The sequence below is a fragment of the Moschus berezovskii genome, chromosome 17, assembly GCF_049115385.1.
Source record: "Moschus berezovskii isolate FMDL1 chromosome 17, NW_MosBer_1.0, whole genome shotgun sequence".
NCBI classification, from domain to species: domain Eukaryota; kingdom Metazoa; phylum Chordata; class Mammalia; order Artiodactyla; family Moschidae; genus Moschus; species Moschus berezovskii.
The window spans coordinates 1,951,225-2,239,582 of NC_142476.1; the positions used below are offsets into that span (position 1 = coordinate 1,951,225).

At 46.8% G+C, this 288,358-nt stretch overlaps 1 pseudogene across 1 annotated transcript; it reads right to left on the reverse strand.

The window, feature by feature from the left end:
- Positions 1–229,235: 229,235 nt before the first annotated feature.
- LOC129551802 (UPF0489 protein C5orf22 pseudogene) lies at positions 229,236–232,240 on the reverse strand (annotated as a pseudogene). Its single transcript, XR_016039510.1, has 2 exons — positions 230,551–232,240; positions 229,236–230,430 (listed from the first exon to the last, which is right to left on the reverse strand). The product of XR_016039510.1 is annotated as a UPF0489 protein C5orf22 pseudogene (transcript).
- Positions 232,241–288,358: the final 56,118 nt, after the last annotated feature.

Genomic DNA, 288,358 nt, shown 5'->3' on the forward strand with positions numbered 1-288,358 from the left:
ACGGCTATGTCAGGGAACTTTTTGAGTCGCATAAAGAGTGTCAAGTACCTGATCGAGTTTCAAGTGGGAATGAGGGATTTCTCTTGAGACTCTGCAGCAGAAAATTTTCTCATCTTGGATTGAGGGCATGTTCTTGTGGTATTGCTCGTGTTGCAGCGAGAACCCTGGGGTTCTTCTTGACTTGGGACAGGGACCTCAGGTACTCACTCGTGTTGCCCCAAGGAAATCACGTCTCCTATCATGTTGGAAGACGAACCTCGGGATTCCTCTTGAGACCAAGTAGAGGAATAAAGCCGCATCTAGCATTGAGTCGGTCAACAGTGTGTTCTTCTCCAAGGGCTATTGGGATCTCGGGATCGATCTCAAAATTGACCAGAGGAGTCAGGCCTCTTTTCCTGTTCAGACATGGAACTTCGGTTTCTTCTCGAGTTGGAAAAGGGGTGTCAGGACACAGTCGATTTGAATTTGTACCTGGAGATTGCATCGAGTATGCTCGGTGAGTCAGGTCTCCACTCGTCTTGTGAGCTGATACTCGAGGATACATTTGAATCTGTGTGGTGAAATCAGACAATATCTCGAGTGGGTGGGAAATCCATACCTTTTCCATTTGTATATTGAAACCCCGGGGATCCTCCCGAGTTTCAAGGCGCTACCGGACTCCTCGTACTTTGCCACCAGAACATCTGGATTCCATTCCAGAGAATGTAGGGGAATCAACTGTCTTCTGGAAAAGAGGACTGGAAACGGGGCACTTTGTCAGTTATGGCAGGAAACTCCGTGTTCCTCTTGGGGCTGGATATGTCAGTGTAATTTTTGAGTTGCATGAAGGATGTGAAGTAACCTGTCGAGTTTCAAGCGGGAATGTGGGATTTCTCTTGAGAATCTGCAACAGAATTTTTCTTCATCTCGCTTTGAGGACAGAATCTTGTGGTTTTTCTCAAGCTGCAGCAGGAAGCTTGAAGTCTCTCTCGAGTTGCCACGTGGACCTCAGGAACTCGCTCGCATTGCCTCAGGGAAGTCAGGTCTCCTGTCGTGTTGGAAGGGGAACCTCTGGATTCCTCTCGAAGCGTTGTAGAGAAATAAGGCCGCATCTAGTGTTCTGAAAGTAAATTGTGTGTTCCTCTTCAGTGTGGAGGGCAATGTCGGGGACGATTTTGGGTCGCATAAAGGGTGTCAAGTACCCGTTCGTGTTTCAAGCGGGAATATGGGATTTCTCTTGAGACTCTGCAGCGTTAAAGTTCCTCAACTCCCATGAGGGGAGAAACTTGTGGTGTTTCTCGAGTTGTGGCGGGAAACTTGAGGTTCTTCTCGAATTGTGACACTGACCTCAAGAACTTGTTCCTGCTGCCCCAAGGTAGTTAAGTCTCCTATCGTGTTAGAAGTGGAACATCGGGATTCCTCTCTAGGCGCAGCAGAGGAATAGGCCCGCATCTATCATTGAGTCGGACAACTGTGTGTCCCTCGCCAGTGGCGACAGGGATCTCGGGGTTTCTCTGAAAATTCACCGGGGAGTCAAGCCTCGTCTCGTGTTCAGACATCGAACTACGCTTTCTTCTCGAGTTGTCCAAGGGGTGTTAGGACACAGTCGAGTTGAATTTGTACCTGGAAACTGTACGGAGAATTTTTGTGGAATCAGGTCTCCACTCGTCTTGTGAGTTGATACTCAAGGATACATTTGAATCTGTGCAGTGTAATCAGTCCATATCTCGAGTGGGTGGGGACATCGGTACCTTTTCCAATTGTATTTTGAAACCCCGGGGACCCTACTGAGAGTCAATGTGGTACCGGCCTCCTCATACTGTGCGACGTGAGCGTCTGGATTCCATTCCAGAGAATGCAGGGGAATCGACTGTCATCTGGAAAAGAGGACTGGCAAATGGGGCACTTTGTCAGTTGTGGCAGGAACCTCGGTGTTCCTCTCCATTGGGGATGGGCTTGTTGCTGTAATTTTTGAGTCGTATAAAGGATGTTAAGTAACCTGTCGAGTTTCAAGCGGAAATGTTGGATTGCTCTTAAGAATCTGCAACGGAAATGTTCCTCATCTCGGCTTGAGGGCAGAATCTGCAGTTTTTCTCGAGTTGCGGTGGGAAGCTTGGGTTTCCTTTAGAGTAGCGACTGGGACCTCAGGAACTCGCTCGTGTTGCTTCAGTGATGTCAGTTCTCCGTTTGTTTTGGAAGGGGAATATCGGGATTACTCGCAAGGCCTGGAATGGGAATGGGGCCTCATCTCGAGTTGAGTCCGTAAAATGCATGCTCCTCTCCACTGGGGACAGCTATGTCAGGGGACTTTTTGAGTCGCATAAAGGGTGTCAAGTACCCGTTCGAGTTTCAAGTGGGAAATTTGGGGTTTCTTTTGAGATTCTGCAGCGGGAAATTTCCTCATCTCACATTGAGGGCAGAATCTTGTGGTTTTTATCAAGTTTGGGCGGGAAGGTTGGGGTCCTCTCAACTTGCAATGGGGACCTCAGGAACTCCCTCGAGTTTCTTCAGGGAAGTCAGGTCTCCTTTCGTATTGGAATGGGAACTTTGGGATTACTCTTGAGGCATGGAATGGGAATAGGGCCTCATCTAGATTTGAGTTTGTAAATTGTGTGCTCCTGTGCAGTGGAGATTTTTATGTCAGGAAACTTTTGAGTCGCGTTAAGGCTGTCAAGTATCCATTCGAGTTTCAAGCGGGAATGTGGGATTTCTCTTGAGACTGTGCAGCAGAAAATTTCCTCATCTCGCCTTGATGGAGGAATCTTGTGGTACTTCTCGAATTGCAGCAGGAAACTGGTTGTTCCTCTCTAGTTGCGATGGGGACCTCAGGCACTCGCTCGTGTTGTCCCAGAGAATTTAGGTCTCTTTCGTGATGGAAGGGGAACCTCGCGATTCCTCTCTTGAGGCGTGGTAGAGTAGTAGGGCCGCATCTAGAGTTGAGTATATAATTTGTGTGCTACTCTACATTGGAGACGGCTATGTTGTGGAAGTGTTTGAGTCGCATAAAGGGTGTCATGTACCTTTTGGAGTTGGAAGCGGGAATGTGGGATTTCTCTTGAGATTCTGCAGGGGAAATTTTCCTCCTCTAGCATTGAGGGGAGAATCTTGTGTGGTTTCTCGTGTTGCGGCAGTAAGGTTGGGATTCTTCTCAAGGTGCGACAGGGACCTCAGGAACTCTCTCTTGTTACGCAGGGAAGTCAGGTCTCCTATCTTTTTGGAACGAGAACCTCAGGATTCCTCTGGAGGCGCAGCAGAGGTATAAGGCCCCAGCTAGCGTTGAGTGGGTCAACTGTGTGTTCCTCGCCAGTGGTGTCAGGGACCTCAGGGTTGCTCTCAAAATTCACCAGGGGAGTAGGCCTCGTCTCCTGTTCAGACATGGAACCTCGCTTTCTTCTTGAGTTGTCAATGGGGTGTTAGGCCACACTCGATTTGAATTTGTACCTGGAGATTGTATCGAGAATGCTTGGGGAGTTAGCTCTCCACTCGTTTTGTGAATTGATACTCGATCATACATTTGAATCTGTGCAGTGGAATAAGACAATATCTCGAGTGGGTGGGGACATCAGTACCTTTTCCAATTGTGTTTTGAAACCACAGGGATCCTCCCAAGTTTTAGGATGGTACGGGCCTGCTTGTACTGTATGATGGAAATATCCAGATTCCATTCCAGACAAAGCAGGGAAATTGAATGTCCTCTGGAGAAGAGGACTAGAAAACGGTACACTCTGTCAGTTGTGGCAGGAAACTCGGTGTTCCTCTCGAGTGGAGCTGCGTATGTCACTGTAAGTTTTGAGTCGTATAAACGATGTTAAGTAAAATGTCGAGTTTCAAGCTGGAATATGGGATTTCTCTTGAGAATCTGCAACGGAAATGTTCCTCATCTGGCCTTGAGGGAAAAATCTTGTGGTTTTTAACGAGTTTGGGCCAGAAGCTTGGGGTCCCTCTCAAGTTGCGATGGAGAACTCACAAACTCGCTCGAGTTGCTTAAGGGTAGTCAGGTCTCCTTTCCTGTTGGAGGGGAACTTCGGGATTACTCCCAAGGCCTGGAATGGGAATGGGGCCTCATCTCGAGTTTACTCCGTAAAATGGGTGCTCCTCTCCACTGTGGATGGCAATGTCAGGGAACTTTTTGAGTTGCATAAAGGGTGTCAAGTACCCTTTGGAGTTTCAAGCGGTAATGTGAGATTTCTCTTGAGAATCTGCAGCAGAAAATTTCCTCATCTCGCCTTGATGGAGGAATCTTGTGGTATTTCTCGAGTTGTAGCAGGAAACTTGGGGTTCCTCTCGAGTTGCGACGGGGACCTCAGGAACTCGCTTGTGTTGTCTCAGAGAAGTTAGGTCTCCTTTCGTGTTGGATTTGGAACCCCGCGATTCCTTTCGAGGCAAGGCAGAGAAATAGGGCCGCATCTAGAATTGTGTATGTAAATTGTGTGCTCCTCTTCATTGGGGAGGCTATGCCGGGGAAGTTCTTGAGTTGTATAAAGGGTGTCAAGTACCTGTTCGAGTTGGAAGCGGGAATGTGGGATTTCTCTTGAAACTCTGCAGTGGAAAATTTCCTCATCTAGCATTGAGGGGAGAATCTTGTGTTGGTCTCGAGTTGCGGCGGTAAGGTTGGGGTTCTTCTCGAGGTGTTACGGGGACCTCAGGAACTCGCTCGTGTTGCCTCAGGGAAGTCGGGTCTCCTATTGTGTTGGAAGACGAACCTCGGAATTCTTCTCGAGGTGCAGCAGAGGAATAGGGAGGCATCTAGCTTTGAGTCTGTCAACTGTGTGTTCCTCACCAACGGCGACAGGGATCTCGGGGTTGCTCTCAAAATTCCCCTGGGAATTAGGCCTCGACTCATGTTCAGACATGGAACTCCGCTTTCTTCTCGAGTTGTAAAAGGGGTGTTAGGCCACACTCGAGTTGAATTTGTACCTGGAGATTGTATGGAGAATGTGTGTGGAGTCAGGTCTCCACTAGTCTTGTGAGTTGATACTCAAGGATACATTTGAATCTGTGCAGTGGTAATCAGGCAATATCTCGAGTGGGTGGGGACATTGGTACCTTTTCCAATTTTATTTTGAAACCCCGGGGACCCTATCGAGAGTCAATGTGGTACCGGCTTCCTCGTACTGTGCAACCGGAACGTCCGGATTCCATTCCAGAGAATGCAGGGGAATCGACTGTCATCTGGAAAAGGGGACTGGCAAATGGGGCACTTTGTCAGTTGTGGCAGGAACCTCGGTGTTCCTCTCCATTGGGGCTGGGTTTGTTGCTGTAATTTTTGAGTCGCATAAAGGATGTTAAGTAACCTGTCGAGTTTCAAGCTGGAATGTGGATTTCTCTTGAGAATCTGCAACGGAAGTATTCCTCATCTCGCATTGAGAGCAGGATCTTGTGGTTTTTATCGAGTTTGGGTGGGAAGCTTGGGGACCCTCTCAAGTTGCTACGGGGACCTCAGGAACTCTCTAGAGTTTCTGCAGGGAAGTCAGTTCTCCTTTCTTGTTGTAAGGGGAACTTCGGTATTACTCTCGATGCGTGGAATGCGAATAGGGTCTCATATAGAGTTGTGTTTGTAAATTTTGTGCTCCTGTGCAGTGGAGACTGCTATGTCAGGGAACTTTTTGCGTTGCATAAAGGGTGTCAAGTACCTGTTCGAGTTTCAAGCGGGAATGTGGGATTTCTCTTGAGACTCTGCATCAGAAAATTTCCTCATCTCGCCTAGATGGAGGAATCTTGTTGTATTTCTCGAGGTGCAACATGAAGCATGGGGTTCCTCTTGAGATGTGACGGGGACTTCAGGCACTCACTTGTGTAGTCCCAGAGAAGTTAGGTCTCCTTTCGTGTTGGAAGTGGAACCTGGCGATTCTTGTCGAAGCACGGCAGTGGAATAGGGCTGCATCTAGAGTTGTGTACATAAATTGTGTGCTCCTCTACATTTGGGATGGCTATGTTGGGGAAGTTTTTCAGTGGCATAAAGGGTGTCAAGTACCGGTTCGAGTTGGAAGCGGAAATGTGGGATTTCTCTTGAGATGCTGCAGGGGAAAATTTCTTCATCTCGCATTGAGGGGAGAATCCTGTGTTGTTTCTCCAGTTGCGGCGGTAAGGTTGGGATTCTTCTCGAAGTGCGGCAGGGAACTCAGGAAATCTCTCGTGTTATGCAGGGAAGTCATGTCTCCTATCTTGTTGGAAATGGAACCTAAGGATTGCTCTCGAGGCACAGCAGAGGTTTAGGGCCCCAGCTAGCATTGAGTCCGTCAACTGTGTGTTCCTCACCTGTGGCAACAGGGACCTTGGGGTTGCTCTCAAAATTCACCAGGGGAGTAGGCTTAGACTCCTGTTCAGAGGTGAAACCTCACTTTCTTCTCGAGTTTTAAAAGGGGTGTTAGGCCACAGTCGAGTTGAATTTGTACCTGGAGATTGTATCGAGAATGCTCGGGGAGTTAGGTCTCCACTCGTTTTGTGAATTAATACTTGAGGATACATTTGAACTTGTACAGTGGAATCAGGCAATAACTCGAGTGGGTGGGGACATCGGTACCTTTTCTAATTGTGTTTTGAGACCACAGGGATCCTCCCGAGTTTCAGGATGGTACGGGCCTGCTCACACTGTGGGATGGGAACGTCCGGATTCCATTCCAGACAAAGCAGGGAAATCGACTGTCATCTGGAAAAGAGGACTGGAAACGGGGCACTTTGTCAGTTGTGGCAGTAAACTCAGTGTTCCTCTCGATTGGGGCTGAGTATGTCACCGTAATTATTGAGTCACATAAAGGATGTAAGTTACCCATTGAGTTTCAAGCGGGAATGTGAGATTTCCCTTGAGAATCTGCAACGGAAGTGTTCCTCATCTTGCCTTGAGGGAAGAATCTTGTGATTTTACTCGAGTTGCCTCGGGAATCTTGGGGTCCCTCTCTAGTTGTGACGGGGAACTCAGGAACTCTTTCGAGTTTCTTCAGAGAAGTCAGGTCTCATTTCGTGTTGGAAGGGGAACTTCGGATTACTCTCCAGGCATGGATTGACAATAGGGCCTCATCTATATTTGAGTCCGTAAATTGTGTGTTCCTGCACAGTTGGGACGGCTAAGTCAGGAAAGCTTTTGAGTGGCACAAAGTGTGTCAAGTACCCGTTCGAGATTCACCAGGAATATGGGATTTCTCTTGAGACTCTGCAGCGGAAAAGTCCTCATCTCTCATTGAGGGGAAAATCTTGTGGTGTTTATCGACTTGCCTGGGAAGCATCAGCTTCCTGTCGAGTTGTAACTGAGACCTCAGGAACTTGCTCGTGTTGTCCCAGGGAAGTCAGGTCTCCTTTCGTGTTGGCAGGGGAACCTCGAGATTCCTCTCGAAGTGCAGCAGAGAGATAGGGCGGCATCTAGAGCTCTGTACATACATTGTGTACTGCTCTTCAGTGGGGACGAATATGTTGTGAAGTTTTTGAGTCGAATAAAATGTGTCAAGTTTCGAGTGTTCGAGTTTCATGCAGAAATGTGGGATTTCTCTTGACACTCTGCAGCGGAAAAGTTCCTCATCTCACAAATAGGGGAGAATCTCGTGGTGTTTCTCGAGTTATGGTGGGATGCTTGGGGTTCTTCTCGAGGTGCGATGGGGCCTCAGCCACTGGCTCGAGTTGCCCCAGGGAAGTCAGGTCTCCTATCGTGTTGGAAGACAAACCTCGTAATTAATCTCGAGGCGCAGCAGAGGAATAGGGACGCATCTAGCATGGACTCGGTCAACTGTGTGTTCCTCGCCACTGGTGACAGGGATCTCGGGGTTGCCTTCAAAATTCCCCTGGGAAGTAGGACTCGTCTCGTGTTCAGACACGGAACTCTGCTTTCTTCTCAAATTGTAAAAAGGGTGTTAGCCCACAGTCGATTTGCATTTGTACCTGGAGATTGTATCGAGAATGCTTCAGGAGTCAAGTTTCCACTCGTCTTGTGAGTTGATACTCGAGGATACATTTGAATATGTGCAGTGGTATCAGGCAGTATCTCTAGTGGTTGTGGACATCTGTACATTTTCCAATTGTGTTTTGAAACACCGGGGAGCCTCCCGAATTTCAAGGTGGTACTGGCCTCCTCGTACTATGAGACTGGAATTTCCGGATTCCATTCCAGAGAATGCAGTGGAGTCGACTGTCTTCTGGAAAAGAGGACTGGAAACGGGGCAATTTGTCAGTTGTGGCAGGAAACACAGTGTTCCTCTCCTTTGGGGCTGGATATGTTGGTGTAATTTTTGAGTCGCATAAAGGATGTTTAGTAACCTGTCGAGTTTCAAGCGGGAATGTGGGATTTCTCTTAAGAATCTGCAACGGAATTTTTTCTCATCTCGCCTTGAGGGCAGAATCTTGTGGTTTTTCTCGAGTTGCGACTGGAAACTTGAAGTCTCTCTCGAGTTGCGATGGGGACCTCAGGAACTTGCTCGTGTTGCTTCAGGGATGTCAGGTCTCCTTTCTTGTTGGAAGGGGAACTTTGGCTTTACTCTCGAGGCGGGGAATTTGAATGTGGCCTCATCTCGAGTTGAGTCCATAAATTGTGTGCTCCTCTCCACTGGAGATGGCTATATCAGGGTACGTTTTGAGTCGCATAAAAGGTGTCAAGTACCTGTTCGAGTTTCAAGCGGGAATGTGGGATTGCTCTTGAGACTCTGCAGGGGAAAATTTCCTCATCTAGCATTGAGGGGAGAATCTTGTGTTGTTTCTCCAGTTGCGGCGGTAAGGTTGGGATTCTTCTCGAGGTGCAATGGGGACATCAGGAACTCTCTCGTGTTACGGCAGGGAGGTCAGGTCTCCTACCTTGTTGGAAAGGGAACCTCAGATTTCCTCTCGAGGTGCAGCAGAGGAACAGGGCCCCATCTAGCGTTGAGTCGGTCAACTGTGTGTTCCTCGCCAGTGGCGACAGGGACCTCAGGGTTGCTCTCAAAATTCACCAGGGTAGTAGGCCTCGTCTCCTGTTCAGACATGGAACCTCGCTTTCTTCTCGAGTTGTAAAAGGGGTGTTAGGCCACAGTCGAGTTGCATTTGTACCTGGAGATTGTATCGAGAATGCTCGGGGAGTTAGGTCTCCGCTCATTTTGTGAGTTGATACATTTCGCCTTGAGGGCAAAATCTTGTGGCTTTCCTCGAGTTTCGGCAGGAAGCTTCGGTCCCTCTTGAGTTGCGACAAGGACGTCAGGAACTCCCTCGTGTTGTCCCAGGGAAGTTAGGTCTCCTTTCCTGTTGGAAGGGGAACCTCTGGATTCCTCTCGAAGCTTGGTAGTGTAATAGGGCCGCATCTAGTGTTGTGTACATAAATTGTGTGCTCCTCCTCAATGTGGTAGGCTATTTTGTGGACCTTTTAAGGTCTCATCAAGGGTGTCAAGTACCCGTTCGAGTTTGAAGCAGAAATTTGGGATTTCTCTTGAGATTATGCAGTGGAATATTTTCTCATTTTGGACTGAGGGCATGTTCTTGGGCTTTTTCTCAAGTAGCCGTGGAAAGCTTGGGGTACCTCTCAAGTTGCGATGGGGACCGCAGGAACCAGCTTGTGTTGTTTCAGAAGAGTCAGGTCCCATTTTGTGTTGGAAGGGGAACTTCGGGATGATCTTTGAGCCGTTAAATGGGAATAGGGCCTCATCTCGAGTTTGGTACTTATATTGTGTGCTCCTATCCAGTAGGTTCATCTATGTTAGGAAATTTTTGAATCATATAAAGGGTGTCATGTACCCGTTCGAGTTTCAAGCGGGAATGTGGGATTTATCTGGAGAGTCTGCAGCGGAATATTTTCTCATCTCGGATTGAGGGCATGTTCTTTGGTTTTTTCTCGAATTTCCCTGGAAAGCTTCAGGTCCCTCTCAAGTTGAGGCAGGGACCTCAGCAACTCACTCGTGTTTATTCAGGGAAGTCAGGTTCCATTTTTTGTTGGAAGGGGAACTTGGTTATTCCTCTCCAGGCCTTAAATGGGAACTGGGCCTCATCTCGAGGTGAGTCCGTAAATTGTGTACTCCTCCACAGTGGAAACGGCTATGTTAGGGAACATTTTGCGTGGCATAAAGGGTGTCAAGTACCCGTTCGAGTTTCAAGCGGGAATGTGGGATTTCACTTGAAATTTTGCAGCAGAAATATTCCCCATCTCTCTTTCATGTGGGAACCCTGTAGTTTTTCCCGAGTTGCAGTGGGAAGCTTGAGGTCCCTCTGAGTTGCGACGGGGAACTCAGGAACTAGCTCAGTTGCCCCAGGGAAGAAAGGTCCCCTTTTGTGTTGGGAGGGGAAATTCGGGATTACTCTTGACCCGTTATAAGGGAATAGGGACTCATCTAACCTTGAGTCAGTCAACTGTGTGTTCTTCTCCAGTGGCGACAGGGATCTCAGCGTTGCTCTCAAAATGCTACAGGGTAGTCAGGCCTCGACGCTTGTTCAGACATGGAACTCCGCTTTCCTCTCGAGCTTCAAAAGGGTTGTTAGGAAACATTAGATTTGAATTTGTACCTGGAGATTGTATCGAGCATGCTCGGGGAGTCAGGTCAACACTCGTCTTCTGAGTTGATACTGAGTATACATTTGAACTTGGGCAGTGGAATCAGACAATACCTCGATTGGGTCGGGACATATTTGCCTTTTCGATTTGTGTTTTGAAAACCGGGGGATCCTAACTAGTTAAAAAGTGGTACCGGACTCCTCGTACTGTGCGACCGGAATGTCCAGATTCCATTCCAGAAAAGCAAAGGAAGTGATTCTCATTTGGAAAAGAGGACTGGAAAATGTGGCACTTTGTCAACTGTGGCAGGAAACTTGGTGTTCCTCTCCTTTGGGTCTGGGTATATCGGTTGAGTTTTTGAGTTTCAAAAAGTATGTTAAGTAACCTATCGAGTTTCAAGCGGGAATGTGGGATTTCTCTTGAGAATCTGCAAGGGAAATGTTCCTCATCTCGCCTTGAGGGCAGAATCTTGTGGTTTTTCTCGACTTTCGGCGGGAAGCTTCGGTCCCTCTCGAGTAGCCACGAGGAACTCAGGAACTCCCTCGCATTGTCCCAGGGAAGTTAGGTCTCATTTCCTTTTGGAAGAGGAACCTCGGGATTCCTCTCGAGGTGTGGTAGTGGAAAAGACCGCATCTAGTGTTGTGTACATAAATTGTGTGCTCCTCTTCAATGTGGTCGGCTATGTCGTGGAAGTTTTAAGGTCACATCAAGGGTGTCAAGTACCCGTTCGAGTTAGAAGCGGAAATTTGGGATTTCACTTGAGACTCTGCAGCGAAATATTTTCTCATTTCGGACTGAGGGCATGTTCTTGGGCTTTTTCGCGAGTTGCGGCGGGAAGCTTGGGCTCCCTCACAAGTTCTTGCGGGAAGCTTTGGGTCCCTTCCAGTTGCGAGGGGACCTCAGGAACCAGCTCGTGTTGCTTCAGGGGACTCAGGTCCAATATTGTGTTGGAAGGGGAAATTCGGGATTACTCTCAAGCCGTTAAATTGGAATAGGGACTCATCTCGAGTTGAGTACATATATTTTGTGCTCCTATCCAGGAGGTTGGGCTATGTTAGGAAACTTCTTGAGTCGCATGAAAGGTGTCATGTACCCGTTAGAGTTTCAAGCGGGAATGTGGGATTTCTCTGGAGAGTCTGCAGCAGAATATTTTCTCATCTCGGATTGAGGACATGTTCTTGGGCTTGTTCTCTAGTTTCCGTGGAAAGTTTCGGATCCCTCTTGAGTTGTGGAGGGGACCTCAGCAACTCGCTCGTTTTTCTTCAGGGAAGTCAGGTCCCGTTTTTTGTTGGAAGGGGAACTTGCAAATTCTTCTCCAGCTGTTAAATGAGAATTGGGGCTCATCTCGATGTGAGTCCATAAATTCTTACTCCTCCCCAGTGGAAACGGCTATGTTAGGGAACATTTTGAATCACATAAAGGGTGTCAAGTACCCTTTCGAGTTTCAAGCGGGAATGTGGGTATTCTCTTGAGATTCTGCAGCAAAAAATTTCCCCATCTCTCTTTGATGTGGGAACTCCGGCGTTTTTCCCGAGTTGCAGCGGGAATTTGGGGTCCCTCTGAGTTGCTAAGGGAACTCAAGAACTAGCTCTTGTTGCCCCAGGGAAGTCAGGATCCTTTTGTGTTGGAAGGGGAAATTCGGGATTACTATCGAGCCATTAAATGGGTATAGGGTCGCATTTAGCCTTGAGTCGGTCAACTGTATGTTCTTCTCCAGTGGTGACAGGGATCTCAGCGTTGCTCTCAAAATGCTTCAGGGTAGTCAGTCCTCGACTCGTGTACAGACATGGAACTCCGCTTTCCTCTCGAGTTGCAAAAGGGTTGTTAGGAAACATTAGATTGGAATTTGTACATGGAGATTGTATCGAGTATTCTCGGGGAGTCAGGTCACCACTCGTCTTGTGTCGTGATACTGAGTATATATTTGAATCTGTGCAGTGGAATCAGAAAATGTCTTGAGTGGGTGGGGACATCCGTTCCTTTTCCATTTGTGTTTTGAAAACTGGGGGATCCTCACGACTTTAATAGTGGTACCAGCCTCCTCGTACTGTGCGATCGGAACGTCCGGATTCCTTTCCAGAGAAAGGAGAAGAATTGATTTTCATCTGGAAAAGAGGACTGGAAAACGCAGCACTTTGTCAGCTGTGGCAGGAAACCTCGATTTTCCTCTCGATTGGGTCTGGGACTATCAGTGTAGTTTTTGAGTCGCAAAAAGTATGTTAAGGAACCTGTCGAGTTTCAAGCAGCAGTGTGGGATTTCTCTTGAGAATCTGCAAGGGAAATGTTCCTCATCTCGCCTTGAGGGCAGAATCTTGTGTTTTTTCTCTAGTTTCCACGGGAAGCTTTGGTCCCTCTCCAGTTGTGACGAGGACCTCAGGAAATCCCTCCAGTTGTCCCAGGGAAGTTAGGTCTCCTTTCCTGTTGGAAGAGGAACCTAGGGATTCCTCTGGAGGTGCGGTAGTGGAATAGGGTCTCATCTAGTGTTGTGTACAAAAACTGTGTGCTCCTCTTCAATGTGGTTGGCTAGGGCAGTGAAATTTTAAGGTCACATCAAGGGTGTCAAGTACCCCTTCGATTTTGAAGCGGAAAGTTGGGATTTCTCTTGAGATTCTGCAACGGAATATTTTCTCATTTCGGACTGAGGGCATGTTCTTGGGCTTTTTCTCGAGTTGCGGCGGGAAGCATGGTGTCCCTCTCAAGTTGTGACGGGGACCTGAAGAACCAGCTCCTGTTGCATCAGTGGAGTCAGGTCACATTTTGTGTTGGAAGGGGAATTGCGGGATAACTCTCAAGCCGTTAAATGGGAATAGGGCCTCATCTCGAGTTGAATCCATAAATTGTGTGCTCCTCTCCAGTGGGTTTGGCTATGTTACGAAATTTTTGAATCGCATAATGGGTGTCCTGTACCCGTTCAAGTTTCAAGCGGGAATGTGGGATTTCTCTGGAGAGTCTGCAGCGTAATATTTTCTCATCACAGATTGAGGGCATGTGTTTGGGCTTTTTCTCCAGTTGCCGTGGAAAGCTTCGGGTCACTCTTGAGTTGCAGAGGGAACCTCTGCAACTCACTCTTGTTTCTTCAGGGAAGTCACGTCCCGTTTTTTGTTGGAATGGGAACTTGGGAATTACTCTCCAGCCGTTAAACGGCAATTGGGTCTCATCTCGAGGTGAGTCCGTAAATTGTGTAGTCCTCCCCAGTGGAAACGGCTATGTTAGGGAACATTTTGAGTCGCATAAAGGGTGTCAAGTACCCTTTCGAGTTTCAAGCGGGAATGTGGGATTTCTCTTTAGATTCAGCAGCAGAAATGTTCCTAATCTCTTTAATGTAGGAACACTGCCGTTTTCCTTGAGTTGCGGCAGGAAGCTTTGTGTCCCTCTGAGTTGAGATGGGGAACTCTGGAACTAGCTCCTGTTGCCCCAGGGAAGTCAGGTCCCCTTTTGTGTTGGAAGGGGAACTTCAGGGTTACTCTTGAGCTGTTAAATGGGAAGAGGGCCGTATCTAGCCTTGAGTCGGTCAACTGTGTGTTCTTCTCCAGTGGCGATAGGGATCTCAGGGTTGCTCTCAAAATGATCCAGGGAAGTCAGGCCTCGACTTGTGTACAGGCATAGAACTCCGCTTTTCTCTCGAGTTGCAAAAGGGTTGTTAGGACACATTATATTTGAATTTGGACCTGGAGATTGTATCGAGTATGCTCGGTGGGTCAGGTCACCACTCGTCTTGTGAGTTAATACTGAGAATACATGTGAAGCTGTGCAGTGGAATCAGACATTATCTCGAGTGCGTGGGACATCTGTACATTTTCCATTTGTGTTTTGAAAACCGGGGGATCCTCAGGAGTTAAAAGTGGTACTGGCTTCCTTGTACTGTATGACCGGAACTTCCGGATTCCATTCCAGAGAAAGCAGAGGAATCAACACTCACCTGAAAAGAGGACTGGAAAATGCGGCACTTTGTCAGCTGTGGCAGGAAACTCGGTGTTCCTCTCGATTGGGTCTGGGTATATCGGTGTAGTTTTTGAGTAGCAAAAAGTATGTTAAATAACCTGTCGGGTTTCAAGCGGCAATGTGGGATTTCTCTTGAGAATCTGTATGGGAAATTGTTCCTCATCTCACCTTGAGGGCAGAATTTTGTGGTTTTTCTCGAGTTTCTGTGGGAATCTTCGGTCCCTCTGGAGTTGCGATGAGAATCTCAGGAAATCCCTCTTGTTTTCCCAGGGAAGTTAGGTCTCTTTCCTGTTGGAAATGGAACCTTGGGATTCCTCTCGAGGCGCGGTAGTGGAATAGGGCCGCATCTAGTGTTGAGTACATAAATTGTGTGCTCCTCTTCAATATGGTCAGCTACGTCATGGGAGTTTTATGGTCGCATCATGGGTAGCAAGTACCTGTTCTAGTTTGAAGCGGAATTTTGGGATTTCTGTTGAGACTCTGCAGGGGATTATTTTCTCATTTAGGGCTGAGGGCATGTTTTTTGAGCTTTTTCTCGTGTTGCGGCGGGAAGCTTGGGTCCCTCACGTGTTCTTGCGGGAAGCTTGGGGTCCCTCTCCAGTTGCAAAGCGGACCTGAGGAACCAGCTCGTGTTGCTTCAGGGGAGTCAGGTCACATTTTGTTTTGGAAGGGGAACTTCAGGATGATTCTCTAGCCATTTAATGGGCATAGGGCCTCATCTCGATTTGAGTCCATAAATTGTGTGCTCCTATCCAGTGGGTTCGGCTATGGTAGGCAAATTTTTGAGTCGCATAAAGTGTGTCATATACCCGTTCAAATTTCAAGCGGGAATGTGTGATTTCTCTGGAGAGTCTTCAGAAGAAAAGTTCCCCATCTCTCTTTGATGTGGGAACACTGTCGTTTTTCTCAAGTTGCAGCAGGAATCTTGGGGTCCCTCTGAGTTGCGATGGAACTCAGGAACTAGCTCGCGTTGTCACAGGGAAGTCAGGTCCCTTTTGTGTTGGATGGGGAACTTCAGGATTACTCTCAAGCCGTTAAATGGGAATAGGGCCGCATCATACCTTGAGTCGGTCAACTGTGTGTTCTTCTCCAGTGGCGACAGAGATCTCAGTGTAGCTCTCTAAATGCTCCAGGGTAGTCAGGCTTCGACTCATGTTCAGACATGGAATTCCGCTTTCCTCTCGGGTTTCCAAAGGGTTGTTAGGACACATTAGATTTGAATTTGCACCTGGAGATTGTATCGAGTATGCTCAGGGAGTCAGGTCACCTCTCATCTTGTGAGTTGATACTGAGTATACATTTGAATCTGTGCAGTGGAATCAGATACTCGAGTGGGTAGGGACATCCGTACCTTTTCCATTTGTGTTTTGAAAACCGGGGGATCCTCACGAGTTAAAAAGTGGCACCAGTCTCCTCTGGTGGCTCAGAGGTTAAGGCGTCTGCCTCCAATGAGGGACTCCTGGGTTCGATAACTGGGTAGGGAAGATCTCCTGGAGAAGGAAATGGTAACCCACTCCAGGATTCTTCCTGGAGAATCCCATGGTTGGAGAAGCCTGGTTAGGCGACAGTCCATGGGGTGGCAAAGAGTGGGAAACGACTGAGTGACGGAAGGGAAAGAAACGGAACCGGCCTCCTCGTACTGTGTGACCAGAACGTCCGGATTCCATTCCAGAGAGAGCAGAGGAATCGACTCTCATCTGGAAAAGTGGACTGGAAAACGTGGCACTTCTTTCAACTGTGGCAGGAAACTCGGTGTTCCTCTCGATTGTGTCTGGATATATCGGTGTAATTTTTGAGTCGCAAAAAGTATGTTAAGTAACCTGTCGAGTTTCAAGTGGGAATGTGGGATTTCTTTTGAGAATCTGCAAGGGAAATGTTCCTCATCTCACCTTGAGGGCAGAATCTTGTGGTTTTTATCGAGTTTTGGCGAGAAGCTTCGGTCCTTCTCCAGTTGTGACGAGAAACTCAGGACCTCCCTCGCTTTGTCCCAAGAAAGTTTGGTCCCCTTTCCTGTTTTAGTACAAGGAGTCCGGTACCACATTGAAACTCGGGAGGATCCCCGGGTTTTCAAAACACAAATGGAAAACGTACCGATGTCCCCACCCACTAGAGATATTGTCTGATTCCACTGGACAGATTGAAAACTATCCGCGAGTATCAACTCATAAGATGAGTGGAGACCTGACTCCCCAAGCATACTCGATTCAATCTCCAGGTACAAATTCAACACGACTGTGGCCAAAAACACGTTTTAAACTCGAGAAGAAAGCGGAGTTGCATGTCTGAACATGAGACGAGGACTGACTCTCCAGGTGAATTTTAAGAGCAACCCTGAGATCCCTGTCGCCACTGGCAAGAAACGCATAGTTGACCGACTCAACGCTAGATGCGGCCCTATTCCTCTGTTGCTCCTCGAGAAGAATCCCAAGGTTCCCATTCCAACACGATAGGAGATGTGACTTCCCTGGGGCAACACTAGCGAGTTCCTAAGGTCCCTGTCGCAACTCGAGAAGAACCACAAGCTTCCCGCCGCAACTCGAGAAAAACCACAAGATTCTGCCCTCAGGGCGAGATGAGGAACATTTCCGTTGCAGATCTCAAGAGAAATCCCACATTCCCTCAAGAAACTCTTCAGGTTATTTAACATCCTTATGAGACTCAAAAATTACAACTAAATACTCAGTCCCACCCAAGAGGAACACCGAATTTCCTGCCACAACTGACACAGTGTCCCATTTTCCAGTCCTCATTTCCAGATGACAGTCGATTCCCCTGCTTTGTCTGGAATGGAATCCGGACGTTCCTATCACACAGTACGAGGAGACTGGCACCACCTTGAAGCTTGGGAGAATCCCGGGGTTTCAAAACACAATTCGAAAAGTTACCAAAGTCCCCACCCACTCGAGATTATGTCTGATTCCACTGCACAGATTCAAATGACCTCGAGTATCAACTCACAAGACGAGTGGAGACCTGACTCCCCGTGCATTCTCAATACAATCTCCAGGTACAAATTCAACTCGACTGTGGCCTCACACCCCTTTTACAAATCGAGTAGAAAGCGGAGTTCCTTGTCTAAACACGAGACGAAGCCTGACTCCCCAGGTGAATTTTGAGAGCAACCTGAGAACTCTGTGGCTACTGGAGAGGAATCCTGAATTAAACGGACTCGAAACTAGATGCAGACCTATTTCTCTGCAGTGACTCCAAAGGAATCCCGAGGTTCCCCTTGGAAACGGAAAGGCGTTCTCACTTCCCAGAGAAAACACGGGAGGCTCCCTGATATTCCCGTCGTTACTCGAGAGGATCACCGCACGTGCCACAGCAATTCACGACAAACCTTGAGATTCCTCTTTCAAAGCAAGATGAGGCCCGTTTTTTCCTGCAGTACATAGACAGAAGTCCCTAGTTCCTTCTCCAAATTCGATATGAGGCTTGAGTTTCTTGATGCAACTTAAGGGTTGCCCAGAGATACCCGTCCCGATGAGAGAAGAAAACTGAATTTCCCCACCACAATTGAAGAGAAGGCCCGTGATCACACCTCAGCTGAAGATAATGGGCCATTCCAATTTCAACTGAAGAGGAATCCCAACTTCCCCTCGCACCACTTGACGAGTCCTGTCACATCTATTGACACTCGAGGGCAACCCCGTAGATACTGCAGCAAGGTCAAAGGACTCCGAGTTCACACTCAACTAGAGATGAGTCCTGTTGTGTTTGCAGCAGCTCCAATAGAAAATGGAGTATCACCTCCCAACATGATCGGAGGCATGAATCGCCCCTTGAGCCTCTGGAAAAAGCCCATATTTCCCGCTAAAACAGATAGCAAATCTGACAATCCTTTTACAAATCATAGGGAAAACAGAGTTCCCTCCTCAACAAAGACTCGGCCTGACTCCCCAGTGGAACCTTCATAGCAACCCCAAGATCCCTGTGGCCACTGGAGAGGAGCACTGAGTTTACCCACTCAAGTCTAAATGTGGCCCTCATGCCCTGCAGCGACTCGAAAGGAATCCAGAGGTTCCACTTTCAACAAGAAAGGAGACCTGACTTCCCTGAGGCAAAACTAGTGAGTCCCCCAGATTCCCATGTAACTCGATGAGATCTCCAAGCTACAAGCTGCAACTCGAGAAAAGCCATGAAATTCTCCACTCCTTGCGACAGAGCGCCCCTATCCACTGCAACCGCTTAGGAGAAATCCCACATTCCCTCTTCAAACTTGAAAGGATACTCGGCACCCTATATGCTACTCAAGAAGTTCCCCGAGATATCCGGCCAAACTGAGAGGAAATGCGAGGTTCCGGCCACAGCTCAAGAAGAGTACCACTTTCCACTCGTCATCTCAAAGTGAGGATCGATTCCCTTTCTTCGTCTGGAAATTAATCCAGATGTTCCCGTCGAATGTGAAGAGGGGGCCGATGTCCCCTTTAAACTCTAGAGGACCCCGGGGAGTCGTGCCACAATTCAAAAAGACACCAATTTCCCCTTTCGCTCAACATAAGGACTGATTCCCCTGTACCGATTCAAAGAAAACTCCCAGAATCATCTAATACCACGAAGGGAGGCCTGACTACCCAAGTGTATCATGGAGAAAAAGCCACAGGACAGACATTCAACTCGACAGGAGGCCTCCCACCCCTTTTACAACTCGAAAAGATAGCAGAGTTCCATGCCTCAACAAGAGACATGGCATGACTCCCCAGCTGAAAGTTCACAGATACACTGAGATCCATGTCAGAACTGGAGAGTCACCCTGAGGTTAGCGCCTCAACTCCAGATCAGACCCTATTCCCCTGCATGATTCAAAAGGCATCCCAAAAATTCCTCACCCCTTGAAAGGATTCCGAACTTCCCAGAGACAACTTGAGAGGCTCCCTGAGGCCCCTTTTGCAACAGGAGGCATCCAAAAGATTTCTGCCCGAACTCGAGAAACGCTTTGGGATTACCCCTTTCAATGCGATTTGAAGCCCGATTCCTCGGCATTGACTCGAGATCAAACACGACCTTCCCCTCGCAACTTGACTTTCCTGAGGCAACACGAGTGTCTCACTGAGTTCCCCGTCAAAACTCAAATGGAAAGACAAAATTCCCTTCGCAACTCGCCACAAACCACGAGATGTCCTAGGCAACGTCACATGAGGCCCATTTTTTCCTGCAGTGCCTGGAGTGCAATCCCGAGTTGTTTCTCAAGATACCTTAGGAGGCATGAATCCCTGTTAACAATTCAGGGGCTACCAGGATACCCATTTTCAATCGAGAGAAACCCCGAATTTCCATCCACAGCTCTAGAAGAGCTCCATATTCCCCACCTCCTCATGATATGAGCGGTCAAACACTTCTTCAAACCTAGAGGGATCCTTTCTTCTTGTCCCGCCACAAGAGGAGTCCTTTGTCTAATATTGAAACTCGAGGGCACTCCGGTGGATCCTGCTGCAAAGATAAAGAACTCTGAGTTCCCTCTCCAAACGAGGTAAGTCCTGAAGATTTAGCAAAGCTCCAATGGAACACCGACTATCCACTCACAACATGATGGGAAAGCTGACAACCATTGTGAGCCTGTAGAAAAGCACTAATGTACGTCCTGATAATGACACAAGGACTGATTCACCTTTTACAACTCGAAATGCAAGCTGAATTCCTTGCCTCAAATCGAGACGAAAACTGACTCCCCAGTAGAACTTTCATAGCAAAAATGAGATCCCTGTCGCCACTTCAGAGGAACACACAGTTACCGACTCAACACTAGAGTGCCCTGATTCCTCTGATGCACCTACATAGAAATCCCAAGGTTCCCCTTTCAACACGAGAGGAGACCTGACCTCCCTGGGCAACACGAGGGAGTTCTGAGGTACCCATCACAAGTCGAGAGGGACCCCAAGCTTCCCACCGCAACTCGTGAAAAACCACAAGATTCTGTCCTCTAGGTGAGAAGAGGAACATTTCCGTTGCAGATTCTCAAGAGAAATCCCACATTCCCGCTTGAAACTCCAACGGGTACTTGACAACATTTGAGCGACTCAAACTTTACCTGACCTAGCAGTCCCAACTGGAGAGGAGCAAGCAATAAAAGGACTCAACTCTAGATGAGACCCTATTCCAATTCCACGCCTTGAGAGCAAACCCAAAGTTTCCCTTCCAACAGGAAAGGAGACCTGACTTCCTTGGGAAAATACGAGAAAGTTCCTGAGTTCCTTGTGGCAACTCGTTAGGAACCCCAAGCTTCCAGCCACAACTCGAGAAAAACCACAAGATTCCCCCATCAATGCTAGATGGGTAAATTTTCTGCTTCAGAGTCTCAGAAAAATCCCACATTCCCTCGTGAAACTCGAACGTGTACTTCACACCTATTATGTGACACAAAATCTTCCCTGACATAGCATTCCCCCTGGAGAAGAGCACACAATTTATGGACTCAACTGTAGATGAAACCTTATTACGATTCCACGCCTCGAGAATAAACCCTAAGATCCCCTTCCAACATGAAATGAGAACTGACTTCCCTTAAGCAACACAAGCGAGTTCCTGAGGTCCCCGTCCCAACTCGAGAGGGACACCAAGCTTCCTGCCGCAACTTAGAAAAACTACAATTCTGCCCTGAATGCAAGATGAGGAATTTTCCATTGTAGAGTCTCAAGAGAAATCTCCCATTCCCCCTTGACACAGGAAAGGGCACTTGACACACTTGAGGCGACTCAAAAATTTCACCGACATAGCCGACCCCACTGAAGAGGGGCCCACAATTTATGTACCAAACCCTAGATGTGGCTCTATTCTTCTTTCCAAAGATTCCCCTTCCAACACGAAAGGAGACCTGAATTCCCTGGGAAAACACAAGCGAGTTCCTCAGGTGCCCGTTGATACTCGTTAGGAACCCCAAGTTTCCAGCCGCAACTCGAGACAAACCACGAATTCCCGCATCAAAGCGAGGTGAGGAAATTTTCTGCTGTAGAGTCTCAGGATAATAGCAAACTCCCACTTGAAACTCGAACGGGTACTTGGCACCCATTATGCGACATAAAAATTCCTTGACATAGCATTTCCCCTGGAAAGGAACACACAATTTACGGACTCAACTCTAGATGAAGCCCTATTTTCATTCCATGGCTCAAGAGTAATCCCGTAGTTCCCCGTCCAACACGAAACAAGACCTGACTTCCCTGAAGCTACACGAGAGAGTTCCTGAGGGCACCGTCGCAACTCGAGAAAATCCACAAAATTCTCCCCTCAATGCGTGATAAGGAAATTTTCCAATGCGGAGTCTAAAGAGAAATCCCCCATTCCCGCTTGACAAATGAAGGGGTACTGGACAAAATTTATGCAGTCAAAAACTTCCAATACATATCCAGCCCTACTGAAGAGTGGTACACTATTTATGTACCGAAGGAGACCTGACTTCCCTGAAGCAACACGAGCGAGTTCCTTAGGTCCCCGTCGCAACTCGAGAGGGACCCCAAGCTTCCCACCGCAACTCGTGAAGAACCACAAGATTTAGCCATCAAGGCGAGATGAAGAACATTTCCGTTGCAGATTCTCAAGAGAAGTCCCACATTCCTGCTTGAAACTCGACAGGTTACTTAACATTCTTTATGCAACTCAAAACTTACACTGACAATGGAGAGGAACACGAGTTTCCTGCCACAACTGACAAAGTGCCCCGTTTTCCAGTCCTCTTTTCCAGATCACAGTCGGTTCCCCTGCTTTGTCTGTCATGGAGTCCAGACATTTCCATTGCACAGTACGATGAGGCCTGTAAAACCTTGAAACTTGGGAGGATTCCCTGCGTTTGAGAACACAGTTGGAAAAGGTACTGATGTCCCCACCCACTCGACATATTATCTGATTCCATTGCACAGATTCAAATCTATCCTCGAGTATCAACTCACAAGACGAGTGCACACATGACAACCTGACATTCTCGGTAAAATTTCCAGATACAAATTCAGCTCCACTGTGGCCAAACACCCCTTTAACAACTCGAGAAGAAAGCGGAGTTCCATGTCTGAACACGAGACGAGGCCTGAATCCCCAGGTGAATATTGAGAGCAACATCAAGATCCCCATCGTCACTGGAGAGGAACACAAAGCTGACCAACTGAACATTAAATGCGACCCTATTCTGCTGCACCTCGAGACGAATTCTGAGGGTCCCCTTCCAACACGATAGGAGAACTGACTTCCCTGGGGCAACACGCGTGAGTTCCTGAAGTCCCCGTTGCAACTCGAGAATAACCCCAACGTTTCCACCCCAACTCGAGAAAAAACAAAAGATTCCCCCAGTTCAGTTCAGCTCAGTTCAGTCGCTCAGTCGTGTCTGACTCTCCCCGACCCCATGAATCACAGCACGCCAGGCCTCCCTGTCCATCACCAACTCCCGGAGTTCACTCAAACTCATGTCCACAGAGTCGGTGATGCCATCCAGCCATCTCATCCTCTGTCGCCCCCTTCTCCTCCCGCCCCCAACCTTTCCCAGCATCAGAGTCTTTTCCAGTGAGTCAACTCGTTGCATGAGGTGGACAAAGTATTGCAGTTTCAGCTTTAGCATCAGTCCTTCCAATGAACACCCAGGATTGATCTCCTTTAGAATGGACTGGTTGGATCTCCTTGTAGTATAAGGGACTCTCAAGAGTCTTCTCCAACACCACAGTTCAAAAGCATCGATTCTTCGGCGATCAGCTTTCTTCACAGTCCAACTCTCACATCCATACATGACCACGGTAAAAACCATTGCCTTGACTAGACGGACCTTGGTTGGCAAAGTAATGTCTCTGCTTTTTAATATACTATCAAGGTTGGTCATAACTTTCCTTCCAAGGAGCAAGCGTCTTTTAATTTCATGGCTGCAATCAGCATCTGCAGTGATTTTGGAGCCCCAAAAAATAAAGTCTGACACTGTTTCCACTGTTTTTCCATCTATTTCCCATGAAGTGATGGGACCAGATGCCATGATCTTTGTTTTCTGAATGTTGAGCTTCAAGCCAACATTTTCACTCTCCTCTTTCACTTTCCCCCATCAATGTTCAAAAAGGAACTTTTCTGCTGCAGACTCTCGAGGGAAATCCCACATTCCAAAGGGTACTTGACAAAATTTTTGCGACTCAAAAACTTCCCTGACATAGCAGTCTCCACAGGAGAGGAAAAGACAATATACAGACTCAAATCTAGATGAAACCCTATTCCCATTGCATGCCTGGAGGGTAATCCCAAAGTTCCCCTTCCAACATGAAACAAGACCTGACTTCCCTGGGAAAACACAAACGTGTTTCTGAGGTCCCCGTCGCAACTCGAGAGGGACCCCAACTTCCCGCCACAACAAAAGATAAACCACAAAATTCTGCCCTAAGTGCGAAATGAGCAACTTTTCCACTGTAGAGTATGAAGAGAAATCCCCCATTCCCACATTACACAAGAAAGGGTACTTGACACAATTTAGGCGACTCAAAAACTTCTCCGACATAGCCGCCAACACTGAAGAAAGGCACACAATTTATGTACCGAACCTTAGATGCAGCCCTACTCTTCTGTGTCTCCTCGAGACAAAACCTAAGATTCCCCTTCCAACAAGAAAGGAGACCTGCCTTCCCTGGGCAAGTACGAGCGAGTTCCTGAGGTCTGTGTTGCATCTCGTTAGGAAGTCCAAGTTTCCAGCTGCAACTCGAGAGAAACCACAAGATTCCCCCATTAATGCGAGATGAGGATATTTTCTGCTTAAGAGTCTCAGGAATATCCCACATTCCCGCTTGAAACTCGAACGGATATTTTACATCATTTATTTCCTGTGGTCATGTATGGATGTGAGAGTTGGACTGTGAAGAAAGCTGATCGCCGAAGAATTGATGCCTTTAAACTGTGGTGTTGGAGAAGACTCTTGAGAGTTCATTGTACTCTAAGGAGATCCAACCAGTCCATTCTAAAGGAGATCAATCTTGGGTGTTCATTAGAACGACTGATGCTAAAGCTGAAACTGAAATACTTTGGCCACCTCATGCGATGACTTGACTCACTGGAAAGGACACTTATGCTTGGAAAGGTTTGGGGCGGAAGGAGAAGGGGGCGGCAGAGAATGAGATGGCTGGATGGCATCACAGACTCTGTGGACATGAGTTTGAGTGAACTCCGGGAGTTGGTGATGGACAGGGAGGCCTGGCGTGCTGTGATTCATGGGGTCGGGGAGAGTCAGACACGACTGAGTGACTGAACTGAACTGAACTGATGCGACTCAAAAAGTTTCCTGAAATAGCCGTCCATACTGGAGAGGAGCAGACAATTTATGGATTCAAATCTAAATGGGGCCCTATTCCCATTAAACGTCTCGAGAATAATTCCGAAGTTGCCCGCCAACACGAAAGGAGAACTGACTTCCCTTCAGCAACAGGAGTGAGTTCTTGAGGTTCCCATCGCAACTCAAGAGGGACCCCAAGCTTCCCGCCACAACTCTAGGAAAACGAAAAGATTTTCCCCTCAACGCGAGATGAGGAATTTTCTACTGCAGATTCTCAAGAAAATACCACCTTCCCTCGTGATACTTGAACGACTACTTCGCACCCATTATGCGACACAAAAATTCCCTGACATATCCTTCCCCCTGGGGAGGAGCACACAATTTATGGAGTGAAATCTAGATGAGGCCCTATTCCCAATCCACGGCTCGAGAGAAATCTCCAAGTTCCCCTTCCAACACGAAAGGAGACCTGAATTCCCTGAAGCAACATGAACGAGTTTCTGAGGTCCCCGTCGCAACTCGAGAGGGACCCCAAGCTTCCCACTGCAACTCGTGAGGAACCACAAGATTCTGTCCTCAAGGCGAGATGAGGAACATTTCCGTTGCAGATTCTCAAGAGAAATCCCACATTCCTGCTTGAAACTCGACAGGTTACTTAACATCCTTTATGCAACTGAAAAATTACACTGAAATACACAGCCCCAGTAGAGAGTAACACCAGTTTCCTGCCTCAACTGACAAAGTGGCCCATTTCCCAGTACTTTTATCCAGATGACGGTCAATTCCCCTGCTCTGTCTGGAATGGAATTCGGACATTCCAGTTGGAAAGTATGAGAAGGCCGGTAAGACCTTGAAACTCGGCATTATCCTTGGAGTTTCAAAACACAATTGGAAAAGATACCGATATTTCCACCCACTAGAGATATTGTCTGATTGCACTGCACAGATTCAAATGATCCTCGTGTATCAACTCACAAGACGAGTTTAGACCTGACTCCCCGAGCATACTCGATATAATCTCCAGGTACAAATTCAAATCGACTATGGCATAACACCCCGTTTACAACTGGAGAAGAAAGGTAATTCCATGTATGTACATGAGATGAGGCCTGACTCCCCAGGTGAATTTTGAGAGCAACACTGAGATCCCTATCGCCACTGGAGAGGAACACACAGTTGACCGACTCAACGAAAGATGTGGCCCTATTCCCCTGTTGTGCCTCGAGAGGAATCCCGAGGTTCTGCTTCCAACAAGATAGGAGACCTGCCTTCCCGGGGACAACACGAGCGAGTTCCTGAGGTCCCCGTCGCAACTCGTTAGGAACCCCAAGCTTCAGCCGCAAATCAAGTAATTCCACAAGATTCCCCCATCAATGCGAATGAGGAAGATTTCTGTTTCAGAGTTGCAAGAGAAATCGCACATTCCCGCTTGAACCTCGAAAGGGTACTTGACACCCATTATGCAACTCAAAAAGTTCCATGACATAACCATCCCCCTGGAGTGGAGTACACAATTTATAGGCTCAACTGTATATGAGGCCCTATTCCCATTCCACGGCTCAAGAGTATCCCAATTTCGGCTTCCAACATGAAAGGAGACCTGACTTCCATGAAGCAACACAAGCAAGTTCCTGAGGTACCCATCACCACTCAAGAGTGACGCCAAGCTTCCCGCCACAACTCGAGAAAAAACACAAGATTCTGCCCTCAAGGCAAGATGAGGAACATTTCTGTTACAGATTCTCAAAACAAATCCCACATTCCCGCTTGAAACTCAACAGGTTATTTAACATCCTATATGCGACTCAAAAATTATACGGACATACCCATCCCCATTTGAGAGGAACACTGAGTTTCCTGCCACAACTGACAAAGTGCCCTGATTTCCAGTCCTCTTTTCCAGATGACAATCGGTTCCCCTGCTTTGTCTCTAATGGAGTCCAGATGATCCCGTTGCACAGTAAAAGGAGGCCTGTACCACCTTGAAACTCGTGAGAATTCCCGGGGTTTCAATACACAATTGGAAAAGGTACAGATGTACCCACCCACTCGAGATATTATCTGATTATATTGCACAGAATCAAATGTATCCTCGAGTTCAACTCACAGGACGAGTGGAGACCTGACAACCCAAGCATTCTCAATAAAATACCCAGGTACAAATTCAACTCGGCTGTGGCCTACCGCCTCTTTTACAACTCGAGACGAATGCGGAGTTCCATGTCAGAACAAGAGACGAGGACTAAATCCCCAGGTAAATTTTGAGAGCAACCTCGAAATCTCTGTCTTCATTGGAGAGGAACAAACACTTGACTGACTCAATGCTAGATGCGGCCCTATTCCTCTGCTGCTACTTGAGAGGAATCCCGAGGTTCCACTTCCAACACTATAGAAATTATTTCCCTGGGGCAACATGAGTGAGTTCCTGAAGTCCGTGTCGTGACTCGAGAAGAATGCAAACCTTCCCGCCCCAACTCGAGAAAAAACAAAAAATTCCCCCATCAATGTGAGAAAATGAAATTTTATTCTGCAGACTCTCAACAGAAATCCCACATTCCCGCTTGAAACTCCAACGGGTACTTGACACCATTTGTGCAACTCAAAAAGTTCCCTGATTTAGCAGTCCCCACTGGAGAGGAGCAGACTATAAATGTGCTCAACTCTAGATGAGGCCCTATTAAATTCCATGGCTAGAGAGAAATCCTAAAGTTCAACTTCCAAGAGGAAAGGAGACCTGACTTCCCTGAAGCAACAGGAGCGAGTTCCTGCAGTGCCCGTCCCAACTCGAGAGGGACCCCAAGCTTCCCACCGCAACTCGAGAAAAACCAGAAGATTTTCCCCTCAATGCGAGATGAGGAACTTTTCCATTGCATAGTCTCAGGAGAAATCCCCCATTCCCGCTTGACACAGGAAAGGGTACTTGACACACATTCAGCTCAGTTCAGTTCAGTTCAGTCGCTCAGTCGTGTCCGACTCTCCGCGATCCCATGAATCGCAGCACGCCAGGCCTCCCTGTCCATCACCAGCTCCCGAAGTTCACTCAAACTCATGGCCACAGAGTCGGTGATGCCATCCAGCCATCTCATTCTGTCATCCCTTTCTCCTCCTGCCCCCTAACTTTCCCAGCATCAGAGTCTTTTCCAGTGAGTCAACTCATCGCATGAGGTGGCCAAAGTATTTCCGTTTCAGCTTTAGCATCAGTCCTTCCAATGAACACCCAGGATTGATCTCCTTTAGAATGGACTGGTTGGATCTCCTTGCAGTACAATGGACTCTCAAGAGTCTTCTCCAGCACAACAGTTGAAAAGCATCAATTCTTCGGCGATGAGCTTTCTTCACAGTCCAACTCTCACATCCATACATGACCACGGGAAAAACAATAGCCTTGACTAGACAGACCTTTGTTGGCAAAGTAATGTCTCTGCTTTTTAATATACTATCAAGGTTGGTCATAACTTTCCTTCCAAGGAGTAAGCATCTTTTAATTTCATGGCTGCAATGAAACTTCCCCAACAAAGCAGTCCCCACTGAAAAGGGGCAAACAATTTATGTACTGAACAGTAGATGCGGCCCTATTCTTCTGTGCCTCCTTGAGATGAATCAAGAGGTTCCCCTTCCAACACGAAAGGACACCTGACTTCGCAGGGACAACAGGAGCGTGTTCCTGAGGTCCCCGTTGCAGTTGTTAGGAACCTCAAGTTTCCAGCCGCAACTCGAGAAAAACCACAAGATTCCACAATCAATGCTAGATGAGGAAATTATCTGTTTCAGAGTCTCAAGAAAATCCCACATTTCAGCGTGAAACTCGAACGGGTACTTCGCACCTATTATGCGAAGCAAAACGTTTCCTGACATAGCCTTCTTCCGGAGAGGAGCACACAGTTTATGGATTCAAATCTAGATGAGGCCCTATTGCCATTCCACGTCTTGAGAGAAATCCCAAAGTTCCCCTTCCAACAAGAAAGTAGAACTGACTTCCCTAAAGCAACACGAGCGAGTTCCTGAGATCCTCATTAAAACTCGAAAGGGACCCCAAGCTTCCCACTGAAACTCGTGAAAAATACAAGATTCTGTCCTCAAGGCGAGATGACGAACATTTCTGTTGCAGATTCTCAAGAGAAATCCCACATTCCCGCTTGATACTCGACAGGTTACTTAACATCCTTTATGCGACTGAAAAATTATACCGACATACCCAGCCACAATTGAGAGGAACACCGAGTTTCCTGCCGCAAGGACAAAGTGCCCTGTTTTCCAGTCCTCTTTACCAGATGACAGTCGTTTCCACTGCTTTGTGTAGAATGGAGTCTGGAAGTTCCCATTGCACAGTACGAGGAGGCCTGTACCACCTTGAAACTCGGAAGGATTCCCGGGGTTTCAAAACATAATTGGAAATGGTACCGAGGTCCCCACCCACTCGAGATGTTATCTGATTCCACTACACAGATTCAAATGAATCCTCGAGTATCAACTCACAAGACGAGTGGAGACCTGACAACACGAGCATTCTCGATACAATCCCCAGGTACAAATTCAACCCGACTGTGGCCTACCACCCATTTTACAACTCGAGAAGAAAGCGGAGTTCCATGTCTGAACACGAGACGAGGCCTTACTCCCCAGGTGAATTTTGAGAGCAACCCTGATTTCCCTGTCCTCACTGGAGAGAAACACGCAGTTGACCGACTCAATGCTTGATGCGGCCCTATTCCTCTGCTGCGCCTTGCAAGGAATCCCAAGGTTCCCCTTCTAACACGATAGGAGAACTGACTTCCCTGGGGCAACACGAGCGAGTTCCTGAGGTCCCTGTCCCAACTAGAGAAGAACCCCAACCTTCCCGCCCCAACTCGAGAAAAACCACAAGATTCCCCCATCAAAGTGAGAAAACGAAATTTTCTTCCCGCTTGAAACTCCAACGGGTACTTGACACCATTTGTGCGACTCAAAAAGTTCCCTGACCGAGCAGTCCCCACTGGAAAGGAGCAAGCAATATAAGGACTCAAATCCAGATGAGGCCCTATTCCGATCCATGCCTCGAGAGTAAACCCGAAGTTCCCCTTCCAACACTAAAGGAGACCTGCCTTCGCTGAAGCAAAAAGAGAGAGATCCTGAGGTCCCCATCGCAACTTGATAAGGATCCCAAGCTTCCCGCTGCAACTCGAGAAAAATCACAAGATTCTGCACTCAAGACGTAAAGAGGAACATTTCCATTGCAAATTCTCAAGAGAAATCTCACATTCCTGCTTGAAACTCGACAGGTTACTTAATATCCTTTTGGTGATACAAATATTACACTGACATACGCAGCCCGAATCCAGAGGAACACCGAGTTTCATGCCACAACTGACAAAGTGGCCCGTTTTCCAATACTTTTTTCCACATGACAGTCGATTCCCCTGCTCTGTCTGGAATGGAATCCGGACATTCCCGTCCCACAGTATAAGGCCGGTACCACCTTGAAACTCGGCATTATCCCCGACGTTTCAAAACTCAATTGGAAAAGATACTGATGTTTCCACCCACTCGAGATATTGTCTGATTGCACTGCACAGATTCCAATGATCCTCGTGTATCAACTCACAAGACGAGTGGAGACCTGACTCCCCGAGCACACTCGATATAACATCCAGGTACAAATTCAACTCGACTGAGGCCTAACATCCAATTTACAACTGGAGAAGAAAGGTAATTCCATGTCTGAATATGAGACGAGGCCTGACTTCCCAGGTGAATTTTGAGAGCAACCCCGAGATCCATGTGGCCACTGGAGTGGAGCACACAATTGACTGACTCTACGCTAGATACAGCCCTATTTCTCTGCTGGGCCTCGAGAGGAATCCTGAGGTTCTGCCTCCAACAGGATAGGAGACCTGACTTCCCTGGGGCAACATGAGCGATTTCCTGAGGTCCTCAACACAACTCGAGAAGAACGCCAAGATTCCCGCTGCAACTAGAGAAATACTACAAGATTCCCCCATGAATGTGAGAAAAGGAAATTTTCTGCTGCAGACTCTCAACAGAAATACCCCATTCCCGCTTGACACACGAAAGGGTACTTGACACCCTTTATGCAACTCAAAAAGTTCCCTGACATAGCCGTCTTCACTTGAGACGAGGACATAATTTATGGACTCAACTCTAGATGAGGTCCTATTCCCATTCCATGGTTCAAGAGTGAACCCGATGTTCCCCTTCCAATGAAAGGAGACCAGACTTCCCTGAAGCAACACGAGAGAGTTCCTGAGTTCCCCGTCACAACTCGAGAGAGACCCCAAGCTTCGCACCGCAATTCGAGAATAACCACAAGATTCTGCCCTCAAGGCGAAATGAGGCACATTTCCGTTGAAGATTCTCAAGAGAAACCCACATTCCTGCTTGAGACTCGACAGGTTACTTAACATCCTTGATGCAACTCAAAAATTATACCTACATACCCAGCCCCAATTGAGAGGAACACTGAGTTTCCTGTCACAACTAACAAAGTGGCCCGTTTTCCAGTCCTCTTTTCCTGATGACAGTCGGTTCTCCTACTATGTTGGGAATGGAATTCAACGTTTCCTTTGCATGGTACGAGGAGTCCTGTACCACCTTGAAACTCGGGAGGATTGCCGGGGTTTCAAAACACAATTGGAAAAAGTACCAAGTTACCCTCCACTCGAGATATTATCTGATTCCACTGCACAGATTCAAATGAATCCTCGAGTATCAACTCACAAGACGAGTGGAGCCCTGACTCCCCGAGCATTCTCGATACAATCTCCAGGTACTAATTCAACTCGACTGTAGCCTAACACCCCTTTTAGAACTTGAGAAGAAATCAGAGTTCCATGTCTGAACACGAGACGAGGCCTGAATCCCCAGGTGAATTTTGAGAGTGACATCGAGATCCCTGTCGCCACTGGAAAGGAACACTGGGTTGACTGACTCAACGCTAAGATGCCGAAATAATCTTCTGCAGCACCTAGAGAGGAATCCCGTGCTTCCCCTTCCAAAATGATTGGAGACCTGACTTCCCCTAATCTACATGAGCGAGTTCCTCCAGTTCCGGTCGCAACTCGAGAGGGACCTCAAGCTTCCCACCGCAACTTGAGAAAAACCAAAAGATTTCCCCCTCAATGAGAGATGAGGAAAATTTCTACTGCAGAGTCTGAAGAGAAATCCCCCATTACCGCTTGAAATTCGATAGGGTACTTGACACCCTTTATGCGACTCAAAATATTCCCCGACATAGAAGTCTCCACTGAAGAGGTGCATACAATTTATGTACCGAACGGTAGATGAGGACCTATTCTTCTACTGCTACTCGAGAAGAATCACGAGGTTCCAGTTCCAACACGGAAGGAGACCTGATCCCTGGGAAAACACGAGCGAGTTCCTGAGGTCCCCATCGCACCTCATTAGGAACTCCAAGCTTCCCACCACAACTCGAGAAAAACCACAAGCTTCTCCCTTCAATGCGAGATGATGAAATTTTCCCTGGAGAGTATCAAGAGAAGTCCCACATTCCCGCTTGAAATTCAAACGGAAACTTGAAACCATTTATGTGACTCAAAATGTTACATGACATAGCATGACTGGAGAGGAGCAGACAGTTTCCAGACTCAAATCTACATGATATCCGATTCCCATTCCACGCCTCGAGAGTAATCCCGAGGTTACCCTTCCAACACGAAAGGAGAACTGACTTCCCTGAAGCTACACGAGTGAGTTCCTGAGGTCCCCATCACAATGCAAGAAAAACCACAAGATTCTGCCCTCATTGCGAGATGAGGAACTTTTCCATTGTAGAATCTCAAGAGAAATCCCCATTCCCACTTGACACAGGAAAGGGTACTTGACACACTTTAGCCGACTCAAAAACTTCCCCTACATCAGTTCAGTTTAGTTCAGTCGCTCAGTCGTGTCCGACTATTTGCGACCCCATGAACCACAGCACGCCAGGCCTCCCTGTCCAACACCAACTCCCGGAGTTCACTCAAACTCTAGTCCATCGAGTCGGTGATGCCATCCAGCCATCTCATTCTCTGTCGTCCCCTTCTCCTCCTACCCCCAATCCCTCCCAGCATCAGACTGTTTTCCAGTGAGTCAACTGGTTGCATGAGGTGGCCAAAGTATTGCACTTTCAACTTTAGCATAAGTCCTTCCAATGAACACCCACGATTGATCTCCTTTAGAATGAACTGGTTGGATCTCCTTGCAGTCCAAGGGACTCTCAAGAGTCTTCCCCAACATATCCAATTAAATGGGGCACACAATTTATGTACTGAACGCTAGATGTGGCCCTATTGCTCTGTGGCGCCTCGAGATGAATCCCGAGGTTCCCCTTCCAACATGAAAGGATACCTGATTTCACGGGGACAACACGAGCGAGTTCCTGAAGTCCCCGTCACAACACGTGAAGGACCCCAAGCTTCCCACCGCAACTCGAGAAAAAGCACAAGATTCTGCCCTCAATGTGAGATGAGGAAAATTTCCATAGTAGAGTCTCAAGAGAAATCCTCCATCCCCCCTTGAAAAAGGAGAGGGTACTTGACACACATTAGGCGAGTCAAAAACTTCCTCAATATAGCCGTCTCCACTGAAGATGGGCAAACAATTTATGTACCGAACCCTAGATGCGGCCCTATTCCTCTGTGGCACCTCGAGATAAATCCCAATATTCCCCTTCCAACAAGAAAGGATTCCTGACTTTCCCTGGGAAAACACGAGCGAGTTCCTGAGTCCCCCATCGCACCTTGTTAGGAACCCCAAGCATCCAGCCACAACTCGAGATAAAACACAAGATTCCCCCATCAATGAGAGATGAGGAAATTTTCTGCTGCAGACACTCAAGAGAAATCCCACATTCCCACTTGAAACTCCAACCGGTACCTGACAAAATTCGTGCGACTCAAAATTTCCCTGACCTAGCACTCTCCACTGGAGAGGAGCAAACAAAATACGTACTCAACACTAGATGAGGCACTATTCCTATTACATGCCTCGAGGGTAATCCCAAAGTTCCCTTTCCAACAAAAAAGGAGACCTGACTTCCCTTAAGCAACACGAGCGAGTTCCTGAGGTCCCCGTTCCAGCTCGAGGGGGACCCCTTGCTTCCAGCCGTAACTCGAGAAAAACCATAAGATTCTCCCCTCAATGCAAGATGAGGAACTTTTCCACTGCGGAGTCTCAAGAGAAATACCCCAGGACTGCTTGACACACGAAAGGGTACTTGACACCTTTTATTCGACTCAAATACTTTCCCGACATAGCCGTCCCCACTGAAGAGGGGCACACAATTTATGTACCGAAAGCTAGATGAGGACCAATACCCCAGCCGCGACTCAAGAAGAATTCCGAGGTTCCAGTTCCAACAGGAAAGGAGACCTGACATCCCTGGGAAAACACGAACGAGTATCTGAAGTCCCCGTCTCAACTGGAGAGGAACCCGAAGCTTCCTGACACAACTCGAGAAAAACCAGAAGCTTCTCCCTTCAATGTGAGATGATGAAATATTCTGCTGGAGAGTATCAAGAGAATTCCCACAAACCTGCTTGAAACTCGAACGGGTACTTGACACCCTTTATGCAACTCAAAAAATTTCCTGACATAGCTGTCCCCACTGGAGAGGAGCATAAAATTTATGGACTCAAATATAGATGAGGGCCGATCCCATTCCAACCCTCGAGAGTAAACCCGAAGTTCCCCTTCCAACATGAAAGGAGACCTGCCTTCCCTGAAGTAACACGAGTGAGTTCCTGTAGTCCCAATCCCAACTCTAGAGGGACCCCAAGCTTCCCGCCGAAAATTGAGAAAAATCGCAAGATTCTGCCCTCAGGACGGGTTGAAGAACATTTCCGTTGCAGATTCTCAAGAGAAATCTCACATTCCTGCTTGAAACTCGACAGGTTACTTAATATTTTTTATGCAATCCAAAAATTACACAGACATACACCACCCCAATCGAGAGGATCACGGAGTTTCCTGCCACAACAGACAAAGTGGCCTGATTTCAGTCCTCTTTTCCAGATGACAGTTGGTTCCCCTGCTTTGTCCTGAATGGGGTCCGGACATTCCCGTTGCACAGTACAAGGAGGCCTGTACCACCATGAAACTCGTGAGGATTCCTGGGGTTTAAAAACACAATTGGAAAAGGTACCGAGGTACCCACCCACTCGAGACATTATCTGATGACACTGCACAGATTCAAAGGTATCCTCGAGTATCAACTCACAAGACGAGTGGAGACCAGACTCCCCGAACATTCTCGATACAATCTCCAGTTACAAACTCAACTCGACTGTGGCTTAACAACCCTTTTACAACTCGAAAAGAAAGCGGAGTTCCATGTCTGAACACGAGACAAGGTCTAATTCCCCAAGAGAATTTTGAGAGCAACCCGGAGACCCATGTCATCACTGGAGAGGAACACACAGTTGACAGAGTGAATGCTAGATGCGGCCCTATTCCTCTGCTGTGCCTCGAGAGGAATCCCGAGGTTCCCCTTCCAACACAAAAGAAGACCTGACTTCCCTGGGAAAATATGTGCGACTTCCTGAGGTCCCCGTAGCAAATAGTTAGGAACCCGAATCTTCCAGCCACAACTCGAGAAAAACCACAAGATTCCTCCATCAATACTAGATGAGGAAATTTTCTGCTTCAGAGTCTCAAGAAAATCCCACATTCCCGAGTGAAATTCGAATGGGTACTTCGCACCTATTATGGGACACATAATGTTCCCTTACAGAGCCTTCCCCCTGGAGAGGAGCACACAATTTATGGACTCATATTTAGATGAAGCCTTATTATGATTCCACGCCTCGAGAATAAACCCAAGTTCCCCTTTCAACCCAAAATGAGACCTGACTCCCCTTAAGCACACAATCGAGTTCCTGAGGTCCCCATCCGAACTCGAGTGGGACCCCAAGCTTCCTGCCGCAACTTAGAAAAGCTACAAGATTCTGCCCTCAATGCAAGATGAGGAAAATTTCCATTGTAGATTCTCAAGAGAAATCACCCATTCAACCTTGACACAGGAAAGGGTACTTGACACATTTTAGGCGACTCAAAAACTTCCCTGACATAGCCGTCCCCACTGAAGAGGGGCCCACAATTTATGTACCAAACCATAGATGCGGCCCTATTCTTCTGTGGCGCCTCGAGATGAATCCCAAGATTCCTCTTTCAACACGAAAGGAGACCTGACTTCCCTGGGAAAACACGAGCGAGATCCTCAGGTCCCCGTAGGAACTCGTTAGGAACTCCAAGCTTCCAGTCCCAACTCGAGCGAAATCACAAGCTAGATGAGGAAATTTTCTGCTGCAGAGTCTCAGGAGAATAAAAATCTCCTGCTTGAAACTCGAACGGGTAATTGGCACCCATTACGTGACATAAAAATACCCTGACATAGCATTCCCCTTGAAAAGGAGCACACAATTTACAGACTCAACTCTAGATGAGGCCCTAATCCCATTCCACAGCTCGAGAGTAATCCCGAAGTTCCCCGTCCAACACGGAAGGATGACCTGACTTCCCTGAAGCAACATGAGCAAGTTCCTGAGGTCCAGGCCGGAACTCAACTGGGACCCCAATCTTTTTTTCGTAACTAGAGAACCAGAACATTCTGCCCTCAAGGCGAGATGCGGAACATTTCTGTTGCAGATTCTCAAGAGAAATCCCATATTCCTGCTTGAAACTCGACAGGTACTAAATATCCTTTATGGGATTCCAAAATTCTACCGACATACCAACCCCAATTGAGAAAAACACCGAGATTCCTGTCACAACTAAAAAAGTGGCCAGTTTTCCATTCCTCTTTTCATGATGACTGTCGGTTCTCCTACTATGTCTGGAATGGAATCCGGACGTTCCCGTTGCACAGTACGAGGAGGACTGTACCACCTTGAAACATGGGAGGATTCCCGGGGTTTCAAAACACAATTGGAAACAGTACCGAGGTCCCCATCCACTCGAGATGTTATCTGATTCCACTGCACAGATTCAAATGAATCCTCAAGTATCAACTCAGAAGACGAGTGCAGACCTGACTCCCCGAGAATTCTCGATACAATCTCCAGGTACAAATTCAAGTCGACTGTGGCCTAACACCCCTTTTACAACTCGAGAAGAAATCGGTGTCCCATGTCTGAACAGGAGACGAGGCCTGACTCCCCAGGTGAATTTTGGGAGCAATCTCGAAATCCCTGTCGTCACTGGAGAGGAACACACAGTTGAGAGACTCAACAGTAGATGAGGCACTATTAATCTGCTGCGCCTAGAGAGGAATCCCGAGATTCCCCTTCCAAAACGACTGAATACCTGACTTCCCTTGAGCAACACGAGCGATTTCCTCTGGTTCCCATGGCAACTCGAGAAGGACACCAAGCTTCTCGCCACAATTTGAGAAAAATCACAAACTTACCCCTTCAATGCGAGATGATGAAATTTTCTGCTGGAGAGTATCAAGAGAAATCCCACATTCCCGCGTGATACTCGAATGGGAACTTGTCACCATTTATGTGATGCAAAAAGTTCCCTGACATAGCCGTCCCCACTGGAGAGGAGCAGACATTTTCCGGACTCAAATCTTGATGATACTCAATTCCCATTCCACCCCTCAAGAGTAATCCTGAAGTTGCCCTTCGAACATGAAAGGAGACCTGACTTCCCCGAAGCTACACGAGCGAGTTCCTGAGGTGCCCGTCACAAATCGAGAAAATCCACAAAATTCTCCCCTCAATGTAAGATGAGGAAATTTTCCACTGCGGAGTCTCAAGAGAAATCCCCCATTCCCGCTTGACAAATGAAGGGGTTCTGGACACACATTATGTGACTCAAAAACATCCCCCACATATCCGGCCCTACTAAAGAGGGGCAAACTATTCATGTACCCAATGCTACAAGTGTTCTTTTTCTTCTGCGCACCTCGAGATGAATCCCAAGGTTCCCCTTCCAATACAAAAGGAGACCTGACTTCCCAGGGACAACACGAGCGAGTTCCTGAGGTACCCGTAGCAACTCGTTATGAACCCCACGCGTCCAGCCCCAACTCGAGAAAAACCACAGGATGCCCCCATCAATGCGAATGAGGAAGATTTGTGCTTCAGAGTCGCAAGAGAAATCCAACATTCCCACTTGAAACTCGAACGGGTATTGACACCCATTATACAACTCAAAAAGTTCCCTGACATAACCATCCCCATGGATAGGAGCACACAATTTACGGACTCAACTCTATTTGTGGCCCTATTCCCATTCCACGGCTTGAGAGTAATCCCAAGATCGCCTTCCAACACGAATGAAGACCTGAATTTCCTGAAGCAACACGAGTGAGTTCCTGAGGTCCCCGTCACCACTCAAGAGAGATGCCAAGCTTCCCGCCGCAACTTGAGAAAAGCCACAAGATTCTGCCCTCAAGACAAGATGAGGAACATTTCCGTTACAGATTCTCAAAAAAAATCCCACATTCCCTCTTGAAACACGACAGGTTACTTAACATCCTTTATGCAAATCAAAACTAACACCAACATACCCAGCCCTAATCGAGAGGATCACCGAGTTTCCTGTTACAACTGACAAAGTGCCCCATTTTCCTGTCCACTTTTCCAGATGACAGTCGGTTCCCCTGCTTTGTCTGGACTGGAGATTGGACGAACCCTTCACACAATAAGAGTAGGACTGTACCACCTTGAAACAAGGGAGGATTCCCAGGGTTTCAAAACACAATTGGAAAATGTACCGATGTCCCCGCCCATTCAAGATATTATCTGATTCCATTGCACAGATTCAAATGTATCCTCGAGCATCAACGTTAAAGACGAGTGGATACCTGACAACCCGAGCATTCTCCATACGATCTCCAGGTACAAATTCAACTCGACTGTGGCCTAACATCCCTTTTACAACTCCGTTTTTCATGTCTGAACACAAGACGAGGCCTGACTACCCAGGTTAATTTTTAGAGCAACCCTGAGATCCCTGTTGTCACTGGAGAGGAACACAAATTTGACTGACTAAAAGCTAAATGCGGCCCTATTCCTCTGCTGAGCCTGGAGAGGAATCCTGAGGGTCCCCTTCCAACACAGTAGGAGACCTGACTTCCCTGGGAAAACGCAAGAGAGTTTCTGAGGTCCCCGTCGCACCTCGTGAGGGAACCCAAGCTTCCCACCGCAACACAAGATAAAACACAAGATTCGGCCCTCATTGCGAGATGAGGAAATTTTCCATTGTAGAGTCTCATGAGAAATCCCCCATTCCCTCTTGACACAGGAAAGGGTACTTGACACACTTTAGGCGACTCAAAAACTTCCCCGACATAGCCATCCCCACTGAAGAGGGGCACACAATTTATGTACCGAAAACTAGTTGAAGCCCTATTCTTCTATGTCTCCTCAAGATGAAACCTAACATATCCCTTCCAACACGAAAGGAGACCTGACTTCCTGGGATAACACGAGCGAGTTCCTGAGGTCACCGTCACACTTCATTAGGAACCACAAGCTTCCAGCCGCAACTCGAGAGAAACCATAATATTCCCCCATCAATGCGAGATGTGGAAATTTTCTGCCTCAGAGTCTCAAGAAAATCCCACATTCCCACTTGAAACTCTAATGTGTACTTGACACCGTTTATGCGACTCAAAAAGTCCCCTGACATAGCCGTCCATACTGGAGAGGAGCAGATAATTGACGGACTCATCTCTATATGCGGCCCTATTCCCATTAAACGCCTCGAGAGTAATTCCGAAGTCCCCTCCAACACAGAAGGAGAACTAACTTTCCTTAAGCAACATGAGCGAGTTCCTGAGGTTCCCGTTGACACTCGAGAGGGAGCCGAAGCTTCCCTCCACAATTCGAGAAAAACCACAAGCTTTTCCCTTCAATGCGATATGATGACATTTTCTGCAGGAGAGTATCAAGAGAAATCCCACATTCCCGCTTGAAATTCGAACAGAAACTTTAAAACATTTATGTGTCTCAAAAAGTTCCATGACATAGCTGTCCCCACTGGAGAGGAGCAGACAGTTTCTGGACTCAAATCTAGATGATAGCAGATTTCCATTCCACACCTCGAGAGTAATCCCGAGGTTGTCCTTCCAACACGAAAGGAGAACTGACTTTCCTGAAGCTACACGAGCGAGTTCCTGAGGTCCCCGTCGCAACTCAAGAAAAACCACAAGATTCTGCCCTCATTGCGAGATGAGGAACTTTTCCATTGTAGAGTCTCAAGAGAAATCCCCCATTCCCACCTGACACAGGAAAGGGTACTTGACACACTTTACGCGACTCAAAAACTTCCCCGACATCAGTTCAGTTCAGTTCAGTCACTCATTTGTGTCCGACTCTTTGCGACCCCATGAACGACAGCACACCAGGCCTCCCTGTCCAGCACCAACTCCCGGAGTTCCCTCAAACTCATGTCTATCGAGTCGGTGATGCCATCCAGCCATCTCATTCTCAGTCGTACTCGTCTCCTCCTACCTTCAATCCCTCCCAGCATCAGAGAATTTTACAGTGAGTCAACTCTTCGAATCTTGTGGCCATAGTATTGCAGTTTCAGCTTTAGCATAAGTCCTTCCAATGAACATCCAGGATTGAGCTCCTTTAGAATGGACTGGTTGGCTCTCCTTGCAGTCCAAGGGACTCTTAAGAGTCTTCCCCGACATAGCCATCCCCAATGAAATGGGGTATACAATTTATGTACCGAACGTTAGATGCAGCCCAATTACTCTGTGGCGCCTCCATATGAATCCCGAGGTTCCCCTTACAACACGAAAGATGAACTGACTTCCCTGGGACAACACGAGCGAGTTCCTGAGTTCCCCGTCGCAACTCTAGAAAAACCACAAGATTCTGACCTCAATGTGAGATGAGGACCTTTTGCATTTTAGAGTCTCAAGAGAAATACCCCATTCCCACTTGACACACGAAAGGGTACTTGACACACTTTAGGCTCCTGAAAATCTTGCCCAAGATAACCGTCCCCATTGTAAGGGGGCACACAATTTATGTACCGAATGCGAGATGAGGTCCTATTCCTCTGTGGTGCCTTCAGATGAATCCAGAGGTTCCCCTTCCAACACGAAAGGACACCTGATTTCACGAGGACAACAGGAGCTAGGTTCTGAGGTCGCCATCGCAACACGAGAAGGACCCCAAGGTTCCCGCCGCAATTCGAGAAAAAGCACAAGATTTTGCCCTCAATGCGAGATGAGGAAAATTTCCATAGTAGAGACTCAAGAGACGTCCTCCATAGCCCCTTGGAACTGGAAAGGGTACTCGACACATTTTAGGAGACTCAAAAATTTCCCCAACATAGCCGTCTCCACTGAAGAGGGGCACCCAATTTATATACCAAAACCTAGATGCGGCCCTATTCCTCTGTGGCGTCTCAAAATGAATCCTAAGATTCCCCTTCCATCATGAAAGGAGACCTGACTTCCCTGGGAAAACACGAGCGAATTCCGGAGGTCCCTGTCGCACCTCGTTAGGAACCCCAAGCATCCAGCCGCAACTCGAGAGAAACCACAAGATTCCCCCAGCAATGAGAGAGGAGGAAATGTTCTGCTGCAGACTCTCAAGAGAAATCCCACATTCCCACTTGAAACTCCAATGGGTACTTGACAAAATTTGTGCGACTCAAAATTTCCCTGACCTAGCACTCTCCACTGGAGAGGAGCAGACAACTCTAGGGACTCAACACTAGATGAGGCACTATTCCGAATACAGGCCTAGACGGTAATCCCAAAGTTGCACTTCCAACAAGTAAGGAGACCCGACTTCCCTTTAGCAACACGAGCGAGTTCCTGAGGTCCCCGTTCCAATTCGAGAGGGAACCCTGCTTCCCGCCGCAACTCGAGAAAAACCAGAAGATTCTCCCCTCAATGCGAGATGAGGAAATTTTGCGATGCAGCATCTCAGGAGAAATACCAGATTCCCTCTTCAACGGCAAAAAGGTACTTGACACCCTTTATTCGACTCAGAAAGTTCCCTCACACAGCCGTCCCTTTTAGAGGAGAACACATTTTATGGACTCAATTTGAGATGAGCCCCTGTGCATATTTTGAGCTCCAGAGGAACCCGGAAGTTCCCCTTCCAACACCAAAGGTGACCTGACTCCCCTGAAGCAACCCCAGCTAGTTCCTGAGGTCCCCGTCCCAACTCGAGAAGCACCCCCAGCTACCCGCCGCAACTCGAGAAACACCCCTAAATTATTCCCTCAATGCGAGATGAGGAAATTTTGCGATGCAGCATCTCAAGAGAAATACCACATTCATTCTTGAAAGGCAAAAAGGTACTTGACACACTTTACTCGACTCAGAAAGTTCCCTCACACAGCCGTCCCCTTTTAGAGGAGAACACACTTTATGGACTCAATTCGAGATGAGCCCCTGTGCACATTTAAGGGCTCGAGAGGAAACCGGAAGTTCCCCTTTCAAGAGCCAAGGGGACTTGATTTCCCTGAAGCAACCCCAGCGAGTTCCTGAGGTCCCCGGCGCACCTCGAGAAGCACCGCCAGCTTCCTTCCGCAACTCGAGAAACACACAAAAATTATCCCCTCAATGCGAGATGAGGAAATTTTGCGATGCAGCATCTCAAGATAAATACCACATTCCCTCTTGAGAGGCAAAAAGGTACTTGACACCCTTTATTCGACTAGGAAAGTTCCCTCACACAGCCGTCCTCTTTTAGAGGAGAACACACTTTATGGGCTCAATTCGAGATGAGCCCTGGTGCACATTTAAGGGCTCGAAAGGAACCCGGAAGTTCCCCTTCCAACAGCAAAGGGGACCTGACTTCCCTGACGCAACCCCAGCGGTTCCTGAGGTCTCCGCTCCAAGTCGAGAAACACCCCCAGCTTCCCGCCGCAACTAGAGAAACACCCCAAAATTATCCCCTCAATGCGAGATGAGGAAATTTTGCGATGCAGCATCTCAAGAGAAATACCACATTCCCTCTTGAAAGGCAAAAAGGTACTTGACACCCTTTGTTCGACTCAGAAAGTTCCCTTACACAGCCGTCCCCTTTGGAGAGGAGAACACATTTTATGGACTCAATTCGAGATGAGCCCCTGTTCATATTGAAGGGCTCGAGAGGAAACCGGAAGTTCCCCTTCCAACAACTAAGGGGAACTGACTTCCCTGAAGAAACCCCAACGAGTTCCTGAGGTCCCCGTCGCAAATCGATAAGCACCCCCAGCTTCCCGCCGCATCTCGAGAAACACCCCAAATTTATCCCCTCAATGCGAGATGAGGATATTTTGCGATTCAGCATCTCAAGAAAAATAAGACATTCCCTCTTGAAAGCAAAAAGTACTTTACACCCTTTATTCGACTCAGAAAGTTCCTTCACACAGCCGTCCCCTTTGGAGAGGAGAACACACTTTATGGACTCAATTCAAGATGAGCCCCTGTGCACATTTAAGGGCTCGAAAGGAAACCGGAAGTTCCCCTTCCAACACCAAAGGTGACCTGACTTCCCTGGAGCAACCACAGCGAGTTCCTGAGGTCCCCGTTGCAACTCGAGAAGCACCCCCAGCTTCCCGTCGCAACTCGAGAAACACCCCAAAATTATCCACTCAATGCGAGATGAGTAAATTTTGCGATGCAGCATCTCAAGAGAAATACCACATTCCCACTTGAAAGGCAAAATGGTACTTGACACCCTTTATTCGACTCCGAAAGTTCCCTCACACAGCCGTCCACTTTGGAGAGGAGAACACACTTTATGGACTCAATTCGAGATGATCCCCTGTGCACACTTAAGGGCTCGAGAGGAACCCGGAAGTTCCCCTTCCAACTCCAAAGGGGAACTGACTTCCCTGAAGCAACCCCAGGGAGTTTCTGAGGTCCCCATCACAACTCGAGAAGCACCCTCAGCTTCCCGCCGCAACTCGAGAACACCCCAAAATTATCCCCTCAATGCGAGATGAGGAAATTTTGCGATGCAACATCTCAAGAGAAATACCACATTCCCTCTTGAAAGGCAAAAAGGTACTTGACACCCTTTATTCGACTCAGAATGTTCCCTCACACAGCCGTCCCCTTTAAGAGAACACACTTTTAGGACTCAATTCGATATAAGCCCCTGTGCACATTTAAGGGCTCGAGAGGAACCCAGAAGTTCCCCTTCCAACACCAAAGGGGACCTGACTTCCCTGAAGCAACCCCAGCGAGTTCCTGAGATCCCCGTCGCAACTCGAGAAGCACCCCCAGCTTCCCGCCGCAACTCGAGAGACAACCCAAAACTATCTCCTCAAGCGAGATGAGGAAATTTTGTGATGCAGCATCTCAAGAGAAATACCACATTCCCTTTTGAAAGGCAGAAAGGTACTTGACAACCTTTATTCGACTCAGAAAGTTTCCTCACACAGCCGTCACCTTTTAGAGGAGAACACACTTTATGGACTCAATTCGAGATGAGCCCCTGTGCACATTTAAGGGCCCGAGAAGAACCCGGAAGTTCCCCTTCCAACATCAAAGGGGACAAGACTTCCCTGAAGCAACCTCAGCGAGTTCCTGAGGTCCCCGTCGCAACACGAGAAGCACCCCCATCTTCCCGCTGCAACTCAGAAAACACCCCAAAATTATCCCCTCAATGCGAGATGAAGAAATTTTGCCATGCAGCATCTCAAGATAAATATGACATTCCCTCTTGAAAGGCAAATAGGTCCTTGACACCCTTTATTCGACTCAGAAAGTTCCCTCAAACAGCCGTCCCCGTTGGAGAAGAGAACACACTTTATGGAATCAATTCGAGATGAGCCCCTGTGCACATTTAAGGGCTCGAGAGGAACCCGAAAATTCCCCTTCCAACAGCAAAGGGGACCTGACTTCACTGAAGCAACCCCAGCGAGTTCCTGAGGTCCCCGTCGCAACTCGAGAAGCACCCCCAGCTTCCCGCCGCAACTCGAGAAAAACCCCAAAATTATCCCCTCAATGCGAGACAGGAAATTTTGCGATGCAGCATCTCAAGAGAAATACCACATTCCCTCTTGAAAGGCAAAAAGGTACTTGACACCATTTTTCGACTCAGAACGTTCCCTCACACAACCGTGCCATTTGAGAGGAGTATACATTTCATTGACTCAATTGGAGATGAGCCCCTGTGCACATTTAATGGCTCGAGAGGAACCCGGAAGTTCCCCTTCCAACAGCCAAGGGGACCTGACTTCCCTGAAGCAACCCCAGCGAGTTCCTGAAGTCCTCGTCGCAACTCGAGAAGCACCCCCAGCTTCCCGCTGCAACTCGAAAAGCACCCCAAAATTATCCCCTCAATGCGAGGTGAGGAAATTTTGCCATGCAGCATCTCAAGAGAAATACCACATTCCCTCTTGAAAGGCAAAAAGGTACTTGACACCCTTTATTCGACTCAGAAAGTTCCCTCACACAGCCGTTCTCTTTTAGAGGAGAACACACTTTATGGACTCATTTGGAGATGAGCCCCTGTTCACATTTAAGGGTTCGAGAGGAAACCGGAAGTTCCCTTTCCAACATCAAAGGGGACCTGACTTCCCTGAAGCAACCCCAGCGAGTTCCTGAGGTCCCCGTCGCAATTCGAGAAGCACCCCCAGCTTACCGCCGCAACTCGAGAAACACCCCAAAATTATCCCCTCAATGCGAGATGAGGAAATTTTGCGCTGCAGAATCTCAAGAGAAATACCACATTTCCTCATAAAAGGCAAAAGGGTACCGAACTCCCTTTATGCAACTCAGAAAGTTCCCTCACACAGCCGTCCCCATTGCGAGGAGAACACACTTTATGGACTCTATTCGAGAAGAGGCCCTATTCACATTAAAGGGTTCGAGAGTAATACGGAAGTTCCCCTTCCAGCACAAATGGGACCAGACTTCCCTGAAGTAACTCGAGTGTGGTCCAGAGGTACTCGTCGGAACAGCAGATGTACCCCCAGCTTCCCAACCCAATTCGTGAAACACCAAAAAATTATCCCTTCCATGCGAGATGAGGAAATTTTGCGCTGCAGAATCTCAAGAGAAATCCCACATTCCCGGTTGAAAGGCAACAGTGTACATGACTCCCTTTAGGCGACTCAGAATGTTCCCTAACATCTGTCCTCAGTGCAGAGGAGAACACACTCTCTGGACTCAAATCGAGAAGAGGCAATGTTCCCATTTAACGGCTCGAGAGTAATCTGGAAGTTCCCCTTCCAACACAAAAGGGGACTTGACTTCGCTGAAGCAACCCGAGCGAGTTCCTGAGGTCCCCGTTGCAAGTCGAGAAGTATCCCCTGCTTCCCTCTGCAACTCGAGAAATACCACAAAATTATCCCCTCAATGCGAGATGAGGTAATTTTACCCTGCAGAATCTCAAGAGAAATCCCACATTCCCGCTTGAAAGGCAAAAGGGTACTTGACACACTTTGTGCCACTCAGAAAGTTCCCTAACATCCGTCCCCATTGGAGAGGAGAACACAGTTTATGGACTCAAATCAAGAGGAGGCTCTATTCCCATTAAAGGGCTCGAGAACAATCCGGAAGTTCCCCTTCCAGCACAAAAGGGTTCCTGACTTCCCTGAAGCACCCAGAGAGAATTCCTGAGGTCCTGTTTGCTACCTGAGAAGTTCAACCAGGTTCCCGCTGCAACTCTAGAAACACCACAAAATTATCCCCTCAATGCGAGATCAGGAAAATATTCCGCTGCACAATTCAAGAGAAATCCCACGTTACGCTGGAAAGGCAAAACTGTATTTGACACCCTTTATGCGACTCAGAAAGTTCCCTCACACAGCCATCCCCATTGGAGAGGAGAACACAATTTATGGACTCAACTTGGGAAGAGGCCCTATTCCCATTTAAAGGCTTGAGAGTAATCCTGAAATTCCCGTTCCAGTAGAAAAGGGTGACTAACTTCCCTGAAGCAACACAAGCGAGTTCCTGAGGTCCCCGTCGCAACTCGAGAAGTACTCCCAGCTTCCCGCCTCAAAAGGGGAAACACCAAAAAATTATCCGCTCAATGTGAGATGAGGAAATTTTGCACTGCACAATTAAATAGAAATCCCACATTCCCGCTTGAAAGGCAAAAGGGCACTTGACACACTTTATGCGATTCAGATAGTTTCCTAACACCCGTACTTATTGGAGCGGAGAACACACTTCATGGACTCAAATCTAGAAGAGGACCTATTCCCATTGAAGGGCTCGAGAGTAATCTGGAAGTTCCACTTCCAAAAAAAGGGGACCTGACTTCCCTGAAGCAACACGAACGAGTCCTTGAGGTCCACGCTGCAACTCGAGAAGTACCCCCAGATCCAAGCCGAAACTCGAGACACAACAAAATTATCCCCACAATGCGAGATGAGGAAATTTTGCGCTCCGAAATCTCAAGAAAAGTCCCACATACCCGCTTGAAAGGCAAAAGGTCACTTGACACACTTTATGTGACCCAGAAAGTTCGCTCACAGAGCCGTACCCATTGGAGAGGAAAAAACACCTTTTGGACTCAACTCCAGATGAATCCCTATTCCCAATGAACGGCTCGAAAGTAAACCGGAAGTTCCCGTTCCAACACAAAAGGGGACCTGACTTCCCTGAAGCAACCCGAGCCACTTCCTGAGGTCCCCGTTGCAACTCGAGAAGCACCCCCAGCATCCCGCTGCAACTCGACAAACACCACAGAATTATCCCCTCAATGCGAGATGAGGAAATTGTGCGCTGCAGAATCTCAAGAGAAATACCACATTCCCACTTGAAAGGCAAAAGGGTACTTGACACCCTTTATGCGACTCAGAAAGTACCCTCACACAGCCGTCCCCATTGGAGAGGAGAACACACTTTATGGACTCAATTCGAGATGAAGCCCTATTCCCATTTAATGGCTGGAGAGTAAACAGGAAGTGCCCTTTCCAACACAAAAGGGGACCTGCCTTACCTGAAGAAACCCAAGCAAGTTCTTGAGGTCCACATGGCAACTCGAGAAGTACCCCAAGCTTCCTGCCGCAACTAGAGAAACACCACAAAATTATCCCCTCAATGCGAGAAGAGGAAATTTTGCGCTGCAGAATCTCAAGAGAAATACCACTATTCCCTCTTGAAAGGCAAAAAGTACTTCATACCGTTTATGCGACTCAGAAATTTCACTAATATCATTCCCCATAGGAGAGGAGAACACACTTTATGGACTCAATTCGAGATGAGGCCCTATTCCCATTTAACAGCTCCAGACTAAACCGGAAGTTCCCCTTCCAACACAAAAGGGGACCTGACTTTCCAGAAGCAACTCGAGCAAATTCCTGAGGTCCCCGTCACAACATGAGAAGTAATCCAAAATCCCCGCCACAACTTGACATACACCACAAAATTATCTCCTCAATGCGAGATGAGGATATTGTGCGCTGCAGAATCTCAAGAGAAATACCACATTCCCTCTTGAAATGCAAAAGGGTACTTGACATCCTTTATGCGACTCAGAAATTTCACTAACATCAGTCCCTATTGGAGAGGTGAACGAACTTTATGTACTCAATTCAAAATGAGGCACTATTGCCAATTAACTGCTCGAGAGTAAATCGGAAGTTCCCCTTCCAACAAAAAGGGGACCTGCCTTACCTGAAGAATCCCGAGTGAGTTCCTGAGGTACGAATAGCAACTTGAGAAGTACCCCCAGCTTCCCGCCGCAACTCGAGAAACACCACAAAATATCCGTCAATGCAATAATAGGAAATTTTGCGTTACAGAATCTCAAGAGAAATACCACATTCCCTCTTGAAAGGCAAAACGGTTCTTGAAACCCTTTATGCGACTCAGAAAGTTCCCTCACACAGCCGTCCTCATTGGAAAGGAGAACACACTTTACGGACTCAAATCAAGATGAGGCCCTATTCCCAATAAACGGCTTGAGAGTAAACCGGAAGTTCCCCTTCCAACACCAAAGGGGACCTGACTTCCCTGAAGCAACCCAAGGGAGTTCCTGAGGTCCCCGTCGCAACTCGAGAAATACCCTAGCCTCCAGCCGCAACTCGAGAAACACCACAAAATTATCCCCTCAGTGCGAGATGAGGAAATTTTGCGATGCAGAATCTCAAGAGAAATACCACATTCCCTCTTGAAAGGGAAAAGGACTCTTAACACCCTTTATGCGATTCAGAAAGTTCCCTCACAGAGCAGTGCCTATTGGAGAGGAGAACACTTTATGGACTCAATTCGAGATGAGGACCGATTCCCACTTAACGGCTCGATAGTGAACCGGAAGTTCCCCTTCAAACACAAAACGGGACCTGCCTTACCTGAAGAAAACCAAGCGAGTTCCTGATGTCCCCATCGCAACTCGAGAAGTACCCCCAGCTTCCCGCCGAAATTCGGGAAACACAACAAAATTATCCCCTCAATGCGAGATGAGGAAACTTGGCGCTGCAGAATCTGAAGAGAAATCCAACATTCCCAATTGAAAGGCAAAAGCGTACTTGACTCCCTTTATGTCACTCAGAAAGATCCCTAACATCCTTCCCCATTAGAGAGGCATGCACAATTTATGGACTCAACTACAGAAGAGGCCCTATTCCCATTAAAGGGCTCGAGACTAATCCGGAAGTTCCCCTTCCAGCACAAAAGGGGACCTGACTTCCCTGAAGAAACTCGAGTGAGTTCCTGAGGTCCCCATCTAAGCTCAAAAAGTACCCCCAGCGTCCCGCCGCAATTCAAGAAACACCACAAAATATTCCCCTCACTGCGAGATGAGGAAATTTTGCGCTGAGAATCTCAAGAGAAATCCCACATTCCGGCTTGAAAGGCAAAAGAGTACTGACTCCGTTTATGCGACTCAGAATGTTCCCTAACATCCTTCCTCAGTGGAGAGGAAAACACACTTTATGGACTCAAATCGAGAAGAGGCATTTTTCCCATTTAACAGCTCGAGAGTAATCCGGAAGTTTCCCTTCCAACACAAAAAAGGACTTGACTTCCCTGAAGCAACCCGAGCGAGTTCCTGAGGTCCCCGTCGCAACTCAAGAAGTACCCCCAGCTTCCCGCCGCAACTCGAGAAACACCACAAAATTATCCCCTCAATGGGAGATGAGGAAATTTTTGCTGCAGAATCTCAAGAGAAATCCCACATTCCCGCTTGAAAGGCAGAAGGGTACTTGACTCCCTTTAGGCGACTCAGAATGTTCCCTAACATCCATCCTCAGTAGAGGAGAACATAATTTATGGACTTAAATGGAGAGGAGGCAATATTCCCTTTTAACGTCTTGCCAGTAATCCGGAAGTTCCCCTTCCAACACAAAAGGCGACTTGACTTCCCTGAAGCAACCCGAGCGAGTTCCTGAGGTGCCCGCCATAGCTAGAGAAGTGCCCCCTGCTTCCCACCACAACTGGAGAAACACCACAAAATTATCACCTCAATGCGAGATGAGGAAATTTTGCGCTGCAGAATCTCAAAAGAAATCCACATTACCATTGAAAGGCAAAAGCTTACTTGACACACTTTATGCCACTCAGAAAGTTCCCTAAGCTTCGTCTCCACTGGAGAGGAAAGCACACTTTAGGGACTCAACTGGAGAAGAGGCCCTATTCCCATTACAGGGCTCAAAAGTATTCCGGAAGATCCCCTTCCAGCACAAATGGCACCTGATTCCCTGAAGTAACTCGGGTAAGTTTCTGAGGTATTCGCAACTCGAGAAACACCACAAAATTATCCCCACAATGTGAGATGAGGAAATTTTGCGCTGCAGAATCTCAAGTGAAATCCCACATTTTCGCTTGAAAGGCAAAAGGTTACTTGACTCCGTTTAGGCAACTCAGAATGGTCCCTAGCATTTGTCCTCAGTGGAGAGGAAAACACACTTTATGGACTCAACTCCAGAAGAGGCCATATTCCCATTAAAGGGCTCAAGAGTCATCCGGAAGTTCTCCTTCCAGGAAAAAAGGGGCCTGATTTCCTGAAGTAACTCGGGTAAGTTTCTGAGGTCCCCTTCGCAACTCGAGAAACACAACAAAATTATTCCCTCAATGCGAGATGAGGAAATTTTGCGCTGCAGAATCTCAAGAGAAATGCCACATTCCCGCTTGAAGGGCAAAAGGGTACTTGACTCCGTTTATGCGACTCAGAATGTTCCCTAACAACCTTCCTCAGTGGAGAGGAAAACACACTTTATGGACTCAAATCGAGAAGAGGCATTATTCACATTTAACAGCTCGAGAGTCATCCGGAAGTTCCCCTTCCAACACAAAAGGGGACTTGACTTCCCTGAAGCAACCCGAGCGAATTCCTGAGGTCCTCGCTGGAACTAGAGAAGTACTCCCTGCTTCCTGCCACAACTCGAGAAACACCACAAAATTATCCCCTCAATGTGAGAAGAGGAAATCTTGCGCTGCAGAATCTCAAAAGAAATCCCACATTCCAGCTTGAAAGGCATAAGGGTACCTGACTCCCTTTAGGCGACACAGAATGTTCCCTAACATCCTTCCTCATTGGAGAGGAAAACACACTTCATGGACTCAAATCGAAAAGAGGCTATATTCCCATTTAAAGGCTCGAGAGTAATCAAGAAGTTCCCCTTCCAACACAAAAAAGTACTTGACTTCCCTGAAGCAACCTGAGCGAATTCCAGAGGGTCCCGTCTCAATTCCAGAAGTATCCCCAGCTTCCGGCCTCAACTCGAGAAACGACACAATATTATCCCCTCAGTGCGAGATGAGGTAATTTTCTGCTGTAGAATCTCAAGAGAAATCCCGCATTCCCGCTTGAAAGCAAAAGGGAACTTGACACACTTTATGCCACTCAGAATGTTCCCTAATATCCGCCCCCATTGGAGAGACATACACACTTTATGGACTCAACTCCAGAAGAGGCCCTATTCCCATTAAAGGGCTCGAGACTAATCCGGAAGTTCCCCTTCCAGCACAAAAGGGGACCTGACTTCCCTGAAGAAACTCGAGTGAGTTCCTGAGGTCGCCATCTAAACTCAAGAAGTACCCCCAGCGTCCCGCCGCAATTCGAGAAAAACCACAAAATATTCCCCTCACTGCGAGATGAGGAAATTTTGCGCTGCAGAATCTCAAGAGAAATCCTACATTCCGGCTTGAAAGGAAAAAGGGTACTGACTCCGTTTATGCGACTCAGAATGTTCCCTAACATCCTTCCTCAGTGGAGAGGAAAACACACCTCATGGACTCAAATCGAAAAGAGGCAATATTCCCATTTAAAGGCTCAAGAGTAATCAAGAAGTTCCCCTTCCAACACAAAAGGGAACTTGACTTCCCTGGAGCAAACCGAGAGAGTTCCTTAGGTTCCCGTTTCAACTCCAGAAGAATCCCCTACTTCCCACCACAACTCGAGAAGCAACACAATATTATCCCCTCAATGCGACATGAGGTAATTTTGCGCTGCAGAATCTCAAGGGAAATCCCACATTCCGCTTGAAAGGCAAAAGGGAACTTGGCATACTTTATGCCCCTCTGAAAGTTCCATAAAATCCGTCCCCATTGCAGAGGCGTACTCAATTTATGGACTCAACTCCAGAAGAGCCCCTATTCCCATTAAAGGGCTCCAAAGTAATCCGGAAGTTCCCCGTCCAGCACAATGGGGGAACTGACTTCCCTGAAGTACCTCCAGTGAGTTCCTGAGGTCCCCGTTGAAACTCGAGAAGTACCCCCAGCTTTCCGCCAAAATTCGGGAAATACCACAAAATTATCCCCTCAATGCGAGATGAGGAAACTTGGCGCTGCAGAATCTGAAGAGAAATCCCACATTCCCAATTGAAAGGCAAAAGCTTACTTGACTCCCTTTATGTCACTCAGAAAGTTCCCTAACATCCTTCCCCATTGGAGAGGAGAACACACTTTGTGGACTCAACTCCAGAAGAGGCCCTATTCCATTTAAAGGGCTCCAGAGTAATCCGGAAGCTCCCCTTCAAGAACAAAAGGGGTCCTGTCTTCCCTGAAGTAACTGTAGTGAGTTCCTGAGGTCCCCGTCGCAACTCCAGAAGTACCCCCTTCTTCCCGCCTCAATTCGAGAAACACCACAAAATTATCCCCTCAATGCGAGATGAGGAAAATTTTCCCTGCAGAATCTCAAGTGAAATCCCACATTCCTGCTTGAAAGGCAAAAGGGTACTTGACTTCCTTTATGCGATTCAGAATATTCCCTAACATCCATCCTCAGTGGAGAGGAGAACATATTTTATGGACTCAAATGGAGAAGAGGCAATATTCCCTTTTAATGGCTCGAGAGTATTCCGGAAGTTCCCCTTCCGACACAAAAGTGGACTTGACTTCCGTGAAGCAACCCGAGAGAGTTCCTGAGGTCCCCACCGCAACTCGAGAAGTACCCCCAGCTTCCCGCCGCAATTCGAGAAACACCACAAAATTATGCCCTCAATGAGAGATGAGGTTTTTTGCACTGCAGCATCTCAAGAGAAATCCCACATTCCCGCTTGAAAGGCAAAAGCGTACTTGACACACTTTATGCCACTCGGAAAGTTCAAAAATATCCGTCCCATTGGAGAAGATAACACACTTTAGGGACTCAACTGGAGAAGAGACCCTATTCCCATTAAAGGGCTCAAAAGTATTCCGGAAGTTCCCCTTCCAGCACAAATGGTACCTGTTTCCCTGAAGTAACTCGAGTCAGTTTCTGAGGTCCCCATCGCAACTGGAGAAACACCACAAAATTTTCCCCACAATGTGAGATGAGGAAAATTTGCGCTGCAGAATCTCAAGTGAAATCCCAGATATCCGCTTGAAAGGGAAAAGGGTACTTGACTCCCTTTAGCCGACTCAGAATGGTCCCTAACATTCGTCCTCAGTGGAGAGGATAACACACTTTATGTACTCAACTCCAGAAGAGGCCCTATTCCCATTAAAGGGCTCAAGAGTAATCCGGAAGTTCTCCTTCCAGGAAAAAAAGGGCCTGATTCCCTGAAGTAACTCGAGAAATTTCCTGAGGTCCCCTTCGCAACTCGAGAAGCACAACAAAATTATCCCCTAAATGAGGAAATTTTGCTCTGCAGAGTCTCAAGTGATATCCCACATTCCCGCTTGAAAGGCATAAGGGTACCTGACTCCCTTTAGGCGACTCAGAATGTTCCCTAACATCCGTCCTCAGTGGAGAGGAAAACACACTTCATGGACTCAAATCGAAAAGAGGCTATATTCCCATTTAAAGGCTCGAGAGTAATCAAGAAGTTCCGCTTCAAACACAAAAAAGTACTTGACTTCCCTGAAGCAACCTGTGCGAGTTCCTGAGGGTCCCGTCTCAACTCCAGAAGTAACCCCTGCTTCCCGCCCCAGCTCGAGAAACGGCACAAGTGCGAGATGAGGTAATTTTCTGCTGCAGAATCTCAAGAGAAATCCCGCCTTCCCGCTTAAAAGCAAAAGGGAACTTGACACACTTTATGCCACTCAGAATGGTCCCTAACATCCGTCCCCATTGGAGAGGTATACACACTTTATGGACTCAACTCCAGAAGAGGCCCTATTCCCATTAAAGGGCTCGAGACTAATCCGGAAGTTCCCCTTCCAGCACAAAAGGGGACCTGACTTCCCTGAAGATACTCGAGCGAATTCCGGAGGTCCCCATCTAAACTCAAGAAGTACCCCCAGGGTCCCGCCGCAATTCGAGAAAAACCACAAAATATTCCCCTCAATGAGAGATGAGGGTTTTTGCGCTGCAGAATCTCAAGAGAAATCCTACATTCCGGCTTGAAAGGCAAAAGGGTATGACTCCGTTTATGCGACTCAGAATGTTCCCTAACATCCTTCCTCAGTGGAGAGGAAAACACACTTTATGGACTCAAATCGAGAAGAGACATTTTTCCCATTTAACAGCTCGAGAGTAATCCGTAAGTTCCCCTTCCAACACAAAAAAGGACTTGACTTCCCTGAAGCAACCCGAGCGAGTTCCTGAGGTCCCCGACGCACCTCGAGAAGTACCCCCAGCTTCCCGCCGCAACTCGAGAAACACCACAAAATTATCCCCTCAATGGGAGATGACGAAATTTTGCACTGCAGAATCTCAAGAGAAATCCCACATTCCCGCTTAAAAGTCAAAAGATTACTTGACTCCCTTTAGGCGACTCAGAATGTTCCCTAACATCCATCCTCAGTGGAGAGGAGAACATATTTTATGGACTCAAATGGAGAGGAGGCAATATTCCCTTTTAACATCTCGACAGTAATCCGGAAGTTCCCCTTCCAAAACAAAAGGCGACTTGACTTCCCTGAAGCAACCCGAGTGAGTTCCTGAGGTCCCCGCCATAGCTAGAGAAGTGCCCCCTGCTTCACACCACAACTGGAGAAACACCACAAAATTATCCCCTCAATGTGAGATGAGGTTATTTTGCGCTGCGGAATCTCAAGAGATAACATACATTCCCGCTTGAAAGGCAAAAGGGTACTTGACACATTTTATGCCACACAGAAAGTTCAAAAATATCCGTCCCCATTGGAGAGAATAACACACTTTATGGACTAAACTACAAAAGAGGTGCTATTCCCATTAAAGGGCTCGAGAGTAATCCGGAAGTTCCCCTTCCAGCACAAATGGGACCCGATTCCCTGAAGTAACTCGAGTAAGTTTCTGAGGTCCCCATCGCAACTCGAGAAACACCACATAATTATCCCCACAATGTGAGATGAGGAAATTTTGCGCTGCAGAATCTCAAGAGAAATCCCAAATTCCCGCTTGAAAGGTAAAAGGGTATTTGACACCGTTTAGGCGTCTCAGAATGGTCCCTAACATCCGTCCTCAGTGGAGAGGAGAACACACTTCATGGACTGAAATCAAGAAGAGCTAATATTCCCATTTAAAGGCTCGAGAGTAATACGGAAGTTCTCCTTCCAACACCAAAGGGGACTTGACTTCACTGAAGCAAGTGAGTGAGTTCCTGAGGTCCCAGTCGCAACTCGAGAAGTAATCACTGCTTCCGCCGGCAACATGACCAACACCACAAAATTATCCCGTCAATGCGAGATGAGGAAATTTAGCTATGCAGAATCTCAAGAGATAACCCACATTCCCTCTTGAAAGGCAAAAAGGTACTTGACACCCTTTATTCGACTCAGAATGTTCACTCACACAGCCGTACGCTTTGGAGAGGAGACCACACTTTATGGACTCAATTCGAGATGAGCCCCTGTTCACATTTAAGGGCTCGAGAGGAACCCGGAAGTTCCCCTTCCAACACCAAAGGGGACCTGACTTCCCTTAACCAACCACAGAAATTGCCTGAGGTCCCCGTCGCAACTCGAGAAGCACCCCCAGCTTCCCGGCACAATTCGAGAAATACCCCTAAATTATCCCCTCAATGGGAGAGGAGGAAATTGTGCGATGCAGAATCTCAAGAGAAATACCACATTCCCTCTTGAAAGGTAAAAAGGTACTTGACACCCTTTATTCGACTCAGAAAGTTCCCTCACACAGCCGTCCCCTTTGGAGAGGAGAACACACTTTATGGACTCAGTTCGAGATGAGCCCCTGTTCACATTTAAGGGCTCGAGAGGAAACCGGAAGTTCCCCTTCCAACACCTAAGGGGACCTGACTTCCCTGAAGCAACCCCAGCGAGTTCCTGAGGTTCCCGTCGCAACTTGAGAAGCACCCCAAGGTTCCCGCCGCAACTCGAGAAACACCCCAAAATTATCCCCTCAATGCGAGATGAGGAAATTTTGCGATGCAGAATCTCAAGAGAAATACCACATTCCCTCTTGAAAGGCAAAAAGTACTTGACACCCAAAATTCGACACAGAAAGTTCCCTCACACAGCCATCCCCTTTGGAGAGAACACACTTTATGGACTCAATTCGAGATGAGCCCCTGTGCACATTTAAGGTCTCGAGAGGAACCCGGACGTTCCCCTTCCAACAGTAAAGGGGCATGACTTCCCTGAAGCAACCCCAGCGAGTTCCTGAGGTCCCCTTCGCAACTCGAGAAGCACCCCCAGCTTACCGCCGTAACTCGAGAAACACCCCAAAATTATCCCCTCAATGCGAGATAAGGAAATTTTGCGATGCAGCATCTCAAGGGAAATACCACATTCCCTCTTGAAAGGCAAAAAGGTACTTGAAACCCTTTATTCGACTCAGAAAGTTTCCTTTCACAGCCGTCCCCTTAGGAGAGAACACACTTTATGGACTCAATTCGAGATGAGCCCCTGTGCACATTTAAGGGCTCGAGAGGAACGCGGAAGTTCCCCTTCCAACAGCAAAGGGGACCTCACTTCCCTGAAGCAAACTCAGCGAGTTCCTGAGGTCCCTATCGCAACTCGACAAGCACCCCAGCTTCCCGCCGCAACTCGAGAAACACCCCAAAATTTTCCTCTCAATTCGAGATGAGGAAATTTTGCGATACAGCATCTCAAGAGAAATACCACATTCCCTCTTGAAAGGCAAAAAGGTACTTGACACCCTTTATTCGACTCAGAAAGTTCCCTCACACAGCCGTCCCCTTTGGAGAGGAGAGTACACTATACGGACTCAATTCGAGATGAGCCCCTGTTCATATTTAAGGGCTCAAGAGGAAACCGGAAGTTCCCCTTCCAACACCAAAGGGGACCTGACTTCCCTGAAGAAACCCCAACGAGTTCCTGAGGTCCCCGTCGCAATTCGAGAAGCACCCCAGCTTCCAACCGCAACTTGAGAAACACCCCAAAATTATCCCCCCCATGCGAGAGGAGGAAATTTTGTGATGCCACATCACAAGGGAAATACCACATTCCCACTTGAAAGGCAAAAAGTTACTTGACCCCTTTATTCGACTCAGAAAGTTCCCTCACACAGATGTCCCCTTTGGAGAGGAGAACACAATTTATGGACTCAATTCGAGATGAGCCCCTGTGCATATTAACGGCTCGAGAGGAAACCGGAAGTTCCCCTTCCAACACCAAAGGGGACCTGACTTCCCTGAAGCAACCCCAGTGCGTTCCTGAGGTCCCCGTCGCAACTCGAGAAGCACCCCCAGCTTCCCGCCGCAACTCGAGAAACACCCCAAAATTATCCCCACCATGCGAGATGAGGAAATTTTGCGACGCAGCATCTCAAGAGAAATACCACATTCCCTCTTGAAAGGCAAAAAGTTACTTGACACCCTTTATTCGACTCAGAAAGTTCCGTCATACTATCTTCCCCTTTGTAGAGGAGAACACACTTCATGGACTCAATTTGAGAGGAGCTCCTGTGAACATTTAAGGGCTCGAGAGTAAACCCGAAGTTCACCTGCCAATTCCAAAGGGGACCTGACTTCCCTGAAGCAACCCCAGCGAGTTCCTGAGGTCCCAATCGCAACTCGAGAAGCAGCCCAGCTTCCCGCCTCAACTTTAGAAACACCCCAAAATTATCCCCTCCATGCGAGATGAGGAAATTTTGTGATGCAGAATCTCAAGAGAAACACCACATTCCCTCTTGAAAGGCAAAAAGGTACTTGACACCCTTTATTCGACTCAGAAAATTCCCTCACACTGCCGTCAAATTCGAGAGAACACACTTTTTGGACTCAATTCGAGATGAGCCCCTGTTCACATTTAGGGGCTCGAGAGTAAAGGAGAAGTTCCCCCCAAAACCTTAGGCAACCAGACTTCCATGAAGCAACCAGATAGAGTTCTTGAGGTCCCCGTCGCAACTCGAGAATTACCCCCAGCTTCCCGCTGCAACTCGAGAAACACCACAAAATTATCCCCTCAATGCGAGAGGAGGAAATTTTGCGATGCAGGATCTCAAGAGAAACACCACATTTCCTCTTGAAAGGTAAAAAGGTACTTGCCACCCTTTATTCGACTAAGAATGTTCCCGCACACAGCCATCCCCATTGGAGTGGAGAAGACACATTATAGACTCAATTTGTGATGAGCCCCTGTTCACATTTAAGGGCTTGAGATTAAACCGGAAGTTCCCCTTGCAAAACCAAAGGGGACCTGACTTCCCTGAAACAACACGAGTGAGTTCCTGAGGTCCCCGTCGCAACTTGAGAAGTACCCCTAGCTTCTCGCCACACCTCGAGAAACACCACGAAATGATCCCGTCAATGCGAGAGGAGGAAATGTTGCGATGCAGCACCTCAAGCGAAATACCACATTCCCTCTTGAAAGGCAAAATGTACTTGACACCCTTTATTCGAATCAGAATGTTCCCTCACACAGCCGTCCCCATTGGAGAAGAGAACACACTTTATGGACTCAATCGAGATGAGCCCCTGTTCACAGTGAAGGGCTCGAGAGGAAACCGGAAGTTCCCCTTCCCAAACCAAAGTGGACCTGACTTCCCTAAAGCAATCCGAGCGAGTTCCTGAGGTCCCCTTTGCAACTCGAGTAGTACCAGCAGCTTTCTGTCGCAATTCGAGAAAAACCACTAAATTATCCCCTCAATGCGAGAGGAGGAAATTTTGCGATGCAGAATCTCAAGAGAAATACCACATTCCCTCTTGAAAGGCAAAAAGGTCCTTGACACACTTTACTCGACTCAGAAAGTTCCCTCACACAGCCGACCCCATTGGAGAGGATCGCACACTGTAAGGAATCAATTCGCCATGAGACCCTGTTCACATTGAAGGACTCGAGAGTAAACAGGAAGTTCCCCTTCTAACACCAAAGGGTACCTGACTTAACTGAAGCAACCCGAGCGAGTTCCTGAGGTCCCCATCGCAACTCGAGAAGTACACCAGGCTTCCCGCCGCAACTCGAGAAACACCACAAAATTATCCCCTCAATGTGAGAGGAGGAAATTTTGCGATGCAGCATCTCAAGCGAAAAACCACGTTCCCTCTTGAAAGAAAAAAGATACTTGACACCCTTTATTCGACTCAGAAAGTTCCCTGACACAGCCGTCCCCATGGGAGAGGAGAACACACTTTATCGTCTCAATTCGAGATGAGACCCTGTTCACATTTTAGGGCTCCAGAATAACCCGGAAGTTCCCCTAACAACACCAAAGGGGACCTGACTTCCTTGAAGCAACCCGAGCGAGTTCCTAAGGTCCCCATCACAACTCGAGAAAAACCACAAAATGATCCCCTAAATGCGAGAGGAGGAAATTTTGCGATGCAGAATCTTAAGAAAAATACCACATTCCCTCTTTAAAGACAAAAATGTACTTGACACCTTTTATTCGACTCAGAAAGTTCTCTCACACAGCCGTCCCCCTTGGAGAGGAGAACACACGTTACGGACTCAATTCGAGATGAGCCCCTGTTCACATTTAAGGGCTCGAGAGGAAACCGGAAGTTCCCGTTTCAACACAAAAGTGGACCTGACTTCACTGAAGCAACCCAATCGAGTTCCTGAGGTCCCCTTCGCAACTCGAAAAGTACCCCGAATTCTCGCCGCAACTCGAGAAACACCACAAAATGATCTTCTCAATGCGAGAGGAGGAAATTTTGCGATGCAGAATCTCAAGAGAAATACCACATTCCCTCTTGAAAGGCAAAAAGGTACTTGACACCCTTTATTCGACTCAAATTTTCCCTCACACAGCCGTCCCCATTGGAGAGGAGAACACACTTTATGGACTCAATTCGAGATGAGCCCCTGTTCACATTTAAGGGCTCGAGAGTAACCCAGAAGTTCCCCTTCCAACACCAAAGTGGATCTGACTTCCCTGAAGAAACCCCAGCGAGTTCCTGAGGTCCCGGTCGCAATTCGAGAAGCACCCCCAGCTTCCCCCCGCAACTCAAGAAACACCACAAAATTATCCGCTCATTTCGAGTTGAGGAAATTTCGGGCTGCAGAATCTCAAGAGAAATACCACATTCCCTCTTGAAACGCAAAAGGGATCTTGACACCCTTTATTCGACTCAGAAAGTTCCCTCACACAGCCGTCCCCATGGGACAGGACAACACACTTTATGGACTCAATTCGAGATGAGGCCCTATTCCCATTTAATGGCTTGAGATTAAACCGGAATATCTCCTTTCAACACAATAGGGGACCTGACTTCCCTGAAACCAGCTGATCGAGTTCCTGAGGTACCCGTGGCAACTCGAGGAGTACCATCATCTTACTGCCTCAACTCAATATACACCACAAAATTATACCCTCAATGCGAGATGAGGAAATATTGCACTGCAGATTCTCAAGAGAAATACCACATTCCCTTTTGAAAGGCATAAGGGTGTTGGGACCAGATTCCATGACCTTTGTTTTCTATATGTTGAGCTTCAAGCCAACCTTTTCACTCTCCTCTTTCACATTCATCAAGAGGCTTTTGAGTTCCTCTTCACTTTCTTCCCTAAAGGTGGTGTCATCTGCATATCTGAGGTTATTGATATTTCTCCCAGCAATCTTGATTCCAGATGTTCTTCTTCCAGCCCAGCATTTCTCAGGATTCACTCTGCATAGAAGTTAAATAAGCAAGATTACAATATACAGCTTTGACGTACTCCTTTTCCTATTTGGAACCAGTCTGTTGTTCCATGCAAAGTTCTGACTGTTGCTTCCTGACCTGCATACAGGTTTCTAAAGAGGCAGGTCAGGTGGTCTGGTATTCCCATCTCTTTCAGAATCTTCCACAGTTTATTGTGACCCACACAGTCAAGGGCTTTGGCATAGTCAATGAAGCAGAAATAGATGTTTTTCTGGAACTCTCTCGCTTTCTCCATGATCCAGCGGATGTTGGCAATTTGATCTCTGGTGCCTCTGCCTTTTCTAAAACCTGCTTGAACATCTGGGAGTTCACGGATCACATATTGCTGGAGCCTGGCTTCGAGAATTTTGAGCATGACTGTACTAGCGTGTGAGATGAGTGCAATTGTGCAGTAGTTTGAGCATTCTTTGGCATTGCCTTACTTTGGGATTGGAATGAAGACTGACCTTTTCCAGTCCTGTGGCCACTGCTGAGTTTTCCAAATTTGTTGGCATATTGAGGGCAGCACTTTCACAGCATCATCTTTCAAGTTTTGAAAGAGCTCAACTGGAATTCCATCACTTCCACTAGCTTTGTTCGTAGTGTTGCTTTCTAAGGCACACTTGAATTCACATTCCAAGATGTCTGGCTCTAGGCCAGTGATCACATTTTCGTGACTATCCTGGTCGTGAAGATCTTTTTTGTACAGTTCTTCTGTGTATTCTTGCCACCTCTTCTTAATATCTTCTGCTTCTGTTAGGTCCATACCATTTCTGTCCTTTATCGAGCCCATCTTTGCATGAAATGTTCCCTTGGAATCTCTAATGTTCTTGAAGCGATCTTTGTGTTTCCTATTCTGTTGTTTTCATCTATTTCTTTGCATTGATCACTGAGGAAGGCTTTCTTATCTCTCCTTGCTATTCTTTGGAACTCTGCATTCTAATGTTTATGTCTTTCCCTTTCTCCTTTGCTTTTCGCTTCTCTTCTTTTCACAGCTATTTGTAAGGCCACCTCAGACAGCCATTTTGCTTTTTTTGCGTTTCTTTTCCATGGGGATGCTCTTGGTCCCTGTCTCCTGTACAATGTCACGAACCTCCATCCAGAGTTCATCAGGCACTCTATCTATCAGATCTAGTCCCTTAAATCTATTTCTCACTTCCACTGTATAATCATAAGGGATTTGATTGAGGTCATATCTGAATGGTCTAGGGGTTTTCCCTACTTTCTTCAATTTAAGTCTGAATTTGGCAATGAGGAGTTCATGATCTGAGCCACAGTCAGCTCCTGGTCTTGTTTTTGCTAACTGTATACAGCTTCTCCATCTTTGGCTGCAAAGAATATAATCAATCTGATTTCGGTGTTGACCATCTGGTGATGTCCACGTGTAGAGTCTTCTCTTGTGTTGTTGGAAGAGGGAGTTTGCTATGACCAGTGCGTTCTCTTGACAAAACTTTATTAGACTTGGCCCTGCTTCATTCCGTGCTCCAAGGCCAAATTTGCCTGTTACTCCAGGGGTTTCTTGACTTCCTCCTTTTGCATTCCAGTCCCCTAGAATGAAAAGGACATCTTTTTTGGGTGTTAGTTCTAAAAGGTCTTGTAGGTCTTCATAGAACCATTCAACTTCGGCTTCTTCAGCATTAGTGGTTGGGGCATAGGCCTGGATTACTGTAATGTTGAATGGTTTGCCTTGGAAATGAACAGAAATCATTCTGTCGTTTTTAAGATTGCATCCAAGTACTGCCTTTCGGAGTCTCTTGTTGACCATGATGGCTACACCATTTCTTCTAAGGGATTTCTGCCCACAGTAGTGTACATATAATGGTCATCTGAGTTAAATTCACACATTCCAGTCCATTTTAATTCACTGATTCCTAGAATGTCTATGTTCACTCTTGCCATCTCCTGTTTGACCACTGCCAATTTGCCTTGAATCATGGACCTTACATTCCAGGTTCCTATGCAATATTGCTCTTTACAGCACCAGACCTTGCTTCTATCACCGGTCACATCCACAACTGGGTACTGGTTTTCCTTTTGCCCATCCCTTCATTCCTTCTAGAGTTATTTCTCCACTGATCTCCAGTAGCATACTGGGCACCTGCAGACCTGGGGAACTCCTCATTCAGTATCCTGTCATTTTGCCCTTTGATACTGTTCATGGGGTTCTCAAGGCAAGTATACTGAAGTGGTTTGCCATTCCCTTCTCCAGTGGACCACATTCGGCTGTGGTCCATGTGATCAGATCGAATAGATTCCTGTGATTATGATTTCAATGTGTCTGCCATCTGATGCCCCCTCGCAATACCTACCATCTGATTTGAGTTTCTCTTACCTTGGGTGTGGGATATCTCTTCACAGCTGCTCCAAGAAAGCACAGCTGCTGCACCTTACCTTGGATGAGGGGCATGTCCTCAAGGCCGCCCCTCCTGACCTTGAATGTGAGTACCTCCTCTCGGCCCACCCCCGCACAGCCACCGCCTATTAGAGGTGGGGTACCTCCTCTCGGCCGCCTGCCCTGGCCTCAGGCGTGGGGTAGCTCCTCACCGCCGCGCATCTTTGCATGGTCGGTTGTGCCAGGGCCGGCTTCTGAGTCTGCGCGGGCGGGGACTGCATATCCCGCGTCTGGTGGGCGGGGCCGTGGTCTCTCGCATCTGGGCGGGTGGGGCCGGGGTCTCTCGCGTCTGCGCGGGTGGGGCAAGGGTCTCTCACATCTGTGCAGGCGGGGCCGGCTTCTCTTGAGTCTGCGCGGGCGGCGCCAGCGACAATAGCGTCTGAGCGGGCGGGGCCGGGATCTCTCCAGTCTGCGTGGGCGGGGCCAGGTTCTCTCGCGTCTGCGCGGGCGGGGAAGTCCTCTCTCGCGTCTGCGCCGGCAAGGCCCATGTCTCTGGCTTCTCAGCCGCCTGGGCCGGCATCTCTCGTGTCTGCGCGGGTGGGGCTGGTATTTCTCCTGTTTGCACAGCCTGGTGAGACTCAGAAAATTCCCTCAAACAGTCGTCCCCATTGGAGAGGAGAACACACTTTACGGACTTAACTCGAGAAGAGGCCCTATTCCCATTTAAAGGCTCAACAGTAATCCCGAAATTCCCCTTCCAACACAAAAGGGTTCCTGACTTCCCTGAAGCAGCCAGAGTGAATTCCTGAGGTCCTCTTCGCTACCTGAGAAGTTCAACCAGCTTCCCACCGCAACTCTAGAAGCACCACAAAATTATCCCCTCAATGCGAGATCAGGAATATATTCCGCTGCACAATTCAAGAGAAATCCCACGTTACGCTGGAAAGGCAAAACTGTATTTGACACCCTTTATGCGACTCAGAAAATTTCCTCACACAGCCGTCCCCATTGGAGAGGAGAACACAATTTATGGACTCAACTTGGGAAGAGGCCCTATTCCCATTTAACGGCTCGAGAGTAATCCCGAAATTCCCGTTCCAGCAGTAAAGGGTAACTAACTTCCCTGAAGCAACACAAGAGAGTTCCTGAGGTCCCTGTCGCAACTCGAGAAGTACCCCCAGCTTCCCGCCTCAAAGGGGAAACACCAAAAAATTATCCGCTCAATGTGAGATGAGGAAATTTTGCACTGCACAATTAAATAGAAATCCCACATTCCCGCTTGAAAGGCAAAAGGGCACTAGACACACTTTATGCGATTCAGATAGTTTCCTAACACCCGTCCTTATTGGAGCGGAGAACACACTTTATGGACTCAAATCTAGAAGAGGCCCTACCTATACCCATTTAATGGCTCGAGAGTAATCCTGAAGTTCCACTTCCAAAAAAAGGGGACCTGACTTCCCTGAAGCAACCCGAACGAGTTCCTGAGGTCCACGTTGCAACCCGAGAAGTACCCCCAGATCCAAGCCGAAACTCGAAACACAACAAAATTATCCCCTCAATGAGAGATGAGGAAATTTTGCGCTCCAAAATCTCAAAAGAAGTCCCAGATACCTGCTTGAAAGGCAAAAGGTTACTTGACACACTTTATGGGACTCAGAATTTCACTAACATCAGTCCCCATAAGAGAGGAGAACACACTTTATGGACTCAATTAGAGATGAGGCCCTATTCCGATTTAACGGCTCCAGACTAAACTGGAAGTTCCCCTTCCAATACAACAGGGGACCTGACTTTCCAGAAGCAACTCGAGCAAATTCCTGAGGTCCCTGTCGCAACACGAGAAGTAATCCCAAATTCCCGCTGCAACTCGACATACACCACAAAATTATCTCCTCAATGAGAGATGAGGATATTTTGCACTGCAGAATCTTAAGAGAAATACCACATCACCTCTTGAAAGGGAAAAGGGTACTTGACACCCTTTATGCGATTCAGAAATTTCACTAACATCAGTCCCCATTCGAGAGGTGAACAAACTTTATGTACTCAATTTGAAATGAGGCACTTTTTCCAATTAACTGCTCGAGAGTAAATCGGAAGTTCCCCTTCCAACAAAAAGGGGACCTGCCTTACCTGAGGAAACCTGACTGAGTTCCTGAGGTACACATCGCAACTCGAGAAGTACCCCCAGCTTCCCGCCGCAACTCGAAAAACACCACAAAATTATCCCCTCCATGCGAGATGAGGAAATTTTGTGTTACAGATTCTCAAGAGAAATACCACATTCCCTCTTGAAAGGCAAAACAGTACTTGAAACGCTTTATGCGACTCAGAAAGTTCCCTCACACAGCCGTCCCCATTGTAGAGGAGAACACACTTTATGGACTCAATTCAAGATGAGGCCCTATTCTCAATTAACGGCTCGAGAGTAAACCGGAAGTTCCCCTTCCAACACAAAGGGGACCTGACTTCTCGGAAGCAACCCACGTGAGTTCCTGAGGTCCCCGTCGCAACTCGAGAAATACCCGAAGCTTCCAGCCGCAACTCGAGAAACAACACAAAATTATCCCCTCAATGCGAGATAAGGAAATTTTGCCCTGCAGAATCTCAAGAGAAATCCCACATTCCCTCTTGAAAGACAAAAGGGTACTTGACTCACTTTATGCGATTCAGAATATTCCCTAACATCCATCCACAGTGGAGAGAAGAACATATTTTATGGACTCAAATGGAGAAGAGGCAATTTTCCCTTTTAATGGTTCGAGAGTATTCCGGAAGTTCCCCTTCCAACACAAAAGGGGACTTGACTTCCCTGAAGCAACCCGAGCGAGTTCCTGAGGTCCCCGCCGCAACTCGAGAAGTACCCTCAGCTTCCCGCCGTAATTCGAGAAACACCACAAAATTATCCCTTCAATGCGAGAAGAGGTTATTTTGCGCTGCACAATCTCAAGAGAAATCCCACATTCCCGCTTGAAAGGCAAAAGTGTACTTGACAAACTTTATGCCACTCAGAAATTTCCCTAATATCCATCCCCGTTGGAGAGGAGAACACACTTTATGGACTCAAATCAAGAAGAGACCCTATTCCCATTAAATGGCTTGAGAGTAATCCGGAAGTTCCCCTTAAGCACAAAAGGGGACCTGGCTTCCCTGCAGTAACTCGAGTGATTTCCTGAGGTCCCCTTTGCAACTCGAGAAGTACCCCTAGCTTCCCTCCGCAATAGGAGAAACGCCACAAAATTATCCCCTCAATGAGACATGAGGAAATTTTTCGCTGCATAATCTCAAGAGAAATCCCACATTCCCGCTTGAAAGGCCAAAGGGTACTTGACTCCCATTAGGCGACACAGAATGATCCCTAACATCCATTCTCAGTGGAGAGGAGAACACACTTTATGGACTGAAATCGAGAAGAGGAAATATTCCTATTTAACAGCTCGAGAGTAATCTGGAAGTTCCCTTTTCAACACAAAAGGGGAGTTGACTTCCCTGAAGCAACCCGAGCGAGTTCCTGAGTTCCCCGCTGCAAATGGAGAAGTACCCCAGCTTCCTGCCGCAATTCGAGAAACACCACAAAATTATCCCCTCAATGAGAGATGAGGAAATTTTGCACTGCAGAATCTCAAGAGATATACCACATTCACTTTTGAAAGGCAAAAGGGTACTTGACACCCTTTATGCCACTCATAAAGTTCCCTCACACATCCTTCCCCATTGGAGAGGAGAACACACTTATTAGACTCAATTCGAGATGAGGCCCTATTCCCATTTAACAGCTCGAGAGTAAACTGCAAGTTCCCCTTCCAACACAAAAAAGGACTTGACTGCCCTGAAGCAACCTGAGGCAGTTCCAGAGGGTCCCGCCTCAACTCCAAAAGTAACCCCTCCTTCATGCCCCAACTCGAGAAATGATGCAATATTATCCCCTCAGTGCGAGATGAGGTAATTTTGCGCTACAGAATCTCAAGAGAAATCCCACATTCCCGCTTGAAAGCAAAAGGGAACTTGACACACTTTATGCCACTCAGAAAGTTCCCTAACATCCGTCCCCATTGGAGAGGAATACACACTTTATGGACTCAACTCCAGAAGAGGCCCTATTCCCATTAAAGGGCTCGAGAGTAATCCGGAAGTTCCCCTTCCAGCACAAATGGGACCTGATTCCCTGAAGTAACTCGAGAAAGTTTCTGAGGTCCCCATCGCAACTCGAGAAACACCACAAAATTATCTCCACAATGTGAGATGAGGAAATTTTACGCTGCAGAATCTCAAGAGAAATCCCACATTTCCGCTTGAAAGGCAAAAGGGTACTTGACTCACTTTAGGCGACTCAGAATGGTCACTAACATTCGTCCTCAGGGGAGAGGATAACACACTTTATGGACTCAACTTCAGAAGAGGTCCTATTCCCATTAAAGTGCTCAAGAGTAATCCGGAAGTTCTCCTTCCAGCACAAAAGGGGCCTGATTCCGTGATGTAACTCGGGTGAGTTCCTGAGGTTCCGTTGCAACTGGAGAAGTACACCCAGGTTCCCGCCGCAATTCCAGAAACACCACAAAATTATCCCCTCAATGCGAGATGAGGAAATTTTGTCCTGCAGAATCCCAAGAGAAATCGCACATTCCCGCTTGAAAGGCAAAAGGGTACTTGACTCTCTTTAGGCGACTAAGAATGGCCCCTAAAACCGTCCTCGTTTGAGAGAGGAACACACTTTATGGACTCAAATCGAGAAGAGGCAATATTCCTAATTAACGCCTCAAGAGAAATCCGGAAGTTTCCCTTCCAGCACAAAAGGGGACCAGACTTCCCTGAAGTAACTCTAGTGAGTTCCTGAGGTCCCCATTTAAACTCAAGAAGTACCGCCAGCGTCCCGCCGCAATTGGAGAAACACCACAAAATATTCCCCTCAATGTGAGATGAGGAAATTTTGCGCAGCAGAATCTCAAGACAAATCCCACTTTCCGGCTTGAAAGGCAAAAGGGTATGGGCTCCGTTTATGCGACTCAGAATGTTCCCTAACATCCTTCCTCAGCGGAGAGGAAAACACACTTTATGGACTCAAATCGAGAAGAGGCAATATTCCCATTTAACGGCTCAAGAGTAAACCGGAAATTCCCCTTCCAGCACAAAAGGGGACCTGACTTCCCGGAAGTAACTGAGTGAGTTCCTGAAGTCCGCGTGGCACCTTGAGATGTACCCACGGCTTCCCGCCGAAATTCGAGAAAAACAACTAAATTATCCCCTCAATGAAACATGAGGAAATTTTGTGCTGCCGAATTTCAAGAGAAATCCCACATTCCCACTTGAAAGGCAAAAGTGTACTTGGCTCCCTTGAGGTGACTCCGAATGGTCCCTAACATCCCTCCTCAGTGGAGAGGAGAACACACTTTATGGACTCAAATCGAGAAGAGGCAATATTCCCATTTAACAGCTCGAGAGTAATGCGGAAGTTCCCCTTCCAACACCAAAGGGGACCTGACTTCCCTGAAGCAACCCGAGCGAGTTCCTGAGTTCCCCGTCGAAACTCGAGAAGTAAACCCTGCTTCCGGCAGCAACTCGAGAAACACCACAGAATTATGCTCTCAATGCGAGATGAGGCAAATTTTTGCTGCAGAATCGCAAGAGAAATCCCACATTCCCGCTTGAATGGCACAAGGGTACTTTACTCCCTTTAGGCGACTCAGAATGGCCCCTAAAACCGTCCTCATTGGAGAGGAGAACACACTTTATGGACTCAAGCGGAGAAGAGGCAATATTCCTGTTTAACGGCTCGAGAGTAATACGGAAGTGCCCCTTTCAACACAAAAGGGGACATGACTTCCCTGAAGCAACCCGAGCGAGTTCCTGAGTTCCCCGTAGAAACTCGAGAAGTAAACCCTGCTTCCGGCAGCAACTCGAGAAACACCACAGAATTATGCTCTCAATGCGAGATGAGGCAAATTTTTGCTGCAGAATCGCAAGAGAAACCCCACATTCCCGCTTGAATGGCATAAGGGTACTTGACTCCCTTTAGGAGACTCAGAATGGCCCCTAAAACCGTCCTCATTGGAGAGGAGAACACACTTTATGGACTCAAGCGGAGAAGAGGCAATATTCCTATTTAACAGCTCGAGAGTAATCCGGAAGTGCCCCTTTCAACACAAAAGGGGACATGACTTCCCTGAAGCAACCCGAGCGAGCTCCTGAGGTCCCCGCCGCAACTGGAGATGTACCCCCAGCTTCCCGCCAAAATTCGAGAAACACCACAAAATTATCCCCTCAAAGCGAGATGAGGAAATTTTGCGCTGCAGAATCTCAAGAGAAATCCCACATTCCCGCTTGAAAGGCAAAAGGGTACTTGACTCCCTTTAGGCGACTCAGAATGTTCCCTAACATCCTTCCTCAGTGGAGAGGAAACACACTTTATGGACTCAAATCGAAAAGAGGTATTATTCCCATTTAACAGCTCCAGAGTAATCCGGAATTTCCCCTTCCAACACAAAGGGGGACTTGACTTCCCTGAAGCAACCCGAGCGAGTTACTGAGTTCCCCGTCGCAACTCGAGACGTACACCATGCTTCCTGCCTCAACTCGAGAAACACCACAAAATTATGCTCTCAATGTGAGATGAGGTAATTTTGCGCTGCAGGATCTCAAGAGAAATCCCACATTCCCGCTTGAAAGACAAAAGGGTACTTGACACACTTAATACCACTCAGAAAGTTCCATAACATCCGTTCCCATTGGAGAGAACAACAGATATTATGGACTCAACTTGAGAAGAGGCCCTATTCCCATTCAAGGGCTCCAAAGTAAACCGGAAGTTCCCCTTCCAGCAGAAGAGGGGACCGGACTTCCCTAAAGTAACTTGAGTGAGTTCCTGAGGTCCCAGTCGCAACTCCAGAAGTAAGCCCAGCTTCCCGCTGCAATTCGAGAAACACCACAAAATTATCCCGTCAATTCGAGATGAGGAAATTTTACGCTACAGAATCTCAAGAGAAATCCCACATTACCGTTTGAAAGGCAAAAGGGTACTTGACTCCCTTTATACGACTCAGAATATTTCATAACATCCATCCTCAGTGGAGAGGAGAACATATTTTATCTACTCAAATGGAGAAGAGGAAATATTCCCTTTTAAGGGCTAGAGAGTAATCCGGAAGTTCCCCTTCCAGCACAAAAGGGGACTTGACTTCCCTGAAGCAACCCGAGCGAGTTCCTGAGGTCCCCGCTGCAAATCTAGAATTACCCCCTGCTTCCCGCCGCAACTCGAGAAACACCACAAATTATCCCCTCAATGCGAGATGAGGAAAATTTTCGCTGCAGAATCTCAAGAGTAATCCCACATTCCCGCTTGAAAGGAAAAAGGGTACTTGACTCCGTTTGTGCGACTCAGAATGTTCCCTAACATTAGTCCTCAGTGGAGAGGACTACACATTTCATGGACTAAAATCAAGAAGAGGCAATATTCCCATTTAAAGCCTAGTGAGTAATCAAGAAGTTCCCCTTCAAACACAAAAGAGGACTTGACTTCCCTGAAGCAACCCGAGCGAGTTCCTGAGGACCTCGCCGCAACTGGAGGAGTACCCCCAGCTTCCCGCCAAAATTCGAGAATCACCACAAAATTATCCCCTCAATGCGAGATGAGGAAATTTTGCGCTGCAGAATCTCAAGAGAAATCCCACATTCCCACTTGAAAGGCAAAAAGGTACTTAACACCCTTTATTCGACTCAGAAAGTTCCCTCACACAGCCGTCCTCTTTGGAGAGGAGAACACAATTTATGGACTCAATTCGAGATGAGCCTCTGTGCACATTTAAGGGCTTGAGAGGAACCCGGAAGTTCCCCTTCCAACACCAAAGGGGACCTGACTTCCCTGAAGCAACCCCAGCGAATTCCTGACGTGCTCGTCGCAAGTCGAGGAGCACCCCCAGCTTCCCGCCGCAACTCGAGATACACCCCAAAATTATCCCGTCCATGCGAGTTGAGGAAATTTTGCGATGCAGCATGTCAAGAGAAATACCATATTCCCTCTTGAAAGGCAAAGAGGTACTTGACACCCTTTATTCGACTGAGAAAGTTCCCTCACACAGCCGTCCCCTTTGGAGAGGAGAACACACTTTATGGACTCAATTCGACATGAGCCCCTGTGCAAATTGAAAGGCTCAAGAGGAAACCGGAAGTTCCCCTTCCAACACCAAAGGGGAACTGACTTCCCTGAAGCAAACCCAGCGGGATCCTGAGGTCCCCGACACAACTTGAGAAGCACCCGCAGCTTCCCGCTGCAACTCGAGAAACACCCCAAAATTATCCCCTCCATGCGAGATGAGGAAATTTGGCGATGCAGTATCTCAAGAGAAATACCACATTCCCTCTTCTAAGGCAAAAAGGTACTTGACACTCTTTATTCGATCAGAAAGTTCCCTCACACAGCCTACACTTTGGAGAGGAGAACACACTTTATGGACTCAATTCGAGATGAGCCCCTGTGCACATTGAAGGGCTCGAGAGGAACACGGAAGTTCCCCTTCCAACACCAAAGGGGACCTGACTTCCCTGAAGCAACCCCAGCGAGTTCCTGAGGTCCCCGTCGCAACACGAGAAGCACCCCCAGCTTCCCAAGGCAACTCGAGAAACACCCCAAAATTATCCCCTCCATGCGAGATGAGGAAATTTGGCGATTCAGCATCTCAAGGGAAATACTACATTCCCTCTTTAAAGGCAAAAATGTACTTCACACGTTTTATTCGACTCAGAAAGTTACCTCACACAGCTGTCCCCTTTGGAGAGGAGAACACACTTTATGGTCTCAATTCGAGATGAGCACCTGTGCACATTGAAGGGCTGGAGAGGAAACCGGAAGTTCCACTTCCAACAGTAAAGGGGACCTGACTACCAAGTAGCAACGCTAGCGAGTTCTTGAGGTCCCCGTCGTAACTCGAGAAACACCCCCAGCTTCCCGCCGCAACATGAGAAACACCCCAAAATTATCCCCTCCATGCGAGAAGAACAAATTTAACAATGCAGCATCTCAAGAGAAATTCCACATTCCCTCTTGAAAGGCAGAAAGGTACTTGACACCCTTTAATCGACTCAGAAAGTTCCCTCACACAGCCGTCCCCTTTGGAGAGGAGAACACAATTTATGGACTCAATACGAGATGAGCCCCTGTGCACATTTAAGGGCTCGAGAGGAAACCGGAAAGTCCCCTGCCAACAACAAAGGTGACCTGACTTCCCAGAAGCAAACCCAGCGAGTTCCTGAGGTCCCCGTTGCAACTCGAGAAGCACCCCGAGCTTCCCGCCGCAAATTGAGAAACACCCCAAAATTATCCCCTCCATGCCAGATGAGGAAATTTTCCGATGCAGCATCTCAAGAGAAATACCACATTCCCTCTTGAAAGGCAAAAAGGTACTTGACACCCTTTATTCGACTCAGAATGTTCCCCCACACAGCCGTCCCCTTTTAGAGGAGAACACACTTTATGGACTCAATTCGAGATGAGCCCCTGTTCACATTTAAGGGCTCGAGAGGAACCCAAGTTCCACTTCCAACAGCAAAGGGGACCTGACTTCACTGAAGCAACCCCAGCGAGTTCCTGAGGTCCCCGTTGCAACTCGAGAAGCACCCCCAGCTTCCCGTCGCAACTCGAGAAACACCCCAAAATTATCCACTCAATGCGAGATGAGTAAATTTTGCGATGCAGCATCTCAAGAGAAACACCACATTCCCACTTGAAAGGCAAAATGGTACTTGACACCCTTTATTCGACTCCGAAAGTTCCCTCACACAGCCGTCCACTTTGGAGAGGAGAACACACTTTATGGACTCAATTCGAGATGATCCCCTGTGCACATTTAAGGGCTCGAGAGGAACCCGGAAGTTCCCCTTCCAACTCCAAAGGGGAACTGACTTCCCTGAAGCAACCCCAGGGAGTTTCTGAGGTCCCCGTCACAACTCGAGAAGCACCCCCAGCTTCCCGCCGCAACTCGAGAAACACCCCAAAATTATCCCCTCAATGCGAGATGAGGAAATTTTGCGATGCAGCATCTCAAGAGAAATACCACATTCCCTCTTGAAAGGCAAAAAGGTACTTGACACCCTTTATTCGACTCAGAAAGTTCCCTCACACAGCCGTTCCCTTTTAGAGGAGAACACAATATTTGGACTCAATTCGAGATGAGCCCCTGTGCACATTTAATGGCTCGAAGGAACCCGGAAATTCCCCTTCTAACAGCAAAGGGGAGCTGGCTTTCCTGAAGCAACCCCAGCGAGTTCCTGAGGTCCCCGTCGCAACTCAAGAAGCACCCCCAGCTTCCCGCCGCAACTCGAGAAACACCCCAAAATTATCCCCTCAATGCGAGATGAGGAAATTTTGCGATGCAGCATCTCAAGGGAAATACCACATTCCCTCTTGAAAGGCAAAAAGTAACTTGACACCATTTGTTCGACTCAGAAAGCTTCCTCACTCAGCTGTCCCCTTTTAGAGGAGAACACACTTTATAGACTCAATTCGAAATGAGCCAAGGTGAATATTTAAGGGCTCGAGAGGAACCTGGAAGTTCCCCTTCCCACAGCAAAGGTGACCTGACTTCCCTGAAGCAACCCCAGCGAGTTCCTTAGGTCCCCGTCGCAACACTTGAAGCACCCCCAGCTTCCCGCCGCAACTCGAGAAACGCCCCAAAATTATCCCCTCAATGCGATATAAGGAAATTGTGCGATGCAGCATCTCAAGAGAAATACCACATTCCCTCTTGAAAGGCAAAAAGGAACTTGACACCCTTTATTCGATTCAGAAAGTTCCGTAACACAGCCGTCCCCTTTGGAGAGGAGTACACACTTAATGGATTCAATTCGAGATGAGTCCCTGTGCACATTTAAGGCCTGGAGAGGAACCCGGGAGTTCCCCTACCAACAGAAAAGGGGACCTGACTTCAATGAAGTAAACCCAGCGATTACCTGAGGTCCCCGTCGCAACTCGAGAAGCACCCCCAGCTTCCCGCCACAACTTGAGAAACACCCCAAAATTATCCCATGAATGCGAGATGAGGAAATGCTGCGATGCAGCATCTCAAGAGAAATCCCACATTCCCTCTTGAAAGGCAAAAAGGTACTTGACACCATTTATTCGACTCAGAAAGTTCCCTCACACAACCGTGCCATTTGAGAGGAGTATACACTTCACTGACTCAATTCGAGATGAGCCCCTGTGCATATTTAAGGGCTCGAGAGCAACCCGGAAATTCCCGTTCCAACACCAAAGGGGACCTGACTTCCCTGAAACAACCCCAGCGAGTTCCTGAGTTCCCCGTCGCAACTCGAGAAGCATCCCCAGCTTCCCGCCGCAACTCGAGAAACACCCCAAAATTATCCCCTCAATGCGAGATGAGGAAATTTTGCGATGCAGCATCTCAAGAGAAATACCACATTCCCTCTTGAAAGGCAAACAGGTACTTGACACCCTTTATTCGACTCAGAAAGTTCCCTCACACAGCTCTCCCCTTTTAGAGCAGAACACACTTTATGGGCTCAATTCGAGATGAGCCCCTGTGCACATTTAAGGGCTCGAGAGGAACCCGGAAGTTCCCCATCCAACAGCAAAGGGGACCTGACTTCCCTGAAGCAACCCCAACGAGTTCCTGAGGTCCCCGTTGCAACTCGAGAAGCACCCCCAGCTTCCCGCCGCAACTCGAGAAACACCCCAAAATTATCCCCTCCATGCGAGATGAGGAAATTTGGCGATGCAGTATCTCAAGAGAAATACCACATTCCCTCTTCTAAGGCAAAAAGGTACTTGACACTCGTTATTCGATCAGAAAGTTCCCTCACACAGCCGCCGCCTTTTAGAGGAGAACACACTTTATGGACTCAATTCGAGATGAGACCCTGTGCACATTTAAGGGCTCGAGAAGAATCCGGAAGTTCCCCTTCCAACACGAAAGGGGAGCTGATTTCCCTGAAGCAACCGCAGCGATTTTCTGAGGTCCCCGTCGCAACTCGATAAGCACTCCCAGCTTCCGGCCGCAACTCGAAAAACACCCCAAAATTAACCCCTCAATGCGAGATGAGGAAATTTTGCAATGCAGCATCTCAAGAGAAATACCACATTTCTTCTTGAAAGGCAGAAAGGTACTTGACAACCTTTAATCGACTCAGAAAGTTCCCTCACACTGCCGTTCCCTATGGAGAGGAGAACAAAATTTATGGACTCAATTCGAGGTGAGCCCCTGTGCACATTTAAGGGGTCGAGAGGAAACCGTAGGGTCCCCTTCCAACAACAAAGGTGACCTGACTTCCCAGAAGCAAACCCAGCGAGTTCCTGAGGTCCCAGTCGCAACTGGAGAAGCACCCCAGCTTCTCGCCGCAACTCGAGAAACACCCCAAAATTATCAACTCCATGCGAGATGAGGAAATTTGGCGATGCAGCATCTGAAGAGAAATACCACATTCCCTCTTGAAAGGCAAAAAGGTACTTGACACCCTTTATTCGACTCAGAAAGTTCCCTCACAGAGCCGTCCCCTTTTAGAGGAGAACACACTTTATGGACCCAATTCCAGATGAGCCCTGTGCACAATTTAAGGCTCGAGAGGAACCCGGAAGTTCCCCTTCCAAAACCAAAGGGGACCTGACTTCCCTGAAGCAACACCAGCGAGTTCCTGAGGTCTCCGTCGCTACTCGGGAAGCACCCCCAGCTTCCCGCCGCAACTCGAGAAACACCGCAAAATTATTCCGTCAATGGGAGTTGAGGAAATTTTGCGATGCAGCATCTCAAGAGAAATACCACTTTCCCTCTTGAAAGGCAAAAAGGTACTTGACACCCTTTATTCGATTCAGAAAGTTCCCTCACACAGTCGTCCCCTTTTAGAGGAGAACACACTTTATGGACTCAATTCGAGATGAGCGCCTGTTCACATTGAAGGGCTCGAGAGGAACCCGGAAGTTCGCCTTCCAACACCAAAGGGGACCTTAATTCCCTGATCAACCCCAGCGAGTTCCTGAGGTCCCCATCGCAACTCGAGAAGTACCCGCAGCTTCCCGCCGCAACTCTAGAAACACCCCAAAATTATCCCCTCAGTGCGAGATGAGGAAATTTTGCGATGCAGCATCTCAAGAGAAATTCCACATTCCCTCTTGAAAGGCAAAAAGGTACTTGACACCCTTTATTCGACTCAGAAAGTTCGCTCACACAGCCGTCCCCTTTTAGAAGAGAACGCACTTTATGGACTAAATTCGAGATGATCCTCTGTGCACATTTAAGGGCTCCAGAGGAACCCGAAAGTTCCACTTCCAACACCAAAGGGGACCTGACTTCCCTGAAGCAACCCCAGCGAGTTCCTGAGGTCCCCGTCGCAACTCGAGAAGCACCCCCAGGTTCCCGCCGCAACTCGTAAAACACCCCAAAATTAACCCCTCAATGCGAGATGAGGAAATTTTGCGATGCAGCATCTCAAGAGAAATACCACATTGCCTCTTGAAAGGCAAAAAGATACTTGACACCCTTAATTCGACTCAGCAAGTTCCATCAAACAGCCGTCCCCTTTTAGAGGAGAACACACTTTATGCACTCAATTAGAGATCAGCCCCTCTGCACATTTAAGGGCTCGAGAGGAACCCGGAAGTTCCCATTCCAACAGCAAAGGGGACATGACTTCCCTGAAGCCACAACAGCGAGTTCCTGAGGTCCCCGTCGCAACTTGAGAAGCACCCCCAGCTTCCCGCCGCAACTCGAGAAACACCACAAAATATTCCCCTCACTGCGAGATGAGGAAATTTTGCGCTGCAGAATCTCAAGAGAAATCCTACATTCCGGCTTGAAAGGAAAAAGTGTACTGACTTCGTTTATGCGACTCAGAATGTTCCCTAACATCCTTCCTCAGTGGAGAGGAAAACACACCTCATTGACTCAAATCGAAAAGAGGCAATATTCCCATTTAAAGGCTCAAGAGTGATCAAGAAGTTCCCCATCCAACACAAAAGGGAACTTGACTTCCCTGGAGCAAACCGAGAGAGTTCCTTAGGTTCCCGTTTCACTCCAGAAGTATCCCCTACTTCCCACCACAACTCGAGAAACAACACAATATTATCCCCTCAAAGCGACATGAGGTAATTTTGCGCTGCAGAATCTGAAGGGAAATCCCACATTCCCGCTTGAAAGGCAAAAGGGAACTTGGCATACTTTATGCCCCTCAGAAAGTTCCCTAAAATCCGTCCCCATTGCAGAGGCGTACTCAATTTATGGACTAAACTCCAGAAGAGCCCCTATTCCCATTAAAGGGCTCCAGAGTAATCCGGAATTTCCCCGTCCAGAACAATGGGGGAACTGTCTTCCCTGAAGTAACTCCAGTGAGTTCCTGAGGTCCCCGTTGAAACTCGAAGTACCCCAGCTTCACGCCGAAATTCTGGAAACACCACAAAATTATCCCCTCAATGCGAGAGGAGGAAACTTTGCCCTGCACAATCTGAAGAGAAATCCCACATTCCCAACTGAAAGGCAAAAGCTTACTTGACTCCCTTTATGTCACTCAGAAAGTTCCCTAACATCCTTCCCCATTGGAGAGGAGAACACACTTTGTGGACTCAAATCCAGAAGAGGCCCTATTCCATTTAAAGGGCTCCAGAGTAATCCGGAAGCTCCCCTTCAAGAACAAAAGGGGACCTGACTTCCCTGAAGTAACTGGAGTGATTTCCTGCGGTCCCCGTCGCAACTCCAGAAGTACCCCCATCTTCCCGCCTCAATTCGAGAAACACCACAAAATTATCCCCTCAATGCGAGATGAGGAAAATTTGCGCTGCAGAATCTCAAGAGAAATCCCACATTCCCGCTTGAAAGGCAAAAGCGTACTTGACACACTTTATGCCACACAGAAAGTTCAATAATATCCGTCCCATTGGAGAAGATAACACACTTTAGGGACTCAACTGGAGAAGAGGCCCTGTTCCCATTAAAGGGCTCAAAAGTATACCGGAAGTTCCCCTTCCAGCACAAATGGTACCTGTTTCCCTGAAGTAACTCGAATAAGTTTCTGAGGTCCCCATCACAACTGGAGAAACACCACAAAATTTTCCCCACAATGTGAGATAAGGAAAATTAGCGCTGCAGAATCTCAAGTGAAATCCCAGATATCCGCTTGAAAGGCAAAAGGGTACTTGACTCCCTTTAGCCGACTCAGAATGGTCCCTAACATTCGTCCTCAGTGGAGAGGATAACACACTTTATGGACTCAACTCCAGAAGAGGCCCTATTCCCATTAAAGGGCTCAAGAGTAATCCGGAAGTTCTGCTTCCAGGAAAAAAGGGCCTGATTCCCTGAAGTAACTCGAGAAAGTTCCTGAGGTCCCCTTCGCAACTCGAGAAGCACAACAAAATTATTCCCTCAATGAGGAAATTTTGCGCTGCAGAGTCTCAAGTGATATCCCACAATCCCGCTTGAAAGGCATAATGGTACCTGACTCCGTTTATGCGAATCAGAATGTTCCCTAACATCCGTCCTCAGTGGAGAGGAAAACACACTTTATGGACTCAAATCGAAAAGAGGCTATATTCCCATTTAAAGGCTCGAGAGTAATCAAGAAGTTCCGCTTCAAACACAAAAAAGTACTTGACTTCCCTGAAGCAACCTGAGCGAGTTCCTGAGGGTCCCATCTCAACTCCAGAAGAACCCCCTGCTTCACGCCCCAACTCGAGAAACGACACAAGTGCGAGATGAGGTAATTTTCTGCTGCAGAATCTCAAGAGAAATCCCGCCTTCCCCCTTGAGAGCAAAAGGGAACTTGACACACTTTATGCCACTCAAAATGTTCCCTAACATCCGTCCCCATTGGAGAGGTATACACACTTTATGGACTGAACTCCAGAAAAGGCCCTATTCCCATTAAAGGGCTCGAGACTAATACGGAAGTTCCCCTTCCAGCACAAAAGGGGACCTGACTTCCCTGAAGAAACTCGAGTGAGTTCCTGAGGTCGTCATCTAAACTCAAGAAGTACCCCCAGCATCCCGCCGCAATTCGAGAAACACCACAAAATATTCCCCTCAATGAGAGATGAGGTTTTTTGCGCTGCAGAATCTCAAGAGAAATCCTACATTTCGGCTTGAAAGGCAAAAGGGTACTGACTCCGTTTATGCGACTCAGAATGTTCCCTAACATCCTTCCTCAGTGGAGAGGAAAACAAACTTTATGGACTCAAATCGAGAATGGCATTTTTCCCATTTAACAGCTCGAGAGTAATCCGGAAGTTCCCCTTCCAACACAAAAAAGGACTTGACTTCCCTGAAACAACCCGAGCGAGTTCCTGAGGTCCCCGACGTACCTGGAGATGTACCCCCAGCTTCCCGCCGCAACTCGAGAAACACCACAAAATTATCCCCTCAATGGGAGATGAGGAAATTTTGCGCTGCAGAATTTCAAGAGAAATCCCAAATTTCCACTTGAAAGTCAAAAGAGTACTTGACTCTCTTTAGGCGACTCATAATGTTCCCTAACATCCATCCTCAGTGGAGAGGAGAACATATTTTATGGACTCAAATGGAGAGGAGGCAATATTCCCTTTTAACATCTCGACAGTAATCCGGAAGTTCCCCTTCCAAAACAAAAGGCAACTTGACTTCCCTGAAGAAACCCGAGCGAGTTCCTGAGGTCCCCGCCATAGCTAGAGAAGTGCCCCCTGCTTCCCACCACAACTGGAGAAACACCACAAAATTATCCCCTCAATGTGAGATGAGGGTATTTTGCGCTGCGGAATCTCAAGAGATAACATACATTCCCGCTTGAAAGGCAAAAAGGTACTTGACACACTTTATGCCACTCAGAAAGTTCAAAAATATCCGTCCCCATTGGAGAGAATAACACACTTTATGGACTAAACTACAAAAGAGGCCCTATTCCCATTAAAGGGCTCGAGAGTAATCCTGAAGTTCCCCTTCCAGCACAAATGGGACCCGATTCCCTGAAGTAACTCGAGTAAGTTTCTGAGGTCCCCATCGCAACTCGAGTAACACCACATAATTGTCCCCACAATGTGAGATGAGGAAATTTTGCACTGCAGAATCTCAAGAGAAATCCCACATTCCCGCTTGAAAGGTAAAAGGGTATTTGACACCGTTTAGGCGACTCAGAATGGTCCCTAACATCCGTCCTCAGTGGAGAGGAGAACACACTTTATGGACTGAAATCGAGAAGAGCTAATCTTCCCATTTAACGGCTCGAGAGTAATCCGGAAGTTCTCCTTCCAAAACCAAAGGGGACTTGACTTCACTGAAGCAAGTGAGTGAGTTCCTGAGGTCCCCGTCGCAACTTGAGAAGTAATCACTGCTTCCGCCGGCAACATGACCAACACCACAAAATTATCCCCTCAATGCGAGATGAGGAAATTTTGCTATGCAGAATCTCAAGAGAAACCCCACATTCCCTCTTGAAAGGCAAAAAGGTACTTGACACCCTTTATCCGACTCAAAATGTTCACTCACACAGCCGTGCCCTTTGGAGAGGAGATCACATTTTTTGGACTCAATTCGAAATGAGGCCCTGTTCACATTTAAGGGCTCGAGAGGAAACCGGAAGTTCCCCTTCCAACACCAAAGCGGACCTGACTTCCCTGAAGCAACCCCAGCGAGTTCCTGAGGTCCCCGTTGCAACTCAAGAAGCACCCCCAGCTTCCCGCCGCAATTCGAGAAACACCCCAAAATTATCCCCTCAATGCGAGATGAGGAAATTTTGCGCTGCAGAGTCTCAAGTGATATCCCACAATCCCGCTTGAAAGGCATAATGGTACCTGACTCAATTTAGGCGACTCAGAATGTTCCCTTACATCCGTCCTCAGTGGAGAGGAAAACACACTTTATGGACTCAAATCGAAAAGAGGCTATATTCCCATTTAAAGGCTCGAGAGTAATCAAGAAGTTCCGCTTCAAACACAAAAAAGTACTTGACTTCCCTGAAGCAACCTGAGCGAGTTCCTGAGGGTCCCATCTCAACTCCAGAAGTAACCCCTGCTTCACGCCCCAACTCGAGAAACGACACAAGTGCGAGATGAGGTAATTTTCTGCTGCAGAATCTCAAGAGAAATCCCGCATTCCCGCTTGAAAGCAAAAGGGAACTTGACACACTTTATGCCACTCAAAATGTTCCCTAACATCCGTCCCCATTGGAGAGCTATACACACTTTATGGACTCAACTCCAGAAGAGGCCCTATTCCCATTAAAGGGCTCGAGACTAATACGGAAGTTCCCTTTCCAGCACAAAAGGGGACCGGACTTCCCTGAAGAAACTCGAGTGAGTTCCTGAGGTAGCCATCTAAACTCAAGAAGTACCCCCAGCATCCCGCCGCAATTCGAGAAACACCACAAAATATTCCCCTCAATGAGAGATGAGGTTTTTTGCACTGCAGAATCTCAAGAGAAATCCTACATTCCGGCTTGAAAGGCAAAAGGGTACTGACTCCGTTTATGTGACTCAGAATGTTCCCTAACATCCTTCCTCAGTGGAGAGGAAAACACACTTTATGGACTCAAATCGAGAAGAGACATTTTTCCCATTTAACAGCTCGAGAGTAATCCGGAAGTTCCCCTTCAAACACAAAAAAGGACTTGACTTCCCTGAAACAACCCGAGCGAGTTCCTGAGGTCCCCGACGTACCTGGAGATGTACCCCCAGCTTCCCGCCGCAACTCGAGAAACACCACAAAATTATCCCCTCAATGGGAGATGAGGAAATTTTGCGCTGCAGAATTTCAAGAGAAATCCCAAATTTCCACTTGAAAGTCAAAAGAGTACTTGACTCTCTTTAGGCGACTCATAATGTTCCCTAACATCCATCCTCAGTGGAGAGGAGAACATATTTTATGGACTCAAATGGAGAGGAGGCAATATTCCCTTTTAACATCTCGACAGTAATCCGGAAGTTCCCCTTCCAAAACAAAAGGCAACTTGACTTCCCTGAAGAAACCCGAGCGAGTTCCTGAGGTCCCCGCCATAGCTAGAGAAGTGCCCCCTGCTTCCCACCACAACTGGAGAAACACCACAAAATTATCCCCTCAATGTGAGATGAGGGTATTTTGCGCTGCGGAATCTCAAGAGATAACATACATTCCCGCTTGAAAGGCAAAAAGGTACTTGACACACTTTATGCCACTCAGAAAGTTCAAAAATATCCGTCCCCATTGGAGAGAATAACACACTTTATGGACTAAACTACAAAAGAGGCCCTATTCCCATTAAAGGGCTCGAGAGTAATCCTGAAGTTCCCCTTCCAGCACAAATGGGACCCGATTCCCTGAAGTAACTCGAGTAAGTTTCTGAGGTCCCCATCGCAACTCGAGTAACACCACATAATTGTCCCCACAATGTGAGATGAGGAAATTTTGCACTGCAGAATCTCAAGAGAAATCCCACATTCCCGCTTGAAAGGTAAAAGGGTATTTGACACCGTTTAGGCGACTCAGAATGGTCCCTAACATCCGTCCTCAGTGGAGAGGAGAACACACTTTATGGACTGAAATCGAGAAGAGCTAATCTTCCCATTTAACGGCTCGAGAGTAATCCGGAAGTTCTCCTTCCAAAACCAAAGGGGACTTGACTTCACTGAAGCAAGTGAGTGAGTTCCTGAGGTCCCCGTCGCAACTTGAGAAGTAATCACTGCTTCCGCCGGCAACATGACCAACACCACAAAATTATCCCCTCAATGCGAGATGAGGAAATTTTGCTATGCAGAATCTCAAGAGAAACCCCACATTCCCTCTTGAAAGGCAGAAAGGTACTTGACACCCTTTATCCGACTCAAAATGTTCACTCACACAGCCGTGCCCTTTGGAGAGGAGACCACATTTTTTGGACTCAATTCGAAATGAGGCCCTGTTCACATTTAAGGGCTCGAGAGGAAACCGGAAATTCCCCTTCCAACACCAAAGCGGACCTGACTTCCCTGAAACAACCCCAGCGAGTTCCTGAGGTCCCCGTTGCAACTCGAGAAGCACCCCCAGCTTCCCGCCGCAATTCGAGAAACACCCCAAAATTATCCCCTCAATGCGAGATGAGGAAATTTTGCGATGCAGCATCGCAGGAGAAATACCACATTCCCTCTTGAAAGGCAAAAAGGTACTTGACACCCTTTATTCGACTCAGAAAGTTCCCTCACACAGCCGTCCCCTTTGGAGAGGAGAACACACTATATGGACTCAATGCGAGATGAGCCCCTGTGCACACTGAAGGGCTCACGAGGAAACCGGAAGTTCCCCTTCCAACACCAAAGGGGACCTGACTTCCCTGAAGCAACCCCAACGAGTTCCTGAGGTCCCCGTCGAAACTCGAGAAGCACCCCCAGCTTCCCGTCGCAACAGGAGAAACCACCCAAAATTATCCCATCAATGCTAGATGAGGAAATATTGCGATGCAGCATCTCAAGAGAAATACCACATTCCCTCTTGAAAGGCCAAAAGGTACTTGACACCCTTTATTCGACACAGAAAGTTACCTCACACAGCCGTCCCCTTTGGAGATGAGAACACACTTTATGGACTCAATTAGAGATTAGCCCCTATTCACATTTAAGGGATCGAGAGGAAACCAGAAGTTCCCCTTCCAACACCAAAGGGGACCTGACTTCCCTGAAGCAACCCCAGCGAGTTCCTGAAGTCCCCGTCGCAACTCGGGAAGCACACCCATCTTCCCGCCGCAACAGGAGAAACACCCCAAAATTATCCCCTCCATGTGAGATGAGGAAATTTTGCCATGCAGTATCTCAAGAGAAATACCACATTCCCACTTGAAAGGCAAAAAGATACTTAACACCCTTTAGTCGACTCAGAAAGTTCCCTCAAACAGCCGTCCCCTTTGGAGACGAGAACACACTTTATGGACTCAACTTGGGAAGAGGCCCTATTCCCATTTAACGGCTCTTGAGTATTCCCGAAATTCCCCTTCCAGTAGAAAAGGGTGACTAACTTCCCAGAAACAACACAAGCGAGTTCCTGAGGCCCCGTCGCAACTCGAGAAATACCCCCAGCTTCCCGCCACAAAAGGGGAAACACCAAAAAATTTTCCGCTCAATGTGAGTTGAGGAAATTTTGCACTGCACAATTAAATAGAAATCCCACATTCCCGCTAGAAAGGCAAAAGGGCACTTGTCACACTTTATGCGATTCAGATTGTTTCCTAACACCCATACTTATTGGAGCGGAGAACACACTTTATGGACTCAAAACTAGAAGAGGACCTATTCCCATTTAAGGGCTCGAGAGTAATCCGGAATTTCCACTTCCAAAAAAAGGGGACCTAACTTCCCTGAAGCAACACGAACGAGTTCCTGAGGTCCACGCTGCAACTCGAGAAGTACCCCCAGATCCAAGCCGAACCTCGAGGCACAAGAAAATTATCCCCTCAATGCGAGATGAGGAAATTTTGCGCTCTGAAATCTCAAGAGAAGTCTCACATACCCGCTTGAAAGGCAAAAGGTCACTTGACACACTTTATGTGACCCAGAAAGTTCGCTCACAGAGCCGTACCCATTGGAGAGGAAAAAACACCTTTTGGACTCAACTCCAGATGAATCCCTATTCCCAATGAACGGCTGGAAAGTAAACCGGAAGTTCCCGTTCCAACACAAAAGGGGACCTGACTTCCCTGAAGCAACCCGAGCCACTTCCTGAGGTCCCCGTTGCAACTCGAGAAACACCCCCAGCATCCCGCTGCAACTCGACAAACACCACAGAATTATCCCCTCAATGCGAGATGAGGAAATTGTGCGCTGCAGAATCTCAAGAGAAATACCACATTCCCTCTTGAAAGTCAAAAGGTTACTTGACACTATTTATGCGACTCAGAAACTTCACTAACATCAGTCCCCATTGGAGAAGAGAACACACTTTATGGACTCAATTCGAGATGAGACCCTATTCCCATTTAACGGCTCCAGAGTAAACCCGAAGTTCCCCTTCCGAAACCAAAGGGGACCTGACTTCCCTGAAGAAACCCGAGCGAGTTCCCGACGTCCGGGTCGCAACTCGCGAAGTACCCCCTGCTTCCGGTCGCAACTCGAGAAACACCACAATATTATCCCCTCAACTCGAGTTGAGGAAATTTTGCGCTTCAGAATCTCAAGAGAAATACCACATTCCCGCTTGAAATGCAAAAGGGTACTAGACACCCTTTTTGAGACTCAGAAAGTTCCCTCACACAGCCGTCCCCATTGGAGAGGAGAACACATTTTATGGACTCAATTCCAGATGAGCCCCTACTCACATTTAACGGCTCAAGAGTAAACCGAAAGTTCCCCTTCCAAAACCAAAGGGGACCTGACTTCCCTGAAGCGACCCGAGCGATTTCCTGAGGTCCCCGTAGCAAATCGAGATGTACCCCCAGCTTCCTGCCGCAACTCGGGAAACACCAAATAATTATCCCCTCAGTGCGAGATGAGGAAATTTTGCGCTGCAGAATCTCAAGAGAAATACCACCTTCCCTCTTGAAAGGCAAAGGGTTCTTGACACTCTTTCTTGGGACTCAGAAATTTCACTATCATCAGTCCCCATTGGGGAGGAAAATACACTTTATGGACTCAATTCGATGTGAGCCCCTATTCCCATTTAATGGCTCTAAAGTAAACCTAAATTTTCCCTTCCAAAACAAAAGGGGACCTGACTTCCCTGAAGAAACCCGAGCGATGTCCTGAGGTCCCCTACGAAACTCGAGAAGTACCCCCCAGATTCCCTCCGAAACTCGAGAAACACCACAAAATTACTCCCTCAATGCGAGATGAAGAAATTTTGCGCTGCAGAGTTTCAAGAGAAATACCACATTCCTTCTTGCAAGGCAAAAGGGTACAGGACACCTTTTATGCGACTCAGAACGTTCCCTCACACAGCCGACACTTTTGGAGAGGAGATCCCAATTTATGGAACCAATTCGAGATGAGCCCCTGTTAACATTAAAGGGCTCGAGAGGAAACCTGAAGTTCCACTTCAAACACATATGGGGACCTGACTTTCCTGAAGCGACCCGAGCGAGTTTCTGAGGTCCCCGTAGCAAATCGAGATGTACCCCCAGCTTCCTGCCGCAACTCGGGAAACACCAAAAAATTATCCCCTCAGTGCGAGATGAGGAAATTTTGCGCTGCAGAATCTCAAGAGAAATACCACCTTCCCTCTTGAAAGGCAAAGGGTTCTTGACACTCTTTCTTGGGACTCAGAAATTTCACTATCATCAGTCCCCATTGGGGAGGAAAATACACTTGATGGACTCAATTCGAGGTGAGCCCCAATTCCCATTTAACGGCTCTAGAGTAAACCTAAGTTTTCCCTTCCAACACAAAATGGGACCTGACTTCCCTGAAGCAACCCGAGCGAGGTCCTGAGGTCCCCATCGTAACTCGAGAAGTACCCCCCAGATTACCGCCGCAACTCGAGAAACACCACAAAATTATTCCCTCAATGCGAGATGAAGAAATTTTGCGCTGCAGAGTTTCAAGAGAAATACCACATTCCTTCTTGCAAGGCAAAAGGGTACAGGACACCTTTTATGCGACTCAGAACGTTCCCTCACACAGCCGTCCGCATTGGATAGGAGAACACACTTTATGGACTCAAATCGAGATGAGCCCCTGTTCACATTTAAGGGCTCCGGAGGAAACCGGAAGTTCCCCTTCCAACTCCAATGGGGATCTGACTTCCCTGAAGCAACCCCAGCGAATTCCTGGGGTCCCCGTCGCAACTTGAGAAGCACCCCCAGCTTCCCGCCGCAACTCGAGAAACACCTCAAAATTATCCCTTCAATGCGAGATGAGGAAATTTTGCGATGCAGAATCTCAAGAGAAATACCACATTCCCTCTTTAAGGCAAAAAGCTACTTGACACCTTTTATTCTACTCAGAAAGTTCCCTAACACAGCCGACCCCTTTAGAGAGGAGAACTCACACTTTATGGACTCAAATCGAGATGAGCCCCTGTTCACATTTAAGGTTTCGAGAGGAAACCGGAAGTTCCCCTTCCAACAGCAAAGGGGACCTGACTTCCCTGAAGCAACCAAAGCGAGTTCCTGAGGTCCCCGCCGCACCTCGAAATGTACCCCAAGCTTCCAGCCGCAACTCGAGAAACACCACAAAATTATCCCCTCAATGGGAGATGAGGAAATTTTGCGCTGCAGAATCTCAAGATTAAAACCACATTCCCTCTTGAAAGGCAGAAGGGTACTTGACTCCCTTTAGGCGACTCAGAATGTTCCCTAACATCCATCCTCAGTGGAGAGGAGAACATATTTTATGGACTCAAATGGAGAGGAGGCAATATTCCCTTTTAACGACTCGACAGTAATCCGGAAGTTCCCCTTCCAAAACAAAAGGCGACTTGACTTCCCTGAAGCAACCCGAGCGACTTCCTGAGGTCCCCGCCATAGCTAGAGAGTTGCCCCCTGCTTCCCACCACAACTGGAGAAACACCACATAATTATCCCCACAATGTGAGATGAGGAAATTTTGCGCTGCAGAATCTCAAGAGAAATCCCACATTCCCGCTTGAAAGGTAAAAGGGTATTTGACATCATTTAGGCGACTCAGAATGGTCCCTAACATCCGTCCTCAGTGGAGAGGAGAACACACTTTATAGACTGAAATCGAGAAGAGCTAATATTCCCATTTAACGGCTGGAGAGAAATCCGGAAGTTCCCCTTCCAACACCAAAGGGGACTTGACTTCACTGAAGGAAGTGAGTGAGTTCCTGAGGTCCCCGTCGCAACTCAAGAAGTAATCACTGCTTCCGCCGGCAACTTGACCAACACCACAAAATTATCCCCTCAATTCGAGATGAGGTCATTTTGCGCTGCAGATCTGAAGAGAATTCCCACATTCCCGCTTGAAAGGCAAAAGGGTACTTGACGCTCTTTATGCGACTCAGAAAGTTTCCTCACACAGCCGTCCCCATTGGAGAGGAGAACACACTTTATGGACTCATTTCGAGTTGAGGCCCTATTCCCATTTAACGGCTCGAGAGTAAACCGGGAGTTCCGTTCCAACAAAAAAGGGGACCTGCCTTCCCTGAAGAAACCCGAGAGATTTCCTGAGGTCCCCGTCGAAACTTGAGAAGTACCCACATCTTCACTTCGCAACAGAGAAACACTAAAAATTATCCCCTAATGCGAGATGAGGAAAATATATGCTGCAGAATCTCAAGAGAAATACCACATTCACTCTTGAAAGGCAAAAGGGTACTTGACTCCCTTTATTTGACTCAGAAATTTTACTAATGTCAGTTCCCATTGGAGAGGAGAACACACCTTATGGACTCAATTTGAGATGAGGTCCTATCCCCAATTAACGGCTCGAGAGTAAACCGGAAGTTCCCCTTCCAACTCATAAGGGAACCTGCCCTCCCTGAATCATCCTGAATGAGTTTCTGAGGTCCCCATCGCAACTCGAGAAGTACCCCCTGCTTCCCGCCGAAACTCGAGAAACACCACAAAATTATCCACACAATGCGAGATGAGGTAATTTTGCGCTACAGAATCTTAAGCCAATACCCGCATTCCCGCTTGAAAGGCAAAAGGGTACTTGACACACTTTATGCCACTCAGAAAGTTCCCTAACATCTGTCCCCATTGGAGAGGAGAACACACCTTATGGACTCAAATAGAGAATAGGCCCTATTCCCGTTAAAGGGCTTGAGAGTAATCCGGAAGTTCCCCTTCAAGCACAAACGGGGACCTGACTTCCCTGAAGTAACTCGAGTGAGTTCCTGAGGTTCCGTCGCAACTGGAGAAGTACCCCCAGGTTCCCGCCGCAATTCCAGAAACACCACAAAATTATCCCCTCAATGCGAGTTGAGGAAATTTTGTCCTGCAGAATCCCACTAGAAATCCCACATTCCCGCTTGAAAGGCAAAAGGGAACTTGACTCTCTTTAGACGACTAAGAATGGCCCCTAAAACCGTCCTCATTTGAGAGGAGAACACACTTTATGGACTCAAATCGAAAAGAGGCAATATTCCTATTTAACGGCTCGAGAGATATCTGGAAGTTCCCCTATCAACACAAAAGGGGACTTGACTTCCCTGAAGAAACCGGAGCGAGTTCCTGAGGTCCCCGTCGCAACTCGAAATGTACCCCCTGCTTCCCACCGCAACTCAAGAAACACCACAAAATTATCCCGTCAATGAGACATGAGGTAATTTTGCGCTGCAGAATCTCAAGACAAATCGCCCATTCCCACTTGAAAGGCAAAATTGTACTTGACAAACTTTATGCCACTCAGAAATTTCCCTAATACCCGTCTCCAATGGAGAGGAGAACACAATTTATGGACTCAATTCGAGAAGAGGCCCTATTCCCTTTAAAGGGTTTGAAAGTAATCCAGAAGTTCCCCTTCCAGCACAAAAGGGGACCTGGCTTCCCTGCAGTAACTCAAATGATTTCCTGAGGTCCCCTTCGTAACTCCAGAAGTACCCCTAGCTTCCCTCCGCAATACGAGAAACACCACAATATTATCCCCTCAATGAGACAATAGGAAATTTTGCGCTGCATAATCTCAAGAGAAATCCCACATTCCCGCTTGAAAGGCAAAAGGGGACTTGACTCCCTTTAGGCGACTCAGAATGATCCCTAACATCCATCCTCAGTGGAGAGGATAACACAATTTATGGACTTAAATCGAGAAGAGGCAATATTCCCATTTCACAGCTCGTGAGTAATCCGGAAATTCCCCTTCCAACAAAAAGGGGACTTGACTTCCCTGAAGTAACCCGAGGGAGTTCCTGAGTTCCCCGTCGCAACTCGAGACGTACAACCTGCTTCCAGCCTCAACCCGAGAAACACCACAAAATTATGCTCTCAATGTGAGATGAGGTAATTTTGCCCTGCAGAATCTCAAGAGAAATCCCACATTCCCGCTTGAGGCAAAAGGGTACTTGACACCATTTAGGCGACTCAGAATGGTCCCTAACATCCGTCCTCAGTGGAGAGGGGAACACACTTTATGGACTGAAATCGAGAAGAGCTAATATTCCCATTTAACGACTCGAGAGTAATCCGGAAGTTCCCCTTCCAACACCAAAGGAGACTTGACATCACGGAAGCAAGTGAGTGAGTTCCTGAGGTCCCCGTCGTAACTCAAGAAGTAATCACTGCTTCCGCCGGCAACTTGACCAACACCACAAAATTATCCCCTCAATTCGAGATGAGGTCATTTTGCGCTACAGATCTGAAGAGAATTCCCACATTCCTGATTGAAAGGCAAAAGGGTACTTGACGCTCTTTATGCGACTCAGAAAGTTTCCTCACACAACCGTCCCATTTGGAGAGGAGAACACATTTTACGGACTCAATTCGAGATGAGCCCCTGTGCCCATTTAAGGGCTCGAGAGGAACCCGGAAGTTCCCCTTCCAACAGCAAAGGGGACCTGACTTCCCTGAAGCAACCCCAGCGAGTTCCTGAGGTCCCCGTAGCAACTCGAGAAGCACCCCCAGCTTCCCGTCGCAACTCGAGAAACACCCCTAAATTATCCCCTCCATGCGAGATTAGGAAATTTTGCGATGCAGCATCTCAAGAGAAATACCACATTCCCTCTTGAAGGCAAAAAGGTACTTGACACCATTTATTCGACTCGGATAGTTCACTCACACAGCCTTCTCCTTTGGAGAGGAGAACACACATTATGGACTCAATTCGAGATGAGTCCTTGTGCACATTGAAGGCTCAAGGGGAAACTGGAAGATCCACTTCCAACACCAAAGGGGAACTGACGTCCCTGAAGCAACCCCAGCGAGTTCCTGAGGTCCCTGTCGCAACTCAAGAAGCACCCCCAGCTTTCCGCCGCAACTCGAGAAACACCCCAAAATTATCCCCTCCATGCGACATGAGGAAATTTGACGATGCAGCATCTCTAGAGAAATACCACATTTCCTCATGAATGGCAAAAAGGTACTTGACACCCTTTCTTCGACTCAGAAAGTTCCCTCACACAGACGTCCACTTTGAAGAGGAGAACACACTTTATGGACTCAATTCGAGATGAGCCCCTGTGCACATTTGAGGGCTTGAGAGGAAACCGGAAGTTCCCCTTCCAACACCAAAGGGGACCTGATTTCCCTGAAGCAACCCAAGCGCGTTCCTTAGGTCGCTTTCGCAACTCGAGAAGCACCCCCAGCTTTCCGCCACAACTCCAGAAACACCCCAAAATTATCCCCTCCATGCGAGATGAGGAAATTTTGCTATGCAGCATCTCTAGAGAAATACCACATTCCATCTTGAAAGGCAAAAAGGTACTTGACACCCATTATTCAACTCAGAAAGTTCACTCACACAGCCGTCCCCTTTGGAGAGGAGAACACACTCTATGGACTCAATTCGAGATAAGCCCCTGTGCACATTTAAGGGCTCGAGAGGAAACCGGAAGATCCCCTTCCAACACCAAAGGGGAACTGACTTCCCTGAAGCAACCCCAGCGAGTTCCTGAGGTCCCCGTCGCAACTCGAGAAGCACCCCCATCTTCCCGCCGCAACTCGAGAAACACTCTTAAATTATCACCTCCATGCGAGATGAGGAAATTTGGCGATGCAGCATCTCAAGAGAAATACCACATTCCCTCTTGAAAGGCAGAAAGGTACTTGACACCCTTTATTCGACTCAGAAACTTCCCTCACACAGCCGTCCCCTTTGGAGAGGTGAACTCACTCTATGGACTCAATTCGAGATGAGCCCTTGTGCACATTTAGGGCTCGAGAGGAAACCGGAAGTTCCCCTTCAAACAATAAAGGTGACCTGACTACATTGAAGCAACCCCAGCGAGTTCCTGAGGTCCCCGTCGCAACTCGAGAAGAACCCCCACCTTCCCGCCGCAACTCGAGAAACACCCCCAAAATTATCCCCTTCATGCGAGATGAGGAAATTTTGCGATGCAGCATCTCAAGAGAAATACCACATTCCCTCTTGAAAGGCAAAAAGGTACTTGACACCCTTTATTCGACTCAAAAAGTTCCCTCACACAGCCGTCCCCTTTGGGGAGGAGAACACACTTTATGGACTCAATTCGAGATGATCCCCTGTGCACATTTAAGGGCTCGAGAGGAAACCGGAAGTGCCCCTTCCAACACCAAAGGGGACCTCACTTCCTTGAAGCAACCCCAGAGAGTTCCTGAGGTCCCCGTCCCAACTCGAGAAGCACCCCCAGCTTCCCGCCACAACTCGAGAAAAACCGAATATTATCCCCTCACTGTGAGAGGAGGAAATTTTGCGATGCAGAATCTCAAGAAAAATACCACATTCCCTCTTGAAGGGCAAGAAGGTTCTTGATACCCTTTATTCGACTCAGAAAGTTCCCTCACACAACCGTCCCCTTTTGGAGAGGAGAACACATTTATGGTCTCAGTTCGAGATGAGCCCCTGTTCACATTTAAGAGCTCGAGAGGAACTGGGAAGTTCCCCTTCCAACACCAAAGGGGAACTGACTTCCCTGAAGCAACCGCAGCGAGTTCCTGAGGTCCCCGTCGCAACTCTAGAAGCACTCCCAGCGTCCCGCCGCAAATCGAGAAACATCCCAAAATTATCCCCTCCATGCGAGATGAGGAAATTTTGCGATGCAGCATCTCAAGAGAAATACCACATTCCTTCTTGAAAGGCAAAAAGGTACATGACACCCTTAATTCGACTCAGAAAGTTCCCTCACACAGCCGTCCCCTTTGGAGAGAAGATCACATTTTATGGACTCAATTCGAGATGAGCTTCTATGCACATTCACGGGCTCGAGAGGAACCCGGAAGTTCCCCTTCCAACAGGAAAGGGGAACTCACTTCCCGGAAGCAAACCCAGCGAGTTCCTGAGGTACCCGTCGCAACTCGAGAAGAACCGCCAGCTTCCCGCCGAAACTCGAGAAACACCCCAAAATTATCCCATCAATGCGAGATGAGGAAATTTTGCGATGCAGCATCTCAAGAGAAATACCACATTCCCTCTTGAAAGGCAAAAAGCTACTTGAGACCTTTATTCGACTCAGAAAGTTACCTCACACAGCCGTCCCCTTTGGAGAGGACACACTTTTTGGACTCAAATCGAGATGAGCCCTTCTGCATATTTAAGGGCTCGAGAGGAACCTGGAAGTTCCCCTTCCAACAGCAAAGGGGACCTGACTTCACTGAAGCAACCCCAGCGAGTTCCTGAGGTCCCCATCACAACTCGAGAAGCACCCCCAGCTTCCAGCCGCAACACGAGTAACACCCCAAAATTATCCCCTCAATGCGAGATGAGGAAATTTTGCAATGCAGCATCTCAAGAGAAATACCACATTCCCTCTTGAAAGGCAGAAAGGTACTTGACACCCTTTATTCGACTCAGAAAGTTCCCTCACAAAGCCATCCCCTTTGGAGAGGAGAACACCCTCTATGGACTCAATTCGAGATGAGCCCCGGTGCACTTTTAAGGGCTCGAGAGGAAACCGGAAGTTCCCCTTCCAACACCAAACGGGACCTGACTTCCCTGAAGCAACTCCAGCGAGTTCCTGAGGTCCCCGTCGCAACTCGAGAAGCACCCCCAGCTTTCCGCCACAACTCGAGAAACACCCCCAAATTATTCCCTCCATGCGAGATGAGGAAATTTTGCAATGCAGCATCTCAAGAGAAATACCACATTCCCTCTTGAAAGGCAGAAAGGTACTTAACACCCTTTATTCGACTCAGAAACTTCCCTCACACAGCCGTCCCCTTTGGAGAGGTGAACTCACTCTATGGACTCAATTTGAGATGAGCCCTTGTGCACATTTAGGGCTCGAGAGGAAACCGGAAGTTCCCCTTCCAACAATAAAGGTGACCTGACTTCATTGAAGCAACCCCAGCGAGTTCCTGAGGTCCCCGTCGCAACTCGAGAAGAACCCCAACCTTCCCGCCGCAACTCGAGAAACACCCCCAAAATTATCCCCTTCATGCCAGATGAGGAAATTTTGCGATGCAGCATCTCAAGAGAAATACCACATTCCCTCTTGAAAGGCAAAAAGGTACTTGACACCCTTTATTCGGCTCAGAAGTTTCCCTCACACAGCCGTCCCCTTTGGAGAGGAGAACACACTTTATGGAATCAATTCGAGATGATCCCCTGTGCACATTTAAGGGTTCGAGAGGAAACCGGAAGTTCCCTTTCCAACATCAAAGGGGACCTGACTTCGCTGAAGCACCACAGCGAGTTCCTGAGGTCCCCGTCGCAACTCGAGAAGCACCCCCAGCTTCCCGCCGCAACTCGAGAAACACCCCAAAATTATCCCCTCCATGCGAGATGAGGAAATTTTACAATGCAGCATCTCAAGAGAAACACCACATTCCCTCTTGAAAGTACAAACGGTACTTGACACCCTTTATTCGACTCAAAAAATTCCCTCACACAGCCGTCCCCTTTGGAGAGGGGAACACACTCTATGGACTCAATTCGAGATGAGACCCTGTGCACATTTAAGGGCTCGAGAGGAAACCGGTAATTCACCTTCCAACACCAAAGGGGACCTGACATCCCTGAAGCAACCCCAGCGAATTCCTGAGGTCCCCGTTGCAACTCGAGAAGCGCCCCCAGCTTCCCGACGCAACTCGAGAAACACCCCAAAATTATCCCCTCCATGCGAGATGAGGAAATTTTGCGATGCAGTATCCCAAGAGAAATACCACATTCCCTTTTGAAAGGCAAAATGGTACTTGACACCCTTTATTCGACTCAGAAAGTTCCCTCACACTGCCGTCCCCTTTGGAGAGGAGGACACACTCTATGGACTCAATTCGAAATGAGCCCTTGTACACATTTAAGTACTCGAGAGGAAACCAGAAGTTCCCCTTCCAACACCAAAGGGTACCTGACTTCCCTGAAGCAACCCCAGCGAATTCCTGAGGTCCCCGTCGCAAATCGAGAAGCACCCCCAGCTTCCCGCTGCAACTTGAGAAACACCCCAAAATTTTACCCTCCATGCGACATGAGGAAATTTTGCGATGCAGCATCTCAAGAGAAATACCACATTCCCTCTTGAAAGGCAAAAAGGTACTTGACACCCTTTATTCGACTCAGAAAGTTCCCTCACACAGCCGTCCCCTTTGGAGAGTAGAGCACACTTTATGGACTCAATTCGAGATGAGCCCCTGTGCACATTTAAGGGCTCGAGAGGAAACCGGAAGTTCCCCTTCCAACACCTAAGGGGACCTGACTTCCCTGAAGCAACCCAAGCGCGTTCCTGAGGTCCCTGTCTCAACTCGAGAAGCACCCCCAGCTTCCCGTCGCAACTCGAGAAACACCCCAAAATTATCCCCTCCATGCGAGATGAGGAAATATGGCGATGCAGCATCTCAAGAGAAATACCACATTCCATCTTGAAAGGCAGAAAGGTACTTGACACCCTTTATTCGACTCAGAAACTTCCCTCACACAGCCGTCCCCTTTGGAGAGGTGAACTCACTCTATGGACTCAATTCGAGATGAGCCCTTGTGCACATTTAGGGCTCGAGAGGAAACCGGAAGTTCCCCTTCCAACAATAAAGGTGACCTGACTTCATTGAAGCAACCCCAGCAAGTTCCTGAGGTCCCCGTCGCAACTCGAGAAGAACCCCCACCTTCCGGCCGCAACTCGAGATACACCCCCAAAATTATCCCCTTCATGCGAGATGAGGAAATTTTGCGATGCAGCATCTCAAGAGAAATACCACATTCCCTCTTGAAAGGCAAAAAGGTACTTGACACCCTTTATTCGGCTCAGAAGTTTCCCTCACACAGCCGTCCCCTTTGGAGAGGAGAACACACTTTATGGACTCAATTCGAGATGAGCCCCTGTGCACATTTAAGGGTTCGAGAGGAAACCGGAAGTTCCCTTTCCAACATCAAAGGGGACCTGACTTCGCTGAAGCACCACAGCGAGTTCCTGAGGTCCCCGTCGCAACTCGAGAAGCATCCCCAGCTACCCGCCGCAACTCGAGAAACACCCCAAAATTATCCCCTCCATGCGAGATGAGGAAATTTTACAATGCAGCATCTCAAGAGAAACACCACATTCCCTCTTGAAAGTACAAACGTTACTTGACACCCTTTATTCGACTCAGAAAATTCCCTCACACAGCCGTCCCCTTTGGAGAGGGGAACACACTCTATGGACTCAATTCGAGATGAGACCCTGTGCACATTTAAGGGCTCGAGAGGAAACCGGTAATTCACCTTCCAACACCAAAGGGGACCTGACATCCCTGAAGCAACCCCAGCGAATTCCTGAGGTCCCCGTTGCAACTCGAGAAGCGCCCCCAGCTTCCCGACGCAACTCGAGAAACACCCCAAAATTATCCCCTCCATGCGAGATGAGGAAATTTTGCGATGCAGTATCCCAAGAGAAATACCACATTCCCTTTAGAAAGGCAAAATGGTACTTGACACCCTTTATTCGACTCAGAATGTTCCCTCACACAGTCGTCCCTTTTTGAGAGGAGAACACACTTTATGGACTCAATTCGAGATAAGTCTCCGTGCACATTTAAGGGCTGGAGAGGAAACCGGATGTTCCCCTGCCAACACCAAATGGGACCTGACTTCCCTGAAGCAACCCCAGCGAGTTCCTGAGGTCCCCGTCGCAACTCGAGAAGCACCCCCAGCTGCCCTCCGCAAATCGAGAAACACCACAAAATTATCCCCTCCATGCGACATGAGGAAATTTTACGATGCAGCATCTGAAGAGAAATACCACATTCCCTCTTGAAAGGCAAAAAGGTACTTGACACCCATTATTCGACTCAGAAAGTTACCTAACACAGCCGTCCACTTTGGAGAGGAGAACACACTGTATGGACTCAATTCGAGATGAGCCCCTGTGCACATTTAAGGGCTCGAGAGGAAACCGGAAGATCCCCTTCCAACATCAAAGCGGAACTGACTTCCCTGAAGCAACCCCAGCGAGTTCCTGAGGTCCTCGTCGCAACTCGAGAAGCACCCCCATCTGCCCGCCGCAACTCGAGAAACACCCCAAAATTATCACGTCCATGCGAGACGAGGAAATTTTGCGATGCAGCATCTCAAGAGAAATACCACATACCCTCTTGAAAGGCAGAAAGGTACTGACACTCTTTATTCCACTCAGAGAGTTCCCTCAAAAGCCGTCCCCTTTGGAGAGCAGAGCACACTCTATGGACTCAATTCGAGATGAGCCCCGGTGCACATTTAAGGGCTCAAGAGGAAACCGGAAGTTCCCCTTCCAACACCAAACAGGACCTGACTTCCCTGAAGCAACCCCAGCGAGTTCCTGAGGTCCCCGTCGCAACTCGAGAAGCACCCCCAGCTTTCCGACACAACTCGAGAAACACCCCAAAATTATCCTCTCAATGCGAGATGAGGAAATTTTGCGATGCAGCATCTCAAGAGAAATACCACATTCCCTCTTGAAAGGCAAAAAGGTACTTGATACCCTTTATTCGGCTCAGAAGTTTCCCTAACACAGCTGTCCTCTTTGGAGAGGAGAACACACTTTATGGACTCAATTCGAGATGAGCCCCTGTGCACATTTAAGGGTTCGAGAGGAAACCGGAAATTCCCTTTCCAACATCAAAGGGGACCTGACTTCGCTGAAGCACCCCAGTGAGTTCCTGAGGTCCCCGTTGCAACTCGAGAAGAACCCCCAGCTTCCCGCCGCAACTCGAGAAACACCCCAAAATTATCCCCTCCATGCGATATGAGGAAATTTTACGATGCAGCATCTCAAGAGAAACACCACATTCCCTCTTGAAAGGCCAAACGTTACTTGACACCCTTTATTCGACTCAGAAAATTCCCTCACACAGCCGTCCCCTTTGGAGAGGGGAACACAGTCTATGGACTCAATTCGAGATGAGCCCCTGTGCACATTTAAGGGCTCGAGAGGAAACCGGAGTTCCCCTTCCAATAACAAAGGGGACCTGACTTCCCTGAAGCAACCCCAGCGAGTTCCTGAGGTCCCCGTCGCAACTCGAGAAGCACCCCCAGCTTCCCGCCGCAAGTCGAGAAACACCCCAAAATTTTCCCCACCATGCGACATGAGGAAATTTTGCGCTGCCATTCTCAAGAGAAATACCACAATCCCTCTTGAAAGGCAAAAAGGTACTTGACACCCTTAATTCGAGTCAGAAAGTTCCCTCACACAGCCTTCCCCGTCGGAGAGGAGAACACACTTTATGGACTCAATTGGAGATGAGACCCTGTGCACATTTAAGGGCTAGAAAAGAAACCGGAAGTTCCCCGTCCAACACCAAAGGGGACCTGACTTCGCTGAAGAAACCCCAGCGAGTTCCTGAGGTCCCCGTCGCAACTCGAGAAGCACCCCTAGCTTCCCGCCGCAACTCGAGAAACACCCCAAAATTATCCCCTCCATGCGAGATGAGGAAATTTTTCGATGCAGCATCTCAAGAGAAATACCACATTCCCTATTGAAAGGCAGAAAGGTACTTGACACCCTTTATTCGACTCAGAAAGTTCCCTCACAAAGCCGTCCCCTTTGGAGAGGAGAACACCCTCTATGGACTCAATTCGAGATGAGCCACCGTGCACATTTAAGGGCTCGAGAGGAAACCGGAAGTTCCCCTCCCAATAGCAAAGGGGACCTGACTTCCCTGAAGAAACCCCAGCGAAGCCTGAGGTCCCCGTCGCAACTCGAGAAGCTCCCCCAGCTTCCCGCCGCAACTCGAGAAACACCCCCAAATTATCAACTCGATGCGAGATAAGGAAATTTTGCGCTGCAGCATCTCAAGAGAAATACCACATTCCCTCTTTAAAGGCAAAAAGTTACTTGACACCCTTTATTCGACACAGAAAGTTCTCTCACACAGCCGTCCCCTTTGGAGAGGTGAACTCACTCTATGGACTCAATTCGAGATGAGCCCTTGTGCACATTTAGGGCTCGAGAGGAAACCGGAAGTTCCCCTTCCAACACCAAAGCGGACCTGACTTCCTTGAAGCAACCCCAGCGAGTTCCTGATGTCCCCGACGCAACTCGAGAAGAACCCCCTGCTTCCCGCCGCAACTCGAGAAACAACCCCAAAATTATCCCCTTCATGCGAGATGAGGAAATTTTGCGATGCAGCATTTCAAGAGAAATACCACATTCCCTCTTTAAAGGCAAAAAGGTACTTGACACCCTTTATTCGACTCAGAAAGTTCCCTCACACAGCCGTCCCCTTTGGAGAGTAGAGCACACTTTATGGACTCAATTCGAGATGAGCCCCTGTGCACATTTAAGGGCTCGAGAGGAAACCGGAAGTTCCCCTTCCAACACCTAAGGGGACCTGACTTCCCTGAAGCAACCCAAGCGCGTTCCTGAGGTCCCTGTCTCAACTCGAGAAGCACCCCCAGCTTCCCGCCGCAACTCGAGAAACACCCCAAAATTATCCCCTCCATGCGAGATGAGGAAATTTGGCGATGCAGCATCTCAAGAGAAATACCTCATTCCCTCTTAAAAGGCAGAAAGGTACTTTATACCCTTTATTCGACTCAGAAACTTCCCTCACACAGCCGTCCCCTTTGGAGAGGAGAACACACTCTATGGACTCAATTCGAGACGAGCCCCTGTGCACATTTAGGGCTCAAGAGGAAATCGGAAGTTCCCCTTCCAACACCAAAGGGGACCTGACTTCCTTGAAGCAACCTCAGCGAGTTCCTGTGGTCCCCGTCGCAACTCGAGAAGAACCCCCAGCTTCCCGCCACAACTCGAGAAACACCCCCAAAATTATCCACTCCATGCGAGATAAGGAAATTTTGCGATGCAGCATCTCAAGAGAAATACCACATTCCCTCTTTAAAGGCAAAAAAGGTACTTGACACCCTTTATTCGACACAGAAAGTTCTCTCACACAGCCGTCTCCTTTGGAGAGGAGAACGCATTATATGGACTCAATTCGAGATGAGCCCCTGTGCACATTTAAGGGCTCGAGAGGAAACCAGAAGTTCCCCTTCCAACAACAAAGGGGGCTTGACTTCCTGAAGTAACCGCAGCGAGTTCCTGAGGTCACGGTCGCAACACGAGAAGCACACCAGGCTGCCCTCCGCAACTCGAGAAACACCCCAAAATTATCCCCTCCATGCGACATGAGGAAATTTTGCGATGCAGCATCTCAAGAAAAATACCACATTACCTCTTGAAAGGCAAAAAGGTACTTGACACCCTTTATTCGACTCAGAAAGTTCCCTCACACAGCCATCCCCATTGGAGAAGAGAACACACTTTATGGACTCAATTCGAGATGAGCCCCTGTGCATATTTAATGGCTCGAGAGGAAACCGGAAGTTCCACTTCCAACACCAAAGGGGACCTGATTTCCCTGAAGCAACCCAAGCGCGTTCCTTAGGTCCCTTTCGCAACTCGAGAAGCACCCCCAGCTTTCCGCCGCAACTCCAGAAACACCCCAAAATTATCCCCTCCATGCGACATGAGGAAATTTTACGATGCAGCATCTGAAGAGAAATACCACATTCCCTCTTGAAAGGCAAAAAGGTACTTGACACCCATTATTCGACTCAGAAAGTTACCTAACACAGCCGTCCACTTTGGAGAGGAGAACACACTGTATGGACTCAATTCGAGATGAGCCCCTGTGCACATTTAAGGGCTCGAGAGGAAACCGGAAGATCCCCTTCCAACATCAAAGCGGAACTGACTTCCCTGAAGCAACCCCAGCGAGTTCCTGAGGTCCTCGTCGCAACTCGAGAAGCACCCCCATCTGCCCGCCGCAACTCGAGAAACACCCCAAAATTATCACGTCCATGCGAGACGAGGAAATTTTGCGATGCAGCATCTCAAGAGAAATACCACATACCCTCTTGAAAGGCAGAAAGGTACTGACACTCTTTATTCCACTCAGAGAGTTCCCTCAAAAGCCGTCCCCTTTGGAGAGTAGAGCACACTCTATGGACTCAATTCGAGATGAGCCCCGGTGCACATTTAAGGGCTCAAGAGGAAACCGGAAGTTCCCCTTCCAACACCAAACAGGACCTGACTTCCCTGAAGCAACCCCAGCGAGTTCCTGAGGTCCCCGTCGCAACTCGAGAAGCACCCCCAGCTTTCCGACACAACTCGAGAAACACCCCAAAATTATCCTCTCAATGCGAGATGAGGAAATTTTGCGATGCAGCATCTCAAGAGAAATACCACATTCCCTCTTGAAAGGCAAAAAGGTACTTGATACCCTTTATTCGGCTCAGAAGTTTCCCTAACACAGCTGTCCTCTTTGGAGAGGAGAACACACTTTATGGACTCAATTCGAGATGAGCCCCTGTGCACATTTAAGGGTTCGAGAGGAAACCGGAAATTCCCTTTCCAACATCAAAGGGGACCTGACTTCGCTGAAGCACCCCAGTGAGTTCCTGAGGTCCCCGTTGCAACTCGAGAAGAACCCCCAGCTTCCCGCCGCAACTCGAGAAACACCCCAAAATTATCCCCTCCATGCGATATGAGGAAATTTTACGATGCAGCATCTCAAGAGAAACACCACATTCCCTCTTGAAAGGCCAAACGTTACTTGACACCCTTTATTCGACTCAGAAAATTCCCTCACACAGCCGTCCCCTTTGGAGAGGGGAACACAGTCTATGGACTCAATTCGAGATGAGCCCCTGTGCACATTTAAGGGCTCGAGAGGAAACCGGAGTTCCCCTTCCAATAACAAAGGGGACCTGACTTCCCTGAAGCAACCCCAGCGAGTTCCTGAGGTCCCCGTCGCAACTCGAGAAGCACCCCCAGCTTCCCGCCGCAAGTCGAGAAACACCCCAAAATTTTCCCCACCATGCGACATGAGGAAATTTTGCGCTGCCATTCTCAAGAGAAATACCACAATCCCTCTTGAAAGGCAAAAAGGTACTTGACACCCTTAATTCGAGTCAGAAAGTTCCCTCACACAGCCTTCCCCGTCGGAGAGGAGAACACACTTTATGGACTCAATTGGAGATGAGACCCTGTGCACATTTAAGGGCTAGAAAAGAAACCGGAAGTTCCCCGTCCAACACCAAAGGGGACCTGACTTCGCTGAAGAAACCCCAGCGAGTTCCTGAGGTCCCCGTCGCAACTCGAGAAGCACCCCTAGCTTCCCGCCGCAACTCGAGAAACACCCCAAAATTATCCCCTCCATGCGAGATGAGGAAATTTTTCGATGCAGCATCTCAAGAGAAATACCACATTCCCTATTGAAAGGCAGAAAGGTACTTGACACCCTTTATTCGACTCAGAAAGTTCCCTCACAAAGCCGTCCCCTTTGGAGAGGAGAACACCCTCTATGGACTCAATTCGAGATGAGCCACCGTGCACATTTAAGGGCTCGAGAGGAAACCGGAAGTTCCCCTCCCAATAGCAAAGGGGACCTGACTTCCCTGAAGAAACCCCAGCGAAGCCTGAGGTCCCCGTCGCAACTCGAGAAGCTCCCCCAGCTTCCCGCCGCAACTCGAGAAACACCCCCAAATTATCAACTCGATGCGAGATAAGGAAATTTTGCGCTGCAGCATCTCAAGAGAAATACCACATTCCCTCTTTAAAGGCAAAAAGTTACTTGACACCCTTTATTCGACACAGAAAGTTCTCTCACACAGCCGTCCCCTTTGGAGAGGTGAACTCACTCTATGGACTCAATTCGAGATGAGCCCTTGTGCACATTTAGGGCTCGAGAGGAAACCGGAAGTTCCCCTTCCAACACCAAAGCGGACCTGACTTCCTTGAAGCAACCCCAGCGAGTTCCTGATGTCCCCGACGCAACTCGAGAAGAACCCCCTGCTTCCCGCCGCAACTCGAGAAACAACCCCAAAATTATCCCCTTCATGCGAGATGAGGAAATTTTGCGATGCAGCATTTCAAGAGAAATACCACATTCCCTCTTTAAAGGCAAAAAGGTACTTGACACCCTTTATTCGACTCAGAAAGTTCCCTCACACAGCCGTCCCCTTTGGAGAGTAGAGCACACTTTATGGACTCAATTCGAGATGAGCCCCTGTGCACATTTAAGGGCTCGAGAGGAAACCGGAAGTTCCCCTTCCAACACCTAAGGGGACCTGACTTCCCTGAAGCAACCCAAGCGCGTTCCTGAGGTCCCTGTCTCAACTCGAGAAGCACCCCCAGCTTCCCGCCGCAACTCGAGAAACACCCCAAAATTATCCCCTCCATGCGAGATGAGGAAATTTGGCGATGCAGCATCTCAAGAGAAATACCTCATTCCCTCTTAAAAGGCAGAAAGGTACTTTATACCCTTTATTCGACTCAGAAACTTCCCTCACACAGCCGTCCCCTTTGGAGAGGAGAACACACTCTATGGACTCAATTCGAGACGAGCCCCTGTGCACATTTAGGGCTCAAGAGGAAATCGGAAGTTCCCCTTCCAACACCAAAGGGGACCTGACTTCCTTGAAGCAACCTCAGCGAGTTCCTGTGGTCCCCGTCGCAACTCGAGAAGAACCCCCAGCTTCCCGCCACAACTCGAGAAACACCCCCAAAATTATCCACTCCATGCGAGATAAGGAAATTTTGCGATGCAGCATCTCAAGAGAAATACCACATTCCCTCTTTAAAGGCAAAAAAGGTACTTGACACCCTTTATTCGACACAGAAAGTTCTCTCACACAGCCGTCTCCTTTGGAGAGGAGAACGCATTATATGGACTCAATTCGAGATGAGCCCCTGTGCACATTTAAGGGCTCGAGAGGAAACCAGAAGTTCCCCTTCCAACAACAAAGGGGGCTTGACTTCCTGAAGTAACCGCAGCGAGTTCCTGAGGTCACGGTCGCAACACGAGAAGCACACCAGGCTGCCCTCCGCAACTCGAGAAACACCCCAAAATTATCCCCTCCATGCGACATGAGGAAATTTTGCGATGCAGCATCTCAAGAAAAATACCACATTACCTCTTGAAAGGCAAAAAGGTACTTGACACCCTTTATTCGACTCAGAAAGTTCCCTCACACAGCCATCCCCATTGGAGAAGAGAACACACTTTATGGACTCAATTCGAGATGAGCCCCTGTGCATATTTAATGGCTCGAGAGGAAACCGGAAGTTCCACTTCCAACACCAAAGGGGACCTGATTTCCCTGAAGCAACCCAAGCGCGTTCCTTAGGTCCCTTTCGCAACTCGAGAAGCACCCCCAGCTTTCCGCCGCAACTCCAGAAACACCCCAAAATTATCCCCTCCATGCGACATGAGGAAATTTTACGATGCAGCATCTGAAGAGAAATACCACATTCCCTCTTGAAAGGCAAAAAGGTACTTGACACCCATTATTCGACTCAGAAAGTTACCTAACACAGCCGTCCACTTTGGAGAGGAGAACACACTGTATGGACTCAATTCGAGATGAGCCCCTGTGCACATTTAAGGGCTCGAGAGGAAACCGGAAGATCCCCTTCCAACATCAAAGCGGAACTGACTTCCCTGAAGCAACCCCAGCGAGTTCCTGAGGTCCTCGTCGCAACTCGAGAAGCACCCCCATCTGCCCGCCGCAACTCGAGAAACACCCCAAAATTATCACGTCCATGCGAGACGAGGAAATTTTGCGATGCAGCATCTCAAGAGAAATACCACATACCCTCTTGAAAGGCAGAAAGGTACTGACACTCTTTATTCCACTCAGAGAGTTCCCTCAAAAGCCGTCCCCTTTGGAGAGTAGAGCACACTCTATGGACTCAATTCGAGATGAGCCCCGGTGCACATTTAAGGGCTCAAGAGGAAACCGGAAGTTCCCCTTCCAACACCAAACAGGACCTGACTTCCCTGAAGCAACCCCAGCGAGTTCCTGAGGTCCCCGTCGCAACTCGAGAAGCACCCCCAGCTTTCCGACACAACTCGAGAAACACCCCAAAATTATCCTCTCAATGCGAGATGAGGAAATTTTGCGATGCAGCATCTCAAGAGAAATACCACATTCCCTCTTGAAAGGCAAAAAGGTACTTGATACCCTTTATTCGGCTCAGAAGTTTCCCTAACACAGCTGTCCTCTTTGGAGAGGAGAACACACTTTATGGACTCAATTCGAGATGAGCCCCTGTGCACATTTAAGGGTTCGAGAGGAAACCGGAAATTCCCTTTCCAACATCAAAGGGGACCTGACTTCGCTGAAGCACCCCAGTGAGTTCCTGAGGTCCCCGTTGCAACTCGAGAAGAACCCCCAGCTTCCCGCCGCAACTCGAGAAACACCCCAAAATTATCCCCTCCATGCGATATGAGGAAATTTTACGATGCAGCATCTCAAGAGAAACACCACATTCCCTCTTGAAAGGCCAAACGTTACTTGACACCCTTTATTCGACTCAGAAAATTCCCTCACACAGCCGTCCCCTTTGGAGAGGGGAACACAGTCTATGGACTCAATTCGAGATGAGCCCCTGTGCACATTTAAGGGCTCGAGAGGAAACCGGAGTTCCCCTTCCAATAACAAAGGGGACCTGACTTCCCTGAAGCAACCCCAGCGAGTTCCTGAGGTCCCCGTCGCAACTCGAGAAGCACCCCCAGCTTCCCGCCGCAAGTCGAGAAACACCCCAAAATTTTCCCCACCATGCGACATGAGGAAATTTTGCGCTGCCATTCTCAAGAGAAATACCACAATCCCTCTTGAAAGGCAAAAAGGTACTTGACACCCTTAATTCGAGTCAGAAAGTTCCCTCACACAGCCTTCCCCGTCGGAGAGGAGAACACACTTTATGGACTCAATTGGAGATGAGACCCTGTGCACATTTAAGGGCTAGAAAAGAAACCGGAAGTTCCCCGTCCAACACCAAAGGGGACCTGACTTCGCTGAAGAAACCCCAGCGAGTTCCTGAGGTCCCCGTCGCAACTCGAGAAGCACCCCTAGCTTCCCGCCGCAACTCGAGAAACACCCCAAAATTATCCCCTCCATGCGAGATGAGGAAATTTTTCGATGCAGCATCTCAAGAGAAATACCACATTCCCTATTGAAAGGCAGAAAGGTACTTGACACCCTTTATTCGACTCAGAAAGTTCCCTCACAAAGCCGTCCCCTTTGGAGAGGAGAACACCCTCTATGGACTCAATTCGAGATGAGCCACCGTGCACATTTAAGGGCTCGAGAGGAAACCGGAAGTTCCCCTCCCAATAGCAAAGGGGACCTGACTTCCCTGAAGAAACCCCAGCGAAGCCTGAGGTCCCCGTCGCAACTCGAGAAGCTCCCCCAGCTTCCCGCCGCAACTCGAGAAACACCCCCAAATTATCAACTCGATGCGAGATAAGGAAATTTTGCGCTGCAGCATCTCAAGAGAAATACCACATTCCCTCTTTAAAGGCAAAAAGTTACTTGACACCCTTTATTCGACACAGAAAGTTCTCTCACACAGCCGTCCCCTTTGGAGAGGTGAACTCACTCTATGGACTCAATTCGAGATGAGCCCTTGTGCACATTTAGGGCTCGAGAGGAAACCGGAAGTTCCCCTTCCAACACCAAAGCGGACCTGACTTCCTTGAAGCAACCCCAGCGAGTTCCTGATGTCCCCGACGCAACTCGAGAAGAACCCCCTGCTTCCCGCCGCAACTCGAGAAACAACCCCAAAATTATCCCCTTCATGCGAGATGAGGAAATTTTGCGATGCAGCATTTCAAGAGAAATACCACATTCCCTCTTTAAAGGCAAAAAGGTACTTGACACCCTTTATTCGACTCAGAAAGTTCCCTCACACAGCCGTCCCCTTTGGAGAGTAGAGCACACTTTATGGACTCAATTCGAGATGAGCCCCTGTGCACATTTAAGGGCTCGAGAGGAAACCGGAAGTTCCCCTTCCAACACCTAAGGGGACCTGACTTCCCTGAAGCAACCCAAGCGCGTTCCTGAGGTCCCTGTCTCAACTCGAGAAGCACCCCCAGCTTCCCGCCGCAACTCGAGAAACACCCCAAAATTATCCCCTCCATGCGAGATGAGGAAATTTGGCGATGCAGCATCTCAAGAGAAATACCTCATTCCCTCTTAAAAGGCAGAAAGGTACTTTATACCCTTTATTCGACTCAGAAACTTCCCTCACACAGCCGTCCCCTTTGGAGAGGAGAACACACTCTATGGACTCAATTCGAGACGAGCCCCTGTGCACATTTAGGGCTCAAGAGGAAATCGGAAGTTCCCCTTCCAACACCAAAGGGGACCTGACTTCCTTGAAGCAACCTCAGCGAGTTCCTGTGGTCCCCGTCGCAACTCGAGAAGAACCCCCAGCTTCCCGCCACAACTCGAGAAACACCCCCAAAATTATCCACTCCATGCGAGATAAGGAAATTTTGCGATGCAGCATCTCAAGAGAAATACCACATTCCCTCTTTAAAGGCAAAAAAGGTACTTGACACCCTTTATTCGACACAGAAAGTTCTCTCACACAGCCGTCTCCTTTGGAGAGGAGAACGCATTATATGGACTCAATTCGAGATGAGCCCCTGTGCACATTTAAGGGCTCGAGAGGAAACCAGAAGTTCCCCTTCCAACAACAAAGGGGGCTTGACTTCCTGAAGTAACCGCAGCGAGTTCCTGAGGTCACGGTCGCAACACGAGAAGCACACCAGGCTGCCCTCCGCAACTCGAGAAACACCCCAAAATTATCCCCTCCATGCGACATGAGGAATTTTGCGATGCAGCATCTCAAGAAAAATACCACATTACCTCTTGAAAGGCAAAAAGGTACTTGACACCCTTTATTCGACTCAGAAAGTTCCCTCACACAGCCATCCCCATTGGAGAAGAGAACACACTTTATGGACTCAATTCGAGATGAGCCCCTGTGCATATTTAATGGCTCGAGAGGAAACCGGAAGTTCCACTTCCAACACCAAAGGGGACCTGATTTCCCTGAAGCAACCCAAGCGCGTTCCTTAGGTCCCTTTCGCAACTCGAGAAGCACCCCCAGCTTTCCGCCGCAACTCCAGAAACACCCCAAAATTATCCCCTCCATGCGACATGAGGAAATTTTGCTATGCAGCATCTCTAGAGAAATACCACATTCCTTCTTGAAAGGCAAAAAGGTACTTGACACCCATTATTCAACTCAGAAAGTTCACTCATACAGCCGTCCCCTTTGGAGAGGAGAACACACTCTATGGACTCAATTCAAGATGAGCCCCTGTGCACATTTAAGGGCTCGAGAGGAAACCGGAAGATCCCCTTCCAACACCAAAGGGGAACTGACTTCCCTGAAGCAACCCCAGCGAGTTCCTGAGGTCCCCATCACAACTCGAGAAGCACCCCCAGCTTCCCGCCGTAACTCGAGAAACACTCTAAAATTATCACCTCCATGCGAGATGAGGAAATTTGGCGATGCAGCATCTCAAGAGAAATAGCACATTCCCTCTTGAAAGGCAGAAAGGTACTTGACACCCTTTATTCGACTCAGAAAGTTCCCTCACAAAGCCGTCCCCTTTAGAGAGGAGAACACCCTCTATGGACTCAATTCGAGATGAGCCCCCGTGCACATTTAAGGGCTCTAGAAGAAACCGGAAGTTCCCCTTCCAACACCAAACGGGACCTGACTTCCCTGAAGCAACCCCAGCGAGTTCCTGAGGTCCCCGTCGCAACTCGAGAAGCACCCCCAGCTTTCCGCCACAACTCGAGAAACACCCCCAAATTATTCCCTCCATGAGAGATGAGGAAATTTTGCGATGCAGCATCTCAAGAGAAATACCACATTCCCTCTTGAAAGGCAGAAAGGTACTTGACACCCTTTATTCGACTCAGAAACTTCCCTCACAGAGCCGTCCCCTTTGAGAGGTGAACTCACTCTATGGACTCAATTCGAGATGAGCCCTTGTGCACATTTAGGGCTCGAGAGGAAACCGGAAGTTCCCCTTCCAACAATAAAAGTGACCTGACTTCATTGAAGCAACCCCAGCGAGTTCCTGAGGTCCCCGTGGCAACTCGAGAAGAACCCCCACCTTCCCGCCGCAACTCGAGAAACACCCCCAAAATTATCCCCTTCATGCGAGATGAGGAAATTTTGCGATGCAGCATCTCAAGAGAAATACCACATTCCCTCTTTAAAGGCAAAAAGGTACTTGACACCCTTTATTCGACTCAGAAAGTTCCCTCACACAGCCGTCCCCTTTGGAGAGGAGAACACACTTTATGGACTCAATTCGAGATGATCCCCTGTGCACATTTAAGGCCTCGAGAGGAAACTGGAAGTGCCCCTTCCAACACCAAAGGGGACCTCACTTCGTTGAAGCAACCCCAGAGAGTTCCTGAGGGCCCCGTCGCAACTCGAGAAGCACCCCCAGCTTCCTGCCACAACTCGAGAAAAACCGAATATTATCCCCTCACTGTGAGAGGAGGAAATTTTGCGATGCAGAATCTCAAGAAAAATACCACATTCCCTCTTGAAGGGCAAGAAGGTTCTTGATACCCTTTATTCGACTCAGAAAGTTCCCTCACACAACCGTCCCCTTTTGGAGAGGAGAACACATTTATGGACTCAGTTCGAGATGAGCCCCTGTTCACATTTAAGAGCTCGAGAGGAACTGGGAAGTTCCCCTTCCAACACCAAAGGGGAACTGACTTCCCTGAAGCAACCGCAGCGAGTTCCTGAGGTCCCCGTCGCAACTCTAGAAGCACTCCCAGCGTCCCGCCGCAAATCGAGAAACATCCCAAAATTATCCCCTCCATGCGAGATGAGGAAATTTTGCGATGCAGCATCTCAAGAGAAATACCACATTCCCTCTTGAAAGGCAAAAAGGTACATGACACCCTTAATTCGACTCAGAAAGTTCCCTCACACAGCCGTCCCCTTTGGAGAGAAGATCACATTTTATGGACTCAATTCGAGATGAGCTTCTGTGCACATTTACGGGCTCGAGAGGAACCCGGAAGTTCCCCTTCCAACAGGAAAGGGGACCTCACTTCCCGGAAGCAACCCCAGCGAGTTCCTGAGGTACCCGTCGCAACTCGAGAAGAACCGCCAGCTTCCCGCCGAAACTCGAGAAACACCCCAAAATTATCCCATCAATGCGAGATTAGGAAATTTTGCGATGCAGCATCTCAAGAGAAATACCACATTCCCTCTTGAAAGGCAAAAAGCTACTTGAGACCTTTATTCGACTCAGAAAGTTCCCTCACACAGCCGTCCCCTTTGGAGAGGACACACTTTTTGGACTCAAATCGAGTTGAGCCCCTCTGCATATTTAAGGGCTCGAGAGGAACCTGGAAGTTCCCCTTCCAACAGCAAAGGGGACCTGACTTCACTGAAGCAACCCCAGCGAGTTCCTGAGGTCCCCATCACAACTCGAGAAGCACCCCCAGCTTCCAGCCGCAACACGAGTAACACCCCAAAATTATCCCCTCAATGCGAGATGAGGAAATTTTGCGATGCAGCATCTCAAGAGAAATACCACATTCCCTCTTGAAAGGCAAAAAGTTACTTGACACCCTTTATTCGACTCAGAAAGTTCCCTCACACAGCCGTCCCCTTTTAGAGGAGAACACACTATATGGACTTAATTCTAGATGAGCCCCTGTGCACATTTAAGGGCTCCAGAGGAACCCGGAAGTTCCCCTTCCAACAGCAAAGGGGACCTGACTCCCCTGAAGCAACCCAAGCGAGTCCCTGAGCTCTCCGTCGCAACTCAATACGCACTCCCAGCTTCCCGTTGAAATCGAGAAACACCCCAATATTATTCCCTCAATGCGAGATGAGGAAATTTTGCGATGCAGCATCTCAAGAGAAATACCACATTCCCTCTTAAAAGGCAAAAAGGTACTTGAGACCCTTTATTCGACTCACAAAGTTCCCTCACACAGCCGTCCCCTTAGGAGAGGACACACTTTATAAACTCAATTCGAGATGAGCCCCTGTGCACATTTAAGGGCTCGAGAGGAACCAGGAAGTTCCCCTTCCAACAGCAAAGGGACCTGACTTCATAGAAGCAACCCCAGTGAGTTCCTGAGGGCCCCATCACAACTCGAGAAGCACCTCCAGCTTCCCGCCGCAACTCGTAAAACACCCCAAAATTATCCCCTCCATGAGAGATGAGGAAATTTTGTGATGCAGCATCCCAAGAGAAATAACACAATCCCTTTTGAAAGGCAAAATGGTACTTGACACCCTTTATTCGACTCAGAAAGTTCCCTCACACTGCTGTCCCCTTTGGAGAGGAGAACACACTCTATGGACTCAATTCGAGATGAGCCCCTGTGCACATTTAAGGACTCGAGAGGAAACCAGAAGTTCCTCTTTCAACACCAAAGGGTACCTGACTTCCCTGAAGCAACCCCAGCGAATTCCTGAAGTCCCCGTCGCAATTCGAGAAGCACCCCCAGCTTCCCGCCGCAACTCGAGAAACACCCCAAAATTTTACCCTCCATGCGACATGAGGAAATTTTGCGATGCAGCATCTCAAGAGAAATACCACATTCCCTCTTGAAAGGCAAAAAGGTACTTGACACTCTTTATTCGACTCAGAAAGTTCCCTCACACAGTCGTCCCATTCGGAGAGGAGAACACACTTTATGGACTCAAATCGAGATGAGCCCATGTGCACATTTAAGGGCTCGAGAGGAACCCGGAAGTTCCCTTTCAACACCAAAGGGGACCTGACTTCCATGAAGCAACCCCAGCGAGTTCCTGATGTCCCCGTCGCAACTCGAGAAGCACCCCCAGCTTCCCGCCGCAACTCGAGAAACACCCCAAAATTATCACCTCCATGCGAGAAGAGGAAATTTTGCGATGCAGCATTTCAAGAGAAATACCACATTCCCTCTTGAAAGGCAAAAAGGTACTTGAGAGCCTTTATTCGACTCAGAAAGTTCCCACAGACAGCCGTCCCCTTTGGAGAGGAGAACACATTCTATGGACTCAATTCGAGATGAACCCTTGTGCACATTTAAGGGCTCGAGAGGAAACCGGAGTTCCCCTTCCAATACCAAAGGGGACCTGACTTCCCTGAAGCAACCCCAGCGAGTTCCTGAGGTCCCCGTCACAACCCGAGAAGCACCCCCAGCTTTCCGCCGCAAGTCGAGAAACACGCCAAAATTTTCCCCTCCATGCGACATGAGGAAATTTTGCGCTTCCATTCTCAAGAGAAATACCACATTCCCTCTTGAAAGGCAGAAAGGTACTTGACACCCTTTATTCGACTCAGAAACTTCCCTCACACAGCCGTCCCATTTGGAGAGGAGAACTCACTCTATGGACTCAATTCGAGATGAGCCCCTGTGCACATTTAGGGCTCGAGAGGAAACCGGAAGTTCCCCTTCCAACAGCAAAGGGGACCTGACTTCCCTGAAGAAACCCCAGCGATTTCCTGAGATCCCCGTCGCAACTCAAGAAGCACCCCCAGCTTCCCGCCGCAACTCGAGAAACAGCCCAAAATTATTCCCTCAATTCTAGATGAGGAATTTTGCGATGCAGCATCTCAAGAGATATACCACATTCCCTCTTGAAAGGCAAAAAGGTACTTGTCAGCCTTTATTCGACTCAGAAAGTTCGCTCACACAGCTGTCCCCTTTGGAGAGGAGAACACACTTTATGGACTCAATCCGCGATGAGCCCCTGTGCACATGTAAAGGCTCGAGAGGAAACCGGAAGTTCCCCTTCCAACCCAAAAGGGGAACTGACTTCCCTGAAGCAACTCCAGGGAGTTCCTCAGGTCCCCGTCGCAAGTCGAGAAGCACCCCCAGCTTCCCGCCGCAACTCGAGAAACACCCCAAAATTATCCCCTCAATGCGAGATGAGGAAATTTTGTGATGCAGCATTTCAAGAGAAATACATTCCCTCTTGAAAGGCAAAAAGTTACTTGACACCCTTTATTCGACTCAGAAAGTTTCCTCACACAGCCTTCCCCTTTGGAGAGAACACACTTTATGGACTCAATTCGAGATGAGCCCCTGTGAACATTTAAGGGCTAGAGAGGAACCCGGAAGTTCCCCTTCCAACAGAAAAGGGGACCTGACTTCCATGAAGCAACCCCAGCGAGTTCCTGAGGTCCCCGTCGCAACTCGAGAAGCACCCCTAGCTTCCCGCCGCAACTCGAGAAACACCCCAAAATTATCCCCTCAATGCGAGATGAGTAAATTTTGCGATGCAGCATCTCAAGAGACATACATTCCCTCTTGAAAGGCAAAAAGATACTTGACACCCTTTATTTGACTCAGAAAGTTCCCTCACACAGCCGTCCCCTTTTAGAGGAGAACACACTTTATGGACTCAATTCGAGATGAGCCCCTGTGCACATTTAAGGGCTCCAGAGGAACTCGAAAGTTCCCCTTCCAACAGAAAAGGAAACCTGACTTCCCCGAAGCAACCCCTGTGAGTTTCTGAGGTTCGCCTCGCAACTCGAGAAGCACCCCCAGCTTCCCGCCGCAACTCGAGAAACACCAGAAAATTATCCCCTCAATGCGAGATGAGGAAATCTTGCGATGCAGCATCTCAAGAGAAATACCACATTCCCTCTTGAAAGGCAAAAAGTTACTTGACAACCTTTATTCGACTCAGAAAGTTCCCTCACACAGCCGTACCATTTTAGAGGAGAACACACTTTATTGACTCAATTCGAGATGAGCCCCTGTGCACATTTAAGGGTTCGAGAGGAAACCGGAAATTCCCTTTCCAACATCAAAGGGGACCTGACTTCGCTGAAGCACCCCAGTGAGTTCCTGAGGTCCCCGTTGCAACTCGAGAAGAACCCCCAGCTTCCCGCCGCAACTCGAGAAACACCCCAAAATTATCCCCTCCATGCGATATGAGGAAATTTTACGATGCAGCATCTCAAGAGAAACACCACATTCCCTCTTGAAAGGCCAAACGTTACTTGACACCCTTTATTCGACTCAGAAAATTCCCTCACACAGCCGTCCCCTTTGGAGAGGGGAACACAGTCTATGGACTCAATTCGAGATGAGCCCCTGTGCACATTTAAGGGCTCGAGAGGAAACCGGAGTTCCCCTTCCAATAACAAAGGGGACCTGACTTCCCTGAAGCAACCCCAGCGAGTTCCTGAGGTCCCCGTCGCAACTCGAGAAGCACCCCCAGCTTCCCGCCGCAAGTCGAGAAACACCCCAAAATTTTCCCCACCATGCGACATGAGGAAATTTTGCGCTGCCATTCTCAAGAGAAATACCACAATCCCTCTTGAAAGGCAAAAAGGTACTTGACACCCTTAATTCGAGTCAGAAAGTTCCCTCACACAGCCTTCCCCGTCGGAGAGGAGAACACACTTTATGGACTCAATTGGAGATGAGACCCTGTGCACATTTAAGGGCTAGAAAAGAAACCGGAAGTTCCCCGTCCAACACCAAAGGGGACCTGACTTCGCTGAAGAAACCCCAGCGAGTTCCTGAGGTCCCCGTCGCAACTCGAGAAGCACCCCTAGCTTCCCGCCGCAACTCGAGAAACACCCCAAAATTATCCCCTCCATGCGAGATGAGGAAATTTTTCGATGCAGCATCTCAAGAGAAATACCACATTCCCTATTGAAAGGCAGAAAGGTACTTGACACCCTTTATTCGACTCAGAAAGTTCCCTCACAAAGCCGTCCCCTTTGGAGAGGAGAACACCCTCTATGGACTCAATTCGAGATGAGCCACCGTGCACATTTAAGGGCTCGAGAGGAAACCGGAAGTTCCCCTCCCAATAGCAAAGGGGACCTGACTTCCCTGAAGAAACCCCAGCGAAGCCTGAGGTCCCCGTCGCAACTCGAGAAGCTCCCCCAGCTTCCCGCCGCAACTCGAGAAACACCCCCAAATTATCAACTCGATGCGAGATAAGGAAATTTTGCGCTGCAGCATCTCAAGAGAAATACCACATTCCCTCTTTAAAGGCAAAAAGTTACTTGACACCCTTTATTCGACACAGAAAGTTCTCTCACACAGCCGTCCCCTTTGGAGAGGTGAACTCACTCTATGGACTCAATTCGAGATGAGCCCTTGTGCACATTTAGGGCTCGAGAGGAAACCGGAAGTTCCCCTTCCAACACCAAAGCGGACCTGACTTCCTTGAAGCAACCCCAGCGAGTTCCTGATGTCCCCGACGCAACTCGAGAAGAACCCCCTGCTTCCCGCCGCAACTCGAGAAACAACCCCAAAATTATCCCCTTCATGCGAGATGAGGAAATTTTGCGATGCAGCATTTCAAGAGAAATACCACATTCCCTCTTTAAAGGCAAAAAGGTACTTGACACCCTTTATTCGACTCAGAAAGTTCCCTCACACAGCCGTCCCCTTTGGAGAGTAGAGCACACTTTATGGACTCAATTCGAGATGAGCCCCTGTGCACATTTAAGGGCTCGAGAGGAAACCGGAAGTTCCCCTTCCAACACCTAAGGGGACCTGACTTCCCTGAAGCAACCCAAGCGCGTTCCTGAGGTCCCTGTCTCAACTCGAGAAGCACCCCCAGCTTCCCGCCGCAACTCGAGAAACACCCCAAAATTATCCCCTCCATGCGAGATGAGGAAATTTGGCGATGCAGCATCTCAAGAGAAATACCTCATTCCCTCTTAAAAGGCAGAAAGGTACTTTATACCCTTTATTCGACTCAGAAACTTCCCTCACACAGCCGTCCCCTTTGGAGAGGAGAACACACTCTATGGACTCAATTCGAGACGAGCCCCTGTGCACATTTAGGGCTCAAGAGGAAATCGGAAGTTCCCCTTCCAACACCAAAGGGGACCTGACTTCCTTGAAGCAACCTCAGCGAGTTCCTGTGGTCCCCGTCGCAACTCGAGAAGAACCCCCAGCTTCCCGCCACAACTCGAGAAACACCCCCAAAATTATCCACTCCATGCGAGATAAGGAAATTTTGCGATGCAGCATCTCAAGAGAAATACCACATTCCCTCTTTAAAGGCAAAAAAGGTACTTGACACCCTTTATTCGACACAGAAAGTTCTCTCACACAGCCGTCTCCTTTGGAGAGGAGAACGCATTATATGGACTCAATTCGAGATGAGCCCCTGTGCACATTTAAGGGCTCGAGAGGAAACCAGAAGTTCCCCTTCCAACAACAAAGGGGGCTTGACTTCCTGAAGTAACCGCAGCGAGTTCCTGAGGTCACGGTCGCAACACGAGAAGCACACCAGGCTGCCCTCCGCAACTCGAGAAACACCCCAAAATTATCCCCTCCATGCGACATGAGGAATTTTGCGATGCAGCATCTCAAGAAAAATACCACATTACCTCTTGAAAGGCAAAAAGGTACTTGACACCCTTTATTCGACTCAGAAAGTTCCCTCACACAGCCATCCCCATTGGAGAAGAGAACACACTTTATGGACTCAATTCGAGATGAGCCCCTGTGCATATTTAATGGCTCGAGAGGAAACCGGAAGTTCCACTTCCAACACCAAAGGGGACCTGATTTCCCTGAAGCAACCCAAGCGCGTTCCTTAGGTCCCTTTCGCAACTCGAGAAGCACCCCCAGCTTTCCGCCGCAACTCCAGAAACACCCCAAAATTATCCCCTCCATGCGACATGAGGAAATTTTGCTATGCAGCATCTCTAGAGAAATACCACATTCCTTCTTGAAAGGCAAAAAGGTACTTGACACCCATTATTCAACTCAGAAAGTTCACTCATACAGCCGTCCCCTTTGGAGAGGAGAACACACTCTATGGACTCAATTCAAGATGAGCCCCTGTGCACATTTAAGGGCTCGAGAGGAAACCGGAAGATCCCCTTCCAACACCAAAGGGGAACTGACTTCCCTGAAGCAACCCCAGCGAGTTCCTGAGGTCCCCATCACAACTCGAGAAGCACCCCCAGCTTCCCGCCGTAACTCGAGAAACACTCTAAAATTATCACCTCCATGCGAGATGAGGAAATTTGGCGATGCAGCATCTCAAGAGAAATAGCACATTCCCTCTTGAAAGGCAGAAAGGTACTTGACACCCTTTATTCGACTCAGAAAGTTCCCTCACAAAGCCGTCCCCTTTAGAGAGGAGAACACCCTCTATGGACTCAATTCGAGATGAGCCCCCGTGCACATTTAAGGGCTCTAGAAGAAACCGGAAGTTCCCCTTCCAACACCAAACGGGACCTGACTTCCCTGAAGCAACCCCAGCGAGTTCCTGAGGTCCCCGTCGCAACTCGAGAAGCACCCCCAGCTTTCCGCCACAACTCGAGAAACACCCCCAAATTATTCCCTCCATGAGAGATGAGGAAATTTTGCGATGCAGCATCTCAAGAGAAATACCACATTCCCTCTTGAAAGGCAGAAAGGTACTTGACACCCTTTATTCGACTCAGAAACTTCCCTCACAGAGCCGTCCCCTTTGAGAGGTGAACTCACTCTATGGACTCAATTCGAGATGAGCCCTTGTGCACATTTAGGGCTCGAGAGGAAACCGGAAGTTCCCCTTCCAACAATAAAAGTGACCTGACTTCATTGAAGCAACCCCAGCGAGTTCCTGAGGTCCCCGTGGCAACTCGAGAAGAACCCCCACCTTCCCGCCGCAACTCGAGAAACACCCCCAAAATTATCCCCTTCATGCGAGATGAGGAAATTTTGCGATGCAGCATCTCAAGAGAAATACCACATTCCCTCTTTAAAGGCAAAAAGGTACTTGACACCCTTTATTCGACTCAGAAAGTTCCCTCACACAGCCGTCCCCTTTGGAGAGGAGAACACACTTTATGGACTCAATTCGAGATGATCCCCTGTGCACATTTAAGGCCTCGAGAGGAAACTGGAAGTGCCCCTTCCAACACCAAAGGGGACCTCACTTCGTTGAAGCAACCCCAGAGAGTTCCTGAGGGCCCCGTCGCAACTCGAGAAGCACCCCCAGCTTCCTGCCACAACTCGAGAAAAACCGAATATTATCCCCTCACTGTGAGAGGAGGAAATTTTGCGATGCAGAATCTCAAGAAAAATACCACATTCCCTCTTGAAGGGCAAGAAGGTTCTTGATACCCTTTATTCGACTCAGAAAGTTCCCTCACACAACCGTCCCCTTTTGGAGAGGAGAACACATTTATGGACTCAGTTCGAGATGAGCCCCTGTTCACATTTAAGAGCTCGAGAGGAACTGGGAAGTTCCCCTTCCAACACCAAAGGGGAACTGACTTCCCTGAAGCAACCGCAGCGAGTTCCTGAGGTCCCCGTCGCAACTCTAGAAGCACTCCCAGCGTCCCGCCGCAAATCGAGAAACATCCCAAAATTATCCCCTCCATGCGAGATGAGGAAATTTTGCGATGCAGCATCTCAAGAGAAATACCACATTCCCTCTTGAAAGGCAAAAAGGTACATGACACCCTTAATTCGACTCAGAAAGTTCCCTCACACAGCCGTCCCCTTTGGAGAGAAGATCACATTTTATGGACTCAATTCGAGATGAGCTTCTGTGCACATTTACGGGCTCGAGAGGAACCCGGAAGTTCCCCTTCCAACAGGAAAGGGGACCTCACTTCCCGGAAGCAACCCCAGCGAGTTCCTGAGGTACCCGTCGCAACTCGAGAAGAACCGCCAGCTTCCCGCCGAAACTCGAGAAACACCCCAAAATTATCCCATCAATGCGAGATTAGGAAATTTTGCGATGCAGCATCTCAAGAGAAATACCACATTCCCTCTTGAAAGGCAAAAAGCTACTTGAGACCTTTATTCGACTCAGAAAGTTCCCTCACACAGCCGTCCCCTTTGGAGAGGACACACTTTTTGGACTCAAATCGAGTTGAGCCCCTCTGCATATTTAAGGGCTCGAGAGGAACCTGGAAGTTCCCCTTCCAACAGCAAAGGGGACCTGACTTCACTGAAGCAACCCCAGCGAGTTCCTGAGGTCCCCATCACAACTCGAGAAGCACCCCCAGCTTCCAGCCGCAACACGAGTAACACCCCAAAATTATCCCCTCAATGCGAGATGAGGAAATTTTGCGATGCAGCATCTCAAGAGAAATACCACATTCCCTCTTGAAAGGCAAAAAGTTACTTGACACCCTTTATTCGACTCAGAAAGTTCCCTCACACAGCCGTCCCCTTTTAGAGGAGAACACACTATATGGACTTAATTCTAGATGAGCCCCTGTGCACATTTAAGGGCTCCAGAGGAACCCGGAAGTTCCCCTTCCAACAGCAAAGGGGACCTGACTCCCCTGAAGCAACCCAAGCGAGTCCCTGAGCTCTCCGTCGCAACTCAATACGCACTCCCAGCTTCCCGTTGAAATCGAGAAACACCCCAATATTATTCCCTCAATGCGAGATGAGGAAATTTTGCGATGCAGCATCTCAAGAGAAATACCACATTCCCTCTTAAAAGGCAAAAAGGTACTTGAGACCCTTTATTCGACTCACAAAGTTCCCTCACACAGCCGTCCCCTTAGGAGAGGACACACTTTATAAACTCAATTCGAGATGAGCCCCTGTGCACATTTAAGGGCTCGAGAGGAACCAGGAAGTTCCCCTTCCAACAGCAAAGGGACCTGACTTCATAGAAGCAACCCCAGTGAGTTCCTGAGGGCCCCATCACAACTCGAGAAGCACCTCCAGCTTCCCGCCGCAACTCGTAAAACACCCCAAAATTATCCCCTCCATGAGAGATGAGGAAATTTTGTGATGCAGCATCCCAAGAGAAATAACACAATCCCTTTTGAAAGGCAAAATGGTACTTGACACCCTTTATTCGACTCAGAAAGTTCCCTCACACTGCTGTCCCCTTTGGAGAGGAGAACACACTCTATGGACTCAATTCGAGATGAGCCCCTGTGCACATTTAAGGACTCGAGAGGAAACCAGAAGTTCCTCTTTCAACACCAAAGGGTACCTGACTTCCCTGAAGCAACCCCAGCGAATTCCTGAAGTCCCCGTCGCAATTCGAGAAGCACCCCCAGCTTCCCGCCGCAACTCGAGAAACACCCCAAAATTTTACCCTCCATGCGACATGAGGAAATTTTGCGATGCAGCATCTCAAGAGAAATACCACATTCCCTCTTGAAAGGCAAAAAGGTACTTGACACTCTTTATTCGACTCAGAAAGTTCCCTCACACAGTCGTCCCATTCGGAGAGGAGAACACACTTTATGGACTCAAATCGAGATGAGCCCATGTGCACATTTAAGGGCTCGAGAGGAACCCGGAAGTTCCCTTTCAACACCAAAGGGGACCTGACTTCCATGAAGCAACCCCAGCGAGTTCCTGATGTCCCCGTCGCAACTCGAGAAGCACCCCCAGCTTCCCGCCGCAACTCGAGAAACACCCCAAAATTATCACCTCCATGCGAGAAGAGGAAATTTTGCGATGCAGCATTTCAAGAGAAATACCACATTCCCTCTTGAAAGGCAAAAAGGTACTTGAGAGCCTTTATTCGACTCAGAAAGTTCCCACAGACAGCCGTCCCCTTTGGAGAGGAGAACACATTCTATGGACTCAATTCGAGATGAACCCTTGTGCACATTTAAGGGCTCGAGAGGAAACCGGAGTTCCCCTTCCAATACCAAAGGGGACCTGACTTCCCTGAAGCAACCCCAGCGAGTTCCTGAGGTCCCCGTCACAACCCGAGAAGCACCCCCAGCTTTCCGCCGCAAGTCGAGAAACACGCCAAAATTTTCCCCTCCATGCGACATGAGGAAATTTTGCGCTTCCATTCTCAAGAGAAATACCACATTCCCTCTTGAAAGGCAGAAAGGTACTTGACACCCTTTATTCGACTCAGAAACTTCCCTCACACAGCCGTCCCATTTGGAGAGGAGAACTCACTCTATGGACTCAATTCGAGATGAGCCCCTGTGCACATTTAGGGCTCGAGAGGAAACCGGAAGTTCCCCTTCCAACAGCAAAGGGGACCTGACTTCCCTGAAGAAACCCCAGCGATTTCCTGAGATCCCCGTCGCAACTCAAGAAGCACCCCCAGCTTCCCGCCGCAACTCGAGAAACAGCCCAAAATTATTCCCTCAATTCTAGATGAGGAATTTTGCGATGCAGCATCTCAAGAGATATACCACATTCCCTCTTGAAAGGCAAAAAGGTACTTGTCAGCCTTTATTCGACTCAGAAAGTTCGCTCACACAGCTGTCCCCTTTGGAGAGGAGAACACACTTTATGGACTCAATCCGCGATGAGCCCCTGTGCACATGTAAAGGCTCGAGAGGAAACCGGAAGTTCCCCTTCCAACCCAAAAGGGGAACTGACTTCCCTGAAGCAACTCCAGGGAGTTCCTCAGGTCCCCGTCGCAAGTCGAGAAGCACCCCCAGCTTCCCGCCGCAACTCGAGAAACACCCCAAAATTATCCCCTCAATGCGAGATGAGGAAATTTTGTGATGCAGCATTTCAAGAGAAATACATTCCCTCTTGAAAGGCAAAAAGTTACTTGACACCCTTTATTCGACTCAGAAAGTTTCCTCACACAGCCTTCCCCTTTGGAGAGAACACACTTTATGGACTCAATTCGAGATGAGCCCCTGTGAACATTTAAGGGCTAGAGAGGAACCCGGAAGTTCCCCTTCCAACAGAAAAGGGGACCTGACTTCCATGAAGCAACCCCAGCGAGTTCCTGAGGTCCCCGTCGCAACTCGAGAAGCACCCCTAGCTTCCCGCCGCAACTCGAGAAACACCCCAAAATTATCCCCTCAATGCGAGATGAGTAAATTTTGCGATGCAGCATCTCAAGAGACATACATTCCCTCTTGAAAGGCAAAAAGATACTTGACACCCTTTATTTGACTCAGAAAGTTCCCTCACACAGCCGTCCCCTTTTAGAGGAGAACACACTTTATGGACTCAATTCGAGATGAGCCCCTGTGCACATTTAAGGGCTCCAGAGGAACTCGAAAGTTCCCCTTCCAACAGAAAAGGAAACCTGACTTCCCCGAAGCAACCCCTGTGAGTTTCTGAGGTTCGCGTCGCAACTCGAGAAGCACCCCCAGCTTCCCGCCGCAACTCGAGAAACACCAGAAAATTATCCCCTCAATGCGAGATGAGGAAATCTTGCGATGCAGCATCTCAAGAGAAATACCACATTCCCTCTTGAAAGGCAAAAAGTTACTTGACAACCTTTATTCGACTCAGAAAGTTCCCTCACACAGCCGTACCATTTTAGAGGAGAACACACTTTATTGACTCAATTCGAGATGAGCCCCTGTGCACATTTAAGGTCTCGAGAGGAACCGGGAAGTTCCCCTTCCAACACCAAAGGGGACCTGACTTCCCTGAAGCAACCCCAGCGAGTTCCTGAGGTCCCCGTCGCAACTCGAGAAGCACCCCCAGCTTCCCGCCGCAACACCAGAAACACCCCAAAATTATTCCCTCAATGCGAGATGAGGAAATTTTGCGATGCAGCATCTCAAGAGAAATACCACATTCCCTCTTGAAAGGCAAAAATGTACTTGACACCATTTATTCGATTCAGAAACTTCCCTCATACAGCCTTCCACTTTGGAGAGTACAAATTTTCTGGACTCAATTCGAGATGAGCCCCTGTGCAAATTAAAGGGCTGGAGAGGAACCAGGAAGTTCCCCTTCCAACAGCAAAGGGGACCTGACTTCCCTGAAGCAACCCCAGCGAGTTCCTGAGGTCCCCGACGCAACTCTTGAAGCACTCCCAGCTTCCCGCCTCAACTCGATAAACACCCCAAAATTATTCCCTCAATGCGAGATGAGGAAATTTTGCGATGCAGCATCTCAAGAGAAATACCGCATTCCCTCTTGAAAGGCAAAAAGGTACTTGACACCATTTATTCGATTCAGAAACTTCCCTCATACAGCCTTCCACTTTGGAGAGTACAAATTTTCTGGACTCAATTCGAGATGAGCCCCTGTGCAAATTAAAGGGCTGGAGAGGAACCAGGAAGTTCCCCTTCCAACAGCAAAGGGGACCTGACTTCCCTGAAGCAACCCCAGCGAGTTCCTGAGGTCCCCGACGCAACTCTTGAAGCACTCCCAGCTTCCCGCCGCAACTCGATAAACACCCCAAAATTATTCCCTCAATGCGAGATGAGGAAATTTTGCGATGCAGCATCTCAAGAGAAATACCGCATTCCCTCTTGAAAGGCAAAAAGGTACTTGACACCCTTTATTCGACTCAGACAGTTCCCTCACACAGGAGTCACCTTTTAGAGGAGAACACACTATATGGACTCAATTCGAGATGAGCCCCTGTGCACATTTAATGGCTCGAGAGGAACCGGGAAGTTCCCCTTCCAACACCAAAGGGGACCTGACATCCCTGAAGCAACCCCAGCGTGTTCGTGAGGTCACCGTCCCAACTCGCGAAGCAGCCTCATCTTCCCGCCGCAAATCAAGAAACACACCAAAATTATCCCCTCAATGCGAGATGAGGAAATTTTGCGATGCAGCATCTCAAGAGAAATACCACATTCCCTCTTGAAAGGTAAAAAGATACTTGACACCCTTTATTCGATTCGGAGTGTTCCCTCACACAGCCATTCCCTTTTAGAGGAGAACACACTTTATGGACTCAATTCGAGATGAGACCCCGTGCACATTTAAGGGCTCGAGAGGAACCCGGAATTTCCCCTTCCCACACCAAAGGGGACTTGACTTCCCTGAAGCAACCCCAGCGAGTTCCTGAGGTCCTCGTTGCAACTCGAGAAGCACCCCAAAATTATCCCCTCAATGCGAGATGAGGAAATTTTTCGATGCAGCATCTCAAGAGAAATACCACATTCCTTCTTGAAAGGCAAAAAGGTACTTGACACGCTTTATTCGACTCAGAAAGTTCCCTCACACAGCCGTCCCCTTTGCAGTGAACACACTTTATGGACTCAATTACAGATGAGACCCTGTGCACATTTTAGGACTCGAGAGGAACCCGGACGTTCCCCTTCCAACAGCAAAGGGGACCTGACTTCCCTGAAGCAACCCCAGCGATTTCCTGAGTCCCCGTCGCAACTCTTGAAGCACCCCCAGCTTCCCGCCACAACTCGAGAAACACCCCAGAATTATTCCCTCAATGCGAGATGAGGAAATTTTGCGATGCAGCATCTCAAGTGAAATACCACATTTCCTCTTGAAAGGCAAAAAGGTACCTGACAACCTTTACTCGACTCAGAAAGTTCCCTCACACAGCCGTCCCCTTTGGAGAGAACACACTTTATGGACTCAATTGGAGATGAGCCCCTGTGCACATTTAAGGGCTTGAGTGGAACCCGGATGTTCCCCTTTCAACACCAAAGGGGACCTGACTTCCCTGAAGCAACCCCAGTGAGTTCCTGAGGTCCCCGTCGTAACTCGAGACGAACCCCCAGCTTCCTGCCGCAACTCGAGAAACACCCCAATATTATTCCCTCAATGCGAGATGAGGAAATTTTGCGATGCAGCATCTCAAGAGAAATTCCACATTCCCTCTTGAAAGGCCAAACGGTACTTGACACCCTTTATTCGACTCAGAAATTTCCCTTACACAGCCGTCCCATTTGGAGAGAACACACTTTATGGACTCAATTCGAGATGAGCTTCTGTGCACATTTAAGGGCTGGAGAGGAAACCGGAAGTTCCCCTTCCAACAGGAAAGGGGACCTGACTTCCCTGAAGCAACCCCAGCGAGTTCCTGAGGTCCCCGATGCAACTCTTGAAGCACTCCCAGCTTCCCGCCGCAACTCGGTAAACACCCCAAAATTATTCCCTCAATGCGAGATGAGGAAATTTTGCGATGCAGCATCTCAAGAGAAATACCGCATTCCCTCTTGAAAGGCAAAAAGGTACTTGACAACCTTTATTCGACTCAGACAGTTCCCTCACACAGGAGTCACCTTTTAGAGGAGAACACACTATATGGACTCAATTCGAGATGAGCCCCTGTGCACATTTAATGGCTCGAGAGGAACCTGAAAGTTCCCCTTCCAACACCAAAGGGGACCTGACATCCCTGAAGCAACCCCAGCGAGTTTGTGAGGTCCCCGTTGCAACTCGAGAAGCAGCCCCAGCTTCCCGCCGCAAATCAAGAAACACACCAAAATTATCCCCTCAATGCGAGATGAGGAAATTTTGCGATGCAGCATCTCAAGAGAAATACCACATTCCCTCTTGAAAGGCAAAAGGTACTTGACACCCTTTATTCGACTCGGAGTGTTCCCTCACACAGCCATTCCCTTTTAGAGGAGAACACACTTTATGGACTCAATTCAAGATGAGACCCCGTGCACATTTAACGGCTCGAGAGGAACCCGGAAGTTCCCCTTCCCACACCAAAGGGGACTTGACTTCCCTGAAGCAACCCCAGCCAGTTCCTGAGGTCCTCGTTGCAACTCGAGAAGCACCCCAAAATTATCCCCTCAATGCGAGATGAGGAAATTTTTCGATGCAGCATCTCAAGAGAAATACCACATTCCTTCTTGAAAGGCAAAAAGGTACTTGACACGCTTTATTCGACTCAGAATGTTCCCTCACACAGCAGTCCCCTTTTAGAGGAGAACACACTTTATGGACTCAATTTGAGATGAGCCCCTGTGCACATATAAGGGCTCGAGAGGAACCTGGAAGTTCCCCTTCCAAAAGCAAAGGGGACCTGACTTCCCTGAAGCAATACAAGCGAGTTCCTGAGGTTCCCGTCGCAGCTTTGAAGCACCCCCAGCTTCCCGCCGCAACTCGAGAAGCACCCCAGAATTATCCCCTCAATGCGAGATGAGGATATTTTGTGATGTAGCATCTCAAGAGAAATACCACATTCCCTCTTGAAAGGCAAAAAGGTACTTGACACCGTTTATTGTACTCAGAAAGTTCCCTCACACAGCCGTCCCATTTTAGAGGAGAACATACTTTATATACTCAATTCGAGATGAGCCCCTGTGCACATTTAAGGGCTCCAGAGGAACCCGGAATTTCCCCTTCCAACACCAAGGGGGACCTGACTTCCCTGAAACAACCCCAGCGAGTTCCTGAAGTCCCCGTCGCAATTCGAGAAGCACCCCCAGCTTCCCGCCGCAACTCGAGAAACACCCCATAATTTTACCTTCCATGCGACATGAGGAAATTTTGCGATGCAGCATCTCAAGAGAAATACCACATTCCCTCTTGAAAGGCAAAAAGGTACTTGACACTCTTTATTCGACTCAGAAAGTTCCCTCACACAGTCGTCCCATTTGGAGAGGAGAACACACTTTATGGACTCAAATCGAGATGAGCCCATGTGCACATTTAAGGGCTCGAGAGGAACCCGGAAGTTCCCTTTCAACACCAAAGGGGACCTGACTTCCATGAAGCAACCCCAGCGAGTTCCTGATGTCCCCGTCGCAACTCGAGAAGCACCCCCAGCTTCCCGCCGCAACTCGAGAAACACCCCAAAATTATCACCTCCATGCGAGAAGAGGAAATTTTGCGATGCAGCATTTCAAGAGAAATACCACATTCCCTCTTGAAAGGCAAAAAGGTACTTGAGAGCCTTTATTCGACTCAGAAAGTTCCCACAGACAGCCGTCCCCTTTGGAGAGGAGAACACATTCTATGGACTCAATTCGAGATGAACCCTTGTGCACATTTAAGGGCTCGAGAGGAAACCGGAGTTCCCCTTCCAATACCAAAGGGGACCTGACTTCCCTGAAGCAACCCCAGCGAGTTCCTGAGGTCCCCGTCACAACCCGAGAAGCACCCCCAGCTTTCCGCCGCAAGTCGAGAAACACGCCAAAATTTTCCCCTCCATGCGACATGAGGAAATTTTGCGCTTCCATTCTCAAGAGAAATACCACATTCCCTCTTGAAAGGCAGAAAGGTACTTGACACCCTTTATTCGACTCAGAAACTTCCCTCACACAGCCGTCCCATTTGGAGAGGAGAACTCACTCTATGGACTCAATTCGAGATGAGCCCCTGTGCACATTTAGGGCTCGAGAGGAAACCGGAAGTTCCCCTTCCAACAGCAAAGGGGACCTGACTTCCCTGAAGAAACCCCAGCGATTTCCTGAGATCCCCGTCGCAACTCAAGAAGCACCCCCAGCTTCCCGCCGCAACTCGAGAAACAGCCCAAAATTATTCCCTCAATTCTAGATGAGGAATTTTGCGATGCAGCATCTCAAGAGATATACCACATTCCCTCTTGAAAGGCAAAAAGGTACTTGTCACCCTTTATTCGACTCAGAATGTTCGCTCACACAGCTGTCCCCTTTGGAGAGGAGAACACACTTTATGGACTCAATCCGCGATGAGCCCCTGTGCACATGTAAAGGCTCGAGAGGAAACCGGAAGTTCCCCTTCCAACCCAAAAGGGGAACTGACTTCCCTGAAGCAACTCCAGGGAGTTCCTCAGGTCCCCGTCGCAAGTCGAGAAGCACCCCCAGCTTCCCGCCGCAACTCGAGAAACACCCCAAAATTATCCCCTCAATGCGAGATGAGGAAATTTTGTGATGCAGCATTTCAAGAGAAATACATTCCCTCTTGAAAGGCAAAAAGTTACTTGACACCCTTTATTCGACTCAGAAAGTTTCCTCACACAGCCTTCCCCTTTGGAGAGAACACACTTTATGGACTCAATTCGAGATGAGCCCCTGTGAACATTTAAGGGCTAGAGAGGAACCCGGAAGTTCCCCTTCCAACAGAAAAGGGGACCTGACTTCCATGAAGCAACCCCAGCGAGTTCCTGAGGTCCCCGTCGTAACTCGAGACGAACCCCCAGCTTCCTGCCGCAACTCGAGAAACACCCCAATATTATTCCCTCAATGCGAGATGAGGAAATTTTGCGATGCAGCATCTCAAGAGAAATTCCACATTCCCTCTTGAAAGGCCAAACGGTACTTGACACCCTTTATTCGACTCAGAAATTTCCCTTACACAGCCGTCCCCTTTGGAGAGGACACACTTTTTGGACTCAAATCGAGTTGAGCCCCTCTGCATATTTAAGGGCTCGAGAGGAACCTGGAAGTTCCCCTTCCAACAGCAAAGGGGACCTGACTTCACTGAAGCAACCCCAGCGAGTTCCTGAGGTCCCCATCACAACTCGAGAAGCACCCCCAGCTTCCAGCCGCAACACGAGTAACACCCCAAAATTATCCCCTCAATGCGAGATGAGGAAATTTTGCGATGCAGCATCTCAAGAGAAATACCACATTCCCTCTTGAAAGGCAAAAAGTTACTTGACACCCTTTATTCGACTCAGAAAGTTCCCTCACACAGCCGTCCCCTTTTAGAGGAGAACACACTATATGGACTTAATTCTAGATGAGCCCCTGTGCACATTTAAGGGCTCCAGAGGAACCCGGAAGTTCCCCTTCCAACAGCAAAGGGGACCTGACTCCCCTGAAGCAACCCAAGCGAGTCCCTGAGCTCTCCGTCGCAACTCAATACGCACTCCCAGCTTCCCGTTGAAATCGAGAAACACCCCAATATTATTCCCTCAATGCGAGATGAGGAAATTTTGCGATGCAGCATCTCAAGAGAAATACCACATTCCCTCTTAAAAGGCAAAAAGGTACTTGAGACCCTTTATTCGACTCACAAAGTTCCCTCACACAGCCGTCCCCTTAGGAGAGGACACACTTTATAAACTCAATTCGAGATGAGCCCCTGTGCACATTTAAGGGCTCGAGAGGAACCAGGAAGTTCCCCTTCCAACAGCAAAGGGACCTGACTTCATAGAAGCAACCCCAGTGAGTTCCTGAGGGCCCCATCACAACTCGAGAAGCACCTCCAGCTTCCCGCCGCAACTCGTAAAACACCCCAAAATTATCCCCTCCATGAGAGATGAGGAAATTTTGTGATGCAGCATCCCAAGAGAAATAACACAATCCCTTTTGAAAGGCAAAATGGTACTTGACACCCTTTATTCGACTCAGAAAGTTCCCTCACACTGCTGTCCCCTTTGGAGAGGAGAACACACTCTATGGACTCAATTCGAGATGAGCCCCTGTGCACATTTAAGGACTCGAGAGGAAACCAGAAGTTCCTCTTTCAACACCAAAGGGTACCTGACTTCCCTGAAGCAACCCCAGCGAATTCCTGAAGTCCCCGTCGCAATTCGAGAAGCACCCCCAGCTTCCCGCCGCAACTCGAGAAACACCCCAAAATTTTACCCTCCATGCGACATGAGGAAATTTTGCGATGCAGCATCTCAAGAGAAATACCACATTCCCTCTTGAAAGGCAAAAAGGTACTTGACACTCTTTATTCGACTCAGAAAGTTCCCTCACACAGTCGTCCCATTCGGAGAGGAGAACACACTTTATGGACTCAAATCGAGATGAGCCCATGTGCACATTTAAGGGCTCGAGAGGAACCCGGAAGTTCCCTTTCAACACCAAAGGGGACCTGACTTCCATGAAGCAACCCCAGCGAGTTCCTGATGTCCCCGTCGCAACTCGAGAAGCACCCCCAGCTTCCCGCCGCAACTCGAGAAACACCCCAAAATTATCACCTCCATGCGAGAAGAGGAAATTTTGCGATGCAGCATTTCAAGAGAAATACCACATTCCCTCTTGAAAGGCAAAAAGGTACTTGAGAGCCTTTATTCGACTCAGAAAGTTCCCACAGACAGCCGTCCCCTTTGGAGAGGAGAACACATTCTATGGACTCAATTCGAGATGAACCCTTGTGCACATTTAAGGGCTCGAGAGGAAACCGGAGTTCCCCTTCCAATACCAAAGGGGACCTGACTTCCCTGAAGCAACCCCAGCGAGTTCCTGAGGTCCCCGTCACAACCCGAGAAGCACCCCCAGCTTTCCGCCGCAAGTCGAGAAACACGCCAAAATTTTCCCCTCCATGCGACATGAGGAAATTTTGCGCTTCCATTCTCAAGAGAAATACCACATTCCCTCTTGAAAGGCAGAAAGGTACTTGACACCCTTTATTCGACTCAGAAACTTCCCTCACACAGCCGTCCCATTTGGAGAGGAGAACTCACTCTATGGACTCAATTCGAGATGAGCCCCTGTGCACATTTAGGGCTCGAGAGGAAACCGGAAGTTCCCCTTCCAACAGCAAAGGGGACCTGACTTCCCTGAAGAAACCCCAGCGATTTCCTGAGATCCCCGTCGCAACTCAAGAAGCACCCCCAGCTTCCCGCCGCAACTCGAGAAACAGCCCAAAATTATTCCCTCAATTCTAGATGAGGAATTTTGCGATGCAGCATCTCAAGAGATATACCACATTCCCTCTTGAAAGGCAAAAAGGTACTTGTCACCCTTTATTCGACTCAGAAAGTTCGCTCACACAGCTGTCCCCTTTGGAGAGGAGAACACACTTTATGGACTCAATCCGCGATGAGCCCCTGTGCACATGTAAAGGCTCGAGAGGAAACCGGAAGTTCCCCTTCCAACCCAAAAGGGGAACTGACTTCCCTGAAGCAACTCCAGGGAGTTCCTCAGGTCCCCGTCGCAAGTCGAGAAGCACCCCCAGCTTCCCGCCGCAACTCGAGAAACACCCCAAAATTATCCCCTCAATGCGAGATGAGGAAATTTTGTGATGCAGCATTTCAAGAGAAATACATTCCCTCTTGAAAGGCAAAAAGTTACTTGACACCCTTTATTCGACTCAGAAAGTTTCCTCACACAGCCTTCCCCTTTGGAGAGAACACACTTTATGGACTCAATTCGAGATGAGCCCCTGTGAACATTTAAGGGCTAGAGAGGAACCCGGAAGTTCCCCTTCCAACAGAAAAGGGGACCTGACTTCCATGAAGCAACCCCAGCGAGTTCCTGAGGTCCCCGTCGCAACTCGAGAAGCACCCCTAGCTTCCCGCCGCAACTCGAGAAACACCCCAAAATTATCCCCTCAATGCGAGATGAGTAAATTTTGCGATGCAGCATCTCAAGAGACATACATTCCCTCTTGAAAGGCAAAAAGATACTTGACACCCTTTATTTGACTCAGAAAGTTCCCTCACACAGCCGTCCCCTTTTAGAGGAGAACACACTTTATGGACTCAATTCGAGATGAGCCCCTGTGCACATTTAAGGGCTCCAGAGGAACTCGAAAGTTCCCCTTCCAACAGAAAAGGAAACCTGACTTCCCCGAAGCAACCCCTGTGAGTTTCTGAGGTTCGCGTCGCAACTCGAGAAGCACCCCCAGCTTCCCGCCGCAACTCGAGAAACACCAGAAAATTATCCCCTCAATGCGAGATGAGGAAATCTTGCGATGCAGCATCTCAAGAGAAATACCACATTCCCTCTTGAAAGGCAAAAAGTTACTTGACAACCTTTATTCGACTCAGAAAGTTCCCTCACACAGCCGTACCATTTTAGAGGAGAACACACTTTATTGACTCAATTCGAGATGAGCCCCTGTGCACATTTAAGGTCTCGAGAGGAACCGGGAAGTTCCCCTTCCAACACCAAAGGGGACCTGACTTCCCTGAAGCAACCCCAGCGAGTTCCTGAGGTCCCCGTCGCAACTCGAGAAGCACCCCCAGCTTCCCGCCGCAACACCAGAAACACCCCAAAATTATTCCCTCAATGCGAGATGAGGAAATTTTGCGATGCAGCATCTCAAGAGAAATACCACATTCCCTCTTGAAAGGCAAAAATGTACTTGACACCATTTATTCGATTCAGAAACTTCCCTCATACAGCCTTCCACTTTGGAGAGTACAAATTTTCTGGACTCAATTCGAGATGAGCCCCTGTGCAAATTAAAGGGCTGGAGAGGAACCAGGAAGTTCCCCTTCCAACAGCAAAGGGGACCTGACTTCCCTGAAGCAACCCCAGCGAGTTCCTGAGGTCCCCGACGCAACTCTTGAAGCACTCCCAGCTTCCCGCCGCAACTCGATAAACACCCCAAAATTATTCCCTCAATGCGAGATGAGGAAATTTTGCGATGCAGCATCTCAAGAGAAATACCGCATTCCCTCTTGAAAGGCAAAAAGGTACTTGACACCATTTATTCGATTCAGAAACTTCCCTCATACAGCCTTCCACTTTGGAGAGTACAAATTTTCTGGACTCAATTCGAGATGAGCCCCTGTGCAAATTAAAGGGCTGGAGAGGAACCAGGAAGTTCCCCTTCCAACAGCAAAGGGGACCTGACTTCCCTGAAGCAACCCCAGCGAGTTCCTGAGGTCCCCGACGCAACTCTTGAAGCACTCCCAGCTTCCCGCCGCAACTCGATAAACACCCCAAAATTATTCCCTCAATGCGAGATGAGGAAATTTTGCGATGCAGCATCTCAAGAGAAATACCGCATTCCCTCTTGAAAGGCAAAAAGGTACTTGACACCCTTTATTCGACTCAGACAGTTCCCTCACACAGGAGTCACCTTTTAGAGGAGAACACACTATATGGACTCAATTCGAGATGAGCCCCTGTGCACATTTAATGGCTCGAGAGGAACCGGGAAGTTCCCCTTCCAACACCAAAGGGGACCTGACATCCCTGAAGCAACCCCAGCGTGTTCGTGAGGTCACCGTCCCAACTCGCGAAGCAGCCTCATCTTCCCGCCGCAAATCAAGAAACACACCAAAATTATCCCCTCAATGCGAGATGAGGAAATTTTGCGATGCAGCATCTCAAGAGAAATACCACATTCCCTCTTGAAAGGTAAAAAGATACTTGACACCCTTTATTCGATTCGGAGTGTTCCCTCACACAGCCATTCCCTTTTAGAGGAGAACACACTTTATGGACTCAATTCGAGATGAGACCCCGTGCACATTTAAGGGCTCGAGAGGAACCCGGAATTTCCCCTTCCCACACCAAAGGGGACTTGACTTCCCTGAAGCAACCCCAGCGAGTTCCTGAGGTCCTCGTTGCAACTCGAGAAGCACCCCAAAATTATCCCCTCAATGCGAGATGAGGAAATTTTTCGATGCAGCATCTCAAGAGAAATACCACATTCCTTCTTGAAAGGCAAAAAGGTACTTGACACGCTTTATTCGACTCAGAAAGTTCCCTCACACAGCCGTCCCCTTTGCAGTGAACACACTTTATGGACTCAATTACAGATGAGACCCTGTGCACATTTTAGGACTCGAGAGGAACCCGGACGTTCCCCTTCCAACAGCAAAGGGGACCTGACTTCCCTGAAGCAACCCCAGCGATTTCCTGAGTCCCCGTCGCAACTCTTGAAGCACCCCCAGCTTCCCGCCACAACTCGAGAAACACCCCAGAATTATTCCCTCAATGCGAGATGAGGAAATTTTGCGATGCAGCATCTCAAGTGAAATACCACATTTCCTCTTGAAAGGCAAAAAGGTACCTGACAACCTTTACTCGACTCAGAAAGTTCCCTCACACAGCCGTCCCCTTTGGAGAGAACACACTTTATGGACTCAATTGGAGATGAGCCCCTGTGCACATTTAAGGGCTTGAGTGGAACCCGGATGTTCCCCTTTCAACACCAAAGGGGACCTGACTTCCCTGAAGCAACCCCAGTGAGTTCCTGAGGTCCCCGTCGTAACTCGAGACGAACCCCCAGCTTCCTGCCGCAACTCGAGAAACACCCCAATATTATTCCCTCAATGCGAGATGAGGAAATTTTGCGATGCAGCATCTCAAGAGAAATTCCACATTCCCTCTTGAAAGGCCAAACGGTACTTGACACCCTTTATTCGACTCAGAAATTTCCCTTACACAGCCGTCCCATTTGGAGAGAACACACTTTATGGACTCAATTCGAGATGAGCTTCTGTGCACATTTAAGGGCTGGAGAGGAAACCGGAAGTTCCCCTTCCAACAGGAAAGGGGACCTGACTTCCCTGAAGCAACCCCAGCGAGTTCCTGAGGTCCCCGATGCAACTCTTGAAGCACTCCCAGCTTCCCGCCGCAACTCGGTAAACACCCCAAAATTATTCCCTCAATGCGAGATGAGGAAATTTTGCGATGCAGCATCTCAAGAGAAATACCGCATTCCCTCTTGAAAGGCAAAAAGGTACTTGACAACCTTTATTCGACTCAGACAGTTCCCTCACACAAGAGTCACCTTTTAGAGGAGAACACACTATATGGACTCAATTCGAGATGAGCCCCTGTGCACATTTAATGGCTCGAGAGGAACCTGAAAGTTCCCCTTCCAACACCAAAGGGGACCTGACATCCCTGAAGCAACCCCAGCGAGTTTGTGAGGTCCCCGTTGCAACTCGAGAAGCAGCCCCAGCTTCCCGCCGCAAATCAAGAAACACACCAAAATTATCCCCTCAATGCGAGATGAGGAAATTTTGCGATGCAGCATCTCAAGAGAAATACCACATTCCCTCTTGAAAGGCAAAAGGTACTTGACACCCTTTATTCGACTCGGAGTGTTCCCTCACACAGCCATTCCCTTTTAGAGGAGAACACACTTTATGGACTCAATTCAAGATGAGACCCCGTGCACATTTAACGGCTCGAGAGGAACCCGGAAGTTCCCCTTCCCACACCAAAGGGGACTTGACTTCCCTGAAGCAACCCCAGCCAGTTCCTGAGGTCCTCGTTGCAACTCGAGAAGCACCCCAAAATTATCCCCTCAATGCGAGATGAGGAAATTTTTCGATGCAGCATCTCAAGAGAAATACCACATTCCTTCTTGAAAGGCAAAAAGGTACTTGACACGCTTTATTCGACTCAGAATGTTCCCTCACACAGCAGTCCCCTTTTAGAGGAGAACACACTTTATGGACTCAATTTGAGATGAGCCCCTGTGCACATATAAGGGCTCGAGAGGAACCTGGAAGTTCCCCTTCCAAAAGCAAAGGGGACCTGACTTCCCTGAAGCAAGACAAGCGAGTTCCTGAGGTTCCCGTCGCAGCTTTGAAGCACCCCCAGCTTCCCGCCGCAACTCGAGAAGCACCCCAGAATTATCCCCTCAATGCGAGATGAGGATATTTTGTGATGTAGCATCTCAAGAGAAATACCACATTCCCTCTTGAAAGGCAAAAAGGTACTTGACACCGTTTATTGTACTCAGAAAGTTCCCTCACACAGCCGTCCCATTTTAGAGGAGAACATACTTTATATACTCAATTCGAGATGAGCCCCTGTGCACATTTAAGGGCTCCAGAGGAACCCGGAATTTCCCCTTCCAACACCAAGGGGGACCTGACTTCCCTGAAACAACCCCAGCGAGTTCCTGAAGTCCCCGTCGCAACTCAAGAATCACCCCCAGCCTACCGCTGCAGCTGGAGAAACAACCCGAAATTATCCCCTCTATGCGAGATGAGGAAATTTTGCAATGCAGCATCTCAAGAGAAATACCACATTCCCTCTTGAAAGGCAAAAAGGAACTTGACACCCTTTATTCGACTCAGAAAGTTCCCTCACACAGCCGTCCCCTTTGCAGAGAACACACTTTATGGACTCAATTAGAGATGAGACCCTGTGTACATTTTAGGACTCGAGAGGAACCCGGAAGTTCCCCTTCCAACAGCAAAGCGGACCTGACTTCCCTGAAGCAACCCCAGCGAGTTCCTGAGGTCCCCGTCGTAACTTGAGACGAATCCCCAGCTTCCCGCCGCAACTCGAGAAACACCCCAATATTATTCCCTCAATGCGAGATGAGGAAATTTTGCGATGCAGCATCTCAAGAGAAATTCCACATTCCCTCTTGAAAGGCCAAACGGTACTTGACACCCTTTATTCGACTCAGAAAGTTCCCTTACACAGCCGTCCCATTTGGAGAGAACACACTTTATGGACTCAATTCGAGATGAGCTTCTGTGCACATTTAAGGGCTCGAGAGGAACCCGGAAGTTCCCCTTCCAACAGGAAAGGGGACCTGACTTCCCTGAAGCAACCCCTGCGAATTCCTTAGGTACCCATCTCAACTCGAGAAGAACTGCCAGCTTCCAGGCGAAACTCGAGAAACACCCCAAAATTATCCCATCAATGCGAGATGAGGAAATTTTGCAATGCAGCATCTCAAGAGAAATACCACATTCCCTCTTGAAAGGCAAAAAGCTACTTGAAACCCTTTATTCGACTCAGAAAGTTCCCTCACACAGCCGTCCCCTTTGGAGAGGACACACTTTTTGGACTCAAATCGAGATGAGCCCCTCTGCACATTTAAGGGCTCGAGAGGAACCCGGAAGATCCCCTTCCAGTAGCAAAGGGGAACTGACTTCCCTGAAGCAACCCAAGCGAGTTCCTGAGGTCCCCATCACAACTCGAGAAGCACCCCCAGCTTCCCGCCGCAACTCGAGAAACACCCCAAATAATTCCCTCCATTCGAGATGAGGAAATTTTTCGATGCAGCTTCTCCAGAGAAATACCACATTCCCTCTTGAAAGGCAAAAAGATACTTGACATCCTTTAATGGACTCCGAAAGTTCCCTCAGACAGCCGTCCCCTTTGGAGAGGAGAACACACTTTATTTACTCAATTCAAGATGAGCACTTTGTGCACATTTAAGGGCTCGATAGGAAACCGGAAGTTCACCTTCCAGCAGCAAAGGGGACCTGACTTCCCTGAAGCAACCCGAGCGAGTTCCTGAGGTCCCCGTCGCAACTCGAGAAGTACCCTCAGCTTCCCGCCACAACTCGAGAAACACCACAAAATTTTCCCCTCAATGCGAGATGAGGAAATTGTGCACTGCAGAATCTCAAGAGAAATCCCACATTCCCGCTTGAAAGGCAAAAGAGTACTTGACTCCCTTTAGGCGACTCAGAATGTTCCCTAACATCGTTCCTCAGTGGAGAGGAAAACACAATTTATGGACTCAAATCAAGAAGAGGCATTATTCACATTTTACAGCTGGAGAGTAATAGGAAGTTCCCCTTCCAACTCAAAAGGGGAGTTGCCTTCCCTGAAGCAACCCGAGCGAGTTCTTGAGGTCCCCGCCCCAACTAGAGAAATACCCCCTGCTTCCCGCCACAACTCCAGAAACACCACAAAATTATCCCCTCAATGCGAGATGAGGAAAATTTGCACTGCAGAATCTCAAGAGTAATCCACATTAACCTTGAAAGGCAAAAGCATACTTGACACACTTTATGCCACTCAGAATGTTCCGTAACATCCGTCCTCATTGGAGAGGAGAACGCACTATGGACTCAACTGGAGAAGAGGGCCTATTCCCATTCAAGGGCTTGAGAGTAATCCGGAAGTTCCCCTTCCAGCACAAAGGGGACCTGACTTCCCTGATGTAACACGAGTGAGTTGCTGAGGTCCCGATCGCAACTCCAGAAGTAACCGCAGCTTCCCGCCGAAATTTGAGAAACACCACAAAATTATCCCCTCAATGCGAGATGAGGAAATTTTGCGATGCAGAATCTCAAGAGAAATACCACATTCCCTCTTGAAAGGCAAAAGGTACTTGACACCCTTTATTCCACTCAGAAAGTTCAGTCAAACAGCCGTCCCCATTGGAGAGGAGAACACAATTTATGGATTCAATTCGAGATGAGCACCTGTTCACATTTAAGGACCCGAGAGTAAACCGGAAGTTCCCCTTCCAACACCGAAGGTGACCTGACTTACCTGAAGCAACCCAAGCGATTTACTGAGGTCTCCGTCGAAACTCGAGAAGTACCGCAAGCTTCCCGCCGCAACTCGAGAAACACTTCAAAATTATCCCCTCAATGCGAGATGAGGAAATTTTGGGATGCAGAATCTCAAGAGAAATACCACATTGCCTCTTGAAAGGCAAAAAGTTACCTGACACCTATTATTTGACTCAGAAATTTCCCTCAAACAGCCGTTCCCATTGGAGAGGAGAACACATTTTATGGAATCGATTCGAGATGAGCCCCTGTTCATATTTAAGGGCTCTGGAGTAAACCGTAATTTCCCCTCCAACACCAAAGGGGACCTGACTTCCCTGAAGCAACCCGAGTGAGTTCCTGAGGTCCCCGTCGCAATTCGAGAAGCACCCCCAGCTTCCCGCCGCAGCTCGAGAAACACCACAAAATTATTCCCTCAATGTGAGATGAAGAAATTTTCGGATGCAGAATCTCAAGAAGAATCCCACATTCCCTCTTGAAAAGCAAAAGGGTACTTGACTCCCTTTAGGCGACTCAGAATGTTCCCTAACATACGTCCTCAGTGGAGAAGAAAACACACATCATGGACTCAAATCGAGAAGAGGCAATATTGACATTTAAAGGCTCGAGAGTAATCAAGACGTTCCCCTTCCAACACAAAAAATGACTTGAATTCCCTGAAGCAACCTGAGCCAGTTCCTGAGTGTCCCGTCTCAAGTCCAGAAGTACCCCCTGATTCCCGCTCCAACTCGAGAAACGAAACAATATTATCCCCTCAGTGCGAGATGAGGTAATTTTGCGCTGCGGAATCTCAAGAGAAATCCCACATTTCCGCTTAAAGCAAAAGGGAACTTGACACACTTTATGCCACTCAGAAAGTTCCCTAACATCCGTCCCCATTGGAGAGGCATACACACTTTATGAGCTCCACTCCACGAGAGGCCCTATTCCCATAAAAGGACTCAAGAGTAATCCGGAAGTTTTCCTTCCAGCACAAAAGGGGCCTGATTCCCTGATGTAACTCGAGTGAGTTCCTGAGGTTCCTTCGCAACAGGAGAAGTACCCCCAGGTTCCCGCTGCAATTCCAGAAACACCACAAAATTATCCCCTCAGTGCGAGATGAGGTAAATTTCTGCTGCAGAATCTCAACAGAAATCCCGCATTCCCGCTTGAAAGCAAAAGGGAACTTGACACACTTTATGCCACTCAGAATGTTCCCTAACATCCGTCCCCATTGGAGAGGCATACACACTTTATGGACTCAAATCAAGAAGAGCCATTATTCACATTTAACAGCTGGAGAGTAATCCGGAAGTTCCCCTTCCAACTCAAAAGGGGAGTTGACTTCCCTGAAGCAACCCGAGCGAGTTCTTGAGGTCCCTGCCCCAACTGGAGAAGTACCCCCTGCTTCCCGCCGCAACTAGAGAAACACCACAAATTATCCCCTCAATGCGAGATGAGGAAAATTTTCACTGCAGAATCTCAAGAGAAATCCCACATTACCGCTTGAAAGGCAGAAGCGTACTTGACACACTTTATGCCACTTAGAAAGTTAAATAATATCCGTCCCCATTAAGAGAAGATAACACACTTTATGGACTCAACTACAGAAAGGCCCCTATTCCCATTAAAGGGCTCAAGAGTAATCCGGAAGTTCTCCTTCCAGGAAAAAAGGGGCCTGATTCCCTGAAGTAACTCAAGAAACTTCCTGAGGTCCCCATCGCAACTCAAGAAACACCACAAAATTATCCCCTCAATGCGAGATGTGGAAATTTTGCGCTGCAGAATCTCAAGAGAAATCCCACATTCCCAATTGAAAGGCAAAAGGGTACTTGACTCCCTTTAGGCGACTCAGAATGTTCCCTAACATCCTTCCTCAGTGGAGAGGAAAACACATTTCATGGACTCAAATCGAAAAGAGGCAATATTCCCATTTAAAGGATAGAGAGTAATCAAGAATTTCCCCTTCCAACACAAGAAGGACTTGGCTTCCCTGAAGCAACCCGAGCGAGTTCCTGAGGTTCCCGGCTCAACTCGGTAAGTTCCCCATGCTTCCCGCCGTAACTCGAGAAACAAAACAATATTATCCCCTCAATGCGAGATGAGGAAACTTTACGCTGCAGAATCTCAAGAGAAATCCCACAATCCCGCTTGAAAGGTAAAAGGGTACTTGACTTCCTTTAGGCGACTCAGAAAGTTCCCTAACATCCTTCCTCAGTGGAGAGGAAAACACACTTCATGGACTCAAATCGAGAAGATGCATTATTCCCATTTAACAGCACGAGAGTAATCCGGAAGTTCCCCTTCCAACACAAAAGGGGACTTGACGTCCCTGAAGCAACCCGAGCGAGTTCCTGAGGTCCCCGCCGCAACTAGAGAAGTACCCCCTGGTTCCCGCCACAACTCCAGAAACACCACAAAAGTATCCCCTCAATGCGAAATGAGGAAATTTTGCGCTGCAGAATCTCAAGAGAAATACCACATTCCCAATTGAAAGGCAAAAGGGTACTTGACTCCCTTTAGGCGACTCAGAATGTTCCCTAACATCCTTCCTCACTGGAGAGGAAAACACACTTTATGGACTCAAATCGACAAGAGGCATTATTCCCATTTAACAGCTCCAGAGTAATCCGGAATTTCCCCTTCCAACACAAAAGGGGACTTGACTTCCGTAAAGCAACCCAAGAGAGTTCCTGAGGTCCCCGCCGCAACTAGAGAAGTACCCCCAGCTTCCCGCCGCACCTCGAGAAACACCACAAAATTTTCCCCTCAATGCGAAATGACGAAATTTTCCGATGCAGTATCTCAAGAGGAATGCCACATTCCCTCGTGAAAGGCAAAAAGTTTCTTGAGAGAGTTTATTCGACTCAGAAAGTGCCCTCACACAGCCGTCCCGATGGGAGAGTAGAACACACTTTATGGACTCCACTCGAGATGAGCCCCTGTTCACATTTAAGGGCTCGACAGGAAACCGGAAGTTCCCCTTCAAACACCAAAGGGGACCTGGCTTCCCTGAAGCACCCCGAGCGAGTTCTTGAAGTCCCCGTCGCAACTCGAGTAGTACCCCCATCTTCCCACTGCAACTCGAGAAACACCACAAAATTATCCCCTCAATACGAGAGGAGGGTATTCTGCAATGCAGAATTTCAAGACAAATACCACATTCCCTCTTGAAACGCAAAAAGATCTTGAAACCTTTTATTCTAATCAGTAAGTATCCCTCATCAGCCGTCCCGATTGGAGAGGAGAACACACTTTATGGACTCAATTCGAAATGAGACCCTGTTCAGATTTAAGGGCTCGAGAGTAAAGCGGATGTTCCCCTTCCACCACCAAAGGAAACCTGACTTCCCTGAAGCACCTCGAGCGAGTTCCTGAGGTCTGCGTTGCAACTCGAGAAGTAAACCCACGTTCCCGCCGCAACTCGATAAACACCCCAAAATTATCCCCTCAATGCGAGATGAGGAAATTTTGCGATGCAGAATCTCAAGAGAAATGCCACATTCACTCTTGAAAGGCAAAAATTTATTGACACCCTTTATTTGACTTAGAAAGTTCCCTCACACAGCCATCCCCATTGGAGAGGAGAACGCAATGGACTCAATTCGAGATGAGCCCCTGTTCACATTTAAGGGCTCGAGAGTAAATCGGAAGTTCCCGTTCCAACACCAAAGGGGACCTGACTTCCCTGAAGCAACCCGAGCGAGTTCCTGAGTTCCCTGTCCCAACTCGAGAAGTAATCCAGCTTCCTGCCGCAACTGGAGAAACACCTAAAAACTATCCCCTCAATGCGTGATGAGGAAATTTTACGATGCAGAATCTCAAGAGAAATACCACATTCCCTCTATAAAGGCAAAAAGGTAGTTGACACCCTTTATTTGACTCAGAAACTTCCCTCACAGAGCCGTCCCCGTTGGAGAGGAGAACACACTTTATGGACTCAATTCGAGATGAGCCCCTGTTCACATTTAAGGGCTCGAGAGGAAACCGGAAGTTCCCCTTCCAACACCAAAGGGGACCTTTCTTCCATGAAGCAACCCGATCGAGTTTCTGAGGTCTCCGTAGCAACAGGATAAATACCCCCAGCTTCGTGCCGCAACTCGAAAACACCACAAAATTATCCCCTCAATGGGAGATGAGGAAATTTTGCACTGCAGAATCTGAAGAGAAATTCCAAATTCCCTTTTTAAAAGAAAAGTGTACTCGACACCGTTTTTGCGAGTCAGAAATTTCACTAACATCAGTCTGCATTGGAGAGAAGAGCTCATTTTATGGACTCAATTCGAGATGACTCCCTATTCCCAATTAACGGCTCGAGGGTAAACCGGAAGTTCCCCTTCCAACATCAAAGGGGACCTGACTTCCCTGAAGCAACCCCAGCGAGTTCCTGTGGTCTCCGTTGCAAATCGTGAAATACCCCCAGCTTCCCGCCGCAACTCGAGAAACACCACAAAATTATCCCCTCAATGCGAGAGGAGGAAATTTTGCAATGTAGAATCTCAAAAGAAATACCACATTTCCTCTTGAAAGGGAAAAAGGTACTTGACATCCTTTATTCTACTCAGAAAGTTCCCTCAGACAGCCATCCCCATTGGAGAGGAGAACACACTTTATGAACTCAATTCGAGATGAGCCCCTGATCACATTGAAGGGCTCTAGAGTAAACCGAAAGTTCCCCTTCCAACACCAATGGGGACCTGACTTCCCTGAAGCAACCCGAGAGAGTTCCTGAGGTCCCCGTCGCAACTCGAGTAGCACCCCCAGCTTCCCGCCGCAACTCGAGAAACACCACAAAATTAATCCCTCAGGGTGAGAGGAGGAAATTTTGGGCTGCAGAATCTCAAGAGAAATCCCACATTCCCTCTTGAAAAGCAAAAGGGTACTTGACTCCCTTTAGGCGACTCAGAATGTTCCCTAAAATACGTCCTCAGTGGAGAAGAAAACACACTTCACGGACTCAAGTCGAAAAGAGGCAATATTGACATTTAAAGGCTCGAGAGTAATCAAGACTTTCCCCTTCCAACACAAAAAATGACTTGAATTCCCTGAAGCAACCTGAGCCAGTTCCTGAGTGTCCCGTCTCAAGTCCAGAAGTACCCCCTGATTCCCGCTCCAACTCGAGAAACGAAACAATATTATCCCCTCAGTGCGAGATGAGGTAATTTTGCGCTGCGGAATCTCAAGAGAAATCCCACATTTCCGCTTGAAAGCAAAAGGGAACTTGACACACTTTATGCCACTCAGAAAGTTCCCTAACATCCGTCCCCATTGGAGAGGCATACACACTTTATGGACTCCACTCCACGAGAGGCGCTATTCCCATTAAAGGGCTCAAGAGTAATCCGGAAATTTTCCTTCCAGCACAAAAGGGGCCTGATTCCCTGATGTAACTCGAGTGAGTTCCTGAGGTTCCTTCGCAACAGGAGAAGTACCCCCAGGTTCCCGCTGCAATTCCAGAAACACCACAAAATTATCCCCTCAGTGCGAGATGAGGTAAATTTCTGCTGCAGAATCTCAACAGAAATCCCGCATTCCCGCTTGAAAGCAAAAGGGAACTTGACACACTTTATGCCACTCAGAATGTTCCCTAACATCCGTCCCCATTGGAGAGGCATACACACTTTATGGACTCAAATCAAGAAGAGCCATTATTCACATTTAACAGCTGGAGAGTAATCCGGAAGTTCCCCTTCCAACTCAAAAGGGGAGTTGACTTCCCTGAAGCAACCCGAGCGAGGTCTTGAGGTCCCCACCCCAACTAGAGAAGTACCCCCTGCTTCCCGCCGCAACTAGAGAAACACCACAAATTATCCCCTCAATGCGAGATGAGGAAAATTTTCGCTGCAGAATCTCAAGAGAAATCCCACATTACCGCTTGAAAGGCAGAAGCGTACTTGACACACTTTATGCCACTCAGAAAGTTCAATAATATCTGTCCCCATTAAGAGAAGATAACACACTTTATGGACTCAACTACAGAAACGCCCCTATTCCCTTAAAGGGCTCAAGAGTAATCCGGAAGTTCTCCTTCCAGGAAAAAAAAGGGCCTGATTCCCTGAAGTAACTCAAGAAACTTCCTGAGGTCCCCATCACAACTCGAGAAACACCACAAAATTATCCCCTCAATGCTAGATGAGGAAATTTTGCGCTGAAGAAACTCAAGAGAAATCCCACATTCCCGATTGAAAGGCAAAAGTGTACTTGACTCACTTTATGCCACTCAGAAAGTTCCCTAACATCCATCCACATTGGAAGGAGAACACACTTTATGGACTCAGCTGGATAAGAGGCCCTATTGCATTGAAAGAGCTGGAGAGTAAACCGGAAGTTCCCCTTCCAGCACAAAAGGCGAACTGACTTCCCTGAAGTAACTCGAGTGAATTCCTGAGGTCCCCGTCACAACTCCAGAAGTACCCCCAGCTTCCCGCCGCAATTCGAGAAACACCACAAAATTATCCCTTCAATGCGAGATGAGGAAATTTTGAGCTGCAGAATCTCAAGAGAAATCCCACATTCCCGCTTGAAAGGCAAAAGGTACTTGACTCCCTTTAGGCGACTCAGAATGTTCCCTAACATCGTTCCTTAGTGGAGAGGAAAACACAATTTATGGACTCAAATCAAGAAGAGGAATTATACACATTTAACAGCTGGAGAGTAATAGGAAGTTCCCCTTCCAACTCAAAAGGGTAGTTGACTTCCCTGAAGCAACCCGAGCGAGTTCTTGAGGTCCCCGCCCCAACTAGAGAAGTACCCCCTGCTTCCCGCCACAACTCCAGAAACACCACAAAATTATCCCCTCAATGTGAGATGAGGAAATTTTGCGCTGCAGATTCTCAAGAGAAAACCCACATTCCCGCTTGAAAGGCAAAAGTGTACTTGACTCCCTTCAGGTGACTCAAAATGTTCCCTAATATCCTTCCTCAGTGGAGAGGAAAACACACTTCATGGACTCAAATCGAATTGAGGCAATATTCCCAGTTAAAGGCTAGAGAGTAATCAAGAATTTCCCCTTCCAACACAAAAAGGACTTGGCTTCCCTGAAGCAACCCGAGCGAGTTCCTGAGGTTCCCGGCTCAACTTGAGAAGAACCTCATGATTCCTGCCGCAACTCGAGAAACAACACAATATTATCTCCTCAATGTGAGATGAGGAAAATTTACGCTTCAGAATCTCAAGAGAAATCCCACAATCCCTCTTGAAAGGCAAAAGGTTCTTGACTCCCTTTAGGCGACTCAGAATTTTCCCTAACATCCTTCCTCAATGGAGAGGAAAACACACTTTATGGACTCAAATCGAGAAGATGTATTATTCCCATTTAACAGCACGAGAGTAATTCGGAAGTTCCCCTTCCAACACAAAAGTGGACTTGACGTCCCTGAAGCAACCCGAGCGAGTTCCTGAGGTCCCCGTCGCAACTAGAGAAGTACCCCCTGGTTCCCACCACAACTCCAGAAACACCACAAAAGTATCCCCTCAATGCGAGATGAGGAAATTTTGCACTGCAGAATCTCAAGAGAAATCCCACATTCCCTATTGAAAGGCAAAAGCGTACTTGACACACTTTATGCCACTCAGAAAGTTCCCTAACATCCGTCCCCATTGAAGAGGAGCACATACTTTATGGACTCAACTCGAGAAGAGGCCCTATTCCCATTAAAGAGCTCGAGACTAATCCGTAAGTTCCCCATCCATCACAAAAGTGGACCTGAATTCCCTGAAGTAACTCGAGTGAGTCACTGAGGTTCCCGTGGCAACTTCCAAAGTACCCCCAGCTACCCGCCAACTTCGAGAAACATCACAAAATTATCCCCTCAAAGTGAGGAGGACATTTTGCGCTGCAGAATCTCAAGAGATATCCCACATTCCCGCTTGAAACTAAAAAGGGTACTTGACTCCCTTTATGCGACTCAGAATGTTTCATAACATCCTTCCTCAGTGGACAGGAAAACACACTTCATGGACTCAAATCCAAAAGAGGTAATATTTCCATTTAATGGCTAGAGAGTAATCAAGAAGTTCCCCTTCTAACACAAAAAGGACTTGACTTCCCTGAAGCAACCCGTGCGAGTTCCTGAAGTTCCTGGCTCAAATCGAGAAGTACCCATGCTTCCCGCTGCACCTCGAGAAACAACACAATATTATCCCTTCAATGCGAGATGAGGAAAATTTACGCTGCAGAATCTCAAGAGAAATACCACATTCCCAATTGAAAGCCAAAAGGGTACTTGATGCCCTTTATACGACTCAGAATGTTCCCTAACATCCTTCCTCAGTTGAGAGGAAAACACACTTTATGGACTCAAATCGAGAAGATGTATTATTCCCATTTAACAGCACGAGAGTAATCTGGAAGTTCCCCTTCCAACACAAAAGGGGACTTGACTTCCCTGAAGCAACCCAAGCGAGTTCCTGAGGTCCCCGTCACAACTAGAGAAGTACCCCCTTGTTCCCGCCACAACTCCAGAAACACCACAAAATTATCCCCTCAATGCAACATGAGGAAATTTTGCGCTGCAGAATTTCAAGAGAAATCCCACATTCCCACTTGAAAGGCAAAAGTGTACTTGGCTCCGTTGAAGCGACTCAGAATGGTCCCTAACATTCCTCCTCAGTGGATAGGAGAACACACTTTATGGACTCAAATCGAGAGGAGGCAATATTCCCATTTAAAGGCTCCAGAGAAATCCGGAAGTTCCCCTTCCAACTGAAATGGGGATCTGATTTCACTGAAGCAACACCTGCGAAATACTGACGTCCCGGTCACAACTCAAGAATTACCCCTAGCTTCCCGACCGCAACACGAGAAACACCACAAAATTATCCCCTCAATGCGAGATTAGGAAGTTTTGAGCTGCAGATTCTCAATAGAAATCCGACATTCCTTCTTGAAAGGCAAAAGGGTACTGGACACCCTTTATGCGACTCAGAAAATTCCCTCACACAGCCGTCCCCATTGGAGAGTAGAACACTCTTTATGGACTTAATACAAGATGAGGCCCTATTTTCATTTAACGGCTTGAGAGTAAATGGGAATTTCCCCTTCGAAAACAAACGGGGAACTAACTTCCCTGAAGCAACCCGAGCGAATTCCTGAGGTCTCCATCGCAACTTGAGAATTATCCCCAGCTTCCTGCCGCAACTCGAGAAACACAAAAAATGATCCCCTCCATGCGATATGAGGAAATTTTTGCTGCAAAATCTCAAGAGTAATCCCACATTCCCTCTTGAAAGGCAAAAGTGTACTTGACACAGTTTATGCGACACAGTTAGTTCCATCACCCAGCCATATCCATTGGAGAGGAGAACACACTTTATGGACTCAATTCGCCATGAGGCCCTATTCCTATTTAACGGCTCGAGAATAAACCAGAAGTTTCCCTCCAACACAAAAGGGGACCTGACTTCCCTGAAGCAACCCGAGCGAGTCCTGAGGTCCCCGTCACAACTCGAGAAGTACCCGCAGCTTCCTGCCACAACTCGAGAAACACAACAAAATTTTCCCCTCAATGCGAGAAGAGGAAATTTTGCGCTGCAAATCTCAAGAGAATCACCACAATCCCTCTTGAAAGGCAAAAGTGTACTGGACAACCTTCATGCGACTCAGAAAGTTCCCTCACACAGCCGTCCCCATTGGAGAGGAGAAAACACTTTATGGACCCAATTCGAGTTGAGGCCCTATTCCCATTTAATGGCTGGAGATTAAACCGGAAGTTCCACTTCGAATACAAAAGGGGACCTGACTTCACTGAAGCAAAACCTGCGAAATCCTGAGGTCCCCGTCACAACTCAAGAAGTAACCCCAGCTTCCTGCCGCAACTGGAGAAACACCACAAAATTATCCCCTCACTGCGAGATAAGGAAATTTTCGCTGCATAATCTCAAGAGTAAACCCACATTCCCTCTTGAATGCAAAATTGTACTTACACCCATTATGCGACTCAGAAAGTTCCCTCACACAGCCGTCCCCATTGGAGAGGAGAACACACTTTATGGACGCAATTCGAGATGAGGCCCTATTCCCATTTAACGGCTCGAGATTAAACCGGAAGTTCCCCTTCGAATACAAAAGGGGACCTGACTTCACTGAAGCAAGCCGACCAAGTTCCTGAGTTCCCCGACGCAACACAAGAAGTACCCCCAGCTTCCTGCCGCAACTGGAGAAACACAACAAAATTATCCCCTCACTGCGAGATGAGGAAATTTTTCACTGCAGAATCTCAAAAGAAATCCCACATTCCCTCTTATAAGGCAAAAGTGTACTTGAAACCCTTTTTGCGACTCAGAAATTTCACTAATATCAGTCCCCATTGGAGAGGAGAACACTTTTTATGGACTCAATTCGAGATGAGGCCCTATTCCCATTTAAAGACTGGGTAGTAAACCGGAAGTTCCCCTTCCAACACAAATGGGGACTTGACATCCCTGAAGCAACACAAGCAAGGTGCTGAGGTCCCCATCGCAACTACAGAAGTACCACCAGCTTCCCGCCGCAACTCTAGAAACAACACAAATTTTTCCCCTCCATGCCAGATGAGGAAATTTTCCGCTGCAGAATCTCAAGAGTAGTCCCACATTCCCCCTTGAAAGGCAAAGTGTACTTGACTCCCTTTATGCGATTCAGAAATTTCACTAACATCAGTCCAAATCGGAGAGGAGAACACACTTTATGGACTCAATTCGAGATGAGGCCCTATTCCTTTTTAACGGCTCAAAAGTAAACCAGAAGTTTCCCTTTCAACACAAAAGGGGACCTGAATTCCCTGAAGCAACCCGAACGAGTTACTGATGTCCGCGTTGCAACTCGAGAAGTACCCCCAGCTTTCCATCGCTACGCGAGCAACACCATAAAATTATCCCCTCATTGCGAGATGAAGAAATATTGTGCTTCAGAATCTCAAGAGAAATATCACATTCCCTCTTGAAAGGCAAAAGTGTACTTGAAACCATTTATGCGACACAGAAAGTTCCCTCACACAGCTGTCCCCATTGGAGAGGAGAACACACTTTATGGACGCAATTCGAGATGAGGCCCTATTCCCATTTAATGGCTGGAGATTAAACCAGAAGTTCCCCTTCGAATACAAAAGGGGACCTGACTTCACTGAAGCGACCCGACCAAGTTCCTGAGGTCCCCGATGCAAAACAAGAAGTACCCCCAGCTTCCCGCTGCAACTGGAGAAACAGCACAAAATTATCACCTCACTGCGAGATGAGGAAATTTTGCGCTGCAGGATCTCAAAATAATTCCCACATTACCTCCTATAAGGCAAAAGGGTACTTGACACACTTTTTGCGACTCAGAAATTTCACTAACATCAGTCCGCATTGGAGAGGAAAACACACTTTATGGACTCAATTCTAGATGAGCCCCTGTTCACATTGAAGGGCTCGAGAGGAAACCGGAAGTTCCCCTTCCAACACTAAAGGGGACCTGACTTCCCTGAAGCAACCCAAATGAGTTCCTGACGTCCCCATCGCAACTCGAGAAGTACCTCCAGCTTCACGTCGCAACTCGAGAATCGCTACAAACTTAACAACTCAATGCGAGATGAGGAAATTTTGCTATGCAGTATATTAAGAGTATTACGACATTCTATCTGGAAAGGCAAAAAGGTACTTGACACCCTTTATTCGAAACAGAAAGATCCCTCACACAGCCGTCCCCATTGGAGAGGAGAACACACTTTATGGACTCAATTCGAGATGAGCCCCTGTACACATTGAAGGGCTCGACAGTAAACCGGAAGTTCCCCTTCCAACACTAAAGGGGACCTGACTTCCCTGAAGCAACCCAAATGAGTTCCTGAGGTCCCCATCGCAACTCGAGAAGTACCCTCAGCTTCCCGTCGCAACTCGAGGAACACCACAAAATTATCACCTCAATGCGAGATGAGGAACTTTTGCGATGCAGAATCTGAAGAGAAATACCACATTTCCACTTGAAAGGCAAAAAATTGCTTGACACACTTTATTCAACTGAGAAAGTTCCCTCACACAGCCGTTCCCATTGGGGAGATCACACTTTATGGAATCAATTCGAAATGAGCCCCTGTTCACATTTAAGGGCTCGAGAGGAAACAGGAAGTTCACCTTCCAACACCAAAGGGGACCTAACTTCCCTGAAGCAACCCGAGCGAGTTCCTGAGGTCCCAGTCGCAACTCAAGTAGTACCCCCAGCTTCCCGCCGCCAATCGAGAATCACCATAAAATAAACCCCTCAATGCGATATGAGGAAATTAGCGATGCAAAATCTCAAGAGAAATACCACATTCCCTCTTGAAAGGCAAAAAGTTACTTGACACCCTTTATTCGACACAGAAAGTTTCCTCACACAGCCATTCCCATTGGAGAGGAGAACACACTTTATGGACTTCATTCGAGATGAGCCCCTGTTCACATTTAAGGGCTCGAGAGTAAACTGGAAGGTCCGCTTCCAACACCAAAGGGACCTGACTTCCCTGAAGAAACCCAAGCGAGTTCCTGAGGTCCCCGTCGCAACTCGAGAAGTAACCCAGCTTCCCGCCGCAACTCGAGAAACACCCCAAAATTATCACCTCAATGCGAGATGAGGAAATTTTGCGATGCAAAATCTCAAGAGAAATACCACATTCCCTCTTTAAAGGCAAAAAGGTACTTGACACCCTTTATTCGAAACAGAAAGATCCCTCAAACAACCGTCCCCATTGGAGAGGAGAACACACTTTATGGACTTAATTCGAGATGAGCCCCTGTACACATTAAAGGGCTCGAGAGTAAACCGGAAGTTCCCCTTCCAACACCAAAGGGGACCTGATTTAGCTGAAGCCACCCGAGCGATTTCCTGACGTCCCCGTCGCAACTCGAGAAGTAACCCAGCTTCCCGCCGCAACTCCAGAAACACGACTAAATTATCCCCTCAATGCGAGATGAGGAAACTTTGCGCTGCAGAATAAGAAGAGAAATCCCACATTCCCTATTGAAAGGCAAAGCATACTTGACTCCCTTTATGTCAATCAGAAAGTTCCCTAACATCCTTCCCCATTGGAGAGGAGAACTCACTTTATGGACTCAACTCGCGAAGAGGCCCTATTCCATTTAAAGGGCTCCAGAGTAATACGGAAGTTCCCCTTCAAGAACAAAAGGGGACCTGACTTCCCTGAAGTAACTGGAGTGAGTTCCTGAGGTCCCCGTCGCAACTCCAGAAGTACGCCCATCTTCCCGCCTCAATTCGAGAAACACCACAAAATTATCCCCTCAATGTGAGATGAGGAAATTTTGCGCTGCAGATTCTCAAGAGAAAACCCACATTCCCGCTTGAAAGGCAAAAGTGTACTTGACTCCCTTCAGGTGACTCAAAATGTTCCCTAATATCCTTCCTCAGTGGAGAGGAAAACACACTTCATGGACTCAAATCGAATTGAGGCAATATTCCCAGTTAAAGGCTAGAGAGTAATCAAGAATTTCCCCTTCCAACACAAAAAGGACTTGGCTTCCCTGAAGCAACCTAAGCGAGTTCCTGAGATCCCCGCCGCAACTCGAGAAGTACTGCCAGCTTCCTGTCGCAATTCGAGAAACACCACATAATTATTCCCTCAATGCGAGATGAGGTTATTTCGCGCTGCAGAATCTCAAGAGAAATCCCACATTCCCGCTTGAAAGGCAAAAGCGTACTTGACACATTTTATGCCACTCAGAAAGTTCAATAATATCCTTCCCCATTGGAGAAGATAACACAATATATGGACTCAACTGCACAGGAGGCTCTATTCCCATTAAAAGGCTCAAGAGTATTCTGGAAGTTCCCCTCCCAGCACAAATGGGACCTGATTCCCTGAAGTAACTCGAGTAAATTTCTGAGGTCCACATCGCAACTCGAGAAACACCACAAAATTATCTCCACAATTTGAGATGAGGAAATTATGCGCTGCAGAATCTCAAGTGAAATCCCACATTTCCGCTTGAAAGGCCAAAGGGTACTTGACTCCCTTTAGGCGACTCAGAATGGTCCCTAACATTCGTCCTGAGTGAAGAGGATAACACACTTTATGGACTCACTCCAGAAGAGGTCCTATTCCCATTAAAGTGCTCAAGAGTAATCAGGATGTTCTCCTTCCAGTAAAAAAGGGGCCTGATTCCCTGAAGTAACTCGAGAAAGTTCCTGAGGTCCCCATCCCTACTCGAGAAACACCACAAAATTATCCCCTCAATGCGAGATGAGGAAATTTTGCGCTGCAGAATCTCAAGAGAAATCCCACATACACGCTTGAAGGGCAAAAGGGTACTTGACTCCCTTTAGGCAACTCAGAATGTTCCCTATCATCCTTCCTCAGTGGAGAGGAAAATACAATTTATGGACTCAAATTGAGAAGAGGCAATATTCCCTTTTAATAGCTCGAGAGTATTCCGGCAGTTCCCCTTCCAAGACAAAATGGGACTTGACTTCCCTGAAGCAACCCGAGCGAGTTCCTGAGGTCCCCGCTGGAACTAGAGAAGTACTCCCTGCTTCCTGCCACAACTCGAGAAACACCACAAAATCATCCCCTCAATGAGAGATGAGGAAATTTTGCGCTGCAGAATCTCAAGAGAAATCCCACATCCCGCTTGAAAGGTAAAAGGGAACTTGGCACACTTTATGCCCCTCAGAAAGTTTCCTAACATCCGTCCCCATTGGAGAGGCATACACACTTTATGGACTCAACTCTAGAAGAGCCCCTATTGCCATTAAAGTGCTCGAGGGTAATTCAGAAGTTCCCCTTCCAGCACAAAAGGGGACCTGACTTCCCTGAAGTAACTCGAGTGAATTACTGAGGTCCCCGCCGCAACTCTAGAAGTACCCCCTGCTTCCTGGCACAAATCGAGAAACACCACAAAATTATCCCCTCAATGCGAGATGAGGAAATTTTGCACTGCAGAACCTCAAGAGAAATCCCTAATTCCTGCTTGAAAGGCAAAAGGTACTTGATTCCCTTTAGGCGACTCAGAATGGTCCCTAACATTCGTCCTCAGGGGAGAGGATAACACACTTTATGGACGCAACTCCAGAAGAAGCCCTATTCCCATTAAAGGGCTCAAGAGTAATCCGGAAGTTCTCCTTCCAGGAAAAAAAGGGGTCTGATTCCCTGAAGTAACTCGAGAAAGTTCCTGAGGTCCCCATCCCAACTCGAGAAATACCACAAAATTATCCCCTCAATGCGAGATGAGGTAATTTTGCTCTGCAGAATCTCAACAGAAATCCCACATTCCTGCTTGAAGGGCAAAAGGATACTTGACTTCCTTTATGCGACTCATAAAGTTCCCTCACACATCCTCCCCCATTGGAGAGGAGAACACACTTATTAGACTCAATTCGAGATGAGGCCCTATTCCCTTTTAACGGTTCGAGAGTAAAGCGGAGGTTCCCCTTCCAACACAAAAGGGGAATTGACTTCCCTGAAGGAACCCTAGGGAGTTCCTGAGGTCCCCGTCGCAACTCGATAAGTACCCCGAGCTTCCCGCCGTATCTCGAGAAACACCACAAAATTATCCCCTCAATGCGAGATGAGGAAATATTGTGCTGCAGAATCTCAAGAGAAATCCCACATTCCCACTTGAAAGGCAAAAGCGTACTTGACACACTGTAATCGACTCAGAAAGTTCCCTAACATCCGTCCCCATTGGAGAGGAGAACACACTTTATGGACTCATAAAGAGGCCCTATTCCCATTATGGAGCTCGAGAGTAATCCGTAAGGTCCCCTTCCAGCACAAAAGGGGAACTGACTTCCCTGAATTAACTCGAGTGAGTCCCTGAGGTTCCCGTGGCAACTTCAGAAGAACCCCCAGCTACCTGCCAAATTCGAGAAACATCACAAAATTATCCCCTCAAAGCGAGGAGGAAATTTTTCACTGCAGAATCTCAAGAGATATCCCACATTCCTGTATGAAAGGCAAAAGGGTACTTGACTCCCTTTTTGAGACTCAGAATGTTCCCTAACATCCATCCTCAGGGAGAGGAAAACACACTTTATGGACTCAAATAGAGAAGATGTATTATTCCCATTTAACAGCAGGAGAGGAATCCGGAAGTTCCCCTTCCAACACAAAAGGGGACTTGATTTCCCAGGAGCAACCCGAGAGTGTTCCTGAGTTTCCCAGCTCAACTCGAGAAGTACCCCATGCTTCCTGCCGCAACTCGAGAAACAACACAATATTATCCCCTCAATGCGAGATGAGGAAATTTTACGCTGCAGAATATCAAGAGAAATCCCACATTCCCGCTTGAAAGGCAAAAGCGAACTTGGCATACTTTATGCTCCTCAGAAAGTTCCCTAAAACCCGTCCCCATTGCAGAGCCGTACACAATTTATGTACTCAACTCCAGAAGAGCCCCTATTCCCTTAAAGGGCTCGAGAGTAATCCGGAAGTTCCCCGTCCAGCACAAAAGGGGACCTGACTACCCTGAAGTAACTCCAGTGAGTTCCTGAGGTCCCCGTTGAAACTCGAGAAGTACCCCCAGCTTCCTGCCGAAATTCGGGAAACACCACAAAATTATCCCCTCAATTCGAGATGAGGAAACTTTGCGCTGCATAATCTGAAGAGAAATCCCACATTCCCACTTGAAAGGTAAAAGCGGACTTGACTCCCTTTATGTCACTCACTCAGAAAGTTCCCTAACATCCTTTCCCATTGGAGAAGAGAACACACTTTATGGACTCAACTCACGAAGTGGCCCTATTCCATTTAAAGGGCTCGAGAGTAATCCAGAAGCTCCCCTTCAAGAACAAATGGTTATCTGACTTCCCTGAAGTAACTGGAGAGAGTTCCTGAGGTCCCCGTGCGAACTCCAGAAGTACCCCCATCTTCCCGCCTAAAAACGAGAAACACCACAAAATTATCCCCTCAATGCAACATGAGGAAATTTTGCGCTGCAGAATTTCAAGAGAAATCCCACATTCCCTTTTGAAAGGCAAAAGTGTAATTGGCTCCCTTGAGCCGATTCCGAATGGTCCCTAACATCCCTCCTCAGTGGAGAGGAGAACACACTTTATGGACTCAAATCGAGAAGAGGCAATATTCCCATTTAACAGCTCAAGAGTAATCCAGAAATTCCCCTTCCAACACAAAAGGGGACTTTACTTCCCTGCAGCAAATTGAGCGAGTCCTGAGTTCCCTGTCGAAACTCGAGAAGTAAACCCTGCATCCCGCAGCAACTCGAGAAACAAAACAGAATTATGCTCTCAATGCGAGATGAGGTAAATTTTTGCTGCAGGATCTCAAGAGAAATCCCATATTCCCGCTTGAAATGCACAAGGGTACTTGACTCCCTTTAGGCGACTCAGAATGGCCCCTAAAACCATCCTCATTGGAGAGGAGAACACACTTTATAGACTCAAGTCGAACAGAGGCAATATTCCTATTTAACAGATCAAGAGTAATCCGGAAGTTCCCCTTTCAAAAAAAAAAGTGGACTTGACTTCCCTGAAGCAATCGGAGGGAGTTCCTGAGGTCCCCGCCCCAACTGGAGAAGTATCCCCAGCTTCCCACCGCAATTCGAGAAACAACACAAAATTATCCCCTCAATGCGAGATGAGGAAATTTTTCCCTGCAGAATCTCAAGAGAAATCCCACATTCCTGATTCAAAGGCAAAAGGGCACTTGACTCCCTTTAGGCGACTCAGAATGGCCAAAAACCGTCCTAATTGGAGAGGTGAACACACTTTATGGACTCAAATCAAGAAGATTCAAGATTCCTATTTAACGGCTCGAGAGTAATCCGGAAGTTCCCCTTTCAACACAAAAGGGGACTTGACTTCCATGAAGCAACCCGAGCGAGTTCCTGAGGTCCCCGTTGAAACTCGAGAAACACCACAAAATTATCCCCTCAATGCGATATGAGGAATTTTTGCGTGGCAGAATCTCAAGAGAAATCCCACATTCCCGCTTGAAGGACAAAAGGGTACTTGACTCCCTTTAGGCGATTCAGAATTGTCCCTAACATTCGTCCTCAGTGGAGAGGATAACACACTTTATGAACTCAACTCAAGAAGAGGCCCTAAACTCATTAAAGGGCTCAAGAGTAATCTGGAAGTTCTTCTTCCAAGAAAAAAGAGGCCTGATTCCCTGAAGTAACTCGAGTAAGTTCCTGAGGTCCCCATCGCAACTCGAGAAACACCACAAAATTATCCCCTCAATGCGAAATGAGGAATTTTTGCGCTGCAGAATCTCAAGAGAAATCCCACATTCCCGCTTGAAAGGCAAAAGGGAACTTGACTCCATTTAGGCGACTCAGAATGTTCCCTAACATCCTTCCTCAGTGGAGAGGAAAACACACTTTATGGACTCAAATCCAAAAGAGGCATTATTCACATTTAACAGCTCGAGAGTCATCCGGGAGTTCCCCTTCCAACACAAAAGGGGAATTGAATTCCCTGAAGCAACTCGAGCGAGTTCCTGAGGTCCCCGCTAGAACTAGAGAAGTACTCCCTGCTTCCTGCCACAACTGAAGAAACACCACAAAATTATCCCCTCAATGCGAGATGAGGAAATTTTGCGCTACAGAATCTCAAGAGAAATACCACATTCACTCTTGAAAGGCAAAAGTGTACTTTACACCCTTTATGCGGCTCATAATGTTCCCTCACACATCCTTCCCTATTGGAGAGGAGAACTCACTATTAGACTCAATTCGAGATGAGGCCCTATTCCCATTTAACGACTCCAGAGTAAACCGGAAGTTCCCCTTCCAACACAAAAGGGGACCTGATTTCCCTGAAGGAACTCGAGCGAGTTCCTGAGGTCCCTGTCGCAACTCGATAAGTGCCCTGAGCTCCTGGCGCCCCTCGTGAAACACCACAAAATTAACCCCTCAATGTGAGATGAGGAAATATTGGGCTGCAGAAAAGAGATATCCGACAATCCCGCTTGAAAGGCAAAAGGGTACTTGACTCCCTTTAGGCGACTCAGAATGTTCCCTAACATTCTTCCTCAGTGGAGAGGAAAACTCACTTTATGGACTCAAATCGAGAAGATGTATTATTCCCATTTAACAGCAGGAGAATAATCCGGAAGTTCCCCTTCCAACACAAAAGGGAACGTGACTTCCCAGAAGCAACCTGAGCGTATTCCTGAGGTCCCCGCCGCAACTGGAGAAGTACCCCCAGCTTCCGCCGCAATTCGAGAAACAACACAAAATTTTTCCCTCAATGAGAGATGAGGAAATTTTTGTGCTGCAGAATCTCAAGTTAAATCCCACATTCCTGCTTGAAAGGCAAAAGGGCACTTGACTCTCTTTAGGCGACTCAGAATGTTCCCTAACATCCTTTCTCGGTGGAGAGCAAAACACACTTTATGGACTCAAATCGAGAAGAGGCATTATTCCCACTTAACAGCTCCAGAGTAATCCGGAAGTTCCCTTTCCAACACAAAATGGGACTTGACTTCCCTGAAGCAACCCGAGCGATTTCGTGAGGTCCCCGCTGGAACTAGAGAAGTACTCCCTGCTTCCTGCCACAACTGAAAAGACACCAGAAAATTATCCCCTCAATGCGAGATGAGGAAATTTTTCACTGCAGAATTTCAAGAGAAATCCTACATTCCCGCTTGAAAGGCAAAAGGGAACTTGACACACTTTATGCCCCTCAGAAAGTTCCCTGACATCCGTCCCCAAGGAGAGGCATACAGACTTTATGGACTCAACTGCAGAAGAGCCCCTATTCTAATTAAAGGGCTGGAGGGTAATTCGGAAGTTCCCCTTCCAACAAAAAGGGGACTTGACTTCCCTGAAGCAACCCGAGCGAGTTCCTGAGGTCCCCGCTGGAACTAGAGAAGTATTCCCTGCTTCCTGCCACAACTCGAGAAACACCACAAAAGTATCCCCTCAATGCGAGATGAGGAAATTTTGTGCTGCAGAATCTCAAGAGAAATCCCACATTCCAGATTGAAAGGCAAAAGCATATTTGATACACGTTATGCCACTCAGAAAGTTCCCTAACTTCTGTCCCCATTGGATAGGAGAACACACTATATGGACTCAATTCGAGATGAGCCCCTATTCTCATTTAACGACTCCAGAGTAAACCGGAAGTTCCTCTTCCAACACAAAAGGGGACCTGACTTCATTGAAGCAAGCCGAGTGAGTTCCTGAGGTCCCCGTCGCAACTTGAGAAGTAACCCAGCTTCCCGCTGCAACTCGAGAAACACAACAAAATAATCCCCTCAATGCGAGATGAGGAAATTTTGCGCAACAGAATCTCAAAAGAAATACCACATTCACTCTTGAAAGGCAAAAGGGTACTTGACACCCTTTATGCGACTCATAATGTTCCCTCACACATCCTTCCCCATTGGAGAGGAGAACACACTTATTAGAATCAATTTGAGATGAAGTCCTATTCCCATATAACGGCTCGAGAATAAACCAGAAGTTCCCCTTCCAACACAAAAGGGGAATTGACTTCCCTGAAGGAACCCTAGCGAGTTCCTGAGGTCCCCATCGCAACTCGATAAGTAGCTGAGCTTCCTGCCACAACTCCAGAAACACCACAAAATTATCCCCTCAATGCAACATGAGGAAATTTTGCGTTGCAGAATTTCAAGAGAAATCCCACATTCCCATTTGAAAGGCAAAAGTGTACTTGGCTCCCTTGAGCTGACTCCGAATGGTCCCTAACATCCCTCCTCACTTGAGAGGAGAACACACTTTATGAACTCAAATCGAGAAGAGGCAATATTCCCATTTAACAGCTCAAGAGTAATACGGAAGTTCCCCTTCCAACACAAAAGGGGACTTACTTCCCTGAAGCAACCCGAGCGAGTCCTGTGTTCCCCGTCGAAACTCGAGAAGTAAACCCTGCTTCCCGCAGCAACTCGAGAAACACCACAGAATTATGCTCTCAATGAGAGATGAGGTAATTTTTTGCTGCAGAATCTCAAGAGAAATCCCACATTACCGCTTGAAAGGCACAAGGGTACTTGACTCCCTTTAGGCGACTCAGAATGACCCCTAAAACTGTCCTCATTGGAGAGGAGCACACGCTTTATGGACTCCAGTCGAGAAGAGGCCATATTCCTATTTAACGACTGGAGAGTAATCCGAAAGTTCCCCTTTCAACACAAAAGGGGACTTGACTTCCGGAGAGCAACCTGAGCGAGTTCCTGAGGTCTCTGCCGCAACTGGAGAAGTACCCCCAGCTTCCCGCCGCAATTCGAGAAACACAACAAAATTATCCCCTCTATGCGAGATGAGGAAATTTTGTGCTGCAGAATCTCAAGAGAAATCCCACATTCCCGCTTGAAAGGCAAAAGGGTACTTGACTCCCTTTAGGCCACTCAGAATGTTCCCTTACATCCTTCCTCAGTGGAGAGGAAAACACACTTTATGGACTCAAATTAAGAAGAGGCATTATTCACATTTAACAGCTGGAGAGTAAGGCAGAAGTTCCCCTTCCAACACAAAAGGGGACTTGACTTCCCTGAAGCAACCCGAGCGAGTTCCTGAGGCCCCCGCCCCAACTAGAGAAGTTCTCCCTGCTTCCTGCCACAACTCGAGAAACACCACAAAATTATCCCCTCAATGCGAGATGAGGTTATTTTGTGCTGTAGAATCTCAAGAGAAATCCCACATTCCCGCTTGAAAGGCAAAAGCGTACTTGACAAACTATGCCACTCAGAAAGTTCAATAATATCCGTCCCCATTTTAGAAGATAACACACTTTATGGACTCAACTACAAAAGAGGCCCTATTCCCATTAAAGGGCTCAAGAGAATTGCGGAAGTTCCCCTTCCAACACAAATGGGACCTGATTCCCTGAAGTAACTCGAGTAAGTTCCTGAGGTCCCCATCGCAACTCGAGAAACACCACAAAATTATCCCCTCAATGCGATATGAGGAATTTTTGCGCTGCAGAATCTCAAGAGAAATCCCACATTCCCGCTAGAAAGGCAAAAGGGTACTTGACTCTCTTTAGGCGACTCAGAATGTTCCCTAACATCCTTCCTCACTGGAGAGGAAAACACACTTTATGGACTCAAATCGAGAAGCGGCATTATTCACATTTAACAGCTCGAGAGTCATCAGGGAGTTCCCTTTCCAACACAAAAGGGGACTTGACTTCCCTGAAGCAACCCGAGCGAGTTCCTGAGGTCCCCGCTGGAACTAGAGAAGTACTCCCTGCTTCCTGCCACAACTCGAGAAACACCACAAAATTATCCCCTCAATGCGAGATGAGGAAATTTTGCGCTACAGAATCTCAAGAGAAATACCACAATCACTCTTGAAAGGCAAAAGTGTACTTTACACCCTTTATGCTACTCATAATGTTCCCTCACACATCCTTCCCTATTGGAGAGGAGAACACACTTATTAGACTCAATTCGAGGTGAGGCCCTATTCCCATTTAACGACTCCAGAGTAAACCGGAAGTTCCCCTTCCAACACAAAAGGGGACCTGATTCCCTGAAGGAACTCGAGCGAGTTCCTGAGGTCCCTGTCGCAACTCGATAAGTACCCTGAGCTTCCGGCGCCCCTCGTGAAACACCACAAAATTAACCCCTCAGTGAGAGATGAGGAAATATTGGGCTGCAGAAAAGAGATATCCCACAATCCCACTTGAAAGGCAAAAGGATACTTGATTCCATTTAGGCGACACAGAATGTTCCCTAACATCCTTCCTCAATGGAGAGGAAAACACACTTTATGGACGCAAATCGAAGAGGCAATATTCCCATTTAAAGGCTAAAGAATAATCAAGAAGTTCCCCTTCCAACACAAAAAGATCTTGAGTTCCCTGTAGCAACCCAGCGAGTTCCTGAGGTCCCTGCTGCAACTCCAAATTACCCCCTCTTCCCGACGCAACTGGAGAAACACCACAAAATTATCCCCACAATGTGAGATGAGGAAATTTTGCGCTGCAGAATCTCACGTGAAATCCCACTTTTCCTCTTGAAAGGCAAAAGGGTACTTGACTCCCTTTAGGCGACTCAGAATGGTCCATAACATTCTTCCTCAGTGGAGAGGATAACACACTTTATGGACTCAACTCCAGAAGAGGCCCTATTCCCATTAAAGGGCTCAAGAGTAATCCGGAATTTCCCCTTCCAGCACAAAAGAGGATCTGAATTCCCTGAAGCAAACCGAGCGAGTCCTGAGGTCCCCGTCACAACTCGTGAAGTACCCGCAGCTTCCCACTGCAACACGAGAAATAGCACAAAATTATCCGCTAAATGCGAGATGATGAAATTTTGCGATGCAAATCTCAAGAGAAACACCACATTCCCTCTTGAAAGGCAAAAGGGTACTGGACACCCGTTATGTGACTCAGAAAGTTCCCTCACACAGCCGTCCCCATTGAAGAGGGGAACACAATTTATGGACTCATTTCGAGATGAGGCCCTATTCCCCTTTAACGGCTCGAAAGTAAACCAGAAGTTCCCCTCCCAACACAAAAGGTGACCTGACTTCCATGAAGCAAACCGAGCGAGTTCCTGAGGTCCCTGTTGAAACTCGAGAAGTATCCCCAGCTTCCCGCTGTTACTCGATCAACACCACAAAATTATCCTCTCAATGCGAGATGAGGAAATTTTCGCTGTATAATCTCATGAGTAAACCCACATTCCCTGTTGAATGCAAAATTGTACTTACACCCATTATGCGACTCAGAAAGTTCCCTCACACAGCCGTCCACATAGGAGAGGAGAACACATTTATGGTCGCAATTCGAGATGAGGCCCTATTCCCATTTTACGGCTCGAGATTAAACCGGAAGTTCCCATTCGAATACAAAAGAGGACCTGACTTCACTGAAGCAAGCCGACCAAATTCCTGAGTTCCCCGACGCAAATCAAGAAGTACCCCCAACTTCCCACCGCAACTGGAGAAACACCACAAAATTATCCCCTCACTGCGAAATGAGGAAATTTTGCGCTGCAGAATCTCAAAAGATCCCACATTCCCTCTTATAAGGCAAAAGGGTACTTGACACCCTTTTTGCGACTCAGAAATTTCACTAAAATCAGTCCCCATTGGAGAGGAGAACACTCTTTATGGACACAATTCGAGATGAGGCCCTATTCCCATTTAAAGACTGGAAAGTAAACCGGAAGTTCCCCTTCCAACACAAATGGGGACTTGACATCACTGAAGCAACATGAACGAGGTGCTGAATTCCCCATCGCAACTCCAGAAGTACCACCAGCTTTCCGCCGCAACTTGAAAAATAACACAAAATTATCCCCTCCATATCAGATGAGGAAATTTTGCGCTGCAGAATCTCAAGAGTAGTCCCACATTTCCCCTTGAAAGGCAAAGTGTATTTGACTCCCTTTATGCGACTCAGAAATTTCAGTAACATCAGTCCACATCGGAGAGGAGAACACACTTTATGGACTCAATTTGAGATGAGGCCCTATTCCTATTTAACGGCTGGAAAGTGAACCAGAAGTTTCCCTTTCAACACAAAAGGTGAACTGACTTCCCTGAAGCAACCCGAGCGAGTTCCTGAGGTCCTCGTCGCAACTCGAGGAGTAACCCCAGCTCCCTCTAAACACGAGAAACACCACAAAATTATCGCCTCAATGCGAGATGAGGAAATTTTGCACTGCAGAATCTCAAGAGAAATACCACATTCCTTCTTGAAATGCAAAAGGGTGCTTGACACCCTTTATGCGACTAGGAACGTTCTCTCACACAGCCGTTCCCATTGGAGACGAGAATACACTTTATGGATTCAATTCGAGATGAGCCCCTATTCCAATTTAACGGCTCGAATGCAAACCGGAATTTCCCCTCCTAACACCAAAGGAGACGTGACTTCCCTGAGGCAACCCAAGAGAGATCCTGAGGTCCCCATCGCAACTCGATAATTACCCACAGGTCCCCCCCGCAACTCGAGAAATACCACAAAGTTATCCGCTCAATGCGAAATGAGGAAATTTTGCGCTGCAGAATCTCAAGAGAAATACCACATGTCCTCTTGACAGGCAAAAGTGTACTTGACACCCTTGATGCCATCTCAAAAAATTCCCTCACACAGCCGTCCCCATTTGACAGGAGAACACACTTTATGGACTCAATTGAAGATGAGTCCCTATTCCGATTTAAAGGTTTGAGAGAAAACTGGTAGTTCCCCTTCCGACACCAAAGGGGACCTGAATTCCCTAAAGCAGCCCGAGTGAGGTACTGAGGTCCCCGTCGCAACTCGAGAAGTACCCACGACTTCTCGCCGCACCTCGAGAAACAACACAAAATGATCCCCTCAATGTGAGATGAGGAAATTTTCCGCTGCAGAATCTGAAGAGAAATACCACTTTCCCTCTTGAAAGGCAAAAGGATACTTGACACCCTTTATTCGACTCAGAAAGTTCCCTCACACAGCCATCCCCATTGGAGAGGAGAACACACTTTATGGACTAAATTCGTGATGAGCCCATATTCCCATTTAACGGCTCGAGAGTAAACCAGATGTTCCCCTTTCAACAAAAAATGGGATCTGACTTCCCTGAAGCAACGCGAGCGAGTTCCTGAGGTCCCCGTCGCAACTCAAGAAGTACCCCCAGCTTCCCGCCGCAACTCGAGAAACACCACAAAATTATCCCCTCAATGCGAGATGAGGAAATTTTGCAATGTAGAATCTCAAGAGAAATACCACATTCCCTCTTGAAAGGCAAAAGGGTACTTGACAACCTTGATGCGACTCAGAAAGTTCCCTCACACAGCCATCCCCATTGGACAGGAGAACACACTTTATAGATCAATTCAAGATGAGCCCCTATTCCCATTTAAAGGCTCGAGAGGAAACCGGAAGTTCCCTTTCCAATGCAAAAGGGGACCTGACTTCCGTGAAGTAACCCTAGCGAATTCCTGATGTCCACGTCGTAACTCGAGAAGTACCCCAAACTTCCCATCGTAACTCGGGAAAAACGAGAAAATTTTCCCCTCAATGTGAGATGAGGAAATTTTGCGCTGCAGAATGTCAAGTGAAATACCACATTCCCTCTTGAAAAGCAAAAGTGTGCTTGACACCCTTGATGCGACTCAGAAAGTTCCCTCACACAGCCGTCCCCATTGGACAGGAGAACACAATTTATGGACTCAATTCGAGATGAGCCCCTATTACCATTAAACGGCTCGAGAGTAAACCGGAAGTTCCCCTTCCAACACCAAAGGGGACCGACTTCCCTGAACAAACCCGAGCGAGTTCCTGAGGTCCCTGTCGCAACTCAAGAAGTATACCCAGCTTTCCTTTTCAGCACGAGAAACACCAGAAAATTATCCCCTCAATGCGTGATGAGGAAATTTTGCGCTGCAGAATCTCAAGAGAAATACCACATTCCCTTTTGAAAGGCAAAATGGTACTTGACACCCTTTATGTGACTCAGAAATTTCACTAACATCAGTCCCAATTGGAGAGGAGAATACACATTATGGACTCAATTCGAGATGAAGCACTATTCCGAAAAAACGGCTCGACAGTAAACCTGAAGTTTCCCTTCCAACACCAAAGTGGACCTGACTTGCCTGAAACAACCCGAGCACGTTCCTGAGGTCCCCGTCGCAACTCGAGAAGTAACCCAGGTTCCCGCTGCAACACGAGAAACACAAAATTATCCCCTCAATGCGAGATGAGGAAATTTTGCGATGCAGAATCTCAAGAGAAATACCACATTCCCTCTTGCAAGGCAAAAGGGTACTTGACACCCTTGATGCGACTCAGAAAGTTCCCTCACACAGCCATCCCCATTGGACAGGAAAACACACTTTATAGACTCAATTTAATATGAGCCCCTATTCCCATTTAAAGGCTAGAGAGTAAACCCGAAGTTCCCCTTCCAATACAAAAGGGGACCTGAGTTTCCTGAAGCAACCCGAGCGAATTCCTAGGGCCACGTGGCAATTCGAGAAGTACCCCCAACTTCCCATCGCAACTCAAGAAACACGACAAAATTATCCCCTCAATGAGAGATGGGGAAATTTTGCGCTGCAGAATGTCAAGGGAAATACCACATTCCCTCTTGAAAGGAAAAAGGTTGCTTGACACCCTTGATGTGACTCAGAAAGTTCCCTCACACAGCCGGCCACATTGGACAGGAGAACACACTTTATGGACTCAATTCGAGATGAGCCCCTATTACCATTTAACGGCTCAAGAGTAAACCGGAAGTTCCCTTTCAAACACCAAAGGGGACCTGAATTCCCTGAAGCAACCCGAGCGAGTTCCTGAGGTCCCCGTCGCAACTCGAGAAGTACACCCAGCTTTCCCCTTCAACACGAGAAACACCACAAAATTATCCCCTCAATGCGAGAAGAGGAAATTTTGCGCTGCAGAATCTCAAGAGAAATACCACATTCCCTCTAGAAAGGAAAAAGGGTACTTGATATTCATTATGCAACTCAGAAATTTCACTAAAATCTGTCCACTTTGGAGAGGAGAACACATTTTATGGACTGAATTCGAGATGAGTTCCTATTCACATTTAACTGCTCGAGAGTAAAAGGGAAGTACCCCTTCCAACACCAAAGGGGACCTGCCTTCCCTGAAGCAACCAGAGCGAGTTTCTGATTTCCCTGTCACACCTCGAGAAGTACCCCCAGCTTCCCGCCGCAACTCGAGAAACACCACAAAATTACGCCCTCAATGCGAGATGAGGAAATTTTGCGCTGCAGAATCTCAAGAGAAATATCACATTCCCTCTTGAAAGGCAAAAGTGTACTTGACACCCTTGATGGGACTCAGAGAGTCCCCTCACACATCCGTCCCCATTGGACAGGAGAACACACTTTATGGACTCAAATCAAGATGAGTCCCTATTCCCATTTAAAGGCTCGAGAGAAAACAGGAAGTTCCCCTTCCAACACCAAAGGGGACCTGACTTCCCTGAAGCAGCCCGAGTGAGGTACTGAGGTCCCCATCGCAACTCGAAAAGTACCCCCAGCTTCCCGCCGCAACTCGAGAAACACCACAAAATGATCCCCTCAATGCGAGTTGAGGAAATTTTGCGCTGCAGAATCTCAGGGGAAATACCACATTACCGCTTGAAAGGCAAAAGGGTACTTGACACACTTTATGCCACTCAGAAAGTTCCCTAACATCCGCCCTCAGTGGAGAGGAGAACACATTTTATCGATTCAACACCAGAAGAGTCCCTATTCCAATTAAAGGGCTAGAGAGTAATCTAGAAGTTCCCCTTCCAGGACATAAGGCGACCAGACTTCTCTGATATAACTCAAGTGAGTTCCTGAGGTCCCCATCTCAAATCCAGTAGTACGCCCAGCCTCCCACAGCTATTAGAGAAATACCACAAAATTATGCCTTCAATTCGAGATGAAGAAAATTTGCACTGCAGGATCTCAAGAGAAATCCGACATTCTCGCTTGAAAGGCAAAAGGGTACTTGACTACTTTTATGCGACTCAGAATGTTCCCTAACACCCGTCCTCTGTGGAGAGGGGAACACACTATATTGACTCAATCGAGAAGAGGAAATATTCCAATTTAACCTCTCGAGAGTAACCCGGACATTCCCCTTCCAACCCAAAAGGGGACTTGACTTCCCTGAAGCAATTGGAGCGAGTTCCTGGGGTTCCCCTCGCAAATCGTAAAGTACCCGCTGTTTCCCGCTGCAACATGAGAAACACCACAAAATTATCCCCTCTATGTGAGATGAGGTAATTTTGCGCTGCAGGATTTCAAGAGAAATCCCACATTCCCGCTTGAAAGGCAAAAGGTTACTCGACAAACTTTAGGCCATTCACATGGAGAAGGAAATGGCAACCCACTCCATTATTCTTGCCTGGAGAATCCCAGGGACGGGGGAGCCTGGTGGGCTTCCGTCTATGGGGTCACACAGAGTCGGACACGACTAAAGTGACCCAGCAGCAGCAGCAGCAGGCCATTCACAATGTTCCCTAACATCCATCCCCATTGGTGAGGAGAACACACTTTATGGATTCAACACGTGAAGACGCACTATTCCAATTAAAGGGCTAGAGAGTAACGCAGAAGTTCCCCTTCCAGGAAAAAAGGGGATATGACTTCCCTGAAGTAACTCAAGTGAGTTCCTGAGGTCCATGTCGCAACTCGAGAATTATCCCCAGCTTCCCGCCGCAATTGGAGAAACACCACAAATTTACGCCTCAATGGGAGATGAGGAAATTTTGTGCTGCATAATCTCAAGAGAAATCCCACATTCCTGCTTGAAAAGTAAAAGGGTACTTGACTCCCTAAGGCGACACAGAACGTTCCCTAACATCCGTCCTCAAGGAGAGGAGAACACAATTTATGCACTGAAATAGAGAAGAGGCAATATTCTCATTTAAAGGCTCGAGAGTAATCCGGATATTCCCCTTCCAACACAAAAGGGACTAGACTTCCCTGAAGCAACCAAAGCGAGTGCCTGAGGTCCCCGTCGCAACTCAAGAAGTACCCCCTGCTTCAAACCGCAACTCGAAAAACACCATAAAATTATCCCCTCAATGCGAGATTAGGTAATTTTGCGCTGCAGGATCTCAAGAGAAATCCCACATTCCCGCTTGAAAAGTAAAAGGGTACTTGACTCCCTTTAGGCGACTCAGAATGTTCCCTAACATCCGTCCTCAGTGGAGAGGGGAACACAATTTATGGCCTCAAATCCTGAAGAGGCAATAATGCCATTTAATGGCTCGAGAGTTAACCAGAAGTTCCCCTTCCAACACAAAAGGGGACTTATCTTCCCTGAAGCAATTGGAGAGAGTTCCTGAGGTTCCATCGCAAATTGAAAAGTACCGGCTGCTTACCGCCGCAACACGAGAAACACCACAAAATTATCCCCTCTATGCGAGATGAGGTAAATTTGCGCTGCAGGATATCAAGAGAAATCCCACATTACCACTTGAAAGGCAAAAGGGTACTTGACACACTTTATGCCACTCACAAAGTTCCCTAACATCAGTTCTCAGTGGAGAGAAGAAAACATTTTATGGATTCAACAGGAGAAGAGGCCCTATTCCAATTAAAGGGCTAGAGAGTAATCAGGAAGTTCCCCTTCCAGCATAAAAGGGGACCTGATTTCCCGGAAGTTACTCGAGTGAATTCCTGAGGTCCCCATCGCACCTCGATAAGTATCGAAGCTTCTCGCCGCAATTCAAGAAATACCACAAAATTATCCCTTCAATGCGAGAGGAGGAAATTATCCGCTGCAGAATCTCAAGAGAAATCCCACATTCCCGCTTGAAAGGCAAAAGGGTACTTGACTCTCTTATTGCGACTCAAAATGTTCCCTAACATCAGTCCTCAGTGGAGAGGGGAACACACTTTATGGACTCAAATCAAGAGAGGTAATATTTCCACTTAAAGGCTCGAGAGTAATCCAAAAGTTCTCCTTCCAACACAAAAGGGAACTTGACTTCCCTAAAGCAAATCAAGTGAGTTCCTGTGATACCCGTCGCAACTCGAGAAGTACCCCTGCTTCCCCCGAAACACGAGAATCATCACAAAATTGTCCCCTCAATGCGACATGAGGTAATATTGCGCTGCAGAATCTCAAGTGAAATCCCACATTCCTGCTTGAAAGGCAAAAGCGTACTTGACACACTTTGTGCCATTCAGAATGTTCCCTAACACCCGTCCTCAGTGGAGAGGAGAACACACTTTATGGACTTAAAACGAGAAGAGGCCCTATTTCCTTTAAAGGGCTCAAAAGTAATACGGACGTTTCCTTTCCAGCACAAAAGTGGACCTGATTTCCCTCAAGTAACTGGAGTGAGTTCCTGAGGTCTCCGTTGCACGTCGAGAATACCCCCAACTTCCCACCGCAATTCGAGAAACACCACAATATTATCCCCTCAATGCGAGATGGGGAAATTTTGCAATGCAGAATCTCAAGAGAAATCCCACATTCCCGCTTGAAAGGCAAAAGGGTACTTGACTCCCTTTATGAGATTCAGAATGTTCCCTAACATCCGTCCTCAGTCGAGAGGAGAACACACTTTATGGATTCAACACCAGAAGAGGCCTTATTCCAATTAAAGGGCTAGAGAATAATCTTGAAGTTCCCCTTCTAGCACAAAATGCGACCAGACTTCCCTGAAATAACTCAAGTGAGTTCCTGAGGTCCCCGTCGCAACTCCAGTAGTACCCCCAGCTTTCCACAACTATTAGAGAAATACCACAAAATTATGCCCTCAATTCGAGATGAGGAAATTTTGCGCTGCAGGATCACAAGAGAAATCCCACATTCCCGCTTGAAAGGCAAAAGGGTACCTGACTCCCTTTATGCGACTCAGAATGTTCCCTAACATCCGTCCTCTATGGAGAGGGGAACACACTATTTTGATTCAAATCGAGAAGAGGCAATATTCCCATTTCACGGGTCGAGAGTAACCCGGAAGTTTCCCTTCCAACACACAAGGAGATTGACTTCCCTGAAGCAACCCTAGCGAGTTCCTGACGTTCCATTCGCAAATCCAGAAGAACCCCTGGCTTCCCGCCGCAACTAAAGAAACACCACAATATTATCCCCTCAATGCGAGATGAGGAAATGTTGGGCTACAGAATCTCAAGAGAAATCCCACATTCACGCTTGAAAAGTAAAAGGGTACTTGACTCCCTTCATGCGACTCAGAATGTTCCCTAACATCCGTCCGCAGTTGAGAGGAGAACACACTTTATGGACTCAAATTGAGAAGAGGCAATATTCCCATTTAATGGCTCGAGAATAAACCGGAAGTTCCCCTTCCAAGACAAAAGGGAACTTGACTTCCCTGAAGCAACCCTAGCGAGTTCCTGACGTTCCCTTCCCATATCCAGAAGTACACCTGGCTTCCCGCCGCAACTAAAGTAACACAACAAAATTATCCCCTCAATGTGAGATGAGGTAATTTTGCGAAGCAGAATCTCAAGAGAAATCCCACATTCCCGCTTGAAAGGCAAAAGGGTACTTGACTCCCTTTATGCGACTCAAAATGTTACCTAACATTCATCCTCAGTGGAGTGGAAAGCACACTTTATGGACTCAAAACTAGAAGAGGCAATATTCCCATTTAACTGCTCGAGAGTAACCCGGAGTTCCCCTTCCAACACAAAAGGGGACTTGATTTCCCTGAAACAATTGGAGCGAATTCCTGAGGTACCCTTCTCAAATCGAAAAATTACCCGCTTCTTCCCGCGCGCAACAGGAGAAACACCACAAAATTTTCCCCTCTATGCGAGATGAGGTAATTTTGCGCTGCAGGATCTCAAGAGAAATCCCACATTCCCGATTAAAACGCAAAAGGGTACTTGACTCCCTTTATTCGACTGAGAAGGTTCCCTAACATCCGTCCTCAGTGGAGAGGAGAACACATTTTATGGACTCAAATACAGAAGATGCCCTATTTCCTTTAAAGGGCTCAAAAGTAATACGGACGTTTCCTTTCCAGCACAAAAGGGGACTTGTCTTCCCTGAAGCAATTGGAGCGAGTTCCTGAGGTTCTCCTCGCAAATCGAAATGTACCCGCTGCTTCCCGCCGCAACACGAGAAACACCACAAAATTATCCCCTCTATGCGAGATGAGGTTATTTTGCGCTGCAGAATCTCAAGAGTAATCCCACATTCCCGCTTGAAAGGCAAAAGGGTACTTGACACACTTTATGCCACTCACAAAGTTCCCTAACATACATCCCCATTGGAGAGGAGAACACACTTTATGGATTCAACACGTGAAGACGTCCTATTCCAATTAAAAGGCTAGAGAGTAATCCGGAAGTTCCCCTTCCAGCACAAGAGGGGACCTGTCTTCCCTGAAGTAACTCGAGTGAGTTCCGGAGGTCCGCGTCGCAACTCGAGAATTATTCCCAGCTTCCCGCTGCAATTCGAGAAACACCACAAATTTATCCCCTCAATGTGAGATGAGGAAATTTTGTGCTGCAGAATCTCAAGAGATATCCCTCATTCCCGCTTTAAAAGTAAAAGTGTTCTTGACTCCCTTTACGCGACTCAGAATGTTCCCTAACATCCGTCCTTAAGGAGAGGAGAACACACTTTATGCACTGAAATCGAGAAGAGGCAATATTCTCATTTAATGGCACGAGAGTAATCCAGAAGTTCCCCTTGTAGCACAAAAGGGGACCTGACTTCCCTGAAGTAACTCGAGTGAGTTGCCGAGGTCCGCGTAACAACTCGAGAAGTACCCCCAGCTTCCCGCCGAAATTCGAGAAACACCACAAAATTATCCTCTCAAAACGACATGAGGAAAATCTGTGCTGCAGGATCTCAAGAAAAATCCCACATTCCCGCTTGAAAGGCAAAAGTGTACTTGACTTCCTTTATGCGACTCAGAATGTTCCCTAACATACCTCCTCTGTGGAGAGGGGAACACACTATATTGACTCAAATCGAGAAGAGGCAATGTTCCCATTTAACTGCTTGAGAGTAACTCGGAAGTTCCCTTCCAACACAAAAGGGGACTTGACTTCCCTGTAGCAACCCTAGCGAGTTCCTGACGTTCCCTTCGCAAATCCAGAAGTACCGCCGGCTTCCCGCTGCAAAAAAGAAACAACAGAATATTATCCCCTCAATGCGAGATGAGGAAATTTACCGCGGCAGAATCTCAAGAGAATTCCCACATTCCCGCTTGAAAGGCAAAAGGGTATTGATACCCTTTATGCGACTCTGAATGTTCACAAACATCCGCCCTCCGTGGAGAGGAGAACACACTTTATAGACTCAAATTGAGAAGAGGCAATATTACCATTTAAAGGCTCGAGAGTAACCCGGAATTTTCCCTTCCAACACAAAAGGGAACTTGGCTTCCCTGAATCAACCCTAGAGAGTTCCTAACGTTCCCTTCCCATATCCAGAAATACCCCCGGCCTCCCGCCGCAACTAAAGAAACACAACTAAATTATCCCCTTAATGCGACATGAGGTAATTTTTCGCTGCACAATCTCAAGAGAAATCCCACATTCCCGCTTGAAAGGCAAAAGGGTACTTGACATACTTTATTTCACTCAGAAAGTTCCCTAACATCCGTCCCCATTGGAGAAGAGAACACACTTTCTGGATTCAACACGTGAAGACGCCCTATTCCAATTAAAGGGCTAGAGAGTAATCCGGAAGTTCCCCTTTCAGCACAAAAGGGGACCTGACTTCCCTGAAGTAACTCGAGTGAGTGGCTGAGATCCGCGTTGTAACTCCAGAAGTACCCCCAGCTTCCCGCCGCAATTCAAGAAACACCATAAAATTATCCCCTCAAAGTGAGATGAGGAAATTTTGTGCTGCAGAATCTCTAGAGAAATCCCAAATTCTCGCTTGAAAAGTAAAATGGTACTTGACTCCCTCTAGGCGATTCAGAATGTTCCCTAACATCCGTCCTCAGTGGAGAGGGGAACACAATTTATGGCCTCAAATCCAGAAGAGGCAATATTCCCATTTAACGGCTCGAGAGTAACCTGGAAGTTCCCCTTCCAACACAAAAAGGACTTGATTTCCTTGAAGCAATTGGAGCGAGTTCCTGAGGTTCCATCGCAAATCAAAAAGTACCCGCTGCTTCCCGCCGCAACATGAGAAACACCACAAAATTATCCCCTGTTTGCGAGATGAGGTAATTTTGCGCTGTAGGATCTCAAGAGAAATCCCACATTCCCTCTTGAAAGGTAAAAGTGTACTTGACACACTTTTTGCCACTCACAAAGTTCCCTAACATCCGTCCTCAGTGGAGAGGAGAACACATTTTATGGATTCAACACCAGAAGAGGCCCTATTCCAATTAAAGGGCTAGAGAGTAATCTGGAAGTTCCCCTTCCAGCACAAAAGGCGACCTGACTTCCCTGAAGTTACTCAAGTGAGTTCCTGAGGACCCGTCGCACCTCGATAAGTTTCCCAGCTTCTCGACGCAATTCAAGAAATACCACAAAATTATCCCCTCAATGCTAGATGAGGAAATTATCCGCTGCAGATTCTCAAGAGAAATCCCACATTCCCGCTTGAAAGGCAAAATGGTACTTGACTCCCTTAATGCGACTCAAAATGTTCCCTAACATCCGTCCTCAGTGGAGAGGGGAACACACTTTATGGACTCAAATCAAGAGGGGCAATATTTCCATGTAAAGTCTCCAGACTAATCCGAAAGTTCTCCTTCCAACACAAAAGGGAACTTGACTTCCCAAAGGAAATCGAGCGAGTTCCTGTGATCCAAGTTGCAACACGAAAAATACCCCCTGCTTCCCGCCAAAACTCTAGAATCATCACAAAATTGTCCCCTTAATGCGAGATGAGGTAATTTTGCGAAGCAGAATCTCAAGGGAAATCCCACATTCCCGCTTGAAAGGCAAAAGCGTACTTGACATACTTTGTGCCATTCAGAATGTTCCCTAACATCTGTCCTCAGTGGAGAGGAGAACACACTTTATGGATTCAACACCAGAAGAGGCCCTATTCCAATTAAAGGGCTAGAGAGTAATCTTGAAGTTCCCCTTCCAGCACAAAATGAGACCAGACTTCCCTGAAGTAACTCGAGTGAGTTCCTGAGGTCCACGTCGCAACTAGAGAATTATCCACAGCTTCCCGCCACAATTCGAGAAAAACCACAAAATTATCCCCTCAATGCCAAATGAGGTAATTTTGCAAAGCAGAATCACAAGAGAAATCCCACATTCCCGCTTGAAAGGCAAAAGGATACTTGACAAACTTTATGACACTCAGAAAGTTCCCTAACATCAGTCCCCTTGGAGAGGAGAACACACTTTATGGATTCAACACCAGAAGAGGCCCTATTCTAATTAAAGGGCTAGAGAGTAATCTAGAAGTGCCCCTTCCAGCAGAAAAGGGGACCAGACTTCTCTGAAATAACTCAAGTGATTTGCTGAGGTCCCCGTCGCAACTCCAGTACTACTCCCAGTTTCCCACCACTATTAGAGAAATACCACAAAATTATGCCCTCAATTCGAGATGAGGAAATTTTGCGCTACAGGATCTCAAGAGAAATCCCACATTCCCGCTTGAAAGGCAAAAGGGTAATTGACTCCCTTTAGGCGACTCAGAATGTACCCTAACATCCGTCCTCAAGGAGAGGAGAAGAGAATTTATGCACTGAAACCGAGAGGAGGCAATATTCCCTATTAAGGGCTCTAGAGTAATCCAGAAGTTCCCCTTCTAGCACAAAAGGGACCTGACTTCCCTGAAGTAACTCGAGTGAGGTGCTGAGGTCCGCGTCACTACTCGAGAAGTACCCCCAGCTTCCCACCGCAATTCGAGAAACACCACAAAATTATCCCCTTAAAACGAGATGAGGAAATTTTGTGCTGTAGAATCTCAAGAGAAATCCCACATTCACGCTTGAAAGGAAAAAGTTTACTTTACTCCATTCATGCGACTTAGAATGTTCCCTAACATCCGTCCTCAGTGGAGAGGGGAACACAATTTACGTCATCAAATCCAGAAGAGGCAATCTTCCCATTTAATGGCTCGAGAGTAACCCGGAAGTTTCCTTCCAACACAAAAGGGGACTTGACTTCCCTGAAGCAATTGGAGCGAGTTCCTGAGGTTCAATTGCAATCCGAAAAGTACCAGCTGCTTCCCGCTGCAACAGGAGAGACACCACAAAATTAACCCCTCTATGAGAGATGAGGTAATTTTACGCTGTAGGATCTCAAGAGAAATCCCACAATCCCGCTTGAAAGGCTAAAGGGTACTTGACACACTTTCTGCCACTCACAAAGTTCCCTAACATCCGTCCTCAGTGGAGAGGAGAACACATTTTATGGATTCAACAGGAGAACAGGCCCTATTCCAATTAAAGGGCTAGAGAGTAATCCGGAAGTTCCCCTTCCAGCACAAAAGGGGACCTGACTTCCCTGAAGTTACTCGAGTGAGTTCCTGAGGTCCCCGTCGCACCTCGATAAGTACCCCAGCTTTTCGCCACCACTCAAGAAATAACACAAAATTATCTCCTTAATGCGATATGAGGAAATTATCCGCTGCAGAATCTCAAGAGAAATCCCACATTCACGCTTGAAAGGCAAAAGGGTACTTGACTCCCTTCATGCGAATCAAAATGTTCCCTAACATCCGTCCTCAGTGGAGAAGGGAACACACTTTATGGACTCAAATCAAGACAGGCAATATTTCCATTTAACGGCAGGAGAGTAATCCGAAAGTTCTCCTTCTAACACAAAAGGGAACTTGACTTCCCTAAAGCAAAGAGAGTGAGTTCCTGTGATACCCGTCGCAACTCGAGAAGTACCCCCTGCTTTCAGCCGAAACTCGAGAATCATCAAAAAATTGTCCCCTCAATGCGAGATGAGGTAATTTTGCGCTGCAGAATCTCAAGTGAAATCCCACATTCCTGCTTGAAAGGCAAAAGCGTACTTGACACACTTTGTGCCATTCAGATTGTTCCCTAACATCCATCCTCAGTGGAGAGGAGAACACACTTTATGGACTCAAATCGAGAAGAGGCCCTATTCCCTTTGAAGGGCTTAAAAGTAATACGGACGTTCCCTTTCCAGCACAAAATGGGACCTGACTTCCCTGAAAGTAACTGGAGTGAGTTCCTGAGGTCTCCGTTGCATGTCGAGAAAACCCCCAACTTCCGGCCGCAATTCGAGAAACACCACAATATTATCCCCTCAATGTGAGATGAGGAAATTTTGCAATGCAGAATCTCAAGAGAAATCCCACAGTCACGCTTGAAAGGCAAAACGGTACTTGACTCCCTTTATGCGACTGAGAATGTTCCCTAACATCCGTCCTCAGGGGAGAGGAAAACACACTTTATGGACTCAAATCTTGAAGAGGCAATATTTCCATTTAACGGCTCGAGAGTAACACGCAATTTCCCCTTCCAACACAAAAGGGGACTTGATTTCCCTGAAGCAACCCTAGCCAATTCCTGACGTTCCCTTCGCAAATCCAGAAGTACCCCGGTCTTCCCTTCCCAACTAGAGAAACACGACAAAATTATCGCCTCAATAAGAGATGAGGAAATTTTGCGCTGCAGATTCTCAGGAGAAATCCCACATTCCCACTTGAAAGGCAAAAGCGTACTTTACACACTTTATGCCACTCAGAAATTTCCCTAACATCCGTCCCCATTGGAGAGGAGAACACACTTTATGGATTCAAAACTTGAAGTCGCCCTATTCCAATTAAAGGGCTAGAGAGTAATCCGGAAGTTCCCCTTCTAGCAAAAAAGGTGACCTGATTTCCCTGAAGCAACACCAGTGAGTTCCTGAGGTCCACCTCGCAACTGCAGTAGTACCCCCAGCTTCCCGCCGAAATTCGAGAAATACCACAAAATTATCCCCTCAATGCGAGATGAGGAAATTTTGAGATGCAGAATCTCAAGAGAAATCCCACATTCCCGCTTGAAAGGAAAAAGGGTACTTGACTCCCTTTACGCGACTCAGAATGTTCCCTAACATCCGTCCTCAGTGGAGAGGGGATCACAATTTATGGCCTCAAATCCAGAAGCAGAAATATTCCTATTTAACTGCTCGAGAATAACCCGGAAGTTCCCCTTCCAACACAAAAAGTGACTTAACTTACCTGAAAAAACCCTAGCGAGTTCCTGACGTTCCCTTCGCAAATCGAGAAGTACTTCCGGTCTCCCGCAACAAAAAAGAAACACCACAATATTATCCCCTCAATGCAAGATGAGGAAATTTTCCGCTGAAGAATCTCAAGAGAAATCCCACATTCCCGCTTGAAAGGCAAAAGGGTAATTGATATGCTTTATGCGACTCTGAATGTTGACTAACATCCGTCCTCAGTGGATAGGAGAACACACTTTATGGACTCAAATCGTGAAGAGGCAATATTCACATAAATGGCTCGCGAGTAACTCGGAAGTTCCCCTTCTAACACAAAAGGGGACCTGACTTCCCTGAAGTAACTCGAGTGAGTTCCTAAGGTCCTCAACGCAACTCGAGAATTATCCCCAGCTTCCCGCCGCAATTCGAGAAACACCCCAAATCTATCCCCTCAGTGCGAGATGAGGAAAATTTGTGCTGCAGAATCTCAAGAGAAATCCCACCTTCCCGCTTGAAAAGTAAAAGGGTACTTGACTCCGTTTAGGGGACTCAGAATGTTCCCTAACATCCGTCCTCAAGGAGAGGAGAACACAATTTATGCACTGAAATCAAGAAGATGCAATATTCTTATTTAACAGCTCGAGAGTAATCCCAATTTTCCCCTTCCAACACAAAAGGGGACTGGGCTTCCCTGATACAACCTGAGCGAGTTCCTGAGGTCTCCATCGCAACTCGAGAAGTACCCCCTGCTTCCAGCTGCAACACGAGAAACACCACAAAATTATCCCCTCAATGCGAGATGAGGAAATTTTGCGCTGCAGAATTTCAAGAGAAATCTCACATTCCCGCTTGAAAGGCAAAGGGTACTTGACACACTGTAAACCACTCACAAAGTTCCCTAACATCCGTCCCCATTGGAGAGGAGAACACACTTTATGGATTCAACAGGAGAAGAGGCCCTATTCCAAATAAAGGGCTAGAGCATAATACGGAAGTTTCCCTTCCAGCACAAAACAGGACCTGACTTCCCTGAAGCAACACGAGTGAGTTCCTGAGGTCCTCCTCGCAACTCCAGTAGTACCCCCAGCGTCCCGCCGCAATTCGAGAAACACCACAAAATTATCCCCTCAATACGAGATGAGGAAATTTTGAGCTGCAGAATCTCAAGAGAAACACCACATTCTCCCTTGAAAGGAAAAAGGAAACTTGACTCAATTTATGCGACTCAGAATGTTCCCGAACATCCGTCCTCAGTGGAGAGGGGAACACAATTTATGGACTCCAATCGAGAAGAGGCAATTTTCCCATTTAACGGCTTGAGAGTAACCCGGAAGTTCCCCTTCCAACACAAAAGTGGACTTGAATTCCCTGAAGCAACCTAGCCTGTTCTTGATGTTCCCTTCCCATATCCAGAAGTACCCCCGGTTTCCCGCCTCAACTAAAGAAACACAACGTAATTATCCCCTCAATGCGAAATGAGGTAATTTTGTGAAGCAGAGTCTCAAGAGAAATCCCACATTCCCGCTTGAAAGGTAAAAGGGTACTTGACACACTTTATGCCACTCACAAAGTTCCCTAACATCCGCCCCCATTGGAGAGGAGAACACATTTCATGGATTCAACACCAGAAGAGGCCCTATTCCAATTAAAGGGCTAGTGAGTAATCTAGAAGTTCCCCTTCCAACACAAAAGTGGACTTTAATTCCCTGAAGCAACCCTAGTGATTTCCTGACCTTCCCTTCGCAAATCCAGAAGTACCCCCGGCTTCCCTTCGCAACTAAAGAAACACGACAAAATTATCCCCTCAATGCGAGATCAGGTAAATTTGCGATGCAGAATCTCAAGAGATAACCCACATTCCCGCTTGAAAGGCAAAAGTGTACTTGACACACATTATGTGACTCAGAAATTTCCGAAATATCCTTTACCATTGGAGAGGAGAACACACTTTCTGGATTCAACACGTGAAGTCGGCCTATCCCAATTAAAGGTCTAGAGAGTAATCCGGAAGTTCCCCTTCCGGCAAAAAAGGGGACCTGACTTCCCTGATGTAACTCAAGTGAGTCGCTGAGGTCCGTGTCGAAACTCGTGAAGTACCCCCAGCTTCCCGCCGCAATTTGAGAAACCCCACAAAATTATCCCCACAATGCGAGATGAGGAAATGTTGGGCTACAGAATCTCAAGAGAAATCCCACATTCACGCTTGAAAAGTAAAAGGGTACTTGACTCCCTTCATGCGACTCAGAATGTTCCCTAACATCCGTCCGCAGTTGAGAGGAGAACACACTTTATGGACTCAAATTGAGAAGAGGCAATATTCCCATTTAATGGCTCAAGAAAAAACCGGACGTTCCCCTTCCAACACAAAAGGGAACTTGACTTCCCTGAAGCAACCCTAGCGAGTTCCTGACGTTCCCTTCCCATATCCAGAAGTACACCCGGCTTCCCGCCGCAACTAAAGTAACACAACAAAATTATCCCCTCAATGTGAGATGAGGTAATTTTGCGAAGCAGAATCTCAAGGGAAATCCCACATTCCCGCTTGAAAGGCAAAAGAGTACTTGACACACTTTTTGACACTCAGAAAGTTCCCTAACATCCGTCCCCATTGGAGAGGAGAACACACTTTATGGATTCAACACCAGAAGAGGCCCTATTCCAATTAAAGGGCTAGAGAGTAATCTTGAAGTTCCCCTTCCAGCACGAAATGCGAGCAGACCTCCCTGAAGTAACTCAAGTGAGTTCCTGAGGTCCCCGTCGCAACTCCAGTAGTACCCCCAGCTTTCCATAACTATTAGAGAAATACCACAAAATTATGCCCTCAATTCGAGATGAGGAAATTTTGCGCTGCAGGATCACAAGAGAAATCCCACATTCCCGCTTGAAAGGCAAAAGGGTACTTGACTCCCTTTATGCGACTCAGAATGTTCCCTAACATCCGTCCTCTATGGAGACGGGAACACATTATTTTGACTCAAATCAAGAAGAGGCAATATTCCCATTTCACGGGTCGAGAGTAACCCGGAATTTTCCCTTTCAACACAGAAGGAGACTTGACTTCCCTGAAGCAACCCTAGCGAGTTCGTGACGTTCCATTCGCAAATCCAGAAGTACCCCCGGCTTCCCGCCGCAACTAAAGAAGCACCACAATATTATCCCCTCAATGCGAGATGAGGAAATTTTGTGATGCAGAATCTCAAGAGAAATCCCACATTCCCGCTTGAAAGGCAAAAGGGTACTTGACTCCCTTTATGCGACTCAAAATGTTACCTAACATCCGTCCTCAGTGGAGTGGAGAACACACTTTATGGACTCAAATCTAGAAGAGGCAATATTCCCATTTAACTGCCCAAGAGTAACCCGGAAGTTCCCCTTCCAACACAAAAGGGGACTTGATTTCCCTGAAACAATTGGAGCGAATTCCTGAGGTAACCTTCGCAAATCGAAAAATTACCCGCTTCTTCCCGCTGCAACACGAGAAACACCACAAAATTATCCCCTCTATGCGAGATGAGGTTATTTTGCGCTGCAGGATCTCAAGAGAAATCCCACATTCCCGCTTGAAAGGCAAAAGGGTACTTGACTCCCTTTATGCGACTCAAAATGTTACCTAACATCTGTCCCCATTGGAGAGGAGAACCCACTTTATGGATTCAACACGTGAAGACGCCCTATTCCAATTAAAAGGCTAGAGAATAATCCGGAAGTTCCCCTTTCAGCACAAGAGAGGACCTGTCTTCCCTGAAGTAACTCGAGTCAGTTCTGGTGGTCTGCGTCGCAACTCGAGAATTATCCCCAGCTTCCCGCTGCAATTCGAGAAACACCACAAATTTATCCCATCACTGCTAGATGAGGAAATTTTGTGCTGCAGAATCTCAGGAGATATAACACATTCCCGCTTGAAAAGTAAAAGGGTTCTTGACTCCCTTTACGCGACTCAGAATGTTCCCTAACATCCGTCCTTAAGGAGAGGAGAACACACTTTATGCACTGAAATCGAGAAGAGGCAATATTCTCATTTAACGGCAGGAGAGTTATCCGGAAGTTCCCCTTGTAGCACAAAAGGGGACCTTACTTCCCTGAAGTAACTCGAGTGAGTTGCCGAGGTCCGCGTAACAACTCGAGAAGTACCCCCAGCTTCCCGCCGCAATTCGAGAAACACCACAAAATTATCCTCTCAAAACGACATGAGGAAAATCTGTGCTGCAGGATCTCAAGAGAAATCCCACATTCCCGCTTGAAAGGCAAAAGGGTATTGAAACCCTTTATGTGACTCTGAATGTTCACAAACATCCGCCCTCCGTGGAGAGGAGAACACACTTTATGGACTCAAATTGAGAAGAGGCAATATTACCATTTAAAGGCTGGAGAGTAACCCGGAAGTTTCCCTTCCAACACAAAAGGGAACTTGACTACCCTGAATCAACCCTAGAGAGTTCCTGACGTTCCCTTCCCATATTGAGAAGTACACCCGGCTTCCCGCCGCAACTAAAGAAACACAACAAAATTATCCCCTTAATGTGACATGAGGTAATTTTTGCTGCACAATCTCAAGAGAAATCCCACATTCCCGCTTGAAGCGCAAAAGGGTAATTGACATACTTTATTTCACTCAGAAAGTTCCCTAACATCCGTCCCCATTGGAGAGGAGAACACACTTTATGGATTTAACACGTGAAGAGGCCCTATTCCAATTAAAGGCCTAGAGAGTAATCCGGAAGTTCCCCTTCCAGCATAAAAGGGGAACTGACTTCCCTGAAGTAACTCGAGTGAGTCGCGGAGGTCTACGTCGCAATTCGCGAAGTATCCTCAGCTCCCACAATTGGAGAAACACCACAAAATTATCCCCTCAAAGCAAGATGAGGAAATTTTGGGCTGCAGAATTAAAGAGAAATCCCACATTCCAGCTTGAAAAGTAAAATAGTACTGCACTCTCTTTAGGCGACTCAGAATGTTCCCTAACATCCGTCCTAAAGGAGAGGAGAACACAATTCATGCACTGAAATCGAGAGGAGGCAATGTTCCCTATGAAGGGCTCGAGAGTAATCCAGATGTTCCCCTTCTAGCACAAAAGGGGACCTAATTTCCCTGAAGTAACTCGAGTGAGTTGTTGAGGTACACGACACAACTCCAGAAGTACCCCCACCTTCCAGGCGCAATTGGAGAAACACCACAAATTAATCCCCTCAATGCGAAATGAGGAAATTTTGGGCTACAGAATCTCAAGAGAAATCCCACATTCATGCTTGAAAGGCAAAAGGGTATTTGACACACTTTATGCCACTCAGAAAGTTCCCTAACATCCGTCCCCATCTGAGAGGAGAACACACTTTATGGATTCAACACCAGAAGAGGCCCTCTTCCAAGTAAAGGTCTAGAGAGTAATCTAGAAGTTCCCCTTCCAGCACAAAAGGCGACCAGACTTCCCTGAAATAAGTGATTTCCTGAGGTCCCTGTCGCAACTCCAGTAGTACGCTTAGCTTTCCACAACTATTAGAGAAATACCACAAAATTATGCCCTCAATTCGAGATGAGGAAATTTTGCCCTGCAGGATCTCAAGAGAAATCCCACGTTCCAACATGAAAGGCAAAAGTGTACTTCACTCCCTTTATGCGACTCAGAATATTCCCTAACATCCGGCCTCAGTGGAGAGGGGAACACACTATATTGACTCAAATCGAGAAAAGGCAATATTCCCATTTAACGGCTCGAGAATAAACCGGAAGTTCCCCTTCCAACACAAAACTGAATTTTACTTCCCTGAAGCAACCCTAGTGAGTTCCTGACGTCCCATTCGCAAATCCAGAAGTACCCCCCGGCTTACCGCCACAACTAAAGAAACACCACAATATTATCCCCTCAGTGTGAGATGAGGAAATTTTGCGCTGCAGAAACTCAAGAGAAATCCCACATTCCCGCTTGAAAGGCAAAAGTGTACTTGATACCCTTTATGCGACTCTGAATGTTCCCTAACATCTGGCCTCAGTGGAGTGGAGAACACACTTTATGGACTCAAATCGAGAAGAGGCAATATTCCCATTTAACGGCTCGAGAGTAACCCGGAAGTTCCCCTTTCAACACAAAAGGGGACTTGATTTCCCTGAAACAATTAGAGCGAGTTCCTGCGGTTCCCGTTGCAAATCGAAAGAGTACCTGCTACTTCCCGCTGCAACACGAGAAACACCACAAAATTATCCCCTCTATGCCAGATGAGGTAATTTTGCCCTGCAGGATCTCAATAGAAATCGCACATTCCCCCTTGAAAGGCAAACTGGTACTTGACACACTTTATGCCACTCCCAAAGTTTCCTAACATCCGTCCCCATTGGAGAGGAGAACACATTTTCTGGATTCAACACGTGAAGACGCCCTATTCCAATTAAAGGGCTAGAGAGTAGTCCGGAAGTTCCCCTTCCAGCACAAAAGGGGACCTGACTTCCCTGAAGTAACTCGAGTGATTTCCTGAGGTCCGCGTCGCCACTCGAGAATTATCCCCAGCTTCCCGCCGCAATTAGAGAAACACCACAAATTTATCCCCTCAATGCGTGATGAGGAAATTTTGTGCTGCAGAATCTCAAGAGAAATTCAACATTCCCGCTTGATAAGTAAAAGTGTACTTGCCTTCCTTTAGGCGACTCAGAATGTTCCCTAACATCCGTCCTCAAGGAGAGGAGAACACAATTTATGTACTGAAATCGAGAAGAGGCAATATTCTCATTTAACGGCTGGAGAGTAATCCGGATGTTCCACTTCCAACATAAATTGGATTTGACTTCCCTGAAGCAACCGGTGCGAGTGCCTGAGGTCCCCTTCCCAATTCCAGAAGTACCCACTGCTTCCAGCTGCAACTCGAGAAACACAACAAAATTATCCCCTCAATGCGAGATGAGGTAATTTTACGCTGCAGGATCTCAAGAGAAATCTCACATTCCCGCTTGAAAGGCAAAAGCGTACTTGACACACTTTAAGCCACTCACAATGTTCCCTAACATCCGACACCATTGGAGAGTAGAACACACTTTATGGATTCAACACGAGAAGAGGCCCTATTCCAATTAAAGGGCTAGAGAGTAATCTGGAAGTTCCCCTTCCAGGTCTAAAGGGGACATGACTTCCCTGAAGCAACATGAGTGTGTTCCTGAGGTCCTCCTCTAACTCCAGTAGTATCCCCAGTTTCCCGCCGCAATTCGAGAAACACCACAAAACTATACCCTCAATGCAAGATGAGGAAATTTTGAGCTGCAGAATTCAAGAGAAATCCCACCTTCCCGCTTGAAAGGAAAAAGGGTACTTGACTCAATTTGTGAGACTCAGAATGATCCCTAACATCCATCCTCAGTGGAGAGGGGAACACAATTTATGAACTAAAATCCAGAAGAGGTAATTTTCCCTTTTAACAGCTGGAGAGTAACCCGGAAGTTCCCCTTCCAACACAAAAGGGGACTTGACTTCCCTGAAGCAATTGGAGCGAGTTCCTGAGGTTCCATTGCAAATCAAAAAGTACCCGCTGCTTCCCGCCTCAACAAGAGAAACACCACAAAATTATCCCCTCAATGCGAGATGAGGTAATTTTGCGTTGCAGGATCTAAAGAGAAATCACACATTCCCACTTGAAAGGCAAAAGGGTACTTGATTCCCTTTTTGAGACTCAAAATGTTCCCTAACATCCGTCCTCAGTGGAGAGGGGAACACACTTTATGGACTCAAATCAAGAGATGCAATATTTCCACTTAAAGGCTCGAGAGTAATCGGAATGTTCTCCTTCCAACACAAAAGGGAACTTGACTTCCCTAAAGCAAATCGAGCGAGTACCTGTGATCCCCTTCTCAACTCGATAAATACCCCCTGCTTGTCACCGAAACTCCAGAATCATCACAAAATTGTCCCCTCAATGCGAGATGAGGTAATTTCGCGCTGCAGAATCTCAAGTGAAATCCCACATTCCCACTTGAAAAGCAAAAGCGTACTTGACACACTTTGTGCTATTCAGAATGTTCCCTAACATCCGTCCTCAGTGGAGACGAGAACACACTTTATGGACTCAAATCGAGAAGAGGCCCTACTCCCTTTAAAGGGCTCAAAAGTAATACGGACATTCCCTTTCAAGCTCAAAAGGGAACCTGACTTCCGTGAAGTAACTGGAGTGAGTTCCTGAGGTCTCCGTTGCACGTCGAGAATACCCCCAACTTCCGGCCGCAATTCGAGAAACACCACAATATTATCCCCTCAGTGTGAGATGAGAAAATTTTGCAATGCAGAATCTCAAGAGAAATCCCACATTTCCGCTTGAATGGCAAAAGGGTACTTGACACACTTTATGCCACTCAGAATGTTCCCTAACATCTGTCCTCAGTGGAGTGGAGAACACACTTTATGGATTCAACACGTGAAGACGCCCTATTCCAATTAACGGGCAAGAGAGTAATCCGGAAGTTCCCCTTCCAGCACAAAAGGGGACCTGACTTCCCTGAAGCAACACGAGTGAGTTCCTGAGGTCCCCCTCGCAACTCCAGTTGTACCGCCAGCTTCCCGCTGCAATTCGAGAAATACCACAAAATTATCCCCTCAATGCGAGATGAGGAAATTTTCAGCTGCAGAATTTCAAGAGAAATCCCACATTCCCGCTTGAAAGGAAAAAGGGTACTTGACTCCCTTTAGGCGACTCAGAATGTTCCCTAACATCCGTCCTCAAGGAGAGGAGAACACAATTTATGCACTGAAATCGAGAGGAGGCAATATTCCCTATTAAGGGCTCGAGAGTAATCCAGAAGTTCCCGTTCTAGCACAGAAGGGGACCTGACTTTCCTGAAGTAACTCGAGTGAGTCCCTGATGTCCGTGTCGCAACTCGAGAGGTACCCCCAGCTTCCCGCCGCAATTCGAGAAATAGCACAAAATTATCCCCTCAATGCGAGATGAGGAAATTTTCAGCTGCAGAATCTCAAGAGAAATCCCACATTCCCGCTTGAAAAGTAAAAGGGTACTTGACTCCCTTTAGGCGAATCAGAATGTTCCCTAACATCCATCCTCAAGGAGAGGAGAACATACTTTATGCACTGAAATCGAGAAGAGGCAATATTCCCTATTATGGGCTCCAGAGTAATCCAGAAGTTCCCCTTCTTGCACAAAAGGGGACCTGACTTCCCTGAAGTAACTCTAGTGAGTTGCTGAGGTCCGCGTCGCAACTCGCGAAATACCCCCAGCTTCCCGCAGCAATTCGAAAAACAGGACAAAATTATCCCCTCAATGCGAGATGAGGTAATTTTGCGCTGCAGAATCTCAAGAGAAATCCCACATTCCCGCTTGAAAGGCAAAAGGGTACTTGACACTCTTTATGGCACTCAGATAGTTCCCTAACATCCGCCCCCATTGGAGAGGGGAACACACTTTATGGATTCAACACCAGAAGAGGCCCTATACCAATTAAAGGGCTAGAGCATAATCTAGAAATTCCCCTTCCAGCACTAAATGCGACCAGACTTCTCTGAAATATCACAAGTGATTACCTGAGTTCCCCGTCGCAACTCCAGTAGTACCCCCAGCTTCCCACCACTATTAGAGAAATACCATAAAATTATGCCCTCAATTCGAGATGAGGAAATTTTGCGCTGCAGGATCACAAGAGAAATCCCACATTCCCGCTTGAAAGGCAAAAGGGTACTTGACTCCCTTTAGGCGACTCAGAATGTTCCCTAACATCCGGCCTCAGTGGAGAGGAGAACACACTTTATGGACTCTAATCCTGAAGAGGCAATATTCCCATTTAACTACTCGAGAGTAACCCGGAAGTTCCCCTTCCAACACAAAAAGGGACTTGACTTCCCTGAAGCAAACCTAGCGAGTTCCTGACGTTCCATTCGCAAATCCAGAAGTACCCCCGGCTTCCCGCAGCAAAAAAGAAACACCACAATATTATCCCCTCAATGCGAGATGAGGAAATATTCTGCTTCAGAATCTCAGGAGAAATCCCACACTCCCGGTTGAAAGGCAAAAGGGTACTTGATACCCTTTATGCGACTCTGAATATTCACTAACATCTGTCCTCCGTGGAGTGGAGAACACACTTTATGGACTCAAATCGAGAAGAGACAATATTCCCCTTTAACGGCTCGAGAGTAACCCGAAAGTTCCCCTTCCAACACAAAAGAGACTTGACTTCCCAGAAGCAATTGGAGTGAGTTTCTGAGGTTCCACTCACAAATCGAATAGTACCAGCTGCTTCCTGCCGCAACATGAAAAACACCACAAAATTATCCCCTCTATGCGAGATGAGGTAATTTTGCACTGAAGGATCTCAAGAGAAATCCCACATTCCCGCTTGAAAGGCAAAAGGGTACTTGACACACTTTATGTCAGTCAGAAATTTCCCTAACATCCGTCCACATTGGAGAGGAGAACACACTTTTTGGATTCAACATGTGAAGACGCCCTATTCCAGTTGAAGGGCTAGAGAGTAATCTGGAAGTTCCCCTTCCAGCAAAAAAGGGGACCTGACTTCCCTGAAGTAACTCGAGTGAGTCGCTGAGGTCCGCGTTGCAACTCGAGAAGTACCCCCAGCTTCCCACATCAATTCGAAAAACACTACAAAATTATCCCCTCAAAGAGAGATGATAAAATTTTGTGCTGCAGAATCTCAAGAGAAATCCCACATTCCCGCTTGAAAATTAAAAGGGTACTTGACTCCCATTAGGAGACTCAGAATGTTCCCTAACATCCGTCCACAGTGGAGAGGGGAACACAATTTAGGCCTCAAATCCAGAAGAAGCAATATTCCCATTTAACGGCTCGAAAATAACCCGGAAGTTCCTCTTCCAACACAAAAAGCGACTTGACTTCCCTGAAGCAATTGGAGCGAGTTCCTGAGGTTCCATCTCAAATCGAAAAGTACCCGCTGCTTCCCGCCGCAACACGAAGAAACACCACAAAATTATCCCCTCTATGCGAGATGAGGTAATTTTGCTCTGCAGGATCTCAAGAGATATCCCACATTCCTGCTTGAAAGGCAAAAGGGTACTTGACACACTTTATGCCACTCACAAAGTTCCCTAACTTCCGTCCTCAGTGGAGAGGAGAACATATTTTATGGATTCAACAAGAGAAGAGGCCCTATTCCATTTAAAGGGCTAGAGAGTAATCCGGAAGTTCCCCTTCCAGCACAAAAGGGGACCTGACTTCCCTGAAGTTACTCGAGTGAGTTCCTGAGGTCCCCGTCGCACCTCGATAAGTACCCCAGCTTTTCGCCGCAATTCAAGAAATACCACAAAATAATCCCCTCAATGCGAGATGAGGAAATTTTCCGCTGAAGAATCTCAAGAGAAATCCCACATTCACGCTTGAAAGGCAAAAGCTTACTTGACTCCCTTCATGCGACTCAAAATGTTCCCTAACATCCGTCCACAGTGGAGAGGGGAACACACTTTACGGACTCAAATCAAGAGAGGCAATATTTCCATGTAAAGGCTCGAGAGTAATCCGAAAGTTCTCCTTCCAACACAAAAGGGAAATTGACTTCCCTAAAGCAAATCGAGCAAGTTCCTGTGATCCCCGTCGCAACTCGAGAAATACCCCCTGCTTCCCGCCAAAACTCCAGAATCATCAAAAAATTGTCCCCTCAATGCGAGATGAGGTAATTTTGTGCTGCAGAATCTCAAGTGAAATCCCACATTCCCGCTTGAAAGGCAAAAGCGTACTTGACACACTTTTTGCCATTAAGAATGTTCCCTAACATCAGTCCTCAGTGGAGAGGAGAACACACTTTATGGACGCAAATCGAGAAGAGGCCCTACTCCCTTTAAAGGGCTCAAAGGTAATACTGACGTTTGCTGGGAGCCAGCCATGGAAATCCTACCCATGGCAAAGTTCAATTGGGGAAGAGGCCTGACGGACAAAGGCTAATCAGGTCTCGAGGAACCCCCTGGACTCACCTGAGCATCTACCCCAAAGAAAACTGGAGTCTGACTACTTTACTATCTTATGCCTCTTACCAAGTCCTCTAATACTTACAGGTGCTTCCCCCCAACCACCTTTCTCTGAAAACATTAATTCAGAGCTGTAGTTTAAAAGTTCTCCTCGGCTTAATAGGAGTGTTCCAATCCAAGCCCCTCTGATAGCTTTCTAACTTGCATGACAAATTTGTCCGGGCTCTTACAACTATGAGTGTGACTGTTTATAGCCTCCCAGCCATGCAAGGACAGAAAGCCTAATATTCTAAAATACAGGAATCTGTTGAAGAAGTTAAAATCATTAGAGTAGTACTAAAAAAGGTTTCATTGTTGAATCAATGCTTGGTGCACTTTCCTCTATATATTGTATCCTTGGAAATATATTAATCACATATAGAGAATATAAGTAGTAGCCTTTGATTTAACCACATCAGATCTTAAGTTAATAAATTCCTTTCTTGCAGCTCACTACACCGGTGCCTTATAGAAATGTAACTTTGTTATGTGTCTAGCACGTGACTCTAGGAAAGTCACCTTAAAAGAATATAAGCCTTTTACTTGCTAACTAACTTATTGTTAGGAGAGAGGGCCATAAACTGTTAGCAGGGCCCCTGGTCAGAAGAGGATGTAGACCACCTAAAACTTTTATCACAAGACACACAAAAATAAGCCCTGATCCTGATAAGGGTCAAGACTGCTGACCCCACGTGATTTTGGCGTGACTTTATACCTCCCTTTCTCTGTTTCTTATGCGCATAACTTAGGGTATAAAAGCAACACTGGAAAATAAAGTTTTGGGCCTTGCTCACTGAAGCTTGGTCTCCCCGTGTCGTTCTTTCTCTGTTTCCATCCTTTTCTCTATTCTCCTTTTTCTGGTTGAGATCCTTGGAGCGCTGGGCCCTCTGAGTTTACTTATCTGCCTGGGCTTCTAAGATCCACTCGAGGTGGTGCCCTGGTGGGGTGCTTCCAGTGATTCGAGAGGGTGCCTGTGGCCTATGTAAACAGAGCAATTCCCGTGCTGGGGTTTTATTGGTTTCCAGCGTAAACCAAGGAATCATCAGCCCCTGTCTCTCTCTCTTTCTCTCTCTCTCTCTCTGACTCTGACGCCGTTCATCCCGAGGACACCCTGGGCCATATCGAGGCTGGTCCCCGATAAGTGGCGCCCGAACTAGGCTTCCGAGGGTAAGTCTCCCCCATTGTCCAGTTTTCGGGATGGCTAGGATCCCACTTAGGATTTTCCGGAACCCCCCTGAATAAGATAGGTAGGGTGAGTACAAGTGGAAGGGTTTATACTTTCTTTAAGAGACTAAAACTTCAGACATGGGTAACAGTAAGTCAAAATGATGACAACTCTTTATAGGAGTCATTTTACAACTATTAAACAAAAGAGGAATTAAGGTCAAAAAAGCTAAATTACTCTTGTTCAGGAGCAGTGTCCTTGGTTTCTGGAAGAGGGCACTGTTAATTTAGATACCTGGGAAAAGGTGGGAAAACAGCTAAAAATTTACTATACTCAGCAGTGTACAGAAAAAGTGCCCACCAATACCTTTTATTTATGGAATATAATCAGAGATGCTTTAGATCCTGCCCATGAATCTAAACGACCACCCATTAAAAAAGGTAGTGGAAATAAAGAGGCTATACCTAGTTATCAAGCCACCAAGAACACCAATAGTCATTCAGAAAGTGGGGATGAAAAAGAACAGGTTTCACCCTCTGCTCCTCCTCAAGCTGAGGAAGATTTAGATAAGATATTAGATCAATACCATTCTGATGAGGATGAATACCTTTTAGCTACTGATACTCCTAAAAGCTTAAAAAAAATCCTCAAATAAACTGTCCTCAAAATCTAAACATCAGAAAGGCTCTCCAAAACTAGAGACCAAATATGTGGGACATTCTCTTCCCCCTTTGCCCCCCCCCCCTTATAGGGGCGAGAGACCACCGCTGGAAGTTCCCCAGAGAAGAGTTCTCTCTATCCCTGGAGATGAGTTTGATCCACACCTTGAGAGGCTTATACAAGATCTTAGGGCTATTAATGCCACTATGGAGGACATGGGGGCCTTACAGCCGGGGCTCCCCTCCCCAGTAGCTGTTCCAGAGGGATATAATACAATTGTAATTGATTTACAACACTGCTTTTTCACTATTCCCTTAAACGCCATGGATAAAAAGCGATTTGCTTTTAGCCTGCTGTCAGAAAATTTTAAACAGCCCTATTTGAGGTTTCAATGGAAAGTGTTACCTCAGGGAATGAAAAATAGCCCCACCTTATGTCAAAAATTTGTTAATACCGCTATACAAGATATTAGGGCTAAATATGAGCAGGTATAAGATCCCCTGGAGAAGGAAATGGTAACCCACTCCAGTACTCTTGCCTGGAGAATCCCATGGGCAGAGAAGCCTGGTAGGCTATAGTCCACGGGGTCGCAAAGAGTCGGACACAACTGAGCGACTGAACGGAATGGATATGGATGATATTTTAATAGCTCATCCAGATAGAGCTCATTTACAAACTGTCCTCCAAGAGTTAACTCAGGCGTTATCAGCTAGAGGCTTAAAATTTGCCCCGGAAAAAATTCAAACCAACCCACCCATAACTTATTTAGGAAGGATTATACATTCAGACGCCTGCCCCGGCGGCGCAGACGCGACGCGAGAGACGCCGGCCCCGGCGGCGCAGACGGGACGCGAGAGACGCCGGCCCCGGCGGCGCAGACGCGACGCGAGAGATGCCGGCCCCGGCGAAACGAACCACACAAAGAGGTGCGGCCGTGAGGAGCTACCCCACGCCTGAGGCCAGGGCCGGCGGCAGAGAGGAGCTACCCCACGTCCAACAGGCTGTGGCTGCGCGGGCGTAGGAGGGCCGAGAGGAGCTACTCCGCATTCAAGGTCAGGAGGGGCGGCCTTGAGGAGATACCCCTCGTCCAAGGTAAGGTACAGCAGCTGCACTTTGCTGGAGCGGCTGTGAAGAGATTTTCCACGACCAAGGTAAGAGAAACCCAAATAAGACGGTAGGTATTGCTAGGGGGCACCAGAGGGCAGACAAACTGAAATCATAATCACAGGAAACTAGCCGATCTGATCACATGGACCACAGCCGAATGTGGTCCACTGGAGAAGGGAATGGCAAACCACTTCAGTATACTTGCCTTGAGAACCCCATGAACAGTGACAAAGGGCAAAATGATAGGATACTGAATGAGGAATTCCCCAGGTCGGTAGGTGCCCAGTATGCTACTGGAGCTCAGTGGAGAAATAACTATAGAAGGAATAAAGGGATGGAGCAAAAGCAAAACCAATACCCAGTTGTGGATGTGACCAGTGATAGAAGCAAGGTCCGGTGCTGTAAAGAGCAATATTGCATAGGAACCTGGAATGTTAGGTCCATGAATCAAGGCAAATTGGCAGTGGTCAAACAGGAGATGGCAAGAGTGAACGTCGACATTCTAGGAATCAGTGAATTAAAATGGACTGGAATGGGGGAATTTAACTCAGATGACCATTATATCTACTACTGTGGGCAGGAATCCCTTAGAAGAAATGGAGTAGCCATCATGGTCAACAAAAGAGTCCGAAATGCAGTACTTGGATGCAATCTTAAAAATGACAGGATGATTTCTGTTCGTTTCCAAGGCAAACCATTCAATATTACAGTAATCCAAGTCTATGCCCCAACCAGTAATGCTGAAGAAGCTGAAGTTAATCGGTTCTATGAAGACCTACAAGACCTTTTAGAACTAACACCCAAAAAAGATGTCCTTTTCATTATCGGGGACTGGAATGCAAAAGTAGGAAGTCAAGAAACACCTGGAGTAACTGGCAAATTTGGCCTTGGAGCACGGAATGAAGCAGGGCAAAGGCTAATAGAGTTTTGTCAAGAGAATGCACTGGTCATAGCAAACACCCTCTTCCAACAACACAAGAGAAGACTCTACACATGGACATCACCAGATGGTCAATACCGAAATCAGATTGATTATATTCTTTGCAGCCAAAGATGGAGACTCAGATCATGAACTCCTTATTGCGAAGTTCAGACTTAAATTGAAGAAAGTAGGGAAAACCACTAGACCATTCAGATATGACCTCAATCAAATCCCTTATGATTATACAGTGGAAGTGAGAAATAGATTTAAGGGACTAGATCTGATAAATAGAGTGCCTGATGAACTCTGGACGGAGGTTCGTGACATTGTACAGGAGACAGGGACCAAGACCATCCCCATGGAAAAGAAATGCAAAAGAGTGAAATGGCTGTCTGAGGAGGCCTTACAAATAGCTGTGAAAAGAAGAGAAGCGAAAAGCAAAGGAGAAAAGGAAAGATATAAGCATCTGAATGCAGAGTTCCAAAGAATAGCAAGGAGAGATAAGAAAGACTTCCTCAGTGATCAATGCAAAGAAATAGAGGAAAACAACAGAATAGGAAAAACAAGAGACCTCTTCAAGAAAATTAGAGATTCCAAGGGAACATTCCATGCAAAGATGGGCTCAATAAAGGACAGAAATGGTATGGACCTAACAGAAGCAGAAGATATTAAGAAGAGTTGGCAAGAATACACAGAAGAACTGTACAAAAAAAGATCTTCCCGACCAAGATAGTCACGATAACGTGATCACTGACCTAGAGCCAGACATCTTGGAATGTGAAGTCAGGTGGGCCTTAGAAAGCATCACTACTAACAAAGCTAGTGGAGGTGATGGAATTCCAGTTGAGCTATTACAAGTCTTGAAAGATGATGCTGTGAAAGTGCTGCACTCAATATGCCAGCAGATTTGGAAAACTCAGCAGTGGCCACAGGACTGGAAGAGGTCAGTCTTCATTCCAATCCCAAAGAAAGGCAATGCCAAAGATTGCTCAAACTACCGGACAGTTGCCCTCATCTCACACGCTAGCAAAGTCATGCTCAAAATTCTCCAAGCCAGGCTTCAGCAATATGTAAACCGTGAACTCCCAGATGTTCAAGCAGGTTTTAGAAAAGGCAGAGGCACCAGAGATCAAATTGCCAACATCCGCTGGATCATGGAGAAAGCGAGAGAGTTTCAGAAAAACATCTATTTCTGCTTCATTCACTATGCCAAAGCCTTTGACTGTGTGGATCACAATAAACTGTGGAACATTCTGAAAGAGATGGGAATCCCAGACCACCTGACCTGCCTCTTGAGAAACCTGTATGCAGGTCAGGAAGCAACAGTCAGAACTGGACATGGAACAACAGACTGGTTCCAAATAGGAAAAGGTGTACGTCAAGGTTGTATATTGTCACCTTGCTTATTTAACTTATATGCAGAGTACATCATGAGGAACGCTGGGCTGGAAGAAGCACAAGCTGGAATCAAGATTGCTGGGAGAAATATCAATAACCTCAGATATGCAGATGACACTACCCTTATGGCAGAGAGTGAGGAGGAACTCAAAAGCCTCTTGATGAAAGTGAAAGAGGAGAGTGAAAAGGTTGGTTTGAAGCTCAACATTCAGAAAACAAAGATCATGGCATCTGGTCCCATCACTTCATGGGAAATAGATGGAAAAACAGTGTAAACAGTGTCAGACTTTGTTTTTTTGGGCTCCAAAATCACTGCAGATGCTGATTGCAGCCATGAAATTAAAAGACGCTTGCTCCTTGGAAGGAAAGTTATGACCAACCTTGATAGTATATTAAAAAGCAGAGACATTACTTTGCCAACCAAGGTCCGTCTAGTCAAGGCAATGGTTTTTCCCGTGGTCATGTATGGATGTGAGAGTTGGACTGTGAAGAAGGCTGATCGCCGAAGAATCGATGCTTTTGAACTGTGGTGTTGGAGAAGACTCTTGAGAGTCCCTTATACTGCAAGGAGATCCAACCAGTCCATTCTAAAGGAGATCAATCCTGGATGTTCATTGGAGGGACTGATGCTAAAGCTGAAACTCCAATACTTTGGCCACCTCATGCGACGAGTTGACTCACTGGAAAAGACCCTGATGCTGGGAAAGGTTGGGGGCGGGAGGAGAAGGGGACGACGGAGAATGAGATGGCTGGATGGCATCACCGACTCTGTGGACATGAGTTTGAGTGTACTCCGGGAGTTGGTGATGGACAGGGAGGCCTGGCGTTCTGTGATTCATGGGGTCGCGGAGAGTCGGACACGACTGAGCGACTGAACTGAACTGAACTGAACTGATACATTCAGAAACAGTGACTCATGCCCCACTACAATTAAGAAAAGATCGTCTTGTTACTCTTAATGACTTTCAAAGACTTTTAGGTGATATTAACTGGATATGGCCTTACTTGAAATTAACCACTGCTGAGCTAAAACCTCTCTTTAACATTTTGCGTGGGGATCCGGACCCAGCTTCAAAAAGGCAATTAACTACTGAGGCTCAAGAATCCTTGCTTAGAGTGGAAAAGGCCCTATCTAATAGTTATGTAAAACGAATAGATTTAGCAGCCACTTGGCAATTCTTTTGCTTAGCTACCCCCATTGCACCTATGGGAGTCTTATGGCAAAACGGCCCCTTAGAATGTGTCCATCTTCCTGCTCAAGCAAAAAAGATAGTGGCTTCTTATCCGGGGTTGATAGCTACTTTGATATTAAAAGGAAGAAGGCGGAGCGTTGAACTATTTGGTAAAGAGCCATCAGAGATTGCAATTCCATATAACAAAGAACAGCTTGATGCTCTTTTAATGTTTGATGAAGATTGGCAAATTGCTATAGAAAACTATTTCGGTCAAATTTTACATCATTTACCCTCACATGTTTTGTTAAATTTTATATCTAGGCACCCGGTTATCTTCCCTGTTAGGTGCAGACAACTCCCCATTCCAGGCGCTCAGCTAGCCTTTACTGACGGGTCAGCTAATGACAGAGCCTCTATAGTTACAAAAAATCAACATAAGGTTCTGCAAACACAGGAGACTTCAGCTCAAAGAGCTGAACTCACAGCTGTTATAGAAGCCTTTGTCATGTTTGCAGAAGAAGATTTCAACCTTTTTTCTGACTCTCATTATGTAGTCAGATCATTCCCACATATTGAGACTGCAGTTCTGCCTGAAAATAAAACCACAATATTTCATTTGCTAACTAAATTACAGCAACAAATTTGGAAGCGAAACCGACCATTTTTTATTGGCCACATTCGAGCTCATTCTGGGCTGCCTGGCCCTTTAAATGCTTTCAATGATTTGGCAGATGCATTGACCAAGATTACAGTGGCCTCTGCTTTTGAAGAGGCCCAAACTTCTCACTCACTGCACCATCAAAATGCTATGGCTTTAAGATATCATTTTCAGATTTCTCGAGAATCTGCTTGGGAGATTGTTCGTTCTTGTTCACATTGTCCCACTACTACAAATAGTTTGCATATGAGAGTTAACCCTCACGGTCTCAAACCTAATATACTTTGGCAGACATGGCCCAGAACATATTACTCAGGGAATGTTGGCAGGAATTGATGAATTTGGGGCCGATGAAGACCAAATGCAGTTAAAATTGGGTTTCTAAAAAAGTACTCGAGGTACTCAGGGGCCAGCTTGCCTGCCAATGGACCAGACCCAGCGGCCGCAACTGGGAAACTTTTGTCCCTGGTCTCCTCCTGATGCAGACAACTGGCCAGAGTGCCCCGACCTGTAAGGAACAAGAGACTTTAAAGTCTGTCTGTCTGGATTTATGTATGTCTCAGTGTGTGTCTTTTGTTTTTTGTTTCTTGTTCATTTTACAATATTTCTGAAGCTTTGAGCTCTAATTTAATTGGCCTAAAAAATAAATAAATAAGTGCTTACAAATCAGACAATTCTAAGTACAAGAAAAATTAACCTGAGTTTCAGAGTCACGTGAACTGGTAAATAGTCAATATTAAATATCTAGTATTAATGTTTGTTTGCTAATCCAATATAGACATGTCTAAGAGTCATTAACATTAAGCATATTTTCATTGTACCTAGGTTTATTATAAGTTAAATATTGTTATATTGTTATATATATCATAAGTTTGTTGGCAAAAAAGGTACCTCTAGTTAAAAAAAAAAGTAAATGAGATATGAACTTTTAGGTAAACTATTAAGATTAAAAATGTCTGTCTAAAACAGTTTCTCTAGATTTTGGTAACCTGAATTTCTAAGGTTGTGCTAAATTAAGTAACAAAAGTTTATTGACTAGCTAGGTCATTTCCAAATAAAATAAGATTCTGAAACATTCACTACTGAATACTAACTTACAAAAACACTAAAGATTTTAGACTATTAATAAATAATGTTTGATGCCATCCTGAGATGTTCGCTAAAATTTTTTTAAGTTATCACTGGTATTTATGTTCACCAATCTATAGAATGCTAATATAAAGGTCAATTCTTGGTTGCTAAAGGGAAGTAAGATGTGTGTGTTCAGTAAAGAAGGTATGAAGAATGAAGTTACATTTTATAAAGAAAAAAGGTAGTAGGTCTGACTTACAGTTGGCTGTTCCAGGATAGGAGAACAAGTGGGTACAGAAAGTGATGAAAAGGTTTTGTGGAAAGTGGACCCCAAGGAAAGAGGTTTGTGTATAAATAAACGTTTTCTTGAGATTTTAAACTGCATTTGACAATAGATTTAAGTTTTATGGTCTGTTCCATATTTTCCTCTGAAATCCTATATTGTTACTATGGCTGAGTGAATTATTTCACAGTGACCTATAATCCCATCTGACTGAATGCTCTAAACCTTTCTGATATTTGTTGACAAAAATTTCTAAATCAATCTGATGAAGCACTTTTGGCTTCTAGCTAACTTTGGGATGCTTCAGAGAGCCCCTTAAACATCCCAAAGGGAGATATTAGAGTAATTGGGTTCAACTTCCATGATTAAATTACATAGAAAGAATTGTCAAGTAAATAATAAATCTCGGGTATATTGTATGGTAGATGTTACTAATACAGATATCCTAGAAACAATTTATACATAAATTCTGATATATTCAGGTAAAATGTTGCCATAATTCTGATTAATATCTTAAAGTGTTATCACAGCACTAACCAAGTTTCTTGTAAAATTTCTTCCTCTTCCAGAAGATTTATGGAAAGGACTTTAGGAAAAATATAAGTTTCTGAACTGGGTAAGAAATTAAAAGAGTCTAGTGGGAAACCTAATGACTGTAAAAAGGTTAACAAAAGGACCGAATGAACTGGCAAATATGCTTATAACTTTTATGGTTTCTGAAAAATTACTGGTTTGAATCTGTGTTTTCCAGATCTTAGGAAACCTTCCCCTCAAACTAATTATGATTTAGCAGTAATTTGGTAAAATGGTATTTATTAAACAAATTAAAGCATTTAACATTTTTATCTGACCCCTTCAGAGACTGGAAACTCTTAGGCTTCCAGTAACTTTATCAGATAAATTAGAAAGGTTATCTCACTAAAAAATAAAGGGAGGAATTCACTTAGATCTGTTAGGCGAAATCTGTGATAAGCCTTTGTGATCACTTTCCTAGCCCTGAAAAGTTTTATTTTAAAGTTAAGTTTGAGACTCCATAAAAGTTTCAGCAAAGCAGAAAAAAAAAAAAGTCTATGGTTATATAAATAATCAGGTCAAGTTTATTGAGAACAGATCTATTTTGTAAACAAGTCTTAATTTGGTTATATTTGATAAAAATGAGAGTAAAAAAAAAACAAAAAAGATGTTTCAATGAATGTTGAATTCAAGTTTGTTAATGGAAGTCTGTATCTACTAAGACTCATTTCCTGAATAGATCTTTGCTGTTATGTGATATTAATATAAAATTTAATTGAATTCTTAAAGAACACCCTAAGTTTGTTTCTGAAGCTTATCTCAGTAGATTACTTCATCTTTGGATGAAGATCAGATGCCTCATGACCTGCAACCAGGACTGAAAAAAAAAAAAAAACATAATTTAAGGGACTGTCTCAAACCTGGATGGAAGGACTTTTTTCAGAAGAAACTACATTACACCAGGATGAGAAGACGATGACACCAGAGGTAGACAGCTTGCCCAAGACGCTGGACCTGATTCGTATGATCATTTATAGTGTTTTCTTGACTTCTTAGACCTCTAATATTAAGTTTTGTAAATTGATAAATTAAGTTTCTAGTTTTGTTAATTAAGGTCTAGTGTTTACCAAGACTCACTGCTGAGACAGTTCGATAAAGGTCAGATGCTCCATAATGTACAACCAGGAGATTAACACCAGGCTATAGTCATTTAACAAATGAAGTCAGGTGACTTGGCGTATACCAAACTTTATCTAATAAAAGTTCTTGACTGATAATTCTTATTTTACTAATAACTGCTAGCTATGGCTATATTATTTTCTATGTGACTTGTTTCACTGAGCCTGTGATATAATGCTGATATGCAGTTCCATATGAGATCAATAATTGTAATAGTGTGACTCTGGGTATGAGAAAAAGCAACAAGAGGGAATATTTTTCTGGATCAGGAGGCTAGTAAGACAGTGATCCAGAGTATGAGTTCCAATTCTTGCATCTTCTCATACCTAGAAAAACACTGACATCATTAATGGTGACATCTGCTTTGGCTCTAAAAAAAAAAAATTTATAATTAAAAGTCAAAATAAAGTAGCTATGGTTCAAACATCTTGGGAAATAACTATTTCCCAGATATCCTGAAAAATGATATTATGGGTGTGATTTCAGATTAGACGCTGTAACCTAATGTAGAACTTAATGCTCCTGTAATGCATTTTTGCTTCTGTACTTTGCTTGCCACTACTGCCCCCATTACTCTAATTCGACCAAAGAATATTTTTGCTTACTGTCTCCCTATGTTTTTCTCTTTACTAATCACTCTGAGAGAATTAATATATGTATGAATTATTCAGGCGGGCCTAATGTAGTGTCTTGTAAACAATGTATGCTCTCATCTTGTCTGACTCCCCAATACAATGTCTGCTCTTTTGTGATATTACAATGACCACCCTATCTAAAGGTGCCTGTGACTTTAACTACTCATTGGTATGATAACTATGGTCTTGCTGTGCTACAACTACAAGATTTAATGTGACCGCGACGATTTGTGGACTTGCTTATCCTAGGAATTTCAGCTTTAGTAGTAGCAATCACTTCTGTTACTGCAGCAGCAGAGTCATTGACTCAACAAGTACATACTGCTCAATATGTTGACAATATGTCCAAAGATGTTTCTTTAATGCTAGCTACACAGGAAGTTATAGATAGGAAGCTAGAAATAAGGGTAAATGCCCTAGAAGAGGCGATGATGTATATTGGGACTGAATTACAGGCTTTAAAAGTAAAATTGGCATTGTCCTGTCACGCTGATTATCGGTGGATATGTGTTACACCCCTAAGAGTAAATGACACAGATTATGACTGGGAGAAAATTAAAAACCACATTTTGGGGGTTTGGAACAGTTCCAGCATTAGTTTAGATTTTTTGAAAACTTCAAAATCAGATAAAGACCTTGGAACACTCCCGACTAGATTTTACTGCCGTAGGAGTAGCAAATGACATTTTCATACTTTCTCTAACTTCATTTCTGGAAAAAACATTCATTCTAATGTTTTCAGCTATATTGCTGTGGCTGCTGTAATTTTGTTTCTCATTATAATCCTTCCTTTTATTGTCAGAAGCTCGCAGCTGAACTACATCTGGCTGTTTTAAGAAATAAAAAAGGGGGAGATGCCGGGAGCCAGCGAGGGAAATCCTACCCATGGCAAGGTCAATTGGGGAAGAGGCCTGACGGACAAAGGCTAATCAGGTCTCGAGGAACCCCCTGGACTTACCTGAGCATCTACCCCAAAGAAAACTGGAGTCTGACTACTTTACTATCTTATGCCTCTTACCAAGTCCTCTAATATTTACAGGGCCTTCCCCCCAACCACCTTCCTCTCAAAACATTAATTCAGAGCTGTAGTTTAAAAGTTCTCCTCGGCTTAATAGGAGTGTTCCAATCCAAGCCCCTCTGATAGCTTTCTAACTTGCATGACAAGTTTGTCCGGGCTCTTACAACTATGAGTGTGACTGTTTATAGCCTCCCAGCCATGCAAGGACAGAAAGCCTAATATTCTAAAATACAGGAATCTGTTGAAGAAGTTAAAATCATTAGAGTAGTACTAAAAAAGGTTTCATTGTTGAATCAATGCTTGGTGCACTTTCCTCTATATATTGTATCCTTGGAAATATATTAATCACCTATAGAGAATATAAGTAGTAGCCTTTGATTTAACCACATCAGATCTTAAGTTAATAAATTCCTTTCTTGCAGCTCACTACACCGGTGCCTTTTAGAAATGTAACTTTGTTATGTGTCTAGCACGTGACTCTAGGAAAGTCACCTTAAAAGAATATAAGCCTTTTACTTGCTAACTAACCTATTGTTAGGAGAGAGGGCCATAAACTGTTAGCAGGGCCCCTGGCCAGAAGAGGATGTAAACCACCTAAAACTTTTATCACAAGACACACAAAAATAAGCCCTGATCCTTTAAGGGTCAAGACTGCTGACCCCACGCGATTTTGGCGTGACTCTATACCCCTCTTTCTCTGTTTCTTATGCGCATAATTTAGGGTATAAAAGCAACACTGGAAAATAAAGTTTTGGGCCTTGCTCACTGAAGCTTGGTCTCCCCGTGTCGTTCTTTCTCTGTTTTCATCCTTTTCTCTATTCTCCTTTTTCTGGTTGAGATCCTTGGAGCGCTGGGCCCTCTGAGTTTACTTATCTGCCTGGGCTTCTAAGATCCACTCGAGGGGGTGCCCTGGTGGGGTGCTTCCAGTGATTCGAGAGGGTGCCTGTGGCCTACGTAAACAGAGCAAGTCCCGTGCTGGGGTTTTATTGGTTTCCAGCGTAAACCAAGGAATCATCAGCCCTTGTCTCTCTCTCTTTCTCTCTCTCTGACACCGACGCCTTTCATCACGAGGATACCCTGGGCCATATCGAGGCTGGTCCCCGATAGACTTTCAATTTCCAGCACATAAGGGGACCTGACTTCCCTGAAGTAACTGGAGTGAGTTTCTCAGGTCTCCGTTGCACCTCGAGAATACCCTCAACTTCCCGCCACAATTCGAGAAACACCACAATATTATCCCCTCAAAGCGAAATGAGGAAATTTTGCAATGCATAATCTCAAGAGAAATCCCACATTCCCGCTTGAAAGGCAAAAGGGTACTTAACACACTTTATGCCACTCAGAAATTTCCCTAACATCCCTCCCCATTGGAGAGGAGAACAACTTTATGGATTCAACACGTGAAGACGTCCTATTCCAATTAAAGGGCTAGAAAGTAATCCGGAAGTTCCCTTTCTAGCACAAAAGGGGACCTGACTTCCCTGAAGCAACATGAGTGAGTCCCTGAGGGCCCCCTTGCAACTGCAGTAGTACCCCCAGCTTCCCGCCATAATTCGAGTAAAACCACAAAATTATCCCCTCAATGCGATATGAGGAAATTTTGAGCTGCAGAATCTCAAGAGAAATCCCACATTCCCGCTTGAAAGGAAAAAGGGTACTTGACTCCCTTCATGCGACTCAGAATGTTCCCTAACATCCGTCCTCAGTGGAGAGGGGAACACAATTTATGGCATCAAATCCAGACGAGGCAATATTCCCATTTAACGGCTAGAGAGTAACACGGAAGTTCCCCTTCCAACACAAAAAGGGACTTGACTTCCTTGAAAAAACCCTAGCGAGTTCCTGACTTTCCCTTCGCAAATCCAGAAGTACCCCCGGCTTCCCGCAACAAAAAAGAAACACCACAATATTATCCCCTCAATGCTAGATGAGGAAATTTTCCACTGCAGAATATCAAGAGAAATCCCACATTCCCGCTTGAAAGGCAAAAAGGTATTGATACCGTTGAAGCAACTCTGAATGTTCATTAACATCCGTCCTCCGTGGAGTGGAGAAGACACTTTATGGACTCAAATCGAGAAGAGGCAATATTCCCATTTAACGTCTAGAGAATAACTCGGATGTTCCCCTTCCAACACAAAAGGGGACCTGACTTCCCTGAAGTAACTCAAGTGAATTCCTCAGGTCCGCGTCGCAACTTGAGAATTATCCCCAGCTTCCCGCCGGAATTCGAGAAACACCACAAATTTATCCCCACAATGCGAAATGAGGAAATTTTGCGCTGCAGGATCTCAAGAAAAATCCCACATTCCCGCTTGAAAGGCAAAAGGGTACTTGACACACTTTATTTCACTCACAAAGTTCCCTAACTTCCGTCCCCATTGGAGAGGAGAACAGACTTTATGGATTCAACACGTGAAGACGCCCTATTCCAATTAAAGGGCTAGAGAGTAATCCGGAAGTTCCCCTTCCAGCAGAAAAGGGGACCTGACTTCCCTGAAGTAACTCGAGTGCGTCGCTGAGGTCCACATCGCAACTCCAATAGTACCCCCAGCTTCCCGCCGCAATTGGAGAAACACCACAAAATTATTCCCTCAAAGCAAGATGAGGAAATTTTGTGCTGCAGAATCTCAAGAAAAATCCCACATTCCCGCTTGAAAAGTAAAAGGGTACTTGACTCCCTTTAGGCGACTCAGAATGTTCACTAACATCCGTCCTCAAGGAGAGGAGCACACACTTTATGCACTGAAATCGAGAAGAGGCAATATTCTCATTTAAAGGCTCCAGAGTAAGACTGATGTTCCCCTTCTAGCACAAAAGGAGACCTGACTTCCCTGAAGTAACTCGAGTGAATTGCTGAGGTCCGCGTCACAACTCGAGAAGTACCCCCAGCTTCTGGCTGCAATTCGAGAAACACCACAAAATTATCCCCTCAAAACGAGATGTGGAAATTTTGTGCTAAAGAACCTCAAGAGAAATCCACATTCACGCTTGAAAGGAAAAAGTGTACTTGACTCCCTTCATGCGACTCAGAATATTCCCTAACATCCGTCCTCAGTGGAGAGGGGAACACAATTTATGGCCTCATCCAGAAGAGGCAATATTCCCATTTAACTGCTCGAGAGTAACCCGGAAGTTCCCCTTCCAACACAAAAGGGGACTTGAGTTCCGTGAAGCAACCCTAGCTATTTCCTGACGATCCCTTCGCAAATTCAGAAGTAACGCTGGCTTCCCGCCGCAAAAAAGAAACACCACAATATTATCCCCAGAATGAGAGATGAGGTAATTTTGCGCTGCAGAATCTCAAGAGAAATCCCACATTCCCGCTTGAAAGGCAAAAGGATACTTGACACCCTTTATGCGACTCTGAATGTTCCCTAACATCCTTCCTCAAGGAGAGGAGAACACACTTTATGGATTCAACACCAGAAGAGGCCCTATTCCAATTAAAGGGCTAGAGATTAATCCGGAAGTTCCCTTTCCAGCACCAAAGGGGACCTGACTTCCCTGAAGCAACACGAGTGAGCTCCTGAGGTCCTCCTCTAACATCAGCAGTACACCCAGCTTCCCGCCGCAATTCGAGAAACACTACAAAATTATCCCCTCAATGCGAGATGAGGAAATTTTGAGCTGCAGAATCTCAAGGAAATCCCACATTTCCGCTTGAAAGGCCAAAGAATACTTGACACACTTTATTTCACTCAGAAGTTACCTAAAATCCGTCCCCACTGGACAGGAGAACACATTATATGGATTCAACACGTGAAGACGCCCTATTCCAATTAAAGGGCTAAAGAGTAATCCGGAAGTTCCCCTTCGAGCAAAAAAGGTGACCTGACTTCCCTGAGGTTACTCGAGTGAGTTCCTGAGTTCCCCGTCGCACCTCAAAAAGTACCCCAGCTTCTTGCCGCAATTCAAGAAATACCACAAAATTATCCCCTCAATGCGAGATGAGGAAATTTTCCGCTGCAGAATCTCAAGAGAAATCCCACATTCTCGCTTGAAAGGCAAAAGGGTACTTGACTCCCTTTATGCGACTCAAAATGTTCCCTAACATCCGTCCTCAGTGGACAGGGGAACACACTTTATGGACTCAAATCAAGAGAGGCAATACTTCCATTTGACGGCTCGAGAGTAATCCGAAAGTTCTCCTTCCAACACAAAGGGTAACTTGACTTACCTAAAGCAAATCGAGCGAGTTCCTGTTAGCCCCGTCCAAATTCGAGAAGTACACCCTGCTTCCCGCCGAAACTCGAGAATCATCACAAAATTGTCCCCTCAATGCGAGATGAGGAAATTTTCCGCTGCAGAATCTCAAGTGAAATCCCACATTCCCGCTTGAAAGGTAAAACCGTACTTGACACATTTTGTGCCATTCAGAATGTTCCCTAACATCCGTCCTCAGTGGAGAGGAGAACACACTTTATGGACTCAAATCGAGAAGAGGCCGTATTCCCTTTAAAGGGCTCAAAAGTAATACGGACGTTCCCTTTCCAGCAAAAAAGGGGACCTGACTTCCCTGAAGTAACTAAAGTGAGTTCCTGAGGTCTCCGTTGCACGTGGAGAATACCCCCAACTTCCCAACGCAATTCGAGAAGCACCACAATATTATTCCCTCAAAGCGAGATGAGGAAATTTTGCAATGCAGAATCTCAAGAGAAATCCCACATTCCCGCTTGAAAGGAAAAAGGGTACTTGACTCCCTTTATGCGACTCAGAATGTTCCCTAACATCCGTCCTCAGTGGAGAGGAGAACATACTTTATGGACTCAAATCCTTGAAGAGTCAATATTCCCATTTAACGGCTTGAGAGTAACCCGGAATTTCCACTTTCAACAAAAAGGGGTCTTGAATTCCCTGAAGCAACCCTAGCGACTTCCTGAGGTTCCTTTTGCAAACCCAGAAGTATCCCCGGCTTACCGTCGCAACTAAAGAAACACGACAAAATTATCCCCTCAATGAGAGATGAGGTAATTTTGCGAAGCATAATCTCAAGAGAAATCCCACATTCCCGCTTGAAAGGCAAAAGGGTACTTGACACACATTATGCAACTCAGAAATTTCCGTAACATCCGTCCCCATTGGAGATGAGAATACACTTTATGGATTCAACACGTGAAGACGCCCTATCCCAATTAAAGGGCTAGAGAGTAATCCGGAAGTTCCCCTTCCAGCAAAAAAGGGGACCTGACTTCCCTGAATAACTCGAGTGAGTCGCTGAGGTCCGTGTGGCAACTCGAGAAATACCCCCAGCTTCCTGCCGCAATTCGAGAAACACCACAAAATTATCCCCGCAAAGTAAGATGAGGAAATTTTGTGCTGCAGAATCTCAAGTGAAATCCCACATTCCCGCTTGAAAAGTAAAAGGGTACTTGACACGCTTTAGGCGACTTAGAATGTTCCCTAACATCCGTCCTCAAGGAGAGGAGAACACAATTTATGCACTGAAATCGAGAGTAGGCAATATTACCTATTAAGGGCTCGAGAGTAATCCAGAAGTTCCCCTTCTAGCACAAAAGGGGACCTGACTTCCCTGAAGTAACTCGAGTGACATGCTGAGGTTCGCGTCACAACTCGAGAAGTACCCCCAGCTTCCGGCTGCAATTCGAGAAACATCACAAAATTATCCCCTCAATGCGAGATGAGGAAATTTTGAGCTGCATAATCTCAAGAGAAATCCCACATTCCCGCTTGAAAGGAAAAAGGGTATTGACTCCCTTCATGCGACTCAGAATATTCCCTATCATCCGTCCTCAGTGGAGAGGGGAACACAATTTATGGCCTCAAATCCAGAAGAGGCAATATTCCCATTTGACGGTTCGAGAGTAACCCGGAAGTTCCCCTCCTACACAAAACGGGACTTGACTTGCCTGAAGCAACCCTAGCGAGTTCCTGACGTTCCCTTCCCATATCCAGAAGTACCCCCGGCTTCCCGCCGCATCTAAAGAAACACCACAATATTATCCCCTCAATGCGAGATGAGGTAATTTTGTGCTGCAAATCTCAAGAGAAATACCACATTCCCGCTTGAAAGGCAAAAATGTACTTGACAAACTTTATGCCACTCAGAAATTTCCCTAACATCCATCCCCATGGAGAGGAGAACACACTTAAGGAATCAACACGTGAAGACGCCCTATTCCAATTAAAGGGCTAGAGAGTAATCCGGAAGTTCCCCTTCCAGCAAAAAAGGGGCCTGACTTCCCTGAAGTAACTCGAGTGAGTTCCTGAGGTCCACGTAGCAAGTAGAAAATTATCCCCAGTTTCCCGCCGCAATTCGAGAAACACCACAAATTTATCCCCTCAATGCGAGATGAGGAAATTATCGGCTGCAGAATTTCAAGAGTATTCCCACATTACCGCTTGAAAGTAAAAGGGTACTTGACTCCCTTTAGGCGACTCAGAATATTCCCTAACATCCGTCCTCAAGGAGAGGAGCACACACTTTATGCACTGAAATCGAGAAGAGGCAATATTCTCATTTAAAGGCTCCAGAGTAAGACTGATGTTCCCCTTCCAACAAAAAAGGGGACTTGACTTCCCTGAAGCAACCCGAGCGAGTGCCTGAGGTCCCCGTCGCTACTCGAGAAGTACCCCCTGCTTCCAGCTACAACTCGAGAAACACCACAAAATTATCCCGTCAATGGTGGCTGAGGTAATTTTGTGCTACAGAATCTCAAGAGAAATCCCAAATTCCCGTCTGAAAGGCAAAAGAGTACTTGACACACTTTAAGCCACTCACAAAGTTCCCTAAATCCATCCTCAAGGAGAGGAGAACACAATTTATGCACTGAAATCGAGAGGAGGCAATATTCCCTATTAAGGCCTCCAGAGTAATCCAGAAGTTCCCCTTCTAGCACAAAAGGGGACCTGACTTCTCTGAAGTAACTTGAGTGAGTTGCTGAGGTCCGCGTCACAACTCGAGAAGTACCCCTAGCTTTCGGCGGCAATTCGAGAAACACCACAAAATTATCCCCTCAAAGCAAGATGAGGAAATTTTGTGCTGTAGAATCTCAAGAGAAATCCCACATTCACGCTTTCAAAGTAAAAGGGTACTTGACTCCCTTTATGCGATTCAGAATGTTTCCTAACAATCGTCCTCAGTGGAGAGGAGAACACAATTTATGGACTCAAATTGAGAAGAGGCAATATTCCCATTTAACGGCTCGAGAGTAACACGGAAGTTCCCCTTCCAACACAAAAGGGAACTTGACTTCCTTGAAGCAACCCTAGCGAGTTCCTGATGTTCCCTTCCCATATCCAGAAGTACCCCCGGCTTCCCACCGCAACTAAAGAAACACAACAGAATTATCCCCTCAATGCGAGATGAGGTAATTTTGTGAAGCAGAATCACAAGAGAAATCCCACATTCCCGCTTGAAAGGCAAAAGGGAACTTGACACACTTTATGCCACTCAAAAAGTTCCCTAACATCCGTCCCCATTGGAGAGGAAAACACACTTTATGGATTGAACAGGAGAAAAGGTCCTATTCCAATTAAAGGGCTAGAGAGTAATCTAGAAGTTCCCCTTTGGGCACAAAAGGCGACCAGATGTCTCTGAAATAACTCAAGATATTTCCTGAGATCCCAGTCACAACTCCAGTATTACCCCCAGCTTCCCACCACTATTAAATAAATATCAAAAAAATTATGCCCTCAATTCAACATGAGGAAATTTTGCACTTCAGGTTCTCAAGAGAAATCCCACATTCCCGATTGAAAGGCAAAAGTGTACTTCACTCCCTTTATGCGACTCAGAATGTTCCCTAACATCCGTCCTCAGTGGAGAGGACAACACACTTTATGGACTCAAATCGTGAAGAGGCAATATTCCCATTTGACTGCTCCAGAGTAACCCAGAAGTTCCCTTTCCAACACAAAAGGGGACTTGAGTTCCCTGAAGGAACCCTAGCGAATTCCTGAGTTTCCCTTCTCAAAGCCAGAAGTACCCCCAGCTTCCCGTTTCAACTAAAGAAACACGACAAAATTATCCTCTCAATGCGAGATGAGGTAATTTTGCGCTGCAGAATCTCAAGAGAAATCCCACATTCCCGCTTGAAAGGCAAAAGGGTACTTGACACACTTTATGCGACTCAGAAATTTCCCTAACATCCGTCCCCATTGGAGAGGAGAACACACTTTATGGATTCAACACATGAAGACACACTTTTCCAATTAAAGGGCTAGAGAGTAATCCGGAAGTTCCCCTTCCAGCACAAATGTGGACCTGACTTCCCTGAAGCAACACTAGTGAATTACTGAGGTCCCCCTCGCAACTCCAGTAGTCCCCCAGCTTCCCACCGCAATTCGAGAAACACCACAAAATTATCCCCTCAATGCGAGATGAGGAAATTTTCCGCTGCAGAATCTCAAGAGAAATCCCACATTCACGCTTGAAAGGCAAAAGGGTATTTGACTCCCTTTATGAGACTCAAAATGTTCTCTAACATCTGTCCTCAGTGGAGTGGGGAGCACACTTTATGGACTTAAATCAAGAGAGGCAATATTTCCATTTAACGGCTCGAGAGTAATCTGAAAGTTCTCCTTCCAACAAAAACGGGAACTTGACTTCCCTTAAGCAAATAGAGCGAGTTCCTTTGATCCCCGTCACAACTCCAGAAGTACCATGCTTCCCGCCGAAACTCGAGAATCATCACAAAATTGTCCCCTCAATGCGAGATGAGGTAATTTGCGCTGCAGAATCTCAAGTGAAATCCCACATTCCCGCTTGAAAGGCAAAAACGTACTTGTTCCCTAACATCCGTCCTCAGTGGAGAGGAGAACACACTTTATGGACTCAAATCCAGAAGAGGCCCTATTCCCTTTAAAGGGCTCAAAAGTAATACGGACGTTCCCTTTCCAGCACAAAAGGGGACCTGACTTCCCTGAAGTAACTGGAGTGTGTTCCTGAGGTCTCCGTTGCACCTCGAGAATACCCCCAATTTCCCGCCGCAATTCGAGAAACACCACAATATTATCCCCTGTATGCGAGATGAGATAATTTTTCGCTTCAGGATCTCAAGAAAAGTCCCACATTCCCTCTTGAAAGGAAAAAGGGTACTTGACTCCCGTTATGTGAACAGAATGTTCCCTAACATCCGTCCTCAGTGGAGAGGGGAACTCAATTTATGGCATCAAATCCAGAAGAGGCAATATTCCCATTTAACGGCTGGAGAGTAACCCAGAAGTTCCCCTTCTAACACAAAAGGAGACTTGACTTCCCTGAAGCAAGGAGAGCGAGTGCCTGACGTTCCCTTCGCAAATCTATAAGTACCCCCGGCTTCCCGCTACAAAAAAGGAACACCACAATATTATCCCCTCAATGCGAGATGAGGAAATTTTCCGCTGCAGAATATCAAGAGAAATCCCACATGCCCGCTTGAAAGGCAAAAGGGTACTTGACACACATTATGCCACTCAGAAATTTCCTTAACATCCGTCCCCATTGGAAAGGAGAACACACATTCTGGATTCAACACGTGAAGATGCAATATCCCAATTAAAGGGCAAGAGAGTAATCTGGAAGTTCCCCTTCTAGCAAAAAAGGGGACCTGACTTCCCTGATGTAACTCGAGTGAGTCGCTGAGGTCCGTGTCGCAACTCGAGAAGTACCCCCCAGCTTACCGCCGCAATTGGAGAAACACCACAAAATTATCCCCTCAAAGCAAGATGAGGAAATTTTGTGCTGTAGAATCTCAAGAGAAATCCCACATTCCCGCTTGAAAAGTAAAAGGGTACTTGAATCTCTTTAGGCGACTCAGAATAATCCCTAACATCCGTCCTCAATGAGAGGAGAACACAATTTATGCACTGAAATCCAAAGGAGGCAATATTCCCTATTAAGGGCTCGAGAGTAATCCAGAAGTTCCCCTTCTCGCACAAAAGGGGACCTGACTTCCCTGAAGTAACTCGAGTGAGTTGCTGAGGTCTGCGTCACAATTCGAGAAGTACCCCCAGCTTCCCGCCGCCGCAATTCGAGAAACACCACAAAACTATCCCCTCAATGCGAGATGAGGTAATTTTGCAATGCAGAATCTCAAGAGAAATCCCACATTCCCGCTTGAAAGGCAAAAGGGTACTTGACTCACTTTATGCGACTCAGAATGTTCCCTAACATCAGTCCTCAGTGGAGAGGAAAACACACTTTATGGACTCAAACCGTGAAGAGGCAATATTCCCGTTTAAGGGATCCAGAGTAACCTGGAAGTTCCCCTTCCAACAGGAAAGGGGACTTGAATTCCCTGAAGCAACCCTAGCGACTTCCTGAAGTTCCCTTCGCAAATCCAGAAGTACACCCGGCTTCCCGACGCAAATAAAGAAACACGACAAATTTATACCCTCAATGCGAGATGAGGTAACTTTGCGCTGCAGGATCTCAAGAGAAATCCCACATTCCCGCTTGAAAGGCAAAAGGGTTCTTGACACACTTTATGCCACTCAGAAATTTCCCTAACATCCGTCCCCATTGGACAGGAGAACAATATGGATTCAAATCGTGATGACGCCCTATTTCTTTTAAAGGCCTAGAGAGTTATCCGGAAGTTCCCCTTCCAGCACAAAAGAGGACCTGACTTCCCTGAAGAAACACGAGTGAATTCCTGAGGTCACCCTGGCAAATCCAGTAGTACACCCAGCTTCCCGCCACAATTCGAAATACCACAAAATTACCCCTCAATGAGAGATGAAGAAATTTTGTGCGGCAGAATCTCAAGAGAAATCCCATATTCCCGATTGAACGGGAACAGGGTACTTGACTCCCTTCATGCGACTCAGAATGTTCCCTAACATCCGTCCTCAGTGGAGAGGACAACACACTTTATGGACTCAAATCGTGAAGAGGCAATATTCCCATTTGACTGCTCCAGAGTAACCCAGAAGTTCCCTTTCCAACACAAAAGGGGACTTGAGTTCCCTGAAGGAACCCTAGCGAATTCCTGAGTTTCCCTTCTCAAAGCCAGAAGTACCCCCAGCTTCCCGTTTCAACTAAAGAAACACGACAAAATTATCCTCTCAATGCGAGATGAGGTAATTTTGCGCTGCAGAATCTCAAGAGAAATCCCACATTCCCGCTTGAAAGGCAAAAGGGTACTTGACACACTTTATGCGACTCAGAAATTTCCCTAACATCCGTCCCCATTGGAGAGGAGAACACACTTTATGGATTCAACACGTGAAGACGCACTTTTCCAATTAAAGGGCTAGAGAGTAATCCGGAAGTTCCCCTTCCAGCACAAATGTGGACCTGACTTCCCTGAAGCAACACTAGTGAATTACTGAGGTCCCCCTGGCAACTCTAGTAGTCCCCCAGCTTCCCACCGCAATTCGAGAAACACCACAAAATTATCCCCTCAATGCGAGATGAGGAAATTTTGCAATGCAGAATCTCAAGAGAAATCCCACAGTCATGCTTGAAAGGCAAAAGGGTACTTGACTCCCTTTATGCGACTCAGAATGGTCCCTAACATCCCTCCTCAGTGGAGAGGAGAACACACTTTATGAACTCAAATCGAGAAGAGGAGATATTACCATTTAACGGCTCGAGTGTAATCTGGAAGTTCCCCTTCCAACACAAATGGGCCTTGACTTCAATGAAGGAAATCGAGCGAGTTCCTGAAGTCTCCATCGCAATTCAAGAAGTAACCCCTGCTTCCCGCAGCAACTCCGGAAACAGCACCAAATTATCCCCTCTAAGCGAGATGAGGAAACTTTGCCCTGCAGACTCGCAAGAGAAATCCCACATTCCCGCTTGAAAGTCAAAAGGGTACTTGACTCAATTTAGGCGACCCAGAATGGTCCCTAACATCGGTTCTCATTGGAGAGGAGAACACACTTTATGGACTCAAATCGAGAAGAGGCAATATTCCCATTTATTGGCTCTAGAGTAATCTGGAAGTTCCACTTCCAACATAATAGAGGACTTGACTACCCTGAAGCAACCAGATCGAGGTCCTGAGGTCCCCGTCGCAACTCTAGAAGTACCCCCTGCTTCCCGCCGCAAATCGAGAAACACCACCAATTATCCCCTCAATGCGAAATGAAGTAATTTAGGGCTGCAGAATCTCAAGAGAAATCCACATTCCGGCCTGAAAGGCAAAAGTGTACTTGACACACTTTATAACTCTCAGAAATTTCTTTAACATCCATCCCCATTGTCGAGGAAAGCACACTTTATGGACTCAACTCGAGAAGAGGCTCTATTCCCATTAAAGGACTCGAGAGTAATCCTGAAGTTCCCCTTCCAGGAAACAAGGGGACCTGACACCCCTGAAGTAACTCGAGTGAGTTCCTGAGGTCTCCGTCGCAACTCGAGGTGTTACCCCCGCTTCCCGCAGCAATTCGAGAAACACAACAAATTATCCCCTCAATGCGAGATGAGGAAATTTTTAGCTGCAGAAACTCAAGAGAAATCCCACATTCCCACTTGAAAGGAAAAAGGGCACTTGACACACTTTATGCCACTCAGAAATTTCCCTAACATCCGTCCACATTGGAGATGAGAACACACTTTATGGATTCAACACGTGAAGACGCCCTATTTCAATTAAAGAGCTAGAGTGTAAACCGGAAGTTCCCCTTCGAGCAAAAAAGGGGACCTGACTTCCGCGAATTAACTCCAGTGAGTCGCTGAGGTCCGTGTCGCAACTCGAGAAGTACCCCCAGCTTCCACCTCAATTCGAGAAACAGCACAAAATTATCCGCTCAAAGCGAGATGAGGAAGTTTTGTGCTGCAGAATCTCAAGAGAAATCCCACATTCCCGCTTGGAAAGTAAAAGGGTACTTAACTCCCTTTAGGCGACTCAGAATGTTCCCTAACATCCGTCCCCACTGGAGAGGAGAACACACTCTATGGACTCAACTCGAGAAGAGGCCTTATTCCATTTAAAGGGTTCAAGAGTAATCCGGAAGTACCCCTTCCAGCACAAAAGGGGACCTGACCACCCTGAAGTAACCTGTTCGAGGTCCTGAGGTCACTGTCGCAACTCTAGAAGTACCCCTGCTTCCCGCCGCAACTCGAGAAACACCACCAAATTAACCCCTCAATGCGAGATGAGGTAATTTTGCGCTGCAGAATCTCAAGAGAAATCCTACATTCCCGCTTGAAGGGCAAAACTGTACTTGACTCAATTTAGGCGACTCAGAATGGACCCTAACATCCGTTCTCATTGGAGAGGAGAACACACTTTATGGCCTCAAATCGAGAAGAGGCAATTTCCCATTTATCGGCTCGAGAGTAATCTGGATGTTCCCCTTCCAACACAACAGGGGACTTGACTTCCCTGAAACAACCCGAGCGAGTAACTTAGTTCTCCATCACAACTCGATAAGTACCCCCCTGCTTCCCGCTGCAAATCGAGAAACACCACAAAATTATCCCCTCAATGCTAGATGAGGTAATTTGGCACTGCAGAAACTCAAGAGAAATCCCACATTCCCACTTGAAAGGTAAAACGGTACTTGACAAACTTTATGCCACTCAGAAAATTTCCTAAAATCCGTCCCATTAGGATAGGAGAACACACTTTATGGATTCAACTCGAGAAGAGGCCCTATTCCCATTAAAAGGCTAGAGAGTAATCCGGAAGTTCCCCTTCCAGTACAAAAGGGGACCTGACTTCCCTGAAGTAACTCGAGAGAGTTTCAGAGACCCTATCGCAAATCGAGAAATACCCCCATCTTCCCACCGCAATTCGAGACACAACACAAAATTATCCCCTCAATGCGAGATGAGGAAATTTTGCGGTTCAAAATCTCAAGAGACATCCCACTTTCACGCTTGAAAGGCAAAAGGATACTTGACTCCCCTTAGGCGACTAGAATGGTTCCTAACATCCGTCCTCACTGGAGAGGAGCACACACTTTATGGACTCAAATCGTGAAGAGGCAATATTCCCATTTAACGGCTCGAGAGTCATTCGGAGTTCCCCTTCGAACACAAAAGTGGACTTGACTTCCCTGAAGCAACCAGAGCGAGATCCTAAGGTATCCATTGCAACTCGAGAAGTACCCCCTGCTTCCCGCCGCATCTCGAGAAACACCACAAAATTAACCCCTCAATGCGAGATGAGGTTATTTTGCGCTGCAGAATCTCAAGAGAAATCCCACCTTGCCGCTTAAAGGCAAAAGGGTACTTGACACACTTTATGCCACTAAGAACGTTCCCTAACATCCGTACCCATTGGAGAGGAGAACACACTTTATGGCTCAACTCGAGAAGAGGCCCTATTCCCATTAAAGTGCTCGAGAGTAATCCGGAAGTTCGACTTCCAGCGCAAAAAAGGACCTGACTTCACTGCAGTAACTCGAGTGATTTCCTGAGGTCCCTGACGTAACTCGAAAAGCACACCCAGCTTCCCACCACAATTTGAAAAACACCACAAAATTATCCCCTCAATGCAAGGTGAGGAAATTTTGTGCTGCAGAATCTCAAGAGTAAGCCCACATTCCCGCTTGAAAGACAAAAGGGTACTTGACTCCATTTAGGCGACTCAGAATGGTCCCTAAGATCCGTCCTCAGTGGAGAGGAGAACACATTTTAAGGACTCAAATCTAGAAGAGGCAATATTACCATTTAACGGCTCGAGAGTAATCCGGAGGTTCCCCTTCCAACACAAAAGGGGACTTGAATTCCCTGAAGCAACCCGAGCGCGTTCAGGAGGTCCCCATCGCAAGTCTAGAAGTACCCGCTGCTTCCCTCCGCAACTTGAGAAACACCACAAAATTAAACCCTCAATGCGAGATGAGGTAATTTTGTGCCTCAGAATCTCAAGGGAAATCCCACTTTCCCGCTTGAAAGGAAAAAGGGTACTTGACACACTTTATACCACTCAGAAAGTTCCCTAACATCCGTCCCCATTGGAGAGGAGAACACACTTCCTGGACTCAACTTGAGAAGAGGCCTTAATTCCTTTAAAGGGTTCGAGAGTAATCCGGAAGTACCCCTTCCAGCAAAAAAGGGGACCTGACTTCCCTGAAGTAACCCGATCAAGGTCCTGAGGTCCCCGTCCCAACTCTAGAAATACCCCCTGCTTCCGCCGCAACTCGAGAAACACCACCAAATTAACCCCTCAATGCGAGATGAAGTAATTTGGAGCCGCAGAATCTCAAGAGAAATCTCACATTCCCGCTTGAAAGGCAAAACGATACTTGACTCAATTTTGGCGACTCAGAATGGTCCCTAATATCCGTTCTCATTGGAGAGGAGAATACACTTCATGGACTCAATTCGAGATGAGCCCCTAATCCCATTTAACGCCTCGAGAGTAAACCGGAAGTTCCCCTTCCAACACCAAAGTGGACCTGACTCCCCTGAAGCAACCCGATCGAGTTCCTTAGGTCCCTGTCACAACCGAAATGTACCCCCAGCTTCTCACTGCAACTCGAGAAACACCACAAAATAATCCCCTCAATGCGAGATGAGGAAATTTGGCGCTGCAGAATCACAAGAGAATTACCATATTCCCTCTTGAAAGGCAGAAGGGTACTTGACACCTTTTATGCAACTCAGAAAGTTCCCTCACACAGCAGTTCCCATTGTAGAGGAAAACACACTTTATGGACTCAATTCGAGATAAGGCCCTATTCCCATTTAACGGCTCGAGAGTAAACCTGAAGTTCCCCTTCCAACAAAAACGGGGACCTGACTTCACTTAAGCAACCTGGGGGAGATCCAGAGGTCCCCGTCGACTCGAGAAATTCCCCGAGCTTGCCACCGCAACTCAAGAATAACCACAATATTATCCCCTCAATGCGAGATGAGGAAATTTTGCGCTGCAGAATCTCAAGAGCAATACCACATTTCCTCTTGAAAGGCAAAAGGGTACTTAACACCCTTAATGCGACTCAGAAAGTTCCCTCACACAGCCGTTCCATTGGAGAGGAGAACACATTTATGGACTCAATTCAAGATGAGCACATATTCCCATTTAATTGCTCGAGAGTAAAACGGAAGGTCCCATTCCATTAAAAAAGGGCACCTGACTTCCCTGTAGCAACCAGAGCGAGGTCCTGAGGAAACCGTCGCAACTCGAGAAGTACCCCCAGCTTCGCGCCGCAACTCGAGAAACACCACAAAATTATCCCCTCAATGCGAGATGAGGAAATTTTGCGCTGCAGAATCTCAAGAGAAATCCCACATTCCCTCTTGAAAGGCAAAAGGTACTTGACACGCTTTATGTGACTCAGAAAGTTCCCTAACACAGCCGTCCCCATTGGACTGGAGAACACATTATGGACTCAATTCGAGATGAGCCCCTATTCCCATTTGTGGGATCCAGAGTAACTCTGAAGTTCTCCATTCAGGAAAAAAGGGGACCTGATTTCCCTGAAGCAACTCGAGCGAGTTCCTGAGGTCCTCGTTGAAAGTCGTGAATTACCCCCTTCTTTCCGCCGCAACTCGGTAAACACCAAAAAATTATCCCTTCAATGCGAGGTGAGGAAATTTTGCGCGGCAGAACCTCAAGCGAAATACCACATTAACTCTTGAAAGGCAACAGGGTACTTGACACCCTTTATGCGACTCAGAAGTTCCCTCACACAGCCGTCCCCATTGGAGAGGAGAACACACTTTATGAACTCAATTCGAGATGTGCCCCTATTCCCATTTAACCGCTGGAGAGTAAACCGGAAGTTTCTCTTCCAACACCAAAGGGGACCTGACTTCCCTGAAGAAACCCGAGCGAATTCCTGAGGTCCGCGTTGAAAGTCGTGAAGTACCCCAGCTTCCCGCCGCAACTCATTAAATACCACAAAATTATCACCTCAATGCGAGGTGAGGAAATTTTGCGCTGCAGAAACTCAAGAGAAATACCACATTCGCTCTTGAAAGGAAAAAGGGTACTTGACACCCTTTATGAGAATCAGAGGTTCCCTCACACACCCGTCCCCACTGGAGATGAGAACACACTTTATGTACTCAATTCGAGATGAGCCCCTATAACCATTTAACGGGTCGAGAGTAAACAGGAAGTTCCTCTTCCAAAACCAAAGCGGACCTGACTTCCCTGAAGCAACCCGAGCGAGTTCCTGAGGTCCCCGTCGCAACTCGAGAAGTACGCCCAGCTTCCCGCAACAACTCGAGAAACACCACAAAATTATCCCTTCAATGCGAGATGAGGAATTTTGCGCTGCAGAATCTCAAGAGAAATAACACATTCCCTCTTGAAAGGCAAAAGGATACTTGACACCCTTTATTCGACACAGAAATTTCCCTCACACAGCCGTGCCCATTGGACAGGAGAACACATTTTATGGACTCAATTCGAGATGAGTCCCTGTTCTCATTTAAGGGCTCGAAAGTAAACCCGAAGTTCCCCTTACAACACGAAAGGGGACCTGACTTCCCTAAAGCAACCCGAGCGAGTTCCTAGGTCCCCGTCCCAACTCTAGTAGTACATCCAGCCTCCCGCCGCAACTCGAGAAACACCACAAAATTATCCCCTCAATGCTAGATGAGGAAATTTTGCGCTAGAGAATCTCAAGAGAAATTTCACATTCCCTCTGGAAAGGCAAAAAGGTCCTTGACACCCTTTATGCGACTCAGAAGTTCCCTCACAGAGTCTTCCCCATTGGAGAGGAGAACACACTTTATGGACTCAATTCGAGATGAGCCCGTATTCCCATTTAATGGTTCGAGAGTAAACCGGAAGCTCCCCTTCAAACACAAAAGTTCAACTGACTTTCCTGAAGCAACCCGAGCTAGCTCCTGAGGTCACCGTCGCAACTCGAGAAGTACCCCCAATCTCCGGTCGCAACTTGAGAAACATTACAAAATTAGCCCCTCAATGTGATATGAGGAAATTTGGCGATGCAGAATCTCAAGAGAAATACCACATTCCCGCTTGAAAGGCAAAAGGGTACTTGACTCTCTTTATGCGACTCAAAATGTTACCTAACATCTATCCTCAGTGGAGTGGAGAACACACATTATGGACTCAGGTCGAGAAGAGGCCCTATTCCCATTAAAGGGCTCGGGAGTAATTCCGAAGTTCCTTTTCCAGCTCAAAAAGGGGACCTGACTTAACTGAAGTAACTCGAGTGAGTTCCTGAGGTCCCCATCGCAACTCGAGAATTACCCCCAGCTTCCTGCCACAATTCGAGAAACACCACAAAATTTTCCCCTCAATGCGGGATGAGGAAATTTTGGGCTGCATAATCTCAAGAGAAATACCACATTACCGCTTGAAAGGCAAAAGGGTACTTAACTTCCTGTATGCGACTCAAAATGGTCCATAACATCCGACCTCAGTAGAGAGGAGAACACACTTTATGGACTCAACTCGAGAAGAGGCCCTATTCCCATTTAACGGCTCGAGAGTAAACTGGAAGTTCCCCTTCCAACACAAAAGGGGACCTGCCTTCCCTGAAGAAAAATGAGAGATTTCCTGAAGTCCCCATCGCATTCGAGAAGTACCCCCAGCTTCCCACCACAACTCGAGAAACACCACAAAATTATCCCCTCAATGCGAGATGAGGTAAATTTGGCGCGGCAGAATCTCAAGAGAAATACGACATTCCCTCTTGAATAGCAAAAGGGTACTTGCCACCCTTTATGGGACTCAGAAATTTCACTAACATCAGTCCCCATTTGAGAGGAGAACACACTTTATAGACTCAATTCGAGATGAGGCCCTATTCCCATTTAGCGGCTCGAGAGTAAACCGGAAATTCCCCTTCCAACATCAAAGGGGACCTGACTTCCCTGAAACAACCCAAGCGAGTTCCTGAGGTCCCCATCGCAAGATGAGAAGTACCCCAAGCTTCCTGCCGCAGCACGAGAAACACCACAAAATTATCCCCTCAATGCAAGTTGAGGAAATTTTGTGTTGCAGAATCTCAAGAGAAATACCACATTCCCTATTGAAAGGCAAAAGGTTACTTGACACCCTTTATGCGACTCAGAAAGTTCCCTCACACAGCCCTCTCCATTGGAGAGGAGAACACACTTTATGGACTCAATTCGTGTGAGCCCCTATTCACATTTAACAGCTCGAGAGTAAACTGGAAGATCCCCACCCAACACCAAAGGGGACCTGACTTCCCTGAAGCAACCCGAACGAGTTTATGAGTTCCCCGTCGCTACTCGAGAAGGACCCCCAGACTCAAGCCGCAACAAGAGAAACACCACAAAATTATCCCCTCAATGCGAGAGGAGGAAATTTTGCGCTGCAGAAACTCAAGAGAAATACTACATTCCCTCTTGAAATACAAAAGGGTACTTGACACCGTTTATGCGACTAAGAATGTTCCCTCTCATAGCCGTCAACTTTGGAGGGGAGAACACAATTTATGAACTCATTTCGAGAAGAGGCCCTATTTGTATTTAACGGCTAGAGAGTAAACAGGAAGTTCACATAAGAACACAAAAGGGGACCATACCTCCCAGAAGCAACCTGAGCGATTTCCTGAGGTCCCCGTGGCAACTCGAGAAGTAACCTCAGTTTCCCGCCGCAACTCGAGAAACACCACAAAATTATCCCCTCAGTGTGAGATGAGGTAATATTGCACTGCAGAATCTCAAGAGAAATACCACATTCCCTCTTGAAAGGCAAAAGGGTATTTGACACCCTTTTTGCATTCAGAAAGTTCCCTCACACAGCCGTCCCCATTGCAGAGGAGAACACAATTTTTGGACTCAATTCGAGATGAGACCCTATTCCCATTTAACGCCTCAAGAGTAAAGCAGAAGGTCCGCTTCCAACACAAAAGGGGACCTGACCTCCCAGAAGCAGCACGAGCGATTTCCTGAGGTCCCCGTGGCAACTTGAGTAGTACCCTCAATTTCCCGCCGCAACTTGAGAAACACCACAAAATTATCCCCTCAATGTGAGATGAGGAAATTTTGGGATGCAGAATCTCAAGAGAAATACCACATTCCCTCTTGAAAGGCAAAAGGGTACTTGACACCGTTTTTGCACTCAGAAAGTTCCCTCACACAGCCGTCCCCATTGGACAGGAGAACACAGTTTATGGACTCAATTCGAGATGAGCCCCTATTCCCATTTAACGGCTAGAGATTAATCCGGAAGTTCCCCGTCCAGCACAAAAGGGGACCTGACTTCCCTGAAGCAACACAAGTGAGTTTCTGAGGTCCTCCTCGCAACTCCAGTAGTACCCCCAGCTTCCCGCCGCAATTCGAGAAACACAATAAAACTATCCCCTCAATGCGAGATAAGGAAATTTTGCAATGCAGAATCTCAAGAGAAATAAAACATTCCCTCATGAAAGGCAAAAGGGTACTTGACACACTTTACGCAACTCAGAAAGTTCCCTCACACAGCCGTCCTAATTGGGAGGAGAACACACTTTATGTATTCAATTCGATATGAGCCCCCGTTCACATTTAAGGGCTCGACAGTAAACCGGAAGTTTCCTTTCCAACACAAAAGGGAATCTGACTTCCGTGAAGCAACCCAAGCAAGTACTTGAGGTCCCCGTCGCAACTCGACAAGTACCCCCAGCTTACCGCCGCAACTTGAGAGCCACCAAAAAATTATCCCCTCAATGCATAATGAGGAAATTTTGCGCTGCAGAATTTTAAGAGAAATCCCACATTCCCACCTGAAAGGGAAAAGGGTATTTGACACACTTTATTCAGTTCAGTTAAGTTCAGTCGCTCAGTCGTGTCCGACTCTCCGCGACCCCATGAATCACTGTACGCCAGGCCTCCCTGTCCAACACCAACTCCCGGAGTTCACTCAAACTCATAGCCACAGAGTCGGTGATGCTATCCAGCCATCTCATTCTCTGTCGTCCCCTTCTCCTCCAGCCCCCAAACTTTCCTAACATCAGAATCTTTTCCAGTGTGTCAACTCATCGCATGAGGTGGCCAAAGTATTGCAGTTTCAGCTTTAGCATCAGTCCTTTCAATTAACACCCAGGATTGATCTCCCTTAGAATGGACTGGTTGGATCTTCTTGCAGTACAAGGGACTCTCAAGAGTCTTCTACAATACCACAGTTCAAAAGCATCAATTATTCAGCGATCAGCTTTCTTCACAGTCCAACTCTCACATCCATACATGACTGCGGGAAAAACCATAGCTTTGACTAAATGGAGCTTTTTTGGCAAAGTGATGTCTCTGCTTTTTAATATACTATCAAGGTTGGTCATAACTTTCCTTCCAAGGAGTAAGCGCCTTTTAATTTCATGGCTGCAATCAGCATCTGCAGTGATTTTGGAGCCCAAAAAAATAAAGTGTGACACTGTTTCCACTGTTTTTCCATCTATTTCCCGTGAAGTGTTGGGACCAGATTCCATGACCTTTGTTTTCTGAATGTTGAGCTTCAAGCCAACTTTTTCACTCTCCTCTTTCACTTTCATCAAGAGGATTTTGAATTCCTCTTCACTTTCTGCCCTAAAGGTGGTGTCATCTGCATATCTGAGGTTATTGATATTTCTCCCAGCAATCTTGATTCCAGGTGTTCTTCTTCCAGCCCAGCATTTCTCATGATGCACTCTGCATATAAGTTAAATTAGCAAGATTACAATATAAAGCCTTGACGTACTCCTTTTCCTATTTGGAAACAGTCTGTTGTTCCATGCACAGTTCTGACTGTTGCTTCCTGACCTGCATACAGGTTTCTAAAGAGGCAGGTCAGGTGGTCAGGTATTCCCATCTCTTTCACAGTCTTCCACAGTTTATTGTGATCCACACAGTCAAAGGCTTTGGCATAGTCAATGAAGCAGAAATAGATGTTTTCTGGAACTCTCTCACTTTCTCCATGATCGAGCGCATGTTGACAATTTTATCTCTGGTGCCTCTGCCTTTTCTAAAACCTGCTTGAACATCTGGGAGTTCACGGATCACATATTGCTGAAGCCTTGCTTGGAGAATTTTGAGCATGACTGTACTAGCGTGTGAGATGAGTGCAATTGTGCGGTAGTTTGAGCATTTTTGGCAATGCCTTTCTTTGGGATTGGAATGAAGATTGACCTTTTCCAGTCCTGTGGCTACTGCTGAGTTTTCCAAATTTGTTGGCATATTGAGTGCAGCACTTTCACAGCATCATCTTTCAAGATTTGAAATAGCTCAACTGGAATTCCATCACTTCCACTAGCTTTGTTCGTAGTGTTGCTTTCTAAGGCATACTTGACTTCACATTCGAAGATGTCTGGCTCTAGGCCAGTGATCACATTTTCGTGACTATCCTGGTCGTGAAGATCTTTTTTGTACAGTTCTTCTGTGTATTCTTGCCACCTCTTCTTAATATCTTCTGCTTCTGTTAGGTCCATACCATTTCTGTCCTTTATCGAGCCCATCTTTGCATGAAATGTTCCCTTGGAATCTCTAATGTTCTTGAAGAGATCTCTTGTTTTTCCTATTCTGTTGTTTTCCTCTATTTCCTTGCATTGATCACTGAGGAAGGCTTTCTTATCTCTCCTTGCTATTCTTTGGAACTCTGCATTCTAATGCTTATATCTTTCCCTTTCTCCTTTGCTTTTCGCTTCTCTTCTTTTCACAGCTATTTGTAAGGCCACCTCAGACAGCCATTTTGCTTTTTTTGCATTCCTTTTCCATGGGGATGCTCTTGGTCCCTGTCTCCTGTACAATGTCACAAACCTCCATCCAGAGTTCATCAGGCACTCTATCAATCAGATCTAGTCCCTTAAATCTATTTCTCACTTCCACTGTATAATCATAAGGGATTTGATTTAGATCATATCTGAATGCTCTAGGGGTTTTCCCTTCTTTCTTCAATTTAAGTCTGAATTTGGCAATAAGGAGTTCATGATCTGAGCCACAGTCAGCTCCTGGTCTTGTTTTTGCTAACTGTATACAGCTTCTCCAACTTTGGGTGCAAAGAATATAGTCACTCTTATTTCGGTGTTGACCATCTGGTGATGTCCACGTGTAAAGTCTTCTCTTGTTTTGTTGGAAGAGGGAGTTTGCTATGACCAGTGCGTTCTCTTGACAAAACTCTATTAGACCTGGTCCTGCTTCATTCCGTGCTCCAAGGCCAAATTTGCCTGTTACTCCAGGTGTTTCTTGACTTTCTACTTTTTCATTCCAGTCCCCTAGAATGAAAAGGACATCTTTTTTGGGTGTTAGTTCTAAAAGGTCTTGTAGGTCTTCATAGAACCGTTCAGATTCAGCTTCTTCAGCGTTAGTGGTTGGGGCATCGGCCTGGATTACTGTAATGTTGAATGGTTTGCCTTGGAAACGAATAGAAATCATTCTGTCGTTTTTAAGATTGCATCCAAGTACTGCATTTCAGAGTCTCTTGTTGACCATGAGGGCTACTCCATTTCTTCTAAGGGATTTCTGCCCACAGTAGTATATATATAATGGTCATCTGAGTTAAATTCACACATTCCAGTCCATTTTAATTTACTGATTCCTAGAATGTCTATGTTCACTCTTGCCATCTCCTGTTTGACCACTTCCAATTTGCCTTGATTCCTGGACCTTACATTCCAGGTTCCTATGCAATATTGCTGTTTACAGCACCAGACCTTGCTTCTATCACCGGTCACATCCACAACTGGGTACTGGTTTTGCTTTTGCTCCATCCCTTCATTCCTTCTAGAGTTATTTCTCCACTGATCTCCAGTAGCATACTGGGCACCTACAGACCTGGGGAATTCCTCATTCAGTATCCTGTCATTTGGCCCTTTGATACTGTTCATGGGGTTCTCAATGCAAATATACTGAAGTGGTTTGCCATTCCCTTCTCCAGTGGACCACATTTGGCCTGGTCCATCTGGTCAGATCGAGTAGATTCCGGTGATTATGATTTCAGTGTGTCTGCCCTCTGATGCCCCCTCGCAATACCTACCATCTGATTTGAGTTTCTCTTACCTTGGGTGTGGGATATCTCTTCACAGCTGCTCCAAGAAAGCACAGCTGCTGCACCTTACCTTGGATGAGGGGTATGTCCTCAAGGCCGCCCCCCCTGACGTTGAACGTGAATACCTCCTCTCGGCCCTCCCGCGCACAGCCACCGCCTATTGGAGGTGGAGTACCTCCTCTTGGCCGCCTGCCCTGGCCTCAGGCATGGGGTAGCTCCTCACCTCCGTGCATCTTTGCATGGTCGGTTGCGCCAGGGCCGGCTTCTCTCGAGTCTGCGTGGGTGGGGCCTGCGTATCCCACGTCTGGTGGGCAGGGCCGGGGTCTCTCGCGTCTGTGCGTGCGGGGCCGGCTTCTCTTGTGTCTGTGCGGGCAGCGCCAGCGACAATAGCGTTTGAGCGGGCAGGGCCGGGGTCTCTCGTGTCTTCGCGGGCGGGGCCGGGTTCTCTCGCGTCTGCGCGGGCAGGGCCTGTGTCTCTCGCGTCTGCGTGGGTGGGAAAGGCCTCTCTCGCGTCTGCGCCGGCAAGGCCCGTGTCTCTGGCGTCTCAGCCGCCTGGGCCGGCATCTCTCCTGTCTGCGCGGGTGGGGCTGGTATTTCTCCCAGTTGCACAGCAGGGTGAGACTCAGAAAATTCCCTCAAACAGTCGTCCCCATTGGAGAGGAGAACACACTTTACAGACTTAACTCCAGAAGAGGCCCTATTCCCATTTAAAGGCTCAACAGTAATAGCGAAATTCCCCTTCCAAAACAAAAGGGTTCCTGACTTCCCTGATGCAGCCAGAGTGAATTCCTGAGGTCCTCTTCGCTACCTGAGAAATTCAACCAGCTTCCCGCTGCAACTCTAGAAACACCACAAAATTATCCCTTCAATGCGAGATCAGGAATATATTCCGCTGCACAATTCAAGAGAAATCCCACGTTCTGCTTGAAAGGCAAAACTGTATTTGACACCCTTTATGCGACTCAGAAAATTCCCTCACACAGCCATCCCCATTGGAGAGGAGAACACAATTTATGGACTCAACTTGGGAAGAGGCCCTATTCCCATTTAACGGCTCGAGAGTAATCCCGAAATTCCCGTTCCAGCAGAAAAGGGTAACTAACTTCCCTGAAGCAACACAAGCGACTACCTGAGGTCCCTGTCGCAACGCAAGAAATACCCCCAGCTTCCCGCTTCAAAAGGGGAAACACCAAAAAATTATCCGCTAAATGTGAGATGAGGAAATTTGGCACTGCACAATTAAATAGAAATCCCACATTCCCGCTTGAAAGGCAAAAGAGCACTAGACACACTTTATGCGATTCAGATAGTTTCCTAACACCCGTCCTTATTGGAGCAGAGAACACAATTTATGGACTCAAATCTAGAAGTGGCCCTATTCCCATTTAAGGGCTCGAGAGTAATCCGGAAGTTCCACTTCCAAAAAAAGGGGATCTGACTTCCCTGAAGCAATACGAACGAGTTCCTGATGTCCACGTTGCAACTCGAGAAGTACCCCCAGATTCAAGCTGAAACTCGAGACACAACAAAATTATTCCCTCAATGTGAGATGAGGAAATTTTGCACTCCAAAATCTCAAGAGAAGTCCCAAATACCCGCTTGAAAGGCAAAAGGTTACTTCACACACTTTATGCGACTCAGAAAGTTCACTCACACAGCCGTCCCCATTGGACAGAACACACTTTATGGACTCAACTCCAGATGAGGCCCTATTCCCATTTAACGGCTGGAGAGTAAACCAGAAGTGCACTTTCCAACACAAAAGGGGACCTGCCTTACCTGAAGAAACCCGAGCAAATTCCTGAGGTCCCCATGGCAACTCGAGAAGTACGCCCAGCTTCCTGCCGCAACTAGAGAAACACAACAAAATTATCGCCTCAATGCGAGATGAGGAAATTTTGCGATGGAGAATCTCAAGAGAAATACCACTATTCCCTCTTGAAAGGCAAAATGTACTTGACACCATTTATGCGACTCAAAAATTTCACTAAAATCAGTCCCCATAGGAGAGGAGAACACACTTTATGGACTCAATTCGAGATGAGGCCCTATTCCCATTTAACGGCTTCAGACTAAACCGGAAGTTCCCCTTCCAACACAAAAAGGGACCTGACTTTCCAGAAGCAACTCGAACAAATTCCTGAGGTCCCCGTCGCAACACAAGAAGTAATCCCAAATTCCCGCCGCAACTCGACATACACCACAAAATTATCTCCTCAATGCGAGATGAGGAAATTTTGCGCTGCAGAATCTCAAGAGAAATACCACATTCCCTCTTGAAAGGCAAAAGGGTACTTGACACCCTTTATGCGACTCAGAAATTTCACTAACATCAGTCCCCATTGGAGAGGTGAACGAACTTTATGTACTCAATTCGAAATGAGGCACTATTGCCAATTAACTGCTCGAGAGTAAATCGGAAGTTCCCCTTTCAACAAAAAGGGGACCTGCCTTACCTGAAAAAACCCGAGTGAGTTACTGAGGTACCCATCGCATCTCGAGAAGTACCCCCAGCTTCCCGCCGCAACTCGAGAAACACCACAAAATTATCTGCTGAATGCGAGAATAGGAAATTTTGCGTTACAGAATCTCTAGAGAAATACCACATTACCTCTTGAAAGGCAAAAAGGTACTTGAAACCCTTTATGCGACTCAGAAAGTTCCCTCACAAAGCCATCCCCATTGGACAGGAGAACACACTTTATGGACTCAATTCAAGATGAGGCCCTATTCCCAATTAACGGCTCGAGAGTAAACCGGAAGTTCCCCTTCCAACACAAAGGGGAACTGACTTCCCTGAAACAACCCAAGCCAGTTCCTGAGGTCCCCGTTGAAACTTGAGAAATACGCCAAGCTTCCAGCCGCAACACAAGAAACACCACAAAATTATCCCCTCAATGCGAGATGAGGAAATTTTGCGCTGCAGAATCTCAAGAGAAATACCACATTCCCTTTTGAAAGGCAAAAGGACTCTTGACACCCTTTATGCGACTCAGAAAGTTTCCTTACACAGGAGTGCCCATTGGAGAGAAGAACACATTTTATGGACTCGATTAGAGATGAGGACCGATTCCCACTTAACGGCTCGAGAGTAAACCGGAAGATCCCCTTTAAACACAAAACGGGTCCTGCCTTACCTGAAGATACCCGAGCGAGTTCCTGATGTCCCCATCGCAACTCGAGAAGTACCCCCCAGCTTCCCGCCGCAACTCTACATACACCACAAAATTATCACCTCAGTGCGAGATGACGAAATTCTGCTCTGCAGAATCCCAAGAGAAATCCCACACTCCCGCTTGAAAGGCAAAAGGGAATTATGCATACTTTATGCCCCTCAGAAAGTTCCCTAAAATCCGTCCCCATTGCAAAGGAGTACACAATTTATGGACTCAACTCCAGAAGAGCCCCTATTCCCTTTAAGGGCTCGAGAGTAATCCGGAAGTACCCCGTCCAGCACAAAAGGGGATCTGACTTCCCTGAAGTAACTCCAGTGAGTTCCTGAGGTCCCCGTTGAAACTCGAGAAGTACCCCCAGCTTCCCGCCGAAATTCGGGAAACACCACAAAATTATCCCCTCCATGCGAGATTAGGAAACTTTGCACTGCAGAATCTGAAGAGAAATCCCACATTCACAATTGAAAGCCAAAAGCGTACTTGACTCCCTTTATGTCACTCAGAAAGTTCCCTAACATCCTTCCATATTGGAGAGGAGAACACACTTTATGGACTCAACTCGCGAAGAGGCCCTATTTCATTTAAAGGGCTCCAGAGTAATCCGGAAGTTCCCCTTCAAGAACACAAGGGGACCTGACTTGCCTGTAGTAACTGGAGTGAGTTCCTGAGGTCCACGTCGCAAATCTAGAAGTACCCCCATCTTCCCGCCGCAATTTGAGAAACAGCACAAAATTATCCCCCCAAAACGAGATGAGGAAATTTTGCGCTGCAGAATCTCAAGAGAAATCCCACATTCCCGCTTGAAAGACAAAAGAGTACTTGATTCCCTTTATGCGACTCAGAATATTCCCTAACATCCATCCTCAGTGGAGAGGAGAACATATTTTATGGACTCAAATCAGAAGAGGCAATATTCCCTTTTAATGGTTCAAGAGTATTCCGGAAATTCCCCTTCCAACACAAAAGGAGACTTGACTTCCCTGAAGCAACCCGAGCGAATTCCTGAGGTCCCCGCCGCAACTCGAGAAGTACCCCCAGCTTCCCGCCAAAATTCGAGAAACACCACAAAATTATCCCCTCAATGCGAGATGAGGAAATTTTGCGATGCAGAATTTCAAGAAAAATCCCACATTTCCGCTTGAAAGGCAAAAAGGTACTTGACTTCCTTTAGGCGACTCAGAATGGTCCCTAACATTCGTCCTCAGTGGACAGGATAACACACTTTATGGACTCAATTCCAGAAGAGGCCCGATTCCCTTTAAAGTGCTCAAGAGTAATCCGGAAGTTCTCCTTCCAGCACAAAAGGGGCCTGATTCCCTGAAGTAACTCGAGTAAGTTCCTGAGGGCCCCATCGCAACTCGAGAAACACCACAAGATTATCCCCTCAATGATAGATGAGGTAATTTTGCGCTGCAGAATCTCAAGAGAAATCCCACATTCTCTCTTGAAAGGCAAAGGGGTACTTGACACACTTTATGCCACTCAGAAAGTTCCCTATCATCCTTCCCCATTGGAGAGGAGAACACATTTCACGGACTCAACTGGAAAAAGGGCCCTATTCCCATTAAAGGGCTGGAGAGTAATCCGGAAGTTCCCCTTCCAGCACAAAAGGGGACCTGACTTCCCTAAAGTAACTCGAGTGATTTCCTGAGGTCCCCGTTCCAACTCGAGAAATACCCCCAGCTTCCGGCACCAATTCAGGAACACCACAAAATTATCTCCTCAATGCGAGATAAGGAAGTTTTGCACTGCAGAATCTCAAGAGAAATCCCACATTCCCGCTTGAAAGGTAAAAGGGTACTTGACACTCTTTAGGCGACTCAGAATGGTCCCTAACATCTGTCCTCAGTGGAGAGGGGAACACACTTTATGGACTGAAATCGAGAAGAGCTAATATTCCCATTTAACGGCTCGAGAGTAATCCGGAAGTTCCCCTTCCAACACCAAAGGGGACTTGACTTCATTTAAGCAAGTGAGTGAGTTCCTGATGTCCTCGTCGCAACTCCACTGCTTCCGCCTGCAACTTGACCACCACCACAAAATTATCCCCTCAATTCGAGATGAGGTCATTTTGCCCTGCAGAATCTAAAGAGAATTCCCACATTCCCGCTTGAAAGGCAAAAGGGTACTTGACACTCTTTATGTGACTCAGAAAGTTCCCTCACACAGCCATCCCCATTGGAGAAGAGAACACACTTTATGGACTCAATTCGAGTTGAGGCCCTATTCCCATTTAACGGCTCGAGAGTAAACCGTAAGTTCCGTTCCAACACAAAAGGGGACCTGCCTTCCCTGAAGAAACCCGAGATAAACTGAGGTCCCCATCGCAACTCGAGAAATACAACAAAATTATCCCCTCAATGCGAGATGACGAAATTTTACGATGCAGAATCTCAAGAGAAATACCACATTACCTCTTGAAATGCAAAAGCGTAGTTGACACCCTTTATACGACTCAGAAATTTCACTAACATCAGTCCCAATTGGAGAGGAGAACACACTTTCTGTACTCAATTCGAGATGAGACCCTATTCCCATTTAACGGCTCGAGAGTAAACCGGAAGTTCCCATTCCAACACAAAAAGGGGCCTGACTTCCCTGATGAAACCCGAGCGAGTTCCTGAGGTCCTCGTCAAAACTTGAGAAGTACCCACATCTTCACTCTTCACTTCGCAACTGAGAAACACCAAAAATTATCCCCTCAATTCGAGATGAGGAAAATATACGCTGCAGAATCTCAAGAGAAATACCACATTCACTCTTTATTTTTTTTTTAATCTTTAAAATTTTAACACACTTTTTATTTGAGCAGGCAAAATAATTTACTTATAAAAGCAACCTCACTTACAGAACTGTAATAAAATGTTTTCAACACTGAAAAATAAATAGCACTTTTTGCAATTTTGATTTTACAGGGAAATTACACTTTCTGGCATACAATGTTCTATCAAAATGGAAGGCTAAATCACTTTGCTTTGCTTTTCACAACAGAAATAAACACTTATATTTATCAGTCTTGGGAAATCAACTTAGGGACAAGAAAGGTTCGCTGTAAAATACAATCATTGGAAAAAGGGGATCTGGTGCCATCTACTGAGTGGCAATGGCAACATGACCTTGGGTATTAAGTTAGGAAACACTGCAATTTCAGCTACATGCAACTCAACAGAAACAGCTGTGAAGTCCTGAAAGATACGTACAAAAATGAAAATGACTGCTGTGCTAAAAGTGAGGACTGGATGGGTTTTTTTCTGTAAGTGACATCCTACTTTTTAAAGGAAACCGAGTAGGCAGTTAAAAAATGATTACTGAACATGGGGAATACTAAAGAGAGGAAGACGTTGGCAAATTATGTAAATGAAAAGTTTCATGATCAAGAGTAGTTTAGGTAGGCTCTCTTACTCATGGAGAGGCTGGTGGAAGGCAGTTACATCCTTGGGTATTTATGATATCAGAATCAAGGACTTAAGTTTTTCTCTACTATTTACATAAAAAGCTGGTTTATTTGAAAAACTTATCAACCAAGACTGCCAATAAAGTGGCACTTAGGAACTATAAGGATATTTGACTCCCATACTTACCATCTGAAAGAATAAAAACCCTGGGGGATTTTATTGATTAGCAAAGGAAAGTTACTTTTTGTTTGATTGAATTTACTTAAATAGGCCTCCTTAATACCAACAATGTTGAAAGCATTCCGTAAGAGCTGGGCCAGAATCCTAAATCCTGGAAATATTTATGGACTGGCAAATTTACTTTTTTTTGGTAGTAGCTTTTGAGAATGTTACCTTCCTGTAAGGCCAGGATGCCCTGAGTACTAATAGTACACTTAAACATGTTTGTGGTTCTCCTTCATAACATGTCTCACAATCCTGAATATGTTTCTTAGCTTTCCACCAGGAGGGCAGGGGCCTTGTCTATTCTGTTTGTAACCATATAGTTAGCAGTAAATTATGACCGGCACATGTATGAGTTCAAAAAATGTCAGTTGGCTGAACGAATGAATCTCATATAGTCCAACCGACCTAAAGTGAAGAGGGGAAAAGAGGAAACCATATAATTAGCAGTAAATTATGACCGGCACATGTATGAGTTCAAAAAATGTCAGTTGGCTGAACGAATGAATCTCATATAGTCCAACCAACCTAAAGCGAAGAGGGGAAAAGAGGAAAAACCCATCACAAAAGTGAAGATGACAGTGATGGACAGGAAGAAAGATGAACATCAGATCCATCACTTGGGGGAAGCCTGATGCCAAAAAAATTGCCACCATTCAACAACTGGTGATATCTGTTTGGAGATTCAAAATACTTGAAAATTTTTAAATGGAAAGTTATTCAGTAATATTAAGGTATTCTCTGGAAGACTCATGTGAAAATAAGTTAACGAAAACCCCGTTACTACATCAAGCTGTAACAGTAGCCTAGTGCTGTGATGCTTCAAGATGCAGTAGACTCTGTTGAATACACCAGGTGAATGTCTAGAGTCCCATAGAGGGAGCGAAGCACACTGAGGACTTTTTCTTGAATGGTTTCAACTTGCTCAGAAGGACAGTAATCATCCAGACTTGACCTTGCAATTCTCACTAGAGTAGGTTTTGGTAAATTTTGTAGAACAGTATGCAAAGACTGAACAAGATGTTCAATTTCTTGTTCTGTGCTGATATGGTGAGGGAGTTCTGAATAATCACAGGTTAGACCAGCCTGGTGAACCATTTCATAGTCCGGTGCTTCCATCCGTTTTTTCAAACTCTGTACCAGTGGGACTAGTAATTCCATTCCAGGGTTTGAAGCCCATTTCTGTACAGTTTCTTCATCATCGCCATCACACAAATCAGCAAAAGCAGCTTCTAAATCTTCTAATTGATGAATTTGATTATCAACACAATCTACCAAATCTTCCTCTGTCAGGTTGCTTCCAGGCTTTTTAAATTGGTACAGCTCTTGTAAGATTTTGTATTCCTCCTGAGTGAACATTTCTTTGAAGGGATTTTTGACTGAAAAAAAATCTAAGTCAATATCTAAAACAAATGCATCCCTTTTCTCTAAAATTTCCAGAATCTCTCCAGTGCTAACTGCAGTCTGGCATTCCTGGCTTTCAGAAGAACAGAAACATGATGGTTGTAGACAAGTGTGGTCCCTTCTCTGTATCACTGTGTCCTTTTCCAGTCCTTCTGAACAAGAGTCACCATTAGTAGAGGCAGTGTTCTCTGAGTCCTCCAGGGCTAGCTTTGGCTTCTTAGCAGAAGATACTGCATCATTTTCTCCTTGACTATGACAGAGTTTATAAGGTTTTACCATAATTACATCCAACTGTAAAGGTTTTGGGTTCTCCAGCAGGTCTTCAGTTACATAAAGACCATCACTTAGGAAGTAATGATCTGTACTTGTAACCCTGATTGTTGTGGTAGAAGTGTCTTTGCCTACTAAAAAGTGATGCCTGCCCTCTCTGATTTGCTGAGCCCATGTGGGATGAAGCCATACTACATGAGAAAAATGGCCAGCATAAACTGCAGGCATAATCCAATTCTCAATACTTAATTCTCTGAAAAGTGTTTCCTTATCAAATACAGTGTCAGCTGGCATATCCACAGGAATAAGGAGGTCTGGATGTGAATCGAAATGCACAAAACTTATATTACTTGCAGGAAGATGCTTTGAGCCAATGGCCCGATATATAAAGGGCAGAACCTCCTGATGATCCTCCACCACCCACACCGGGAGCTCAGGATAGTGCCGGAGCCGGACACGCTGTCCCCCGGATTCACACATGTCTTCGTGCGCCTGAGAGTCCCAAAAAGCCGGAGCCGAGGTTCCCTCAGGAGCCGGAGCTGCTGCCCGCCTCCTCTCCTGGGAGTAAACCCGCGCTCACCCCCACATTCACTCTTGAAAGGCAAAAGGGTACTTGATTCCCTTTATGTGACTCAGAAACTTCACTAATGTCAGTTCCCATTGGAGAGGAGAACACACCTTATGGACTCAATTTGAGATGAGGTCCTATCCCCAATTAACAGCTCCAGAATAAAGCGGAAGTTCCCCTTCCAACACAAAAGGGGACCTGCCCTCCCTGAAGCAACCTGAGCTAGTTTCTGAGGTCCCCGTCGCAACTCGAGAAGTACCCCCTGTTCCCGCCGAAACTCGAGAAACACCACAAAATTACCCCTCACTGCGAGATGAGGTAATTTTGCGCTACAGAATCTTAAGACAATTCACGCATTCCCACTTGAAAGGCAAAAGGGTACTTGACACACTTTATGCCACAAAGAAAGTTTCCTAACATCTGTCCCCATTGGAGAGGAGAACACACTTTATGGACTCAAATAGAGAATAGGCCCTATTCCCGTTAAAGGGCTCGAGCGTAATCCGGAAGTTCCCCTTCAAGCACAAAAGGGGACCTGACTTCCCGTAAGTAACTCGAGTGAGTTCCTGAGGTCCCCTCGAAACTCGAGAAGTACCCCCAGCTTAACGCCGCAATTCGAGATACACCACAAAATTATCCCCTCAATGCGAGATGAGAAATTTTGCGCTGCAAAATCTCAAGAGAAATCCCACCTTCCCACTTGAAAGGCAAAAGGGAACTTGACACAATTTATGCCACTCAGAAAGTTTCCTAACATCCGTCCCCATTGGAGAGCCATAGACACATTATGGACTCAACTCCAGAAGAGGCCCGATTCCCATTAAAGGGCTGAAGAGTAATCCGGAAGTTATCCTTCCAGCACAAAAGGGGCCTGATTCCCTGATGTAACTCGAGTGAGTTCCTGAGGTTCCGTCGCAACTGGAGAAGTACCCCCAGGTTCCCGCCTCAATTCCAGAAACACCACAAAATTATCCCCTCAATGCGAGATGAGGAAATTTTGTCCTGCAGAATCCCAAGAGAAATCCCACATTCCTGCTTGCAAGGCAAAAAGGTACTTGACTCTCTTTAGGCGACTAAAAATGGCCCCTAAAACCGTCCTCATTTGAGAGGAGAACACACTTTATGGACTCAAATCGAGAAGAGGAAATATTCCAATTTAACGGCTCGAGAGAAATCTGGAAGTTCCCCTTTCAACACAAAAGGGGACTTGACTTCCCTGAAGAAACCAGAGCGAGTTCCTGAGGTCCTCGTCGCAACTCAAAATGTACCCCCTGCTTCCCACCGCAACTCAAGAAACACCACAAAATTATCCCCTCAATGATAGATGAGGTAATTTTGCGCTGCAGAATCTCAAGAGAAATCCCACATTCCCGCTTGAAAGCAAAAGGGAATTTGACACATTTTATGCCACCCAGAAAGTTCCCTAACATCCGTCCCCATTGGAGAGGCATACACACTTTATGTACTCAACTCCAGAAGAGGACCGATTCCCATTAAAGGACTCGAGACCTATCCGGAAGTTCCCCTTCCAGCACAAATGGGACCTGATTCCCTGAAGTAACTCGAGTAAGTTTTTGAAGTCCCCATCGCAACTCGAGAAACACCACAAAATTATGCTCTCAATGAGAGATGAGGTAATTTTGCGCTTAGAATCTCAAGAGAAATCCCACATTCCCGCTTGAAAGGCAAAAGGGTAGTTGACACACTTAATATCACTCAGAAAGTTCCCTAACATCCGTCCCCATTGGAGAGACAACAGACTTTATGGACTCAACTCGAGAAGAGGCCCTATTTCAATTAAAGGGATCCAGAGTAATCTGGAAGTTTCCCTTCCAGCAGAAAAGGGGACCTGACTTCCCTGAAGTAACTCGAGTAAGTTCCTGAGGTCCCCGTTACAACTCGAGAAGTGCCCCCAGCTTCCCGCCGCAATTCGATAAACACCACAAAATTAACCCCTCAGTGCGAGATGAGGAAATTATGCACTGCAGAATCTCAAGAGAAATCCCACTTTCCCGCTTGAAAGGCAAAAGAGTATTTGACTTGCTTTTTGCCACTCAGAATGTTCCCTAACATCCATCCCCACTGGAGAGGAGAACACACTTTATGGACTCAACTGGAGAAGAGACCCTATTCCATTTAAAGGGTTCCAGAGTAATTCGGAAGATCCCCTTCCAGCACAAAAGGTGAACTGACTTCCCTGAAGTAACTCGAGTGAATTCCTGAGGTCCCCGTCGCAACTCCAGAAGTACCCCATGCTTCAGGCCCCAATTCGAAAAACACCACAAAATTATCCCCTCAACGCGAGATGGAGAAATTTTGCGCTGCAGAATTTCAAGAGAAATCCCACATTCCCGCTGGAAAGGCACAAGGGTACTTGACAACCTTAATGTGATTCAGAAAGTTCTTTCACACAGCCGTCCCCATTGGAGAGTAGAACACATTTTACGGACTCAATTCGAGATGAGCCCATATTCCCATTTTACGGCTCGAGAGTACACTGGAATTTCCCCTTCCAACACCAAAGGGGAGCTCTCTTTTCTGAAGCAACCCGAGCGAGTTCCTTAGGTCCCCGTCGCGACTCGAGAATTACACCCAGCTTACGGACGCAACTCGAGAAACACCAAAAAATTATCTCCTCAATGCGAGATGAGGAAATTTGGCAATGCAGAATCTCAAGAGAAATACCACATTCCCTCTTGAAAGGCAAAAGTGTACTTGACACCCTTTATTCGACTCAGAAATTTCCCTCACACAGCCGTCCCCTTTGGAGAGGAGAACACACTTTATGGACTCAATTCGAGATGAGCACCTATTCACATTTAAAGGCTCGAGAGTAAACCGAAAGTTCCCCTTTTAACGCCAAAGGGGAACTGACTTCCTTAAGCAACCTGAGCGAGTTCCTGAGGTCCCCGTCGCAACTGGAGAAGTACACGCAGCTTCCAGCCTCAACTCGAGAAACACCACAAAATTATCCCCTCAATGCGAAAGGAGGAAATTTGGCGATGCAGAATCTCAAGAGAAATAGCACATTCCCTCTTGAAAGGCAAAACTGTACGTGACACCCTTTATTAAACTCAGAAAATTACCTCACACAGCTGTCCTCGTTGGAGAGGAGAACACACATTATGGACTCCATTCTAGAGGAGCCCCTGTTCACATTGAAGGACTCGAAAGAAAACAGGAAGTTCCTCTTCCAACAGCAAAGGGGAACTGACTTCCCTGAAGCAACCCGAGCAAGTTCCTGAAGTCCCCGTTGCAACTCGAGAAGTACCCCCAGCTTCCCGCCTCAACTCGAGAAACACCAGAAAATTATCCCCTCAATGCGAGGTGAAGAAATTTTGCGATGCAAAATATCAAGAGAAATACAACATTTCTTCTTGAAAGGCAAAAAGGTACTTGACAGCCTTTATTCGACACAGAATGTTCCCTCAGACACTCGTCCCCTTTGGAGAGGAGAACACACTTAATGGACTCAATTTGAGATGAGCCCCTGTTCACATTCAAGGCCTCGAGAGTAAACCGGAAGTTCCCCTTCCAACAACAAAGTGGACCTGACTTCCCTAAAGCAACCCGAGCGAGTCCCTATGTCCCCGTCCCCACTCTAGTAGTACATCCAGCCTCCCGCCGCAACTCGAGAAACACCACAAAATTATCCCCTCAATGCTAGATGAGGAAATTTTACGCTAGAGAATCTCAAGAGAAATACCACATTCCCTCTTAAAAGCAAAAGGGTACTTGACAGCCTTTATGCGACTCAGAAAATTCACTAACATCAGTCCCCATTGGAGAGGAGAACACACTCTATAGACTCAATTCGCGATGAGACCCTGTTCACATTTAAGGGCTCGAGAGTAAACCGGAAGTTCCCCTTCCAAACCAAAGGGGACCTGGCTTCCCTGAAGCAACCCGAGCAAGTTCCTGTGGTCCACGTCGCAACTCGAGAAGTACCCCCAGATTCCCTCCACAACTCGAGAAACACCACAAAATTATCGCATCAATGCGAGATGAGGAAATTTGCACTGCAGAATCTGAAGAGAAATTCCACGTTCCCTCTTGAAAGGCAAAAGTGTACTTGACACGGTTTTTGCGATTCAGAAATTTCACTAACATCAGTCCGCATTGGAGAGGAGAGTTCACTTTATCGACTCAATTCGAGATGACCACCTGTTCCCAATTAACCACCCAAAAGTAAACCGGAAGTTCCCCTTCCAATACCAAAGTGGACCTGACTTCCCTGAAGCAACCCAAGCGAGTTCCTGAGGTCCCCGTCGCAACACGAGAAGTACCCCCAGCTTCCCGCTGCAACTCGAGAAACACCACAAAATTATCCCCTCAATGCGAGATGAGGAAATTTTGCACAGCAGAATCTGAAGAGAAATTCCACATTCCCTCTTGAAAGGTAAAAGTGTACTTGACACCGTTTTTGCGACTCAGAAATTTCACTAACATCAGTCCGCATTGGAAAGGAGAGAACATTTTACGGACTCAATTCTAGATGACCCCATACTCCCAATTAACGGCTCGAGAGTAACCCGGAAGTTCCCCTTCTAACAACAAAGGGGCTCTGACTTCCCTGAAGCAACCCGAACGAGTTCCTGAGGTCCCCATCGCAACTCCAGAAGTACCCCCAGCTTTCAGCCTCAACTCGAGAAACACCACAAAATTATCCCCTCAATGTGACATGAGGAAATTTTGCACCTCAGAATCTCAAGAGAAATACCATATTCCCTCTAGAAAGACAAAAAGATACTTGAAACCCTTTATTTGACTCAGAAAGTTCCCTCAAACAGCCGTCCCCATTGGAGAGTAGAACACATTTTATGGTCTCAATCCGAGATGAGCCCTTGTTCACATTTAAGGGCTCGAGAGTAAACCGGAAGTTCCCCTTCCAACACCAAATGGGAACGGGCGTCTATGAAGCATCCAGAGCCAGTTCCTGAGGTCCCCTTCACAACTCGACAAGTACACCATGCTTCCCGACGCAACTCGAGAAACACCACAAAATTATCCCCTCAATGCGAGATGAGGAAATTTTGCAATGCAGAATCTCAAGAGAAATACCACATTCCCTCTCAAAAGGCACAAAGGTACTTGCCACCCTTTATGGGACTCAGAAAGTTCCCTCACACAGCCGTATCAAAGGAGAGGAGAATACACTTCATGGACACAATTTGAGATGAGCACTTGTTCATATTTAAAGGCTCGTGAGTAAACGGGAAGTTCCCCTTCTAACACCAAAGTGGACCTGACTTCCCTGAACCAACCCGAGAGAGTTCCTGAGGTTCCCGTCGCGACTCGAGAAGTACGCCTAGTTTCCCGCCGCAACTCGAGAAACACCACAAAAGTATCCCCTCCATGTGAGATGAGGAAATTTTGCAATGCAGAATCTCAAGAGAAACTCCACATACCTCTTGAAAGGCAAAAAGTTACTTGACACCCTTTATTCGACAAAGAAAGTTCCCTCACACAGCCGTCCCCATTGGAGAGGAGAACACACTTTATGGACTCAATTGGAGATGAGCCCCTGTTCACATTTAAAGGCTCGCGAGTAAACCGGAAGTTTCCCTTCCAACACCAAAGGGGACCTGACTTCCCTGAAGCAACCCGAGCGAGTTCCTGAGGTCTCCTTTGCAACTCGAGAAGTACCCCCAGCTTCCCGACGCAACTAGAGAAACACCACAAAATTATCCCCTCAATGCGAGATGAGGAAATTTTAAACTGCATAATCTGAAGAGAAATTCCACATTCCCTCTTGAAAGGCAAAAATGTACTTGAAACTTTTTTTGCGACTCAGAAATTTAACTAATATCAGTCCGCATTGGAGAGAAGTGAACATTTTATGGACTCAATTCTAGATGACCCCCTATTCCCAATTAACGGCTCGAGAGTAAAGCGGAAGTTCCCCTTCCAACACCAAAGGGGACCTGACTTCCCTGAAGCAAACCGAGCGAGTTCCTGAGGTCCCCGGCGCAACTCGAGAAGCACCCCCAGCTTCCCGCCTCAACTCGTGAAACACCACAAAAGTATCCCCTCAATACGAAATGAGGAAATTTTGCGATGCATAATCTCAAGAGAAATACCAAATTCCCTCTTGAAAGGCAAAAAGGTACTTGACACGGTTTATTCTACTCAGAAAGTTCCCTCACACAGTCATCGCCTTTGGAGAGGAGAGCACACATTATGGACTCAATTCCAGATGAGCCCCTGTTCACATTTCAGGGCTCAAGAGTAAACCGGAAGTTCCCCTTCCAACACCAAAGGGGACCTGACTTCCCTGAAGAAACCCGAACGAGTTCCTCAGGTCCACGTTGCAACTCGAGATGTACCTCCAGCTTCCAGCCGCAACTCGAGAAACACCACAAAATTATCCCCTCAAACCGAGATGAGGAAATTTTGCACTGTAGATTCTGAAGAGATATCCCACATTTCCTCTTGAAAGCCAAAACTGTACTTGACACCGTTTTTGCAACTCAGAAATTTCACTAACATCAGTCCGCATTGGAGAGGAGAGCACATTTTATGGACTCAATACTAAATGTCAACCTATACCCAATTAACAGCTCGAGAGTAAACCGGAAGTTCCCCTTCCAACACTAAAGGGGACCTAACTTCCCTGAAGCAACCCGAGCGAGTTCCTGAGGTCCCCGTCGCAACTCGAGAATTACCCCCAGCTTCCTGACGCAACTCGGGAAACACCACAAAATTATCCACTCAATGCGAGATGAGGAAATTTGGCGATGCAGAATCTCAAGAGAAAAGCCACATTCCTTCTTGAAAGGCAAAACTGTACGCGACACCCTTTATTCGACTCAGAAAATTCCCTCACACAGCTGTCCTCGTTGGAGAGGAGAACACACATTATGGACTCCATTCTAGAGGAGCCCCTTTTCATATTGAAGGACTCGAAAGAAAACCGGAAGTTCCTCTTCCAACAGCAAAGGGGACCTGACTTCCCTGAAGAAACCCGAGCAAGTTCCTGAGGTCCCCATCGCAACTCGAAAAGTACCCCCATCTTCCCGCCTCAAATCGAGAAACACCAGAAAATTTTCCCCTCAATGCGAGGTGAAGAAATTTTGCGATGCAAAATATCAAGAGAAATACCACATTTCTTCTTGAAAGGCAAAAAGGTACTTGACACCCTTTATTCGACACAGAATGTTCCCTCAGACACTCGTCCCCTTTGGAGAGGAGAACACACCTTATGGACTCAATTCGAGATAAGCCCCTGTTCACTTTGAAGGGCTCGAGAGAAAACCAGAATTTCCCCTTCAAACACCAAAGGGGACCTGTCTTCCCTGAAGCAACCTGAGCGAGTTCCTGAGGTCCCCGTTGCAACTCGAGAAATACCCCAGCTTCCCGCCGCAACTCGAGAAACACCACAAAATTATCCCCTCAATGCAATATGAGGAAATTTGGCAATGCAGAATCTCAAGAGAAATACCACATTACATCTTGTAAGGCAAAAAGGTACTTGATATCCTTTATTCGAGTCTGAAAGTTCCGTCGCATAGTAGTCCCCATGGGAGAGGAAAAAACACTTTATGGACTGAATTGGAGATCAGCACCTGTTCACATTTAAGGGCTCAAGAGTACACCGGAAGATTCCCTTCCAACACTAAAGGGGATCTAACTTGCCTGAAGCAACCCGAACGAGTTCCTGAGGTCCCCGTCGCAACTCGAGAATTACCCCCAGCTTCCCGACGCAACTCGAGAAACACCACAAAATTATCCCCTCAATGCGAGATGAGGAAATTTTGCGATGCAGAATCTTAAGAGAAATACCGCATTCCCTGTTGAAAGGCAAAAAGGTACTTGACACCCTTTATCGAGTTGGAAAGTTCCCTCACAAAGCCGTCCCCATTGGAGAGGAGAACACACTTTTTGGACTCCATTCAAGATGAGCCCCTATTCACATTTAAGGGCTCGAGAGTAAACCGGAAGTTCCCCTTTCAACGCCAAAGGGGAACTGACTTCCTTAAGCAACCCGAGCGAGTTCCTGAGGTCCCCGTCGCAACTGGAGAAGTACACGCAGCTTCCGCCTCAACTAGAGAAACACCAAAAAATCATCCCTTCAATGCGAAAGGAGGAAATTTGGCGATCCAGAATCTCAAGAGAAAAACCACATTCCCTCTTGAAAGGCAAAACTGTACGTGACACCCTTTTTCGACTCAGAAAATTCCCTCACACAGCTGTCCTCGTTGGAGAGGAGAACACATATTATGGACTCCATTCCAGAGGAGCCCCTGTTCACATTGAAGGACTCGAAAGAAAACCGGAAGTTCCTATTCAAACAGCAAAGGGAACCTGATTTCCCTGAAGCAACCCGAGCGAATTCCTCTGGTCCCCGTCGTCACTCGAGAAGAAAACCCAGCTTCCCGCCGCAACTCGAGATACACAACAAAATTATCTCCTCAATGCCAGATGAGGAAATTTTGCACAGCAGAATCTGAAGAGAAATTGCACATTCCCTTTTAAAAGGCAAAAGTGTCTTGACACCGTTTTTCTGACTCAGAAATTTCACAAACATCAGTCCGCATTGGAGAGGGAAGCACATTTCAAGGACTCATTTCGAGATGAACCCCTGTTCACTTTTAAGGGCTTGAGAGTAAACCGTAAGTTCCCCTTCCAACACCAAAGGGGAAGTGACTTCTCTGAAGCATCCAGAGCCAGTTCCTGAGGTCCTCGTCGTAACTCGAGAAGTACCCCCAGCTTACCGCCGCAACTCGAGAAACACAACAAAATTATCCACTTAATGCGAGATGAGGAAATTTTGCGATGGAGAATCTCAAGAGAAATACCACATTCCCTCTTGAAATGCAAAAAGATACTTGATACCCTTTATTCGACTCAGAAAGTTGCCTCACACAGCCATCCAATAGGAGAGATGAACACACTTTATGGACTCAATTCGAGATGAGCCCCTGTTCACATTTAAGGGCTCGAGAGCAAAGGGGAAGTTCCCCTTCGAGCATCAAAGTGGACCTGACTTCCCTGAAGCAACCCGAGCGATTCCTGAGGTCCCCGTTGCAACTCGAGAAGTATCCCCAGCTTCTCGCCGCAACTCGTGAAACACCACAAAATTATCCCCTCAATGCGAGATGAGGAAATTTTGTACTGCACAAGCTGAAGAAAAATTCCACATTCCCTTTTAAAAGGCAAAAGTGTCTTGACACCGTTTTTCTGACTCAGAAATTTCACTAACATCAGTCCGCATTGGAGAGGAGAGCACATTTTACGGACTCAATTCTAGATGACCCCCTATTCCCAATTAATGGCTAGAGAGTAAACCGGAAGTTCCCCTTCCAACACCAAAGGGGACCTGACTTCCCTGAAGCAACCCGAACGAGTTCCTGAGGTCCCCGTCACAACTCCAGAAGTACCCCCAGCTTTCCGCCTCAACTCAAGAAACACCACAAAATTATCCACTAAATGCGAGATGAGGAAATTTTGTGATGCAGAATCTCAAGAGAAATACCACATTCCCTCCAGAAAGGCAAAAAGCTACTTGAAACCCTTTATTGGACTCAGAAAGTTCCCTCACACACCCGTCCCCATTAGAGAGGAGATCACACTTTATGGACTCAATTCGAGATGAGCCCCTGTTCACATTTAAGGGCTCGAGAGTAAACCGGAAGTTCCCCTTCCAACACCAAAGGGGATCAGACGTATATGCAGCATCCAGTGCCAGTTCCTGAGGTCCCCGTCGCAACTCGAAAAGTATCACCAGCTTCCGGCCGAAACTCGAGAAACACCACAAAATTATCCCCTCATTGCGAGATGAGTAAATTTTGCACTGTAGATTCTGAAGAGAAGTTCCACATTCCCTCTTGAAAGGCAAAAGTGTACATGACACCGTTTTTGCGACTCAGAAATTTCACTAACATCAGTTAGCATTGGAGAGGTGAGCACATTTAATGTACTCAATTAGAGATTATCCCCTATTCCCAAATAAAGACTCGAGAGTAAACCAGAAATTTCCCTTCCAACATCAAAGGGGAACTGACTTCCCTGAAGCAACCGGAGCGAGTTCCTGAGGTCCCCGTCGCAACTCGAGACGTAGCCCCAGTTTTCAGCCTCAACTGGAGAAACACCACAAAATTATCCCCTCAATGCGACATGAGGAAATTTTGTGCCTCAGAATCTCAAGAGAAATAGCATATTCACACTTGAAAAGCAAAAAATATACTTGACACCATTTATACGCCTAAGAAAGTTCCCTAACACAGCCGTCCCCATTTGAGAGGAGAACACACTTTATGGACTCAATTCGAGATGAGCCCCTGTTCACATTGAACGGCTCGAGAGTAAACCGAAAGTTCACCTTCCAACACCAAAGCGGACATGATTCCCCGGAAGGCACCCAAGCGAGTTCTTGAGGTCCCCGTCGCAACTCGAGAGGTACCCCCAGCTTCCCGCCGCGACTCGAGTAACACCACAAAATTATCCCCTCAATGCGAGATGAGGAAATTTTGCACAGCAGAATCTGAAGAGAAATTCCACATTCCCTCTTGAAAGGCAAAAGTGTACTTGACACCGTTTTTGCGACTCAGAAATTTCACTAACATCAGTCCGCATTGGAAAGGAGAGCACATTTTACGAACTCAATTCTAGATGACCCCCTATTCCCAATTAACGGCTCGAGAGTAAACCGGAAGTTCCTCTTCCAAAACCAAAGGTAACCTGACTTCCCTGAAGCAACCCGAGCGAGTTCCTGAGGTCCCCGTTGTAACTCGAGAAGTACCCCCAGCTTTCCGCCTCAACTCGAGAAACACCACAAAATTATCCCCTCCATGCGAGATGAGGAAATTTTGCGCCTCAGAATCTCAAGAGAAATAACACATTCCCTCTAGAAAGGCAAAAAGATACTTGAAACCCTTTATTCGACTCAGAATTTTCCCTCACAGAGCCGTCCCCATTGGAGAGGAGAACAGACTTTATGGACTCAATTCGAGATGAGCCCCTGTTCACATTGAAGGGCTCAAGAGAAAACCGGACGTTCCCCTTCCAGCAAAAAAGGGGACCTTACTTCCCTGAAGAAATCTGAGCGAGTTTCTGAGGTCCCTGTCGCAACTCGAGAAGTACCCCCAGCTTCCCGCCGCAACTGGAGATACACCACAAAAGTATCCCCTCAATGCGAGATGAGAAAATTTTGCGATGCAGAATCTCAAGAGAAATACCACATTCCCTCTTGAAAGGAAAAAAGGTACTTGACACCCTTTATTTGACTCAGAAAGTTCCCTCACACAACGTCCCCATTGGAGAAGAGAAAACACTTTATGGACTCAATTCGAGATGAGCCCCTGTTCACATTGAAAGGCTCGAGAGGAAATCGGAAGTTCCCCTTCCAGCACCAAAGGGGACCTGACTTCCCTGAAGCAACCCGAGCGAGTTCCTGAGGTCCCCGTCGCATCTGGAGAAGTACCCCCAGCTTCCCGCCGCAACTCGAGAAACACCACAAAATTATCCCCTCAATGGGAGATGAGGAAATTTTGTGATGCAGAATCTGAAGAGAAATACCACATTCCCTCTTGAAAGGCAAAAAGTTACTTGACACCCTTTATTCGACTCAGAAAATTCCCTCACACAGCCTTCCCCATTCGAGAGGAGAACACACATTATGGACTCAATTCGAGATGAGCCCCAGTTCACATTGAAGGGCTGGAGAGTAAACCGGAAATTCCCCTTCCAACACCAAAGGGGACCTGACTTCCCTGAAGTAACCCGAGCGAGTTCCTGAGGTTCCCGTCGCAACTCGAGTAGTACCCCCAGCTTCCCGCCACAACTCGAGAAGCACCACAAAAGTATCCCCTCAGTGTGAGATGAGGAAATTTTGAGCTGCAGAATCTCAAGGGAAATCCACATTCCAGCCTGAAAGGCCAAAGTGTAATTGACACACTTAATAACACTCAGAAATTTCCCTAACATCCATCCCCATTGGAGAGGAGAACACACTTTATGGACTCAACACGAGAAAAGGCTCTATTCCCATTAAAGGGCTTGAGAGAAATCTGAAAGTTCCCCTTCCAGCACAAAAGGGGACCTGACTTCCATGAAGTAACTTGAGTGAGATCCTGAAGTCCCCGTCGCAATCCGAGGTGTACCCCCAGCTTCCCGCCGAAATTCGAGAAACACCACCATATTATCCCCTCAATGCAAGATGAGGTAATTTTGCGCTGCAGCATCTCAAAAGAAATCCCACATTACCGCTTGAAAGGCAAAACGGTACTTGACACACTTTATGCCACTCAGAAATTTCCCTAACAACCGTCCCCATTGGAGAGGAGAACACAAATTATGGACTCAACACAAGTAGAGGCCCTATTCCCATTAAAGGGCTCGAGAGTAATCCGGAAGTTCCCCTTCCAGCACAATAGGGCACCGACTTCCCCGAAGTAACATGAGTGAGTTCCTGAGGTCCCCGTCGCAACTCGAGAAGTACCCACAACTCCAGCCATAATTCGAGAAACACCACAAAATTATCCCCTCAATGCGAGATGAGGAAATTTTGCGCTGCAGAATCTCAAGAGAAATCCCACATTTCCGCTTGAAAGGCAGAAGGGTACTTGACTCCCTTGAGGCGACTCAGAATGTTCCCTAACATCCGTCCTCATTGGAGTGGAGAACACACTTAATGGAGCCAAATCGAGAAGAGGCAATATTCCCATTTAACACCTCGAGAGTAATCCGGAATTTCCCCTTTCAACACAAAAGGGCAGTTGACTTCACTGAAGAAACCCGAATGAGTTCCTGAGATCCCCGTCGCAACTCAAGAATTACACCCTGCTTCCTGCCTCAACTCGAGAAAAACCACCGAATTATCCCCTCAAAGCGAGATGAGGTAATTTTGCGCTGCAGAATATCAAGAGAAATTTCACATTCCCGCTTAAAAGGCAAAAGTGTACTTGACACACATTATACCACTCAGAAAGTTCCGTAACTTCCATCCCAGTTGGAGAGGAGAACACACTTTATGGACGCAACTCGAGAAGAGGACCTATTCCCATTAATTGGTTCAAGAGGAATCCGGAAGTTCCCCTTGCAACACAAAAGGGGACTTGACTTCCTTAAGCAACCCGAGCAATTTCCTGAAGTCCCCGTCGCAACTCGTGAAGTACCCTCAGGTTCCTGCCGCAATTCGAGAAACACCAAAAAATTATCCCCTCAATACGAGATGAGGAAATTTTGCACTGCAAAAGCTCAGGAGAAATCCCACATTCCCACTTGAAAGGCAAAAGGGTACTTGACTCCCAATATGCGACTCACAATGTTCCCTAATATTCGGCGTCATTGGAGAGGAGAACACACTTTAATGACTCAAATCGAGAAGAGGCAATATTCCCATTTAATGGCTCAAGAGTAATACGGAAGTTCCTCTTCCAACACCAAAGGGGACTTGACTTCCCTGAAGAAACCCCAGCGAGTTCCTGAGGTTCCCATCACAACTCAAGAAATACCCCCTTCTTCCCACCGCAACTCGAGAAACTCCGCAAAATTTTCCCCGCAATGCGAGATGAGGTAATTTTGCGCTGCAACATCTCAAGAAAAATCCCATGTTCCCTCTTGAAAGGCAAAAGGGTACTTGACACACTTTATGCCCCTCAGATAGTTCCCTAACATCCGTCCCGATTGGAGAGGAGAACACACTTTATGCACTGAAATTGAGAAGTGGCAATATTCCTGTATAAAGGCTCGAGAGTAATCCGGAAGTTCCCCTTCGAGCACAAAAGGGGACTTGACTTCGCAGAAGCAACTCAAGCGAGTTCCTGAGGTCCCCTTCGCAACTCAAGAATTACACCTTGCTTCCCGTCGCAAAACGAGAAGCATCACCAAATTATCCCCTCAATGCGAGATGAAGTAATTTTGCGCTGTAGAATCTCAAGAGAAATCCACATCCGGCCTGAAAGGCAAAAGTGTATTTGACACACTTTATACCACTCTGAAATTTCCCTAACATCCATCCCCATTGGAGAGGAGAACACACTTTATAGACTCAACTCGAGAAGAGGCTCTATTCCCATTAAAGGGCTGGAGAGTAATCCGGAAGTTCCCCTTCCAGCACAAAAGGGGAACTGACTTCCCTGAAGTAATTCGAGTGAGATCCTGAGGTTCCCGCCGCAACCCGAGAAATACCCCCAGCTTCTCGCCGAAATTCGAGAAACACCACCATATTATCCCCTCAATGTGACATGAGGAAATTTTACGCTGCAGAATCTCAAGAGAAATCCCACATTCCCGCTTGAAAGGCAAAAGGGTACTTGACACACTTTATGCCACTCAGAAAGTTCACTAACATCCGTCCCCATTGGAGAGGAGAACACAATTTATGGACTCAACTCGAGTAGAGGGCCTATTCCCATTAAACGGCTAGAAAGTAATCGGGAAGTTCCGCTTCCAAAAAAACAGGGGACCGACTACCCCGAAGTAACATGAGTGAGTTCCTGAGATCCGCTTCGAAACGAAAAAAAGTACCCCTAACTTCCCGAAGCAATTTGAGAAACACCACAATATTATCCCCTCAATGCGAGATGAGGAAATTGTGCGCTGCAGAAGCTCAAAGAAATCCCACATTCCCGATTGAAAGGCACAAGGGTACTTGACTCCCTTCAGGCGACTCAGAATGGTACCTAACATCCATCCTCAGTGGAGAGGAGAACACACTGTATGGACTCAAATCAAGTAGACGTAATATTACCATTTATCGGCTCGAGAGTAATCCGGAATTTGCCCTTCCAACACAAAAGGGGATGTGACTTCCCTGAAGCAACCCGAGCGAGGACCTGAGGTCCCCATCGGAACTCCAGAAGTACCCCCTGCTTCCCGCCGCAACTAGAGAAACACCACAAAATTATCCCCTCAATGCAAGATGAGGTAATTTTGCGCTGCAGCATCTCAAAAGAAATCCCACATTCCCGCTTGAAAGGCAAAAGGGTACTTGACACACTTTATGCCCCTCAGATAGTTCCCTAACATCCGTCCCCATGGGAGAAGAGAACACACTTTATGGCCTCAACTCGAGAAGAGGTCCTATCCCCATTAAAGGGCTCAAGAGTAATCCGGAAGTTTCTCCTCTGGCACAAAAGGGCACCTGATTTCCCTGAAGTAACTCGAGTGAGTTCCTGAGGTCCTCGTCGCAACAAGAGAAACCCCCCCAGCTTCCAAACACAATGCGAGAAACAGCACAAAATTATCCCCTCAATGCGAGATGAGGAAATTTTGCGCTGCAGAATCTCATGAGAAATCCCACATTCCCAATTGAAAGGGAAAACTGTACTTGAGTCCCTTCAGGCGACTCAGAATGGTCCTTAACATCCCTCTTCAGAGCAGAGGAGAACACACTTGTCGCCTCAAATCGAGAAGAGGCCCTATTCCCTTAAAGGGCTCAAAAGCAATACGGAAGTTCCCTTTCCAGCACAAAAGGGGACCTGACTTCCCTGAAGCAACTGGAGTGAGTTCCTGCGGTCTCCGTTGCACGTCGAGAATACCCCCAACTTCCAGCCGTAATTCGAGAAACACAACAATATTATCCCCTCAAAGCGAGATGAGGAAATTTTGCAATGACGAATCTCAAGAGAAATCCCACATTCCCACCTGAAAGGCAAAAGGGTACTTGAATACCATTATGCGACTCAGAATGTTCCTTAACATTCGTCCTCAGTGGAGAGAAGAACACACTTTATGGAGTCAAATCGTGAAGAGGCAATATTCCCATTTAACGGCTCGAGAGTAACCCGGAAGTTCGCCTTCCAACACAAAAGGGGACTTGACTTCCCTGCAGCAACCCTAGCGACTTGCTGACGTTCCCTTCGGAAATCCAGAAGACCCCCGGCTTCCCGACGCAACTAAAGAAACACAACAAAATTATCCCCTCAATGCGAGATGAAGTAATTTTGCGCAACAGAATCTCAAGAGAAATCCCACATTCCCGCTTGAAAGGCAAAAGGGTAATTGACACACTTTATGCCACTCAGAAAGTTCCCTAACATCCGTCCCCAATGGAGAGGAGAACACACTTTATGGATTCAACAGGTGAAGATGCCCTATTCCAATTAAAGGGCTAGAGAGTAACGCGGAAGATCCCCTTAAAGCAAAAAGGGGACCTGACTTCCCTGAAGTAACTCGAGTGAGTTCCTGACGTCCGCGTCGCAACTGGAGAATAATACCCAGCTTCCCGCGGCAATTCGAGAAACACCACAAAATTATCCCCTCAATGCGAGATGAGGAAATTTGGGCTGCAGAATCTCAAGAGAAATCCCACATTCACGCTTGAAAAGTAAAAGGGTACTTGACTCTCTTTATGCGACTCAGAATATTCCCGAAATTCCGTCCTCATTGGAGAGGAGAACACACTTCATGGACTCAAATTGAAAAGAGGCAATATTCCCATTTACCGGCACGAGAATAAACCGGAAGTTCCCCTTCCAACACAAAACAGAACTTGCCTTCTCTGAAGCAACCCTAGCGAGTTCCTGACGTTCCCTACCCATATGAAGAAGTACCCCCAGCTTCCCGCCGCAACTAAATAAACACAACAAAATTATCCCCTCAATGCGAGATGAGGTAATTTTGCGCAGCAGAATCTCAAGAGAAATCCCACATTCCCGCTTGAAAGGCAAAAGGGTACTTGACTCCTTTTATGCGACTCAGAATGTTCCCTAACATCCGTCCTCAGTGGAGAGGAGAACACACTTTATGGACTCAAATTGTGAAGAGGAAATATTCCCATCTAACAGGTCGATTGTAACCCGGAAGTTCCCCTTCCAACACAAAAGGGGACTTGACTTCCCTGAAGCAACGCTAGCAAGTTCCTGACGTTCCCTTCACAAATCCAGAAGTACCCCCGGCTTCCTGCCGCAACACGAGAAACACCACAATATTATCCCCTCAATGAGAGATGAGGAAATTTTCCGCTGCAGACTCTCAAGTGAAATTCCACATTCCCGCTTGAAAGGAAAAGGGGTACTTGAATCCCTTCATGCGACTCAGAAGGTTCCCTAATATCCGTCCTCAGTGGAGAGGGGAACACAATTTATGGACCTAAATCGAGAAGAGGCAATTTTCCCATTTAAAGGCTCGAGAGTAACCCGGAAGTTCCCCTTCCAACACAAAAGGGGACTTGACTTCCCTGAAGCAACCCGAGCGAGTTCCTGACGTTCCCTTCCCATATCCAGAAGTACCCCCGGCTTCCCAACGCAACTAAAGAAACACAACAAAATTGTCCCCTCACTGTGAGATGAGGTAATTTTGTGCTGCAGAATCTCAAGTGAAATTCCACATTCGCGCTTGAAAGGCAAAAGCGTACTTGACACTCTTTGTGCCATTCAGAATGTTCCCTAACTTCAGTCCTCAGTGGAGAGGAGAACACACTTTATGGACTCAAATCGAGAAGAGTTCCTATTCCCTTTAAAGGGCTCAAAGTAATACGGACGTTTCCTTTCCAGCACAAAAGATGACCTGACTTCCCTGAAGTAACTGGAGTGAGTTCCTGAGATCTCCGTTGCACGTCGAGAATACACCCAACTTCCCTCCGCAATTCCAGAAACACCACTATATTATCCCCTCAATGCGAGATGAGGAAATATTGCAATGCAGAATCTCAAGAGAAATCCCACATTCCCGCTTGAAAGACAAAAGGGTACTTGACACCCTTTATGCCACTAGAAAAGTTCCCTAACATCCGACCCCATTGGAGAGGAGAACACACTTCATGGATTCAACACGTGAAGACGCCCTATTACAATGAAAGAGCTAGAGAGTAACGCGGAAGTTCCCTTTCCAGCACAAAGGGGACCAGACTTCCCTGAAGTAACTCGAGTGAGTTCCTGAGGTTCGTGTAGCAACTGGAGAATTATACCCAGGTTCCCGCCGCAATTCGAGAAACACCACAAATTTATCCCCTCAATGCGAGATGAGGAAATTATGTGCTGCAGAATCTCAAGAGAAATCCTACATTCCCGGTTGAAAAGTAAAAGGTACTTGACTCCCTTTAGGCGACTCAGAATGTTCCCTGACATCCGTCCTGAAGGAGAGGAGAACACACTTTATGCACTGAAATCGAGAAGAGGGAATATACTCATTTAACGGCTCGAGAGTAATCTAGATGTTCCCCTTCGAACACAAAAGGGGAATTGACTTCCCTGAAGCAACCCGAGTGAGTGCCTGAGGTCCCATTCGCAACTTGAGAAGCACCCCCTGCTTCCAGCTGCAACACGAGAAACACCAAAAATTATCCTTTCAATGCGAGATGAGGTAATTTTGAGCTGCAGAACCTCAAGAGAAATCCCACATTCCCGCTTGAAAGGCAAAAGGGTACTTGACACACTTTAAGCCACTCAAAAATTTCCCAAACATCCGTCCCCATTGGAGAGGAGAACACACTCTATGGGTTCAACTCCAGAAGAGTCCCTATTACAATAAAAGGGCTACAGAGTAATCTGGAAGTTCCCCTTAAAGGACAAAAGGGGACCTGACTTCCCTGCAGCAACACGAGTGAGTTCCTGAGGTCCTCCTCGCAACTCCAGTAGTCACCCCAGCTTCCCGCCGCAATTCGAGAAATACCACAAAATTATCCCCTCAATGCGAGATGAGGATATATTGAGCTGCAGAGTCGCAAGAGAAATCCCACATTCCCGCTTGAAAGGAAAAAGGGTACTTGACTACCTTCATGCGACTCAGAAGGTTCAATAACATACGTCCTCAGTGGAGAGGGGAACACAATTTATGGACTCAAATCGAAAAGAGGCAATTTTCCCACTTAACGGCTCGAGAGTAACCCGGAAGTTCCCCTTCCAACACAAAAGGGGACTTGACTTCCCTGCAGCAACCTAGCGAGTTCCTGACGTTCCCTTCCCATATCCAGAAGTACCCCCGGGTTCCCGCCGCGACTAAAGAAACACAACAAAATTGTCCCCTCAATGCGAGATGAGGTAATTTTGCGCTACAGAATCTCAAGTGAAATCCCACATTCCAGCTTGAAAGTCAAAAACATACTTGATACACTTTGTGCCATTCAGAATGTTCCCTAACATCCGTCTTCAGTGGAGAGGAGAATACACTTTATGGACTCAAATCGAGAAAAGGACCTATTCCCTTTAAAAGGCTCAAAAGTAATACGGACTTTCCCTTTCCTGCACAAAAGGGGACCTGACTTCTCTGAAGTAACTCGAGTGAGTCGCTGAGGTCTGCGTCGCAACTCGAAAAGTTCCCCCAGCTTCCCGCCGAAATTCGAGAAACACCACAAAATTATCCCCTCAAAGCGAGATGAGGAAATTTTGTGCTGCAGAATCTCAAGAGAAATCCCACATTCCCGCTTGTAAAGTAAAAGTGTACTTGACTCCCTTTAGGCGACTCAGAATGTTCCCTAACATCCGTCCTCAGTGGAGAGGGGAACACAATTTATGGCCTCAAATTGAGAAGAGGCAATATTCCCATTTAACGGCTGGAGAATAACCCGGAAGTTCCCCTCCCAACACAAAAGGGGACTTGACTTCCCTGAAGCAATTGGAGCCAGTTCCTGAGGTTCCCCTCGCAAATCGAAAAGTACACGCTGCTTCCCGCCGAAACACGAGAAACACCACAAAATTATCCCCTGGATGCGAGATGAGGTAATTTTCCGCTGCAGGATCTCAAGAGAAATCCCACATTCCCACTTGAAAAGCAAAAGGATACTTGACTCCCTTTATGCGACTCAGAATGTTCCCTAACATCCGTCCTCAGTGTAGAGGAGAACACACTTTATGGACTCAAATCGAGAAGAGGCAATATTCCCATTTAATGGCAGGAGAGTAACCCAGAAGTTCCCCTTCCAACACAAAAGGGGACTTGAATTCCCTGAAGCAACCCTAGTGACTTCCTCACGATCCTTTCGCAAATCCAGAACGACCCGCGGCTTCCCATCTGAACTAGAGAAACACGACAAAATTATCCCCTCAATGCGAGATGAAGTAATTTTGGGCTGCAGAATTTCAAGAGAAATCCCACATTCCGCTTGAAAGGCAAAAGGGTATTGACACACTTTATGCCACTCAGAAATTTCCCTAACATCCGTCCCCATTGGAGAAGAGAACACACTTTATGGATTCAAAATGTGAAGACGCCCTATTCCCATTAAAGGACTAGAGAGTAATCCGGAAGTTCCCCTACCAGGACAAAAGGGGACGTGACTTCCCTGACGCAACCACGAGTGAGTTCCTGAGTTCCCCCTCGCAACTCCAGTAGTACCCCCAGCTTCCCGCCGCAATTCGAGAAATACCACAAAATTATCCCCTCAATGAGAGATGAGGTAATTTTGCGAAGCAGAATCTCAAGAGAAATCCCACATTCCCACTTGAAAGGCAAAAGAGTACTTGACACACTTTTTGCCACTCAGAACGTTCCCTAACATCCGTCCCAACTGGAGAGGAGAACACACTTTATGGATTCAACACCACAAGAGGCCCTATTCTAATGAAAGGGCTAGAAAGTAATCTAGAAGTTCCCCTTCCAGCACCAAAGGCGACCAGACTTCTCTGAAATAACTCAAGTGATTTCCTGAGTTCCCTGTCGCACAACCATGTAGTACGCCCAGCTTCCAACCACTATTAGAGAAATACCTCAAAATTATGCCCTCAATTCGAGATGAGGAAATTTTGCGCTGCAGGATCTCAAGAGAAATCCCACATTCACGCTTGAAAGGCAAAAGGATACTTGACTCCCTTTATGCGACTCAGAATGTTCCCTAACATCCGTCCTCAGTGGAGAGGAGAACACAGTTTATGGACTCAAATCGAGAAGAGGCAATTTTCTCATTTAACGGCTCGAGAGTAACCCGGAAGTTCCCCTTCCAACACAAAAGGGGACTTGACTTCCCTGAAGGAACCCTAGCGAGTTCCTGACGTTCCATTCGCAAATTCAGAAGTCCCCTAGACATCCCGCCCCCCCAAAAAAACACCACAATATTATCCCCTCAATGCAAAATGAGGAAATTTTCCGCTGCAGAATCTCAAGAGAAATTCCACATTCCCGCTTGAAAGGAAAAATGGTACTTTATAACCTTTATGCGAATCTGAATGCTCACTAACATCTCTCTTTCGAGGAGAGGAGAACACACTTTATGGACTCAAATAGAGAAGAGGCAATATTCCCTTTAATGGCTCGAGAGTAACCCGGAAGTTCCCCTTCCAACACAAAAGGGAACTTGACTTCCCTGAAGCAACCCTAGCGAGTTCCTGTCTTTCCCTTCCATATCCAGAAGTACACCCTGCTTCCCGCCGCAACTAAATAAACACAACAAAATTATCCCCTCAAGGTGTGATGACGTAATTTTGCGCTGCATTATCTCAAGAGAAATCCCACATTCCCGCTTGAAGGGCAAAAGGGTACTTGACACACTTTATTTCACTCAGAAAGTTCCCTAACGTCTGTCCCCATTGGAGAGGAGAACACACTTTATGGATTCAACACGTGAAGAGGCCCTATTCCAATTAAAGGGCTAGAGAGTAATCCATAAGTTCCCCTTCCAACACAAAAGGGGACTTGACTTCCCTAATCAACCGTAGGGAGTTCCTGACGTTCCCTTCGAAAATCCAGAAGTACCCCCGGCTTCCTGCCGCAAAAAGGAAACACCACACTATTATCCCCTCAATGCGAGATGAGGAAATTTTCCGCTGCAAAATCGCAAGGAAAATCCCACATTCCCGCTTGAAAGGCAAAAGGGTACTTGACACCCTTTATGCGACACTGAATATTCTCTAACATCCGCCCTCCGTGGAGTGGAGAACACACTTTATGGACTCAAATCGAAAAGAGGCAATATTCCCATTTAAAGGCTCGAGAGTAACCCGGAAGTTCCCCTTCCAACACAAAAGGGGACTAAACACACCTGAAGCAAGCTAGCGAGTTCCTGACGTTCCCTTCCCATATCCAGAAGTACCCCCGGCTTCCCGCTGCAACTAAAGAAACACAACAAAATTATCCCCTCTATGCGAGATGAGGTAATTTTGCGCTGCAGGATCTCAAGAGAAATCCCACATTCCGGCTTGAAAGGCAAAAGGGTACTTGACACACTTTATGCCACACAGGAATTTCCCTAACATCAGTCCACATTGGGGAGGAGAACACACTTTTTGGATTCAACACGTGAAGACGCCCTATTACAATTAAAGGGCTAGAGAGTAATCCGGAAGTTCCCCTTTCAGCAAAAAAGGGGACCTGACATCCCTGAAGTAACTCGAGTGAGTCGCTGAGGTCCGCCTCTCAAATCGAGAAGTACACCAAGCTTCCCACCGAAATTCGAGAAACACCACTAAATTATCCCCTCAAAGCGAGATGAGGAAATTTTGTGCTGCAGAATCTCAAGAGAAATCCCACATTCCTGCTTGAAAGGCAAAAGGGTATTTGACTCCCTTTAGGCCACTCAGAATGTTCCCTAACATCCGTCTTTAGTGGAGAGGGGAAGCCAATTTATGGCCTCAAATCCAGAAGAGACAGTATTCCCATTTAACGGCTGGAGAATAACCCGGAAGTTCCCCTTCCAACACAAAAGGGGACTTGACTTCCCTAATCAACCGTAGGGAGTTCCTGACGTTCCCTTCGAAAATCCAGAAGTACCCCCGGCTTCCTGCCGCAACACGAGAAACACCACAATATTATCCCCTCAATGCGAGATGAGGAAATTTTCCGCTGCAAAATCGCAAGGAAAATCCCACATTCCCGCTTGAAAGGCAAAAGGGTACTTGAATCCCTTCATGCGACTCAGAAGGTTCCCTAATATCCGTCCTCAGTGGAGAGGGGAAAACAATTTATGGACTCAAATCGAGAAGAGGCAATTTTCCCATTTAACGGCTTGAGAATAACCCGGAATTTCCCCTTCCAACACAAAAGGGGACTTGACTTCCCTGCAGCAACCTAGCGAGTTCCTCACGTTCCCTTACCATATCCAAAAGTACCCCTGGCTTCCCGCCGCAACTAAAAAACACAACAAAATTGGCCCCTCAATGCGAGATGAGATAATTTTGCGCTGCAGAATCTCAAGTGAAATCCCACATTCCTGCTTGAAAGGCAAAAGGGTACTTGACAAACTTTATGCCACTCACAAAGTTCCCGAATATCCATCCTCAGTGGAGAGGAGAACACATTTTATGAATTCAACACGAGAAGAGGTCCTATTCCAATTAAAGGGCTATAGAGTAAACCGGAAGTTCCTCTTCCAGCGCAAAAGGGGAGCTGACTTCCCTGAGGTTACTCGAGTGAGTTCCTGAAGTCCCCGTGGCACCTCAATAAGTACCCCGCTTCTCGCCGCAATTCGAGAAATACCACAAAATTATCCCCTCAATGCCAGATGAGGAAATTTTCCGCTGCAGAATCTCAAGAGAAATCCCACATTCACGCTTGAAAGGCAACAGGAACTTAATTCCATTTATGCGACTCAAAATGTTCCCTAATATCCGTCCTCAGTGGAAATGGGAACACACTTTATGGACTCAAATCAAGAGAGGCAATATTTCCATTTAACGGCTCGAGAGTAATCCGAAAGTTCGCCTTCCAACACAAAAGGGAACTTGACTTCCCTAAAGCAATTCGAGCGAGTTCCTGTGATCCCCTTAGCAACTCGAGAAATACCCGCTGCTTCCTGCCGAAACTCGAGAATCATCACAAAATTGTCCCCTCAACGCGAGATGAGGTAATTTTGCCCTGCAGAATCTCAAGTGAAATCCCACATTCCCGCTTGAAAGGCAAAAGCGTACTGGACAAACTTTGTGCCATTCAGAACGTTCCCTAACATCTGTCCTCAGTGGAGAGGAGAACACACTTTATGGACTCAAATCGAGAAGAGGCCCTATTCCCTTTAAAGGGCTCAAAAGTAATACGGACGTTCCCTTTCCAGCACAAAAGGGGATCTGACTTCCCTGAAGTTACTCCCTTTCCAGCACAAAAGGGGATCTGACTTCCCTGAAGTTACTCGAGTGAGTTCCTGAGGTCCTGGGGAAGTACCCCCAGCTTCCTGCCGCAATTCGAGAAACACCACAAAATTATCCCCTCAATGCGAGATGAGGAAGTTTTGCGCTGCAGAATCTCAAGAGAAATCTCACATTCCCGCTTGAAAGGCAAAAGGCTACTTGACTCCATTTATGCGACTCAGAATATTCCTTAACATCCGTCCTCATAGGAGAAGAGAACGTACCTTATGGACTCAAACTGAGAAGAGGCAATATACCCATTTAAGGGCTCGAGAGTAATCCGGAAGTTCCCTTTCAGCACTTTAGGGGCCCTGACTTCCCTAAAGTAACTCGAGTGAGTTCCTGAGGTCCCCGTCATAATTCGAGAAGTACCCCCTGCTTTCCGCCTCAACTCCAGAAACACCACCAAATTATCCCCTCAATGCGTGATGAGGTAATTATCGCTGCAGAATCTCAAGAGAAATCTCACATTTCCACTTGAAAGGCAAAAGTGTACTTGACACACTTTATGCCACTCAGAAATGTCCCTAACCTCCGTCCCCATTGGAGAGGAAAACACACTTTATGGACTCTACTCGAGAAGAGACCCTATTCCCTTTAAAGGGCTCAAAAGTAATACGGATTTTCCCTTTCCAGTACAAAAGGGGATGTGACTTCCCTAAAGTAACACGAGTGAATTCCTGAGGTCTTCGTCGCCACTCGAGAAGTACCCCCAAATTCCCGCCGCAGTTCGAGAAACACCACAATATTATCCCCTCAATGCGAGATGAGGAAATTTTGCAATACAGAATCTCAAGAGAAATCCCACATTCCCGCTTGAAAGACAAAAGGGTACTTGACACCCTTCATGCGAATTATAATGTTCCCTAAACTTCCGTCTTCAGTGGAGAGGGGAACCCAATTTAGGGCCTAAAATCCAGAAGAGACAATATTCCCATTTAACGGCTCGAGAGTAACCTGGAACTTCCCCTTCCAACAAAAAAAGGGACTTGACTTCCCTAAAGCAAATCGAGCGAGTTCCTGTGATCCCCTTCGAAACTGGAGAAGTACCCCCTGCTTCCCGCTGAAACACGAGAATCATCACAAAATTGTCCCGTCAATGCGAGATGAGGTAATTTTGCAAATGCAGAATCTCAAGTGGAATCCCACATTCACGCTTGAAATGCAAAAGCGTACTTGACACACTTTTTGCCATTCAGAATGTTCCCTATCATCCGTCCTCAGTGGAGAGGAGAACACACTTTATGGACTCAAATCGAGAAGAGGCCTTATTCCCTTTAAAGGGCTCAAAAGTAATAGGGACGTTCCCTTTCCAGCACAAAAGGGGACCTGACTTCCCTGAAGTAACTGGAGTGAGTTCCTGAGGTCTCCGTTGCACGTCGAGAACACCCCAGATTTCCCGCCGCAATTAGAGAAACACCACAATATTATCCCCTCAATGCAAGATGAGGAAATTTTGCAAAACAGAATCCCAAGAGAAATCCCATATCCCCGCTTGAAAGGCAAAAGGGTACTTGACTCCCTTTATGCGACTAAGAATGTTCCCTAACATTCGTCCTCAGTGGAGAGGAGAACACACTTTAGGGACTCAAATCGTGAAGAGGCAATATTCCCATTTAAGGGCTCGAGAGTAACCCGGAAGTTCCCCTTCCAACACAAAAGGGGACTTGAATTCCCTGAAGCTACCCTAGCGACATCATGACGTTCCCTTGGCAAATCCAGAAGTACCCCCGGCTTCCCGCCGCAACTAAAGAAACACAACAAAATTATCCCCTCAATGTGAGTTGAGGTAATTTTGCGCTACAGAATCTCAAGAGAAATCCCACATTCCCACTTGAAAGGCAAAAAGGTACTTGATACCATTTATACGACTCTGAATGTTCCCTAAAGTCTGGCCTCAGTGGAGTGGAGAACACACTTTATGGACTCAAATCGAGAAGAGGCAATATTCCCATTTAACGCCTGGAAAGTAACCCGGAAGTTCCCCTTCCAACACAAAAGGGGACTTGACTTCCCTGAAGCAATTGGAGCGAGTTTCTGAGGTTCCCGTCCCAAATCGAAAAGTACACTCTGCTTCCCGCCGCAACACGAGAAACACGACAAAATTATCCCCTACCCGACGCCTGAGGCCAGGGCCGGCGGCCGAGAGGAGCTACCCCACGTCCAACAGGCGGTGGCTGCGCGGGCGCAGGAGGGCCGAGAGGAGCTACTCCGCGTTCAAGGTCAGGGGGGCGGCCTCGAGGAGCTACCCCTCACCCAAGGTAAGGTACAGCGGCTGCACTTTGCTGGAGCGGCTGTGAAGAGATTTTCCACCACCAAGGTAAGAGAAACCCAAATAAGACGGTAGGTATTGCTAGGGGGCACCAGAGGGCGGACAGACTGATATCATAATCACAGGAAACTAGTCAATCTGATCACATGGACCACAGCCGAATGTGGTCCACTGGAGAAGGGAATGGCAAACCACTTCAGTATACTTGCCTTGAGAACCCCATGAACAGTAACAAAGGGCAAAATGTTAGGATACTGAATGAGGAATTCCCCAGGTCAGTAGGTACCCAGTATGCTACTGGAGCTCAGTGGAGAAATAACTATAGAAGGAATAAAGGGATGGAGCAAAAGCAAAACCAATACCCAGTTGTGGATGTGACAAGTGATAGAAGCAAGGTCCGGTGCTGTAAAGAGCAGTATTGCATAGGAACCTGGAATGTTAGGTCCATGAATCAAGGCAAATTGGAAGTGGTCAAACAGGAGATGGCAAGAGTGAACGTTGACATTCTAGGAATCAGTGAATTAAAATGGACTGGAATGGGTGAATGTAACTCAGACGACCATTATATCTACTACTGTGGGCAGGAATCCCTTAGAAGAAATGGAGTAGCCATCATGGTCAACAAAAGAGTCCGAAATGCAGTACTTGGATGCAATCTTAAAAATGACAGGATGATTTCTGTTCGTTTCCAAGGCAAACCATTCAATATTACAGTAATCCAGGCCTATGCCCCAACGAGTAATGCTGAAGAAGCTGAAGTTAATCGGTTCTATGAAGACCTACAAGATCTTTTAGAACTAACACCCAAAAAAGATGTCCTTTTCATTATAGGGGACTGGAATGCAAAAGTAGGAAGTCAAGAAACACCTGGAGTAACTGGCAAATTTGGCCTTGGAGCACGGAATGAAGCAGGGCAAAGGCTAATAGAGTTTTGTCAAGAGAATGCTCTGGTCATAGCAAACACCCTCTTCCAACAACACAAGAGAAGACTCTACACATGGACATCACCAGATGGTCAACACCGAAATCAGATTGATTATATTCTTTGCAACGAAAGATGGAGAAGCTGTATACAGTTAGCGAAAACAAGACCAGGAGCTGACTGTGGCTCAGATCATGAACTCCTTATTGCGAAGTTCAGACTTAAATTGAAGAAAGTAGGGAAAACCACTAGACCATTCAGATATGACCTCAATCAAATCCCTTATGATTATACAGTGGAAGTGAGAAATAGATTTAAGGGACTAGATCTGATTGATAGAGTGCCTGATGAACTCTGGACGGAGGTTCGTGACATTGTACAGGAGACAGGGACCAAGACCATCCCCATGGAAAAGAAATGCAAAAGAGCGAAATGGCTGTCTGAGGAGGCCTTACAAATAGCTGTGAAAAGAAGAGAGGCGAAAAGCAAAGGAGAAAAGGAAAGATATAAGCATCTGAATGCAGAGTTCCAAAGAATAGCAAGGAGAGATAAGAAAGCCTCCCTCAGCAATCAATGCAAAGAAATACAAGAAAACAACAAAATAGGAAAAACAAGAGAGCTCTTCAAGAAAATTAGAGATTCCAAGGGAACATTTTATGCAAAGATGGGCTCGATAAAGGACAGAAATGGTATGTACCTAACAGAAGCAGAAGATATTAAAAAGAGGTGGCAGGAATACACAGAAGAACTGTACAAAAAAGATCTTCACGACCAAGATAGTCACGATAACGTGATCACTGACCTAGAGCCAGACATCTTGGAATGTGAAGTCAAGTGGGCCTTAGAAAGCATCACTACGAACAAAGCTAGTGGAGGTGATGGAATTCCAGTTGAGCTATTTCAAGTCTTGAAAGATGATGCTGTGAAAGTGCTGCACTCAATATGCCAGCAGATTTGGAAAACTCAGCAGTGGCCACAGGACTGGAAGAGGTCAGTCTTCATCCCAATCCCAAAGAAAGGCAATGCCAAAGAATGCTCAAACTACCGCACAATTGCACTCATCTCACACGCTAGTAAAGTCATGCTCAAAATTCTCCAAGCCAGGCTTCAGCAGTATATAAACCGTGAACTCCCAGATGTTCAAGCAGGTTTTAAAAAAGGCAGAGGCACCAGAGATCAAATTGCCCACATCCGCTGGATCATGGAGAAAGCAAGAGAGTTTCAGAAAAACATCTATTTCTGCTTTATTGACTATGCCAAAGCCTTTGACTGTGTGGATCACAATAAACTGTGGAACATTCTGAAAGACATGGGAATCCCAGACCACCTGACCTGCCTCTTGAGAAACCTGTATGCAGGTCAGGAAGCAACTGTTAGAACTGGACATGGAACAACAGACTGGTTCCAAATAGGAAAAGGTGTACGTCAAGGTTGTATATTGTCACCTTGCTTATTTAACTTATATGCAGAGTACATCATGAGGAACGCTGGGCTGGAAGAAGCACAAGCTGGAATCAAGATTGCCGGGAGAAATATCAATAACCTCAGATATGCAGATGACACTACCCTTATGGCAGAAAGTGAAGAGGAACTCAAAAGCCTCTTGATGAAAGTGAAAGACGAGAGTGAAAAGGTTGGCTTGAAGCTCAACATTCAGAAAACAAAGATCATGGCATCTGGTCCCATCACTTCATGGGAAATAGATGGAAAAACAGTGGAAACAGTGTCAGACTTTGTTTTTTTGGGCTCCAAAATCACTGCAGATGCTGATTGCAGCCATGAAATTAAAAGACGCTTGCTCCTTGGAAGGAAAGTTATGACCAACCTTGATAGTATATTAAAAAGCAGAGACATTACTTTGCCAACTAAGGTCCGTCTAGTCAAGGCAATGGTTTTTCCTGTGGTCATGTATGGATGTGAGAGTTGGACTGTGAAGAAGGCTGACCGCCGAAGAATCGATGCTTTTAAACTGTGGTGTTGGAGAAGACTCTTGAGAGTCCCTTATACTGCAAGGAGATCCAACCAGTCCATTCTAGAGGAGATCAATCCTGGATGTTCATTGGAGGGACTGATGCTAAAGCTGAAACTGCAATACTTTGGCCACCTCATGCGACGAGTTGACTCACTGGAAAAGACTCTGATGCTGGGAAAGATTGGGGGCGGGAGGAGAAGGGGACGACGGAGAATGAGATGGCTGGATGGCATCACCGACTCTGTGGACATGAGTTTGAGTGTACTCCGGGAGTTGGTGATGGACAGGGAGGCCTGGCGTGCTGTGATTCATGGGGTCGCGGAGAGTCAGACACGACTGAGCGACTGAACTGAACTGATGCGAGATGAGGTAATTTTGCGCTGCAGGATCTCAAGAGAAATCCCACATTACCACGTGAAAGGCAAAAGGGTACTTGACACACTTTATGCCACTCACAAAGTTCCCTATAGTCCGTCCCTATTGGAGAGGAGAACACACTTTATGGATTCAACACGTGAAGATGCCCTATTCCAATTAAAGGGCTAGAGAGTAGTCCGGGAGTTCCCTTTCCAGCACAAAGTGGACTTGACTTCCCTGAAGTAACTCGAGTGAGTTCTTGAGGTCCGCGTCGCAACTCGAGAATTATACCCAGGTTCCCACCACAATTAGAGAAACACCACAAATGTATCCCCTCAAAACGAGAAGAGGAAATTTTGTGCTGCAGAATCTCAAGAGAAATCCCACATTCCCACTTGAAAAGTAAAAGGGTACTTGACTCCCTTTAGGCGACTCAGAATATTCCCTAACTTCCGTCTTTAAGGAGAGGAGAACACACTTTATGCACTGAAATCGAGAAGAGGCAATATTCTCATTTAATGGCTTGTGAGTAATTTGGAAGTTCCCCTTCCAATACAAAAGGCGACTTGACTTCCCTGAAGCAACCCCAGCGAGAACCTGAGGTTCCCTTCGCAACTCTAGAAATACACTCTGCTACTGGCAGCAACTCGAGCAACACAACAAAATTATCCCCTCAATGCGAGATGAGGTAATTTTGCACTGCAGAATCTCAAGAGAAATCTCACATTCCCAGTTGAAAGGAAAATGGGTATTTGACTCCCTTTATGCGACTCAGAATATTCCCTAACATCCGTCCTCTAGGAGAGGAGAACACAATTTATGCACTGAAATCGACAGCAGACAATATTCCCTATTAAGGGCTCGAGAGTAATCCAGAAGTTCCCCTTCTAGCACAAAAGGGGACCTGACATCCCTGAAGTAACTCGAGTGAGTTGCTGAGGTCCGCGTCACAACTCGAGAAATACCCCCAGCTTCCCGCCGCAATTCGAGAAATACCACAAAATTACCCCTCAAAACGAGATGAGGAAATTTTGTTTTGTAGAATGTCAAGAGAAATCCCACATTCACGCTTGAAAGGAAAAAGGGAACTTGACTGCCTTCATGCGATTCAGAATATTCCCTAACATCCGTCCTCAGTGGAGAGGGGAACACAATTTATGGCCTGAAATCCAGTAGAGGCAACATTCCCATTTAACGGGTCGAGAGTAACCTGGGAGATCCCCTTCCAACACAAAAGGGGACCTCACTTCCCTGAAGCAACCCTAGCGAGTTCCTGACGTTCCCTTCGCAAATCCAGAAGTACACCAGGCTTCCCGCAGCAAAAATAAACACCACAATATTATCCCCTAATTGCGAGATGAGGAAATTTTCCGCTGCAGAATATCAAGAGAAATCCCACATTCCCGACTGAAAGGCAAAAGTATACCTGATACCCTTTATGCGACACTGAATGTTCACTAACATCCGTCCTCCGTGGAGTACCGAACACATGTTATGGACTCAAATCGAGAAGAGGCAATATTCCCAATTAACGGCTTGAGAGTAACCCGGAAGTTCCCCTTCCAACACAAAAGGGGACTTGACTTCCCTGAAGCAATTGGAGCGAGTTCCTGAGGTTCCCCTCACAAATCGAAAATTACCCGCTGCTTCTTGCCATAACACAAGAAACACCACAAAATTATCTCCTCTATGCGAGATGAGGTAATTTTGCACTGCAGGATCGCAAGAGAAATCCCACATTCCCGCTTGAAAGGCAAAAGGGTACTGGACACACTTTGTGCCATTCAGAATGTTCCCTAATATCCGTCCTCAGTGGAGAGGAGAACACACTTTATGGACTCAAATCGAGAAAAGGCCCTATTCCCTTTAAAGGGCTCAAAAGTAATACGATCGTTTCGTTTCCAGCACAAAATGGGACCTGACTTCCCTGAAGTAAATCGAGTGAGTGGTTGAGGTCCACGTCACAACTCGAGAAATACCCCCAGCTTCCCGCCGCAATTTGAAAAACACCACAAAATTATCCCCTCAAGGCGAGATGAGGAAATTTTGTGCTGTAGAATTTCAAGAGAAATCCCACATTCATGCTTGAAAGGCAAAAGGGTACTTGACTCCCTTGACGCGACTCAGAATGTTCCCTAACATCAGTCCTCTGCGGAGAGGAGAACACACTTTATGGACTCAAATTGTGAAGAGGCAATATTCCCATTTAACACCAGGAGAGTAACCCCGAACTTCCCCTTCCAATACAAAAGGGAACTTGACTTCCCTGAAGCAACCCTAGCGAGTTCCTGACTTTCCGTTCCATATCCAGAAGTACCCCCGGCTTCCCGCCGCAACTAAAGAAACACTATAATATTATCCCCTAAATGCGAGATGAGGAAATTTTGCGCTGCAGAATCTCAAGAGAAATCCCACATTTCCGCTTGAAAGGCAAAAGGGTACTTGATACACTTTATGAGACTCTGAATGTTCCCTGACATCCATCCACAGTGGAGTGGAGAACACACTTTACGGACTCAAATCGAGAAGAGGCAATATTCCCATTTAAACGCTCAAGAGTAACCCGGAAGTTCCCCTTCAAACACAAAAGGGGACTTGACTTCCCTGAAACAATTGGAGCGAGTTCCTGAGGTTCCTATCACAAATCGAAAAATACCCGCTGCTTCCCGCAGCAACACGAGAAAACCAGAAAATTATCCCCTCTATGCGAGATGAGGTAATTTTGCGCTGCAATCTCAAGAGAAATCCCACATTCCCGCTTGAAAGGCAAAAGGGTACTTAACACACTTTAAGCCACTCACAAATTTCCCTAACATTCGTCCCCATTGGAGAGGAGAACACACTTTGTGGATTCAACACGAGAAGAGGCCCTATTCCAATTAAAGGGCTAGGGAGTAATCAGGAAGTTCCCCTTCCAGCACAAAAGGAGACGTGACTTCCCTGAGGTTACTCGAGTGAGTTCCTGAGGTCCCCGTCGCACCTCGATAAGTACCCCAGCTTCTCGCCGCAATTCAAGAAATACCACAAAATTATCCCCTCAATGCGAAATGAGGAAACTTTCCGCTGCAGAATCTCAAGAGAAATCCCACATTCACGCTTGAAAGGAAAAAGTGTACTTGACTCCCTTTTTGCGACTCAAAATGTTCCCTAACATCCGTCCTCAGTGGAGAGGGGAACTCACTTTATGTATTCAAATCAAAAGAGGCTATATTTCCATTTAAGGGCTCGAGAGTAATCCGAAAGTTCTCCTTCCAACACAAAAGGGAAGTTGTCTTCCCTAAAGAAAATCGAGCGAGTTACTGTGATCCCCGTCGCAACTCGAGAAATACAACCTTCTTCCGGTCGAAACTCGAGAATCATCAAAAAATTGTCCCCTCAATGCGAGATGAGGTAATTTTGCACCTCAGAATGTGAAATGAAATCCACATTCCCGCTTGAAAGGCAAAAGCGTACTTGACACAATTTTGCCATTCAGAATGTTCCCTAACATCCGTCCTCAGTGGAGAGGAGAACACACTTTATGGACTCAAATCGAGAAGAGGCCATATTCCCTTTAAAGGGCTCAAAAGTAATACGGACGTTCCCTTTCCGGCACAAAAGGGGACCTGACTTCCCTGAAGTAACTCGAGTGAGTCGCTGAGGGCCGCGTCGCAACTCGATAAGTACCCCCAGCTTCACCCCGCAATTCGAGAAACACCACAAAATTATCCCCTAAAAGCGAGATGAGGAAATTTTGTGCTGCAGAATCTCAAGAGAAATCCCACATTCCCGCTTGAAACGTCAAAGGGTACTTGACTCCCTTTAGGCGACTCTGAATGTTCCATAACATCCGTCCTCAAGGAGAGGAGAACATAATATATGCACTGAAATTGAGAGGAGGCAATATTCCCTATTTAGGGCTCGAGAGTAAGCCAGAAGTTCCCCTTCTGGCACAAAAGGGGAGCTGACTTCCCTGAAGTAACTCGAATGAGTTGCTGAGGTCCGCATCACAACTTGAGAAGTACCCATAGCTTCCCGCCACAATTCGAGAAACACCACAAAATTATCCCCTCAAAGTGAGATGAAGAAATTTTGTGGTGTGGAATCTCAAGAGAAGTCCCACTTTCCCGCTCGAAAGGAAAAAGGGTACTTGACACACTTTATGCCCCTCAGAAAGTTCCCTAACATCCGTACCCATTGGAGAGGGGATCACACTTTATGGATTCAACACCAGAATAGGCCCTATTCTAATTAAAGGGCTAGAGAGTAATCTAGAAGTTCCCCTTCAAGCACAAAAGGCGAGTAGACTACTCTGAAATAAATCAAGTGATTTCCTGAGGTCCCCGTCGCAACTCCAGTAGTACACCCAGCTTCCCACCACTATTATAGAAATACCACAAAATTATGCCCTCAAATCGAGATGAGGAAATTTTGTGCTGCAGAATCTCAAGAGAAATCCCACATTCCTGCTTGAAAGGGAAAAGCGTACTTGACACACTTTGTGGCTTTCAGAATGTTCCCTAACATCCATTCTCAGTGGAGAATAGAACACCGTTTATGGACTTAAATTGAGAAGAGGCAATATTCCCATTCGACGGCTCGAGAGTAACCCGGAAGTTCCCCTTGCAACACAAAAGGGAACTTGACTTCCCTAAAGCAACCCTAGCGAGTTCCTGACGTTCCCTTCCCATATCTAGAAGTACCCCTGGCTTCCCGTCGCAACTAAAGAAACACGACAAAATTATACCCTCAATGCGAGATGAGGTAATTTTGCGCTGCAGGATTTCAAGAGAAATCCCACAATCTCGCTTGAAAGGCACAAGGGTACTTGACACACTTTATGCCACTCAGAAATTTCCCTAACATCCGTCCCCATTGGAGAGGAGAACTCACTTTATGGATTCAACACGTGAAGACGCCCTATTAAATTTAAAGCGCTAGAGAGTAATCGGGAAGTTCCCTTTCCAGCACAAAAGGGGACCTGACTTCCCTGAAGCAATACGAGTGAATTCCTGAGGTCCCCCTCGCATATCCAGTAATACCCCAGGTTCTCGCCCCAATTCGAGAAATACAACAAAATTATCCCCTCAATGCGAGATGAGGAAATTCTCCGCTGTAGAATCTCAAGAGAAATCCCACATTCCCACTTGAAAGGCAAAAGGGTACTTGACTCCCGTTATGCGACTCAGAAAGTTCCCTAACATCCGTCCTCAGTGGAGAGGGGAACACACTTTATGGACTCAACTGCAGAAGAGCCCCTATTCCCATTAAAGGGCTCCAGAGTAATCCGGAAGTTCCCCTTCCAGCACAAAAGTGGACCTGACTTCCCTGAAGTAACTCGAGTGAGTTCCTGAGGTCCCCATTGCAACTCGAGAAGTACCCCCAGCTTTCCGCCGCAATTCGAAAAACACCACAAAATTATCCCCTCAATGCGAGATGAGGAAATTTTGCACTGCAGAATCTCAAGAGAAATCCCACATTCCCGTTTGAAAGGCAAAAGGGTACTTGACTCCCTTTAGGCGACTCAGAATGTTCCCTAACATCCGTCCTCAGTGGAGAGGAAAACACACTTCATGGACTCAAATCGAAAAGAGGCAATATTCCCATTTAAAGGATCGAGAGTAATCAAGAAGTTCCCCTTCCAACACAAAAAAGGACTTGACTTCCCTGAAGTAACCTGAGCCAGTTCCTGAGGATCCCGTCTCAACTCCAGAAGTCCCCCCTGCTTCCTGCCCCAACTCGAGAAATGACACAATATTATCCCTTCAGTGTGAGGTGAGGTAATTTTGCGCTGCAGAATCTCAAGAGAAATCCCACATTTTCACTTGAAAGGCAAAAGGGTACTTGACTCCATTTAGGCGACTCAAAATGGTCCCTAACATTCGTCCTCAGTGGAGAGGATAACACACTTTATGGACTCAACTCCAGAAGAGGCCCTATTCCCACTAAAGGGCCCAAGAGTAATCCGGAAGTTCTCCTGCCAGCACAAAAGTGGCCTGATTCCCTGATGTAACTCGATTGAGTTCCTGAGGATCCGTCGCAACTGGAGAAGTACGCCCAGGTTCCGCCGCATTTCCAGAAACACCACAAAATTATCCCCTCAATGTGAGATGAGGAAATTTTGTCCTGCAGAATCGCAAGAGAAATCCCACATTCCCTCTTGAAAGGCAAAAGGGTACTTGACTATCTTTAGGCGACTAAGAATGGCCCCTAAAACCGTCCTCATTTGAGAGGAGAACACACTTTATGGACTCAAATCGAGAAGAGGCAATATTCCAATTTAACGGCTCGAGAGAAATCCGGAAGTTTCCCTTTCAACACAAAAGGGGACTTGACTTCCCTGAAGAAACGGGAGCGAGTTCCTGAGGTCCCCGTCACAACTCGAAATGTACCCCCTGCTTCCCACCGGAAGTCAAGAAACACCACAAAATTATCCCCTCAATGAGAGATGAGTTAATTTTGCGCTGCAGAATTTCAAGACAAATCGCCCATTCCAGCTTGAAAGGCAAAAGGGTTCTTGACAAACTTTATGCCACTCAGAAATTTCCCTAATATCCGTCCCCATTGAGAGGAGAACACACTTTATGGACTCAAATCGAGAAGAGGCCCTATTCCCATTAAAGGGCTCGAGAGTAATCCAGAAGTTCCCCTTCCAGCACAAAAGGGGACCTGGCTTCCATGCAGTAACTCGAGTGATTTCCTGAGGTCCCCTTCGCAACTCGACAAGTACCCCTAGCTTCCCTCCGCAAATGGAGAAACACCACAAAATTATCCCCTCAATGCGAGATGAGGAAATTTTGCGCTGCAGAATTTCAAGAGAAATCCCACATTCCCGATTGACAGGTAAAAGTGTACTTGACACAGTTTATGCGACTCAGAGAGTTCCATCACACAGCCATATCCATTGGAGAGGAGAACACATTTTATGGACTCAATTCGAGGTGAGGCCCTATTCCCATTTTATAGCTCGAAAGTAAACTTGAAGTTCTACTTCCAACACAAAAGGGGACCTGACTTCCCTGAAACAACCAGAACGAGTTCCTGAGGTCTTCGTCGCAACTAATGAAGTTTCCCCAACTTCCACCGCTACTCGAGAAACAACACAAAATTATCCCCTCAATGCGAGATGAGGAAATTTTGTGCTACAGAATCTCAAGAGAAGTGTCACATTTCCTCTTGAAAGGCAAAAGTGTACTTGAAACCCTTTATGCGACTCAGAAATTTCACTAACATCAGTCCCCATAGATAGGAGAACACATTTTATGGACACAATTCGAGATGAGGCCCTATTTCCATTTAATGGATCGAGAAAAAACCGGAAGTTCCCCTCCAACACTAAAGGGGACCTGACTTCCCTGAAGCAACCGAGCGAATTCCTGAGGTCCACATAGCAACTCTAGAGGTACCCACAACTACCCGTCGCAACTCGAGAAACACGACAAAATTATTCCCTCAATGCGAGATGAGGAAATTTTGCGCTGCAAAGGTCAAGAGAAATACCACATTCCCGCTTGAATTGCAAAACTTTGCTTGACACACTTGATGAGACTCAGAAAGTTCCCTCACAGAGCCGTCCCCATTGGACAGGAGAACACACTTTATGGACTCAATTCGAGATGAGCCCCTATTCCCATTTAATGCCTCTAGAGTAATCCGGAAGTTTCCCTTCCAGCACAAAAGGGGACCGACTTCCCCGAAGTAACTTGAGTGAGTTCCTGAGGACCCCGTCGCAACTCGAGTAGTACCCTCAACTCCCGCCGCAATTCGAGAAACACCACAAAATTATCCTCTCAATGGGAGATGAGGAAATTTTGCACTGCAGAATCTCAAGAGAAATCCCACATTCCTGCTTGAAAGGCAAAAGGGTACTTGACTCCCTTGACGCGACTCAGAATGTTCGCTAACCTGCGTCCTCATTGGAGAGGAGAACACACTTAATGGAGTCAAATCGAGAAGAGGCATTATTCCCATTTAACGGCTCTAGAGTAATCCGGAAGTTCCCCTTTCAACACAAAAGGAGACTTAACTTCGCTGAAGCAACCCGAAGGAGTTCCTGAATTCCCCTTCGCAACTCAAGAATTACACCCTGCTTCCCGACGCAACTCGAGAAAAACCACCAAATTATCCCCTCAATGCGAGATGAGGTAATTTTGCGCTGCAGAATCGCAAGAGAAATCCCACATTCCCGCTTGAAAGGCAAAAGTGTACTTGACACACTTTATACCACTCATAAAGTTCCCTAACTTCCATCCCCATTGGAGAGGAGAACACACTTTATGGACGCAACTCGAGAAGAGGCCCTATTCCCATTAAAGGGCTCGAGAGTAATCCGGAAGTTCCCCTTGCAACAAAAAAGGGTAATTGACTTCCTTGAAGCAACCCGAGCGATTTCGTGAAGTCCCCGTCACAACTCGAGAAGTACCCGCAGGTTCTTGCTGCAATACGAGAAACACCAGAAAATTATCCCCTCAATGCGAGATGAGGAAATTTTGCGCTGAAAAAGCTCAAGAGAAATACCACATTCCCGTTTGAAAGGGAAAATTGTACTTGACTCCCTTGAGGCGACTCAGAAAGGTCCCTAACATCCGTCCTCTGTGGAGAGGAGAACAGACTTTATGGACTCAAATCAAGTAGACACAATATTCCCATTTATTGGCTCAAGAGTAATCCGGAAGTTGCCCTTCCAAAACAAAAGGGGATGTGACTTCCCTGAAGCAACTCGAGCGAGGTCCTGAGGTCCCCATCGGAACTACAGAAGTACCCCCTGCTTCCCGCCGCAACTCGAGAAACACCACAAAATTAAACCCTAAATGGGAGATGAGGTAATTTTGAGCTGTAAAATCTCAAGAGAAATCCCACATATCCGATTGAAAGGTAAAAGGGTACTTGACACACTTTATGCCACTCAGAAATTTCCCTAACATCCGTCCCCATTGGAGAGGAGAACACAATTTATGGACTCAACACGAGTAGAGGCCCTATTCCCATTAAAGGACTCGGGAGTAATCCGGAAGTTCCCCTTGCAGCACAAAAGGGGACCGACTTCCCCGAAGTAACATTAGTGAGTTTCTGAGGACCCCGTCACAACTCGAGAAGTAACCCCAACTCCCGCCGCATTCGAGAAACACCACAAAATTATGCCCTCAATGCGAGATGAGGAAATTTTGTGCTGCAGAATCTCAAGAGAAATCCCATATTCCCGCTTGAAAGGCAAAAGCGTACTTGACACACTTTGTGCCATTCAGAATGTTCCCTAACATCCGTCCTCAGTGGAGAGGAGAAAACACTTTATGGACTCAAATCGATAAGATGCCCTATTCCCTTTAAAGGCTCAAAAGTAATAGGGACGTTCCCTTTCCAGCACAAGAGAGGACCTGACTTCCCTGAAGTAACTGGAGTGAGTTCCTGATGTCTCCGTTGCACGTAGAGAATACCCCCAACTTCCCTCCTCAATTCGAGAAACACCACAATATTATCCCCTCAATGCGAGATGTGGAAATTTTGCATTGCATAATCTCAAGAGAAATCCCACATTCCCGCTTGATAGGCAAAAGGGAACTTGATACCCTTTATGCGACTCTGAATGTACCCTAACAACCGTCCTCAGTGGAGTGGAGAACACACTTTACGGACTCAAATCGAGAAGAGGCAATATTCCCATTTAACGGCTCGAGAGTAACCCAGAAGTTCCCCTTCCAACACAAAAGGGGACTTGACTTCCCTGAAACAATTGGCGCGAATTCCTAAGGTTCCCGTCGCAAATCGAAAAGTGCCCGCTGCTTCCCGCCACAACACTAGAAACACCACAAAATTATCCCCTCTATGCGAGATGAGGTAATTTGGCGCTGCAGGATCTCAAGAGAAATCCCACATTCCCGTTTGAAAGGCAAAAGGGTACTTGACACCCTTTATGCCACTAACAAAGTTCCCTAACTTTCGACCCCATTAGAGGGGAGAACACACTTCATGGATTCAACACGTGAAGACGCCCTATTCCAATTAAAGGGCTAGAGAGTAACACGGAAGTTCCCTTTCCAGCACAAAAGGGGACCTGACTTCCCTGAAGCAACACGAGTGAGTTCCTGAGGTCCTCCTCGCAACTCCAGTAGTACCACTAACTTCCCGCTGCAATTCGAGAAATAACACAAAATTATCCCCTCAATGCGAGATGAAGATATATTGAGCTGCAGAATCTCAAGAGAAAACCCACATTCCCGCTGAAAGGAAAAAGGATACTTGACTCCCTTCATGCGACTCAGAAGGATCCCTAACATCCGTCCTCAATGGAGAGGGGAATACAATTTATGGACTCAAATCAAGAGAGGCAATTTTCCCATTTAACGCCTGGAGAGTAACCGGGAAGTTCCCCTTCCAACACAAAAGGGGACTTGACTTCCCTGTAGCAACCTAGCGAGTTCCTGATTCCCTTCCCATATCCAGAAGTACCCCCGGCTTCCCGACGCAACAAAAGAAACACAATAAAATTGTTCCCTCAGTGCGAGATGAGGTAATTTTGCGCTGCATAATCTCAAGTGAAATCCCACATTCCCGCTTGAAAGGCAAAAGCATACTTGACACACTTTGTGCCATTCAGAATGTTCCCTAACATCCGTCCTCAGTAGAGAGGAGAACACACTTTATGGACTCAAATCGAGAAGAGGCCCTATTCCCTTTAAGGGCTCAAAAGTAATAGGGACGTTCCCTTTCCAACACAAAAGGGGACCTGACTTCCCTGAAGTAACTGGAGTGAGTTCCTGAAATCTCCGTTGCACGTGGAGAATACCCACAACGTCCCGCCGCAATTCTAGAAACACCACAATATTATCCCCTCAATGCGAGATGAGGAAATTTTGCAATGCAGAATCTCAATAGAAATCGCACATTCCCGCTTGAAAGGAAAAAGGGTACTTGACACACTTTTTGCCACTCAGAAAGTTCCCTAACATCCGTCCCCATTGGAGAGGAGAACACACTTTATGTATTCAACACCAGAAGAGGCCCTATTCCAATTAAACTGCTAGAAAGTAATCTAGAAGTTCCCCTTCCAGCACAAAAGGCGACCAGACTTCTCTGAAATAACTCAAGTGATTTCCTGAATTCCCTGTCGCAACTCCATTTAGTAAGCCCAGCTTCCCACCACTATTCGAGAAATACCACAAAATTATGCCCTCAATTCTAGATGAGGAAATTTTGCGCTGCAGGATCTCAAGAGAAATCCCACATTCACGCTTGAAAGGCAAAAGGATACTTGTCTCCCTTTATGCGACTCAGAATGTTCCCTAACATCCATCCTTTGTGGAGAGGGGAACACACTATATTGACTCAAATCGAGAAGAGGCAATATTCCCATTTAACGGGTCGAGAGTAACCCGGAAGTTCCCCTTCCAACACAAAAGGGGACTTGACTTCCCTGAAGGAACCCTAGTGAGTTCCTATCTTTGCCTTCCAAATCCAGAAGTCCCCTCGACTTCCCGCTGCAAAAAAGAAACACCACAATATTATCCCCTCAATGCGAGATGAGGAAATTTTCCGCTGCAGAATCTCAAGAGAAATCCCACATTCCCGCTTGAAAGGAAAAAGGGTACTTTATAACCGTTATGCGACTCTGAATGCTCACTAACATCTGTCCTCCGTGGAGAGGAGAACACACTTTATGGACTCATATTGGAAGAGGCAATATTCCCATTTAACGGCTGGAGAGTAACCCGGAATTTCCCCTTCCAATTAAAAGGGAACTTGACTTCCCTGTTGCAATCCTAGCGAGTTCCTGACTTTCCCTTCCATATCCAGAAGTACACCCGCCTGCGCGCCGCAACTAAAGAAACACAACAAAATTATCCCCTCAATGCGAGATGAGGTAATTTTGCGCTGCACACTCTCAAGATTAATCCCACATTCCCACTTGAAAGGCAAAAGGGTACTTGACACACTTTATTTCACTCAGAAAGTTCCCTAACATCCGTCCCCATTGGAGAGGAGAACACACTTTATGGATTCAACACGTGAAGACACCCTATTCCAATTAAAGTGTTAGAGAGTAACGCAGAAGTTACCCTTCCAGCAAAAAAGGGGACCTGACTTCCCTGAAGTAACTCGAGTGATGCGCTGAGGTCCGTGTCGCAACTCGAGAAGTACCCCCAGCTTCCCGCCGCAACTGGAGAAACACCACAAAATTATCCCCTCAAAGCAAGATGAGGAAATTTTGTGATGCAGAATCTCAAGAGAAATCCCACATTCCCGTGTGAAAAGTAAAAGGGTACTTGACCCCCTTTAGGCGTCTCAGAATGTTCCCTAACATCCGTCCTCAAGGAAAGGAGAACACAATTTATGCACTAAAATCGAGAGGAGGCAATATTTCCTATTAAGGGCTCGAGAGTAATCCAGAAGTTCATCTTCTAGCACAAAAGGGGACCTGACTTCCCTGAAGTAACACGAGTGAGTTGCTGAGATCCACGTGACAACTTGAGAAGTACCCCAAGCTTCCCGCAGCAATTCGAGAAACACCACAAAATTATCCCCTCAAAACGAGTGATGAGGAAATTTTGGGCTTCAAAATCTCAAGAGAAATCCCACATTCACGCTTGAAAAATAAAAGGGTACTTGAATCACTTTATGCGACTCAGAATGTTCCCTAATATCCGTCCTCAGTGGAGAGGAGAACACACTTTATGGACTCAAGTTGAGAAGAGGCAATATTCCCATTTAACGGCTGGAGAATAAGCTGGAAGTTCCCCTTTCAACACAAAAGGGAAATTAACTTCCATGAAGCAACTCTAGCGAGTTCCTGACGTTCCCTTCCCATGTACAGAAGTACTCCCGGCTTCCCGCTGCAACTAAAAAACACAACAAAATTATTCCCTCACTGAGAGATGAGGTAATTTTGCGCTGTAGAATCTCAAGAGAAATCCCACATTCACGCTTGAAAGGCAAAAGGGTACTTGACACACTTTATGCCACTCAGAAAGTTCCCTAACATCTGTCCCCAGTGGAGAGGAGAACACACTTTATGGATTCAACACCTGAAGCGGCCCTATTCCAATTAAAGGGATAGAGAGTAATCTAGAAGTTCCCCTTCCAGCACAAATGGCGACCAGACTTCCCTGAAATAACTCAAGTGAGTTCCTGAGGTCCCTGTCACAACTCCAGTAGTACGCCCAGCTTCCCACCACTATTAGAGTAATACCACAAATTTTGTTCTCAATTCGAGATGAGGAAATTTTGCCCTGCGGGATCTCAAGAGAAATCCCACATTCCCGCTTGAAAGGCAAGAGGGTGCTTGACTCCCTTTATGCGATTCAGAATGTTCCCTAACATCCATATTATGTGGAGAGGGGAATACACTATATAGACTCAAATCGAGAAGAGGCAATATGCCCTTTTAACGTGTCGAGAGTAACCCGGAAGTTCCCTTTCCAACACAAAAGGAGACTTGATATCCCTGAAGTAACCCTAGCGAGTTCCTGACTTTTCCTTCGCAAATCCAGAAGTACCCCTGGCTTCCCGGTGCAATTAAAGAAACAACACAATATTATCCCCTCAAAGCGAGATGAGGAAGTTTTGTGCTGCAGAATCTCAAGAGAAATCCCACATTCCCGCTTGAAAAGGAAAGGGTACTTGACTCCCTTTAGGCGACTCAGAATGTTCCCTGATATCCGTCCTCAGTGAAGAGGGGAACACAATTTATGGCATCAAATCCAGAAGAGGCAATATTCCCATTTAATGGCTCGAGAGTAACCCGGAAGTTCCCCTTCGAACACAAAAGGGGACTTGACTTCCCTGAAGCAATTGGAACGAGTTCCAGATGTTCCATTCGCAAACCGAAAAGTACCCTCTGCTTCCCGCCGCAACATGAGAAACACCACAAAATTATCCCCTCTATGCGAGATGAGGTAATTTTGCACTGCAGAATCTCAAGAGAAATCCCACATTCACGCTTGAAAGGCAAAAGGGTTCTTGACACAATATAAGCCAATCACAAATTTCCCTAACATCCATTCCCATTGGAGAGGAGAACACACTATATGGATTCAACACTAGAAGAGGCCCTATTACAATTAAAGGGCTAGAGAGTAATCCGGAAGTTCCCCTTCCAGCACAAAAGGGGACCTGACTTCTCTGAAGCAACAAGAGTGAGTTCCTGAGGTCCTCCTCGCAACTCCAGTAGTACCCCCAGCTTCCCGCCGCAATTCGAGAAATACCACAAAATTATCCCCTCAATGCGAGATGAGGATATATTGAGCTGCAGAATCTCAAGAGAAATGCCACATTCCCGCTTGAAAGGAAAAAGGGTACTTGACTGCCTAAATGAGACTCAGAATGTTCCCTAACATCTGTCCTCAGTGGAGAGGGGAACACAATTTAAGGACTTAAATCGAGAAGAGGCAATTTTCCCATTTAATGGCTCGAGAGTAACCCGGAAGTTCCCCTTCCAACACAAAAGGGGACTTGACTTCCCTGCAGCAACCTAGCAAGTTCCTGACGTTCCCTTCCCATATCCAGAGATACCCCCGGCTTCCTGCTTCAACTAAAGATAAACAACAAAATAATCCCCTCAAGGCGAGATGAGGTAATTTTGCGCTGCACAATCTGAAGAGAAATCCCACATTCCCGATTGAAAGGCAAAAGTGTACTTGAAACAGTTTATGCGACTCAGAGAGTTCCATCACACAGCCATATGCATTGGAGAGGAGAACACACTTTATGGACTCAGTTCGAGGTGAGGCCCTATTCCCATTTAACAGCTCGAAAGAAAACTTGAAGTTCTACTTCCAACACAAAAGGGGACCTGACTTCCCTGAAACAACCAGAACGAGTTCCTGAGGTCTCCGTCGCAACTAATGAAGTTTCCCCAACTTCCACCGCTACTCGAGAAACAACACAAAATTATCCCCTCAATGCGAGATGAGGAAATTTTGCGCTACAGAATCTCAAGAGAAGTGTCACATTTCCTCTTGAAAGGCAAAAGTGTACTTGAAACCCTTTATGCGACTCAGAAATTTCACTAACATCAGTCCCCATTGGATAGGAGAACACACTTTATGGACACAATTCGAGATGAGGCCCTATTTCCATTTAACGGATCGAGAAAAAATCGGAAGTTCCCCTCCAACACAAAAGGGGACCTGACTTCCCTGAAGCAACCCGAGCGAATTCCTGAGGTCCACGTCGCAACTCGAGAAGTACCCCCAACTACCCGTCGCAACTCGAGAAACATGACAAAATTATTTCCTCAATGCGAGATTAGGAAATTTTGCGCTGCAGAAAGTCAAGGGAAATAGCACATTCCCGCTTGAATTGCAAAACTTTGCTTGACACACTTGATGAGACTCAGAAAGTTCCCTCACAGAGCCGTCCCCATTGGACAGGAGAACACACTTTATGGACTCAATTCGAGATGAGCCCCTATTCCCATTTAATGGATCACAAGAGAATCACAAGAGAATCACAAGAGAAATCCCACATTCACGCTTGAAAGGCAAAAGGGTACTTGACTCCCTTTATGCGACTCAGAATGTTCCCTAACATCCGTCCTCAGGGGAGAGGAGACCACACTTTATGGACTGAAATTGAGAAGAGGCAATATTCCCATTTAACTTCTGGAGAGTAACCCGGAAATTCCCCTTCCAACACAAAAGGGAACTTGACTTCCCTGAAGCACCCTAGCGAGTTCCTGACGTTCCCTTCCCATATCCAGAAGTACCCCCCGGCTTCCCGTCGCAACTAAAGAAACATAAAAAAATATTCCCCTCAATGCGAGATGAGGAAATTTTGAGCTGCAGAATCTCAAGAGAAATCAAACATTCACGCTTGAAAAGGTAAAAGGTTACTTGACTCCATTTATGCAACTCAAAATGTTCCCTAACATCCGTCTTCAGTGGAGAGGAGATCAGACTTTATGGACTCAAATTGAGAAGAGGCAATATTCCCATTTAACGGCTCGAGAAAAACCGGAAGTTCCCCTTCCTACATAAAAGGGAACTTGACTTCCCTGAAGCAACCCTAGAGAGTTCTTGACGTTCCCTTCCCATATCCAGAAGTACCCCCGGCTTCCCGCCGCAAGTAAAGAAACACAACAAAATTATCCCCTCAATGCGAGATGAGGTAATTTTGCGAAGCAGAATCTCAAGAGAAATCACACATTCCCGCTTGAAAGGCAAAAGGGTACTTGACACACTTAATGCCTCAGAAAGTTCCCTAACATCCGTCCCCATTGGAGAGGAGAACACACTTTATGGATTCAACACCAGAAGAGGCCCTATTCCAATTAAAGGGTTAGAAAGTAATCTAGAAGTTCCCCTTCCAGCACAAAAGGCGACCAGACTTCTCTGAAATAACTCAAGTGATTTCCTGAATTCCCCGTCGCAACTCCAGTAGTACGCCCAGCTTCCCACCACTATTAGAGAAATACCACAAAATTATGCCCTCAATTCGAGATGAGGAAATTTTGCGCAGCAGGATCTCAAGAGAAATCACACATTCCCACTTGAAAGACAAAAGGATACTTGACTTCCATTTTGCGACTCAGAATGTTCCCTAACATCCTTCCTCTGTGGAGAGGGGAACACACTATATTGACTCAAATCGAGAAGAGGCAATATTCCCATTTAACGGGTTGAGAGTAACTCGGAAGTTACCCTTCCAACACAAAAGGGGACTTGACTTCCCTGAAGCAATCCTAACGAGTCCCTGACCTTCCCCTCGCAAATCCAGAAGTACCCCCGGCTTCCTGCCGCAACTAAAGAAACACCACAATATTATCCCCTCAATGCGAGATGTGGAAATTTTGCGCAGAAGAATCTCAAGAGAAATCCCACATTCCCGCTTGAAAGGAAAAAGCTTACTTGACTCAATTAATGCGACTCAGAATGTTCCCTAACATCCGTCCTCAGTGGAGAAGGGAACACAATTTATGTACTCAAATCGAGAAGACGCAATATTCCCATTTAACGGCTGGAGAGTAACACGGAAGTTCCCCTTCCAACACCAAAGGGGACTTGACTTCCCTGAAACAATTGGAGCGAGTTCCTGAGGTTCCCGTTGCAAATCGAAAAGTACCCGCTGCTTCCCGCCGCAACACGAGAAACACTACAAAATTATCCCATCTATGAGAAATGATGTAATTTTGGGCTGGAGGATTTCAAGAGAAATCCCACATTCCCGCTTGAAAGTGTGTCAAAAGCGTACTTGACACACTTTTTGTGCCATTCAGAATGTTCCCTGACATCCGTCCTCAGTGGAGAGGAGAACACACTTTATGGACTCAAATCGAGAAGATGCCCTATTCCCTTTAAAGGGCTCAAAAGTAATAGGGACGTTCCCTATCCAGCACAAAAGGAGACCTGACTTCCCTGAAGTAACAGGAGTGAGTTCCTGAGATCTCCGTTGCACGTCGAGAATACCCCCAAATTCCCGCCACAATTTCAGTAACACCACAATATTATCCCCTCAATGCGAGATGAGGAAATTTTGCAATGCAGAATCTCAAGAGAAATCCCACATTCCCGCTTGAAAGGAACAAGTGTAATTGACTTCCTTCATGCGACTCAGAATGTTCCCTAACATCCATCCTCTGTGGAGAGGGGAACACACAATAATGACTCAAATCGAGAAGAGGCAATATTCCCATTTAACGGGTCAAGAGTAACCCGGAAGTTCTCCGTCCAACACAAAAGGGGACTTGACTTCCCTGAAGCAACCCTAGTGAGTTCCTGACGTTCCCTTCCCAAATCCAGAAGTACCCCCGGCTTCCAGCCGCAACTAAATAAACACCACAATATTATCTCCTCAATGAGAGATGTGGAAATTTTGTGCTACAGAATCTCAAGAGAAGTGTCACATTTCCTCTTGATAGGCAAAAGTGTACTTGACACCCTTTATGCCACTAAAAAGTTCCCTAACATCCTTCCTCTTTGGAGAGGAGAACACACTTCATGGATTCAACAGGTGAAGACGCCCTATTCCAATTAAAGGCCTAGAGAGTAACGCTGAAGTTCCCCTTCCAGCATAAAAAGGAACCTGACTTCCCTGAAGTAACTTGAGTGAGTTCGTGAGGTCCGCGTCGCAACTCGAGAATTATACCCAGCTTCCCGCCGCAATTCGAGAAACACCACAAATTTATCCCCTCAAAGAGAGATGAGGAAATTTTGTGCTGCAGAATCTCAAGAGAAATCCCACATTCCCGCTTGAAAAGTAAAAGGGTACTTGACTCCCTTTAGGCCACTCAGAATGTTCCCTAACATCCGTCCTCAAGGAGAGGAGAACACACTTTATGCACTGAAATCTAGAAGACGCAATATTCTAATTTAACGGCTCGAGAGTAATCCGGATGTTCCCCTTCCAACACTAAAGGGGAATTGACTTCCCTGAAGCAACCCGAGCGAGTGGCTGAGGTCCCGTTCACAACTGGAGAAGAACCCCCTGCTTCCAGCTGCAACACGAGAAACACCACAAAATTATCCCCTCAATGCGAGATGAGGTAATTTTGCACTGCAGAATCTCAAGAGAAATCCCACATTCCCACTTGAAAGGCAAAAGGGTATTGACACACTTTAAGTCACTCAGAAAGTTCCCTAACATTCGTCCCCATTGGAGAGGAGAACACACTTTATGGATTCAACACTAGAATAGGCCCTATTCCAATTAAACGGCTAGAGAGTAATCCGGAAATTCCCCTTCCAGCACAAAAGGGGACCTGACTTCCCTGAAGCAACACGAGTGAGTTCCTGAGGTCCTCCTCGAAACTCCGGTAGTACCCCCAGCTTCCCGCTGCCATTCGAGAAATACCACAAAATTATCCCCTCAATGCGAGATGAGGAAATTTTGAGCTTCAGAATCTCAAGAGAAATCCCACATTCCCTCTTGAAAGGAAAAAGGGTACTTGACTCAATTAATGCGACTCAGAATGTTCCCTAACATCCGTCCTCACTGGAGAGGGGAACCCAATTTATGGACTCAAATCGAGAAGAGGCAATTTTCCCATTTAATGGCTCGAGAGTAACCCAGAAGTTCCCCTTCCAACACAAAAGGGGACTTGAATTCCCTGAAGCAACCCTAGCGATTTCCTGATGATCCCTTCGCAAATCCAGATGTCCCCCTGGCTTCCCGTCCCAACTAAAGAAACACGACAAAATTGTCCCCTCAATGCGAGATGAGGTAATTTTGCGCTTCAGAATCTCAAGAGAAATCCCACATTTCGGCTTGAAAGGCAAAAGGGTACTTGACACACTTTATGGCACTCACAAATTTCCCTAACATCCGTCCCCATTGGAGAGGAGAACACACTTTATGGATTCAACACGTGAAGACGCCCTATTCCAATTAAAGGGCTAGAGAGTAATCCGGAAGTTCCCCTTCCAGGAAAAAAAGGGACCTGACTTCCCTGAAGCAACACGAGTGATTTCCTCAGTTCCCCCTCGCAACTCCAGTATTACTCCTAGCTTCCCGCCGCAAATCGAGAAATAACACAAAATTATCCCCTCAATGCGAGATGAGGAAATTTTGAGCTGCAGAATCTCAAGAGAAATCCCACATTCCCGATTGAAAGGAAGAAGGGTACTTGACTCCCTTCATGCGACTCAGAATGTCCCATAACATCCATTCTCTGTGGAGAGGGGAACACACTATATTGACTGAAATCGAGAAGAGGCAATATACCCATTTAACAGGTCGAGAGTAACCCGGAAGTTCCCCGTCCAAAACAAAAGGGGACTTGACTTCCCTGAAGCAACCCTAGCGAGTTCCTGACGTTCCCTTCGCAAATCCAGAAGTACCCCCGGCTTCCCGCCGCAACTAAAGAATCACCACAATATTATCCCCTCAATGCGAGATGTGGAAATTTTGCGCAGAAGTATCTCAAGAGAAATCCCACATTCCGGCTTGATAGGCAAAAGGGTACTTGATACCCTTTATGCGACTCTGAATGTTCCCTAACATCCGTCCTCAGTGGAGTGGAGAACACACTTTATGGACTCAAATAGAGAATAGGCAATATTCCCATTTAACGACTCGAGAGTAACCCGGAAGTTCCCCTTCCAACACAAAAGGGGACTTGACTTCCCTGAAACAATTGGAGCGAGTTCCTGAGGTTCCGATCGCAAATCGAAAAGTACCTGTTGCTTCCCACCACAACACGAGAAACAACACAAAATTATCCCCTCTATGCGAGATGAGGTAATTTTGTGCTGCAGGATCTCAAGAGAAATCCGACATTCCTGCTTGAAAGGCAAAAGGGTACTTGAAACACTTTATGCCACTAACAAAGTTCCCTAACATATGTCCCCTTTGGAGAGGAGAACACACTTCATGGATTCAACAGGTGAAGACGCCCTATTCCAATTAAAGGGCTAGAGAGTAACGCGGAAGTTACCCTTCCAGCACAAAAGGGAACCTGACTTCCCTGAAGAAACTCGAGTGAGTTCCTGAGGTCCCCGTCGCAACTCGAGAATTATACCCAGCTTCCCGCCACAATTCGTGAAACACCACGAATTTTTCTCCTCAATGTGAGATGAGGAAATTTTGTGCTGCAGAATCTCAAGAGAAATCCTACATTCCCACTTGAAAAGTAAAAGGGTACTTGACTCCTTGCAGGCCACTCAGAATGTTCCCTAACACAAGTCCTCAAGGAGAGGAGAACACACTTTATGCACTGAAGTCGAGAAGACGCAATATTCTCATTTAACGGCTCGAGAGTAATCCGGATGTTCCTCTTCCAACACAAAAGTGGAATTGACTTCCCTGAAGCAACACGAGCAAGTGCCTAAGGTCCCATTCACAACTCGAGAAGAACCCCCTGCTTCCAGCTGCAACACGAGAAACACCAGAAAATTACCCCTCAATGAGAGATGAGGTAATTTTGCGCTGCAGAATCTCAAGAGAAATCCCACATTCCCACTTGAAAGGCAAAAGGGTACTTGACACACTTTAAGCCACTCAGAAAGTTCCCTAACATCTGTCCCCATTGGAGAGGAGAACATACTTTATGGATTCAACACTAGAAGAGGCCCTATTCCAATTAAAGGGCTAGAGAGTAATCCAGAAGTTCCCCTTCCAGGACAAAAGGGGACCTGACTTCCCTGAAGCAACACGAGTGAGTTCCTGAGTTCCCCCTCGCAACTCCAGTATTACCCCTAGATTCCCACAGCAATTCGAGAAATACCACAAAATTATCCCCTCAATGCGAGATGAGGAAATTTTGCGCTGCAGGATCTCAAGAGAAATCCCACATTCCCGCTTGAAAGGCAAAAGTGTACTTGACACCCTTTATGCCACTAACAAAGTTCCCTAACATCCTTCCACTTAGGAGAGGAGAACACCCTTCATGGATTCAACAGGTGAAGACGCCCTATTCCAATTAAAGGGCTAGAGAGTAACGCTGAAGTTCCCCTTCCAGCATAAAAGGGAACCTGACTTCCCTGAAGAAACTCGTGAGTTCCTGAGGTCCGAGTCCCAACTCGAGAATTTTACCCAGCTTCCCGCCGCAATTCGAGAAACACCACAAATTTATCTCTTCAATGTAAGATGAAGAAATTTTGTGCTGCAGAATCTCAAGAGAAATCCCACATTCCCGCTTGAAAAATAAAAGGGTACTTGACTTCATTTAGGCGACTCAGAATGTTCCCTAACATACGTCCTCAAGGAGAGGAGAACACACTTTATGCACTGAAATCGAGAAGAGGCAATATTCTCATTTAACGGCTCGAGAGTAATCCGGATGTTCCCCTTTCAACACTAAAGGGGAATTGACTTCCCTGAAGCAACCCGAGCGAGTGGCTGAGGTCCCGTTCACAACTGGAGAAGAACCCCCTGCTTCCAGCTGCAACATGAGAAACACCACAAAATTATCCCCTCAATGCGAGATGAGGTAATTTTGCACTGCAGAATCTCAAGAGAAATCCCATATTCCCCCTTGAAAGGCAAAAGGGTACTTGACACACTTTAAGCCACTCAGAAAGTTCCCTAACATCCGTCCCCATTGGAGAGGAGAACACACTTTATGGATTCAACACTAGAAGAGGCCCTATTCCAATTAAAGGACTAGAGAGTAATCCGGAAGTTCCCCTTACAGCACAAAAGGGGACCTGACTTCCCTGAAGCAACACGAGTGAGTTCCTGAGGTCCTCCTGGAAACTCCGGTAGTACCCCCAGCTTCCCGCTGCCATTCGAGAAATACCACAAAATTATCCCCTCAATGCGAGATGAGGAAATTTTGAGCTGCAGAATCTCAAGAGAAATCCCACATTCCCGCTTGAAAGGAAAAAGGGTACTTGACTCAATTAATGCGACTCAGAATGTTCCCTAACATCCGTCCTCACTGGAGAGGGGAACCCAATTTCTGGACTCAAATCGAGAAGAGGTAATTTTCCCATTTAACGACTCGAGAGTAACTCGGAAATTCCCCTTCCAACACAAAAGGGGACTTGAATTCCCTGATACAATTGGAGCGAGTTCCTGAGGTTCCCGTCGCAAATCGAATATTACCCGCTGCTTCCTGCCGCAACACGGGAAACACCATAAAATTATCCACTCTATGTGAGATGAGGTAATTTTGCGCAGAAGTATCTCAAGAGAAACCCCACATTCCCGCTTGAAAGGCAAAGGGTACTTGACACGCCTTATGCCACTAACAAAGTTCCCTAACATCCGTCCCCTTTGGAGAGGAGAACACACTTCATAGATTCAACACGTGAAGAGGCCCTATTACAATAAAAGGGAAAGAGAGTATTCCGGAATTTCCCCTTCCAGCACAAAAGGGGACCTGACTTCCCTGAAGCAACACGAGTGATTTCCTGAGGTCCTCCTCGCAACTCCAGTAGTACCCCCAGCTTCCCGCAGCAATTCGAAAAATATCACAAACTTTTCCCCTCAATGCGAGATGAGGAAATTTTGAGCTGCAGAATCTCAAGAGAAATCCCACATTCCCACTTGAAAGGAAAAAGGGTACTTGACTCCCTTCATGCGACTTAGAAGGTTCCCTAACATCCGTCCTCAGTGGAGAGGGGAACACAATTTATGGACTCAAATCGAGAAGAGGCAATTTTCCCATTTAACGGCTCGAGAGTAACCCAGAGTTTCCCCTTCCAACACAAAAGGGGACTTGACTTCCCTGTAGCAACCTAGCGAGTTGCTGACGTTCCCTTCCCATATCCAGAAGTACCCCTGGCTTCCCGCCGCAACTAAAGAAACACAACAAAATTGTCCCCTCAATGCGAGATGAGGTAATTTTGCGCTGCAGAATCTCAAGTGGAATCCTACACTCCCGCTTGAAAGGCAAAAACGTACTTGACACACTTTGTGCCATTCAGAATGTTCCCTAACATCCGTCCTCAAGGAGAGGAGAACACAATTTATGCACTGAAATCGAGAGGAGGCAAAATTCCCTATTAAGGGCTCCAGAGCAATCCAGAAGTTCCCCTTCTAGCACAAAAGGCGCCTGACTTCCCTGAAGTAACTCGAGTCAGTTGCTGATATCCACGTCACAACTCGAGAAGTACCCCCAGATTCCCGCCGCAATTCGATATACACCATAAAATTATCCCCTCAAAGCGAATGAGGAAATTTTGTGGTTTAGAATCTCAAGAGAAATCCCACATTCACGCTTGAAAGGCAAAAGGGTACTTGACTCCCTTTATGCGACCCAGAATGTTCCCTAACATCCGTCCTCAGGGGAGAGGAGACCACACTTTATGGACTGAAATTGAGAAGAGGCAATATTCCCATTTAACTTCTTGAGAGTAACCCGGAAGTTCCCCTTCCAACACAAAAGGGAACTTGACTTCCCTGAAGCAACCCTAGCGAGTTCCTGACATTTCCTTCCCATATCCAGAAGTACCCCCGGCTTCCCGCCGCAACTAAAGAAACACAACAAAATTATCCCCTCAATGCGAGATGAGGTAATTTTGCGAAGCAGAATCTCAAGAGAAATCCCACATTCCCGCTTGAAAGGCAAAAGGGTACTTGACACACTTTATACCACTCAGAAAGTTCCCTATCATCCGTCCCCTTTGGAGAGGAGATAACACTTTATGGATTCATTCAGGAACAAGATGGCGGAGGAGTTGGACGGCGAGACCACTTTCTCCTCCACAAATTCATCAAAAGAACATTTGAACGCGGAGTAAAGTCCACAAAATAACTTCTGAAAGCTGGCAGAGGACGTCAGGCACCCAGAAAAGCAGCCCATTGTCTTTGAAAGGATTTAGGAAAAAACATAAAAGATAAAAAGCGAGACAAAAGAAGTAAGGACGGAGCTCCGTCCCGGGAAGGGAGGCTTTAAAAAGAGAGAAGTTTCCAAACACCAGGAAACACTCTCACTGGCGAATCTGTGGCAAGCCTTGGAAGATCAGAGGGCCACATAACCCTCTTTTTTTTTAAGATTTTTTAAAACCCTCAGACTACCCGCCAAACGGTGGCTCCCAGTGGAGAAGCAGCGCAGACGCCTGCATACGCCATTGGCGGGCGGGGTCTGGGCAGGGAGGAGCCAGCTGAACTCCTTAGAGAGAGGATTGGGCTTGAATGCCGCGAGAACAATTTGAGAGAACTGGGGAGAGCAAAGCAGACTGTGGGATAGCTTTCCCACGAAAAGGTGGAAAGCTCTAACCCAAGACTCGGCCAGCCCCGCTCACAGAATAAAGAACTGAGCAGAGTGAGCCGGCTGCGGTCGGCCCATCCCCCATCCCCCGCCGAGACAGGCAGGGAGCTCAGCCAGAGCCAGAGCGGGCAACCGCGGCCCCAGAAAGGCATCTGATTCAAACTGCAGACAGGCTTGTTGCTATTCAGGACTTCTTGGGCTCGGGCCGGTCGATATCCCCCTGAGAATGTGTGCTGGTTGTATACCCAGAAAACTGAGTGGCGGGGACTGGGGAGGTAATAAGTTGCAGAGACAGTGCTCGCCAAATACCTGGTCCCCTGAACTGCTCGGACCAGGGAAGGCACAAAATGCAGGCCCAACCAAATCTGCGCCTTTGTGGAGTACCTGAGAACCTGAACTTGAGCCACTCAGACCTGGGAAGTGCATACAACCCGGCGCCAGCCTCGGACAGTTCCAGCAGAGCAACCTAGAGCCTGTGCAGTGTAGACTGGGACAGCACATGCGCTGTGAGCGGGGGCAAACCCAGTGTGGCCGAGACGCTGCGAGCACTCCCCACAGATGCCAGAGATATTCGTCTGCAGCGTTCCTCCCTTCCCAGAACAGGACTGAACAACTGAGCTTTAAAAAATGTCCACCCACCCCCTAGTATCAGGGTGGAAATTAGACACTGAAGAGACCAGCAAACAGAAGCTAAAACAGAGGGATCCACCTTGGAAATGACAGATAGAGACGTCTAGAGGCTACTCCAAGAATAAGACCAGAAACCAGAAGCAAGAGGCTTAAGCCCAAATCCTGAGAACACCAGAGATCTCCTGACTCCAGGGAACATTAATCGATAGGAGCTCATCATACGTCTCCATACCTACACTAAAACCAAGCACCACCCAAGGGTCAACAAGTTCCAGAGCAAGACATACCACGCAAATTCTCCAGGAACACAGGAAATTAGCCCTGAGCTTCAATATACAGGCTGCCCAAAGTCACTCCAAACCCACTGACATCTCATAACTCATTATTGGACACTTCATTGCACTCCAGAGAAAACAAATTCAGCTCCACCCACCAGAACACCGACACAAGTTTCCGTAACCAGGGAACCTTCACAAGTCACCTGTCCAACCCCACACACAACGAGGAAACTACATAATAAAGAGAACTCCACAAACGGCCAGAAGAGGGAAAGGCCACCCCAAGCAAAGCATTATAAGCAAGATGAAGAGGCAGAGAAATACCCAGCAAGTAAAGGAACAAGATAAATGCTCATCAACACAAACAAAAGAGGAAGATATAGGGAATCTACCTGATAAAGAATTTCGAATTTTGATGGTGAAAATGATTCAAAATCTTGAAAGCAAAATGGAGTTACAAATAAATAATCTGGAGAAAAAGATTGAGAAGATGGAAGAAAGGTTTAATAAGGACTTAGAAGAAATAAAAAAGAGTCAATATACAATGAATAATGCAATAGATGACATCAGAAACACTCTGGAGGGAACAAACAGTAGAATAACAGAGGCAGAAGACAGGATAAGCGAGTTAGAAGATAGAATTGTAGAAACAAATGAAACAGAGAGGAAAAAAGAAAAACGAATTAAAAGAAATGAGAACAATATTAGAGACCTCTGGGACAATGTTAAACGCTCCAACATTCGAATCATAGGAATCCCAGAAGAAGAAGACAAAATGAAAGACCATGAAAGAATACTTGAGGAGATAATAGTTGAAAACTTCCCTAAAATAGGGAAAGAAATAATCACCCAAGTCCAAGAAACCCAGAGAGTCCCCAACAGGATAAACCCAAGGCGAAATACTCCAAGACACATATTAATCAAATTAACAAAGATCAAACACAAAGAACAAATATTAAAAGCAGCAAGGGAAAAACAGCAAACAACACACAAGGGGATTCCCATAAGGATAACAGCCGATCTTTCAACAGAAACTCTTCAGGCCAGGAGGGAATGGCAAGACATACTTAAAGTGATGAAGGAAAATAACTACAGCCCAGACTACTGTACCCAGCAAGGATCTCATTCAAATATGAAGGAGAAATCAAAAGCTTTACAGACAAGC